The sequence below is a fragment of the Pseudopodoces humilis genome, chromosome 3 (assembly GCF_049639895.1).
Source record: "Pseudopodoces humilis isolate 2021_Gansu_Grassland_sample_001 chromosome 3, ASM4963989v1, whole genome shotgun sequence".
Lineage (NCBI taxonomy): Eukaryota > Metazoa > Chordata > Aves > Passeriformes > Paridae > Pseudopodoces > Pseudopodoces humilis.
Window position 1 is genome coordinate 2,611,015 of NC_142202.1, and position 288,358 is coordinate 2,899,372.

At 44.4% G+C, this 288,358-nt stretch overlaps 3 long non-coding RNA genes across 4 annotated transcripts in view; 2 read left to right on the forward strand and 1 right to left on the reverse strand.

The window, feature by feature from the left end:
* Positions 1-41,744, forward strand: part of LOC148184551 (uncharacterized) — a 194,531-nt gene extending 152,787 nt beyond the window's left edge. Inside the window, exons 3-4 of one of the 2 annotated variants that reach the window (XR_015772220.1) lie at positions 33,693-33,752; positions 41,664-41,744. This is a non-coding gene — a long non-coding RNA (uncharacterized LOC148184551). Of the gene's footprint in view, positions 1-17,344; positions 17,646-33,692; positions 33,753-41,663 lie in introns of those variants that run through there. The other variant, XR_015772221.1, reaches the window with a different exon arrangement.
* Positions 41,745-64,488: 22,744 nt separating this feature from the next.
* On the forward strand, positions 64,489-83,764 carry LOC148184552 (uncharacterized). Its single transcript, XR_015772222.1, has 3 exons — positions 64,489-64,655; positions 66,985-67,034; positions 83,032-83,764. It is a non-coding gene; the product is annotated as an uncharacterized LOC148184552 (long non-coding RNA).
* Positions 83,765-95,971: 12,207 nt separating this feature from the next.
* On the reverse strand, positions 95,972-187,208 carry LOC148184553 (uncharacterized). The gene is made up of 4 exons (XR_015772235.1): positions 186,790-187,208; positions 119,951-120,076; positions 118,345-118,437; positions 95,972-96,280 (listed from the first exon to the last, which is right to left on the reverse strand). It is a non-coding gene; the product is annotated as an uncharacterized LOC148184553 (long non-coding RNA).
* Positions 187,209-288,358: the final 101,150 nt, after the last annotated feature.

Here is a 288,358-nt window from a genome sequence, read left to right on the forward strand (position 1 = left end):
GCTCTGCGTTTATACGTCTCAGGAAAGGGTATGGCATTTATTTGTCTCTATAAGGGTTTGGGTACAGGATGTAGTTTTATTTATAAAATATTCTGTGCACTGCCAGCTCTAAGAATGAAGTGAAAGCCCCAAATATTTCTGTATTCATAATTTTGGCATTAGCAAGGCATCTAATTTTTACAGCTGAGAAGGCTTCTCCTTTTTAATATTAGTCCTTCCCATTTCACAAGGTGAGCTGCATTCCTGCTCTCTGAGGAAAATAGCCTGGAATTCACAAACCAGAGTTGAATGGCAAAAAAATAATTTAAAAAGGGACATAGAAATTAGGAAGTATGGCCGCATAAGCCAGGCATATGCACTGCGTGGTTTCTTCAGCTGTGAATCACAGTGTGGTCCTCCTTTCCAGAGGAGCTGACTGAGGCAGAAAGAAGTAACTGGGATCCCATAATAAGCTGGAAGTTGAACAGGAATCCCATTAGCTCCTTTGTTTTAACGTTAAACTGCATTGCCTTGACCCCAGCCCACAGGTAGCGTTCTTGTCCATGGCTATTGTCAGGCAGCTGTATGAATGTGTTCCCAAATTAAATAATGTGGCATTGTGCTGGATGACTAGCACTTACACACTAAATTATCACAGCTCTCCCTGACCTTGGCAGCATCATAGGGTTCATATTTTCAGAAAGATGAATTGTTCTCAGAACAATTTCTTCAATGTTTAAAACACACACACTTTTCTTTAACCTTACGGATGCACGGTTTTTACCTCCTTGTGCTGCTCTGATTTTAAAAACACCAGTCCCAAATACAGCGCCAACTGAAGTCAATAAAAGGGCTCTTGCTGACTTCTGCTTTGGTACTTTATACTCAAATTAAACTCTAGGATTGGAGCCTAAAATGGGAGAAAAAGATGAAGTGTACAACTTTATGGAGTTCAAAAGAAAATCTTCTAGTTGTGTTTTCAAATCTTGGCCACTCTTTTCTTGGGTCTAAGAGCAGCAGGGCAGGACACAGAGATTCTCTCTCAGGCTCATGATCCCCTGGCCAACTTGCACTGTTTGTGTAATGTTCTCCAGATTTGCTCGTAGTTGTAGTTCAGATCAGGAATAAAGGACATCTTTGCGTATTTTTTAATGTGAATATTAAGGCCACATTGCACTTGGGGGCAGTTATGGCTCAGCTCTGCTGTAGAATGTACAAAATGTTTTAATTTTAGTCTGTTCTGATGAATTACACTGTCCACACTCAAAGTTGCTTTGGACTACACCTCTATCATGTTGTGAGAGAAAATCAAGTCCTTTAAACAAGTTATTAATTTAACATTAAAAACAAAGGAAAGGAGTGGAAAATATATACTTGCAACCTTTTCTTGGAGATAGTTTCCCAGTGCAGTGTAACATAAACAGATTAACTGCAGTGTTTATTCAGTGTGAAAAAGCAGTTCCAAGAGCCCCAGGTGCTTGCCAAGTCCATAATTGTACCTCCTTAAATACTTTCATTACTTGGAACTACAATAAGAGAAGCACAGACACATGCTTTCTATTTTCTTGTCAACAAAACACCTCCAACAAATTAAATTCTATTTTGTCTAGAAATTTTCAGCATTATATTTCCCCCTCCTGTCTTGAAGAGGAAGAGGGATCCAGGGACCCTTGTGGGTGCTGCTCCCCTCATGGCTCCCCAGTGCCACCCAGGGACCCCCAGGTTGCAGGGTCTTCACACGGACCCTCCTACCACAGGGACCAGGGCATGTCAAAATTTCAGCCAATGGCTGCAGCATTGAACCCAGAAGCTTGTGCTTATCATGAGTGTGATTTCTCCTGGAGGATGGGTAGGTTTGATCCTGACAGTTTCCTGTAATAGTTTTCTCCCATGGCTGATGACTTCACAGGTTTTTAAAATGCAGATTCTCTGGGCAATCTGGCTGTAAACATTGCTGTAAGTGATATTGGGCATCGTTAAATGCCCACATGCATCTGCAGATGAGCCTTGGTGTAATCTCATTCTCTTGCCCTATCCCAGGAAGGTTTTAAAGAATGCCTCAGTCAAACAAAACCGTGCTGTTTCTGAGCTTCTCCCTCCTGAATGCCAACCATATGTAGGCAAACCCAGCTCTTTGGGGAAAGGCGTGTGGAGGGTGAGATTTCTGCTTCATACCAGGCAGAAAAAAAAAAAAAGAAGAAAAAGAAACTAACAAAAACCCTCAAGTTCTGCTTCCGAAATTGCATCTGAACACAAGTGTAACAAGAGTTGCTCATCTCACAGTGAGAACATGCCAGTGCACTTACCCCAAATTTGGTCTTGAGAAAAGCAGCCTGAATATTTTTACTTAATCTTCTCATATCCCCTTATGTCTCAAGCTTTGATTACGTATCTAAAAAGAAATTCCCATCTTTTTTAAGGGGGTAGTGATGTGCCTTGTTGTCTCTCTCCAACAAGTTTCACACTGCAGTGACCTGAGGTAATGAGAGCACTGCTTTTCTGGAGCTCAGTGGTCAGTGAAGGGATGTACCCATCCCATGGATCTGGGGAGATTCAATTGCATCATTATAAGATGCTGAACATGAGCACCTGAAGTCTTAAAATCTCATTTCTCACTGAAGGGGGGAAGCTTTTCTCATGGTGCAAAAGAAGGATGACCAAGGATGACAGTGAGATTCCCAGAGTCTGTTTGGAAAGAGGCATTTCCCCTCCCTGGCACCCATAGGGCCTGGCAGTGACCTGGGAATACAAAGTGTGACAAGACACTTGCTGATTTTATTTCCCTGAATCCAACAGCCCTTTTTAAAGGCAGAAGAATGTCTGCATTTCCACCTCACTTTAATAGTTTGCCTGTAGATCCCATCCCTTCCTATCACAAAGAAATCATTGTGTCCTGCTGTGTAATTAATACACATGTACAGTGTGGCAAACATTTTCCTGTAGACTGCTTATTTTGCCTGTAAATTACAGGAAATCCTATACAATACACCTGGGAGCCCTGCAGCTTGAAATTAGAATACAAACCATCCCCACCTCCTCTTGCTTGGCCAGCTTACCAGTCAAATTTTGAAACCTTTTTTTTGTTTGGATGTGTAACAAATTCTGACAGTGACAGACTTGCTCACTTCTATTCATCTTACAATTAATACAGGTTTTAATTCTGAAATTAATCCAGTTTATGGATCACAATTACTACAGAAGGGATGAAACTGCACGGAGGTTTCCAGTTGTGGATTTTGTTCTGTCACACATGCAACATACAATTTGTAACAAAATCCCCACAGTTTAAGGTATATTGGCAGTAAAATCGATGGCCAAGCCTCAGTTCTGTGTGATGTCACATCTATATGAGCCCTGAGATCGTATTAAAACAGCAACAGCTGTTACCTGTTGGAGACACAGACTTTCTGAAGAGAGGCTCTGTATTTTCCCTTTCTCTGTGAATCCCAGTGACTCTCCAGAAAATGGATAATGCCAACTGCCAGAGCAGTAAGGCCACCAGTCCTCATTAGCTTGGTGCAGGCTAATTACAGCACATTACCTTCCTTCCACATACTTTTGGGGTGTGTGAATGCAGAAAACAGTGCAGCCTCTGGATGGTTTGTGCTCTCTGTGCTGGAAAATGCACAGCTTTGTCTTGCTGTCCAGCGACTGCTCCAGCTCAGGAAGGGCACAGGAGTTTAGGGAAAAGACAGCTCGTAGCTCTGTGGTGAAAGCTGCTCCCCCAGAGAGCTCTGCTGGATATAATAATCACATCCCCACAGGTGAGAGAGGCATTTCAGCCTCTTTGGAGCTCTTGCCTGGCTCTGACTCCTTCCCTCTTAAACTGAGAATGGCAACTGCATTTGTTTATTAGTAAGCATCAGAGACAAGCAAATTCCCACCTCTAGGAAATTTTGTTCAAAACAAGCCCTGGTCTCCATTTCAGCAGGGTAAAGCTACTCAAAATCAGGGCTCACACCAAATAGCTGCCATGAAGTTTGACAACACAGTTCAAAAATCATGTTCTTCTGAAAGTGCAATAAGAGGAGGTTTGGATGCAGCTTCCCTGGGGGAGCAGACCTGGCAGGAATTCCTGCTGGGTGTCACTGGTTGAGGAAGCAGGGAATAGAGGGAAAATTTAAGTCTTGTTGAGTGAACCCAACTGTGCATTTCTAGCTGTTTTATTTGTAACTTCCCTCCATCAAAGGTACTCTCCTGGTCCTGGGGACTTCAGCGAGGTGTTATTGAATAGGAGTGTGTAAACACACAGAAAATGGACTGAGCAGGAAAACCTGCTCAGGCCTAGACCTCATCAATGTCTTGGAAAATCAGGAACACCAAATACATTTTTTTTGTGAGGCTTCTGGTATCATTGGAAGCTGTTCCTTCAAAGCCATGATGTCACTGTGGAGAAATATGATGTCAGGGCTGTAAAAGAAGGAAATAAAAACTTGCTAAAATTCCTTTTCACATTTGGAAGTTTCCATTTTCCATTGAACAGAAAATACGCTGTTCTCTTTCCTGCGACCTTCACCTTCTTCATAGGTACCCCTGCCAAGAGTGCTAAGGGTACACAGGAACCACCATTCCCTTTCTCCCAGTGGGAATATAGCTACCTTTTATTACTAGAACTAGTTCTTTCTTTAATGGTTTTGCAGTAAAAGTTAAAAAAAGAGTGTGAGAGAGAAGAAGAAAGTGGCCTTTTTAACTACTACAAGAGGTATTAAAGAGTCAGCCAACCTCTGGAATCACTTCTCATTTTCCATGAAGCTGGGTAAGGAGTGTTATGGAGTTTTTTTTGGGTAAAGTTTATTGGAACTTCACAGTAGGACTACAAAAATGTGGATACTCTGATTGTTTTTGTTTAATAAGACCCAAGACTCCTGGCTCTACCTGACTTTAAAGTCTTATTGCCCTGTAAATTTTCTCCAGGGTTTTGAGTCTATGGTTTGAAACAATCATTCACATGAAGATCATTTTGCCTCATGTTGCAGGGTGCTTGTACCTTTTGGATGTGAAACTCTGCAGGGTTTTGTGGTGATGCCTCAGGTGACTGATATGCCCTCTTCGTAGATCACTTGTCCAAAAACCAGGGAAATGAAAAGAAAGTTTGCATCAATACCAACAGTCATAGATCTGGACTGTGCGTCTCTGCAGGTTTGATTTGGGTGGGGAGGTGCAAAAAGGTAAATTGTGGTTTGGCTTTCAACTACTTCCTCCTCTCCTGGTAACTGTGTAGTCACTAGCTCTGAATTTTTGGCCTCTTTCCATCCTTTAACATGACAATGGCTCTCAGCTCTCACCAGGAGTGAGCAAAGCAATTAGGAACAGATGAAATGACTCAAGCTCCCATTAGGCTTAAACCCAGCCTGTTCTTAGGAGTTTGAGTTTGTGGAAACTCAGTCTTTTCCTTTCTTTCCTGTCCATGGTTTTTTCCTTTCTGTCTAGCTCTCTCTTATGAGGTTCTGCCACTGGACGAGGTATATTTAAACCAGTAAGAAACAGGTTCTGCAGACAAACCACGTTTTGTGTGTCTGAGAGTCCCAAATAAATACTGGTATTTCCTGAGCTCATCTGAACCAAACTCAAACCCTTTTGGTCTAGTTCTTTGCTAATTATGTTTCCTTGCTAATGCAGAAAAGGGACAAATGTTAATTCCTCGGTTATCCCCTCCTTGCTCTCTGTGGAGCAGTTTCTTTGGGCAGTCCTTCCAACCCTCTCTGAAGCTCTTGGATTTTGTCAGTGATGAAGGCTGGACTTCTGCTCCTACGTTGTTCTTCTTCCCAGCTGGATATTCCACCATGGTTCCACACTCCATACCTGACTCACATTGCTGGTGAGGACACATCCTTGTTACCCTGCCCAAAATTTCTCTGAGTGTCAAATCCAGTCCTGATTTAGAGCTGCCACTAAAAAGGGAATGGTTTGGGTTGTGTTTATCCAAGGAAGAGAAATGATCAATTAATGACAGGAAAACCTGAGACCAAGCATTTGTTTAAGAGTGGTTCAGTGTTTGGCAAACCTTGTTCTCACACAACTTTTTGGGGCACTATTTTAGACAGAAACTCTTTCATGATGCTGGCTGTCAGATTATAAGGACAAGTAAAGCAAATATTTTTTTCTATGTGTTACTGGTTCGATTATCATGTTTAAAGTAATCCTTTTATCATCTGGCTGTTTTTCTAACCAGCCTAGAATTGCCAGAGGCTCAGCAAACTTGGTAGCTCTTGTGGTAGGTGAAAGAATCATGATAGGAGTGGATATTCCCAACCTCACACAACTCTAATTAAGAGTAATTCTCAGTAATGGACTTTGGCTGCGGGCTAAATAAATACTGCTCCTGAATATTTTTCTTAAATCATGCAGGATTGTGTTAATTGAAACTATCACATCTTCTAGTTTGAGCCCAGCTCCGTGTTCTCCAGTTTCTGCGTGTGTTGCTGAAGTGCGTCTGCTACCAGCAGAGTAATTAAAGGCATGGCTGTGTCACCTTTCAAATCTTTGTTACAGGGGTCAAAACCCTGTCTTGGAGCTGGAACTTGATGTGCAGAGTGGCTGCAAAAATAAGATTTTGGTTTTACCAATTGAAAAATACCTATCTCGAGTCCCTTTGGAGGTGTCCCTGTAAGTGCTTCAGGACTACATGCAGAGGATGGGAAGGGGATGGGTTAATATTAATATTACTCTGCAGCTTTCAGAGGGCTGAATTTTTAGGCCCTTGGATTTTCCTCAGGCAAGCTTCTTTTTGGTTTTTTTGTTCTCAAAAAAGAGGGAGAGGTAGAATGACTGAAACCTGGTTTTGATTGAAAGGCTTTAAGCTGAGAGAAGGACATGGCAGAGCTTTATTAGCACCTCTAAAGCAGCTGTTTGTCTTTCCTTCCTCTCTGGGATTAATTCTAATGTCACCGTGCTGCTGCAGAGCATCCATGAAGGACCCCTCCTGAATCCACAAGTGTTCCCAGAGTGCAGGGGAACAGGGAAAGCACAGGGATGGTGCTGGAGGAGGCCACGAAGGAAAGGCAGCAAAATCAGCCTCTGCTCTGCAGAGTCCACCGTGTGCACATGTACAGAAGTGGTGCTTTGGGGGAACAAAGTGGCACAATGGAAGGGAAGAATTACTCATCTTGCCAAGCAGGAGAGCACAAATCCACCAGGAAATAAGCAACAATCTCAGGTTTCTGGTGGTCATTGCCAACTGTGGAGGGAGAGAAAAAGCAAAAAGAAAGAAAGGCTCTTAAGTGTGCTTAGCACAGGATTTATATTAAAAAAGAGATTAGGGTCAGGTTTTCGAAGGTGTAGGAAATGCTTTCCCTTCCTCACTTTTGTGCTCACAGCATGGGGAAAGCTGGCCACACCAGGACAGCACTGTCTACCATCTTAGTGTCCAAAAACATTCTGGACAAATTCTCCTTGTACCGTAACTGCAAAAACTTCCCTGTTTTAGTGAGTTCAAGTCAAACATTGACTGATATTTGATCAGAAGGTGGGCTGATTTTTTTAATTATTATTATTTTTAATACAGTTTAATTATACTGAAGTTATACTGGGGGTTCAGTAACCACTGGCTTGAAAATTAACTGAATTATGAAAGCTGAAGTGTTGCTACCAGCATCAGTTAATGACAAGGTCACCACCACTGTCATATTGAAAAGAAATGTTACACTTGAATGAGGCTGAGATGGCTGCACTGTCCCATGGTTCCAGGTAGAGAAAATGAAACAAGGGCTCCTTGGGTACTGTTTTATCTCATGTTTGAATCTAATGCATTCTTTTTTCAGCTCATTTTGGTTCTGCTGAGTTCCCTCAACATATGGAGTCCCTAGATATTAAGCTGTAACATGGAAACTTTGGGGGCTGGGAATTACAGATCATGAATAGATTGAAAAGTCCCACTGAATGCTCCCTTGGGTTGTTTGTGTAAAGATTAATTTTTGTTGTTTCTGCCTTTAACAAAAATCAAGGAAGGCTACAATTATTTTTGTCTTCCAGGCTATATAGAGATCAGACTTTCAGCATGCCCTGTACACCAGCACACGAGCACAGAGATGCATCTCAGGAACTGACTCAGAAAGGTGGTGTTAATTGAAAAGGGGAAGTGTAAGAGATCTTGTTGGAGATACGGGGAAAATTAACTGTTAAGTTCTTGATGTTTGCACACTATTTAATTCAAAGCCCTGATTTTATAATTTAGTGTAAATCAAACCAGGAGATAATGATATTGCACTTGACCTTGTGCTGCTGAAGTCAGGGAGAGCAGGATTAGTCCTGGCATTGTTCAGCTGGGGACAGAGTAACTGAGGGGGAATTGCTCAGAGCCTACTCTCTGTTGAGCCTGCTGTTTGATCCCTGCTGCAAGGCTGAAATACTGAATTTGTCTGGTGTGGTTTTGATGAAATGGGTTAGTGGCAAGTTGAGGAAAGGAAGAGCCCTTTTGGAACCGAAGCCACAGTCTGACCCAAAAAAACCTCAGCCGTAATTGGGGCTGGTGCCTTGTTGGGAGCAAAACTGGAGCAGTCACCCAGCTGGGTGGGTGTCTGGGGGCTCCCTGAGCTGCCTCAGCACAAAAGGAATGAGCTGCTTTTCCTGGCCATTTAAGGTACCAGCAGAGCAGGGGTAACAATCAGCTGGAGGGCCCTAAAATCTGAACCCACGTCAGCTCTTTGCAGAGCAACTGCATCTCTGTGTCATTACACTGAAAGAGGTCACTGCACTCTGCTTTGCTTCCCCACCTCCCATCACAAAGTCTGATTTCTTTGGAGCCCAATCCATCTGACAAGCTGTGTTAAACCTCCCAGCTCATCTCCCTGTCCAGCTCTTTTTTTGGGCACCAGCATGCAGACAGATGTCCCCAGAGCCATCCAAAGGGAATGCTGTGGCAGAGTCTCACCTCAGGTTTGGAAGGGGTCTAAGAAGCTTAGTGTAGACCCTGAAGAAGGAGCTGAGAAAATGGTCAGTGAGGATGAAAAGCATAGCCAGGGCTAGGGAGAGAGAAGGAAAGGAAGGGAAGTGTGGGAAGGAGATAGCAGAATAATTAAAGAAAACATTGCTTAGGTACAAAGATTTAGGAAGAGTGTATTTAGATGGAAAAAAAGTCCAAGGCTTGGAGGTTAAATGGTTGAATTTATAAACATTGCTCTTTTTTCCTCTGGTGGTGGATGTTTAATGCAACTTTAGCTGAAGGCTCCACTGGATGTCCACAATGTCCTGCTAAAACCATGGAGATTCTGCCCCTAAGACTCTGTTTATTTGCTTATTTACCTGTCTCTTTCCCATCACAGGGCCAGGGTTAGGGCAGAGGCTGGGATGTGCTTAGGCTTCTCCGTGGTGTGAAGTACTGGGAGCACCTCAGACACTCCTTTATTCATTCACTGTGGTTATGCATTTACTGCCACTTTTTTTCCCTGTCTCCAGTATTTGCAGTGGGAAAGAAGGAGGTCAGGATAATCTTGTGCTGTAGAAAGAGCCATAAAATATAATGAAAGAGAATTTTACCCTGATAATATTAATACTAGTATTAATGATTATTAATAACAACTAATTATTTACAAAAAAAATCCTGTTAATGCTGAATAGAAGAATTGCATTTGCTCTTCATGTAAAGACACTGTTGCTAACTGTTCTTCAGTGCATCTTGGAGGCAGGAACATTTCAATCTGCAATGTTAAAAACACCCATTTGCTTTTTCTAATCGTAACTAAACTGTGGATCAGGGTGGGAGTGTTCCCTGTGAATTTGAGAGCCCCATCATTCCAAGAGTGCTGCCATTTCTTTCAACAGCCAAGTGCGTTTAAAACTGTGGCTGTCCTTTCTGTTGCTACCCACTTCCCCACCAATCTTTGTGAGGAGCTGCAGTTCCAGCTTTATCTAGATTTTCCCTGAGCTTTTGCAAGTAGGAGCTATGGCTGGAAGCTGAGATGTGCTGGAAGCTGCCCCTTGTAGGATAACAAAGTGCATCTTCAAGTAAAGAATTTGGAAGATTTGGGCTCATAAATTGTTTTTATCTGAACTCTCCGGTCCACACAAACCAATATTTTTTCATGTTCAGTTACTCTCCAGACAGGTATATAGTTGCAGTTCTCAGGCTTATAAAGGAGGCACAGTACACTGGAAGGGATAAAGCAGAGGGAAACAAATCCAAACCATGTGTAGGGAGAAGTGTGTGTGCCTGGTGAGATATTTATTTGCTTCTGAACCTGTGTTTTTTCACACAGGGATTGAAATTTGGTCTAATCACCACGTGAGATGTGGAGGTTGAGCTTGCCTTCAGCCCTAGAGCAGGATCTACACACCTGGCAATTGGCACATCCATCTGAGAGCTTTCTCTGCTCCAAATCAGCTCTCCTCTTCCTAATAGACAGGGAGCTGGAAATCACGATAAGAACCGTGGCAGCGCGCGGTTTTTCTGGGTAGTCTCTCCATGGTTAATAAATGAGTTGGGTTTGATGGGAGCCGGAGCAGTGTTTTGGTTTCCAGGCCACCGGGGGCCCAGCGCTGCATTCCTGCCGCTCCCTGGGCTCCCCTGGAACTGGTGGGGAGGTGTGGGTGAACAAGATCAGACCTCTCGTCTGCAGGCACTGAAGCCACATGCAGCCTCCAGTGACCTCCCTCGCTTCCCACAAACACAAAATTCATTGCTGGTTTAAGGGGAAAAAAAGTGAGCACTTCAGCTTCTTTTCAAAATAGAGAAACAATAGGGCACAGTGTAGTGAGTTCCAAGTCTTTTATCTTTCTACAGATTCAACCACAGTATTGATTCTTTATTGACCTAAACTGTCCTAAGCGTGGCTGTGGTTTTTTCTCATATAGTCTATGGGAGAGTTAAGGCACCTACTACTTTAATATTGATTTTTGTGAAAAAGGTGCAGGAAAGGGGGCAATTTGTGTCTGCAGTTGCTCTTCACTATAAAAGATACCATTGTTAGGAGCTTATAGCATTATATCAAGGGTCTTAATCTGTAGCAATCTTTTTTTACAACTTAGAAATAGGCTTGGGCAAATGTGTTATTGGTGTTAATGATATTTTGAAGTGAAGAAAATTTGTCAGCCTTTCCAAGTAAAATGCTCAACTTAACCGTTTGAGAACTTGACAGGTTTGTTACATCTGTTTGCAGGAATTATCTCTTTTGTTCCCCTGGAAGGAAAAAAAAAAAAAAGAAGGAAAAAGAAAAAAGAATGTCCATTTGAATAAACAGTGATAATAATGTTATCTGAATAAATCTTTAATAAATCGAAATTATTACTGCAGGCTTAAATAAGCAGTAAGTTTTGACAAGAAGGGCATTATCATCTAATTATACTTACTTCATGAAAGAGAGGGGCAAGGGCCAACCTGTGAGCCGTCGAAAGCACAGTAATAGAGTGATCCCCTCCGCAGACTAAAGAAGGAGCCATCAGACAACAATAAAACACAGGCAGTGCTCTGTAAATTGCAACTGAACCCCTGATTCACACAGATTCACCATCTTAATTGTTATGAAAACTAGCAGAGCGGGATGATAAGTGCATGGCAGAGCAGCCTCTGCTAAGTGGATGAGAGAATCCTGTGCCAGATATTTTATGGTATTCCTAAAGGTTTCTTTAATTATCAATTAGTCACTGCTGTACATTAGCTTCCTATTGGCTAAGTGCTCGGTGTGAGGGTCTGGATCAGCATTTGCAAACAGGTGTAAAGATATAACTGATACCTAAATTGCTTCCTTACTGTGGGCACCTGGTTTGCTAAGAACACTTAAGGAATTCCAAGGCGACACCTGCTAGCTGCTTTACTGGTGCATGTTTCGTGTGTTCGGCTGTTAGCTGATCCACCGCGTGGAACTGTAGAGAGCTGTGCCCACTGGAACACACTGCTTTTGTCATGGACACTCTGGGGAAAGCTGCATCTGTTCAGGGGGGTAAACCAAAAGTTTTCTCGTGCCCTCCTCGTGTGAGTTGCTACATCTGGTATTCCTCTAATACCCACTATTTATTTACCTTTTTTCCTCACCTAGAATCAGTAACCAGCAAAGCAAACCTGCTAATATCTGTAATCTTTCTGAACAAGTGATTTGTTTGGCAAACCAGGTTGGCTTGTTCAAAACCTGCCCTGGGCTCCCATTCATTTTACAGAAGGCAAAAAATTTAGGTCATACTAATCTGCCAGAATTAAGGAATTAGCATCACTCTTCCTGGTCTTGGGTAACGTGGATTTGGAAGCACCATCTCCACAAACCAAGTTTCTGGTATGTATATACATAGAGGGTTTTGGATATATCTATATATATATATCTATATATATAAAATATGATATTTTAGACCTGTTAATTGAGATCGTCTCCTGCATGTAGCCCTTTTATATGTTTATTCATATGCACCTGACCACAATGACATTTCCCCCATTAGATTCTCGTTTCATTTAGCATTCAGGGTATTTGAAGGATGAACAATTATCCCAAAGCTGTTCACCTGTGGCACATGTTGGGCAGGTACATCCTGAGCCCCAGCTCTGAGCCTGGCTGCTGTTGTGAGGGATGAGGCAGCACAAAGCTGTGGCAGCAGGAGGAGGACAGCCTCACCTACTCCCCGTCCTTGCTGTGAGATGTGTCACATCTCACTTTGTCCCACAGGGCTCTCACAAGGCTAAAAATAAACAACACTCAGGGATATGGCTGGGTTTAGTTCCCATTCCTTCCTCTTCCTCTTTTGCCTTCGCACATGGGCTGGGCCAGCCTTTGGAGCACAAATGAGGAGGGTTTGGTGAAAACTGTGAGCAGCAAGGTCCTTAGAAAAGAGATGTTGAGACATTTTCAGCTGAAGTAATTGGCAATGCCCTACAGTTACTGCACGCACAAGGTGTAAATTTGCCTAGGTGTTGCTGCTCTAATGCAGCCTCTCCTGCTTATTTTATCATTTTCTGTATCATTCCCTACCAAGTGCCAGCTCTGTAACTGATATATAACTTCAGGTCCTTTTTTCACTCCTGCCAGCGAGCTGAACAAGTGGGATAAGGTTACAGCAAACAAGAGGGAAATTACTAGAGCTACAGTTTTAAGAGTCCACAAAGCCCAAGAGCAACAGAAAATCTGAGACACGAGAAGCTCTCCATGAGGAGAATGCCTGGAGTTACATCCCTCCTCGGCATAAAAACGTACAGACAAAAATGACTCACGATGTGACTCAGAGAGAGGAGGTTTTATTTACACCACAGTACTTGGAAATAACATTTCCACTGATTCTATTCTGTTCAGCAATTGTGGGTATAAGCAAAAGGCTGTTAACACTTCTGTATGAATCAAATTTTTAAAAATCACTCCGCCCTTCAATCAGAACTGTTTTCTCACTTATGTGAATTAACCTACAGAACTGGCTCATGAAATAATCTGTTTCAGTATCTATTACTGAATATGTCTTGGCCTGGATCCATAAAAGCATTTAGGAGCCTGAGTTGCAATGAAATCACTGAACAGAGGGGAAAAAAAAGTGTGTTATTCCTGGTTACTACAAGGAACTGTAGCACATTGCTCTTTTCTCTGGGCACACTGCAGGCTCTGACTCCCCAGCCAGGCTTTGTGTCTGTGCTGGGGCTCTTCCAGGCTGGTGAGAGGAGGCAGCTGCCCAGCACTCCTGAAATGAGGTTCTTGGAAGTCCTTGGATGCTGGACCCTCCACGATGACTTTCTGTGGTTCCATGTGTGCTGTGCCAGGGCAGAAAAGTGATAGAAGGGAACTGCCACGTGAGATAGCACGGGACAGAACTACCCCAGTATAAAATACACCTGTTTGCTTTGGGAGGGCAGTGGAACTGAAATGTGTTCATTTTTTCATAACATAGATAAATTTCTGGTAGAAATAAACCATTTGGGGGGAATTTTTTTCATCTAAACGTCTGCGCCGCTGAAAAATATTTTGATAGGCATTTGGTTGCCATCCCCACCAACCTTTGTTTTTGTCAATGAAATAGACCATTTGGGGCAAACATTTAGGGTGTGATAAGAGGCCAGGTGTGAGGAATGGGTGGAAAGGTGTGATGTCTCCAAACAGAACCGGCCTACAACACAGTCCAGGCAAAGGCCAAGGTAAATAAGTCACACTGAAACTGTCATAGCCCCCACAGTCCTCACGTGTGGGTTTACACAAACCAGCAGAGCTAAGTTAACCTTAATTGTGTCTTGTTTAACTTGGCTACAAATGGCTCACCCTTTCTGTAACTTGGCTCCAGTTGTAGATATCTCACCTTTCCATTACTGACCCCTCTTGTCTAAATTGTTTTCTTAATACAAATTAAATGGTTTTGATCTGCTTTCATTTCTTAGGACTTTTTACAGCAGAAAATATTACAGAAAATACTTGTACTGATAGAAAGACTTATTTTAATTGAAATTGTCTTACATTTTCAATGAACAGACAGGCCAGTGGTTTTTAAAACCTGCTTCTTTTTGAAGGCAGTAGTACCAGAAAAACTGAAATTTGATGTGCTGGTTTTTCTGTGCATTCATTGGCAGAGGGAGCAGGAGTGCAACTTCAGGGCATTTCTTAAATAATAAATATATTTGAACTGCAATAACCAGTCAATAATTCTTCTTATTTCCCTTTTAGCATCATATTTCTTAATAGTGGCTTTAACATGTCAACAGTTTGTTACTGTGGTCCTGTGAAATTCTGAGAAGATGAAGTGTTTCCCTGTTTGAAGGCTGCACATTAAACCTGTGCCCTGTTTAATTGCCTTTTCTGGTGGTTTTATCTGTAGTGGAAGCCTTAGAGCTGCTGGTTAGCAGAAGGTTTTTGTCAGCTCTGCAGGCTGGGGAGCTCAAGGTGTGCTGCTGCAGAAGAGTGGCACTCACAGCCCAGGGACTTGGCCCAGTTCTTGCAAAATTCAATTGAAGGGCTTCTGTTGACATGGGTGCATCGGCTCTTCCGTGAGGAGAGGGAGGAGTAATTATTTTCTGCACGTGGGGTGTCTCCCCAGGAACTGAGTCACTTTGTTTGCGTGGTTAAGTTTGCACCTGAGTTTTCTTTATAACTCTGATTCTGTGTCTGTGCTTTAAAACCCCCAGAAATGCCAGGCTGGACTAAAGGGAGCCAATCTGTCTTTAATCCGGTGAGATACAGGTTAGGTGGTCTTGGAACCGTTCCCACTAAAGCAGGGGACAGCATTACAAGATCTACTACCATTTGTACTAATTAGCAACTTTGCTGACAGCCTCTGGTGAGTAACTCATTACTGTCTATTTGTGAGCTTGGCTTATAAATCCCCGAGCAGCCAGACTGTGGGCACTGTTGTAGCACAATATTGTTGTGGTATAAGACCTTTTTCTCGTGCGTTAGCGAGTCTCTCCAAGCAGAGTGCTTCAAGTAGAAGTAGGTCAGTGGCATGGAGACACAGCCCCCAAGTAAGGAGGCCTTCCAATATTTCTTTTTCCCCCCCTCCCTTTTGGTCCTGAAGTAGAGATGAATAAAATCTGTTCGTTCTGGCACCGCTCTTGCTGATGCTGCTTGTTTCTCAGCGCATTTTAAATTTTCTCTGATTCGACCTTCACCCTTGCTTGTAGGCATGATATCACATATTTTAACATGCTTTTCTTCCCTCCCTTCCATATCTGTGTTAGTCAGGCCCGTTGGAATTTTGAAGTACTTCTGCCACAATTCAACAAGAACGTTCTTTTTCAATTTCTGTAGGTAGATTCTGCTATTCAGTGGTTTTCCCCCATCCTTTATCATAGGCTAGGTCTTTTCCATATGGTAATGAATCATTCCCCCAGGAGGAGTATCATTTGCTCAATTCAATGGACTCCTCACAATGCAGATACATGCATTTCTTTCACCTATCATTCTGATTTTAGTTTTCCTGCAGTTTATTGGCTTCAATCCGTATTTTCTTTGTGATCTGTTCTCTTCCCAACTCTGGTAGGTATCTCCCACTCCATTGTAGTGTGTGCTGCCCCGATGGCACCATCTGCACTTTCTGCCTTGGAAAGCTGGAGCTCTTATCTACATATTTAATTCAGTCATTTCCACCATTCCCTCTCATGATTCCATTTTGTGTCTGTCCTGACCCTCTAATCTGGTTTGGTTTGGGTTTTCTTCAACATGCCCGTTGAGAAATAAAAGTGTTGACAATATTCTGTGCTGTGAAACTATTGCTGTGTGTTAAATAGAATAAAGAGGACAAGAATGAACAAACATCTCTTAAGTGTGGGCTTGGGTGACACTGCAAGAGCAGAAAGGAGTCTCAGTTCTACAGGGCAGATTTTGCCTTTTATTTATACAGTGGTTGGATGAAAGGGATGTGCCAGAAGCAAAGTGAGGTGGGGATTTTTATTGTTTTCATTATTTGTCTTCTTTAAATCAGCTTTTGCACAAGAGCTGAGATGGGCTGAGGGTAAAGGCAGCTGATTGCAAGCCAAGAGTCCTACGGTCCGTCCTTTATTTCTGCCTCATTGCAAGACTGTGAACTGGAATGTTCCTTAGCTGTGGTTCCTCTGGTTTCCAAAACAAGCTGTTTTTACCTGGTTTATTCTCTTTGGGAAGATGGATCCAGCATCATTGCAGTGAGGAGTCCTCACCAGTGGCATTTGTAGGGGCCGGTTTTGGAGCATTGTTGACCTCATTTGTCAAAGACCTGTAAATTACTTAAGAGCTCTATGGATGAGAGAGAAATTACATTTTAAAAAAACCAAACAGTTTTGGTACCTTAAAAATATCTCAAGACTGGCACCAGATTCTTGAAAATAACAAATGATGGAGATTTTGCATCAGGACGTCCCTATGGGTTTGGCTGGATGGGTTTCTAATGAGCAGGTCTTTTATTTCTGTGATATTCTGTATCTCTCTGCCACAATTACTCATGTGAGAGTCCTAGAGCCAAATCCTGCCCTGAGATGTGTGTTTGCTTCTCCCATTGGCCTTCTTGAAAGCTGCAGGCATTTTTCCTAAACCATCATTTGGCCTCCAGTTGTACTGTGGTCATATTTGTCTGTCCAAAATGACTGTGGCTCTCCATTTATAATCTTGTAATTTGTAATCTTTATTGAGATACTGCTGCGGTTTTTCTTTCATTACTGGCATCTTATTGTAATATTGATTTTTTGTTAAATGGAACTGCATTGGTAATTTTGGCTGGCAGCTTCTTGGTTTTGCTTTCTTTTGTACACTTTTTGAGGGTGGGAGAGTATTCCCTGCACTACATTGAAGCTGATTTCTTTGATCTGACTCTTGCATCTTATCTGTCATAACAAATTTAATTTTTGCCTAATCTGTCTATGCAGTTCCCAGTCACTCCGGTATCCAGGCACTAAATTACAGCCCTCTTCTGAGTGTTTTCTCCTCAGAACGATGCAAACTTCCTTCTTGAGTGACCCAGTCATTGTCATGCTTTTGTAAACAATCTCTTTTCTACCTATTGATTTCAGTCTAACATCAGTGACCACCCACTGTTCGGGATCAGGAGAGAAAAGAATTGTTCCACAGACATCCCCAAGCGTGCAGACACAAAGCAACACATCTGCTCTCAGGGTGGACACCTCCTTCTGCAGAGCAATCCTCCTGGAGAGTGTCACATGGGCTCACCCGCTGCTTCTGCAAGCCAGGGCGCTCGTTTGGCCACCTGGAGAGGATTTAAGGATCTGGACATTAAAAAGTGCCCCACATGTAAACCCTAAAATATTTTGTGTCCGTTTAGCGAGTAGCTGGTGCCAGCAGCTGCAGCCAGCTCGGTGATTGTCACTTGCTGTGCCAAACAGGAGGTAAATTATTGGTGCTCTGAAGGGGCAAGTCCAGCCCGTATTTCTGAAGAAGCAACCCCACGTTTTTTGGTCAGAAAAAGAGGATGAAGCTCGCTCAGAGCTGGTGGTGGCCCTGTACTGGCAGTGCCCAGGGTTGTGAGCACCCATCCCGTCTTGCTCTGGAACATGAAGGCTGTGCCTCCGTGTGTGCCAGGTGTTTTTGTGCAATGCATCGAGCCACCATTGCTGGCGTTTGGTTAAAGGAAGTGATTCACACACCACAGATTTATTGTCAATTTTGTTATGCTTAAGGCAGGCGGTAATTTCAGTTTTCACTGCCATTAGCTAATAATAGTAATTAATTAGTAAATCGTGCCGTTGGGATCTCAGGGTGAACTAACAGGGAAAATGTAAATTAATAAAAAAAAGACCACTAATGTTTCTGAGTTCCCCACCACAGCTGAGGGTTTGTGTCTACCCCATCCCTCCAAACTGAATTTCCAGAGAGCAACTTATATTGCCCACAGCACTGTCTGGGAAGTATTGGAAACAAAATGAGGAGGTGCATCAGACAGGAGGTGTTTTGTTGTTTTGGTTTTTTCCCTGATTTTGCTGACTTCCCAGTAAGGAAGTTTTGGATACAGCACTAAGAAAGAAGAAAGCACTGAGATAAATCCAGGGTTTTCAATTCAAGGTCATTTTGAACCCTTTATCTGTCTGCAGAAGAAAGTGGGGGAGAAAATAATTAAAAAATGTGAATTAGGCTGAGTCATTTTCACTATGAATTGTTTGCAGCTGTCAGAATCAGATCTACATAGTTCACTATAGCTCAATTTCCTTTCCAAGTTAATAACACATTGAACAAACATACTACACCAGACTTCTTCTTTTCTTTCAAATAACCTCACAGTGGATCTGCATTCTGAGTATAAAGAAGTCTCTATTAGCTGAGGCTATTTATAGAACATCAAAGGGCTGAAAGATAGTTAAAAATTAATCGATTACCATCAAATAACAGACGTTAAAACTCAGTGTATGAAATGCCTTCCCCTAGTGAATAAATTAAGGGGGAGAGGAGAAATGGGCACTGCTGATTTATGGGCTGGACAGAGGCAGGTGGGCACTCACCAGTGCAGCCCCTCAGCACTCAGATGGGGCTTTGGGGTGGTCCTGGACCTGATGGGGTGGGTGGGGGAACACAAAATAAAGGGTGGAGGTGTCCAGCCGAAGCTGGAAGGCCTTTAGAAGGGCCAGATCCTGGAGTCCAGTGCCTGCTGCTGAATGGTTCCTGTCCAAGGTGGCACTGCAGGATGCATGGGTGGAAATAACTCTTTCTATTCTCCATTTCATGGTCTTTTCTTTCCACTGAAACAGTTAAAAGTGATGGTGGGGCAGTGGCACCACCTGTGTGTGGAAGGTAAAAAAACCTTGGGTTTGCAAAATATTAAGCTGCTTCTCTTATTTGGATTAGTAAAATGCTGCTCTGGCCTTTATACTCCTTGACTGTAATCATGCTGTGAAGGGAAACAAAATGTTTTATCAAACCAATAACAATTATGGAAGGGAAAAGGAGAGCTTTCAGAAACATAAGTCATCCTTTGGGTCTGAAAGGAAGCAGAAGTGGAATTGTTTCCACTTAGTTCCCAAGTCAGAGAAAGCCCAGGATGCATTTGATGATGTGCTGATGTGTCTGCACAGCTCAGGTGAAGTCTAGAATAGACATGGACTCAATTTTGTGATTTTTGGGTCCATCTAAGTCTGGGATAGTTTGTTATCACACCTCTGCAGAAAGTGGCTGGACCTCCTGGTTTAGAGATACCTTAGTGGGGAAAAAGGCATTTGATTAATTAAAGAGCAGTTTCTAAGAGAGGATGGTGAGTTTAACATCTGCCCCTGTTGATTGCTGACAGACTGTAACACACAGCTTACAATGCAGGGGAAGCCTTTATTTCCTCTTTTCTTGCCAAATATGCACATTTCCTAACAGAGGTGACATTTTTGGATGTCAAAACAAAGGTAGAACAGCAGAGCTTTTGAAACATCAAACTCAGATGGAAAATGGGGATTTGGCATGGCTTAATTTGGGCTTTATTAATGCCTTTGGGGGAGAGGGATGCAAGAAAGATTAGGCAGATCAGAGCTTTAAAAGTCATAGATCATGCATTTAATAGCTCTAATTCTTAAATACTTGAAGGGTTTCATAAAGCCATTCTCCTCAAGTGAAAACTCCTTTTCACTGTTGCATCTGGATCTCCCAACTTCTCAGAAGGAGCTTGGAGCTGAAAATCTCAGGCCCTTCCATCCAGCAGTGATCCTGCAACAGGGGGATATTTGGAGCCTTTGGAGGATCCCACAAGGAGTTCATGTGCACCACAGATTCTTTCAGTGGAGGTGCAGATTGCATTATTTAGGTACTCACCAAATGTGACTTAAAGCCGAAAAAAAACCCTACTTTTCCATTCAGTTACATTTTCTGAAGTGCAACAGACTTAGAAAGACTGGATTTAAATGAAGTTACTACTAGATTTAAAAAAAAAAAAAAAAATCAATTCTGGTGTTATAAGAAATTGATGGCTAGATTTCAAGGTGAATTTTACCTAAAACTGAAATATTGACTGAGGTGCTATTAATATTTTGTACTGTTCTCTATCTTGAAAAGTGGTGTTTTTCACTGCACTGGACTTTGTCTTTTCCATAATCTCAAAATAATTTGCCCCACATTTATTTTAAATATTACAGTGCTGTTTTTAAGCCAGCAGCGCCAAGGAGTTTTAATTGTATCTATTACGTACCAAAGGAGTTTTCTGTAATAAAATCAATATCATAGGATAAATACTCTGAGCTAAGAATAATAAGCAACTGATAATTTTGCCCATAGTAATCGTTTTTTACAGTCACAGGAGCTCTGGGAGAGGTTTTTCTACCCCAGCTCTTGATCTGCACCCCCAGCACAGAGCAGTGCCCTCAGGTGTGGCTCTGGGGCCACCTCATTCCCAAAGTGGCCTGGCTGATAAAACAAGGAGGGTGTTTCAGTCTTTCATTTATTTTTTTATATAGTTCTGGAGGGAGAGAGTGTTGGGTTTGGGCACTCAGACTCTTCACTGGGAGCCAAGGGCTTTGTCCTGCTGGTGTTGGGGCAGTGTCCCCTCCCTGTCTGAGGGTCTGGGATGGTGAAAGCCAGCTCTGACTGTCTGTAATGTATGGGAAAGGCAATTCCAATAACTCATTTTACAACCAAGTGATCATTTATCCTACTAGCAAAATCTGTTCAACTCTGGTTGTATAGGTTAGACAGTAATAAAAGTTCAAGTATCCATAAAATTGCCATTGAACTGTAAATTAATGTGAGGTAAAGTTGTTGCCCAAGGGAATAACTGAGCTCCAGAAAGTTGTGTCCTAAATTAATTAATGCTGAGTTCGGCTCTGCTTAGGAAGAGAAAGAATGGGTTTTTGCTGGCCTTTGGTTGTTGAACTCAGGTTTTTGTTTTCAAGCAGAAGTTGCCGTTGTCATCTCTGTTCATTTAAACAGGATTTTGAAAATCAGAGAAAACGCCAGGAAAAATTATGATTTACACGGCCTATTTATTTTTCTTCTTAATTTTTTTGTTGTTTTCTTTTAAATGTATTGTTATATCTGTTTGAATGGGTAGAGACAATTGATGTCCACACATTGTACTGGTTAAGTTTCCTTCTTGATTAATCATAGGTGGACATTTGCACTTTCATGGGTGCTGCTTCTCATGACTTGCCCGTCCTCTTAAAACTTTTGGATTGCCTTTTTTCTTTGTTTCTTCTTCACTGAAAAAACCACAAAAACCCCTCAACCCCAGTGATACTTATTAAATAGGTCAGTTTTAGTTATTATGGATGAGGATTAATAAAAATTAATGTACTCAGTCCCACTGCCTTGGGAATCAGCTGCTTTTTAAGAAGTGGGGTAAAGAAGTTTGGGGTGTCCAGAGCTACACAAAGCATCACTGATGGATTTGTGCAATTCCCACAAGTGAGGAATCCCAAATTTTCCTGACTTCTGTTTTCCTCTCTTCCTCTTTTCTTTGCACCTTAACTTCTTAGTTTTCCCCCTCATCCTTCTATTTTTCTTTCTCTTCAGTCTCTATTTATTTCTTCTGCTTCACAGATTGTCTCTCTGCTTGGTTTTCTTTTCCCCGGCACTTACTATATTCCCTGTGTTTTTGCAGCTCTAATGCTGGCTTGTCTGCCAAAGAATAAACTCCTATTTATGGCAAATATATGCAGCTCTATGCACTGCTAAAACATCCTCAGACTGTTTGCTCACAGCCATCCTGCAGAGACAGCACGACACTGTGAGCACACGAACTGAGCAGCTCCTGCCACCTTCGCCAAAATCAGAGCCAAAACCACCTTAGAACACCTGCTCTCAATGCACAGACCTCTCTCCTCTGACACGGCACAGGTTGGGTTTAGCTGGAAGAGTTCCATGGGTTAGACCTTCAGGTGAAACTATCCTGCTCCTCCTGCCCAGCAAGGGATAACAATTAGTTCTGCCCTCCAGTGGAAATTCCTCAACTGGCCCCCTGTCAGGTCAAGTGGTGCTTTTTGAGAGCCCTAGATTGGAAGTTCTGAGCACTTGGTGTTAAAAGCTGGTTTTTGGGACATTATGAAATGTACCTTGGGGTGGTTTCACCTTGTACCTCTCAATTAGAATCCCAAGGCAGCTGCACTCCAGCTCCAATCCCTTTTAAACCAGGCTTTCAGCCCTGGTTTTACCAAGGTACAGTAAATAATGGGGGGGGGAATTTCAGAGGCACGAGGGGTAGAACATTCACTGGAAGTCGACGGAAGTTGGTGTCTAATTCCCATTTGTGCCTTTGGAAACACACATGGCCCTGCTCTGCCCATGGCTTTAAATCTCATGTGCACACAAACACAAGCCCCACGTTTCTATTCAACCTTCCACACACATTTTCATTTCCTTTCAGTGTCACAAACTTTTCACGGTAGCTGAAATACGTCAGGGATGTTTTTGTCAAATTGCTGAGACCAAGTTCTTCAGCTCCCACTCTGCACTTCTGGCGTGATCAGATCATGATGTTAGAGTCGCAAAAGAGCTTATTAGCAGCTGGTGCAGACACTTTCTGTGTGCTCTAAAAACAACAACGAGAACAGCAACTCAGCCGGGAAGAGCATATGCAATAGCCTTTTAATAATTGCTTCAGCTCACCATGTCATCGCACGTAAGCTTTCTCATCAATGAGCCCAGGAATACAAAACCACAGAACTTCTTAAATTTTTCAAACACCTGCATCTTGTGAAACGAATTTTTGCTACCAGATTAAAAACAAAAAAAAAAACAAAAAAAAAAAAAAAATCAAACAAAACAAAAAAATAGGAAGAAAGAAAAAAAAATCTCTTGGATCAAAAGTGTCTCCTTATCAGGAAATGAAGGACAGGAACAAAAATACCCTCCTCCTCCATCTCCTCCTCTTCTTTTCCCACCTCAGACTTGATGATAAGATTCTGTAATCTGACAACCCCCTGCAAAATGATAGCTGGGTGTTTACAAACGGGGCTTTTCGATGCAAGCCTGTGATTAAAAATCCTCCAGCAGCAACCATGTGAAGGCTGGCCAGGTTCTGCCTTGTCTCCATTTCTCCCCGTGCCGCCCAGCTTTGTGTCCTGCTTTATCCGCCTGGAGCCTCCCGAGGGGCACAGAGGCAGCTGGGGGATGCCAGTGCCAGCTTTGGAGTGTGTTTATCCAGCAGTGGCAGGGAAGTGGCCCTGGTCACTGGGCTGGAGTGCTGCCCACGGGCTTGGAGTGGGCTGCTGCTCAGCTGTCCTGTGCCTGCAGTCGCAGGGATGGATTTGCTTCCTTTCGCAATCAGTCAGACAATAAGGATGTTGCTAAATCCTTTCTGGAGCCCAAAGGCAGGGCTGTTGGTTGATCCTTGTTTCCTGTGCAGTTATGATTTGTGTGACCACCAAGTTGCCCCTTGACTCACCAAGTGCCGAGCCCCAATGTCAGTGCCTGCAGTGGGGGATCGGAGCTCGGCGTGGCCAGCAGATGTCTCCCAGGATATTGCTTTGCAGACACTGCTCTCCCAACTCCCTCTCTTTCCTGAGGCTCCCGAAACTGGGCTTGCTGGATTATGAGAAGCCCTGTCTCTTTGCCTGTTCTCTGCAAGTATTACAGCCCCAAAGACATAGCTTTGTGATGCTGAGGTTTTTTTTAAGCTGCAGCCTAAATTAAGGAAATGGTTTATAAAGATAAAAAAAAGGCAAGAGAAGGCAGCTCCTTTGTGCCTTCAGAACGTTTCATGATTACTTACAGCCTTCGCGGGAAGGAAGCAATGTCACTCATGGGGGCACGCGGCATTTTAGATCACGTCTGATTGGGAAAATCATTAACATTGCTGGGATTCTGCTTCATTTTCTGTGGGAGAATTGGAAGATGGCAGGAGGAAGGTTCTGTTTGCAGGTGCAGGCTGTGTTGACATGAGGCAAATCTGCAAATCAAGCTGTACCTGCCGGGCTGTGCTGGCACATTTTTCCTTGGATAGGCTTGGCCGAAGCGTGAGCTCTTCTGGCTCGCTGGCTGTGCATTATTATCCTCTGTATTCAGCAGCAGCAAGTGCAGCAGTGAGGATAAGAGGTTGCTCATGGCACTGAAGGAATTAGTTGTGGAGGTGGAAGGGAAGGCTGGAGTCCCCCGGTCCCAGTCATGCTCGCTCTGGAGCGCGGCATTTTGGCTGGGATGGGGTTTGAAGCCCACCACAGGTCACACGGAAAATGCTGGTGCTGTTATCGTTCTGCAGGAGCTCTCCGTTGGCATGAGCCATGTCTTTGAGAATACAATAGTCCATCACCAATCCAATCATCTTTCTGTGACTGAGGGGTTTATGCAATTATAAAAAAGTGGATGATTTCAATGTTCTATCCCTCTTGTGGAATTGTGTTTGGAATTTATCCGGCGAGACAGGGGAAGGGATTTTGTTTGTTTTGTTTGATCATTTCTTATCACAGAACTTTGTTTGACTCAAACCACAATGATACAAGCATTCAAACACCTCCTTCAGATGTAATATTGATTTATAAAACAGCAGTGCACAGCTGCTAAGCTTCACTGTTTCATACAGAAGGTCTTCAATTCCCAACAAATTACTGGTGTTTCTACCTATTTACAAATTAATGTTTCCTCTGAACCTTGTGCATTTCTTATTATTCTAGTCTGCTTTCTTCAGTTTCTGCTTGGAAACCTCATGTGAGTGTGCATTATGCAGTGATAGGGCAGCTTTAGAGCATCAGTCAAATTGGAGTTAAATAAAAAAAATCTAGATCAACGTTTCTCCTTAGGCAAGTTATGCACTGAGTGAAATTAAACCACTATATGTACTTGTAGATTGAAGAATCAGAGGTGGAGGATGGGTCAGAAACACTAAGATCAAAGTTTTTCTTCTTTGAAAAAAATCTCTTTGAAAAGCCCCCATGCCACCTATTCTGCTTGTTAATGTTTTGACTGGAAGTGTCTGGCAGTGTCATCATCAGCAGAATATTTTTAAAGACCTATTTTTTTTATTTTTTTGGAGCCGAGTCTAATAGCAAAGCAATGGATCCTTAGCAGCCTCTGTTATATGTCTCTTAAGGGAATATTTTTGTTAATTGCAAATATTTGATTGACAAACATGGGATGCAATTAGTAGGCAGGCACAGTAGGAATGTGCAGTGAACTGGATCTCTGAACCAACAGATCTCAACTCTCTCAGCTTGATCTGAAATAGGCTAGAGCATTTAAACCATATGTTTCCCTCAAACTTTTTCTTTCCTCTGAAAATTCCTTATTTCCCTCAACTAACCTTCTTTCACTCTCGGCACCAAGGGAGCTAATTCATCCGCTATGATCACGTCAAATAAAGACAGAAAATTCTACACAAGCTGCAGACTTACGCTGCTTTTTGACCGTGGCAGTAAAAATTAATGTGGACAAGACTATACATGCCAGTTGTGCCTTACAAAAGCCCTAGGTGAAAGAGAATACAATCTAATTTAACTTTAGACATTTTGAGCTTAATGGTCTATTTAAACAACCTGGTACCATCTGACTACATTTATCAATTATATTTCTTTTTATTTATACAGAGTACTATCTTTCTGGAAAGGCTATAATTAAAACTTACCTAGATAAATTGTGCTCAGATTCTGTGGCACAAGAAGGAATTCAAAGGATTTCAGTGTTTTTATGTGTTCTTTTTCATTTAAAAAAAAAAAAGGTTGCTCTGAAATCTTTAAAAGGAAATAGATTTTCATAATTAGAATAACCTAATTGCAATAGTTTCCATAATTACAGCTAAGAATTGCCAACAGGAAATGCAGTGTGGTCTTCACAGTGAAATGTTGGCACCCTGGATTTTTTTTCCTGGGTAAGCAATCCCTCTTCTCTCAGGGGTGGGGTGCTTGGTCTTCCACTTCTCACTGTCAGGAAAACCACCTTGGGGGGGTTTCAGCCAGAATTTGGGTTTTCAGGAAATTTCAGCTCGTGCTTTGTGACATCACCGTAATTTCTACAGAGTGATATCACATGTTGAGTACGATTGAGGTTGGTGGAGAAAGAGCAGCAGGAGCTCTGAGGACTTTCAGGTGCTTCTGTGGACGGGTCTTGGCCCTCAGCATAACCTCCTTGTATTCCTGGAAGTCCCAGTTCCCTCCCAGATCCATGGCACGAGAAACCTGAGTTTGGGTGTGCCTGCATCATCGCTCTCCGTTAGCACATGCCTGGTTATCCAGGCACATGGAGAGGCTCACGAAGCTCTGCTCCTTTCCGAAGGGCCCGATCCCTGCTCCTGCTGGGGACTGCTCCTGTGATTAAGGCTGACTCATGGACGTGTGGCAGGATCCAGCCTTTAATTTGCAAATCCCAGTAACGAGATGTGTTAATCAGTCACTTCATCAGTGGAAGGAGTGCGAGATCCGTAGTGGCTGCGCGGGGAGGATATAAATACAAGCTGGATTTCTTGAAAACTTTCCTTCTAGAATTTTGTCCTTAGAAGGGAAAACATTATTTCGCTGCTGAGACCTGAATGTAAAATTTCAGATCTGTTGTAAGAAGCCCCACAGAACTAACAAAAAAAATTAATTTCCATCCGTGACGTTTCATGATGTATATTTGTAGCCCTGTTACTGAAGCGATATTTGACAAGGGCAGTTAAAAAATACTCTTTTCAGCAGACTAACAGTGTTTTTCCATAAGGGCAGTTAATGGAGGTTCTGTGCAAACCCATGGTAATTTAGACAGAGTTTCGTGATGAACCTCTTTGGTATGGCAGGGTTATTTTAAATGCTGCTCCAGGTGCCTGCTTGGACTTGTCAAGCTTGCCCTTAGTGAAGACCAGTCCCCCACAGATAATTCCTTTTTCACACTGGAGCCATTGTTGTGTCTTTCTGTTTAGGTGCTTGACAGAAAATGTCCACAGTTAGGCTGTGCATAATGTACACTGTCAATTTGTAAGATCCTTCTCAGCAACTGTGCTGAAAGAGGGACTTTGTCACAGGTTTTCTCCTCCTCGCAGCTCCACAATCTAAATGTTACTGTTTTGTCATGTTAATGTAATTCACTTAAAATATTTAAATTGTCCCTAATTAATTGAGGAAGGAGATTATCATGGTGGTGGACTTGTAGGCAGCGTGTGGAGCAGAGCTGCCAGGGTTTTGGTGAATACAGGTGATGGATGGTGTTGACGTGAGCGGCTGCAGTCGCACAGTGTGCGTATACACAAATTACACCGCCATGTGTGTTCCTCCCTGTTAGCAAAGCCTTTTGTTTATATATACCCAGCTATACATTTACACATTATGTAAATAAACACACATATGCCCATGCAATTTAATTGAATATATGGCTATGGGTTAAGAGGCATGTTACTCTGATGAAAAACATCTTATGGTACGGAGTAAAAATATTTCCGACGTGCTTTTGAGCCTCCTGTAGAATTTAAGAAGGAACTGCAGAGATTTCTTTAAGGTAGTGGTTCAAGCCATTGAAGAGGAAGGCCTGGTATTCTTCCAAAACCTCCAGGCTTTTGAGTGGCATTCTCAGAAACCCATTGAGTTCCATTTTCATTCAACTCCTTTTATTCTTATTCAATCATGGGATTTTCCATCTATCTTTGGTATATGCAAAATGGACATTACTCCGTGAGTTTTGTTTCAAATTAGGTTCATACTTCTAACAAATGTGTAAGAAATTATGCTTGTAGATCAGTCTTCCCAACCACAAATCCCCCAAAAATCGACATGAGCATCTCAGGGTGTGATGAAGAGCTGCCGTTCAGTCATCCTTGGGGGTGCAACACGGGCTTTGATGGCTGAGAGATGCACAGAGCGATGGGCTTGTGGTGCCTCCCACCCACTCATCCACACTGGTGGTGCCACTGGAGGGGCCCATGGAGGTGTTCTCCACTGGAAAAATGCCATGAGGGGCTGCAGGAGATGGTGAACCCCCGGGTGGGAGCTGTTGCTGGACTTCCCCATGGGGTTGTGTAGCATATTCTCCATGGTACTCCTTTGGGCACCGGAGCTGGGACAGCAGTGCCTGCTCCTCTCAGTGCAGGGTACCACAGGCCACGCCGCAGGTGACACGTCTGGCTCTGGCAGAGCCCAGAACTGCGTGTCTGCCTCACAAAGAAACCTCTGCTTTTGCTTTTTGTTTGTTGTTTTTCCCCTCCATCTCCGGCGCAGCCGGGGCGCCTCTCCTCCAGCTGTTCTGTGACACCGTGCAGCCATCAAATGCTGGAAGCCCAGATCAGAGAGCAGCAGTGACAGACTCCCTGGTGCAGGCAGGCCAGGTCCCAAATCTATTGTTCATACCAGAAAGCTCAGCAGAGTGACTTGACAGGTTTTTAAAGCACTGGAGAACTTCACCAGGAAGTTTTCTTCCTTTCCTGCCCCTTTCTTTCCATCGCTCTGCCTGAAGCCAGGTGCTGAGCGTGTGCCATTTTGACAATTAGCATAAAAGGGGGGGATTGCTGGTTCTGAGCACAGGTACACAGGGATAATCAGGTGTGTGGGAATCGGCAATCCCTCTGCATGCAGGGGCCATCACTGGGCTGCTTTGTACTATTGCATTCAGACACCGTGTTCTGAGCGTCTTTGTTATCGTCGCCTGATAAATAAACAGCCCTAAAATTACAGAACTTATTATGGTAATTGAGTGAAGAAAAGGAAATGCAAACCGTGCCTCACTATCTATTACATTGCCACTGCTAAAGTTGCCTAAACCTGTGCTACTCAAATGATATTGTAATATTAGCCTTCTTTCTTTTTTCACAATGATTGTTTTCTGTCCATCTCAAGCTGGATGTCAGTTCATTTAGATTTACATCAAGTAGTAAATTAAAATAATCACTCAGCAAACACTCTCAGCTCAGTTTTCTCTTTCAGTCAGGAGTTGCGAGAGATGCTTGAAGCATTCAAGCAGAAAATATTGCTGTCTAGATATTTGTCCTCTGGGTGATAAAGGAGGCATTGTCTTGGGACCCACTCAGGCCTCGGAGCTGATAGTAGCTGTGCATCACAGCTGTGAAGTGCGCTTTGTTATGTGTCTGAGGATTAGGGTTCAGGACCTTGTTTTTCTTGAAATACCAGACTGATCAGAGCTGCATATGTTCAGGGGAAAGCAGAGGTCGATGGTTCTCTGTCCACATTTTTACTAGATTATTTTTGGACAGAACTCTGGGAGAATACCCTGCAGCTTAAACCATCCCAAGAGTTTTTCATATTCTGCATTATAACCGTCATGGAAAAAAAGGCTGTAGTTTATCTATCTGCATTTGAAACAAAAGGCTACAGCATCACAGACATGCCGTGCTTTGGACCCACGCTGGAGCAGACTGGATTTTGCTCTTTTGTGCTCCATTTACAGTACAGCTGCCCATTTAGAAGCACAAATGCACCTTGATATAATAACCAAATCCAAAGAATGTCTGGCCTCAAGGGTAGCACAGACCGACAGTTAATCTTAAAGCAGGGCTGGTGTACAGAGCAAGAGTGTGGGGGGACAGAAAAAGGCTGTTCTGTGTTTCTTAGCTATCTGTTCTAGGGAAAAAAAAAAAAAAAGTGGATTTCTATCCACATTCTTTGCTATTAAAAAAAATAACCTGCATTTTTTTCCCCCAGCCACAAAACAGACAAACCAAACTCCCCCACACCAAAGCAGCATTTATCTTGGCAAAAATGGTATGGCCAGAAGTACTTGTAGTGAAGATGCTGTGGTGAGTTAAGGCAATACTTCCATGACAGTTGAGGTGTGAGTAAAGGCTGCAGGATCTGGGCACGATCTGCTGAGCCTCCTCTTTGTGGCAGCACAATGTGGGAGTGTGTGGAATTGAGGCTTTGGGGCCACACTGTTGTCTTTTGGTGATACCACAGGATCTAACTGGATTTTACTGATAAACAGAGGGCTACCTGTGGTTCTTTTGTTGCAAGTCAATGTGCACATACACACTGCAGATTCAACTTTCAGTGTCAGTCTGAATCTCTCCCTCCCAGAATGGGGCTCTGATCAATAGGCAGAATATTGCCTTTGAAATTATCGGTGTTAATCATAGAACCCCACAGATGGAATGGGAGGGAAAACAGCATTTGCCCACGTGCAGGATAATGCCTGGGGGTTGCTTGGAAACACGTCAGCAGGCACAACTTTTAACTCCAGCAAGCTTCTGCATAAATTCTGAGGCTCACCCATACATCTTTACTTCAAAAATGAAGCCTTTCCATCCCCCGTTCTTCCATGGAGCCCCAGCCCAGCACTGGGCCTACACATCCCTACCAAGGCTCTTCAGGTCAGTGGGATGGCTCAGATTCTCCTCTCTGTCCATGGAAAGCTGAGCTTGGAGCTGTGCTCCAGGGCATTCAGAAGGCAGTTTGGGACATTAGTTTGAGCTTAGGGGCTTTAATGAATGACAAGGTTACTGTTGTGACAGAGCACCAGCCTGGGCTCAGCAGTCACCAAACAGCTCCTGAACGTGTTCTTGTCATCCCAGTCTTTTTGTGGATGCCATTGCCATTCAGAGGATGCTCTTGGCAATTTTCAGTCTTGGTAGGTGTGGCAAGAACAACCTAGAAGTATTTCTTGTGCCTAGACAAACCGGTTCCCAGGACACAAAAAGGAGCAATTGGAGCAGATATGGAATGAGGAGCCTCAATCAGAGATGGACCGGTGTAATCATTGTTTGAATGAAGCTCTAGGCTGCCAATGTAGTTCCCCATTTGTGTTCTCCTCCTGTGTGCTGCTGGACACTCCTGCCCTGCTGCCCTGTGCTCCTTTCCTGAGGATTTATGTTCAGGATGTGCATGAACCAGGGCCGTGCCACGTGGAATGGGGGAAGTCATCCCTTGTCACTTCATCTGCGGCCTGGCAGAACTGATTTGCTGCAGTTGTGCCTGCAGAGAGCTGGCATCATGTGAAGGCATTTATCACTGGAGATATGCTGATAGCAAATCTTCAAAAAAATCATAGGCTAGCACTCAATGTGCCCTTTGTTTATAAGGAGTCTTTTATATTTAGGTATTTTCCTTCACTTCTGCTTCCTCCTTTTTTAGGAAATGACCATGGGGCACTGACCTCTGCTTCTGTGCTCTTAGAAATCCTCCCTCTCTGTTTTATTTGTCTTCTGACATTTTTTTTCTCTCACTATTTTTTTAAAATGCAATTTGGTTTTCTTTTTTCATGCTATGAAAAGGTTTGTTTTACCCTTCCTCACTCATGCTAGCCCAGATATCCATTAGTCCTCTTTTTGCCTCGAGTTGTTGCTACTGATGGGGTTCCTTTATTACTAAACCTTCCATGTGTTTTCTCCCTTCTTTCCTTAACTTTCTTGTTTGTCTGTCTTTTATTTATCTTCTTCATATATCTTGGTAAAACGTATTAGAGGTGTCTCTTACCTTCCTCTCTAATCTCTTTCCTACTGCCATCCTCTCATGACTGGGGGAATTTTAGCTGAAAATATAAATCAGGCTTCTCTTCCAAAGCTGGACAACAGAAAGGGGAGTCTTCTTGTTGATTACATTAAAAAAAAAAAAAAAAGACAAAAAAAAAACCCCAACTATTTCTTGAATGGAAGAAAAAGAAAAAATCCTGCTGGGGTAAAAAGCAGCTCCTGGTGCAAACTGACACCAGGGAGGCAGAGATGTGAAACCTTTCCCTGCTGGTACCTGTTTCCTCTGCTCACATGGAGGAGACAGAGGGGCCAGGACATTTCAGAGTGAAAGCTCTCCTACCAGTAATTACATTATCTTTGTGGGTTTATATCAGCTGAAAATCAAGTCTCAGAGTTTTACCTGATTGGAGTTTTTTATGGGAAGACGTGTTCACACAGGGCTATCATGATGCTTACTGAATTACTTGAAGCAGGCATTGTTTTCTAGAGGTCTCAATACCAGTAAGAATAGCTGAAATTATCAAAATATCAACATAAAACCCTACACAAAGTGTGACACTGTTGTTTGTGAGTGGCGTGGCTTGAGTTTTTCTGCTGCTGTCACCAACCACTGACATCAGAGCCCTGCATGAAACCAGGCACAGGAAGGGGGGATTCCCCTACTTCTCTGCAATGGAAAATAAAAAGGGAAACAAAAATAGAGAGCTAATTTCCTGACTGCAGGAAAAGAACTGCTGGGGTAGAAGGTTACCAAGGCCTCTGGCTCCTTGTGTGGAGCTGAAGAGAATATTCAGAGAGTTCAAACACAAGTAGGAGATCTCTGAGCGCGGGAAACAACAACACAGTGTGGGGTGAGAGAATTCAGCAGAGAGCAGGAGGGCATTACCTTACCCCGTGTGCATCCAGCCCTGGCAGGAGAGGGATCCCACAAATCCTTATCGTTATAAGCTCTTGCTAATTTGAGAAGTGTCAGGAATGGCAGTGTAATTTTCCCCTCAGCTGTCGGGATCTCAGGGTGTGTATCCGATTAGATGGCACCTTCTAGGAATGTGAGCGGTCAGTGGCAAAGCCTCTGTGCAGAGCCTGCCAGAGTGGCGTCACTTTGGTATAAATAAAGGATCTTTATTTGATTTATTTGATGCCTAAGATCTTTGTTAGGTAACAAAGTCTGTTGTAGATGCCGCTGTGGGACATGAAGAACTGCACTTGTTTTCTGGTATAGCAGTTGTAAATTAACATCAGGATAATAAAGGCCCTTCCCAGTGCCTTCCTGCTGGAGATCCACAAGGGTCTCTGTCTGATGTCCTTCTAGTTCAGTATTAGGAAATCCTGAAAGCATGGAAGCTGTAGGGAAATCCAGGTGCCTTGCATTTGAAGGTTTTTTTCTCTCTAACAATACAAATATTACCTTGGTGTTCTCCTCACCAGTGGGCTCTCACAGTTCCCTTTTCCATGGGAAGTCAGGTGGTTTCTGAGCAGTGCCTGCATATTCCATGCTAAAAGGGCAGCTGAAAAGGCAGCCTTGGCTGCAGCTGCTACCTGGAAATCCAGAGGCCATTGTTTTCCTTATTTCATCTGTTGCTAGTCAGCTGGAAAGCACAGTGACCTGTGAGTAATGTGGTCATCCCCAACTCATGCTGATAAAACCTTTACAGTGCTGCTTCTTGCCATCTCTCCTTCTCCATCTCTCTGAGATGTTCTGATCCAATCTTGACTTCCTTTGAGGTAGGGCATTCTGTCTTAATGCCCTAACCCCCTTGGAGAACCAGAGAGAAATGATGCTGAGATGGTTTTTTGTTGTGTTTTTGCCTGATTGACTTGTCCGCAGGGCTTTTATACCAGAAAGGAAATGACTCTATGGCCATAACCCTGGAGCCCTTCAGGACACTGCTCCTCTCAATTAGTGGCTGCTGCTGAAGGCAGAGCAGAGGAATTCCCAAATCCCAGGATATCAGTTTGGCCCTATGGGCAGCAAACCACCAGGTGTAGCCTCCTAGAGTTGAGAGGTAGCAGATCTCAATCAGTTTTTACTCTCTCCACCTTCTGGGCAGCACTGGGCAGTCACCTGGCATGTTTGCAATTCTTGTTTCCATCACTAATGAGTTTTGCTTGCTTACTCCTTACAGATCAGCTGCATTTTGTGGAGCATTTCTGGAGCTGAGGGACAACTGTCTGGGAATTTCCAGGTAAATGCAATTTCTTCTGCTTCATTCATGAACTGCTCTGGATGTTGTGACCTCCTCCTTGATCTCAGGCTTCAGACCTCTCTCCTAATCCTCTAAATTGGCCACCTCATGATTAGATTGTTGTCTTGAGTTGCATCTTTGAATTCAAAGTGAAGGATGTTCTGGGTCCCACCAGCAGAGTTTGACCAGGAACCTTCAGACTCCCAATTCTTATCTGAGGGGGTTTGCCTGCACCTCCTAAAGATACAAATATTTGAACACTTGCTGTATAAAGAACTGTCTCTGTGATCCTGCATTACCTGTGCTTAGTGTTGGAACTCAACTTTCTTGTCCTGACAGAAACACTGTCACTTTCTGACTGCACAGTTTCACCTATTTTTTACCTTTTTAAAGGGCTGAGATTTACCATGGATTTTTGCAGTTGGTTCTAGACTGTTTCATATTTACATCGTCTTAATTTCTTAGAGACTCCAGATTCAAGTGAGGCAGTGTTACAGTGGGGACCTACAAAAGAGCACTGGGTGTGATGGTTTGAGGGCCACCACACCATGGGCACACCAAGCCCCAGCCCTGGCAGCAGCTTTGTGCCCTGCCTGGCAGGTTGTTCGAGACCCAGATAAAAGCAGAGTGTTTTTCAGGCTGGCACTGATCCATCCTCAGTATGATAATGTGGGTATTGTGAGTTCCTTGGGGCAGGGACTGTGGTTTTCCATATGTCTTGAGTTGCTCCAAGATTGTGGCTGGCATTCTGTGAACCAAAGCTAATAAATCAAAGCCAGTTTTTTCTCATGCACTTCAAAACCTACTCCATTTTGGAACGAGAAAACCACGTACAGCTCACTGCAGGCTTTGTCAAATTATTCCTCCCCTTCACACTTGGACTCTTCTTCATTTTCCACACACTTAATACTCACCCAGCTCCTTTCTGTAACTGGCAGCTGATCCAATTACACACTAGAGGTAGAAATACTGGAGTCTTACAGTTCAAATGTGGAATGATATGCATAGTCACTTTGTCACTCAAATCCTTAAAAAAAAATAAAAAAAGGAAAGGAAAGAAAACTCAGACTGGCTGGCCATAATTAAGGGCAGAAAATAGAGCACACAGTTAATATGTCCCTGGTTTGCCAATACTGGGATGTCACAAGTACCGATCAGGGAGCCAGAGCCATGTGGCTTCCTAGATAAAAATGCTGGCTTTTTTTACTTCTGGGGCTACAGTTCAAATCCAGCTTAAGGTTCTAAATGAGATGAGACCCTTAACCTATGCCAAAACTGGGGATCCCTCCAGGTCACAGTTGAGGTTATTGGCAGGTCACTGTGATTAAACTTGTCTTCTGTTGCCTTTAGCACACTTAATGGCATGAATAAAGGGATTGAGGTCCAAGCCCTGCCACAATGCCAAGAAGCCTGACGTATTAGAGATGATAATGAAGGCCTGGCAGTAATGACCCACTCTTGAGTTAGAGGTAAAGTTAGGATGAGCCTGACAGGTACCCCTTGCTCACCCTGTTGCTGTTAGACTGCTGTGTGTGTAGTATGCCAGCTTCCAGAACTGAATTTTTGGAAAATTCTGCTTCAGATTCTCAGCTGGATTTGTGTTCAGACAGCATTTTGCATTCAGCTTGTAAAACTGCAAAGCAGTACCAAAAATGTACGAACCTTCAAAGCCTCCAAGCTCCTCCAGCTCCCACCAGAGAGCCAGAGATGAGAATCCCACATGACAAAAAACAAGCAATAATTAAAAATCCCTATTTTGCCCAAAGAATTCCTTTGTTCAAGGTATGTAAATGTCTTCGCCTGCGTGTAAGTTATTTCATTTTTGATAGTTCCTTAGCTCAGTAATGTGAGCTTGGGAATAGAGGAGTCTGAAAGGAGTGTTACTCTGAAACAAAACACCTGTCTTTCAGTCAAGACTAAATTGACAAGCAACAATTTAGTTGTCTAAACTCAGAGCTTTCAGGATTTCAGACTACATAAATGTCAAGATGCCTAGGTAGGGCTCAAAGGTGAGCGACAGTGTAGGCAAATATACATTGGAACTTCAATTATCCAACCCCTGATCACTCTCAGTTACCTGAAGTTTAAACATGTCTGCTTTCACTCTGGTTCCTACGTTTTTCTGTAAAAACCCTTTGTACTGAGTCACCTGTCTTTGCCCGGCGGAGTCTGTAAAGTTTTAAGAGCTCGTCTCCTGGGGAGCTTGGTGTGTCTGCCAGATCACAGCCCCTCTCTGATGGAGCCTGTAATTATTCCTTCATGTTACCTGGTGCATTTGGATTGAAGTATTAAAATCAATAAATTACGGTTTTCAGCTTTGCTGTTCCAGCCACATTCCCCTTTTCCATAGGCTTGGTGTCACAGAGGCACCTTCCTCCTGACATAGAGTGTACCTGCTTGGAAATACATTGAAACTTGATTTGAAATTCTTTAATGATTCCCTGTAGGGAGATTGTGTTCTCTGATGAGCAGGCAGAGGATGGGATGAACTTTGCTACTTAGCAATAGTAACCATTATTGCCAAATTCTTCCCTTCATTGACTGACATCCAAGAGCCAAATATGCCTTGATTTCCACAGTTTAGAATGTTGTAAAGCTGCTGAGATCCCAATCAAGACCCTCAGAGAAATTTTGCTTTACATTTTCTTGACTTCAACACTTTTTCTCAATACATCCCAGTTACTTTTGAGGGGTTTGCTGTGATTTGAGAGGCAGCAGTTCACGTTGGCAGGTCCTTATACCAGCTACAGAATTAAAAAGTTTTGAGCTGGCAGGAAAGTATGTGAGACCTCCTCACCTCCTTGTGCATCTTTATGTTTTCCAGCCTCATTTTCACCCTGTTCTTGCCTTACATTTTCCACTTTTAGTTTCTTCCAGTGCTTCCTAACATCATCTGTTCTCTCTGAGGGGTGAAGGGAGTCCCTCTCCTTTTCTCCTTGCTCTCCAGCAGGAATTTTTCTCTTTATCTTTCAGGGAAGGCATCTAAACCAGAGTAAGGAGAGATTTTTGTTTCATCCCCCAAAGAGAATCTGAATAGGCCAGTGTGCTGGGCAGAGCCTTCTGGGAAATGAGGGATGGAATGCACTGGGCTGGGGTCCCTTTCCAGAGATACATTCCATGGTGGCACTGGGGGATAAAAGCTGCTGTGTAAGTGCTGCCTCCTCTGCAGTGTGGGATTTTGGGGTAGGATGAGCTCCCTGAACAATAAACCAGCCCCCCTGAGGAAGAAAAAGGGGATTTCAGGCCAGGTCAGGCAACGTCTGCCTTCCCTTTAGCTGAAGGCAAAGAGCTTGATCCCAGCAGAACAAATGGCATAAGACATGGAGGATCCAGCGTTGCACAGGAAAGTAAAATCCTGTTCTCCACTGAAAGCAGAGTTGCACAACTGAACCAAAAGGCAAAATGCAATCCAGTCATCTGTTGCTTTGGGAATGGGAAGAAAACAAAATTAAATGGGGATATTAAATTGTAAGTTTTGTGGTTAAAGAGAAATCTCATTCGCCTGGCAGTAAACTAATATTGCCAAGAAAATACAGCAGCACAAGAAGAGCAGAGAGTGCCCATTTCAGTATTTAGGAAGTTCTGGTGTCTTAGGTGTTTTATGGCCATCAAAAATTGAAATAAATTAAAGTTGCACTTCAATTGAATTACACAATGACATCAATTTAAACATTAGTAAACAGATGCAATTCTGTGCAATGCTTTAAATTGCGTTTTCTCACATATGCATTTAATTTAACTGAGATGGTTATTTATGTTAATAAAATAATTAAAAGCAGTTATTTAAGACTAACTATGAAATAGCTGTGTAACTACCTATATTAATAAGACAGTTAGTTAAGGGATAATGTCTATTGCTTTATGGTGTAATTGCAATAAACAGCTGCTGAGTTTGATTAAGAGCTGAAGTGGAGCTAAAGTGTTTGAGCAATCTCAAAAGCTATTTGTTGTAAGTGTACTACAAAGCAATAGCGATTATTCCTATTATACAAAAAGCCATACCATAAACATTAAAATATAGCACATGAGTAAGGTGCTTTTTCCTTGGGTTGTTCCAGCATCTCCAATGGGAATGGTGAGTCTGGGGAAGGAGAGCTGGGCTTTAGTGGAGAAGAGGCTTGGGAGGGGCAATAATTTTGTCAGTTTTGCTCATACCCAGGTTTGGCCCTATGTGAGAAAACCAGGGAGGGCACAATCTGCACTTGTGAGCTGAGTTTTTTCAGGGGTGCCATCATGTGAAAGTCTCTGGCTGAGTCCCTCTCTGATTTTACAGAAAAATTTCAACCAAGACCACAAGTCTGACTTTAAAAATTTCTTCAGCTTTTTGCTGGAGTATAAACAGGAGAACTGAGCATACAGGAAACCCCCTTCTGCAACTTGGACCGTGAGATGGCCACTGCCACTCCATAACTCCATCACTGACACATGGAGCACCCACTTCCCAGGAATATCCTGCTTTATGGCAGTGACACCTACCTAAACCACAGACCATTCATTTCAGTGGAATCAAGGAAGCAAATATTGCCGTTGTTATTTAGAAATTCCATATTCTTCTGCTTCTGGACTTGTACATAAGACATTTGCCCTCAAAATTTCTGCTGTGTTAGTGTCCCACAAATTTCATAGCAAGTCAGGAAAAGAGGGGCTCAATTACTTAGAAGTAATCTTTTATTTCACCTTTTATTTATTATTTGAGAACACCTTTGAATGGTGACCTCTGAGGATGGGTAAGGGCTGTGAAACACTGCCGAGCAAAGTATAACCTTGAATATTTAGGGCTTTGTAATGAGCTGGACAAGTCCTAGAACAAGAGTTGGTGTGGTTGGGGGTAAGAACGTGTCCTGGGTGTCCTGCTTCAGGCCCTGAGCTCCTTTTGACATTATTGGGAATCCCTCAGGGAAGTTCTCACTTTCAGCCAAACCCAGACATCCCTGGGAAAGGCAGATGGGTCCATCCCTGCTGTGAACCAAGCTCGGGGAATATCCAGGTCCATGTGATCAAAACTCACCGGCTCATTTGCATCAGGGCTGAAGGGTTTTCACATACAGATGTTAAAAGGTAAGAAAAGAAAGGTGTTGGCAGCACAGTTACACTGGTTTCCTCCTGTTACACAGCCTATCCTGGAAGAGATAAGGTCTCTCTGACCAACCAGTTGTGCATCAGGGTTTAAAAAAGCCGACAGGAAGAAGTGGCTTGGCAAAGCCCGATGCACAACAATTAGTCCAAGTGCCAGTTCAGTGCTGATCTGGTGTGGAATGGTTTTGCTCCTGGTCTTTTGAGAAAGCAGAGGTGTCTGGGCACTGAGGAGGTGTGTATGCATTGCAGGCAGGCCGGGCAGAGTCACTGATCTGCCGCCAGGATCTTCCCAAATAACGCCTGTCAGGGCCTGGGATGAGCGCGGACCCGCTCGGCTCCAGCGGCTCCTTCCTTGGGAGAAGCTTAGGCAATGGCAGAAAAGCCCACCCAGTGTACTCGCCTTGTTAAGCTGCTGGGGCTTGCAGGCCTTCCTAACTCTGCCCTGGGGAAAAACTGTGTAACAATGGATAAAAGACTTGGGCCTCCCAGCTTAGTTACAAAGGATTCTCTTCACTCATCCTCTTAGTGAGAAATCCAGTTGAATGCTTTTTGAAATCTTTCAAATATTAAAAATAAAATAAATCTTCTTATTCTGTTTCCCGGCAAGATTCTTGACTGCAGTGCCATGTTGTCACACACTTCAGGTCCTTTAAAATGTCGAAAGGACCCCCCTCAGTGATGTGGCTGTAGCCAGGTACGCAGAGAAAAGGTTATTCAATTCTTTGTGTGCCTTCAGAAAGTTAAAGGAAAAAATCCAATGAGCCCTGAGAGGAGGAAGATGTAGTGGATATTAAAATAATTGGGTGTCAGGCTGCAGAAGGCTCACTGCTACTACCTGGCTTGGTTGGGAGCTGCCAGCTGGAAAATAGCTGGCTTGTGTTTATTTGTTTCAGCCGGCGAGAGGGAACTATTTCTGCTTCACCTGGGCACAGGAATCACTGCAGTTTGTTACTCTGAGCAGTTACTGCAGAAAACACTTGTCAAATCAGTTCTGAAAAGAGTCAAACACTCTTTTCAGCTGCCTGAGAAACTGGTTTGCCTTCCACTTCCTTCTCTGCTGAAGTGTTACCTGCTCCCTTCCCTTAGTGCCAATGTCAGCCTGGAGATGCGCCACTCCCTTTTGGCATGGGCTTTTCAGCCCAGAGGGGATGTGATATTCACCAAGCTGAGGCCACTTAAAACCTGGAAGAGCTGGGAAAATGAAAGCTGTCCACGTGGGCCGTCATCAAGGGAATCATCAAGTGACTGCTACTTGTGATCTTGGAAGTCAGTTTTGCTTGCACAGAAATCTTTGCCCACGCACATTGTTGTCATCACTCTGTAAAGACAATTTATTCACAGGAAGCTCTTGCAGGCAGTAGAGGTTTGTTCTCTCTGCCTTGCTGTCTCCTTCCGCTCACAAGGAGTTGTTGAATATTCAGCATCCCCTGATTTTAAACTCACTCTTTATAGTCTTTGGTGCCTCTCAGCCATTTCTGGTGTGTTCCTCTACCACCTCAAGTTAGAGCACATGGGAACCCGATTCTCTTAAAGGCACGGATTTTTTGCTAAAGTCTATGTTTAGATTCACGTGAAATCCACTTGCTTATTAGGTATTGGTTTGGGTTCTTTTTAGATTGGGGTCTGGGTTTTTTTGACATCTTGCTTATCTATGGATTTAGTGTTGGTTCCATTAGTTAAGAGAATCAACAGCCACATTTCCTATTATTCACATTATTAGAGTGTATTCCAAGCTCTGTATATCCTGAAGCTTATTAAATAATTCTTTATCCTTTAAGAAATTCTCATTAATCTCTGACCAAGAAGAGCAATAATAAGTTAGTTAGTCATCATATATAAAAATCTGAATAATTTTTACAAGTATCTTTAATGGCTTCCTTTAATTACGTGTCTTCATAAAAATGCTACCCCTCTCGAACACAGCATCCTTTCATTCTTCAAGAGGATCTAATTTCTGAAACAACGGAAATTAAGGTACCGATGCTTTATTTGGGCAAATGAACAGAAAAAAACATGAGCTCTAGCAGAAGGTACAGGAATCATGTGTTCTATTACCTTGTCACTACCTTGATATTATTAGGAAGATTTTCCAAGGCAGCCCAGGGGAGTGCTGGGATCAGTGTTACACTGACAGCAAAGCACTCCATGTGGACTGGGATGGGATTTTGGCAGCAGCCCAGGGGAAGGTGAGATGCCTTCCCTGCTGCTCCTGGCCTTGCCCCACATGTCCTTGCCTCAGGTTCTGTGGTGGTTCCGTGGTCACCAAGGGCAGGAACACCCTCCCGTTGCTCCTCTCCGAGGAGTGCGGTGATTCCGTGTGCTCAGCAGCACCGAGGGGCATTTTTAGGGTCAGAGAAAGTTGTAGCCTCCTTGTTCTCTGATAAAATGCAGATCTTCAAAACCTTCCCAGCAGGGCCGGGCGGGTGGGCAGGCCCAGCCCTTTCAGGGGCAGCTCAGGCAGCTGGGGGATTAACGTGGCTGGAAAGCCACAGCCGCGATCGTTGCGTCACCCGCTCCTTTTTCTTGCTCTTTGTTAATCTAAGTATGAGTTTGCTACCTTAAACCCACAATAAAAGGCAACATTCACTGCCCTGCCACCAGAGCTGTGCTGGACAATGTTTTCAAACGTCCTTCAAAAGGCGTCTCCTCTGTGTTCATCCGTCTTTCTCTGAAGGCACCAGAGGCTCTGAGTAAGGGATAAAAAGGTCAAATGTAAAACAGAGGCCGCCTCTAACCCTTCATGGCCTCTTTAAACCCCTCCATAGTCCATAGGCTGAGAAGTACTGAAAAAGGAAGGATGGTACTGAAGCCTCTTCCTCCCCTGTTTTATTTCAGGTCAGGTAACCTTGCTCACTCTTGTGGAAAGCCTGAGGAGCTCCAGGAGGGATTTAAAGAAGAGATCTTCCTCTCCTGTTCAGGTGAATAGTCATGAATTAGACTCTTGGGAGACTAAAGCAGTATAAATACATGAGGAAATCTTTTGATTACACGTAGTGTTAAAAAATGCTAAAAATACTTCTGCTACAGTTAGTGTTGAATTTTTATGTATTTACTTATTTATCTTAATTTATGCGGTTTTTTCCTCCTTCCCTGGGAAGTGAAGACTATCAACAGATAAGGGAGAGAATTTTGTGATTTTGTATGCAGTATGAGTCCAGTACTTGGCCAAGACCCAGATCTATTGTGGCAAGAAAGTAATATCTGAACTAACTAGGGACTCAGACTCTCTGGCCAGCGTCCAAGAAACATTAAAAAATGTAGTACTGCACATAACAAGTAGGAAGATGCATGCAAATGTTGATGTCTTATTGGAAACTGTTAAGTTATTAATATGTTGGGTTTATAGACGTGCATTTGGATTTTAAAACCTGCTGCTGAAGTTCATGCCCTGAAATTACCTGCTGAACTCTATGTCTGAAATAATATTTAAAGTAGTGTCACAATGGTGAGGTAGTCATGGAGAAAATGGCACATCTGGATCCCTGGAGTGTTTCTTCAGGGAGCACAGAGACAGTGGCAGGGGTTCAGTTCAGCTCTCAGGACAGTTTCTAAGCATTGGTCCCATTTTTTTCCTTCACGGTGTCTTCCCCCCAGGCAAGTCTTGACCTCATCACAGGGTAGGACCGTTCACTCTCTGTTGGTTCATGTGAAAGGTGTGGCTCAAGAGCTTTGTGTGGTGCCCAGGGATCTCCTAGAGCCTTTTAAGAAGGAGATCCTAAGAGCATTAGGGGTTGGCTAATAGAGGATTTAGTATGACTTTGATTAATCTCATTCCTGTAGGGTGATGGGTATCCTGATGGGTGCAGGATACAGCTCATATCATCACACCTGTGGTTTTGGGGAAAGTGTTGAGTTTTTCCTGTAGGTCTGGTTTGTCATCCAGCCCTGGTGGGATATAAAAGGTGATTCAGCTCTGATCTTGCAGACAGTCCCCGAAGTCAAGTGCCTGTGACTCCACAAAGCTGCTGCCTGGGAAAAATGGTGAGGAGAGATGCTGGAGCCTCTGTTCCCGGTGAATTCCGTGTGTATGCAGCTGCCATCCTGCTCTGTGTTAATGTCATACAGCTCATAATGCCAGCCCAGAATTGTTTATTGCCATTTATTGTCCTTGCCAACTTCCAGGTAGATCCCAACATTCCTGAGTGTCTTTTGTGGCCTGCTCAGCAAGTTACTCACTCTGTGATCACGAGAGTTCAAGGAAGCCACAGAAACAGAGAGGCTGGAGAAGCAGAGAGCTCAATTGGGGTGGCTCATGTGGAGCAGGCAGTGCTGTCCTGTGAGGCATGACAGGAAGCTGAAATGATCATTTCTTTCTACCACAGCAATAAGCAAACAGTTTCAGTGATTGCACTTTATTCACAACCATAACTGTCATCACTGGCATTCCACTGGAGGTGTCAAATCCCAAGGTTTTATGCTTTTACAGTAGTATTTTATTTCTTTCCCTCTAGAATTACTACTTTTTTAGTAGGGAATAGCTTAATGTTAGGGCTAAGAGGTGAATGGTAGGACTTGGTTTTAGATTTTTTTTTACTTGACCTTCCTCACTCCCTATTCCCCTCTCATCCCAGAGCTTTGTTTGAGCTGGAGAACCAGTTTGATGGTTGTTGTTGTACCAAGTGAGCTCACTCCTACAGTATTTTGGTTTTTCCTAATCTCTCAACTCTTAATTGTTGCATGCAAATTGTTTAATAAATAATGTTGGACAGAAAAAAAAAAAAAGAATAGATATTAATTAAGAAAAGGATTTAGGCTGACTCAGTCTCATACATGAGACAAAAGGTTAAGTAAATGCCAAGGCTGCTATGCCTCTTCAAACAATGAATATTAGTTTTAGAATCATTAATGTCTGCTTAGAAAACAGAGTCATACTGGCGTCTTGTATGCCAAAATAACCAAGGCCAGGGCTGTTTCTTTTCAATCTGAAGCTAAATTATTCTCCAATAGAGGGCTAAATGTATGCAATTAACAGTGCTAGGTAGGACAACAGGGAATGGCACTTCTAATATGTAGCCAAATTGAGATCAAGTTTTTCTTTAAATCTGGTAACTTAGACATTTAATATGCACAACTGAGTTCTGCAAGAGAATTAGTGAAAAGAAGCAGATGATTAACTCCTTCCCTGCTTGTCAATGGAGACAGAATGATTAGCCTGCTCTTCACTCACTCTGGTCTTCTCAAGTTGCTGGATCTAAAAAAACAAAGTGAGTTTTTTTTCCAAATGCCTTCCATACATGAAGACAGTTGTGTACCCTTTATTAGAAATGAAATTACCACTTCATATTTTTAAAGAAAATTTCATCCCAAGAGAGGCCAGTTTTGTGAGTTGAGCTTAGAATGAACCAAATGAGAGCTTAACTAAAACTGCATACTCTGGGTTGAAAGATTAAGAAGCATATGTATTGAAAAATAAAAGCAAAATCCATTTTAAGCATGTAGGTGACTCACTGGTACATAGACCAAAGAAAAGGTGCTCATTAAAACTTCCCAGCACCCTCATGTGCAAAAAAATGCTCTGTACCAGACATGTTACTGAGCATGTTAGCATCACCCTTTAGTATGAGTGTCGATAATAATAATAAAAATAATAATAGTAATAATAGTAATAATAGTAATAATAATGTTTAGTTCTGAGTCAGAGATCTCCAAGAGGATGAATATGTTTCTTCCCAATTTACTCGGGGAAAGGGAAGTAAAAGATGGTGAAGTGACTTCTGTTTGTATCTAACCTAAGTCTGCGCTTCCTTGCTCTGGGTTCTGCTGAGCTGAAGCAAAAGGGCTTTTTCCATTCCATTTCTCCTGCTGAGGAGGCTCTCAGAGCACAGCCTTTGGTGGCAGTGCTGGCTCCTGCTGAAGTCAACAGCCACATACAAATAGTCTCAGGTCTGAAAACAGGACACTTCAATAGATCAAGTTTTGTTTCTAAGGCTGAAGTGCATTGCAGCTCTCATTTAACTGAGTAAATACCATTATGCTGAAGTCCTTTGCATTGTCACCAACAGGAAGAGAGAGCTTTGCTCTAGGGCTTGTTTCAGGGACGGGTCTGTGTTGGAATGTGTTGTATTTACATTTAATATTTGTGCTGTGTCTAGGTCTCCCTCTCCACTTTCTGGTGCTTGCTGCTTTCAAGACTGAAGGAAACCTATCTGGAGATTGGGCCTGTTCAGGGGCCATGTGCCCAAGTCCAGTTCTGAGCCTTATACTTTCCTTTTAGGCTTTTCACATGCTATTAATAGGAAAAAACAAAGAAGCAGCCAAACACCAGATTGTTGCTTTTTGGTACTGAGCTCCTCTCTCGATAAGGGCTTTATTAGTTTGTGCTCAGGCTTGAGTCTGGATAAGAGATCCATAAGGGAGCTAACATATGGGATATTTTAACTCTCCATATTTAAATAATCTTCATTAAGACCATTTGGAAAGAATCTGTGCGTTTTCTACTTGTGAGTCTTTGTCTTTTCCTTTCGAGAATTTTATTTCTGGAGACTCTGGATGACTAAAATTGGCTCTCTTCTCCCCAGCTGGCCTGAGCACAAGTAGACTCCAGCAATCTGAAGGTCTTTTAACTGAGACCACCAGAGCAGTCCTGCAGGATCTGCTCAGGCTGAGGCCACCTAGGAACAGCTTCACTCTGGCTGCAGTGGCCTGTTTCACCACTGGGCAAATATTTGACTTTGAAAATGTTTAGCTTTCACTTATTTCGTCATGAGTTCGTGCCAAAAGGCCAGGCATGATGGCCCTTATGTTTGCTAAAGGTCTGGCTCTGGCTGTGTGGTGTGGGAGGATCTCCTGTCATGCAAAACCTGAGGTCAGACTGTCCTTTTGCATTCCTCACTTGGGCAGTGCTGCCCTTGTAGCTGGCTCTGGGCTGGTATGGCTGATGTTGTCGGAGAGAAAATTTCTGGGCTGCTTCGTGTTCTGGCATTGTCCCTTACGGACAGACCTCTGTCCTGCCAGGTTCTACTCCTAGGCTTCTTCTTCACCCATTGAATTCCCCTCTGGCAACACTGTGTGACCAACTTGGGGCAGGGAGACGGTCCCCAGATCCTCTCTGCTGAAGGTCACCGAGCACAAAGCCAGGTGGGATTGGTGACTCTGCCATAGGGGCAGGAGCTTCTGGCATATTTATGTGCATAAAGATGTGTGCCTCAAACCAACAGAGGAATCCTTAAAGGAGCAAAGGAGAAGGGAGCTGAGGCTGTGTTTGTGTAATTCTGCTTGTAGAGGTGTCAGAGCCAGCAGGGCAAGTTCAGGGAGGGCAGGCAGCCCTCAGCTCGTGCTACCCCAGCTACAGCCAGGCCTGCATTGATCTTGGCAGCTGCTCCAATCCTCTCTTCCCTCCCTGCAGGCTGCTCCAGGCCTTTTCTCAGTGCCTTTGCAGCCGGCTCTGATCTGTGCTCCCTCAGCTCCTGCCAGTGCCTCCGAGCCTCTACCCCGTCTGTCCCCAGTGCCGTTCGTGTCCCTGCACCCCCAGGATCCTCTGTGGCTCTGCTCCCCTGCCTCCCTGACCTCACCGAGCACCCTCAGGGCCTTCCTCTCATCTTTTACCTTTTCTTTCCTCATGCTCCCCCAGCTGAGCCCTGTCCCACTCCTGGTGTGACAGGCATGAGGGCATCCTGACCCCACTGCAGCCTGGGCAGGATCCCACCCTCACACCTCACAGGGCGCAGGGGTGCCTGTGTTGTGCTTGGGCATTGCCCCCCAGAGCTCACCCTGCTGCGCAGCAGGATCCATCCCATCGATCAGCCCATCCCTGAGTGCTGACAGGCAGGACAAGGGCCAGCTCTGCTCCTGCAGCATTTAATCCCCAGCTCGAGTCACCAGGACACCGCAGACTGTTGGGTTCCGCTCGGGCATAATTCCATCATTACCATTGATTTGTTCGCCCGCGCTCCCCACGGTGCTTTTAATCAACTCTCCATCTTTGTGCCTTCACACCTTTACGCTTCCCATGATTGGCTCTGCTCCCTTCTGCCTCTGCAGTGAAATAGCACCATAGAAATCCTCCTGCCTCCTACATACATTAACAATCCCATTTCTCCTCTCTCTGGTCCAGTGAAGGGATCTCCCTCACCACAAAGGCACCACTGTCTCTGCTAAGCGCACAGGGAATAGCTTCTATTCATTATTCCCAAAGTCCAGTACAATGGGTTATAATTAGTTACTGGCCTCTTTGATTTAGTCTACCTTCAAAGGCTCTTTTATAGTTTAAAAGTGAAGGCAGATGCTGACATTAATTTTGGCTGTCTCTCCATGGCATTGTGCAGACAAGATAAAACCAACATGCAGGTACAGGAATAAGTAACTCACTAGCCAAAAAAAAGGGAAAAAAGTAGCAAATAGGGCCATCATCACATTCATTTCATGAAAGTAGCGTGGTGTTGGGGAGAACTCATTAGCCTTTTTGTTCTGCATTATCACCATCATTTATCAGCAGTTGTATCACATGTCACAGCCACTATCCTTTCTGGCATCCAGTGTGGGACCAAAGGGCTCCCGCAGAATGCCGAGTTCCGACGCCGGGGCTGTGCCGTGTGATGCACTAGGCACTCTATTAATTGTGGCAGATGGAATTTTTTCCAATATACTCCTAAAGGGATACTCAATAAAGCAATGCAGTGTGATTTACCAACTCAAAGAAGCATGGACAAATAAAACCACATCATGGGCCTGTCCTTCCCTCTAAACCTTCCTTCGCTGTTAGCTCTGAAAGTGTTGGGAGTTGTTTAGAAATGAAGCAAACATCCCAAACCCACAAGTGAAGAAAACCCAAACATTAGGCTAATCAGTCTTCACAAAGACAGGCTGCTTTCAGTGAAACTCTTCCATTGGTTATTGCTTGGTAAATCTTTAAAGAAATCTGCTGCTTCTTTAAGCTGTGACTCTGATCACTTTTGTGTACACACACACAATTCTCCACTACAAAGCAGAGCTTGGGGAGTAGTTTTAGAACTCCTCCATGATCCTAGACCTTAAATCAGCTGGCAGTAATTGCCCACCTCTCCCATCAATGCAGAAATGTGTGAGAAGGGAGAAAGTGCAGCCTTGTCCAAGCTGCTGGAGTTGCAGTTGTCAGTTCAAACCAGCACTTTAAGAAAGTATCTCAGGTACAACAAAAGTGGTGCGCGTTCACCACCCCATCTAAGAGGAGGGAAAACACCATCTTTAAATGGTTTTAAATGCCAAAATAATTTGGGCATCAGAGCAGGATGTGCAGAGGCTGGTCCTGACCCCTTGGGAACATCAGCTAACCCTGTGCCTCAGCTCTGGGAACAGCAGCAATTGCTTACCCCACAGGCAGACTGTGAGGATTAATTGATATTTGCAAAGTGCTTTGAAGATGAAAAGTAGCGTGTTAAGTACTATAAAGTATTATTAATAGTGATAACAAACTGATAATTTTGGAGTATATGAGTCTTTTCTTAACCTTTTCTAGCGAGACTTTACACTGCAAATAGCTGAGCAAGTGAGAGCACTACAGCCAGAGTTGGCAGCTCCTCTGTTTTCCAAAGCACTGGGGTTGCGCTGCTTGCCAGCAGCACCTTCCTGCTGGGGCAGTCACTCCTCACCAAAACCCTCGCTCTGAAAGGTTCACCAAACCCTGAGCTCCTGCTGCAGAGTTGGTCTGCCCTGGGCAGGGAGAAGGGCTTGGATTCTCACCAGTTCCCTCTGTGAGCAGCCACACGGGGAAGGCTGGGAGTCAGAGGTAGCAATGTGGGGCTGGATGTGACTCCTGCCCTCACCTATGTGGATTTCATGCCAAGAAAATCAGGCCCTGGTGTCAGCTGTGGTCAGGAAGAAGACTCAGTGTGTTTCATTTGAAACAAGAACCAGTTTCAAGCCCAGGTCTTTAAGGCCAGTTTTCTGGCATTATGAAATACGTTTTTTCTCTGAAAACTTTGAGATCTAAGAATTTTGTCTGGAGTGTAAACAGTAGGACTCTCATGAAGAGTAAAATTTATTTCTTAGCTTGATAGGGTCAAGTAACTCTAACTAGGATTAGCTAATGTTTCACAGAACCTGATGTTTATGTGGCTAGGGAATCCCTGGAGGAAGGAAGATACCCACGTTTGATGAAAAGCTCCTAATAAAATTAGATACTGCTCCTGAGCTTATCAAAGGAAGATAGAAAGTAATGAAAATTAAAAGTGCAGCTCTGGAATCTTGTAAAATCCTGCCAAGACAGCAATCTGGAAACCAGTGTCCATATTGCTTTCCCCTTTTCTGCCCCACCTCCCTGTGTATGCACAATCCTGCACACACAGCCCCTTAGATGACCTTAGTTATTTCTCTCTCATTTTTTCTTTCAGCATCCCCACCTCTGAATCCCCACCAAAACAAAAAAAACCCACAAGAATCAAAAAAGCATAAATCACACCAGTATAACTCACCAAATCCCAAACTTTCTCTGATGAGGTGTTGCTGAGAACAGGAATTACCACCAAAAAAGAAGGATAAGCTCCAAGAGATCAAATAAAACTGTTGTATTCCCTTAATTTCTTTCAGAATTATTAAGTGAAGACCTGAGAGACTTCCAAAAAAAGAAGGAATCTTTTTATGAAAGGGAAAATGGTTGTGGCTTCGACGGTTTGTTTGTGGTCAGAAAGCAAACACAGGGCTCTGTGTTCTTCCTGACTTCTACATGAGAAAAATAGGAGACAGAAAAAAGAAAGGAGAAATAAGAAAGGATGTGTTGAAGAAGGGGAAAGAACCCTCAATACTACTGAAAATTAATATTTTTAACTGTTTGCCTCCCTCTTTTGAGAGCAATTAACCTTTTAACTCTGTGCAAGAGTCCAAATAGGAAAGATTTTCTGATTGTTTGTGCTGTGCCTGTTTTTCGTGTACCTGGACCTTTCTTTCTTTGTGCAACCTTTATCTCCTGTTTGTCAGAGACACCAAAAGGAATACTCTGCACTATTCCCTCCTTTTTGAAGGGGCTGTCCCAATGTACCCTGTACCATTCTTGATATTGGTTTCTAAAAGCAAAGTGTCTGCTTGAACAAATGGGGAGGAATATGTACTATCAACATCCAGGTGGGAATGGTGATTTTATTATTGGCTGCTGTACAGCAGGGATATAAAACTAGAATGACCAAAATCTGGAATGTGATCATTGCTGATGCACCCTGTAGCTCTACCACAGACACTGATCAGGTTTTCTTTCCCCTTTTCCCCCTCTTTATTCCCCCCAGGTTGCTTTAATGTGTAATATCAGCAATAATCACTGTGGTATTGTTGCTGAGGCATTCCTGAAGAGTTAGGAGTGGACTGTAATTGAAGAGTTCATTACCAAGATCAGTTGGCTCCTTGATTACAGTGGCAAGGTGAAATATATATCTTCACCAAAAAGTAACTGCTAAACCTTTAGAGAAGTCACCCACTTTTCACTCTTTTTCATTAGGACCCCGACAAGCTTGTCAGCAAAATTAAAGGTATGTCATTCACATCGTGCCTGCATTGCAAAGGACTATAAACCTGCCAACCTCTTTGATGAAATAAAAGGGTTTTATTTATGATTCATGTAGGAATATGAGGTTATTTTTATTCTGTCAGTACACTAATAATCAGACAAGAGCTCAGGAAATGAGAAGGCAAACTGACAGGGAAGGTTCTGATAAAGGGGAACCCTCGAGGGCATTTTGCCCCCTTTGTAATCTCCTTTTTAGTGCGAGGTTATATTATAAGCATGGCATAGCATGATCTTGGCTCACAGGAACAAAGAGAGGAACTACCTAGCAGGACTTGAGCTATAATTCCACCAGAAAAAGAAAACACTTCCACCAGAGAAGTCTGCATTGCTGCAGTGATGTGAACAGGAACTTCCAGCTTGGTTTTCCAAGAGTTGGAAAGAAACTCTTCCTTTCTCCTTAACATAACCAACCTTAACCACAACAACAAACAAAAAAAGAGAGGCATAAATACAGAACCATTGCAAATTTGTTACCTACTAGTTTTATACTAATTTTTCCTCGCAGTCTAACTCAATGTCAGATGTGACAGCACAGAAAAAAGGGCATGAGGAAGTTGCTCCCTTCCCAGTCCTTGGTCAGCGTTTGTGCTAGCAGAGGAGCTAAGGAGCAGGCTCTATTTCCAAAAGCATCTTCCTGTGGATGTCTCAAATATCTTGGCAGTTTGAAGCCGCTTTAGCTCTGTCCCAGCTCAGCAAAGCTTCTGGAAGTGCGTTTTGTGCTTCTTGCTGTAAGCTGTCATTCATCCCCCAGCACAGCCGTGATTACGGAAACACTCCTCGGGAGTAAAAAGGAATCACTGTGTTAGCTGGCTGGCCTTAAGCACGGTAGTTTGCTGAACAGTGGTGTGCTGGCAGGAAAACACAGCCCAGCCAAATGTATGCAGGATGAAGTGAAACAAAGTTCACTGGAGGAAGGAAAATAATACTAATCCTTCATTCAATAAGCAGCAAGTTAAGTACATTCTGCGTGTGGAAGAAATGTAAAAGCCAAGGGAGGAAAGCACACACAGAAAGGTGGTGTGGCTGCCTCCCTCTCTAAAGACAACACTTGGGGCATTTAGGAATGAATAATACAGGGAGCTTGTGCCCAAGGTGCTCGTGCAAAATGCAGCTCCAGCTTTAAGGCTCTGCCGAGTTTTAGGGTGTTTGAGTTCTTTCTAACCAGAGAATCCCCCAAAATGAGGGACGGTGCTCTCTTTTCCATGGCTTGGTGATATACAGAGGATGACAGCCAGGGTTTGAGATGGGATTATGTTCACTCTTCAGTGCTGAGGTTCTGTGATAGATTTCTGTGTTCAGATTTGGGAAGTTTGGATTTGGCTGCATAGGGCTGGCTTTGCAAAGGTGAGCCAGGTATCAGAGACGCACTGAGCAGGTACAGTCTGGTTCTTGGACTCGATGCTGGTCTCTCTGGTTGTTTTGGGATACTCCCGTGACACCTTCCAGACTCTTGTTGCTTGTCCTGTACCATCCTACTGCTGCTAAGATTAGGGGTAATTTGTGAGGCATGTGTTCCCTTTAATGGAAATCATAAATCACAGAGGGCCTCTGAGAAATATAGAGCCTGATTGCCCTGCTGCCTACAGTGTTTTACCTGTTCCTTTTCTTTGCCTCACAGTGCTTTCTGGGTAGTCACACACATTCTTTTTCCCATGGATAGATACGGAATCCACCTTTCTTCTTGTTAGTCTGGGGGGTTGCTTTGTTTGTTTGATTCCAAGCACCTACAGAAAAATGATTTATAACAATTTGAAATTCTCGATGGCAGAATCCGCTGCTGTTAGCAGAGGAGCTTCAGGACAGATGCACTACTTGAAAGTATTTTCAGTGACTTCTTGAAAATTAGTGAGATGTCAGGGGCTGGAAACAGGATCCTGCTGTTTGCAGAACACTTGGTGCTCATCCTTGCTGGGAAGCTGTTGAAGTGTTGAGAGCCGGCAGGGTTTTTGACTCCTGTGTGATGTTGGAAGGACACAGAGTAGCCTCAAGGTGCTGCTGTCCCTTTAAAACCCTTCTTTTGTCTGTTGACTCAGTGATTTACAGTAAAACATAATTTCATTTCTCTCAGCTAATTACGAGCTCCTCCCTTCCAAACTCCTGATCTCGTCACACAGCCGAAGGCATTGACAGCAGAGCAGAGCCCAGATTTGGGAGCTGGCGGTGCTGCGCCGCTGTTCCCGCAGCAGCCGGGTGCTTCTCCCTGTGCCTCTGGAGCCTGCCATTGTGCTGGAAGTGGAGCAGGTAACCACTTCATCAGGCCGAGATTCCATTCTCGTGGAGCACGGAGGTTCATTATACTCACTTTATCAGCAGTGCGCTTTACTGCCGAATCCATGAGAGATATTCATGTGAAACATGAGCAGAGAGAGAGGCATTGCATCTTTTCATTAATAAGCCCTCTTCTGGGATCCGGCATTAGTGAGATTCAGCGGATCATAGAGCACAGGGGTATCATTTTTACATGATTACTCTAAATTCTTAAACCAGAGGCTTAAGAGAGAGGCTTCTCACAAAGGCAGCTGTGGGAATTGTTAAATGATTGGCACAGCACTCACGATGGGCTGAACCACTCCGGGTACCTCCAGTCATGGGGGGTACCAGCAGGCATTTTATTACCTGCCACCGAGGGAAAAGTGGAAAAGAGAGAGTGGATCAGACAGAGGAAGACGTGCTAACCCTGCAAAATATCTCTGTAGTTCTGTCTCTCCTTCTGGAAAAAACTCTTGCCATAATCCTGATGCAGGGCGTCATCCCACCGCACAGGCTGAGCTGTTCCCGTCCCGTCCCACACCTTCCTTGTGTCTACGCTTATTTTTAACCTGTCTGATCTCACCTTCATTAGGATGGCTGCTGAAATAATCCCCTTGCAGCCTCCACCCCAAAATAATTAATTTTTGGCTGGGCAGAGGCTCAGTTAATTCCACCAGATACTTCTGAGATCCACTGCCCATGCACAAGAACCCTTGTGTGGCTCAGAGCAGGGTGCCCAGGCAGCAAACATCTGCTGGGTTTGGACATTGGTGGCATTTACATCAGACAGAGGCATCTGTGGATTCTGGAGACCCACATTGTCTTTTGGAGGTTCCTTCTGTGATTTTGTGTAATTCCATCCAAAATTCCTGCACTGCATTCCCTCTGTCCTGGCTGCTCAGTCCCATCCAGCCAGGCTGCCTGCAAACCAAAATCAGGAACCTGATGTGGCTGAAATAAAAACTGTTGTTTGTTATTTTGTTTTTTTTTTTTCCTCCCTGGATTAGTTTTCAGATGGATAAGTTCCTCAGTCAGTTCCAAAATACAGATGCACAAATGTTTATCCCAGCGTGAGGAAAGGGACCCCACAGGGACCAAAGGGACTGGGCAGCTTCTGTCACTGACAGCCAGAAGTGTTGCCTGAGCTCTGGCTTCCAGTCCCCGTTTGCCAAAGGGAGATAACAGTAATTCCTGATTTCCTTACTTCTGTTAAGGAGAAGTGGCAGTATTTGCCCCACGTTTGCATTTGTCCGTGGAGCTGGATCTTAGAGCAGGCATCAAACAGCAACAACTGCCAGAGTCTTCCCAAGGTGTCCTTAACTCGGGAAGGCAAAGTGACCACTGCTTCCTTTATGTTTCCTTGGTGAGTGTTAGCAGGAAAATCTTTTCTCAGCTATTTTTTCCAACATCTTCAAGTCCAGCTGCAAAAACCTCCAACTTCCCAATGATGCTGATCCTGACTGCTAACAGGGATTGTTTTGAGTTTTGAAGTTTAAAAGAAGCGAGAGGAGAAGGAAGAGGTGAAGGAAAAGAAGGCCAGACTAGACCTATGAAACCATACTAGAGATTTCTGAGGTATCGTGCCATAAACTGCTTTCAGCCCTGGTGTAAATCCATCAATTTTCGGGTTTTTAGTTACAATTGATTTTAGGCAGAGAGTTCCTCTTTCAGAAGCTTCCTTTCTTTCAATCTCGTGCTTTCTACAAGTCTGAAAAGAGAAAGAAAAACAAGAACCAAGAAGGCGAGGTCATGTGGGGGGCTGAAAAATCCAGATCAAACAGCAAAGAACACCCGATTAGAAGCCAACACATTTCTCTTTTCAGTATCTCTGAAATTGTTTGGCAGACTTAATTAGAAACAGGTGCAAGCTATAATATTTATTGCAACAATGCATCATTTTTGTCTGTTTCCAAGGTCATTGTTGCAGCCAATGGGAAGCCAGCAACCCACAGGGAGTATAACTTAGTCTATATGGGTAAAACGTGAATTCCTTAACCCTTTATCTAATGGAATGAAATACAACATTGCACAAAGAGCAGCGCTGGCAAAACAGAAAATCCTGTGAGGAATCTGCCATGATAACAGGTTCCAGTGGAGTAAGTGACATCACCAGCTGAGCTAATAGGGAGCCTTAGGTAAAATGGAGTGGGTACAGATAAGGAAGGAGAAAAACACCTTTTCTTTTTGCTACTCCTCTTTCCAAGGCTGGGTTTATGTGGAATTGCTGCAGTGGGAGCCCATGATTGCATGTTACCGAGCTCTGGGTCTCACAGGCAGGGCTCAGCTCAGCTTAGCAGTGGATTCCTTTGGCTACATCTGAATCCAGAGGGCTGGGCTGGGGATGCTCCTGCACTGAGGCACCCACAACACCTTTGTGCTTCCAGGTGAGTGTCCTGGGGCTTTGCAGTGAGAGAAGCCTGGGAAAGCTTCCAGCCTTTCCTGCAGCAGGTTTAGAGAGACACACACTTCTCTCCATCTGAGGGAGTGTCCCAAGCAGGATTTCTCCTGGTCCCACAGCGATGCCGGTGGTTTAACAGTGACAGTGCCCTTGGTTGTGAAAAAATGCCCCATTTTCAAAGCCTCCACTTGGTTCCCTCTTGTGAGTTTTTCCTCAATAATCTTTGCATGACTTCTTTGTGCTTTTGCACTCATTAGGGAGTCAGGATCTTCTCTTAAACCCTATTTTATTCCTTTTAAATGTGACAAATATAAACATGGAAGCAAAGCAGCACACGTTAATAGCAGAGATGTGTGAAATTGTGGCATTTTAGTCTTTTTGCAAGAGCTGCAGGAAGTTGCCAATATTTTTTGCAGACAGAAACTATTTTTTCCACCTTCAAATCATCACACAGCATAAAATCTTTGTGTATTTGTGTGTCTTTGGATAGATGCTAAAGGTAGTGAGGAAATACAGACTCTCTCTTGAGAATATGCACACCCTGGGTCCTCATTTGTTACAGTTTCCTCAGAGACATCTCAAGTCAACACCAGTGCCCAGTTCACCTGTCCTGTGTCTGTAATCAATTACCAATGTTCTGTGTGATCCCAGGAACCATTCTTAAGAGAGTATCATCTGTCCATTAAATGCAGCAGTAATATAACCCAAACATATCCCATTGATGGATTTGGGATTGAATTCTGAGCGAATGTTTAGGGAGAGACAGACACTGCAGTTATTTTTAGAGAGCTCAGGAGAAGAAATTATGGTTTGGAGAAGAGGACTCCTCCCCAGCAATTTCTCAGCGCTAAATTCTTAGGAAGTTCTGACCAAGCTGGAAACTTTGCAGCTCAGCATCCTTTGCTGATTTGTTCCTTTCAGTGATTTTATTCTCTCACACTTTTTAACTGAGCCTGGTTCCTGGCTTGCAAATCCTTTTACTGGTGGGCTGGTGCTCTTGTACATCATCCTGTGCACCACAGCTTTACTTAGGTGATCTGATTCCTGAAGAATTTGTGAAATCCCCTCCTCTGTGTCTCATCCCCAGGAGCAGAGGGCTGCTCTGAACCTAGGAATCTGCCACGTTCTCCAGGCCCAGGCTCTTGCCAGCGTGTCCCAGGTGTGTGCAATGAAGAGCTGAAGGCAAACAAGGAGATTGCCCTTGTCCAAGGCCTGCTAGGATGGCAGCTGCCATCCTGTGGAGCATCCCTGTGCCAGGGAAATGAGGGGAGGGCATAGGACAAGCCTTTCAAGCCTGTGTTTGCACAGCCCTGCAGGAGAGTCCAACATGAGAAAATGTGTGGGATGTGGAGGGGCGGGAAGGGCTTCTGCAACACGTGAAAGAACCAGCACACTTGGGACTTCTGGGAGCCAGCTGGGACACTGGGAAGATGGGATGGTGATCCCTGAGAGGCTCTGCTCAGTTGGGCTGTTCTGCTTTGTGTCCTGTGTGCTAAGCCATGCCAGGGTTGTGTTTTAGTGGGAATCAGGCACTCAAGTTACAGGTGAACAGCTTCAGTCTTGGGACATTCCTGCATTCATTGTACTTAACTGAATAATACCTTCCCTTTTTTTTATTTTTTTTATTTTTTTATTTTTTTTATTTTTTTGGCTCATTGATCAAGCTGCTTTTGAGAAAAGTGATACTTTGCATATCTGGCTAAGTGCTGTTAACAGCCTCTGCCTGCGGTTTGTTAAAATTAAAAAAAAAAAAAGGAAGAAAAAAAAAAAAAAAGAAGTGTGATCTTGCTGGAGAAGTAATTTGCTTCTCTCCAACCAATGATGGCTTGCACTTTATGCAAATTGGTATCTAGGGACAACAAATCCCATTTAATACATATGCATAGTTCATAAAAAAAACGACGTGAGAGAAAGAGAAAAAAGATAAAGCAACGAGTCAGCAAAAGAACAGGTTCCGAGGAAATTTATTGTCCCAAATTGGACATTTGTAACAGATGATGTGAACAAGTGTTAACTTTGTTTTCAGCAGCTCTTCACGTACATTCACTAGACATCACACAGATTATGTTTTAAGGATCTGAACTGTAATAAAAAAAAGTGTCTGTGGGCTTTGGAGTGTTGTGTTCCATATGGTCGGGGAAGTGCGGAGTTATTGCGACAAGCATCTTGTGCAGCTCATTACGCGCGGCGGTGTGAGCTGCGATGGCTGCGCATCGCTATAGGGTACGTACATGACATCCCACAGTCAGCAGATAGCAACTGGAAATGAAAGATATGAAGGCACAGAGTACAGCTTCAGGGAACATGTTAGACAAAACATCTGCTGGTATCAGAAAGCTGCATTATCAGATCATTGTGGCCATGAATTTTTTATAAAGACTTTTTCTTTTTTTTTCCTTTTTTTTTTTTTTTTTTTTTTTAAGCTGCAACTTTGAAAGTGACATTTTGCGAGAAAGTTTTTGATTGAAGTGTGATGTCAGGAGAAAGGCCAGTCTAGTTTATTATCTGTGTAAGAGCCAGCGTTGGCAGCATGAATCAGCTTCTTTCTCCGAGCAGCTGAGCTGGCCATTCATGTACTGCAAGTGCTGCTCCCCTTCCGATCTCACGGCTGATAAAACCTCGGCCCGGGTTACGGGTTGTAGCTTCAGTGCCAAGGAGTTTGCAAAGTTTTTGTTGCTGTGGCTGCTGAACAGAAATCACCCAAAAGTCAGAACGTTTCTGTTGAGAGGAAGGAGCACAGAATGTTTCACATGAGCAGAGCACAGAGAGGACAACTCAGCATCCTCAGCTCATTCCCCTCGAGTGGGACCCGCGCAGCCTCCGGGTGCTCTGACACCTCTGCAGTGCTGAGGAGCAGCCACTCTGCCAGGGATGGCCACAGTTAAAAAGTCAAAATCTTCCCCCCAGGCTGCTCCTTGGGAGTGTTGCCATGAGCTGTGGACACTGCCATGCTCAGAGGAGCCTCCCACCTCCTTAGCATTCCTGGTGGTGCCGAGGGCAGCGGGATGGCACAAAATGTACGTGCACAGTGTATTTACATTAACTGGACAGGCACGTTCCATCCTCTCACCTCTCCTGGCCCAGCTGGGAATTTTCCTGCAGCAACAGGTACCAGTGGAAAACCTGTCTGGGGCTGATCTGCAGATGTTCTCTCTGTCCAGTCAGCTGCCTCAAAAGTGCATCCAAAAGTGAGCAGACTGCTCTGTGCTGATTCACAAATAGTTGCCTCAAAGAAAAGGTCGAATTTACTCTGAATTTTGGGTCTTCCTTAGTTTTTCCTGTTTGTGTGTAACAGAGGGTGGGAGACTGGAGGGACATATCTAAAAGCATCCTGACTTATGAAAGGATTTAATTGTCAGCAGTAATTTTTTGTGCAGTACCATTCATTAATGTAATGGGGCTGCAGAGAAGGCCAGGGGTGGTTTGTCCCCCATCACTGGTACTCAGGGAGCCTGGAAGTGAAGGATTTTGCTGGCCTGACCTGTTGCTGAGCAAGGTAATCCTCTGGTGCTGCTCAGAGGGACGGTGTTCCTGGGATGAAACCCACCCCAGCAGTGGCTGGAACAGCATTTTCCCAACTGCTGCCTTCAAGAAGCAGCAAAACTCAGCAGGTGTTTGGGACATGCAGACCTAGGCTTGGCTGTGTCACTTACCCACACAGGAGCTACATCAGGAAGGTAATTCAGTGTTCTCACCATGGTATAAAAATAACCTTAATGGGTTTCTGTGATTGCTTCCTTGGGAGGAGACTTTTAGAAAATGCTAAAAGATGTATTTAATGAAAAAGAAGCAGATCAAAGCTGAATAGTTTTTCTTCTTTTGTTGTTCAGTTTTTGTTGTTGTTTTGTTTTTGTTTTTTTTTTAAAGAAGCAGTTTAATTAGAGTTCGGAGGTTTATTATGAGTGGAGATTTTGACTTTAAACTTGCTCATAGATGTGGAAATAAAAAGCTGAATGTGGATCTGCATGCCCCAGGGACCTCTCTGCTGGACTGGCTCATATGCATGAGTCCAGGTGAGAAGCTCCCAAACCATGGGATGCTCTGTTTGAAGGGGGATGAAGAGATCTGGCTTTACCTGAATCCCCATCATCGAGGACATCGTTACAGCTATGAAAATGTAAATCAGAGGCTATGACATTTTTAATGTTCTTTAGGAGTGCAAAGCTCTTTTGTCTGGAACTGTTCTTGTCCTGGCTGCAGGGAGGCTGAGGAAGAGCCTCCGCTGGAAGGCTTAACTGGGAACTTTGCTGGGCAGGCTCATGTGTCCAGACTGGAAAGATTTCCCCGTCCCAGCATCCTGGTAGGAAACTCCGTGTGTCTGGAGTTAGGAGTGTGCCACTACAGCCCCTCAAAATGAGACATCAACCACATTTCTTCTTAACTCTTGTCATGTGCAGTGACCCCACCCTGAGCCAGGCTGGGCCCTGCAGTGAGTGCAAAGCCTCAGGAAGGAGGAACAGCCTGAATGGGCAGGTACAGATTCACCTGCCAGCCAACAATTCCACATGGAATGTGGGGGAATGGGGCTGTGCTGGGCAGAACTGTGGGTCTCACTGCAGAGCCTGACAATGCACATAGAGTCCATCCCTTCCCCTTTCTACACCTTCACTTTTAGTTCAGGTTCACACCACATATGAAGGATTTCCTTGGATATTCTTCAGCTTTGCCTTGTCTCTGTGAGCTCACCCTGGTAGCAAAAATATTTCTGAGCAGGTAAGTGACAGAATAGACAGGATTCCTTACAGATCACATCTGTATGTGTGTGTATATATATTTACATGTGTAAATTTGGCAATGTATAGAATAATTCTGCCCCACTTAGTGATGGTTTTAATCTGGGAGGAGGCAGAGAGGGCCCAGAGCAGGCAGCAGGAGTGTGGAAGGATGTATGGACACGCAGCTAATGAGAAGGGAAGTGGCTGGAGGCTGAAGGGATACGGTGGGTCCCCAATGTGGCAAGCACATATGCTGCCACATAGCAAATGCAAAGTGCCACCACCAGTGACAAGTGGATTGTACCTAAGGAAAACAGCTGTGCCCAGTGCCCAGATCCAGTCAGCCTCCCGACCCTGCCTGCCCCTGCTCTGATGTGGATTCAACTGGTCAGCTCTGGGAGCCTCTCGGAGCGCGCTCTGCACGGCAATAATGGCTCGGGAATCTCTGGAATACCTTTTGCACGGCTGCCTCTTTTGCATTTGAAATCTTGCATTTGTGGGATTGTTTTATTTTGTTTTATCTTAATTTATTCTGCTGCACTGGGCATGGCAGGAACACTCTGATTTTCTGTGTAGATCATTGCATGGTTTAGTGCAGTTCTGTGTTACAAACCTTCCCACATATCCCTGTTATTTGTTAATAATTTTTCTATTTTGAAGGAACATCCTTTGACACCTGAGCTGGATCTGCTTTTCTTAGGCATAAATATAATTGTCCCTGGTGAAGAGCATCTCCCTGACTGGTCCCATCCCCTCTGTATATATTTGAATATATAAAATATTAATAAATGATGGCAAATGTTTAATCATATTCGTTTGACTCTACGAGGCTCGGTACATGTAGGCTTTCCTGTTAACTGCCTCTGTGATATCTACATACTGCTGATTTGTTGTTGAGCCGGAGTTTTTAAAGCAAAATAAAACTGAGGTTTGCAGTTTGATTTGAATTAATCAGGTCTGATTAGACAGGAACCCATCAGGCTGTTCTGGAAATCCCTGAAACTCTCTAATTCAATTTCATGTGTTCAAAAAGAAACAGTTCATAGCTTAAGCAAAAGTGCTATTTATTTAACACTGCTTTTTTCAGAGTGCTAAATCTTATGGAGGGGGGCATCATGATGATGTTCAGGGTGTAGGAAAGAAAGCATTTTTTTTTATGAAAATACAGATATTTTAGAATGGAGTCACCTGCTGGTAGATCTCATAAATGTACATAAAAGAAGCCTCCCTAATATTATTAGTTTGGTTTTTTTCTTCCCTGACTCTCCACCTAGGAAGCTTTGAGAGCTGGAAAACCCACAAAACCATAAGACTGTATTTAGCTTAATAAACCAATTTAAAGAGAAAGGTTGGAAATATGTATGGTAGAGGACAATTACACAAACTAAATGATTGTTCAATTAATAATGAGATCCATGAAAGGCGAAGGAGACACGGTGTGAGGAGAAGGCTCCTGGTTCCCCAGAGCTCCTGGACAGAACCTACAGGGGCTCTGCCGGACGCAAAAGCCTCCAGTGGAAGTTGGGCATTCCCGGCCAGGTTTTCCTGGGATGCTCTCCCGGACCTCTCTCAGGAAATGCCAGTGGGCCTGGGGCAGCACCTCTCCCCACACAATCCCGAGCCACTGCTCCCTCGGGAAGGGACAGACGCAGCCTCACCTCCAGAGCCACCGGCCCGACCTTCCCGTGCAGCTCCGGGGCTGCTTTCGGTGCTGCTTTCGGAGCGAGCCCCGAGCTCCAGATGGGAAAGAGCGAAGAGTTCGCAGCCCGGAGCAGAGCAGGAACGCCGGGAGAAGGGGAAGGAGCGATTATCGGGAGGGCAATAGTGGGAGGCGCTGTCAGTGACAGCGATTCACGAGGGGACGCAAATCACTTAAGGCAAAGCCGTTAGGATCAATTTAAAATACCAAAGAGGGAGGCTAAAGTGACAATAGCGTATTTTAATTGAAATCACAAAGATCATCCTGCAAGATCTGGTTTAAAAGACCAGGCAGAGTTACTTTATCTGAATACAGGAAAACTTTTCATGTTTTAATATTAAAAAAAAAAAAGGTAAAGACCAAAATGGAACTATATTTTTTCAAAAAAATCTTAAATCCTGTCTGTCTATCTATCTATCTATCTATCTATCTATCTATCTATCTATCTATCTATCTATATGTATTTCTATTTTAATGTTCTGTTTTCTCTTGACTTGATGGTCATATTATAAATGGAATTAACGAAATTACTAATGCTTTTAATTTGATTTTAATAGAGCCTAGGGCTGAAGCATGGAATCCGCACATGTCCCATTAAAAGAAAAATACAGTTACGGGGACAATTAATAGCATGCCCAGATAAACACTTGTATCTGTGTGTTAGTTTTCCTTATTGAGATGACTAGCCCACATGCAGAGACTGGGGTTTTTAAAGACATTTTTCCAAAGCTGAAGTCCACATGATGAGATTGTTACTGGTTTTGGCAGCAGCAATGTGAACCTGGTAAAAGAGCCTGGCATGGGAATCCACTGAGTCCTGACATATCCCATTTGCCCCGAACTCTTTGATTTCTGCTCACAGAATCTGACATGTGTTGGGCATTGACCTTGCTCTTTTAAATAAGCTTATTTTAGAAGACCTCTGCAGAACACTGTGTGTTTGGCCTCGATGTAAGCTGTTAGGGAAATGTAGTACAAACACAGAAGTTGTATGTTTTGAATGCCAGAGATGTTAAGCAGCAGAGCAGTTGGTAAAAGCTGTACTTCTGACTGCTTTCTGAGCTCTCAACACTTGTCCTGAAAGAAAAGAAAATTTATTTGCCCTGCTTTCGTGTGAAGATTGTTATTTATTTCTTTTTAGCAGGAAGTTCAGGACCAGACTGCTTTTTCAGTCCTAGATATTCCAAATGGGCTCTCAGACACTCAGTGGAGCAAAAGCAGGTTTTTTGAAAAGAGTTTGTTGGGGATGTCCCAGGTCAGAAAGCTCAGAGGGTCAGAGTCTCATTGTGCTGTACAATCACCCCCAGAAATGTCTCTGGATAGGGGTGCTCAGGTACAGGAGTGACTTTTCCTTACGGAGCAGCACCCTCACCTTGTGTTTCAGGAAGGGCTGGAACCTCCAGTGTGGAGATCTAGTTTGCATTCGTTGTAGGGCAGCAGCTGGGGTGGACGTTCAGTCCAAGGGCTGCAATCCTGCAAACGCCAGCAAGGAAACAAATCACTGGGCCCCAAGGTGACAACACAGACAGGGAGAGGGATGGAAGGGCCTTTAAGAAATGGGCACAAAAAAACATCCCTCATTCAGCCTTTCTTTGCTCAAGTCACTGGAAAGCTCCTACCAACCCCAGGAACAGCAAAAGCAGCAGGAAACTTGGAAACACACTTGGGATGCTGCTGTGGTGTGTGCAGTCCTGCACCCTTGGTTTGAGCTTTGGAGCCTGGAAATTCCATTAGCTGGACAATATGTTCCCAGAAAGGGTTGCTGAGTCTCGCCATACCTGAGCAAGCAGCAGTAATATTCCACAAAAAGGAAAGCAGGTATCAAGTCACCAAAACAAGTGTAAATTTCAATTTGTGGCTACGTGCAGCTCTTCAGGACAAAACCCGGCTCTGAGGTGAGCTGTGCCAGGACATTGATAACCCTGTTCCATGGCTCTCAGCACTTGGCTCAGTTGGCTTCCCAAGCCCCCAGGATGGGCATGGAGACCCATCTCTGACACTGGGGTGAGAGGCTCTTCTGAGTGTTTCATGGAGCATTTCCTTGGCTAAAGGACTCTGGAGTGGATTTCCCCCCTTCTCTTCAAAGCCTCCTTCCTGATTCAGCAGCAGCACAGGGAAGCCCTCCTGTGCCATGAATAATTCATCTGCAGTGTGTGCACGGGGTTCAGAGCCTGACCCAGACAGTTTTTTAGGGAAATAAGTGAGCATCCTGCCACTGGTGCCAGTGCTGGTGGCTGCTCCGTGGAGGATGGGCTGGAGCAGTGCCATCAGTCAGCGGGAGGGATGGCAGAGCTGCTGCCCCTCCTGCAAAGGGGGCCTGCCTGAAATTCCCTTAACTGTTACTCACAGGCTCATTTGTCCAGGGAAGTGGCTTTTATTTGTTGTAAATTCTTCATACAGAACAAAACCTAAATAATGTAACATATTCTGGGCTCTGGGCAGATAAAAATTGAAAGGGCCGGGGTGTTTGTGGCAGTGGAATGATAGTGACAAGCACCACATGGGGTCCCCAAGGATGGTGTCAGGGGACTCGATCCCCCATAAAACGATCAAAGACTCTGATGCAGTGGTGTTCTGAGAAACAATTTGAACATAAATGCCACTTTCTGTCTCATTAGCAAATGACTGCCATTGTACCAGGATTTTTAATTTTTTTGATAAGAGTTTTAAGCACACAGAGACTAAAAACTAGCATTGTGATAGTGCTGCGGGAAGATTTAAAGGTTGTGGTGGACTAAAAATTGAAATGCAAATCACACTTTCCCACAACCTCCTGCTGAGGCCCAAATTTTTACAGATCAAGTCCTACAGTCCTGATGAAGATTCAGTGATCTGCCTTTCCTGGGATTCACAGATTAGCTGCAGTCCAAGGTATCATTTCCTACGACAGAACTGTAACTTACCAGGTGAAAGTTTGTCACTGAAGACAGTCCCCTGATCTTCCATTAATTTTTCCAGCTGCAGTGCCACCAAGGATCCTTTCCCAGACAATGCAAACACACACATATCACACTTCCCCACTCTGCGACATGCTCTCACTGAATATAAACACACTGTATATATTGATCCTTTCCCTCTTGCTTTTTTTCTTCCTCAGCGTGCAGGTGGTAAAACACTGACTGCCATGAACTTCATTAGGAAAAAAAAAAAAAAAAAGAAGAAAAAGCTGTGGTTTGGAAGCAGCTGGATGGCAGACTGCAGGCTGGGAATGTGGCTGCCAAAACCACCACAAGGAGACTGGGGCACAGAGGCATTTGTGGAGCATTCTGTTTGCTAACTGCTCATGGAATTTCAGGTAAGGAACATCCAATGTAATTTGTTGCAATAGGGAATGGCCTGGGTTTTGCTTTCCAGGGTGGCTTTTTTCCATCATTATTATTTTTATTGCTGTCATTACAAATGCCCAGCTCTCTCTGATGGAGAGCACAGCTCACAGAGGGGCTGTGGGGTAGCACAGAGCATTTTTAGCCACACAAATGCCAGGCAGTACCAGCACACATCTCTAGGCCCTGCTGTATCCCAGGGCAGGATCTGTTCCTGGCTATGAGGACAGATCCCTCTCAATGCTTCACCTCTCCAAACACAGGAATCTGCTGGGGGTTCCCAAAGGCTGTGTGTGGGCTCAGTTTGGAACAGTTTTGAGCTGGTTCTCTGTGCCCTGAACCGCTGTGGATTCCCAGGAACCGTTCTGGTCACTCCTTTCCCTTCCGGCTATGTAGAGGTTCCTACAAGTCAAAAATGTGCTGGAAATTATCACCAGCAGCGATGACAACCTCTGAGTCCCTCTGGTTTGCATCTGGTTGCCATCCTGCAACTTTAACTAGTCCTACAACTTACTGCTAATTAGCACCCAGCTAATGGTGATCCCTACCAGTGCTGCAGAGTCTGCGGGCATTAATGAGAATTAGCGTTTGTTGATGGCCATGGTGGGAGCTGCCTGTCTGCAGCACTGGGTGCTGGAATGTTTGATTGCCTCCTCCAGTAATTAACACTGACACTGAGCAAGTTTTTCAGAGGTCTCACTTGGCTGTGCAGAGACCAAAGACACACTGGGCTCTATCTGTGGTGAGGAGAGGCCAATAATAATAATGTATTTCCCAATAATAATGTATTTCCCTCCTTCACTCCCCTGCCACAGGTAACGCAGTTATCCCAGCAAGGGATGGAGTCAGTGGCTGTCCTGCTGCACATTTCCCTGCTTTGTTTCCTGCATGAAATGCTCTTTCACTACTTTTTTAATGTATAGAGAACAATTTAAACATTTTAACTTAAAGTCAATTGCCTCCTTGGTTCGGGAATATGACAGTAGTTAAAATGCTACAGGAATTTGGCACACCAGCAGTGAGTAAGTCTGGTGGACCCTTCCATGCCTGTTTTAAAGAGGGTGCATAATCAGAATTAAAGCACAGGGAATACAGAGAAATACAGGCCCCTTGTAACCCTTGAGGGGTACATGAGCTTGTGGCTGGTGCTTCTTTAGGAACATTAGCTTTGGAAAAAGAGGCGCTGGGGACTGTGGATGTGCCCCTGGTCAGCTTCCCAAACCCGCTCTGCAGAGAGAGGCACGCACTGCACATCCCATCCTGGCTCTGGCTCAGCCTGGAGCTGCAAAAGGAGCTTTTTCCATGTGCTGCTGTGGAGAGGAAGCTGCTCTCGCCCTCACCCTGAGGAAGATGAGCTATAAGAATATACAAGGGGCTTTTTTTATAGCTCAGGGGCCAGGAGGGGAAGCAGTGGTCATGAGCAGAGGCTGGAACTTGGCTTGTTAAGTAAATCTCAGGCTGTAGCTGGTTTTAATTTATTTTTTGTTTTATGTGCAGGAGACTAGGCCTTGCAAGCCTGGCTAATATCAAAGCCTGGGGTTTTGTAGATTTTTAATCAAGGTCCACTTTGGGGGGTTCTGCTTTCAGGGCTTGTGGATGTGCAGGATTTTTTTGTCATGTTTTTCATTTTTTCTTGCTGCAGTGTCTGGATTTCTTTAGTTCAACTTTTCCATTCTTCAGACTTGAGCCAAGTGAGCGATTTCAAATTACCCAGCACTTTCCAGAGATGGAGTTTTTTGTTGTTGTTTGGGGGTTTTTTTGGTTTGGGTTATTTCTTTTTATTTTTCTGAAGCAGACTTGCAGTCCAGTTTCTCTGAAAATCACAGATGGGATTGCAATCCTACCCCATTGCCTCTCAATAATTTGGCATTCTTTGCACTGTCTGAATAGTTTATTGTTCATCAAATCTGTATGAAAGGAATTTTATATAAATTTTTTTGTTTGTTTCGTCCCTCTGCTGGCAGGAAAAGTAAATCCCAAAGTATTTCAGCAGGTGCTATTAATATGCAAATAATGGAGAGTACACTGGGTCTAATAGACCTCCCAACTACATGGGAGGTGTCGCTGTTGGAGCAAATTAGCTTTCTGTAATTTGCATGCTTTTCACACCCTCCTGGGATTATATTTTAGATCAGAGACAATAAAAGCATATGCTGTTAGTTTTAAATGTAACTGATTTTAGACTTTGAAACCATTTTAACCTAACTTCTTAAACAGTTATTTGCACAGAAACTTTCCACAGAGCTTGTAATTTGCACGGCCTTTCTGTTCCCCCATTAACTGCTCCATCTCTCTTTGCAGGTTGAAAGAGAAGAAGGGAATCTGCCAGGTGGCTGCATCCTGAAAAACAGGTATTTCTCACAAAATCCAGATTGTCCTAGCCTGGTTCTGAGTCTACATTCAGGTCCTGATGGGGTCTAGATTGAGCTTTTTATGTCAAACTTCTTCCCTCCCATTTGGCATCTCCATATGGTGTAAATCCATCCCAAAATGATGCTGTGGCCCCAGCTGGCTGCTCACAGAGGGAAGAGGCTGCTCGAGCATCAGAAAATCTTCTTTGCTTACCCAGCAAAGCAAAGAGTCCCGGAGCTGATGTGGCTCCAAATCCCAGTGTGGCTGCCCAGCCTGTGCCTGGTGAGAGTGCTGGGAAACTGTTTGGAACAAACGGGAAGAAAAGCGGGGATTTCAGAGCAGGCTCAGTCCGTGGAGTCACACATTACTGACTTGTACTGGCACATTATCAATGGCACTTTCCAACTCCACGGCTGATGCCTGTGCTTTGGGACAGTGGGAATGATGGGGCCTGTGGAGCTGTGTCCATGTCCCAGGTGCTGCCGTGGCTGCTCGCTGCTGGACTGGCCAGGTGGGTGCCCCTTGTCCCCATCCTGCCCTTGTGGAGCTGGTCAGACCCCAATTCCTGCTGCATGGAAGGACTGCAGCAAGGGCTGGGAGAGGAGCTGCAGGTGTCAGTCTGGGGAAGGGGCAGAGGCAGCCCCTGTGTTTTGTCCCCCTGGCAGCTGTGCCAGTGCCCAAGGGTGAGATCTGGGAGCTCCCTGTGGCACAGCTGCTCCATTGCTCATAGATCTCTGGGCAGATCAGTTGGGCTCAGGAGGTGGTGGCCATCCTTTATTTCAGGGGGAACAGAGTTCAGGGGTAGCATCAGACGTGTGGAGGAGATGGCAGGCAGGTGGAGATCGATGTAACATTATCAAATTTATTTCTGCCATGGGAAAGGTGACTGTGGCATGAGATAGGAAGTCTGAGAAGGGTCCTTTGAGACAGGAAACTTTTGGGGTGCAGCTTTGGCCCTACAGCAACATGTGGTGAGACACTTCTGAATTTTTGGGGCCACAACTTTGCCATCAGTGTTTTATAGGTGTTTTTCAGAGATGATGTACAGAAGCTGTTTGTTTCCCAATGTTCTTCAAACTGGAAAATACTGGGTGCTAATTTTTTTCTCTCATCTGACCCTAAATGTTTTCTAGCATTAACACCAGTGACCTTCCACTTCTGCTGCTTTTTATTAATGGGATGTGGCTTGCCTGTTATAAGCCTGGGCACTGGAGTTGGAAGCACTTGCTTTATTTAAAAATGAAAACAAAAAGAGAGAAAAAAGGGCTCTGATTACCCAGGTGTTGACAGAAAAAAAACTGTGATGTTGTGCCAGATGGCTGCATTTGTGAAGCAGAGTGTAGTCAGAAGGAAAGTGGAAGGAGACAAGGCAAGTGTACATCAGGAGTGTGAAAACATGACCAAAATACCTTCAGCCTTGTTTCACCAACACTGGATTAGGAGGCAACTGTGGTGAGATGCAAGCAAAGAAAAGCAGAAGGGGACACTGTTTGGAAAACAAAAATGTCTTTCACAAAAGCTTTGAATTAACAAAAATCAGGAGATTTTGTGGGCCAGTGCCTCAGAGCACTGTGCCACATGTGACAGTAGAGCAGCGATGGCAGCAGGCTGTGGCCGGGCTCAGTGAGTTCTGGAGCAGAGCTGCTGCCAAGCATCGCCCAGCGCCCGCTGCCTCCAGCACCGGCCAGCCCTGCCAGGGCTGCACGGGGCCGGGAAGGGGCTCCCGGGGATGGGGGAGCTGTGCTGCCTCCTCCCCTGCCCCTGCCCACACAGGCGGCACTCAGGAGCCCTCGTGGCAGGCTCTGGGTTATGTCCACCCCAAAAGTGGGCCCTTGTGACACCAGAGCTGGCTGGTTTGTGCCTCAGGCTGTTTGGACTCGTTCCTCACCTCCTGCAGAAGCTTCACTCAACTTCAGCTGCCAGGGCAGGGTCCGTGCCAAGCCTGTAAAAGCCGAGCCCTTGGCAGCCCCGTGGGGCAGGGGCTTCATTACCCTTTTATATCCTGAAACGGAGCCTGGGCACTTTCAACTTTGTGTCCACACTGAAGCTTTTGGCTGTCACAGAGGGAAAAGTTTAGAATAGTTTGATCTCAGATCACAAATCCAAGCTTTTTTTTTTTTTTTCCTGTGCTTAATCTAGCTCTGCCCAGACTTCTTTGGAGCTCCACATTCTCTCCTCCTTTGTGGTGGCTGAGGGGAAAAGGAGGCTCTGACATGGGCACAGAGGGGCCACTGAAGGTTTGGCCTCTTGTCTCTTGGCCTGGGTTGTATCTTGGTTACAAGCTTGGTGCTTGGGTTTTGTCAACAGAGTCTGAAATCCTGGTGCTCTTAGGCTACACTTTGATTAGAACACAGCCAGGAAAATGTGTGGTAATTTTCACTCAAACAATTTCCACACAGATTTCTCACCCCCCCAACCCACAAACTACCTCCCCTTTTCACAGGCACTTTCTAGCAATGAACTTCATCCAAAGCCACTGAAGGTAGGTTGTGTTTCCAACAACAGGTACAGAGAAAGTGGCAGGAACATGGATCTCCTTCTGATCCCTGCTCTCGTACAACTAAAGCTTGAATGTGAGTTTCATTCTTTTATTTTTATAAAATCTGAATTTCTACACTAACTTTGGATCAAAAGTTTATTCTCCACACCAGCAAGATGTTTTTTTTTTTATTTGCTACAAACTGCATTGTCTTATTTGGGGAGTGTGTTCACAATTGAGAAAGAATTGCCTTTATTAACAAATCAAAAGCTTGTGCTGTCAAAACTGAAATCGTTCTACCTTTTTATGTGCAAATTACAGCTTCTGTCAAACCTTCAGCCATGGTGCGTTTAATTTGTGGAAATATAAAAATATCTGGCTTAATATTAAAATATTCTGCATGAGGAAGGAAATATTTGAAGTGATGCATTGCAGTCAAGATTCTCGAAAAATCAGATTTGAAAGAAATAAAGTGGTGCTTTAACAGAATTTATTTTCCCTACTTCTGCTGGAGTTTGAAGCAGTCCTTAAAAGTGTGTTGAAGTTACAGATGTTTCTGAATATCTGGCTGGATCATGGCCTTTGGGAGTGAACCAAGCTAAATCTAAGAGTGTCCAGGACAGGGGAGCTACATCCACTGGGTTTTCAAAAAGGGTCACAAGATGTTTATTTTTTTAATTAATGGCAAAGATACTGAGAAACTTTTCAGTCAATTCATTAGAGTTGGGGCAAAACAAAAAAAAAGAAATTATTGGTTTCAGCACGGTAACTCATGTTTTGGAAGGTCTTTGTAGAGAGGATAAAATTCTGATCATGTGAGTCTGGGCACTGGTTCTGTATTTAGGTTTCCAAGTAAAGAGCTGTGTGCCCAGCAAGGTGAGGCACTGATGGACTCAACCTGAGCTCCTTCCAGCACAAACAGTTTGGGTTTGAGCCCGGGGCAGCCCACACTCACCCTGAGCTTGGAGCTGCCAGTTTCTTTCTGCTCTTTGAAGCAGCTTGTCCTGCTGTTGGCCTGGTTTTATTGGGAGGACAAGGAAAACCCTGCAGAACCACCTGCAGAACCCCCTTTTCAGTGTGCTCACTGTCTTTAGCTGCATTTTGGCTTATTAGGGTTTTTTCCTAGCGTCCCAGCAGGCTACTTAGTGTTGAATTCCCAGCTCTCCTGTGACCCAGGAGCCTTTCCCATGGCTCTTTGGGAGGCTGGTCCTGTCCAGGCAGGCTGTGTTTGCCCATCTTTTTTTTCCCATCACATATGAGAATATCTCATCCTGTCTTTGGGGAGGTTTTAATGGGGCTGAGTCCATTTCACCTCACTTTTTCTGAGGCCCGAACCAGGAAATTTTGCCCTTCTGTGGAGCTAAGAGGAGAGGAAGTGGCTGTTCCTGAGGAGCAGCTTCACTCCATGGAGTGCTAGTGCCACTATCCCATGGAAAAGGCCTCTGGAGCAGTGCATTAGTGATGCCTGTGGCCAGGCTGGGATGTGCCCATAGAAGCCCAGGGCAGGTGTTGTTTCCAGTCACCTGGCTCCAGTGGAAGAGCACCAGCACAGTCACAACCACCCACTTCTGTGCAGAGGGTGCAGAAAATATCCCATGAATTGCTGTCAACTGTCAAAAGTTCCTTTTGGGGGTGAATTATTGTCTGCAGGCATCCAGAGCACTTGGTCCCCTATGCCTTTAATGCCAATGTCAGCAGTGCAGAATTCCAGCAGCCAGGGTTTAACATTTAGTTCTTCTGGCTCATCTCTCCAAGGGGGTTCCTACAGGCTGAATATGCAGGGCACTGCATGTGAAGGTGTTTATTAGGCCATTAGCCATAATTAATGGCAAGGCAGCTACTGAGGCTGTGGGCTGGCCCAGGCTTTGCCCACGTTCTCTTTTTCATACCCACGCCCCAGCGTGAATTATATGATGTTCATATTCAGCCTCTCACCACTAGAGACCAACGAAGTGGTTTGGGTTGGGATCTTCTCTTTCAGGTCATAAACATATGATCCAGCCACTCCATAAAGTACATTCCTCCAGCTTTCCATGAATTCTTAGGCACAGCTGTGGCACGCAGCAGGGTTTGGGTCTGGTGTCTCCAGCTGGAGAAATCCTGCCCAGCACAGCTGTAAGGCACAGTGTGAAACAGGAGCTGGAGCTTCACCCAAACTGGTGAGTTTTGCCTCTGCTGCAGTCACAACTTCCATTGTTTTTTCTAAAACAGTGGATTCCGTGCTGTCCTCTGCTTCCATGTAGGGATTTAGGGATAAAGCTCTCTGAATGGCACAATTTGCTGTGGTGGGAGGCCCAGGATGGAGGTGAGGGCACTGGTGAGCCAAGCACCTCCCTGGCAGCTCCTCCCCTGCCAGGAGTGCTGCAGCCTCATGCACTTGATCCTTTAATTGGCCCATGTGCAGGCTGGACAGCTCTCTCTTTATTATTGTTATTATTATGCAATCAGACACTACTTACCTACAGAATGTGCTGGAGGTGCACTATTTATACAGAAACCACGTACACCGAGACCCATTTTCTCCATGGTGATTGCAGATAATGTGGAAATCTCTGCTTTGATTCATTAGTAGAGCAAAAGACATAGTCAGGATTATTTGGTATAATTCACAGCACTTCAAAATGCATATATTTTCAAAATACTTAAAATCTATCACTTGGGCTGGTAACTCAAGCTTTGCTGTAGTGCTGTCATCTTAAAATTGGGGTGATGCCATTTTTTCACTGGAACAGGCCAACTGTTCATTAAGAAGTTCATTAAGCATGGGATTTGTAGTGAGTGACCATTGTGCAGTGTTTGTAAAACTGCTCAGAGCTCAGAAGGATCCCTGGCACCTCCAGAGCCCTCAGAGTGAAAGCCTTGGGGAACCACCAAGCTGTAAACTTGTTTTCATACAATCATAGAATGGTTTGGGCTGGATGAGAACATTTATGATCATCTAGTTCCAACCCCCAGAAAAGGTACAACTCAGGGGAAAAAAAAAAATCTCAGGAATTCTGTTTCTTGTGTTGAAAAACATAAACACTGAGTTAATTTTAATAAGTTCATTTTGTTTAGGAGAAAAGTATCCTTTAGTATTTCTTTTGGATACAATTTTGTGCTGCATATACTCGGTGTTTTGTGACAAGCAGAATAAGCAAAACTCCTCAGATTAGCATTTCTTATTTCATATCCATTCCTTTCTTGCCTTATCAGGACCATCACTGACTTCATCCAGGCCAGTGCTGGATGAGCCTCCAGATTCTTGCCACTTATACTCACACAAACATCCTGTAAAAATCTCCGAGTTTAAGCCCAGCTTTAAAGACAGACTTTTAAAAACTCTTTCTAACCAATGGTAACCTTTGGCAAATCCTTATTTCCAAATGTGGGTACAGATTTTTTTCTAAAAATGCAGGTGGCAATTTCTGACAGCCATTTACAATTTTTTCAGCCAACCATCATGTGCACATAGATCTCACCACCTTCACAGCAAGGCTTGTCCACTGGAGACAGGATTTAAAATATCACTGCTTAAGTAATTCAACTTACCTTATGCTCCTGAGACCACCATGTGGGGGTTTATCCTTTTCTCCTTTCACCACTCATCTCTCTGGGACTTTGCTGGGCACTGTGGGGTATTTGCCCACCTCTAGAAATCAGCTGTATAATTTACATTTCTAACTTCAGTTGCTTGGTGACCAGGGCTTTTCTTTCAGTACCACAGATTCAAATGTTCCAATTGTGTCTTGAAAATCTTTCTCAGCCCATCCTGGGAAAAGAAAATGTGGTCAAGCTTTTTCCCTCAGTTCCCAGTTTCTCCCACCTCTAAACCTGAGCTTGCCCATGTACATGACTTTCCAACTCAATCTAATCAGTTACACATTTTTAAGTAATTGTCTGAAAAAATGGACAGAAATTATGAGGATCATTACCAGTGGGAAGCTGCTTTCAGTGCTGCCACTCCCCCCTGTATGTATTTGCTTCTCTGTCTTAACACCTGAAATGTTTGGGAAAAAATTTAAACACGGCCAATGACCACATTTAATGCAGGAGCTTTCACACCTCTGGGCTCCGTATTTATAGCTCTGTCATGTTTCTTTCTTGTACTGACCTGGAGAAGACGATTCTTTTTTTTCTTATCTGATGAAAAGGTTGTCTGTCATGATCTGGTTATTGCAGTACAAAATACTGCCTAAAACCTGACCCTGAACCAATTTTGTACAAGGACAGCTTACCCCAGAATTCCAAAGGAGATGAAATCATCCTCGTGCTCTCCAAAGGGGGAAGCTGCTTGGGGCAAATAAAACTGGGCTGAGTCTCAAAATCCATCATGGAGCCTCAATTTTAAATGCAATGTCTCTGATCCCAGCTGAAGCCACTCTGCTCCTAGTGTTACTCCACTGTACTTGGAGTTTAACATGGATTAACACAGATTTTCTCCGATGTGCAAACCAGAAATTTAAAAATTAAATTAAAAAAAATACATCTGGCTTGAAAAACATTCAAGGTACTTTTAGCCTTATTAAATGATGCTGTTCAATGACTATTACCAACCAAAAAGAGGAATAATTTCTAATGACTTAGGACCTTCACAAATTTCCCATCCCTTTCCATTCACGTTGCCCATGAACAGACTGATTTGTAATTATTTTTTTTTCCATTAGACATAGTTACTCCCAAAGTCTTTTGTGGAGGGAGGATAACCTTTCCTGCCTCTGAGACACGGTATTTGTGAAGCAGACAAGAGGTGCTGTGCTCACAGACTGCTGACGTGGGGCTGGTTCTTTTCCCTGGTTGAATGGATGTGACTTAGGGAAGTTTCTCCATTTAAGTGGGTGATATTTGTGATATTCAGAACTTCTCTCTGCAAATATTTTAAGTGTTCTGTTAGAATGGTCAGTAGCAAATGCAACCCCTGGCCCACTGAGATGCACAGGAAATATTTCATATGGCAGTGCAGGACTTTATTCTTCCAAAATGCAGAATCCTTAGTTAAGGGCTTAACTATAAAATATTTACTCACTCTGCCGAGTCCCTCATTCGCCACTGCTCTATGAGCAGTTACTCTGGTAACTTTTAAAGAGCTGTAGTATAAAAATGAACGAAAAGGACTGCTGTCCAAGTCCTTTTAAAGTCGAGTGCTTGAGGCAGCCCCACTCCCCTGGCCAAAGGGAGGGCTGGGTGGTTTGTTTTTCAGTGAGACTCAAAGCCAAGAGGGCTCTGTTTTCACATGCTAATGAAAGCCAAGGTGACAGGAATTTGGCAGAGCCTGATCCCAGCAGCTGCAGGCCAGGATGGAACTGGCCAGGGCATTACGCTGAAGCATCACTGAACACAAACCTAAGGCCTGCTCCTAAAACTTCATCAGAAATTACTCCTGTGCCAAATACCCTCGCCATAGCCCAGTTTTTGGCAAAGTGTTTTTCAGTTTAAGTGATAAATATTTTGGAATTTAAGAGCCCAGTATCCAGACCCTGGATCATTTGCTTTCTTTCCAGAAACACTTTGGCGGTGCTAAAAGTCTCCAAAATGTGCCCAGTGAGTTTCCAGGGTGAACCATCAGTGAAGGGTCCACTCACCTAGCGGAGATGCACTTCAGAGCACGTGTGCTGTGCACCATTCGGGATCTTCAAACTTTACCAGTGCTTCCGAAAAGAAAAATAAGAAAAAAGATTAGAGCAATTTATAGATTTTTATAGCAAATCTTTGAAGTTCAGCTCTTGTGTGCCAACCTCACCCCCCTGAGGCACAAAGACAACAACTGTCCCACATCCAAGTCAGTGAGGCAGCTCTGAATCTCAGTTTGGGGTGCTCTGACCATTCAGGTGCCACAGGAGCGCTGGTTCTGTCCCAGGAGTGCCACTCGCTGCATTCGGCACGGGAGGATTTGCCCACAAAAAGCTCCTGCTAAGTGAAACCAAAGAGAAAGGCCAACCTTTGCCACACCAGGTGATTTACTTACCTTCAGGTAAAGCACAGCTGTTCTTCACCACTTCTTTCAGGACAGGAATTCAGCTCTGCATTTTAACAGAAAATGCTGGAAATTAAACATTTTCAGGTGAGGGGAGAAATTCCAAGTTCCTTAAAATTACTGTGAAATCGATAAGTAAACAAACACAGGGTGTGATATTCAGTCACCTCCTTCCTTTTTTTTCCCCCTCAGAAGGCCATTTCCAGCTGGATTTTCCCCAAGATGTTAATATTGTGTTGGGTTTAGTGCTGACTGAAGCAAGGTAGCAAGTGGTTATTGCAGGCCTGACATGCCTGTTCTGCCAGGGAACAGCGTGAGCTTTCAACTCAGAAAACAAGGTGAACTTTGTTGGGTCATCAATCTGCTTTTGCCTGCCTTGGCCAGGTATGTGCTCACAACGAGGATGATTTAATTCAGGATCAGTTTATTTGTACTTTCCTTAGTCAAGGCCTGAGTGGTAAGGGTGGAAAGTGTTCAACCCCAAGGTTTGGTTTTTTATTTGTTTCTGGAAAACAAGTTCTTTTGAAGAACCAGTCTGAAGTTTGTAGTAGTAGCTTTTCAGGCAGTTTGTCTGCTCACAGAGCTGATGTTCCTGATTGTGAAACAAGAAAACAAGAAGCAGAAACATTTTAAATAGAGCCAGGCAAAGGTAATCTTTCTATTTTCTGCTTCCTAGAGTGCGCTTGCAAAGGAGAACCATTCTTCAGCTGTTCCTCTTCAGCATGAATTCCTGTTCCTTCATTCTCCACATCTAATCCATCAGACCAGAGGCAGGAATACAGCTCTGTGTCTGTGAAATGTGACACAGAACCAGCACTGAAAATGGGCTTTAAATGGTGCCACTGTGTTGATTTAGTAGTTGGATTTTGCCTGAGAAAGAATATGCAAATTAAAGCATTACTCACAAAGGTGTGCACCATACTTAAAAATACACCTTTAATGCTTAGGGTCCAAACATTCCTGTTTTCTCTTTTAAATACTTCATCAGCTCCATTTCCCCTTGGTTTTCGCTCTTTAAGCCTGATGCTGCTCCTAGGATGTGTGTGCTTGCATTTATGTGCATGTGTAGGCCCATGATTGTTTCTACTGCTTAAAGCTGGCAACGTAGCTACTGTTTTCCAAGCTCAGTTACTATTTTGGCAAAGGATGGGTATTTGGGGATATGAAAACTGCTCAGCCGCCTTAAGGAAAAAAATTCCATAGGTTTTTGTTTCCATACTTTCCAGTTTTCCACTCATCAGTTGCAGGCTTGTGTTGAAAAATGTCTTTCAGTGTCAGAACTTCTGAAGAGCAAACCCCAGCAGTGGGGAGCAAGTTCACTCTGAGCAGGACTGGCTGCTAATAAGGGAATAAATAACAAGGAACACAAGCAGATGAATATTAACTAATACCAAAGCACACCTACCCCTCTGAATTGCGTTCTCTGTTCACATTCTTGCCATTTGAGCAGCAGGGCAGCACCAGCTCTCCTCACATATTGCAGCCTGAGAAAACAGCTCCAAAGGGCCAAAAGAAGCAAATAAAATGTATTTGTTATTACGGCTGACCTTAGGCAGGCAGTATGTGGAGCTGCGGGAATCATTCATGGAATCTCTGATTATAAGTATGGCGATAACTGGTAAGACTGTGCTGAACTACTGTGAAACAATTCAGGTAGTCAGCAAACAGGGCTAATTGCCAGTTTGGGGGAGATTATGGGTAATTTACTGCCCACTGAGGGCTTCTACCTAAAAATAAGCTTTTTTTTTTTTTCTCTCCCTTTGGACAGCACTTGCATGTTAATGTAGAATTCCTGATGCAATTACATGTGAAGAGGACATTCAGATGCACTTCCATAAATGCCCTTCTGCTTCTCAATTACATTAACTGTCTTTGTAGATCCTTTGATAGAAACCATACTCTTCATTTTCTTTTAAATAGTGAACAGGCGCTGAGCTAGACTTTGCTGTTATCCAAGATGTCCCGATCAAAGGGCTGAGGGTAACACAATAAACACAAGGAAAGAAACTCCTGGTGGTTTCCAACACAAACTAACGGGAAAGTGTCAAGTGAGCAGCTACTGACAATTCCAGCACCGAAACCAAATGTTCATGTGTGAAACTCCACCTTTGAGAAGGAAGAACAAATACCCACAGAGTGTTTTGGCTATAATTACTTCATTTAAGGGGAAAAAGAAAAAAAGTGCTGAATTCAGTTTGCTAAAGTCAAGACATTAATATTTTTGGCATGTAAAGATGTAAACCAAATGTTTAAATGAAATGTCATCCCCTGGATTCACATTTGCCCACTGAACTACGGTGCAAACCCTCCACAGACCTTCATACAATACACATTTTTCAGTTCATTGAAGAAGGCCCCTGCTGCTTCTCAAGGAAAACTAACTTGCAGAAGCAAAATAAATACCGGCGTGGCACTGCAGCAGCGGAGCCTCAGAGCACAGATGTGCAGCACTGCCGGCTTTTCCATCAGATAAGGAGCATCCAGACATAATCACTCCAGTGTCTGGGACACGGCGCACGCTGCGGCGCTGCCCAAGTATGGCCTGACAGACACAAGCAGGGTGTGCTCGGGCTGGGAGGCAGCGAGCTGACAGCGCTGCAGAACAGCCCTGTTATGTCTATAGCCAAATGTTTGTGTAATTTAGCCTGGGCTTTGAAATCGCCTCAGAAATCAGAGCACAAATGGAGCTTTGTGAGGAGCTGTCAGGGATGTACCTGCTGCACGGGGATGTTGGCTGGACCGGGGGCAGCCTTGGGCTGTCACTCTGGGAAGCTTCTGTCAGTCCCAGTGCTGCCCATGCAACCAGCAGGGCTGCTCCAGGGCTGCTCCTGCAGAAAAATTATACATATATATATATATATATATATATATATATATATATATATATTTACATAGATATATATAGATATAGATATATAGATATATAGATATGTATATGTATATATGGGAAGGCCAGCAAAATGATTGGAGGGGTGGAGCACCTCTCCTTTGAGGAAAAGCTGAGAGAATTGGGATTGTCCATCCTGGAAAAGAGAAGGCTTTGGAATCACCTAATTGCAGCTTTCCAGTACCTGAGGGAGCCTGCAACAGAATATGGAGACACTATTTCCAAGGGCCTGGCGAGACAGGACAAGGAGGAATGGTTTCAAATGGAGAGGAGGTTTAAATTGGCTGTTAGGAAAGATATCTTCCCTGTGAGGGTGGGGAGGCCCTGGCACAGATTGCCCCGAGCAGCTGTGGCTGCCCCGTCCCTGGCAGTGCCCAAGGCCAGGTTGGATGGGGCTTGGAGCACCCTGGGGCAGTGGAAGGTGTCCCTGCCCATGGCAGGGGGTGGAAGCTTGAGATGAGCTTTAAGGTTCCTTCCACCCCAAACCATTCTGTGATTCAAATGTGTACCTCTATCTATATAAGCACACACAGAGATATGCATACAGATATATACACATACCCTGTGTGTATGGAAGGGGTTACTGCTGGCTGCTTTTAGGCAAGACACCTCTAAAAAAGAAAAAGAAAAAAAAAAAAAGTTAAAAAAATATAGAAATACAGCTCCCTGGGCCTGTGGTAGTTCCTATTAAGATATACAAAGTATCTCAGCAAAGGAAAATTTAACTTACATACAACACATGATTTTAAATAAAGAAATATTGATGGAGCAGGGGGGGGACAAGTATTTTTTTAGCTCTAATTTATGGCTGAGCAGCTTCATTTTAGGTACTTCATGGGAATATTTTAAACCAAGCCTGCATAATATTAAAATAAGTTAAAATGTATGTAAAATTTATGAGAGCATGTCAGGTGCAATGCTTGATAAAGTAAGTTTAATGCTTCAGAATTTTTTTCTTCAGGCAGAGAAATCTGAATCCCGCAATTCTAGGTTACAGTATAATTTTAGAAACTCTTTTCCATTATACCATTCTTTTATTAATGAGATCCAACCCAATTTAACAAAAAGAGGTAAATTCCTAAAGAGTTTGTGGAAAGTCCTCAGCAGGTTGGAAGCTGGAAGTGTGTGATAAAAGGGGGTATTCTCCTGTTCATAGGATCTGTTCCATTTTACAAAAACACAGAGGAAATCAATTCACAACAAACTTTCCAAGGGCGCCTCTCCAGTGCGGTTTTCCTCCTGGAAATGCTGCCTGGCTCCGTGAGCAAACAAAAGCTTTGGCAGTTGACAGGGGCTGTACATCACTTTGAAAACTCTTCATTTACCGGGGGTGTGTCATGTTGCTTCATTGTGTGACACTCCCAATTATCGTGACAGGGCTAACTGACAAAGTACTGTCACCCCACTGCAAATCCAGAGCAGCTCCTTTCCATTTTTCTGCCTGGTCATGGGAACGTCGCTGAGCCGGTACAAAGGAGTGGCAGGAGCTGCAAACAGGGGCTGCAATGGCTGCAAACTGCTCTGCTCTATTAAAAATTCAGCTCCTTGGCAATATTAAATCTGAATTTACTTCCATCAAACAGAAACTTAGCATATCTCATTCTTCCATTATAAAATATTGACATCAGGAATAGTGAATCCTGAAATGAAGATTATAGATGAAAACTATGTGCTTGGTAATTATCATTTTTTTCTTTGTTATTATTCCTTTCCTCTGAGGATTGCACAGGCTGTTGCAAACAGTAATGAAGTTAGCATGCAATGCCAATGCAAAGTGTGCTGCAAAGTTATTCCTTCCCTCATTATGGATGAGGGAGGAAAGACAGCGGGAGGAGGGAGATTTCCCCAGCCAAACCCGCGCACGGGCGGGACAGCCCCCACCTCATGTCTTAATCAGCATCCCTGGTGAGGAGACCCTCAGTGCCATCTTGTTTCTGTCTCCTTTTGTTCTGCCATTTCCCTGGGTTTTTTTAGGTCTGTACTGGAGCTCAGAGCTATTAATATCAATGACACATTTTTTTGTCACAAACCAAGCAGCCGGTTCACAAATCCTTTCACTGCCCTGTCTTGTAATGCTCTCGAATAACCAGAGCACTGGCAAACACAGTTCCAGGCGTGGAAATGTCCAACCCCTCATCCCAACAGCCCTTCTTGAGGCCTGACACCACAGTGTGAAGAGATCAACATGTTGGCCAACCTGCACTGAGCTAACCCTTTGGTTCCTGCCTGTGGACACAGCCCGTGGCTCGGGATGGCCTCCACCACAAGAGCCATGGCACCACCCCCTGAAATTCCCACCTGGCCCATGAACGTGGTCCCAGCTCTCCAAGGGTGAGAGCCTCTCTCCAAGGAGGCCATGCAGACAGGTCCCACTTGGTGAGATGGGGTTGTTTGATGGCCTCCTCCACATCCTCCTGAACCCCTCTTGTGGCCTGCAGATGTTCTTGAGGAGTGTGATGTATCCCAGGTGCAACGTCGGATACCGAGTCTGTCTCATGTGCTTCCTGCAAAAATCAATCCAAGTCAATAAAGTGCCCACCCTCCTCCCACAGTGCTTGCAGAGGTTCAAAGCAGGACCAATTACTCTTAAGGTGGAATTGTCAGCTATCAGATGAGAACAGGGAAGTTGAAGCATTATGTAGGAACAGATTTATTTAGAGGACTTCAAGAATTTGTTTTTCTATCAGCAGGTCTATAAGAAGTGTTTTTATAGTACAGTCTAGTAGAAACTGATACCTTGCAAAATGATAGGGAGATGTTGTTCAGGGTTTTTTTTTTCTCCCTTTCCTCCTCTTTTTGCACCAGTCAAACACAGAGCTGCCCCCTAAAGTAGGTAAACTCAAGCTCAAGGCAGCCATGGCAGTAAAGCTCCTGACCTTGACGGGCATTTGGTCCCAACCCTTCTTGCCAAACACATCCCCCTTCTGGTTCCCCTTTCCCCAAGTTTTATATATATATAAAATATAAACATCTTCGTCATGCACTCAGTTTTTTGTGTTTGATTCCAAAACTGAGAACCCTGCCGGTCTCCAAGTCTAAAGCTTCATGTGAACCTCTCTGTCCCTGCCAAGCCCACAGCACACAAACACCACAGCATGTTATCATCACACAAGATGTTCCCAAGTTTAACAGTTCTCATCCCAGAATACCAAACCCCTCTCCCAGCACTCCCAACAAATCAATATGCATTATTATTACATGCTCAGATACTACATCAGATTTCTGCTCATGCCAAAATTTCAGCTAGCTGTTCCCTGGAGTATTTATGCTTGTGTACTGTATTTAACAACAGCCCATTCAAAATGCTCACAGCTCCTAGGAATGAAATGCACATAATTTAGGAATAGCTGTCTGGCTATTCAGGCATCATGCTGTGTCAAGGGAAAATTAAATCTCTGACTCTCCCCCTCTTCTAAAACAAACCTGTACTTTGCATCATATTTTGGGGAGCTGCACGGAAGTTTCATAAAGACCAAGAGGCCTTGGCTCTTTTTTCCTGTTTAATGGCAGTGCCTCCCCATTAATGCTCCACAGTAGTTTAAAAAAAAAGCTCTCAGCATGCAGGCATTGTATCACATTAAGAAATCAGGATTTTCTAGGCACTGCACAGCATTAATTACACTGAGCATGCTGCAAATTTAAATTAAATGATATGCCATGTTCTGTTGTAAATATCAAAATGGATTGCAAGATAGAACCCCATATTGGCATTTGTGCACTGAACAGGATCAGAAAATCTCTATGATATATAATTTCTTTTTATTTTAAGCATACATGATGCAAATATACTTTTTATTTTCAGGAGTACCTAAGAGCACACATACAGGTTAGAACTTGTCTCTACTGAAAAAAAAAACCCAAACAAACCCTCTCTCAATAATAACAATGATAAAAAACCAAAAAAAGCCCTCTTTGCCTTCATTTCCTTTCCAACACAGTGCAAGTATTTACAGTGGAGGGCACTGAGAGGAAAATGGGGAATACAAGGGGCTGGAGCAGCAGCTGGAGGTCAGCAGGAGGATCTGATTTTGTCACCTGGGTTGGAGTACCAGGATCCCATGGAAGTAAATGCTGTGGGGGTTCAACTCACCCAAGCAGGGAAGGGCTGCTCTTCCAGCAGGAATTTCACACAGGAGCACAGTGAGAGGTGAACTGGGGCTGTCTCAGCTCTGTGGTGATGAGGAAAGCCTGATTTGGTGATGCTATGGGAAGAAGTGTCTGAAGAGAATATAAACAACAAACAAAAGGTCTGGCAGTATTTGTATTTTCTTGGCATTGGTATTTTGCAGTTTTATACTATCAGGTTGAATGGTCACAGTCTCAGCAGCCTCTGCCCTTAACACATGAGGAGTATTTCTAATATAATTTCACATATTTCTGTGTGACAAAATACTAGACAAATATTTTCCAACTTTGCACATCAGGGAAAGGATGGCATTTAGTTAACTCTATAGAAAAGGCCTTAAAAAAACAACCCTGTATTTTTCAGGGCTTATTTAAGGCCTTGATGAAATGATGATCACTGAGCTGAGGCCCACAGGTGAGTGCCAGTCTCAAGGTATGAAGGAGACACAACAAAGAAGTGTGGGCAGGAACATGCAGAGCCACTGACATTTCTTCAAACCCAGCATCACCATATTCTTTCTAAATTATCTTTTCTGTGTCTTTTGCTCCTAGGCCTTGTTTTCCTGTCCCGTTTTGCAGCAGCCCTGTGTGTGGGAGAAGTACAACTGGGGGACACCTGATGAAAACAGGTGCTGGAACAACTGGCCTTCAGCTCTGCCACCTTCCTTCAAGGCTTGCAAAAAAAAAAACAACGAAAAAGACAAAAAAATCCAAGCCAAAGGTAGTTTATGTGCAGCTCAGGAAGCTCTCAGCAATGAGTGTGTCTGTGATTTAATAACACATCTACCCAAAATGACACTTCTAATACTCACTGAGAAAAAGAAGGCATAGCAGCACACAAGGCACTGCTATTGCAGCAACAAACAGCCAAACTACCAGGCATTTATTTTTCAATGTACACAATTACTGAAGGAGAATAAAAATTGTTCTTTGACACTCTGACAGGCCATAGAAAGCCCTGTGCTTCCCTGACTCCCATGGTCCTGACAAGAAACACCTCACAAATTCTAATAAATAGTGAATAGAAATAAATACTTTAACTACACAGCATCAGGTTTCAAATGGCTTCCTGAATCAGAAAGTGCTGCTCGTCCATCTTCCTTATTTCTCCACTTTGTAATGGTGGCTCTCCAAAAGTTAAAGTGAGATAGATACTGCAAGGATCACAGACACTACACTGGGAAACCAAGTATCAGTGGGTACATCCAGATTTATGGTAGGTGATGGCAGTAAAGTGAAAGTAAAACTGTTTGCACAGTCTGTATTGTTGGCCATTACTGTGTATTTGCCCTTTTTTCTTGCTTAGCTGCAGCTGGAAGAATGGAAAATTGTACCTTCTGTACGGTATTAGGAGACACTTTCTGATCGTAAGGTCAATCAGACTGGTTTAGCTGCTTGAGGTATTTATGGCACAATCACTCAGTGTCTTTAAGGAAAGGTTAGATACATTTATGGGAAAGGTATTTTGCAGAAGCTTTCCTGCTTCATAGAGGTCTTGGACAAAATGACCCAGGAGGCCCCTTCCAAGTCTATCAAATGTGGTTCCCTGATTGATGCTGTTTCCCCCCAAAGTCTTTTCAAAACACAAAGCACTGTTATAAAATTTAATATGATACACTATATAACTTTAACACAATGCCATTTTCTTATAGGAAATGGTTAGCTGGTAGCACAGGAGCCTCATGCAAGAGGAAGAAAAGTAGAAAAAAAGGAATTGCAGTGCAGTTTCTCTGCTGAGGGATATCGACTGTAACATTTACTCTGTGTCTGAGCATGGACCCTCAGCTGTGCAGGGGGGCACCAAGCCAGGGAAGGATATAAGGAACCCAGGTTGTGGAATTTATTTCTCTAGAAAAGCCTGACAAGGCCTGAGGTAATTTTCTATGCTGTGCAGTAATCATTCCCTCAATGCTGGGAAGCAAATGGACACCCAGATCTCCTTGTAAATCACTGCCCGGTGCTGCATCAGCTGTGCCCGAGGCAGAGCTGCCAGGGACAGGGAGCAGGGCAGTGCCAGCGCTCCTGCGCAGCCACAGGCCCAGAGCTCAGGTGTGTCCTGCCTGCCCCAAGTGCACCACAGTGAGAGGAACCCGTTCTGTGACCAGCCCTCTCTGCCATGGCTCTGTCCTGGCCTGCTGCCAGCCCAGCAGCACCGTGGAGCAGGCGGAGCAAATCCCTGAAAACTGCCAGCGCCAAATCCCGCACTTCTGAAAAAGGGCAGCAGCACCCCTGCCATGGGGTTTGTCAGCAGGAGAGCGTGGGCCACATTTCCCTTGGCTCAATACAAGACTGTCAGGCAGAATGCTCTCCAGGTCTTCTATGTTTCCACCAAACCATTCAGTAAAATGATAATTTCTCACTACTATACTTCTCTTTTGTTTCAATTTGCTGAATGTTTCCTAAATTGACTTTTTTTTTATTTGAAACAATTAACATATTTAAAAATTAAAGTCAAGTAATAATTTTAAAAAAAAAGCAAAAACAAACCCAACCAGATTCTCTGGGCCACCTGGTTGAAATGCTCTGGTCAGCCTCCACTGCTCTGTAGTAAATTTTAATTTTAGATTCTTACGGGAAAAAAAAAAAAAAGAAACAAATACACAGAATTTTATTGAATTGGAGTTCACTCTCAAAATCATTTTGTACTAACCTTTTTGTTTTCACTCCAGCTGATTTAGTTAAAGGCCAAACTCGTCTTCCAAAAATCAGCTCCCAGCCCCCATCTTCTTGGGATAGCCCTGACAGGAAATAACAACATCCATACACAGACACTCCAAAGCCTTTTGAAGTCTCACAAATGTGAGCTGTTCCCTTGTGCAGAGCAGGCTGGGATTAACTCTTTTATTAACCTTATAACCTCATCCATGAGAAAGAAAAATAGCCAATCCCTTTTTTATATATATGTTTTGTTTTTAATTTGGAAGCCTGCAGCCTCCTCTACTCAAACATTTGTGAGCTCACCCTACAGACAGGAGCAAAAAAGCCCCTGGGAAGGCCCCTCTCCCTGAGGAGCTCCACAAAAGCCCCTCTTGGGCCCTCCCATTATGTTGCACTCAGTGTCAAAGCTTGTGTTTTCACTGGAAAATATTTTCCCTTTACAGGAGGGTTGTGTCTCTCTGTATTGGTGAGAGCAAATAACAACCTTTTGGTCCTTTTCAACATGTTGCATCAATGTATTTTCCTGATTCCCATGTCAAAAAAGCAACTTTTAGCAGAATGAAAAATCTGACCTGGGTGTAATCCTGACAGTGCTCCAATTTCTCATCCTTAGCTTCATCCCTGCACTGCAGTGCAAGAGGCTCACGTTGGAATAGCTCTTCTCACCAGAGTCAAAATGGTAAAAATTAGCTCAGAGAGTGACATGAACAGGAATTTCAAAGGCAGGAAAATTTATCTCCTGCTCTTTGTCTTACACTGTGGTACACTAGAGTGGTTGGAAGATTTAACTTCCAAGCATCCTATCTATATAAATCCTACTGGACGACTCCCCAGCTTCTTTTTTTAGGGTGTTGAGCTCAGCAGCTGGAATCTTCCAGGGAATGACGGTCAAGATAAGGATGGAGAAAAACTTTCTTGTTGCCGTCAGGTGTTGGTCAGGGGTCAGGATTAGGGAACAGCCAAAGCCAAAGAGAGCTCTGTGTGTTACATGAGGTCACGGCTCTTTGGTGTAAGGACCATGGGTTTGGGCCAGCCCCGCCCCTGCTCTGCTCATTGACTGCTCTGATGATACAGCCCCCCTTGGGCTTTCTGCTTTTGCAAGATTTACACTCGGTTTAAATCTCAATAGAAAGCTCCACTTTAGCTTTTAGGAGGCCAAGACACTTGAAAATCTCCGATGGGAAGGACAAGTGAGGAAGGCAGAATATCTTTCCCTTGCAAAGGCAAATACCACTTGGCTGAGGAGTTTCCAACTGCTTTGCTGGATAAACAGACACAGCACAGTTCTAAAGTGCAGGGGTGCCCTTCACACCAACAGGCAGAGAAAAGAGGCAGTGGGAAGAGTAAGAGGCACCAGAATAAAAAAGGCAGGATCCAACTGAAATGTTACCTTCTTTCGTCTTTGAAAATGGGAAAACCCATTCAGGATCAGGAATTTCCAGACTGGGCTGTATGCACCATTAATTGCTCCATGAAGCAGAGCTGGTCTGCTATTGTTGCATCCTCCAAAAACAGCTGTTACTGTGAGCTCTTTGGGGCTCAGGAACTCCATTTCCCAGTTTTCACTTAGTACTTCAGTGATCATATATAAATAATAATAATGATAATCATAACAATACCTGGCTTGCCATTATGTTGTACTCAGTCTTTGTGATGCCTCTCTCACGATAAAATCTGTGTATTAAACACTTTAATTGAAACTCTTAATAAAACAGAGATATTTTTACTTGTGCTGTTATATTCACATTATGATCACAAAGCACTTTATAGAATCAAATCAAAGTAGCCAGTCTGATCCTTTTATAGATGATTTTGTGCATCTCAGCAGTGCATAACAAAGCTACTGTATAGACAATTAATTGTCAAACACACCATGTTTTGGGGTTTGTCCTGGCTGAGCAGTATCCAAAAGCTTGGGGGTTTATCCTTCAGATCGGTGTGGAAGTCTCTAAAGCCACCACAAATAACAGGACAAGAGGGACTGGACGGTCTCACCAACTAGACAAGAACAGGCTGTGATATCTCATTATCAAGGTCCCCAGGTCAGAAAGAAAAGAAGGTTATAATTTTCCTGGTTTAGGAAAAAAGCCATGGAAGTCTTGGAGCTGAGTATTGAGCAGCCTCCATGGGGTCACTGCAAGGGGACAAGGCAAATGCTGGCCCTGCAAATGTTCATGGTAAATGGTGCCTCCCAAGGTCTGGAAGGATCTCCAGCTTTGGGCCTTGTACCAGGTACTTTTGGAGCTGTGAGACAGTGAAGGGCTTTGTTCCCTCCTGTATAATTGATAAATTACCATTGTTAGTACTAAACAATACAAGTGAGCACAGAATGGAAACATGCTAATGCTTTATCCAGCTCCAGCAATTCTGCTCGTGTGCTCACACTGTTCTTAAATGTGCTAGGTATTTGTTTGATGAAACAATAAGTTTTAGAAAAGAGAAAAATAAGAACTTCAAAGATAATAAAAACCTTGACTACATACTTTACCACAGGCAGCTGTGAATAAGCTTCAGTACTCTTTATTTTTAACATTCCAGATATGTAATTTAATGCAGGTCTAATGACAGTCTCGAACATACTGCTTTAATCGAAATTGTTCAAGCTCTGTTCTGTGACAAGGGCTCACAAGATACCAGCAGGGTTGTCCATTTTCCCCACTTCTGTAGGGAAAAGAAAAGGGAGGGGAGGGGGACACTCTTGAACTTATGTTGCTATTGATGTGTAATACACAATAAAAAAACAGTTACATTTCAATTACCCACAGGTAATTATAATTTTATTGTTTGACTGTACTATGGGGATTTTTGTAATTCCCAAGACTAATAATTTTCTATAATTTTACAGGTTGTCAAATAAACTATTAAAGATTATCTTTGAAAAGGATTCTGCAATTGTAAGGAACATATCATACTGTTCCTGTACATTATTAGTAATTAGAGATCCCTGGATAGTGAAATATCCACACTATATGCTAGCTGCTGGATACCATATTTTCTCACAGCCTCCTGTAATCTTGAACCAAAGCTTTCAAACTTCTCAGTCATTGTAGCCTGAGTCACGTCCAAACTTTTATTAATATTCACTGAGCACTCATTAAGCAATTCTGGCGCGTTGGATACATTAAACCCGTGCTTCCTGATGGGGACAGGCAAAGGCTCCCAGGTCCATCCCAGAGCAGTGGAAACAAACACAAAAGGGCTCATTCTGAACTCTGTCCCCTGAAGAGGATATAGGGAAGAAGCAAAATTTATACCAGCACGGAAGATGTGACAGTGCCTTTTGACAATGACGTGGCTTGCACAACAAGACAGAGTTGTGCTTCCTGACTCTATCCTAAAAACACGCACAGATGCGGATATGCTGGGGATCAGCACGGCATGTCCACAAGGAGGGGAAAGGCATGGGCAGGGTCTCCAGCCCACAAGAAGCAAATGAATTTGGGGTATTCCCTCATCCTCATCAGCAAGCCCCCCAGATTTACTGGGGTGTTGGTGGGGAACTCCCCAGGCCAGTAGAGACCAACATCTGCACAGCTGAGCAGGCAGCAGCCACTTCTCCCACGTAACCTGGGAGAAGCCAGAGGCCACTAAAGCAGCATGTGTCCCTCACCTGCACAGGGCTCGGTGAGATCCTCACAGCCTCGCAGGGTGCAGCCCCGAGGAGAGGCAGAGGAGGGATGAGCTGAGAGGAAGAGCAGCCCCCAATGCAGGAGCAGCTGGCACAGCCTGCGAGGGCAGCGAGCCGGGGTTCAGCAGCTGAGAGATGGCTGAGCTCTCCGCCTGCAGAGCCATCAAAGGCACCATTCTTAGCTGGCAGCATTGTTTATTGCAGCTGCCCCAGGAGATCATCATTGTTTGTTTTATCGGCCTCTTGGATGGCTGTGTGGCGAGGGCTCTGTGCAGGGGGAAACTTCACTGCCTTAAGAGCACTCTCAGGCCATGGGGACTTTGAGGCCTCCACCCCTGGAGCGTGCACAGCCCCAGCCTGTGCCGACACCAAGCAGGAGCAGCATCTCAGGGCTCTGGACACATCTGCAGGGAGGGGTTTGCCCTGCTCCTGGTGCCAGGAAGCCTCTGTGGCAGCTGCAGCGCTCAGCAAGGGGCCTGGTGAGGGATTTCCCTCACACCAGGGAGTGGAGGGTGGGTTGTGTTGGTTTTACGGCAGTGTGGAGCTGGTGGAGCAGTATAAAGATACGGGAGCTCAGGGAAGGATTAAGGCCAATGGACTGCAGCTCCCTGCCTTCCTCCAGAGACAACTTGGAGCCCGTCAAAGGTATTAAATCTGAGGAGTCGCTGTAGATGCACACGCTGAGCTCTCTTTTCCGAGGCTTGCTTGCCTCGCTGTCCCGAGCTCATCCTGCACCTATGGGAAGGTGTGGGAAGAAGGACGGTTGATAATTTGGAGAGCTCTTCAATCAGTGGCATTCCCTGCTCCTGACCTGCTCTCTGCCTACTAACCCAGCTCAATGAGACTTAACCCATTACTCCAGATGACTGGCACTTACAGTAAATAGAGGGAAAATCCAAATCCCACAGAGAAGGCTCAATATGCTTCTGGATAAGAGACAGCACCATATACAAACAGCGCTCTCTTTCCCCTTAATTCTGGTCTGTGCTTTTCCTGCTTAACACATCCCTTGTTGCAAGGAGAACACCTTCTGACAATTGAATAGTGAAAGCAATTAGAAACAGAATTAATTGATAAAATTAAAGCCCTGCTTTCCTTATGTTTGTCATATGACTACAAATATTGTCACTCCCATTAATATTAATTAATATAATTATCAATGTTTCTAATCCCTACACATTTTGTTGAAAAGTTACTCTTAGCTCAAGAATATAATTGTTAAGTCGTGGAAATGTTAAGTAGCAGCTAAGCAAGTCCAAAGAATTAATAGCAAACTGTAGTTTATCCAGGGATTAGACTTTTAGCAATACATAATCACCTCTTCATGTGTTCATCCACATAAAATACCTTCCATCCCTCACTACACTTCTGCCTACTTGTCCTTGCAGTGCACAGTTTTCAAGAATGAAAGAAAAAAAGAAGATAGTAAGTAAATATCCCGTGCAGGTGCTGTTCTTCAAGGTAAGTCACCGCACCAAGAGTTCTGTGCCCACAGCTGCGAGCGATGTCAAGGTCAATTATCTCAGGCTGAAAACCCTAATGCAGGATACTTTTGTGATCAGAATAATCTGTGTAACACTGCAAAGCCTGCGTTTTGGAGTCAAGCAAAGCAACTCCTCTCTCTCCCGGCTTCCCCACGCATTGTCTCTCCGTTGGAATGTCACAGATTACTGGAATAATCCAAAGGACTGCCCTGCCATGCAGTTTCTCCTGGACGGTACCAGCAGCGCTCCAGGGGCACGGGGATTGGAGCAGAGCCTTCCCTGCCGCCTGCCCAGCTCCTCAGCCAACACCCAGCAATTCCTGCCTGGCAGAGCAGGCAGCACTGCTAGGTGCAGGATTAATCAGCTCTTTTGGAAAACAGCCAAAGTGCTTTAAAGGCCTTTGTTGTAGGGTAGAGGGGTTTTTCTGCTAGAAGTGAATAATGTAATCATTTTGCTATTAATTTTTAATTGTATGTTGCTCTGCATTATTACCAATCTATACTGATTTTCCTGAGAGAAATAGGGATGCTGTGCAAGTGGTTTCTGTTAGGAATGCTGTTGGGCCACGCTGGAAAAGAAGTGACAGAAAAGAGCTGTTCTTCTAAGTTACTGCAGTCACCTGCTGCTGTCTGTTCCTACAAGGTATCACATTAAATACTTATAAAATGTATGAGCTTAAGAAGATTCATGGAGAACTGCCAGAGTTTCCCTGTTGTCAGGTGTTTTTCTTTGCTTTTATTTGTGGGGGTTTGTTTCTTTTCTATTTTTTTAATGGCCACCCTTTTTAATGAAAAGTTACTTCTGAGAAATCTTTTACAAGCAAATTAAAACTCACTCATGTGGATGAAATCAGCAGCAAGAGTAAGAAATACATTCATTCTTCTCAGAAGACAATCTTTATCAAAAATGCTAAGATGCAGCCCACTGATACAGTTAAACTTTCTGGTAGAAACACGATAGTATCACTCACTTGTGCCCACTCACAAATCCTTCGTTTCATCTAAGAGAAAACCAGCCATGAGGGGACAGGAAATCTTTAATCTGCTTTTCTCCATTTCTTCAAATATCTGGTTCTTATCAACCCGCATCGAACATGAGCAACACAAAAACCTAATGTCCTCCACTTCATAAAACAAATGCAAACAAAGCACAGACACATCTCTGGTGTGAGATGGACTGAGCACAACAAAGTATTGCACGGCAGCAAAGCTGAAAAGCACTTCTGAAAAGGCATTAAATTCAGGGAGAAGAAATCAACTAGACCAAGAAACAAGTTATGTACAACAATCTACACTTTGCCACTGGCCTAAGTATCAGGGTAAAAGGGGCCCTTCATCTGTTCCCCCCCAGTATTTGAATACTATCTTTTGCAAAGAAAAATCATGGCTTTTTTTTCTCTTGAATCTCTAATACTAATTATGTATTTCAATATAACACTATTTGTGTTATACAATATCCTGTAATGTATAATCCCGATAATAAATCACACTATAAGAAATATTTTATAGAACTATACATTAATGCATTAATAAAATAAACATGTATAAATATATAGTTAGTTGGCTTAAATAGCCATATTAAAAATTATTATATTTTTGGGCAGATATTCAAGATATTAACCGTAAGCTGGGAAATTCTGGTGAGAATTCACAAAGTTTGCACCTAATTCAGTTGAATTAGCTTTGAAATAGAAAAATAGATTATTTGAAAAGGAAGAATTACACACATTAAAATTTCAGTTAAAAAGAAAAAATACCCAGAAATTTTCTACCTGGCCAGTTCCAAACTGCAGTTTTAGTCCTGCCGTAAGTCCATGATCATTAATGAAACATGTGCCTTTGTCTTCCCCATATCCAATGCTGCAGGATCTCCAGGGGTGCTTCAGGAAAGCTCTGAAATATTCACAGTAAGTCCAGTAAGCACTTTCCCAAATAGTGATTCTTTCCTGAGCTGGGGCCAAAATAGGTCAAGTAAAGGGAAAACCAAAAATGCAGACTATGAAGCAAGCTGCCCATAATTTCCCAGCAAATCAGAAATTAAACCTCTTGTACAGTAGCCTCTTCTAGGGGGACTGCATTTATCATTCCAGGAATTAGTTTAATTAAGGCTTATTACTGAAGGACTTCATATACAGTATATTATTAATTTGGATTATGCTGTTGCTTCACAGCTTTGAAAAAGTAAAACAGAAACTACTGAATTTGCAGTCACCTTTGGTAGCGAGGTTCTGTTCCTCTACCTATTTGAGATATTTCTTTCCATCTCCTGCGCCATCATGTTTCAGTTCCTGAGAGCTGTAGATATTTATTCAGTGCCCTTCTATCTTGGCCATCACAAATAGCTCCCTGATAACAAATCACACTCTCTGAGCATCATTTGCTGCCAGAAAGGATCCTTGAGAAGCACATGCTCCGTGATACAGACTATCCCCTGCTTTGCTGTGAATGCCATAAAAAGTTCCACAAAATCAGCTTCCTTGCATTGAGAGGGTAAGAATGCATCATCTTAGTAGTTCTACCACTTCTTATTGCCTGTTTAGGCTTCATACTTAGTCCCTGCTCCCTGGCTCTTCAAATGAATGCTGCTACTTAAACACAGAGAACGATATGTGCTTAGTGAGAGATTCAAGGATTTCAGCTATCAATAGAAGTTTAATTATGTGCTGGTGGATGCTCAGGTACTATAAAGATAGCTGTTGTATAAATTGCACAAAGCCAGCACAGAAGAGACCACTCACAGCTCGTCGTACACTCCGCTCCCGCAATTTAGAGAAAATAAAATGTAATGCATGGTATTAACTTGCATCTTCTTGCCTAAGTCATAACCCATCATGTAACGTGATGTTATTCCGTGTTGTGTCACGGGTAACATGATGCACCACAATGTCACACTTCAGGAAATATTACTAAGCAAGGACTGATTCTTGTTAGCGGTTCAGAATGCGAGCCTCTGATCCAAACATATTGTGGCTGATGGGAAGGCATCACACCGAGAGCCACGTTGGGCAAATGTTTTTCTTCTCTGGCTTGGCCAGCAGATGTCCATTTGTCAGGTTTGGGTTCAATTGAGATTTCTTTGTCACGAGCACTTTCTCTTGTAAAAGAAATAGCAATTTTATGGCAAGCCAAATACTGAAAAGAAAAGCCCTTAGAAATACATAATAAATGTATATTAGCGAGACAGAAAATTGGAAAATGGCCACCTGCCAGCAGCCACATAAATTTTGGAGGCAATGCATTTTTCTGCCATTATGCATTATCACAGGAATTGCAAATATTTATTAAAAGTATTAAAATGGTGAGAATGTTAAATGTTTCCTTCAGTAGCGGAAATTCGCAGTGCCACATAGAAGATAGGATATTCTGATACAATGTTTATTAAAATGACTTCATTTTATTAGGCTGTCGTACACAATAAATGTGCAGGTACAGTTAACAAAAGATCTATTGTGGATACGGGAGATTTGTGAGTAACACTTCAAAAAAATAATCTCTTCTGAACTCTATTCATATAAAAAGCATGCTACAAACTTTCATTAACTTCCTTAGAACCAATTATTTCCTGAGCTTATTTTCTTTTTCTGCCATCCCCCTGTATTTTGTTAGTCAATTTGTTTGCTCACGTTTTAATGCTTAACAGGATTAAATGCAGTTTATCTTTAATTTATATACAAGTAAGCTGAGCGTATATGTGCAGCAGGCAACAAAATATGACGATTATTTTGGGGTTCATTTACAGGTCTAAACATGAATGACTGTAATGTATTGGGACCTCAGTATCTTTTCATCCATAAACAAAACATTATTAAAAGATCGGTGGGAGCTCCATAATATTGATTGAGAAGAAAATCACATTCCGGTTTTGCCCACATTTTCTGCTGGGATTAATCACTGTGATTTTGTTTCTAAGGTTTTGCTGCAGCAAGATACAGACTCAGGCACACCCTGACAGGGTAACTTTGCTGGTTGGCTCTGCTGGGCTTTGAGCCCCTTCCAGCAGCCCCTGAGCACTGATGGGGACAGTGACACAAACCCTGAACAAACAGGAATCAGCAGTGGAAAGGAGGAGGATGGTTCTTGCCTTCACAACTGAAAGTGTCCTCAAAGAGGCTTCTAAAAGTCTTTTTTTTTAATTTAAGAAATGAGCAGAGAAATAAGGATCCAGTACTGGGGTTTATTTCTTACACAAGTGCTCTTCAATTCCTTACAGTCCATTAAGGAAGAGGTGGGATTGGAGTCTATGTTGTAGGCAGGGGGTGAATAGATCAAAGTTACAAGACCTTAGATTTATGGTGAGTCTTATGCAAGGAAAAACCTGCCTCTGGAAGATAAAATTTCAGAAATAAAGGATTTTGCCCTCTGCTTTTATAGGGTACAGTTTTATTCCTTTCTGACAAACATGGAGTTGTGGGAGGGGGGAGTAACTTCCATGAAAAAATGCTTTGCCTTGATCCAGACAGTTTGTATGGATTTGTGGAATATCAGAAGTGGTGCAAGTGCTTTAGCACAAAGGGTGTACGTTGGAGAGAGACCTTGGCCACCTCCCAGGCAGAGGTAGAGCCTGTGCTGCCTTTAGAGGGGCAGGTGTGACATCCTCTCACTGCTGCAGAGCCAGAAACCAGCGCTGGGACCGGCTCTGTCCAAAGCGTTTGTGGCTTCAGTCAGTGTAAAAAGAGGAGTCAGCACTTCAAGCAAACCCATTTGCTTGGCCAACCTTATTTAATATGAAGCATGTTTTATCTTGATTTAGGTGGTTGTTGTTCTTTAATTAAAGAAATTATGGGAGGTCATTCTCATTAGTTTAGAAGAGTCCTCACAGAAGGGGTTTGCACTGATTTAACCTCGGGGTAAACTGGCACAACTTTTGCATGTAAATAGGATTTAACACTGGACACTTTGTGTGTAATCCAGCTCTTCACTCATGACATCCAAGGAATACTTGGAATACTGACTGAAATAAAAAGATAATGATGATAAGCTGGGGTCTTACCGTGAAATTTGTCAAATGATGTGCAGTGGCAGCCCGGAGCCTCTGCAGCAGCGGGGAGGGGACACCACGGGGCTTTCTGCTGGGGGCAGCGCAGGCAGCTCTGCCTGGCCCTGCTCGGTGACACCAAGATAGGCTGGGCTCAAATCCCACTGCTCACGCCTGGCCAGATGGAGGATGAGCTGAGTGGCACAGAAAGTGGGCAGCGAGAGGGGAGAGCAAGGTGGAAGCCGTGCCCTGGGGCTGGAGCATGGCCCAGGTGTGTGGCGGCGGCGGGGCCACCACTGCTATGGAAAAGATTGGCCGTGAAAGGAAAAAAGAAAAAAAGGGAAAAAAGCAGCGGCATGAGAAGTGCCAACTGAATGGCGCTGTCTTTAATTGGTACCACCAAGGGCTTTGTGCGGTCAGCACGCTTTTCATGTTTATAATAGAATCCCCAAATTCGACTGATCTGAAGGGCATCTGACTGTTTTACATTAATCACAAGCTATACAGCAGAGGCTGAGAGCAAGTGGGCAGATACCCTGGTGGAGTAGCACTAAGGAGCTCTCATTATAATCATCCTGCCAAATCAAAAGAAAAACCCTAAGGCTCCTAATAAAGGAGACCACTGGACTAAACAAATTGAACAAGTAGCTAGACATGCATGAGCTTAAAACTACTGGTGTCAATCAGATTTTCTGGAGCCGCTCATTCTGCTCGGTTCTGCAGAGCACACGCGGAGGGGACGCAGGGACAAGGTGACACGTGGGTGCCAGCACAGTCCCAGTGCTGGGCAGGAGGGCACAGGGGCACTTTGTGAAGCCACCTGCCAGGAGTCATCACTGAGCACTTCTCAAACTGACCCAGTGCCAAGGAAAGGGGCGCTGTGAATGGGGACCTCATCCACACAGGATATCTGAGCAGGCTTCCAGTCCCACCACTTCCATCGGTTCCAGGTCAGGAAAGATCAAAGAAAGGTCTTGGAAGTCATAATTGTGTGTTTCTAGGACAGGAAAAAGGTTCAGTATCCTGGAAGCTCTGCCCACTTCTCACCTTCCTGTACCTGCTGAAGGGAAGTCATTGTATTAGTTATATTCCCTACTGGAAAGCAAAAAAAACAATGGTGAAAATGTGACTCACTGCTTTCTGAAAAAATACATTTGGCACCAGTGAAAAATTCACAAAAATGGGGGAATAAGAAAATTCCAAATTTAGAAGCATTGGGTTTTGTTTGGTGTTTTTTAAGACAAATGATGGGTAGGTTCCATTAGCTACCATACCTTCTCAAAAGCCAGCAGGCAGAAAACCAAGATTCTGAGCTATTCCCTCAAAACTCAAAGAAAAAATAAATCAGTGCACAAGAGTAAATACCCAAGGAAGAATAAGAAACAAAAACTATGAGGGTCAGTATTTAGTCTGGCAACCAGGGGGAAATGAAAAAACAGAAAATTTCAACAGGAACAGATGGATGAGGGATGATGTACCTGAGGAATCAGGTGAAGGCATCAAAGGAGAGGTTTTATGGAAACAAATTCACTTTGAAAAGCTGATGGCTAGAACACTACCAGCTTTTGAAGCATTGGGAAATTTTACCTACCTGCACCATGACTATTGTCACTGGCTCTGTCCCCTGTCACCATCTGAGTCATGGCAGCAGTGCATGGACCCTGCAGTCCTTGGGAGGGAGGAGGCAGAACTGGGACTCCTCTTACTGGTAATGTTTTGAGAAATTATTATTATTTATAAATGTAATTATTTTTTAGTTAATTTCTCCTTTTCCTGTTTTTTTTTTTTTTTTTATTTTCCTCCAACTCCACACTGTAATAAATCAACATATAAATGTACTGGTATATTTCCACCTGGAATGTTGGAAGACAAATAGTACAAAAGATCAGTTTGGTCATTTACCATATTGGTTTAGCATGGTAATACTGTTGGGCTTTTTTCATTTCTCATTTGAAGCCTGTAAACAAATGCTGCAAGAACAGATCAAATACTCCCTACCTAAGACAGTGCCTTGTGCAATGAAAACATCAAACCTGGTTTTTGAAGGCCAAATGCGCCTCTTTTACTTTTTCATAGGGAAAACTCAGAATTTTGAATTAGCCTGAAATTTGAAACTACATTTTTGCCAAGCAGCAAAAGCAGATGCACCCTTAGCCACGCTAAATCACAAACACATACACACATGGAGATGAGGAAAATGCACATTAAATATGAAAAAGTATTCCTTTCAGGCAGAAGATAAACAACCCTACTACAAATTAGCTCTCGGCCCCGTCAGGTGTGAATCTCTCTTGTCAATACGTACCAAATTCCCTGAGATAGAACCACATGGTCATGAATTTTATTTCTCTCCTGCTTAATTCCTAGTACCACTCTCCCTTGTGGATTTACTCAGGGATGATTTACAGTGGGAAAGGTGACATTAAACACGTCATTGAGCATGCAAAGATGCTGCACTCAAAGCAGCATATGCTTGACTTTGTTAAAAGATGAATGCTGTCAACTCCACAGTGCCCACCAAGATCTGGCCTCCTTTTTCTTCCCAACAAACTTTGAGGAAGATGCAGACATGAGTCTTGACACTGAGAGAAATAAAAGTTAATGTATTCATGACATGATTTCACTTGCAGCCTGATTTAGCAATGTCTTGTCTAGTTTGGATCTGCTGTTGCTTTTCCTAATTTACTCATTGCACAAAGAAAATAAATAAATAAGTGCACTGTAGTCTTATTTATCCTTCTTTGGACATTTCTTTACCAGGCAGATGGTCAATTAAGAGCACTAAACAATGACACTGTTTTCTCTGTAAACATTTTTTTTCTAATAGCCTAACAAATGAGAATCTGTGCTGCCATACTGCTGAATACCATCTTGACTTTCTAATTACAAAGAACTGTGTCTTGATAGTAACAATTACAGCTGTAACAATGATGCTGGTACTTGAACAATATAGTTGGAGGCAAAGTGCTTATCGGAATATTCACAAATAAAGGCTTACATTTATGCCAGCGCTGGAGAAGGGAGGTTAAACAGTTGGGGGTGGGGAGGTGTAGAAGAAAGGTTGAAAACATTGGTTTAGTAGCTACAGATGTGAATTTGAATCCAATTACATGAAAAGCAAGGGGGGGTGAAGCATGAAAAGATGCTGTTTCCTTCTGTTTGGCTAATCAATAGGTTAAAGGGTTAGTAAAATTAACATGTTAATAACATTCATTTTGCTATTTATGTACCGGTCATAGTATTTGCAGAGAATTATGTCTTGTGAGTAATCCACACGTTATTATGCCTGCCTTTTCCCTTTTTTTGTCTGAAATGCTGAAATGGTCAGTATATTTTTTTCCCCCACTATGATGGAAATTAGCTTCTCAAGTCTCTAATTTACCCCACCTTTCTTATTTAACTTCTTAAATCCAACCCATCCAAGGTTTGGGTGGGTTTTTTCCTTTTTTGAATGCAAAGCTCCCCCTATCCCAAAGAAAAGGGGTAAGGCACTCCCTGAGCTCAGCACAGATCCGTAACACCGATGTCCCAGGGGAGCACGTTGGCAACCAGGGCGTCACAGTAGCATCCCAGCGGGAATGGGTTCCTTGGAGGAGTCTCATCCTCCTGCTCCTTCCTCCATCATCCCTGGTGCCACAGAACCCCCAGCCCTTGGCACTGCTTTGTGCCCACAGGCAGGGTGGCTTTTGCCTCCTGTGCTCCCTCCCTCGCTCCCGTTCCCATTGCGCTCCATCCGCTCTCCGAGCATAATTTAGCCCACACTTATTAATCAGTGCACATAATTTGTCTCTAATGCTGTCAATTTAAGATGGCAACCTGACTTTTTTTTGGAGGGGGCAGGGTCAACAATTTAATGAATCTCGTCTGCATTTTAATTCAGACCTAATAATCTGCCTCTGGCACTTTTCTTAGAAAAGCACAAGGTTTTCCAGGATTTTCTTCCATCAAATCCAGCACAATGGGATGTTTACCTTCCTGCCTTGGCTATGCCCAGCCCAGGGTAAGTCACACACAGACCTACCTTAATCAAACTGGAACATGGCCTAAATCTCCCGATTTGGCCTTTGAAGGGTTTTTCTGGGGAGGAAGGAGAAACCTGGGGCTGTGCAGTCCCTTTTCTGCACAAATTGGTGCACAGTGGTAGGCACAAAACCACAGACTTCCATGACTCACTGCCCCTCATGGAATAACTTCACAAATGGTCAGAACATCCAAGACACAGCTCCAGAAGAGCTTTCTTTAGCTGTCCATATGCTTTTCTTTTCATCCTTCCTACAGTAAAGTCCAGCAGGAGTGAAAAAAAGATACAGAAAGGAAAGAGGGTGCAGAAAATTCCATCCTCCGATGAACCAGCGTGGATGAGTTTGTCTAATTGCCACAGCAGGAGGGTTGCACCCAATGGAGCAGCTCAGTGGCCTTCCCTGGGTGAAAATAAATAAGATTCCCCACAGCAGAAGCTCTGGATGCCCATGTCAGATGTAACTGGAATAGACTTGGTTATTAGGAGCGCTGTGACTCTGCCCGGCGCTGACAGGAGCTCCTGCCTGGCTTTCAGTCACCGCTGTCACTCGCCCTGACAACGCGGGCACTTAATGTATGCACGGCACTGCTGCACACGCAGCTGCAACTCCCAGCACATTGTGTTGTTTACCCCTGCTCTTTTGTACCAGGGCGTGCAGTAATTTGCCTCCCAGTACCACAAAATTCCTCAGCTTAAAAAATTTTGCCCTCGTTTTGTTTGCCCTTAATAGAAAAACAACCCTTTTGCAGCCCTGCCACCAGCACAGCCACTGCACTCTGCAGCATCCAGACACAAAAATGTCACATTTCACATTTCCATCAGAAGTGTCTCCTATATATTTTTATTGCTATCCTTCATCTCTCTCTGCCACATGTTATTTCTTCCCCTTTAACAGTTGCTTAGCATATTTTATGCCTTTGGAGCAGTACTAGAAGGGGCATTCCTGCAGTGTACCTAAGTACAGACAGTAGCAGCAGAGGGGTTTTATGTCCCAAATTACCTCCTGGTGCTGGTACCTCTGATTGCCACCACAGTGTGATCCTGAGCTCCTCCTCAGAGCAGCTACTGCTTCACAAATCTCCAACAGCTCCAGTCCAGTGGCTCTTGGAGTTTTCCATGAGGAATTATCTGTCATTTGACTGATTTACCACTCATATTCATTATTGTCCCCTACTGCAAAACTCTGCCAGACTCAGGTGTCTGCCCTCACCTCCCATTACAAAGCAGCCCCGTCTTCCTTACCATTAATGCTGCTAAGTCTACTCCATTTTCAAACCTAAGCTCCAAGCTGGTAATCAAATGAGACACAAAACCAAATTCCCATATCCTGAGCTACCCCAGGTAAAGCGTATCATTTCCTGATACATAAGCATCTTTCTCTAGCAACTTAAAAAAACCCCAAAGATAAAATATTTCTCTTAGCTCAGGCATCTCCCAAACACAGGGGTAAGGTCAGTAGAAAGATGCAATGGGAAATTCAGGGAGATTCTCTCATCTCAGTTGCAGGTCTACATTCAATAGGCTCGTGTTAATGCCCTTTGCTTTAGCTGCTGCAGTGTCAGAGTGATATAATCCAAGCAGAGTCACCTGAAGTAGTCCATAACACGCTACTTAGTTTAAATTCCTTTGTCTGGCCACAAATGTCCAGTTCTAGCTAAAAGCTTGAAAGTGAGACAAATGGTAAAATAGACACTTCAAGAGAATAAAATTGTGAAGTGCTCAGGTAGCACTGTGGAGAAGGGAGTTTCAATTCAGAGAGCTTTCCAGATGAAACAGACAATTAAACCCTTATTGAAAAGAGATTCTGCCACCCCCCCTTCTTTCCTTTTTTTTTTTTTCCTTCCCTTTAAAGCAAGGGGAAAATAATACTGGGAATTTAGAAACATGAATTTTTAAAACCTAATAAGCTACACTAACAATCTACACAATTCCCTTTTGTTAAAATATTTATTTGGAAATGCAGGATTTGTGACGAGGGCAGGCTGGGTAAGCAGGTCTGAATGCTGCTCGGGCAGGGGGCTCAGCGGGACCCCCAAGGCCAGGGCTGTCCTCAGCCATCCTTGGCTCAGCCCTGGAAAGGTTCTTCTCCTTGTCCCTCCACATGTCGGAAAAGAAGGGACCATGAAGGGCACAGTGCATTTATGAGGGGCTGCAACCCAGCCTTTTCTATCCATGGGGACAGAGACAGAGAGGGAACTGCCTGAGCAGCCTGCAGGAATGGAGACCTGGGAAGCTCCAAGCCTAAAGCATTTTTCCTGGCCTTGCCAAACCCCCCCAGTGCTCCACCAGAAGTGCTCCTGAGACCAACTTGCATCTGACAAAACATTTAGGTGGTGCTGATAAAGAGACATATTCCATGGATATGTTTTCCTGGGCACCTCCAGCCACACCTTCTATGTTGTTCACTGTAGGACCACGATGTCTGCTTTACTGTTTGTACAAAAAGATACTTAAGAAACTCCTGGGGGAAAAAGAACAGCATTTACACATTCTCAAAGGGAAGAAAAACCACATTTCAGTAGTGGTAACACTTTTCAGCAGTAGATACAGAAGTAGTTTTAGGCTCAATTTAATTTCCTTTCCCTTCTCACCTTGCTCTTGTCCCAGTACCAAATATGTTCAAACTAAACAAACACTTTTCTACCAGCCTCCTTCATTCCTTGTGCTTTTGCTTGTCTTTTATTGGATGTTTTTGCGATCTTTTTGACCTAGCCCAGTTTTCTTCTCCCTCTGCTGCCCTTCCCTTATATTTTGGTTCCATGTGACTAAACTCCAGCCTTCTCCCTCTTGCTCTCACACGCAGGGCTATTAAAATTAAATCCTTTTGTGCAACTCTACTTTATTATAGGTCTTCAAGCCATTCCTGAAATCCCAAGCCAGTCTTTGTAAAGTCTTAGTTCACCTGAAGGCAAACTTCAGCACATGGTTTGCTTCAGATAAGGCTCCTTTCTCCCTACCAGAATGGGGTTCACCTCCAAAGATTGCCGCATTTTGTGCAGACCAACACAAAATGACCACACAAACATGCATGTTCCTTTCCTGCAACACAAAAACGTGCACAATATAAAATATAAAATAACATAAAAGGACTTGTCTGATTGAGGAGAATCAGCCCTGAAGGAACCCAGTGAAGAAATCAGTGCTACACTGCCTCCCTGCACCAGAAATCCTGCCTTGCATTTTCCAGGGATGAAAAATGCCTGCAAACATCAGTAGGCTCCCAGGTAACAACTCAAATGATGCCACTTCCACTTTTGAAGGAGAAGGAGTTTAACAACCAGATCCTCCATCACGTGCTGCTCCTCCCTGGGAAAGGTGTCCCAGCTCCCTGTGTGCAGCAGAGAGGACGGACTTAACCTCATACTGAGCAAACCTTCTGACCATGAGCAGGAGTACAAACAGGCATTTCTCACCACTCTCCCAAACCATCTCCAAGCCCCATTTATTGTCAGCACCCAGACATTACTGTGATCTGCAGGTCCTCAGCAGGTGGAAAACGGTGACAGAAGTCTCACTTGATATGTACATGTCCAACACACTCAAGGAAATTCCTTTGAGACAACAAAGATAATAGCACCCAAAGCAAAACTGTCAAGAGAAAGAGGGAAAGAGCTCCAGGGGGAATAAAAAGAAATTAATATTGACTCACCAGTCATTAAGTGCTCATGCAAGAATTTCTTTTCCTCCTTTTTTTCTGAAAAATAATTTTTTCTTGGAAGAACACCTTGGAAGGTGACATCATCACCACTGGTCTCACCACTGTTAATTACCAGCACATACAGAATGGGAGGAATTTGTCAGGGGAGAAGACAAAGATGAGGCCATTAAGTCAGGAGTGGAAAAGTAGACCAGAACCTTGGGACTTGGACACTTCCCCCTTCCTCTTTCCAGTGCCCAGGTATCAGATGGGGGATAGCAGCTGTGATTAAACAACTTAACAGCCCTGAGCTGCAACAGTGCTGCCCTTTGCCTGTCTCTCCATAGAGACACTGCCAGGAAAAGGACCAGAAGAAGGGATTTGAAGGTAATGACTCCAATTTAGGAATAACCAGCACAGAGCTATAGCCCTTGGTGCAGAAAGGACCACTGACACATAGCTCCTGGTGGGGAGCTGAATTTAGGGAGCTGCCTTCAAACAGCCTGCACTACACAGGACTGGCACCAATGTTCCGGTGAAACAGGAGCACAGCTGCAGGCACAGTAGGAGGGAAACCCACCAGGAGCATGCAGAGAGAAGGAGGTTCCTCAGAAAAGGATGGTCAAATGCTGACCCCAGAGATGGGTGCTAACAGCCCGTTTTCAATCAAGCTCTGTTTGATGAAGTGGGGAAGACTTAAAAGACTCATTTTGCAACAGAAAGTCATGACTGGAAATACCAGTTTTGATACTGAAGCTCAGAAGGAGTGACCAAAGACAGAGGTGTCTTTTCTACACTGTGGATTTGCCAGGCTGCCTTGACTTCCCTCTCCTCGGACACTGCACTGCACCAAAAGGTGCTTTGTAAAATGAAAATGCTCCAGAAGTTCTAGGTGCAAATGCGACATGTGCAAAAGCCTTTTTACTCAAACTGTGCTACTTAACAAAGCGGTTTGTGAAACCACTTTTGAGCCTTCAGCAATTTTCCCTGCTTGAAGAAATCATTTTAGCATCTTCTTCATGGGTTGTTCACAGATTTCAAGCCTCCAAGTTCACCCCATGGTGTCACCTGTAAGGGCACTGCAGGCTGGGGACCACAGGTACAGCAGAACAGGAAAGTTCATTTCACATATTGTTTCAGTACTTAATTCTGAGAGGAGGTGATTTTGCATCAGAATGAGACATACTGGGTACAAACCACAGATTCCTTTTCAGAGGAAGTTAATCTTCCTATCCATTATCTAGAGTAATTCAAAAAGCACAAAAAAATGGAACTGTTCTTGAAGAAAGAATTCATGTTCAGGTAATTACAAATAACAGACACATCTGGTTATCTTAATTGTTTGGGAATGTCTCAATTATCTAAGAATGTTTTCATAAGGACTCAGAGACAGTAAAACTTTCTCACGGCAGATTGCATCCACTGATGAGAGGAAATTCAGTGGAGCTAAAACACTGGAGCATGCTTAGACCCAGAAAGCACTTTCAGTCCCATTGCCAATGGGCTTTATTCGCCTCCAAAGTACGACAGATTATGAGTGAGAAGTGGGAAGGTCCCACATAGGCAGCAGCAGCCTCTTTCCCTGTTAGCTGCAGCTTTTCCAGCACTCCTGTGAAAATGAAGGTGTTCTTGTGTACTGATGGTTCAGCCAGAAAAAATGACAGCAGTGATTTTTTAGACACCTGCCCCGAAGAGAGGTGAGTCACGTAAAGGCCCTTGTCCTGCCTGGGGGCAGTGGAGGCGTTTGGTGGCTGGTGAGTGGCACCCCTTCCCTCACAGGTATTTGAAGTGTCTCCTGCCCAAGGGGAGTTCATTGCAGAGGAGCTCAGAAGCTCCTGCAAAGCTGAATTCACCTGAATAGAGCAGCAGCTGCTCATCGGAGCCCAGAGCCAAGCCCCAGAGAGGAGGACTTTTCAAACACCTCAGGCAGACCCTGGTCCCAGTGGAGCACAACATTTCATCATGCAGACTGCAAAAAATCAGCAGTCAGCCATTGGGAATTACCTCCCACAGCTCCAAACTGCCTGTGTGCAGAGGGGTGGCAGGCAAGGCAGAGAGGGGAGTTCTGTGCTTTTGCCGGGGAGGCTGCGCCCCACTGATGGAGCTGGCAGGGTTTCTCACACATCTGTCCCAGAGTTGATCCTGCTCTTCCACCTGGGCCGCAGCCACCTGGCTCTGACCTTTCCTGGTAAGGGCTGGAGAAGCTCCCAGCTCGCTCCTGCCTAACCAGCACCTTTGTGTGGCAGACATGGCTGGGGTGAAATCCTGTAACTGGAGCGAATGTCCCCCCGTGGCTCAGCACACCAGCCAGGAGGGGTGTGCCCAGGCTCCACACAAATCCCAATCAATATTATTTATCTGGCTGAACGTGCGAGCCGGCCACATCCCCTCCACCTAATGCCCACTCCCATCCCCTCCACCCTGTGGGTATCAGCAGGAGGGAACCTGATGTATGCTGGTAATTATCTGCTGCTGAAAAGAAGTGCTATTTCTCTTATTTTTGTAATGCAGATCAATGCACATGTCACTACTGAAAAGCTGTGTCATTTAGGATGGAGCATTAACTGCTAGCAATGGATTTTGAAGCTCCCCACTTGTGGGTGGAATATTTTCTGGAGGAGTTGAGCCTTTCGAATGCTGAATTTCATTTATCCCACTGCCTCTTTAAGAGTAGTCGGTGGAGGAGAGGGTGTTTGAGAAAGTGACAGTTTGTCATCTCCTTCCCCAGCGAACAGGAGCTGGGGACAGACAAAGTGGTGGCAGGGAAAGAAGCAAACTGGCACGGCAAGGTGAGTGGGGGACATGGCCAGCTTTGCAGCAGCCCTGCAGTGGGATGCAAGGATGAAGACTCCAGAGGACAGAGGGCAGCTCGTGGGGGAGAGAAGGAAGGTCTCCCTGTGAGCAAAACCATGTAAGGCACCCAGGGAAAGAACAGAAGGAAGGCTTGAAAAAGGGCAAAAGCTGGATGCTACACTCGAGAGGTGCAAATCTGGAAATCAACACACATACACACACGGACACCCACACACCCTCCTCCTGCCAAAATTGCTACCCAAGAGCTGTGCTAGCATGGACTATCCAAAAAGGGGCCATTTGATTTGCAGTAAGGAAAGAGTTTTCCAAGTTTCCTTCTATTTTTCACAGGAATGAAACTGAAACTTCTCTGGATACTTGCTCAGAAAGAGAAAACAAACTCTCCTTGTCTCCAACAAGCCCAAATATAAGAGAAGCACATAAAGGTCACGAACTGGGGCTCACTGTGGTTCCTCACCAAGAAAACCTCAAAATCTGGCAAATGAGAACTATCAGTTGACAGTCATGTAAATTATGAACTCCGGGAATTTTTACTAACCCTCCTTTACACCTTAAGGATAACCTGATCACCATCAAATGGCAAAGCCACGCAGATACCCTAAAATGAAGATTTTGGCAAAGCAATTACTCAGGTGCTGTATTCTGCACCCAAAATCACAAACTGAAATGTGCACCTCCCTGCTCACGCCTCACACCCTTCCTCAGCCACACAGGTGAGGGTGTTGACAAACCTGAGACATGCTGAACATTAATAAAACGTGACCCCATTCCTTTCCCAACTTGCTATTTGCCATTGTTAAAACAGGCATTTGCCTTACTTTACAGCTATGATTTTTAGAGCATATGTTCACTATGCACGGCTCCTCTTTGAAAGTTCTGTTACTCTTTGGAATTGCTCAAAAATGTCAATATTCTTTTGAGTACTTGATATTTACAGTTTGATATTTAAAGTGTGCAATTTGTTATCTAAATTGCATAGCACACATTCAGCTTCCCGACTGAATGACCTAACTTTTATAAACCTTCCCAGCTTTCACAGGAAAAGGTTTTGTTTAGACACGAAACACCTTTCCATGATTAGACAAATATCAGCTACCTCAGAAAAGCATTGCAAAAAGGGTTATGAATAAAGAGAAATAGAAATTATATTTAGAACTCCACAGAGATGCAAATAGTTATTCCCTCCTTCACCTACAGCCCATACGTAGGGCCCAGATTGTTTTTCTTTATTACTGATGTTGATTTTCTTTTCATACTCGAAAAGAAGACACATGGCTAGTTTGAAAGCTGATCAGATCCCTCGTTCATTTGAAAAGCTTATTTCTAAATAGTACTTGCAAATATGTGATGAGCATAAATTTGGAAACTGCTGAAAAACTAGTTCTGTGTGTCATAACACAGGGTGTTGGGTTTTTTGCTGCGGGACTGGAGGATGAGGAAAAGCCGAAGTCCTGCCCAAAATCCACCCTGTGGTGACCAACCAAAGGAGGATTGGAGAAGCGGCATTTTCCTGGACACATTCCATGTCCCTTTTCACTTGAGCAGACAAGCACATATGACCTCTTTGCAGTGATTCAGGGTTTCAAAGCTGTCTCCTTAAGCCTCTTGATCACCACTTGTCCCTCTCCATTGACAAGCTAAGCACTTACAAGTTTTGAAGCCTCCTTGGCTCACTTTTAAATTTTCCTTTCCACATCTTATGCCAGCAGTTACCCAGAGGGAGAAAAAAACCCCTCACCATATCCATCCTTCAAAAAGTCTAACTTTCACTCTGCTAGTCCTAATCCATTATCTAGGCCCACTAATGTGTACTACATCATCAGAGGAGCAATGCTCTGATGATGTAGTACAGCCCATGTACATGTACATCATCAGAGTTATATCCTTCTGATCTGCCTGTGGGTTTAATAAGCATTCCAGATGGCTTGCTATGCCTGAAGCAAGAATGGATAATCACACAGCTCTACCCTCAAAACAATAATAAAATAAGGACACAGTAGCACAGGGGCTCGTGCCTGCCAAAAACATTCAATAGACTGTATAATACAATAGTCCAATGTGATTGGTGAGGCACATTTATACCCTCGCTGTTCACAGGTGAAAGGGAGCAGGTTTTAAATAAAACAGAGGTTACTGATCCGTGCTGGTGGTGTGGGTATTAAACCAGCACGCTGGGGAACAGGCGTGGGGCCCACAGCTGTACCCCCACATCACATCACACCCAGACAGGAGCGCGGCCAGAGCCTCACCAGAGCCGCGCAGGACATGCACAGCTCATCTGTTATCTCCTGGATTTGCAGGGTATCCATCAGCCCGGCTTCCAGCCATCAAGCACAGCAGCAATAAGTGTCACCAAGCCTTTCCTACCCAAGTAAAATTGTTCCTTGGTGGGGCTGCTTGCAGCAAGTAACGTGAGCGGCTCACGTCTGCCTGCCGGCGCTGCCACAGCCCTGCTGCCGCGGCAGAGCTGCTCCAGAAATGGCATTTTCCAGCCAGACACTGTTGCCCCTCTCCTGCTGTGCCACCAGCAGCCAGGCAAAAGCATGGAGTGCTGTCCATTAGTCCCAGTGTTACTTAAATATCTGTAACTAAAGTATTTGCGGGGGAAGGAGGGTATTTGTGTTTGGGGCTTTTTGAAAAGAAACCCACACACACAACACAAAAAGAAAGAAGAGATGGAGGCTCTGTACTCGCTTGTATGAGTGAGGACAGGAAGAAGGAGAAGCAAAGCAGCCCTTTGATTCAGTCCCCAGGAGTTTCCTCTCCAGGAATCAGATCTGCAGGATGAGACACAGGCACAGTGGCACTCACCCTGTCCCCAAGAGTAGAGCAAACCCTCAGAGCTGCTGAAAGATGAACTCAGGGATGCTTTGCAGTCAAGAGAATTTTTGACATGAACTCTGGCAGGGATGGGATTTCCATCTAGGGTTGCAGTGAAAGACCAGATACCCAGATAGGCACAAGCATTTCCGTCTTTGTAGGAGGAAAAGGTACCTCATCCCAGCTCCCAGCAGATTTAACTCAGAGAAGAGCAGCTCGTTGACGTCAACCATTTAGCGCGCTGATGGGTATTTTTTTCCCTGGCCAAACAAGTGGGTTCTACTTTAGCTCTAACATTAAACGCTATTAAATGAAATGAATACAGCATGTTTCCATCGTACGTGTTGCTGGAGCTGCTGTGACAGCTGAGAAGCTGCTAGGCATGATGTGTCAAGAAAATGTACCAGGAGAAAAGTACATGGAGCTACTGTCAAAAATACAAGCGGGTTTGAGAATGGCATCTCGGCTTCAGATGCTGCTGAAATTATTTTTTAATTGCATCTGTAAACCCAGGCAGAACTTTAAGGGTTAACTGCACACAATGTAATGAATTCAATAACGATGAGTTAAAAAAGGTCTAATTAGCAACTAACCACTTTATTATGAAAGGAAATGGTAATGAATTTAATAGCTCAAAATCATTAACAATATTTAGTTTGCTGGTACTTGTTCTCTATTATCCTCATTAATATGAACATTTAATATGTTTTAAAATGGATTTGTAATACTTTCTGTACCATGAGGTTACACTGACAAAAAGAGTGTAATTATTCTGTTAATTGTAATCTCTGTCTGTTTGTGCCCCAAATAGTAGCATATTTAGGTGTTAATAGAAAAAAAAAAAAAAAGAGTAATTAAGGGAGGGAAGTTTAAAAATGTAATTAAACAAACTCTAAAATTGCAGGCTGAATCACTCTGAGGAAAAAGTTTTGGAAGTGAGATCTCTGAACAACAAGTTTCTTTTACTGAGATCTTTTCTCATTAAAAAAGAAGAACAGAGAAAGGAAACAGAAGCATTACCGTTCGTTATCCACAATGAATATTGAAGTGGTCCTTTCCCAAGCTGGAAAGGGCTCAAGACCGGATATTCTGGGACATGTGCTTGTCACCAGAGTGTCTGGCAAGTGAAGGTGCTCTCTGACACTGCCCCAAGAGTGTGATCTCGTGTGAGATCCTGCAGGGATCCAGTCACCTGGTTGCTCCCAAGACACTCAAACCCTGTAATTCATCCCACAGAACATCACATCAATCATCCAACCCTCCCCAGGTCTCCTGAACCTCTGTTTCCAAATGGAAATATCTTCATTTATTGTCCCAAGTTTGCTCTTGCTGCTGGTATTTTGCTCCTACTCCCCTTTTTTTGCACCTCTTCCTACTGCATCAGATTTTAGTGGCTGATTGTTACCAGTCAGGCCCTGCCCATTAAAACAAATTCAGCGCTCAACCCTCCTTAATGCCAGGAGGTTTCAGAGTGGTTTGCTCCGATTCCAGCCCCAGCTCCTCACTGGAGACAGCTGCTCCCACGGCTCACCCTGTGCCGGCGGGCAGAGCACCGGGAAGGATGGGAGGGCAGCCTCCCTCCCTCCTCCCCAGGGATACTCCGTAGGCATGGGTGCTCCACAGTATGGATGCTCCACAGCCAGGTGATCCAGCCCCTCCCAGGGGTCTCCCCACACTTCCCATCCCTGGAAAGTGACCCACAAGGCTAATTCGAGGATAATGCCCACAATCACAGGAGCTATCGGCATTATCCCTCAGAAATATTCCATATCAAATCCTTTTCTAATCTTTGTGGTGCATGGTGGAGGTGGATGCAAGGTCCACAGACCCACAGGAACATTGACAATGGATCAGCCAACTAAGGACACAGCTGTCCCTGTGTCCATGTCCATGCTCCAGGACAGGTGTCCTGGCCAAGAACCCCTATCCCATCCACATGAGCAGTCAGCTCTAAACAGACCATTCCGTGCCTAATTTTTATCCTCTAAGAAAAGGAACTAAAATAAAAATGGTGAAATTAAAGTGAAGCATCTCATTTGCCCACAAATGACATATTTCTACTTTCCATTTTATAGAAAAAAGTTGTGAAAGATTCTTTTTTTTTTAAACTTATTACAATTTCCAATTTTTTTTTTTGAATTGCCAGTGAAGAGAAAAATATGTGATTTGCAGAGCTCTAAAAATAACAAGTTAAAATAGTTTCTGCCTCTCAAAGGAGGCCTCTTAGTCCTATAATTTCTCCAGATTTTGCCTTTCAGGATGGATATTTTAAAGAATGATATAATGTCATTTCTATAAGTATCATCTCATAATCTGCTGCCACTGTTGGAAATACAAGTTTAGAGACAGCTTGAGCAGAAGAAATACCAGCTCACTCAGCTATACTAAAAAAATAAAATAAAATATTTTAAGAAGAGGAACAGGATGTATATTCCAAAGGTGAGCAAACAGTGCCAAACATTTTTGAGAATCTTTCTTTTGATTTTGATCTCTAGCTGCATTTACAGCCCTTTTGTGTTTGTCTACTGCAAACAGTTCAGCAATGACTGTTATGGGGGTGTTCATTCCTAGAAAGAAAATTTTAGAAAGAAGACTTATATTTGGGCTGGAAGAGAGTGTACAGTATTTCATTCCATAAATAAAAAGTACCAAGTGTCCAGTCAGAACAAAGCAGCATTCCTGAAATTGCAGGTATTTACCTTTAGCCAGTTAAGATGCAACAAACAAACAAACAAAAAAAAATTAAAATCCTTACAATTATTAAAAATTCAAGTTATCATTAAAAATTCAAGCTACTCAAGTAAAAAAGAACAATCAATCCATCTTCTGCCTAATCCATCTGATCCATCACGTTTTTCATCTGTAACTGAATCTGATGATCTTTGCTCAGCAGGGACCTCTCTGTCTCGCGTGCCCAGGACTCACTCTGCGTGCAGGGATGCAGGAGAAGGGGTGAAGGGGAAGGTGGCGAGTGGAGCCTCACTGCCAGAGGGAACCTCACCACAGAGCTCCGAGGAAAACCACTGCTTCCCTGATCTCCAAGATTAGCCCCTGCAGATCCAACAGCATCCAGGGCCCAGGGCAGCAGCTCTCAGAGCCGCAAACATTTGTGGGCTGCAGGGAAAGAGGAAGGAGGCAAGAGCCAGGTGGAGAGGGAAAGGAGGCTACAAAGTCCTGTTAAGCTGGGAAATGGAAGAAAATAGGGTGAAAAGAAACACTGTATTTCAGGAACCATTTGCAGCATTTCAAACAGACCTGGGATATACATCCTGTCTATCTCCATGAGCCAAGGTTGAATCCATGCAAGACAGCAGTGGGATTACTCTGGTTTGCAAGCTCTTAACAGAGAGACTTTCAAGGTTCAGATGCAGGCAGCACAGAACAGAGCAGGCATCTAGAGCCATGCATGTTTGTAACTCAACCTGGCAATAAACTTTGACCCAAGTTTGTGAGAATTTCAAGAAAGAGCCTTAAGATTCTGCTCTGGAAAGCTGGATTACCCTTCCTGGTTTCCTTCTCATGCTCGTCACAATGAGAGATGATCATGTGAGAAAGATTCAGAAATTATTGAAGGAAACTGAGCTGGTCCTTGGACCTTAAGTTCAGTTGGAAAATGGAAGTTTTCTTCTTGGTAATAGTGAAAACAGATGCAACTAAAGCCAGAATGTCTCCCTCTTTCCACAGAGGAAAAATGGCAGTGAAAGCCAAAAAAAGAAGGGAAAAAAAAGAAAGAAAGAAAAAAAAAGGCGTCTCTTGGTGCCAGCAAGCCTCTGTTTTCTTCTGTAAAACAAACAAGAAAGGACATAATGTTTCTTCTCTGTGTTGAGGTTTTATTGACTGAAATGTAGATTTGTATCATGCCCATCTTTGCCTTGCAAATGCACAGTGAAATGTGTGGTTTGCAGGAGGAGAACAGAGCTTCTCCCTGGTGAGCAGCGCTGGCTCCCAGAGAGGGCTGCCTGCTTCCTCCAGGAGAGCTGCTGCTCTTTCATCCTGCCAATTGCTTTCCTAATCCTACCCAAAAGGAGGACTGCATGGAGAGATGAACCTTTCCCCACAGAGATGTAAGACAACCTTCTCATGGAACTGTGAGAAAAGTTCTGTTGCAGAATGGGTGACCCTAAATAATCAATCTCTCTGCTTTGGGAACAATAGTGGAGAATTTGTCATTTACAGTCATTTTCCTAATGGAGGGCTCCTTCTTGCAGTTCTATTCCTTAGACAAGAGCTAATTGGAAAACAAACCTCTCGTCCCTAGCCTGGGATGCCTCTCAAGCATGCAGATCCTGACAGCTCTCCAGAAGATGTGGTGTCCCAAATGGCTGCTCTTCAGGGATACCTGAACACTTCATGTTTTAAAAAGGGACTCCTGCAATTCCCAGCCTGGTCTCAGCATTCCAATGGCACAAGACAGGGGGTTTTAGCACAGCAGAGTTTCTCTGTACATATTTCCAAGCAAACAGCTGTTGTTGTAGATAGGGACAGGAGTACCTTCATCTCCACATCATCAGGAGATTTATTGTCACCACCTACCTGAGGTCTAAACAGCCTGCTCATTTTATGGCTCACAAACCTGGGTTAGCCATTGATCTCTCGTTGTGTGTAGAAAATCCTAAAATTTTCTGGCTCCCGCTTCAGTCTTCACTAACACAGATTTCCCACTACAAATTCAAGTGATCCATCATCTGAATTCTTACATAAGCCTTTTTACTTCCTTCTCACCCTTTAAGTCATAACTACCTAAGCTACAAGTAAATGACAAAGGTTTTGGTAGATTCCTGAAAGAACACTGAAAGATTCCTCTCCCCCTCTATAATTTCTTGTAAACAAAAAACACTCAATCAAGACTTGCTTAAGGCTCAGAGGTACATTTAACACCCAACAGCACGAAGCAAAGGAACAATACAACTGTGCATTTGGCAGTGCACCACTGCAATAATTTCCAGGGTAAATGATCTGGCAATTTTAGCCACATGGATAATATCCAGGCCAAGGTGGCTAAATTCAGCCTGGCCTGCATCTGACTGGAGAAATCTGTCACACGTCCACAGACACAAAGATGCACAATATCCCTGACTCCACCCATGGCATATGCCAGCCTCCATCCTTTGGGTTATCAAGGTTAATTGTGAGCCACCAAAAATACTCTGACATATTTGCTGTATGTGCTATCTCGTGAGCTGTGATTTATTTTACTAAAAAAGAACCCACAAAAAAACTTTAGGAAAGAAAGCAAAGCCATAAAGTCGTCTAAGGCAATCAATCCAATTCTATTCACATCTAATCTTTCTTTCCACACTGGTCATTATTAACTTTGTCCCTTTCTGGGCACCCAGCAGGGTTTTTTCAGCCTTGCTGTCACCTCATGTATAAGCCATGAGAAGATGGCAACACCCAAAGAACATTATCCTCTTGGAAAGGCTGGAACATCACGGTAATAGCTCTACCCATGGCCAGGCAGGCCTTCCCTTCCAGTTGTATCCCTGGGCAACCCCACTGCTAAAGGAATAGCTCATATCCCTGCCCTTCATTTGGGCTGACCCAAGAACTCTTATCTCAAGCAGTCTAAGATTTTGGTCCTTGCACATGGCATTGCTGTGAGCAAGGGGTGTGCTCCCTGACAACACAAGGATGGTGGGACTCCAGCCTCACTGGAAACGAGGTTTAAGTTTGTCTCATGTATTAAAAACATGGAAAATGCACCCCAAAGGAAACACAACCTGCAAATCCTTCTGCTGCTCACTAGTGAAAACATGGAAATGTCGTGGTCCCACCACCCACCACCAAAGCACATCCTATCAAATTTAATAGGCCATTACCTGCTTCCTGCTGCCTCCTTCAGCTCCCAGGGGAACCCACCAGTGACTCACAGGGCATTTCCAGAAAGGCTGTGGAAAGCCTTTCTCACCGTCTTTGTAATTCCAGAGGCTTTTAAAAGAATTTCTTCAAAGCCCTGATGCATTCCTTTACCTTCCAGAGCTTTGATAGTGTAGGTCTTCTCCACAAAGCCCAGCAGGCAGGGGTTGTGCTCCTGGCTCCTGAACCAGCAACCCTGGCTGCATTCCTCAATCCAAGTTTTAAACCTTTTCATACACTTGTTATTTGCAGGGTATGACATGGGAATGGACCTGGCTGGTGGCAAAAGCTCGCATTTTTTCTTTTAAAAGGTCTATATTAACAGATCGAAATACAATTGGGGGGTTTTATAATAGCTTTAAATACGTACTTTTATAGTAAATACAGGGCAGTGGTCCAAGCCTTCCATAGTCAGTGAAATAAGAAACTTTTGAAAGATGAATTTGGTGCCATGACCTTGACTCACTCTCTGTACCCAGAGGAAAAATTGTGCATGTGTCACATAATGTCTTTTAACAACTTTTATGTCTCATATTAGTCCTGCATGGTATTGCTATATACATCTCCACAAACGTAATATTATACTATACACTTACATGAAATTCACAAAGACATCCCAAACACTCCTGGGTCATTTCCACATTCCTATACGCAGGGCAGCAATTTCAACACTCTCTTAGTGCAATCCACAGCAGCCCATCCCATAACCTGGTTTTTGTTGGTAGCCTACTAAAAATACCAGTCTGAATTTACAAAATCAGCTGCAGCCTGCTGTTTATGCCTTGGAGTGGAAGGAAAAGCTCGACCTGTCCCAAGCACTACTTCACCTGGAGTTTGGGTGGTCTCAAGCCAAGACCATACAGAAAAGGCCACAGAAAAACACTCTGTTTAATGACATAAGCAGTGTTTTTCTTGAATCACAGGCGGTGGAAATTTTTTTTCTGCCTACCAGCAGTCTAGGCTGAACACACATCAAAAAAAACTGAAGAAAAAACGTTTTAGGGGGGAGACTGCAACTTGTCCACTCACATTTTGACTTTCTAGGACACTCCTGGCAACGTCTGGCTGTTTGTTTTTCCCCTAGGAAGCATGGCAAAGCAGAGAGCTCACATGATTTGAACGCTTTCAGTGCTTCAGTTTTTCTCCTTTTTCTCTGCTCCCCTCATCTCTCGTGGTTTTGATCCACAGAAATCTTTAGGAAGGTTTATTTTTTCTACCTACAGAAGCTTTACCCATTAATGCAAGACTCATCTAGTGAGCTGACATCGTCATGTTTTCATAACCTATTATTCCCTGAATTGCCCTGATCCTCAGCAGGGACTTTTTTTTTTTTTTGGTTTGATAAAACTAGTACTAAGATGAACATGCTACCTGTGACAGTAAATTAGTTCCTATTTAAGGTTTCTGATTAAGTTTGGATAAGCACCAGAAGAGGGTTTTTAACTGTTTCATATGCAGGGTGAGAATCACTTCCAAAGAGGTGGAAGCGCAAAGCAGCACTGTGCATCCACACCATCCCTCTAGGGGAAATGTCTACAGACACCTCCACTTGGATGGATGGACACAGCCCCCTACCACGGCATATTTTAGGGATCTTGCAGGGCAGTATATGTTCACATGAAGAGCAACCAGACTTTTTTTACTTCCTTGAAAGATTCACTGTTTTGTACAGTTTCAACACATTGGGTCTTCTCTGTGCAGACACTCACAGTCCTGGGAAACCCGGCCAAGAAACATTCTCGTTTCCAAGAAATGGGGGTTTACAGCTACCAGCACAGAGCTGCACAAGAAAAAATAAAAAAAAAACTAAAGAAAACCCCAAAAAGCAACAAGAGCACAGTTCCTCAGTGCCCTGCTACTTTCAGGCTCAAACAATTCTGTTAAAAAGCAAAGGGACAGTGCAAATGTACCCATCTCAATCCTCTCATTTTAAATGCGGTCAGAATCAGCACACTGCCAGTATCCAAAGGTGCAGACCTGGCTGCTCCAAACCTCCTAGAGCTGTATGGCTCTGGGAAAGGACAGGAACCATAAAAAGCCTTAGCTGGGAGGCAGCTTTAATGCTCATGTTCAGGCCTCTAGTAAGTTGTCCCACAAAATGTAATGAGACCTCCTGCATAGCCAGGGCTCCGATTTCCACAGTTTGTGCCTGCAGCACTCTTGTATTTTATAAGCCATATTAAGTCACCTCTTGCACTGGGAGGTTGGGGCAGTGGCACACTGTCTAATAATGGAACATATTTGTTAATACTAATAGACATTTGTAAAACTACCACATGCCCTCAGCCTTCAAGTCAAAGCACAGGATGCTTGCTAGGCTTGTGAAATGTATGATGTAAAACTTGGGATGTTTTGGTTACAACATATCTCATTTATTTTTACTGTCATCACCCTCCCTGGTATATAATACCTGCTGCATGCAGAGTGAAATATTGCAGATGTTTTCAAAATAATTCTGGGCTGGTGGAGAAACCAAAAGGTCTCTTGTGCGTAAGGTCTGGTTATTTTCAATTCCAAACAAGTAGGTAACAAAGTTTCTGTGTGCTGGTATTTTAAAAGGCCTGGATTCCTCTGTGCTGACTCATACTTGCACTGCCCACCCAAAAACTCACCTCTGAGAACTTTGAGAGAGACTTCAGCCATTTTGATACCCTCAGGATTCAGGAATGAGGAGTAAAAAGATAAAACTAGTTTTAACTATTCATTAGTTTTCGGTACTTCAGATAATTTGTGCAATGGCTTCAGGGGTTTAATTGAATCACTTTTCCCACCTTGTCTTAATTTTAATTATGCAGCAATCATTTTTACCAACCTGTGCAAAGGAGCCATATGAAAATGTGACATATGACAATACACATTTACCTAAGCTCTAGGACTACTCTGACCTACAGGCAATTAGCTACTGCCTCCAGCACTCAAACGACCAATTAAAGAGTTAACAAAATGCCCTCCAAATCACCTACATGTTCAGGTTTTTGGACTGCCATGAACATTATACTTCAACTGATATAATTTTTGACTGACTGATTTACTAAGTCTGCATTGGCTAAAATTCTTACAGCCATGCCTGTAAAACCGAAGAATCAGGTTTTATGAGGTGCTTTCATTGTCATTAAAGACGATCCCACCTTAGCCCTTTCCCTAACAAGACAATCTTGCAGCAGTCATTACAAAATGTGATCCCAGCTTGTCATCAGGGAAAAAATGGCTTGCTAGGTCAATGAGGACTGCACTAAGTTCATCTCAAGGATGTAAGACATCCGTCTGCATGGCTAGCAGCCAAGAACAAAAAAATTAAAGAGCCACAAAGGATTGGGGTTTTTTCGAAACTCGGCTCCCAAAGTTTTACAGGTAGCCCATTCCAGAAATCCACAGAGATTGAATCAGTAGTAACAAATGGATGCCTTTGCATCTCCTCATGATTTACAGTGTACCAGTGAGCATTTCACTGCAGACAACAGATCATCAACAGCCTGAAGTGCACAGCACAACTGACCCCAAGACAGACAATTTCAAAGAAAAATGCATTCAGATGTGTGCTTGCATGGGAATAAGAGAGATCCAGGACACTGCTAATTATACCAGCTGAGGGAGAAGCGAAGGGTGGTAATCTGCCCAGGTAATGCCGAGTCCCAGTCCTGTCTCCAACAATAACTCAAGCTGTAGTTTTGTATCTCCTTTCCTCTCTCCCTCAGCTGGCAGTGGGGTTTAACAACAGCCCCTGACGAAGGTTACACATGGTGCCACAATGACTGACATTCTGAGAGTGCTCTGAAAACAACAAATGGTCTGCGTGACCACCAGAATCTCACATGTTGGGCAGCCTCATAACACAGAACGGATCTGCCTTCTATGAGCAATGTGGTTTCATGATGGTATCTCACAGGCAGAAGGTGAGCTGCAAATCATGATTCCATGCAAGGAAAAAGTGACTCTACAGAGAAAAATGCTGATCTAAGAGATTGGTACAGACCTGAGAGCTGCTTGCAGATCCTCAGCTCAGCTGGTGCTGTTTCTCTGAAGCTGACTGACATCAGACTTCACACCTGGAGGAATCTTTTCTGGACTGGAACAGAAAGAAAAGACTGTTGCTGATTTTCCTTCTCTGACCACAAAGACTCTAATTCTGCCCAGATTTACAGGTGAGGCCTCACTGGCTTTGCAGGGCCCAGCAGATGCTGCTCTCCTGAGCCTGAAGGCACGCTGGAAAGCCAGCCCAAAAGGCACCCCAATCTTGGGGATGCCAACTGAAGGTAGAGCTAAATGATCCAGAATGGAATTTCTTTCCCACCCCCTGCACTTTGATTACCAAGACAAGGCACACAGGGCATGTTGGCCACACAGCTTCACTACACAGACACGCAGGGAGGCGAAGGGAACGGCACCGTGGAAAGAGATGAATCAGCCCAGTGACTTGGGGATACTTGTCTCCTTTCCACCACATGGGAAACCAGTGTCTGGCAACAGCAACCTGAGTGCTCCTGTTTTCCAAGCCAGTGGCTTCAGGGAGCATCATGGAGGTGACATTCTGGGCCTTCCAGGGGCTGGGGAAATCAATATTGGCAGTACGAAGGACACTTGATGACAAAGTCATGAAGATGGTGCTTTATCAGTGGAGGAGACAAGAGGTAAGAGAGGCAGTTACAAATGGCCAGGTATAAAAACCAAAATAAATATATAAAAAACATACCAAAAAACCCAACCCGCTACCAAAATCAAAAATAGAGACAAAAACACCAAAACCCCCCCCAATAATGGCAAAACAAACAAACAAACAAAAAAACCCCAGCCAACCCTCAAAACTCCCAATGCATTATTTGTTTGGCTGCGTTTTCCACAAAGCCCAGTGAACGAGAGTGAAAAAAGCAACTGTTTGACACCCAGAGCTGCTTTGCTTTGAAAAATATGGAGACAAACTTAACAATGAAGAGTCGGGATTCCATAGGGTTGTTTATGTATGGAATACAGGCAAATGCATGTGATTATGTAGAAGTGTGTCTGTGTGTAATGCGGCATTAACACAAATTCTTACAGCCTTATCAAAAGATATATTAAAAAGAAAGAGAAGAAGAAAGGAAAAGCAAGCTAGATTTTTTTTCCCCCTCTTTTTACAAATATGATGCAGTTTACAGAAGCATGGTCCTTTTTTAGGAAGGAGTCTAAATGCATCATTCAAATATTGTTTGAGCTGAATACATGATATACATATCATGAATACATATAATCACAGCACGGTCTTTTGTGGAAGTTCTGAAAATAGCAGTGGAAAAAGCTGACCATGAGTTTCCATCGAAGGATTTGCATTTGGTTAACATGTGTGAACTGACTCCATTCATCCCATCCTCAATGGGAACTCTCCTGCTGCTCCAAATGGCCAAGCTGAAAAGTTTGGCCTGGATGGCAGGAATAATTTTGCAGGGCTGATGTCAAGGACGGCACCTACCAGGTTAAATTATGGGAAGGAATTGGGGAACTCCATTCTGCTGAAAAATGCTTATGGGTTATGTACCATAGCATTGCAAACTGCTGGCAAAATATGTGGCAAGTTAAGTTGTAAGTTATCTGCTTATCTCCCCAACCTTTTTCCACCAGTTCCCCCGTGGCAGGAAAGCTTAAGTTCACCAAGAAGGCTCAAACTTCTTCCTTTCCATCTCCAGTCTTGCAGGATGTCACTCAGTTTCTCTCACTTCTCCCACTGCAGAGTGCTGGGGAAAAACAAAAAAAAAAAGAGGTCAATCAGGGGAAAAAGGGCAATTAGGTGGGTGAGCTTCAAAATCTCCACAGCCCCTCTCTGCTCAGCTGGGAAGAGGGGAGGTCTGAGCCAAGGGTGTCCAGAGGTCAGAGGGGACATCCCTGCCCCCTGCAAAACCTGTGGGAGCAAAGGAAGCCGGAGGATGTGGGAAGGGTGGCAGGGAGGGCTGAGTGCTGTAAGTAGCATGTTTCCTAGGAAACCTTCGACAGCAAATATCACATTAGTCCTGCCTTGTGGCCCAGCTCATGTGATGTCAAGAACAATTTCTCACAACTCAGCTCAGAAGGTTAGCAAGACTTGGTGAAATGTTCAGTGACTCTGGTCTGGCTTCCCAGCTGGGAACAAAACAAGAGACTGAGGGTGTTTGCATTGTTTTGGAGCTTTGTGACAAATTCCTAACAAACATTTTATTATTTTTATTCAAACCTTATGGTGTATTTCCCTCACAGCCTCACAGGTTTGCAGTCTCACCCAGTTGCTGTGCTTATTCTCAAGGAACTGCATTTAACGAAAGAAAGAGAAATGGAAAAACCAGCCATCTCATGGAAAGCCTTGGAATACTCAGATCACCGTTCAGCTTTGCACTGATTCTAAAAGCTCCGTCATAGACTTCTGGCATTACAAAACTTCATTTACAACTATCCTTTCTAATTTCTGTCAGCTGCAGCCCAAAAATATCCATAGTCTAGCAGATTTAACAAAAAAAGACGTAAGATCTGGCAGCTAAACTCAGATACGAGACGCATTCCAGCCTGAGGGGGCTCCCAGCAGTGCCTTGGGCTGGGACCCAGCACCTTGGGATGGGTCTGAGGGCAGAGATGCAGAGTTTTGGCTCTCAAGGCTGCACAACACTCTGAGGTTGAGTATTTGGGGGGCTGTGCAGTACCACAGATCTCCCCACAACACACCTGCTATGCACAGTCTACGTCTTTCTTCCCTGATTTCCTGCAAACCAGCCCAACTGGAAGACAACTGCGGTGTATTGTAGAGGAAAAGTCCCATGTTGCTTCCATTCCTGCTGTCTCCGCATTTGTGATTCGGTGGCATCGGACTTCTAACTTTTGAAGAGAAAAGATACTAAAACTGAAAAAAAATCCTCCTCTGGTGACACACTTCATTTCATACTTAGTGAAATATAAAGACCTCTTTAATAGAAAGTAATATATTTAAACAAATTAAAAATAGCCCCACTAATTTCTTTTTAATCATAAGCTAACTTAGGTGTTTGACCTCTTTATTTCCTTTTGCTGCTTCTCATCTTCAGTGATTTGAGCCCTCACATCTAGAGAGGTTTTTTTTCCTTTTTTTTTCCTTTCCAGGGAAAAAGAACAAGGCTGCTTGAGGTGCCTGAGAAACACCAGCATTGAAATAGACCCAGACCCATCACTCCCTTTCATCCCATTTTAGGTACAGGAGGCCTGATGGATCAGCTTTTCCTCCAGGAAAGCCAGGATTAAGGGGGTCAGGTCAGCAGTGTGAGCAGGCCTTTAAGAGCAGTGTGGGAACAGAGGGCTCCCTTATCAACACGTTAATGTACTGAACCTAAAGCTCATTTTAACGAGATGGAAACCGTAGAGTCCTCCCCTGTCAGCCCAAACCTGTGCCCTCAGAGCTGCTTGATCCACCAAGTGACAAATCTCCTGGAAATCTCATAAACCAGGGCAAGTGCAACATTAGGATTTACTGACCACTCCAAAGATTTCTCTGAAGATCCAAAAGCAGAAGTTTCAGCAAGACAGCAAAGGCTGAGGTTACAGCAGGTGAAAACACACCGGAGGCCCCTTGTCCCGCTGACTGCTCTGCCCACAAACAGCCCTCACGCTGGGACATGGCACCTGTCCGTCCCTAAACCCCTCATCCCACGGCCCCAAACCCTGTCTGGCCCGAGTTTATTTGTGCTTTCCTCTTGTTTCGGCTCTTCTCCCCTCACCCCGAGCGTTTCCACCCTGTGCTCAAGATGGCAGCACCTCCGTGAGGGCGGGCGCGCGCCGCTCCCGCCAGGCCCCAGCCGCCGCCCCGGGGGAAGGGGGCCGGGAAACAGCCGTCTACTAAATTATACACTGTGTCTACTCAGTAGTAATACTATTAACAAAATAATTAAAGTTTTAAAAGCCGTTTCCCCTCACTATCAAACCTGGTGCTCTGATCTTTCCCAGCTGAGAAAACCACGCTGCGTTTTTCTCCCCACACGGTTTCCCGCCCTTGCACACACCTGTCGTATCACGCGAACGTGTAAATGTTTGTGGTTTTTTTAAAGTTAGTTCTATCCCAGAGCAGTAACAGATCTTATAACAATCTCAGCAATGCTTCTTGTACATTAAGGACCTGAACAATGCAAGATTTAAACCCTGGTCATGCATAAATAGCTGTATCGCCATCACCTGAGACACCTGGATAAACATTTCCTCTTTCTTCCCAGCTCCCAATGATGAAAAGCAGCGCCAATGATGAAAATGATGGGAGGTGCAGACAGAACCTTTGGTGTCCCTACCATGTTGTCACCTGCTAAAGACCAGGATGGGAATGCAAAGAGCCTGATTAATACCAATGAAGAATCAAAACAGTATCTCAGTATCTTATAGATAAATGATTTGGGAAGAAATATCAGTTCTTATCGGGAGGAAAGATCTATAACTCACTCTTAGCCTTTCATCACCAGGAGGAAATATACTGCGACTTGCACCAATCCATTATCTGTTCTTATTTTCCTCGGTACGGGTATTTATCTCTCTGGCTCCCTCTCTATCAGCACAGCCACCCGAGATCACCCAAGCCACCCTCTCCCACTCAGGTGGGAGTCTCTGCTCTTCTCTGACCAGCAAGAATAAGGACACACCTTGTTTTCACATTCTCCATGACATTTTTCCCCTGTCTGCAGCTGAAACCCTGTCCTCACACGATGTCATTTTGGTGCGAGGGGACACTGCGTGGTTAAAATCCACATGGCATCCGTCTCAGCACTGTAAATCTCAACATGAGGGGCTGGAGCTGAGCTTTGCCCGGAGCCTGTACATGTTCCAGCCCAAGGTTTTAGGTCAGGCATACTTTGAATTCCAGCTTGTTACAGTTACTGGCTCATGCATCTGTCTCTCCTTTAGCTCCTGGAGAGGGTCTAGAGCTGCTTCCAGCCCTTGCCTCTATGGTATCCTATTTAATACTGGGATTAAGATTTGCAGGTACGTTTCTCCACAAGGGTAGTAACTCATTCACTCTGCATTTCTTTCCCAGAAGTGCTGAGATCCCTCCATGTATGCATACATGATGAAACACAAATCTCTAGGACTTGGAGGTAAGATCGAATGTCAGCATTGATAGTCACTCATTCATTCATTGAAAAAGAGAAATGGACTTCATCCTGCACAAGTGTGAAAGCTAATTTTTTTCCAAGGCACATTCCATGCTGCAGCCAGCACATTGGGATATGTGTCCTTTGCAGAAGATTCCCCTATTACATCAGCTCAGGAGAAAGCTTCCAAGTGGGAAGGTGTCTGATTTGTAGTTTGGCACTGGGATACTACTACTAATAATAAGAAGAGTAATCCTTTTCTGCTATAGCCTGAAAAGAGTTTGCCAAAATTTGAGGGTTTGAATAAAAATAGCTGTGTGTCCACATCGGTTAGTTTCTCTTGGAAACTTTAAAAAAAGAAAAAAAAATTTGTTGATAGCTTTACCCTGCACTGCCCAGCCACATTAAGCCACAGTAAACTACATTCTTATGGTTGTCATAACATTTTGCCCTGTGTTGCTTGTGACGCGAAAAATCTATTAAGATACATAAGGTGCAAAGCGCTGCCTTCCTGTCTCTGAGTTCCTGCAATCTCCTGTAACAGCCCCGTGCAATTCCTGCTGGAGTGGTGCAGAAGAACTCACTGCCAGAGCTGACCAGAGAGTCCAGGACAGCGGCTCTGGATGGGCTCACCCCAACTATCAGGGCTGTGGGGATCGGCCTTCCTCCTGCTGTGCTCCCCCTCCTCCTCCCCATCCCAGCCTGTCATCAATCTCACTAAAATGACAGCAGACAAATGTTAGCCTTTGCAAAGATCAGATGAAATCTATGGCTTGAGGGCTGCTCACCAAGGAGCGGGGCAGGCTACACCAGACACGGGCACCAGCAGTCACCTCCTCTGCATCAACCCGCTCAAATCACTTTGGCAGCCATCACAGTCATCTTCCACAGGCAATCCGAGTGCTCAGATAGATTTTGACAAACTTTAATGCTTTAGCCTCTCCGTACAGTTGGGTTTTTGGTATTTTTTTATAGCAAGACTGCTCACTCAAAACTTTTTTTTGGGGGGAGAGGCTTTTGAGGTGTGTTTGGGGTAATGCTGGAAGCCACCCTACCTGCAGCTCAGGAGTGCACAAAATTGGGGTTTATTTGGGGTTGTACACTTGTCCCTCACATGCTCTGTAACCTGAATTCTGCTAGCCAAGGAGAAGGGAGGGAGGAAAAAAAAGAAAGAAAAAAAAAAAAAAAAAGATTACTCCATGGCATAAATATGCTGTATGTGCCCTTGTCTCATGCAATTTCTTTACATCGATGTGCAGGAATATTTATCCCCAGTAGAAATGTTTAACTAATCTGGTAAATGTCAAGCCATATGGTGTACATTGTAAGGATTTCATCAGGCCTTTTTAACTCTTTGTGAAAGTCTCTCTCTCTCTTTTCCTCTGCTTACTTCCTCCCTCCTCTTTTTCCTTTTTTCTCCCCTCTTTTTTTTCCCCCCCTTTGTTGCTGCCCTGCCAGAGCCTACAAGGACAGAGATAGAGCAGGGAGTGTTATTTCCCACAGTTAGATCAGGGACGTCATGCTCATGGTGTACAATAACAAGCAGTATTAACCAGAAAGTGCAGCTCATGAGGTGCCTTTTCGCTGGGCGAAGAATGCAATTTTTATCAGCAGTGACCTGCAGAAGAAGATCACTGATACTTTTTTAAAAACAAACTGTCCACCACAACAATGCGCAAAATTCCCAGGAGCAACCTCATCTCTTATCACTTCCTTTGAATAACCAAGTCTTTACAACAAATAAACTGCACTTTTGCAGCACTTTCAAGTAAAGGAAGCGTTCCTGCACTGTAACTATCTGGTGTATCTCCCAGAAAGACAGAGTGCAATTCACAATAAGCAATATCAAAAAAAGAATAAACCGTTATGTTCGTGCCAATCCTTATTCATGGTTTTATAACAAGACATATCTGTTTTCTTCCTATAAATCTTGACTCTATTTTTAGAGTTTGCAAATAATGACTCCAGTCTTTGGCTGCCTGCCACTTCTGTGAAAAACTAGAATAGCCACAGTGCAAGACTATAATATTTAAAAAAAATAAAAAGGGGAAAAACAAAAAGAGTGATTCTTGCTGAACTCTGTGTATTTCCTACCAGGACAGACCTGTTCAGGATTGTGATAAGTGATGCAAATGTGCAGAATGTGTCAGGGAAAAGCAGGAGCAGCATGGAAATTTGGCTGAACTTCAACACCTATTTCTGATTTTTTTTTTGCCTAAATCAAATTGCTTGTACCTGCAGGGGCCCTTTTCTGCATCACAGGCAGATGCTCACAGCCAGCAAGGCACGAGCCAGCCCAGGCACCACTGCTGCCTTCTCCTCGTAGTGGCCACCAAACCTGCTTTTAGCATCTCTGATGGACACAGCCTCTGAGGGCAGGGGATTTCAGCTCAGGAATGAAAAAACCCCCACCAGGAGAAGCTGCCACCTTCAGCAGAGGCCTCCGGACATTTTAGAGCTGTGGCAGGCTAGGGAGGGGGAGCTGCAGGTCAAGGAAAGGATAAGATCTGGGTGGCTGGGAATGGGGAGGGAGAAAGAGGAATGTAATGAAGGAGGTAGAGAGGGAAAAGCAGGGAAATGACAGCATTCAGATAAATTTAGCTCTGAATCCAAACTTCAGGGGGAGGGGAGGAGTTTCCTGCCCCAAACCTCTGAACTTTCTGAGATTCTCCCATATCGTGAGTGATTTACCTGTAAAAAAGAATGGCAAAGGGGGGGGAAAAAGAGGAGAAAATTGAAATAAACAGTTCTCTGCTCTTTAAACAATCTTTCTATCCAACTCCTCCAGGGTCAAATGTTCAGGCACAAGGACACAAACAAAAAAAAAAAAAAAAAAAAAAAGGAAAGAAATGAAGGAAAATCACTTTTATAAAGAGGATCTTTACACAAGTGCATTAGCCTCAGTTTTCATCAGTGTAACAACAGTCTATCAGCTGTTAACACAAAGTGCCCTCCCCACATCCCTGCCAGTTCCCTAGCTCCAAAATACTTATTGGTACATTATTGGAAACATAACATTTCATCATTATTAAGGACATTATTAAGGTGAGTAATAGTACAATAGATACCAGCATAGTTATCTGAGCTTTGTTATGTGTGTTTTGGAAAAAAAAAAGAAAAAAAAGAGAGGCAAGGCTAAGTTGTAAACACACCAAAAAAAAAGGGAGCAAAACAATAAATTATTAATTAATAATTAATCAGAAGCACCAGCCCAAGACTTTTGCTGTGAAAGCTGTCAGATGAATGTATCTGTTAGCCGTGTATATATTTTTTTAAACTTTCTCTCACTAACATGTTTCTAATAGCAGCAGTATCTGGCTGTATAGACACCTTATGCCTAAGCAGCCTCTCAGCATTCAGGAAGTTGTTGACAAAGACTCCTGCAATAGCCTGTCTGATTTTGTGTTATTTCCTTTAATTGAACCAATAAGACCTGCACTCCTGCACTCCTGACCTTTGCTCAGAAGGCTAATTTGAGATTAGGATAGTCTGCAATTAAGAAATGGGGACTGAATTTTTAAAGCACAGAAATATTCCTATAAGTAATAGAAGATAAGGATCAATTTTAGCCCCAGACTACTCTGCTCTTGAAGAGATCTGTGAAAGGACTTTGCTGAGACAATGCAGTCTCTTAATTTCAGAAAAGTTAAAATCACTCGGCTTTGTCTTTGTACTGAGTGTTTTAGGGCTTGTAATAAAGATGATGCCCGTGACTTTGAGTCCTTAGTGTCTTTACAGTCACCCAGTAGGACATTCAGGAGTCCCTTAGGAAAACTTGCACAAGAACATAAAATATGTCATGCCAGATAAATGATTCTCTGTGGTTCTTATTTTATTCTGGTCTGGTACTGAAGGCTGCAATACTTAAGCCCTGTGCAGTGCCAGGGAATGAATGAGACAGGCTCCTCAGCTGTAAACTCACCAAAAAAAAAAAGAAAAAAGGAACAAGATGACAAACATTAATAATTAATCAGAAGCACCAGCCCAAGACTTTTACTGTGAAAGCCATCAGCTGTCCTGAATCCATACTCCCTAACAGAGGAAAAGAAGAAGCTGAAGGCCAGTTAAGTTAACTGCACTGGCCTTCTGCAGGTCTGTATGCAGAAAGTTCCTGTTCAGAGCCACAATAACCTATTTCCCTCACATGCAACATTGGAATGGGGCTGGTCTTGCTGTCCTATACAGGGACACCCACCAAGTCAGGGGGAGCATTTCAAGCAGCAGGTAAAAGACCCAACAGTTGCTGCTGCAACGTAGATTTAAAGGCTGGTCCCTCTATTTACACATGTAGATATTGTAGTGCTGCTATGCAAACAGTCCTCTGTGGACTTTTGCTTGTGGATTTTATTATAACACATTCCTGACTATGAATGACACCTTTCCTCTGCAATATCTGCTGCCGTGTCCTTTGTGTTTTACCTTCTGACTTCTGCTTTTGCTACATGTTCTTGCTGGCAGTGTTTAAAAAGTAGGAAATGAACTTTCCCTTCCCTTCTCTAAGCGATCCTCGCGGCACGAGAGCCGCAGTCGCCTTGTATTCCCTGAACTTTGCAGCCACTGGAAACACGAGCACTATGTCAACTTGTTCCTGTCTTTGCGAGAGAATTCAAGGTCAAGCTGACCACTGAACTCTCGTATTTAACCAGAGCGAGTCGGTGCTGGTGTGCAGCACGGCCAGCGGCCCTGGGAGAGATGTTAACCCTGTGCTGGGCCTCCAGACAGCATTGCCCGTGCCGGGCTCTGGGAGCATTTCGCCGCTGCTGTCAATACGAGCTGGACACGCCGCACATGGCTTGGGGCCCAAACAAGTGTCCCTCGGCGGGGTGTGCGCCGCGCACGGGAGGCCCTCAAGGGGTTAATACATGCCATTCCCGAGTTCAGTGAAGGGACAGGCAGAGCCGAACAGCGGGAATTTCAGGATGTTAATAGCCTCTTCTCTTCCGATTGGCCCAGAACGAATGCAGGGTACAGTAAATTGTCCTTGTCAGCTTAGCTCACATGATGATATGCTTTATTTCTAGACATGCCTTGAATCTGTCCCTTGAATTTATGTTCAGAAAATAAACACTTCCAGACGGCAATAAAGCATTCAGTTGTAGCTGGCTGTTGCTCAGTCTCAAGCCAACCAAAGCCATTTACTTCAGAGTTTCTAGAGCTTGCAAAGCTTTGGGTCCCTCAGTTCCTGCTCAGGTTAGCAAGAGTCCCCCATCTCTCCCACCCCCATGAACCCTGGAATTAAAAGGAGGTCCAAGTGAAGCTCCAGAGAGTTTCACTCGGTTTCCATGCACTATCCTGAAAGAAGACATCAAGTCACCTCATTCACACACAGAGACCCTCCTATCTTTTGTGGCAGGCAACACTGAGAGGAAAGAAAATAAAATAATTAATGGCAGCAAGTTGCAAAATAAAGATATCAGTGATTCAGGATATGAATTTCCTACCATTAAAAAAAAAAAAAAAAGTAAATTAAACAGCTGTTCCATTTGTGCATTTAAGCTGATGTGGCTAAGGAAACAATTGGTGGCTGGCTGATTTACTGATTAGGAAGGTTGCACGCAGTAATCTCCAGGTGTTTCTGAGAAATGCCCAAATAGAGCTGCAGTGTTTGTTTGCAACCAGTCATTTCATGGCTATCCCTTCCCTCCTCTGTTCCCCTCAATAACACCAGTATATAACTGCATAGTTACAGTATAGGGGAGTTTGGCAAAAATCAATGGTAAATGCACATAGGAGACAACAAAAGAGCAATACAAATTGAGAAAGCCTCGTTACAGCTTCAGTTTATTAGAGGTGTGTGGATATTAAAATGCTTTCTTCAACCCAAAGGCAATAGAAGAAAAAATACAGGGTTATATCCACCACATTTAAGGTTGGGCAGCCAGCACTCAAATATTATACCTGGAACAAGCTGGAAGAGCCCCATGCACACGTGGGTTTTATTTTTCTCCCATTTTACATGACACAGAATTTCTGCTCAAGTCTATTCCTCCTGAAAAAAGCCCCCACAGAGCAGCCCATGTGGGGCCAGAAACAGCTCGTCAGTCATCTGAATGTGCCTGATAGTGAAATCATTTGATAAGAAGGCTGGAGAACTGCAGGGGTACTGCTCTGTTCTAGATTATAAACTCATTAGGAGATAAGGATGCAAAAATAGGAATACTCCAGGTATCAGGTGGAGCTGGAGTAAATTCCCACGGATGGCTGGTTGGTGGAAACAGCTGCCTGCTACAGGGCCAGGCTGGCCAAGCAGGAGGGTGAGCACACCCTCCCTCCCACCCTCAAGTGGGGACCTGGGGCAGGGGGGAATGGCCAAGGGACCTAACATGGAGATCAGCACAGAGACTGGTGGGGGGGGACATTCACTGGGCCACTGTCCAGCAAGACGCACAACTGGAAATTATCTGAGCAGAGGAGGAAAACTCCACCATTTCTTCCCTTTTTACATCCTCCCACAGGACCAGGTCCGGTGCAGCAGGGGTACAGAAAACATCCCTGGGGCTGGTTCAACAAGGCTGTTCAAAAGGTTTTGCAGTTTCACAGGAAGCCAAAGGGCAATTACACTTAACACCCACTCTCTTTCCTTTTCTCTGGCTATCGTGCTTTTTCTTCCTCATTGGTTCTCATTCCCATCCTTTTTTTCCTCCTCTCTTCCCTTGATCCCATTCAGGGACTCCAAAGGACTAATTCAGCACAGCAAGGGCAGAGATAAGTCGAAACAATGAGGAGATCTGTAGTTAGGGAGAGTTTTAAAGATTGGGAATTGTGCGTGTTTTACAGTCATCTCTTGGAGATGGGGGCTTTATCTTCAGGAGATAGAGCTCCTTCCTTAGCTGCCACAGCCCCACCCTCCTGCACCACGTGAAATTCCACATTTTAACCAAGGTGCTGCTGTATTTCAAACATATCCCATTGGGGGGAAAAAAAGAAAAAGTTTAAAATGTGCGTTGTACTTTGACTGATTATCAGTGGCGTACATGCCTTTAAAATCCTTTGTTAATGAGGTATCCTTATTACCATAATCAAACACGCTTAGAAACTTGTCACAGATAAGCGAAATTCCTTACATTCTTTGCTCTGCACTTTCCTTTGGCATCCCTTACCCATCCCCCTCTGAAGCTTCTGAAGGTTAGGGACCAGTAGTGCTGCTGGAAATTGAAGTCCTCTGTTTACCCCCACAAGCAAAGGAACAGTCAAAGCTTCCTTGCTCTGCTGCAGCAATGACCCCGACGGTGACCTGAGGAGACCACCCCTCCTGAGAGAGGAGAGGTCACCCAGCCTCCACACAGGACCTGCTCGGGGCATCCTCTGCAGGGACAGCCAGGGAGAGATTGCAAATCATCCAAACTGTGCCAAATTATGTGTGAAGGGTTTGTAATGCAGACTACTGTCCACCAGGGATTAAATTAAGAACATCAAACCCAACACAGAAAGAATTTCATTTTATCCTTAAATTCGACTTGCAGTGTTTTATTTAATGCTTCTTATCAGCCCTCACGTCCCAAAACATCTCGCCACCAGAAAATACTTAAATAAATTGGGCAATTTGTGCAGAGTGCCATACAAATTTAGCATGAAAGACTCCTGCTTTTAATTTGTTCATACAGAACATGGACTCCGACAGCCACTCAGGCAGCCTTTCCCATTCATTCCAGAAACCATCTCTTCTGCCTGTGTTTACAGAGTACCTGTCTAAATAGCACAAAAACTTGATTTAAATGTGAGTGGTCTGACATGAATCAAGTGATTGATAATTAGAGCAAAGTTAGAAATATACTCAGCTCAGACAGGAGAGTGTGCACATCACTACGTGTCAGCATCCAACAATTCCTATTCCGAGACTGGACCATTTCATGTGGAATTGCAATCCACAGCAACATTTTTCATAAATCTGACTTCTTGTTACATAAATATACATCTTATTACTTGGGTTTGCTGGGTTTGTTTTTTTTTTTAATCTATGAGAAAAAGTTTCTGCTTTACTGTAGCCTTCAACATACAGATTTGCTTATTTTTAGATTTGAGAAAGTTGTTGAGTACTAAAAACCTGAAATAAGACAAGTTATGAGTCCTGAGGACCACTCCAGCTCCTTTACTGCAAAACCACACTGACTTCCCCGCAGTTGCTTCCTCTGAATTTAAAAAAAAAAAATCTCCAAAAGCCCACAAGAGAAGAAAAAAAAAAAAAAAACAACAAAGCAAAATTTGGGGTTGGTAGGTAGGACAGCACAATGTAAAAAGCTGAGGAAACTTCAAGCTTCTGAATATATGAAAATTTGATTAGTAGACTTAACAGAAAATTTGTCACCAGAGCCTAAATGTGTCAAGTAAGTAGAACAGATGAAGAAAAATAGAATATTGACCCTATATAAATAAATGAATAAACTTTATATTAAGCAGCAACATTCCAATTCTCCAACTAGTAGGACTCTGTTAAACTCATTCACTAGATGAGCACTTTCACTCTGGAAGCTGAATATCAGTAAATGTATGAAGAAAAGCCTCTGAAAGCACACGAGTTACTTTGGAAAGTGAAACAACAACTACAACACGCTGTTATGCCATTAAAACTCTTGATACTTACATCATCCTCTGTACTGATCGATTATGGCCACTCATGACCTAGTCATGCAGTAAAAATCCTATAATTTTGGATGTCAATCCTGTTGTGGAGCTCTCATCCCGAGTGTGGTTTGGGACAGAGCAGCCAAAATGCTCGTGAAAGGCTACGTGGATTGGGGTTTATAATCCAACAAACTACTTGGCTGCAACACTGCCTATTAAAAAGTCAGCGTTTGCCAAGAGTTACCACACAATTATGGGATGGCTGCAGTATCTCCAGAATTATAGGGATGACTGTAGTATCTCTGACAAGGCAGTGTGGGAACCGCAGGTTAATGGTATCTCTTAATGGCAATGGCTGTAATGTAGGTTAATGGGATCATAATTTCTTTTCCCTGGGAGAATTTGCGAATTCTTCTATTCACTACCATTATTTTTAGCAGCAAATGAAGGATGTGATTCCAACCTGGAGATGTTTGCACCAGGAGGTTTGTTTTTAGTGAAGAGCCTGTTCAACTGACTGAAACCAAGCCCAGGATAGTTTCAGGTGTGGTGAGGAAGGCTCAGACTGGAACTGTTTTACCCCCAATGTGTTCAGTGCTGCCCACGTTTCAGAGAGCCCCTCTTTTGGGCTCATCCCACAGCATGACTGTGGTCATGGTGGAACGCTCTAACACTGCCCACTGAGCTAAGCCCGAATCCTTTATGCCCCAAAACCCACCGTGTGGATCAACTACAACAGTGTGGGACATCGTGGGAGCTGCAAAACCCTTTTAGGCTTATGGATGAGGCTTATCAGTGATCTGGAGCCAGATCCTCCCAGCCACATCCCTGTCCCTGCTTATCCCTGTGCTGCCCGCTCCATCCTGCCCTTCAAGCCTTGCTGCTGAGGATGCTGGAGGGCACGGGCTGTTCGTCCCTAGGAAAACCAAACTTAGCTGACTTATCAGAACAAGGAACTCCTGGCTGTCAGATTATCAGAGGAGGGGGGAAAAGAGAAGAAAAGCCTTTCTTAGGCAGCACCAAGGCCCCAGCTGGGCAGCTGGAAAGGGCAGGGGGCTGATGATTTTGCTGTAGAGAGGCATTGCCCCCTCCCAGTGCAGCTTCCCAGGTGGGTTTGAGGGGCCCTGGCGAGCAGGGTAGCACCGCACACACTCCTCAGAGGGAATCCTGCCCACCCTTTCCTCCTTTTCCTTGCTCTTTCCTGGTGTCCCCGTGGTCTGTGCCCCTGGCAGGCAGTGGGGCTTTGCTGGGGTGTTGATGTCCCGTCTCTGATGCCGCTGTGACCCCGTGAGCGAGCGAGCGAACGCCGGGTCAGGGCTCGCCGGGGCCAAGTTCAAGGGCACAGGCTGGTACAGACATATAAACAAGGGAATGGTATGTAAGCAATAAAGACATAAAGGTTAGGATCAGGGCTAGCAGTACAATAAACAGCTGTGATAACCCGGTTTGTTTATAGATAAAGAATTTACTGTAAAATCTGCAACGTGCAGGATACGTTTGTTAACGCTTTAAGGGACATACGCTTTTAGATCCTCTTTCATTTCTTGTTCTGTGCACTGAGTAAATGTCACCAAACATCCTTTTTTACTTCTGCTTTCTTTTAAATCGAACCCAGGAAACACACGTGTATCACATTAGCTGGAAATCTTTCCCTTCAAAAAGCCCTCCGAAGAAGCCAACACGTTCCACAGGAGTTTAAAACTGCTGCTACAAGAAATGCAGATAGTCCAGCCCTTAATAGTTAAGAGTTTCCTAATAAAACACCCATGTTTCAGGCAAGGAATATCCCTTTACACACCATTTTTCTTAATTTACTATTACACAAAAATACAGTAAGCACAATTTCACCAAGGCTCTTGTAATTTTGCACAGTGTCTGTTTTGCCAACTTCTACTTTTAAGATCTATTTCATAGTGTAGCCAAGCATTTTGCAAAATTACCACGGTGCTTCTTAGGTGTCCTGTGAGGCTCCCATCAGAAGTACCATATATTGTACTGCAGCTATTGATCCAAATGGCTACATTTCTAAAGCAGAAAATGATTGTGTGGTGAAAGCAGTGCAGAGGTGCAGTAAAATGCCCTCAAGTATATGAAGACATAAAGATTAAAGTCACCCTGCAGGTTCCCTTTAACTCCTCCAAATCCACTGTGTAATGTGTTCTTTTAGGATAAATCAAAAACTTTGTACAAATTAACATGACAGGTGCCAGTGTTCATAAATAAGATGGCTCCTTACCACCAGGAGGCTCCAGGAAAGTTTACTTTGCTTTAAATACATGCAAAAGCTGTTAATTAAATTCCCAGATGTCCAAAGAACATCTGAATAACTAGAAGGCAAAATAACACCCCAAAATTTGTCAGCCAGAACACGTATTCAGGATATAAAATTGGGTCTTCAGTACGCAGGATGCCCTAGAGTGTTAATACCAACAATTTTCAGTTCTGTGGTTAGTCTTCGATAAAGTTTAGATGATCTTAAAAAGAAAACACATTGGTGGAGTCTGTCATGGACACTTTCTCCTCCACAACACCAAAGTGCCTTTTCCAAACTGTGGAATACACTTTTCACCAGCATTGTAGCAACACATTAGTTACGTAGGACTTGTAAAAGCATTTGACTGCAGGACAAACATGTTTGCCCTTGCATTGCTTTCACATCCATTCTTGGAATATTTCTTGGTACCAGCCAGCTTCAACACCTTTAACCTTCCCCCAGTGACACCTAAAAGTGGGATGAGTGTTGCAGGTGTCAGAGAGGGCTCCCAACGCCCCTGAACACCCACAGTCAAGCTCAGACCATGAGCTGGGCTCTTCAGCTCCTCTTTAGCCTAATTAACAAATAACAGCAGCTTACCAATAAGCTGTATAATTTAATGCCTGCCCTGAGCTGGGTTCTTCTTTGTCCTGCTCCTGCTTCCACCATGCTCAGCACATAAACACTCAAGGTGAAATATTTCCCCCAGTCAAGCTGATGGTTGAATTCTCCAGGATCATAAGGGAGCTGGTAGATCCTAAACAGATTAATCTTTGAAGAAAGAAACCTTTCAGTCCCTGGCTCCTAGCTGCTCCTGTACACAAATAAGGTATTTTCAGGAGCTTGTACTTCAGGAGCTCTGTCACTGAAATAATCAGTTGATCAAAACATCCTTATAAGTAAAATTCTGGCCCTCTCCAGCTCTGGTCAAAAGACAGATGGATGAAAAGGCATTGCTAATGCAAACCCCTATCACGTCTGGGGCCTTTCCCCTGCACAATTATCCCGCCTGGATTATTCCTCCAGGACTGTGACTGATTTACACACTACAGGAGTGTATCTCATCTGGGAAACGAGTGCAGCTTTTTAATTATTCTCTGCACCACAGTATCACCCGCTGGGTTTTGGTCAGAGCTGCTGTGCTTGGGGCTGCACGTTGCAGGGCGACAGGATGGGGCCCACCCAAATTGCTTCCCCCCACCTTGGAAGTTGGGCAGAGAGGTAACACAAGGTGAGATGGCTGCAGATCAAACAATGAGCAGTTCTAGCACCCTACCTTGCCTGCTCTCTTCAGGGCTCAGAGGAGCCCCAAGGGAGTTTGAAGGAGGAGGATTGGTATGAGTGTTGTGCACAGTCAAAGCCTGACAGTGCTGGCCAAAATTATTACTTGAAAGCATAAATAAAAGGATGGCGTTTCAGAAAGGCTCTGACAAGGACGGCAAGGGTTTAATGTGGAGTGTGATAGCACAGAGGCAGCGGGTGGAGGTGACAGGAGATGGCACAGAGGCTGTGACAGATTCAGTTGCTCCGGATCCAGAGCCGGGTTGGGGAGGGAGGGATCCCACTGCCTGCCGGGGTGGAAGGGAATGGGGCAGTGTGGAAGCACAGTGTGGGCCATCCACCTCCAAACACCCTTCCAGAATAAAGCCATCCATTACAGGAACAGCAAGCAGTGGTAGTGAGGAATTAGTCTGCAACAAGGTCAGTCTCTACAACTGCACAGAATCACAGATGGTTTGCACTGGAAGGGACCTTAAAGCTCATCCAATTCCACCCCCTCCTGTGAGCAGGGACACCTTCCGCTATCCCAGGTTGCTCAGAGCCCCATCCAACCTGACCTTGAACACTTCCAGGGATGGGTGATCCATCCCTGGAAGCTTCTGTGGCAGGGCCTCACCACCCTCACAATAAAGAAGTTTTTCCTAATACCCAATCCAAATCTACTCTCTTGCAGTTTAAAGCCATTCCCCCTTGTCCTGTCACTACATGCTCTCGTAAAAATTCTTTCTCCTCTCTTCCCTTCAGGTACTGGAAAGGCTGCAATTAGGTCACCTCTAAGCCTAAGCATCTTCACTTCCATCAAGGAAAAAACAACAACAACAAGAAAGCCCTGCAGGGTTAACCCTAATTCATTTCCCAAGGGCCCGGTCACTACTGATGCATCTGCCTTGTGGAGGAAGCTGTTTGAAGTGGGGCAGCATATCCGTGTCCTTCCCACCTGGCCACCCACGCCCCAGCATCCCTGGACTGTGTGAGAACAAGCACAGAGGACTCAGACAGGCTGGACAAGATGCCTCCAGGTCCGAGCTCCGTCAGCTGCTTTCATCCTGTGCATCTATCTGAGAAAGACACTGCTGTGGGGGACCCTCGCTGGCCACAGGAGGCATCATTAGAGCTGTGAGCTGGCCTTCAAACCACCGGGTTTGCACTCAGATGAAGTGAAGAAGTGTAAGAAGGAAGAACAAAAAAGAATGAACACCCAGCTCTGCCCTGCTCAGACAGGTAATGTATGGAGGGGTCACACACGTGTTGGGGGAGTGCCCTGCATTTCCCTTTTGAAAGTGGCGGCCCCAGCTCTCACATGACAATTATCCACGTATTCAGATTTATGAGATTCCTCGCCCGGCCGATAAAACCAGGAGGGAAACACAGAGATGTCCATAAGTGACATATTTTCATGCTTTGTGCAACCCGTCGCTGCGAAGCGCTTTTGAGCAGCTAAGCAATTTACATCTAATAGCAAAGTGTTTTTTAATCAGTCAGATCAATTTGTGAAGAATTGGTACATTAGCTATAGCCATATAGCAGAGATCCTTATAGCAAAGGTTTAGAAGTAATTGCTCCCTGACCCACTGAACACTGTATTACTATAGAAGTTTGTATTCTATTAAGAGTTAATAAGTGACCAAAATCTAGACTAATACACTGTCAGGGTTCATTATCATTACAGGTTCTTGCTATTTTTCCAGTGCCTTTTGCTCTGCCGTTCTTGCTACGTATGGAAAACCTATATCAAGATGGTTGTCATGGCAATGGAAAGATTTGCATGTGTCTTATCTATCTATTTAAATACCTTCTTATGGTTTATAACTGCCATAATACATCCTTCCAGCCCTGCTCATTGCTAATTTAGAGCCAGCCCAGTGTGTCTGAGGTCAGCAATACCATCGGAAGCATGTTGTCTAGACAACTCCAGAGCCACTGTCCGTGGGATAATTGTTTTATGCAAATAAAAAGGTACAATGGTGACACTCTGGTCCATGACTTGCACAATCTGCCTGTGCTGGGGCTGGACCGAGTCTGTCACCACCTGCCCAGAAAGGGCATTTTCTGCCACATCATCACTGGTCTGTTGGTCTTTTTGGGTACCAGTTTCATTTGGTCAGGCCTGCAGCTGCTTTGCGATGAGGCCGGTGCTGTAAGATGAGGCACTGCAAACATCTGCTCTGAGTGCATGTGTGCTGTTTAAGAGAATGGAAGAAAAGCTGCCAAATCCAACCCCCTCATCAAAATTAGTCACTTGTAGAAGGGTAGATGAAAGCTCCCTTTGCACCCAGGGCACGAGCCAGTAAGGATTTTGAGTTGGTACCAAGGGTCTTTTGGCAGGGTATTACATTTTAAAAACTTGACAAAGATTCCAGTGGGTTGGACTAAAATGATCCAAACTTTCTACCTACCACAAATCTAAGTTCTTCCTTTCTCCGTGTCTTTGTACCTCAGACATTTCCATCAAAACACTCTGGGGTGAGAGTGCTCTTTAGGAAGATCATGTGGAAGACGTGGAAATATTTTGCAGACAGGGCAGAAACCGCTGGCCATCGACAGAGAGAGAGCAATACCTGCATCACTCTGCTCCCCTCTTTTATCTTCTTCTCCTTCAGGAGTTCGTACTTTGCTGCTGCATCCAAATGGCTGCAAGGTAAGTGTGGCTATTAGTGCATAAATCCGTAATGCACACAAGGCAGTATGAAAACACTGAGAGTGGCAGCAACAACCACCACCATGAAAGGCTAGCTCTGAAATCCAAAACCCCAGACTCTTCATTCCTCTTTGATCTCCCTCACTCAGGGTTGTGGTTTTTCAGGATGTCCACAGATTAGAACCACTTTTTCAAGTACTCCAAGATTTACTAAAGATTTATTTTCTGGCAAATGGTACACTGCTGCTACCAGAGATTAATAATAATAATATTGGAAACATTTAATAATTTGATAATTGACTGATTTGTTGCCACTATTTGCATCGCTTGACCACACTTACAGATTAGAAATGTATTTCTCCTCGAGATAATTGATATTTGCATTCACAGTGTGAGGAAATGCCACCTATTCCTGCAGCAGTAAATCAGGAACCATTTACCCTGCCAATACAGTTAGACAATGTTTACGTGCGGGGCTACATTCATTGTTTGACTAATCCATGAGGGGTAGATTTTCTATTGCATTTCAATAGCTCATCTACTTCAGACTGTTGTGAACTTTCTAAAGATGTGTTTTCACTGATAATAGCAGATCTTGGAGTGCAGTAATCTGGAATTGAAGTTTCAGTGACAGATTTACTCAACGAGCGCTTTGCATGAGGCTTTACTGCAAACACTATTTTATATCTGCGCGTGTATAAATACATTACACGTACATACGGAGCTGACAAAAGCTTCGGAAGATAATTTCTGCAATTTAGCCAACTAAGGATTTCAAGTCAAGCATCAGTTTCCGGGTGTTTTTCATAATGGATTTCGCAGCAGATGACCTGACAGCTAATCTCATGGTCTGAGCCGCACGTATCCAAACAAACGGCCGCCAGGCCCTCAAAGGGTCCCCTGCTTTCACATGCCACGGCTGCCAGCCCACGCCACGAATGTCCAGAGGTCCAGACTGACCTCCTCACCCCCTGTCTGGGAAACATTCCTCCTCCCGGAGGCTCATTCTTGCCGACAAACAGAGCAGGACCAGTGGGCACTTGCTGAAAAGGGACAAGAGAGGGGCCGTGAATGGAGCGTGTCTGGTACAACAATGCCAGACAATGTCTGTGAATGGCGTTGCAAACTGTGCTCCTGTTAGAGGGGCTGCCAGCAGCTTCCCTGCCCCCTCTCCTCCTCCTCCTCTCCCCTTTCAGAAATGCCTCGGACCCAAAGACACACCAAAGGGGTGGACAAAGTCAGTAGGTGCTGTGTTTCAGAAGGGGAGTCCGGTGGCTACGTAATTTCTCCGTGTGCCACCTGCCCCTTGTGCCACTAAAACCGCTGGCAAGGACAAAACCAAAAATTTGAGTGCAAGCCCAGCTCCTGCCTCTGGGTGAGTGCAAAAGCACCAGTGTTACACTCTGGGATAGGCCACTGGCCTCCAGTTCTGGCTTTTTTAGAAGTGCCAGAAGACACCGCTAATGAGGGGTGGGGTTCAGACCTGGTTTGATTTTAATTTGATTTAAGTTGTGGGTTTTGGAGAAAAACAAAGCAAAAAAGAAACCATTTACCCACACTGTGGCATTCTTCTCCCATCTAGTTTATAGCAAAGGCAATGGCTTCACAGAGAACATAAGATAAAGGCAGAACACATTACAAGTTTTATAGGATACAGTTAAACTCATCTCACTTATGCTTAACCAAATCCTGAGTAACTTTTCCAAAACCAGGAGAGTGTCCAAATTTTACTGGTAAAGGACAGCCCAAAGCACAGGAGTTTGGAAAGTAGTTTGGCCTAAATATTGTCACTTTTAACCATGAGAACATATAAAGTTTCATTGGAAATACTTTAAATTACTTCCAATTACATTGGAAAATTGGAATTAGAATTAAATATATTTTCTATTTCTAGTACTTATTACCAGTGCTGATCACAAGTGACCATTATGTCTACAGGACGAGCCTTCAGTACTGCCTTACCCTCTAGTCCACAGTCTTGCAAAAAGGAAATAAAAGGAAATAATGGGGCTAATGCCATATGAAACAGCAAGTGCCATTTGCAAACCTCTTCCCAAAAGGCTCCATGAGCCTCAGAAAGGCGATTCTGGGTGTTGAATCAAAAGCTGGGGAGCTACAGTTGGGAAACCCGCAGTGTACTCCTCGGTAATTTGGGATTTCTCCTCTTGGGAGCCCACCAGTAACTCTAGCTCTACATCTGCAAATGCCCTTTGGGAAGGGAGCAATTGGGTTAAGGCTGAGCCTGGGAATCTTAGTAATACACAAAAAAATCCTTCAAAGACTGGGAGCTTTCAGGATCAAAGACGCCCCATCTGACTGATGTGTCCATCTATGTTTGTCTGCAGAGCTCTGCATGGGGCTATCTGCAAAATAAAACTTCCTGCCCATATTTTAGATCATTTCCCAAAAGCATATTTGGGATGTGAAAGTCCAGGCTGACCTGTCCAGACCTATATCAGCAGCTAATTTAAGCCAGCTAAAAAAACCGTGGGTGGTCACAGCGGGGTGAGGGGCACCAGCACCATCTGCAAGAGCAGCCTCAAGAGCAAGTTTGTTCTACTTGGGCCAAGCTGTAAGAAGGGACCTGCTAAATTCTGTCCTGGTGTACACAGGGTTCCCGGAGCCAACACAAAAGCCACAGTTTACTGGGAAGGCAGCCTGACAGCTTAGGGAAAAATACCAATTCAACAGCAGCGCCAGCTGCTTCACACAAAGCAAACAGACAGGAAAACCCCACACAACTGGCCGTGGGGTGAGGCCTGGCCACAGGGTCCCCGTGGGGCTGGTGCCACCACAGCCCCTCCCTGGGCACCTCGGCTCGGTCGGAGCGGCCGTGTCCGGCTGAGCCCCTCCGCCGGAGCGTCCCCCGGGAGGGTGGGCAGCTGGGGGTGAGATAAAGCAGACTCCAGGCTGTTTTATCTTATGCAGGGGGCTGGCCCCAGGAGCAGGAAAGCATAAAGGTGGTTTGAAAACCACAGCTTTTTTTTGTTGTCGTTGGGTTGTGGAGGTTCCCCCCCCACTGCCCCCCATCCCCTTCCCGAACATCTGGGCCTCTCCTGGAGCGTGTGCTGTGGGCAGAGCAGAGCCTCTGGCCCTGAACCTGCAATGCCCAGAGGAGAGCCAGAGCTTACATGGCAGATAAAAGCAATGGGGGGAAGCAGGAGGTTAAAACAATAAGGAGAATTTTTTTTATTTCAAATGCATGCCCTTATCTGTTTAGTATAAATGTTTTAGCTGTATGGAGGGATTTTAAACACCCACGAGAGCAGTTAAATTCAGTGAGATTTGGTGCACCCATCTGGGAATGAGCCAGTCTGGACAGAACTAACGCTCTTCCTATGGGTTTGGAGGCAACGGCCACAAAAGTAATGGTGACCTCAAAAACTTAACATCCCAGGGATAAAGTGACCTCCCTTCTCCCCAGAAAACCCAGAATCCCGCCCTGGCTGGCTGCTCCCCCTGCCCTGGAGGCTGGGCAGGGAAGGAGGGAGGGCAAGAGCCTTCCCCTTCTCCCCAGGCTCATAACCAGCTAAGTTTTTGTCTCGTTATGCCTTTTAACACAAGTAAATCCAAATAACTGGGCAGTAATGAATTATAAATGGAACAAAAATGAATATACTATTAATACCACTCCCAGAAGGGGATAAAAGGGATCAGCAGCTTTATCCCATGGTGCAGCTGAGAACTGACAGGCAGGCTGGGCTGACATTCAGCGGCCACTCTCTTTTCATGAGGGAAAATAAAATCCCTGGTGAAGGGGAGGCGATATTTCCCCACTCCTGCGGCCCCACGCTCCAGAGCCCCGTCTGCATTCCTGCTCAGGCCCGTACACTGTGGCTCCTTCCCCTAAAGCAGCTGCTCCTGAGAGGCACAACTCTAAAATGGATGCAGAGGGGATGCTCACGTGGCGACCGACCGAGCCCCGCTTCTTCTCCTCCAGTGAAATACGCTCGTATAAAAGAGGGAATAAATAAAATTCAGCGCTTAACAATCTCTAGGGCTCTCGGTGCTCCGACAGCCGGACCCTGAGGAGGAGGGAAAGCAAAGGCCTGTCCTGGCACTGACCTTCCCCCAGCCAGGTGCCATGGGGCACCCCTGCCACCCATAAAGCCCTGCCGTGGCTGGTGCTGCTGCTCTGCAGGAATGGCAGGAGATACGGGCAGTGATTTCTGAATTATTTTCTACGAGCAGGTTTGAGAGAAGGGGAAGGGGTGCAGCTGCATGGCAAAGCCGCCCCTGCCTCCTCGCTCTCCCTGGAGTGGTTTGGGGTATTGGCGAGGATCACCTCTGATTTTGATTAACTCCACTCAAATCCAGAAAGTTGCTAAGCACCTCTCTAATCCTCAAGCACTGGGCAAAGCCAATGGAACACACACTTAAACTCTTTTTTAGGTTTTAAAGTGTGGATAAACTTCAGCAAGTGCTGAAATCTGGGTGGCTTTGACCAGAGTGGGCACTTCCACAGTTTTTCACGTGTTCAGCTCCAGGCCCTCTTTGGCTACAGTGGCCATGAAGGACAGTGGCTCCAGGGCTCATTCCTGCACATTGTGCAGCCCACAGGTCACAAGGCCTCTGGCACCAACCCAAGGGTTCATCTCAACTGCAGCAACAGAAAAAAGGAACTTAGGAGATGGTCTGCAGCGGAGTTTTCTTTGGTCATCAATCTCATTGCTAATTTTGGCAAATTTCCACTTTTTTTTTCACTATGCAATTCTCTTGCTTTTGCTCTGAAAAAAGCCTGCAGAAACTGCCAAGTGAAAACTGCACAGAGCAAGGGAGTTGGGCAAACCAGGAGAAATATTTTCCTTTTCTCTCCCCTTCTGCAGTGCCAGTAACATCTGGTGCCACCTACAAGGCAGCAGGTACACGGGGACTTGGGAAAGTGCTTGTACCCAGAGGCTGTGGCAGGGCTTAGTCCTGCTGCATTCAGCCAGGGTGAAGCTTTACCTTGACATGGGTGGGACCAGGACACACCAGCAGTGCAGAAAAAGTTTGGAAAGCAGGGGGAAGTTGTTTTCAAGAGTAACTTGGCTTTATTTGGGCAGAAATGGAGATGCTTTGTTTTTCCATGTGTTTAACTGGAAATGCAGATCTTCTCAACAGGAACATTTGGGTTCAGCCCCTCCAATCCACATCTCTCATCTTCTTTGTTTTTCACTTGGCACAATCATTTCTAGCACAAATCCCTGGTTAATTGTCCCCGTTGCCTTCCCCCTGCCCCATGGAGGAGCAGGCATGCCCTGCTCTGTCTCCCCCAGGAGACAGAGATAAATAGTTGGGTCATTGATAGTGCTTCAAGAAGAGTTAAAAAAAAGAAGCCTCCAGCCACATCACATGAAGAGGATGCAACACTTCCCAGAGCCCTTGGTGATGCTCACAGTTTACTATTGTGCTTATGTCACTCTTTGCCCCTACCGGGATTAGATAATTTGAAATAATGAATTCCCGTTTCTTCACCAATACTTTGGAAACACCACCAGTCTGTGCCGTTGTTCACAGCCCATGGTTTCTCTGAGAACTGGAAGGTTATTCAACAGCTACCATCAGGTCTGGGGATGCAGGCAGCACTCAACCAAACTAGTGGAGGGATAAAAGCAGCCAGCATAGGTCCTTTCACTGCCCAGTGATCAAGAAATACAAAGTTCACCTTCAGAGACTAACGTACAAATTTTAAAAAAACCTCTTCAGCAGGTGCATAGATTATTTTCATGTCTGACCTTACCTACTTGAGCCTTCCTTGACACAGAAAGCCATCCCTGACCACCAGGAATTGCTCACTTAAGCATGTTCTGCTCAGCCTCTGAGCACCTGCGTGTGGGTGGCGGCGAGCAGCCGCTCTTCTCGCAGGGGGTGCGGCAGGGCTCGTGGGTCTGGTGCAGGTGCACAGGAACATCGTGTGAGCCAAATCAAAGTAAAGCACCTGTCTGTGACTCTTGTGGGGGGCCTTGCTCCTGAGCTTCCCTGCCCTCCCGGGGACAGGGACACCTGCACGGAGGTGGGACGCTGCTCCCGCCACCACACGCTGTGGCACAGCGGGAGATCTTTGGAGCCAGGTGATTAATGGGGCTGAGGTTTAGTCCCTGTTCCCATAGGGAAAGTGCAGGCCTTGGAGTGCCTGGAGGAGTGCCCTAAGGCTGGCAGCAGAGACAAACTGTCCTCAAGCTGCTGTCTGTAGCCTGATGTTCCCAACGCGCTGCTGTCCCCAACCTGCCAGTCCTGGGATGGACAGGTACCCTAGGCACCAGCAGCAGCTCCTCATCCCACAGCCAGGGTACCACTGTATCCATGGAGACTGGCTGTGGTCACCATGGAAATGCCCAGCGGTGCTCAGGTGATGCTCAAGCACTGGGGAAGTGACAAGGGGACTGTCCCATGCTGACCCCACAGAGGTGAGAGCCCAACCCTGGGAAAACCAACACAACCCAAGAAAACATTGCAGCAGAGATGCAGAAACACCACACATCTCTTCATCCTTTCTCCTGGGCAATGTGGTCTTCCAGCAAGACTGGTAACATTTTCCAAGGAAATCCCAAGAGAAAAGAAAAAGAATATGGCTTTTCATGATACATGGAGTGGTGCCATGAAACTTTGTCCCAGCCATGCTGGCTGGCTCCAGCTTACAACCAGTGCAGGCCTTGCAAGATGAACACAACCCTCAGGTCTGAGTAAGTAAAAAGCTTAAAAACTGACTTTCTCCAAAGGAGATGAAATTTTAATTGTTGTCGCTGCTGCTCTCACCCACAATGTTTTGCACAGAAAAAGTGCTCGTTTCTACCACGCCAGAATGACACAGAATTCATGTAAGGACATGGACATGCCTACGCACTGATGGATTTATTTACTGTTCTATGGGATGTGCACCCAGCCTCAGGCACCAGCCCGTGTCCACTCTGGGTCATGGAAGAGCGAGTCAAAAACCCCCAGAAAGAAAATAATTTCTGAATGCTACTTCTATTGCAGCCCCGAGAAGCCGTCTGTAGGCAGGGCTGTGTCAGCAGCAAAATATGGCATTGCATCTCCACTGCCCTGACCGTGGGGAGCAGGGGAATATTCCAGTAATTATAGCAAATCCCCAGCTGAACCATCTAGAATAACCAATTTTAATAGCGTGTCACTGTTCTGTCTCATAAAGTAGCAGTGAATGGGCTGTAAGAGGTGCAGTGGGGGGACCTGCTCGTACCAGGGCCTGCCTCATGAGGGATTTAATCATCAGCATCTACACACCCACCCCTTGGTGTCCACCACCCCTGTCCCAATCCTTGCCTTGCTGCCAGAGTTTGCTGCTTCACAACTCAGCTGCCTCCTCTTCACTAATCTGCTGCTCTTTCAAAGAACGCAGTGCTTCTCCACAGCAGAGGATAAAACGTTGAACTTAAGGCACTAAAACTTTGCTCTCTATTTTAATGATTCAAAGGTCACCTTTGCCTAAAAAATAAAATCTCACGCTCCCTGCCCTGAGCCCCCCAAAGCCTACAAAACTTGGAAGAGAAAAGGAAGTTCAGTTTTCTTCCCTTTCTCCAACCAAATGTAAAACCTGTAGGGACATCCTTGTGAAGTCCAAATTCCCGGAACAAACTTCAAAGCATTGGAAACTAATATTAGCATTTTTCATAATGCTACAATGATTGTATTGTGTTATAAAACCTTACAAATTATTTAAAAGGGCTTTTTTTGGCCTTAATATTACAGACTAGGCAGATAATTTGTGTGATTTCAAGGCTGCAGCTACAGATGCTGAGCTGAGTGGCTGAACTGTGATGCTGCACTGGCACCAGTGTTGGGATCAGTGCTGTGACAAGCAGTCTACAGCCATGAAAATACATTCCTGAAAAACTTCATCATGCAGGGATCAAGAAACAGATTAAAGAAAAAAAAAAAACAAAATAAACAAACCCAAGAAAACCCCCACCAAACAAACAAACAAAAATACCAAAATAATTAAACTACATTGTGTTTACAGTGATGTTAAAAAATCACCTTCCATGGATTTACTAAATAACTGCTCTAAAAGTCAGCCTAGAAGCAAATTAGTCCCAAAATCCAGGAATCCATGGTATAGACACCAACAATTCCTAAAGCTGGTTAGAGTTCAATCTTGATAAGAGCACACCGGATTTCTGCAAACAAAAATAATACATACCCAAAACCAACCCCTTAAACCCCAATATTAATATTTTTAAAGAGTGGAAATACTGGGAGTTTTTAAATGTTTTTGTGGTGCAGTGTGATATTTCCTCAATTATGCGACTAATGAAAAATAGTTTAGCTTAAAAAAAGGAGCTGGTACAGCCTCTGCACTCAGAACTTTACTACCTACAGAGAGGGTTTAATTACAAAGGTCTTGTCCACAAGGTCAGGAAGAAGAAAACTAAAGGAAGTCTGATCCTGATTTACTGTGACTCCCTATCCCCACTCCCATACTGTTAAAGGTGGTTTTCCATTGTAGCATAATTTATATTCACTTTGAAGATACTTCACGGGGCATGGGGAGATGTGGGCTCTGCTGAGGATGACACGGGCAAATTCTAACTAGGAGGATTTAGCCTGGGATAAAGGAGCTGTGTTATCAGCTGAAATCAGATCCGGAATGCTGCCCTGGACCTCGCTGGCTCCTTGGAGGGCAGGTTCAAACACCAAAGCACAGCTTTGGTCAAGGGAGAGGGGTCCAACACCTCCTGGGTGGCCCTTGGCCACAGCAGTACTCCTACAGACACACTTTCCAAACAGGTCTTGTTTTGGAAAAGAGACTACAAGGCAGGTGTTGCATTTTTCTATGGGACTGGGAGTCAGGAAGGAGAAATTCTCCAAAGCAATATCATCAGAGAGAAAAAAAAAGCCTTAAGGAGGAAGCAGGCTGTGGCTACAGGAAAGCATATTTCTTTAAAAACACCTCAGGAAGTTATGTTACTTTAAATTTTTCAGCTGCCACCCTCTGAAGAAGCACACGTTCCACTTTATCATGCAAAGGAAAGAGAAAATGGAGCACCATAAATCGGAGTTGTGCTTACAGAGAAGGTGCTGTTTATCTGTCTGATATTTAGACTGACCTTTGCTGGGTTGTGGAGTTTGTCTGTCTGCAAATCCTCAAATCTCAAACAGAGAACACTGCCAAGAACCAACTGACCCGCGGGGGGATGAAATATTATCTCCTCCTCTGTATACAACTTTTTCCCTGGGAGCCTCACCAGCGCCAGGGCTTTATCTCCAGCTTCTCCTGGGGTTGGGGGGCTGCAGGGCACCCCTTGTGCCAGCACCACGGTCCGGTTTGTGCTTGGGCTCTTCACCCTCATCTCTTTGATCAGCAGACACAAAACTTGGCAGAACCTCACCCCAGTCCCAGTTTGTCCCCAGTCCCATCGCCCGTTTCTGCTCCTGCTCCCTGCACACGGTGGCAAAACCTGGACAAAGCCCCGCGGGGGGAATCTCAGAAGCAAACACACCCAGCTCACATCCCAGCTGCACTTCATTTTCCCAGGGTTGCTTCATTCCCTCCTCAGAACACTGGAGTGGTTTCTTTTAAATCATCCCTTGGAAGATGATCATGCAACAGAGATGGCATTGGCGCTACTTTTGTTATCCCGAGGAAAATGTATTGCTGTGTTTTTGCCAACCATCTCCGTTGCCAGTGCTTAAGATTCAGTGCTGGAGCTCGTGCCTTCCCCTTGCTTAGCCTTCCAAAGCCTTTTGCAAACATTTAAATAAACAGCCCTAGGAAGTAAGTATTAATAAATACATTTTACAGAGGCTGATTTAGTCCAGCCAGTAGGAGTTATGCACACACGAATTAGTAGCAGACTCAGAAAAGCAGTCCCTGTGCCTCGAGTCCAAGTGCTGCCAGACAAAAGCTGGCTGCAGTCACTTCCCGAGCATCCCAGACAAACAGACTCTCGCTCCACCAGCTAGTCCCCTTGCAAACTTCTTTCAAGAGCCTGAGATCCCATGGAATAGTGAGGTTCACCAAAGTGGGCTGGAATCAGTCCTACCCTGTTTTCCATCCACCCCTCCAGGCAGCCCTTTCCAGCACAACACCTCCCGTCCTTCCCTGCTGCCACAGGAGGAATCCCTTAATGAGTTAATGCTAAACGAAGCAACAGGCGAGATTTGTGAATGAACAGGCCAGAGGACTGTCAGGCCAATCTTCTCACAATGATGGCTTATTCACAAAAACTGGGCTTTGAACAACCTAATTAGGACTAGGAATACATCATCTGGACAGTACTGAGAAAAGTGAAATATGTTGCAATTGCCAACGCTCTTTCTATTGTTTCCAATATCAGCTGAGCAGCCAAGGAAACCTCCTTCCTTGAGCAGGAAAAGGGCACAGCAGGCTCCGGATGCCTCTGCTTGTGCAATCTGAGGACACTCCAGTGAAAACCCCAGGCTGAGAAGCAGCAGCTGGGCCCTTTTCCCTTTTCCTTGGTGTTCCAAACCAGCCCATGTGAGATATCCCCCGTCCACCAAGACCTGAGCCAGCTCTGGTGATGGCCACAGCGGTCACTCCACTGCCCAGAGTTAAAGTCCTGGACTGAAACTCGGCATTAAACCCCCTCTAAAGGTACGTTTGGGGGTGACCCAACCACCCTTCAAGTCCTTGCTGGCATCCCTCTGGCTGATGCTCCTTACCGAGGGCACTGCAGGCCTCTGGTGGGATTATCACCTACCATGGAGGGAGTGATTTCATCCATCTCCATACAAACGAGGAAGCTGAGCACCTGTCCTTTCCCACAGAGGCCTTCCCTGCCCACATCTCCAACAGTGAGCTCCCTGCCACCAGCCAGAAGGTGACGTGGCAAAGCCCAGGCGTGAGCTGGAAGAGTTAATGATCCAGCATTTAAGCACAGATGGAGCCAGGGAAGACTTTCCTTCTCTAAAAGTACAACTGTTGTTCAGTTTCCCTCAGGTACAGATTCATTAGCTCTTGACTGGCCCTCCCGGCTTGCTGACTACTTGTGGAAAAAGCCATTTACCCTGGTGAATGTCAAGGTTAGTTCAAACCGTCCTTGTCATCAGTCTCTCTGGCAGAAGGTCAGGGAGAAGCTTTCCTCAAATGGGCAGCATCAAACAAAGCAGAGGCTGACTTAACTCACCTAAGGAAAGGAGACCTTCTCTGCTAGGCAATAAGGACAGAAGATTAACCCCTCTCTCTCCTCCAGCTCCTGTGGGGCTGCCTTCAGGCAGCCACCTCCACACCCATGGGGCTGATCACATCCTCGTCTCCCCTTGCTGGCAAAAACCAGGCACACCAAACCTTCCAGGGAAGACTCATCCTCCAAAGATGTTATCCCAGCAACAGCTCATGTTGCTTTTCTTTAATTATTACTATTTCTTTAGCCTTTCAGTTTAATTCTTACACCTCCAGCACCACAAGGCTCCTCACTAGGTCACATGGGAAGCAATACAGCACATCACTAAACAATAACCACCCATTCAATACCTGTTAGCTTGGGCTCCTACAGAACATGATGTGATGCCTTCAAGGTGGTGGGAAGCCCCTCCATATATGCAAAGAGAGGCACATATGGTACTTAATGAAAAAGAAAAAAAAAGAAAAAAGGGAAAAAAAGCCAATCCTGCCAAGCCTCTGCGCCCTTTTGTGTGCTGTGAGTGAGCCGGCTCAAAGGATGATTAACGTTAAAAGGAAATATTTTTGGAGGTAACACTTTTGATAAGAATACCATGGGTAAATTACAGGAAAAGCTCTCTGGTACCTGGAATGGGTTTCATCCACAGGGCTTTAGCATGAGAAAATGAATGGGAGAACAAGAGAGGAAACTTTCAGTGCTCCTTTCATGCTCTCCATTCACATGAGAGGAATTAGAGGAATTTTTCAGCAGGAGGGAATGGTGGTAAATTATAAATGCCTCATCACAGAAAAATACTGGGGTTTTGAACACCCAATCTTGCAGCATTACCAGCTTGCTCCTTGGGTTTCCCCCTCTGCTCTCTCCTAGGTCTGAACATGTGGGGCCAGCTCGGAGGGTCCCATCCAGAGAGCCACCTCTGCCACCCTGATGTCCATCCGAGGGTGCTGGGACCAAAGGGAAGAGAAAGGGTGGACATGTCCTTGTTGCAAAAGTGCAAGGCAGAGCACACCCATAGCAAATAGGCACTCTGAGGAAGAACAAAGATTAAGGAAATAAAGTGTTTTCTGTCTTACATCATTTCTCAGCTGGAAGACCAAGAGCCTTCTGTAAAAAGCTCATTAGGAATCTTAACACAGGAGGAAAAAGTGCTGCAATTATGAAGCTTCAACTCAAAATCGTTTTGGAGATCGTAGTAGCTTTTGAATTCTCTCATTCACCTATAAGGCACAAGAGAAGCTTGGTTTGAGAGTTCTGGTGCAGAAGAGCTCTCCTGTAAAGCAATACTCACCTACAGTCAATTAGACATTAGCCGGTGCTTTGAAGTTTAGAGGCTCTGAGATTCTTCAAAGAAGGTCTATTTTGAACCAGTATTTCAGCCGAGGTCAAACACGGCACCCAGACCTCGCTTCAGACTTCTCTGCCCTCGCGACAACAAACATGGTTTGTGGTATTTCTAATTTGTGGAGGTTTCTGAGAGATGAGCAGATCAAAAATGTAAATGGCTTCAGCCCTCGGGTCAAGCAGGCAATCTGTGCCAGCGTGTGAAGGAAATGAGTATGACAGTTCACAAAACGTTGCTTCCAGGAATAAGAGCTCTCAGTTTCCTAATAAGCTAATGGTGGACTTAAAGAGGACTCTCCGAATCCCAGTCTGGCTCTGAATTTCCTCTGGGTTGCAGCTGGAGAGCAGATCCTGGGCCTGCCAGAAGACAGATCTGTCTGCTGGAGGGCCCAGGCTTGGACCTAACTTTTGGTTACCGCATGTTTCAGCATCTGCCTGACTCGCGGGGTTGGGATTCAAAGGGGCTTGTGTGTTTTACCCCTGTGCAAATGACTCCTGCAAAAAAACCCTTCCCTGCTTTTATTGTCTGCAAGACTCCTTTCCACACTAATTCTGCACTTGTAACACACTCCTGCAAAATGAAGCCAGAGATGTACAAGGCCTGTCCTGTCTGCTTCCATTAGGGATGGGGAGCACTCCTATCAGTTTGAAAGTAGGTCGAGGCCTTTTCATGTTCATTCAGTTTTCAGGTTTCATTTTTACACACATGCACATATTATAGGTGGGGCTGATGGCACTGTCTATTACTAAGGTTGTGTGACACTTCCCATTATAAGAGACTGTTTCATTTGCTTATAAGTTTGCCAAACTCAAACCAGACTTTTTCTGTAATTGCAGCTTCCAGCTGCTGGAAGAGGGGCCTTGGAGAGAAAAACAGGAATCATTTTTCCCTGGGTATCTCCAGTCTCAGAGACACAGAAAAGGAAACAACTTCATTTAATGGGGGGGAGAAGAGGACACATGAGGAAGACTGTGAGGATGGAAAGAAATCCACTGGACAACAGGTCAAGCAAAATTGAAATATGGGATGGGAAAGATGGGTTACAGCTGGCCTTGCTTGGGTGGACACAGACTCTGCAGAGGGGAGCCAGTGCTAAATGATGAGGGGAAGAGCAAGGCTGTTTGGGCTAAGACATGAGACAAAAACACTTGTAGGAATAAAAATAATGATTTTTTTTTTTTTTTTGAAAAGCAGCCCTGCGCCTGGGCAAGCAATGAGACTGGGAGTCAGCTGAGCTGATGGCAACAAAACAGTGGAGCTGGACAAGGACATGATGGTGGGGCAGGCTGGGTGAGGAAGCAGGAACAGAATCCAACTGAAGGGTCGGTGCAGAAGGTCACTGAATCACACCAGTTGGTCTGTGTCAATGGGAAAATGTCAGGGATGTCCCACAGTAAAGGAAGAACTTTGAATGAACTTCCCAACCTATCCTGGAAAAATGAAAGCCGCACAAAGCTGAGTTCAACAGACACGGAGTCTCCTTTGCTTAGAAACAGGCACTACTTATACTCATCAGCAAGGGGAAAGAGAGGTCTTTCAGCCCCTTATCCCAAAACAGCATCAACTTCTGCCACTGCTTCCAGCATAAACACTGGGTATGAAAGGAAAAAAATCATTAAATGATCGCTAAGATTAAAAAATAAAACATTGACAAAGACTACCTGAGTGGTGAGAGGGAAGAGCTACCGAGGGAAGCCAGCCAAGCATTCATGGGCAAGTGCTCCCCTTGAATTCTCTGTGGCCCTGGAAAGATGAGAACTGAGGTGCCCCAACCCCCTAGTGAGTTCTGTAAATACAAGTTGTATCTTCCCTCTCACTATATTTCCTGACATAAGAACTATTTGCATATCCAGGGATTCACAAAAAAAAACATTCAAAAAATAAAATAAAATAAAAAATTAGGTGAGATCATGAGGAAAAATTAGACTGGGTGCAGATGGGAGAAGGTTAAAAGTACTCCTTTGCCTCCGTGCTTGGAGCCGGGAGGCGCGAGAGCATCTCACGGTAGGAACGCACCACTGCGGAGATAATTTGTGCCAAATTGAAGCTCTGCATTGACAGATAGCTAAGTACAATAACAATTATAATAATAAAAGCCAGGCCCCAGCACGTGCTGCGTGCACGGACATTTCTTGCCCTTGAAAATAGCAAGGGAATGGTGGAGCTCTGTGTAACTCTCGCTTAAGTAAGCTAAAAAATGCGTGAGCTAAAAACGCGCGTGATTCCAGATGAATTGAAGAGAGGAGTTTGCTGATGCAAAGTCTTAAATACAGGTTTGAAATGGCAAATACACTGAAAGGTGCCACAGTGGTTTTGCAAAAAGAACAAAATGGAAGGTGTTACTTGGAAGGATCCATGCATTGTAGAGAACTGGACATCACCTAAAAGTTTTCCTTAACCAAGTGTACTAATAAAGCTGCAGGTCTGAGGTTCTGCTTCTCCTGCTGCTGGCTGATTGCTGACAATTGCTCTGGACCACACTTGTGCCCCAGAGCTTGAGGCAGACCTCAGGAGCACTGAGTCACCACATTCCTCTGACACACTGGGTCATGGAAACGGTGAAAAGGTGGAATCTAAATTCAAAACCACCGCCAGAAAAAGAAAAAAAAAAAAAAAGGGGGGGATTGGAAGTGTTGGAAGGGAAATAAAAATTATTGCTGTGGGTTTAAAATAACCTCTAACTACAAGTGGCTTGGGTGAAGTCTTCCTGTGGACAGACTGTTCTACATCTCCATACTTGTTCTTGCATCCTTCTTTGGGGCATCTGGTATAGACTAAATTCAGTGCCCATCTGACACAGCGTGGCAAACTGTACACAATAACAAACACAAAAGTCACATTGTTCCTTCAGCTGTCGCTCCCCAAAGGGCAGCAGATGAAAGTTGCACCCTCTGTCCCAGTGGTGGGCGTTTGGGAATCTGGGATTCTACAGATCCTATGCTGAAACTTGGATTGTGGCTAGAGGTGAGCATAGCTTCAACATACCAATATGTCATGATTTTTCTAGGAGATAAAAACCTAAGATTGCATGCAAAAGGAGAAATAATTAAAGAAAGTCAATTTAAATCAAGTTCTTAAAACTTAGGAAATGCCAAACTGAAAGTTGCCTGGTCAACTTTAATTTAGGCTCCTTCCTGGTACAATGGAATTTTGATTCAGTCTTTAATTACACGATCACTTAATGTTTGTTTCACAAGATCATTTCCTCATTCAGTGCAAAGCAGTTGCCCAGGCAACCTTCATCTTTGCATTTTCAAATTTTGAGTGCTCAATTCAACAGTCTTTAGGAAAAAAAAAAAAAGGGAACATTGGTATGAAGTAACTGTGGACCTGGTCGAGGTGGTTTCCTTGGGGACGTGTGGTGCTCCTCCGAGAGGAATGAAGTTCTCTGAGAGAGTGAACGTTTTTCCACAGTAATTGTTCTGGAAGCAATCGCTGCTCCCCATCCCCAGCCAAACACAAGGCTGTGGGTGACAAGCACTGCTCTCTCCCCAGGTCCATCACGGCAGGGAGCAATGCTGAGCTCTCAGAAGATGCTCAAGGCCTCTCCAAAGGCATGGAGCCGGCCTCCAACCACCAGGCTGAGGTCGTGGTTTAGGCTCTGGGGTGATTCCCAGCTGCCAGCACTCACACCCGGCACGGGCAGGATGGCGGAAAGTGAGATATGCTTTTGGCTATCACAGCACTCTGTTAGTTACTGTTCCACCCTGGCCCCCAATTAACTCCCTGCTCCAGCCTCAAATCAATTAGGTTTATGCCCCTGCCCAGTTCTCAGTGTGCTCCAGTCTCACATCAATTCTGCCTGCAGTGATTTAACAGTGATTTAGCCCCTGTCTCAAACGTACCACTTACCCCCCATGACATTGCAATCGTTCTACATTTATTTTCTCCTCTTTTTCATGCTTCTCCCCGCCCCTCCTCAATATGGGAAATTTGTCAAAGCACACCCTTTGCCTGGAGTTGTTTTGCTTTCGCAAATTAGCACTTTCCAGTAACAAAATGGTTTGCCTAAAAAAAAAAAAAGGAAAAAAAAGAAATCTCCACACAGCCTCTGGTGAGAGCTCTGTGGCCTCAGCTGATGGCTTCTTTCTCTAGGAACCTTCTGCTTCTACACTTCACTTTAGCTCTCCTGGCTTTCTTCTGGGGATTTCAGCATCAGTGGAGGCAGCAGCCACTGTGTTTTCTTACGATGATCATTCCGTATTTTTAATCTGAGGGATGCCTTTGCAAGGCTTCGTTCTTCCAGGTTTGCTCTTCTTGTGCACCCCGACTGGACTTTCCCTGGACAGGAATTCAAATCTGAATGACCAGGGCTATAAAAGGTCCATTTTCAGTCCACCAGGACAAGGTGAAACGAGGCTCCAGCCCTGCTGGAAGAAACAGCACTGGGAATCTCCCCTGTGGGGCACTTTGGTGTGTTGGGAAAGTGGAGGTATTGGTAATGGGGTTTGGGATGGGTCTTACAGTTTAAAATGGGAGCTTATTCCCATTCCTCATACAGACAAACAAATAAAATCCAACAAACAACACAAACCCCCCAAAAAAGGAAAAAACCAAACTTTTCTATTCTAAGCCTTGTTTCAGCACTAATTAGTATTTCCATCTCCCCATGCCAGGCAGAGAAGGCAAACAGGGATTATTCCTTTTCCCCACTACAGCCAAACCACCCAAGCCAGCAACCAGCCAGAGTCAGCAGCCCTTTCCCAGTGCTCCCCATTGTGCAGGAGGGTTAGATCCCGCTCCGCTCAGCCCGCATGGAGCTCTCCCATTGATTTTGGTGGGCACCAGCTTTGCCCTGCAGTGAGCTGCAATGTGGGACACCCAGAACTGAGGGCTGGGGGTGACCTGGCAGCTCCAGGTCTGCCTGGCTGGGGCGACACCACGATGGACAGGTGCCAGCCCGGCGCGGCCGGCTCCGAGCGCGGCTCCACTCCTTCGCAGTTGCACAGATTTAGCCTAAACTCAGCTCCTCTGGTCCTCCCAGCCCGCCTGCTTCCGGAAAACAGAGATATTATATTTCAGGGTGCTAAAACGTTTGTATATCCCTGCCTTATAAAACATGCAAAAATGCCATCTGCAGTTAGCATGACTAACTCCAAGCACGCAGTCCTACTACAGATCCCCTTGCAGCTTTCTTCCTTTCATTGCTAAACACTTTTCAAGAAAGAAAGAAAAATCCATTTTTAGTGCTAATGCCACCTGCAGGTTGAAGAAAAACAGTTGCAAGATCCCTGAAAACTGAACAAACATGCCTTTCCCCCCCCTTCCCTATCTAACCACAAGGAATGTTTCTGTGCAAGTGCACCTTTTTCTGGACGGAAATGACTTTGTCCCTTGGAAAAGTGACCTTTTCGCACTCTCAGATAACACAGCTTGTCTTATCTGCTGGTGGAAACTTCCACCTGGCTAGCTACAAGTGGCTCGTGGGGAGCCTAAAATTAAACCAGCAATTTTCTCTGATGTTACTTCTGTAACTGCTCCTGGCTCCCTGGCCCTAATGGGGTATAGGGATCTCAGTTGTCAATGACCCATCCCCGAGAAGTTTAATTCAGATGGACACCCAAATGTGTATTTATCCACCTGCCAAAAACTGGCTGGAGATGCTTCTTGCTGTATTTGAACACTAAATGCAAACACTCCTGTTGGATGCACAGCCCCCATCCCTGACTGACATGGCCAGATGCTCTAAATGTGAACCTGGGAGCAGCAAACTCCTTATTTTGACACACAGCTCCTTCACCATGGTGCTTTCAAGCCTCATCTCAGTTCTCTAAAGTGGGATTAGTGATCCCAGCTGGATTTCTGTGAGGAAGAACCACCTTGCTCTGAAGAAGAAACTAACTCTAAGCACACCTGGCCAGGCTCTGTTATTTAGCTCCCTGTTAGTGCCACCAGCAGGACTGCCTGTGGCTGCTACCTGCAGGGACCAGTCGTGCCAAGCATGTTTCCCTCCATGGAGACCCATCCACGTGTTTTCCTCCCAGGCCCAGGCAGCACAGCTCTAACACCAGCTCTCCCCCTCCAAATATTGCTGCTGGGAACATCGCTGCTACCACTGGTTCATCGTTTTCATTGGTCACGCCATGGAGCCTGCTCTCAGTCTTACAGTGAATTTTTCCTCCTGTGTGAATTCCGTCTGGGAAGCAGTGAGGAGAGCTGGAACAGTCAACTGTGTTTGACTTTGCCCTCACCCCAAAAAGGGCATCTTGGACCTACATTTTGTAACCATTGGACTTAAGTACACGAAACTGCGCAACCTCTGACACGAAGTAACGCGGAATACGATGACATAATGTTATAAGAACAGACAGAAATAATGTGGAAAAGCCCTTTCTGGCTCTAATAGGCAGCTGGTGACACAGGTGAAACACCTACTGTACCACTTAATAAAATTATTTTAATTTAGAATGGGAATGAAGAAATGGAGCCAATTACCTTAGTGGATCTGACAGGCAACCCTAAATGGATCCTTGGTTTGGGCCATTTTTATCCCTATGAATAATGATAAAATGACTCAGAAGAGATGCCTGAGGAAACACTGCACGCTCCCAGCCCAGATAATATTAATAAGGCAGGCTCCCAGCTGCAGAGAAAGAAACCCGAACAAATCATCGTGTTTTCACTTGTGCCCCCTTTTCTTTGACCAAATTAGAGGAGAGGAGGGTGGGGAGAGAAGGCGAAGGGGAGAGGATGGGGGAGAGCGCCTGCCCTCCCACACCTGAGTGGATGAAAATGTCCCTGTCACCTCCAGGCACGCTCCAGAAGGAGTTTGCAGCATTTCTGTGGGCAGAAATAATATTCGTGGCTGCACTTAGCTGGGTTAAAAAAAAGTTTCAAGGCAAAGAAATGCTGCTGCCATAGGGCACGGAGGGACTGAAAGTCAGGAGCAAGGAGGAACACATAAATTAATATTTGTGGAGGGTGCAAGTACAGGAGGGATTTGCTACCCCCATGGATGGGTCCAGGCACTGGACTGGGTGGACAAATGGTCTGTTCCAGTATGGCAACTCCTATTTTCCTGTGAAAACATAGATTTCATGGTGCAAGATCAGTTCTGTCAGATTAAATCAAAATGCAATAATCACTGAGCAATTGCCATCTGATATCTAAATACCCCCACCAGCCTTATCCTACTATTAATTTTAAAACAGACACCTCAGAGAAGGAGGATTTTTTTTTTTTTTTTTTCCCAGGGAGAGGAATAAAAATCCTCTGAAGTGATAAAAATTAATCTCAATTCATGTTAGTTTCAGTAACAGCGATTGTACCAGGCACACAGGCTGTCCGGTGGTATTTCTGGGATGGATTCTGCATCTTAAAATAAGACAGAGGAGCCTGAGAGATGTTGTTTTGTAGGAAGAATTCCCACCCCCTTCTCCAAAAAATCATCTTCCACTGCAACTTCTGGGCAGAGAGGCCACGGGAACCGCTGTGCCTTTAAGACCAGATGTAACCTGCAAATCAAAAGGGCACAGCATTCACCCATGTCATTGTCCCCTGAAAAATCAAAACCTCATTATATACTTGGTGGAATATCTGTTCTTTCAAAGGAGTTTACATATTTCTCCTCTTTTTTTTTTTTTTCTTTTTTATTTTATTTTTCTGACAGCCCCCACCACTTCTCCTTTTCTCCACCTATTCTTATCACTTTCGAATTACAGAGATCTATTTTCAGATGAACGCACTGAACAAAACCTTCATCTGGGTATTATTTTTTTCCCCTCTCCTCTTTTCTTTTTTTTCTCTCCCCTCTTCTTTTCTTTTTTTTTTTTTAATTTTTTTTATTTCCCAACATGGCGGTACGTGCTTATGCCCGCTATCTGCATAAGTCTTTTGTGTATTGCTAATGGAGTGCTGGAATTGTGGCAGCTCTGAGCAGGGAATACATGTGAGCAACAATATGCTGACAGACCCCTCGGTGGAATCTAATCTGTTCCAGCTCATGCACTCCTCAGAAACTATTTAACTTTCATTAAACTGTGTTTGATATCAGCTAAATAGAATGCATACGGCACCAATATAGCTCATATGGTCTCATTCATTCGATCACAGCAGTGCTTTTTTCTTATATTTTCCCCCCACTTGTGTCAGTACCCGGTATAGCTGGGTAAATAGGAGACCTTTGAAGATATAGTTAGTACTCAGATTTCTTTATTCTTTTGTGCTGGTTTCTTAGTGTTGAAACAGTGATTCATGTATGTCTCAGACAGCCTCCATTAATTTCATGTAATGTAGCTTTTATCTCGTAGCTGGGACAACTATCTCCAGCGCTGTCTCCCTATAGCATCTCTCGCGCAGCAGCCCCTCCGCCTTCCCACCCCCCCCAGCGCCCCTTTTTCTCTCACCAGCAGCTCATTTCTGGAGAATTTACTTTTGTTTTCTTACGTTGGGTGGCTTGGGGGGGGTTGGAATAAATAAAAGAGGGCTAAGATTGCAGAGGAGAAGTAAGGTAAAGATCTCTCCGTCCGCGTGGATGTCTTTATGTCTCGCGGAGGGAGGAAAAAAGGCAGGGGGAGCGGGGAAGGGAGGGCTTTGTGGGGAGTGGGCTAAAATATCTTTCGTGGCAGTGGCTGGATAACAGTTTTTTTAACCTATTCACAGCGCACTAATTTGATTATGAATGCAGCACAGTAGGAGCATGCAGTTTCTGGGGAGTGGGAGGAGGGGGCGACGGGCAGGGGATGTACAAGCCGGGGCTGTTCAAAAGTTTGAACGGTCAAATGTGCCCTTAAAAAAAAAAAATAATTAAAAAAAATTATCAAGACTCAAATCTCCCTCCAACAGTTGTGAACCCCCCAAAAAAATTTTAAAAATCCCCAATGTCAAAGCAGCCAGCCCTTCAAACCAAAGAGAGCTGCAGTGAGTGCTTTACCATCACAAATAAACATTGTGAGTCCATTTGTAAATAAAAAGAGAAAAAAGCTGTTTTGCTTCTTTTTCCCCCCCTTTTATTTTGCCTCTTGAATGATCCAAAGGCATTAAAGACTTCTTCACCTTACAAGGAGGATGGAAGAGGGAAAGCAACTTGATTGGGAAAAGTGAAAGTGATTACCTTACGTTTTCTTTCAAGATTTTTTCCAATTATGTTTTATTAAGTCCAAAGGAATAATCACAATTTTCTTTATATATTGCTTAAGAGAAGCAACATGGGGTCCTTTGGTAGAGGGAACCCAATTATTTGGGATATTATTTTGCAAAACCTTTTCATTTTATTAGTATACCAGAGGGTTTTCATGTTCGCCAGGCTAAGTCCTAACTATTATTACTTTTTGGGAAGAAGTGTCTCACCGGGGCAATTAATTCTGTACATTAACACCGGTCGCTGCTGTGTCGCACTTTTTAAACCGGAGGAGGAAGGCGAGCTCCTCACACGATTTATCATCCAGTTCATAACGGGGTCACCCACGCCAGCCCAGGTAATACCAAATGAGCTTCTTTTTTTTAGAGGAGATTTTGCTGTGCAGCAACTTTGCAAAGTCCCCGGCTGCCCTGAGTTTGCCGGCGCTCTGAGCGCAAGCCCTGGGTCTCCAGGCAGCGTTACAGCAGCGGCTGCCAAAGGGAGAGCACAAACGTGCCCTATCTGCTCCTCCCTGGAAATCAAATCCTACTGCAGCGACTTCGCTCCCGAGCCCGCAGAGGCTGCGCGGGGAAGGGCGCGCTGCTAGCCAGGCAAGAGGCTGATCCAAAAATTATGGAGAGAAGCTTATTGACATTTTTACTGTACATTATTAATCTTATTAATAGCGTTAACAAAGGCTAATTGAAAATGCATCATCTGTAATCACGTCAGTCTTCGGTTTAGGGCGTTTTTATCAAAGTAAACCAGAGAGGAGCAGTTCACACCCTGCTGCTGTTTGCCCCCAGTTTTGGGGAGGCAGGAAGGAGGATGGGCTGATTTCACTCTGCTCCACACAGCCCCAAGTCAGAGGCAGTAAAATGAACAGCTGTGGTTTCCGGCACCATGAGCCCAGAGATAAAACCAGCCTTAGGTTTAGCACTGCAGGATGAGCACACACGGGGCCAGGGGTGGCAGAGGCAATGCTTGTCTCCTTTCTGTTGCAGCCAACACAGGACCCAGTCCTGGCACCTCTGCTGCAGGAACCAGCCACACACATTGCCTGTCCTGATGCTTTTCCATTCAAAAAACAGGCCACAACAAAAATGTTCTGCTAGGACAAGGGACAAGCAGGCACATGGGAAAGGCACCTGGGGAACAAAGATATTTCACTGTCCAGCAAGTGGCAGGAAAACCCAAAGAGCAGCTTTTGCGCCTCCTGACGTGGTGCAACAAGCACTGTGAAGCCTCTCCCAAAGGGATGGTGCCCACACAATCCCACAGCCACACACAGCCCAGATGGCCACTGAAAGACTTCACTGCAGAGGAAAAGTGCCACCAGTGTCATTGCAGCATCTCCCCACTTGCCCTGTTGCAAGGCCACCTCAAAATAATGTTGCTGCATTTAGTTCCAAATTAAAGGCAGCAGAGCCCTGACCCGGGCACTCCCCTGGCCCAGGGAAGGGTGCTGGGAATGGATCGTCCTTGACTCCAGTCACCCAGGAGCTGCACCACAGCTGGGACACTCAGAGCTGCAGTGTTGCAGCTCCTCTGCATGCTCCACATTATTTTTTTCTCTGCTTTGGGACAGTTGGGGAAGCACCACTGCTGCCCCTGGCACAAAGATAGCTTTCACATCACAGAAATTCAAGATCTTTGCAAAACACACCAGCTGCTCACACATCCCCAGACCCCTCCCCGGGACAGGGGCAATGACAGCACTGGCCACAGCCATGCTTTGCAACCCAGAAGAGTTCACCTCTCAAAGCCAAAACAGAACAGGCAGCAATGCATTAGCCCCCTCATATCCATTATGAAAAAAATAAAATATTTTAAGTTCTCTGCAACATCCACGCTCCCGTGCACTGGTGCCAACAACAGACAGAAGGATGGGAGAAGAGCTAAGGCCGGAGCGGTGGGGAATCACTGGAACGCCAGAGAGCAGCCGCCCGAGCGCTGTGCAGCCAGGTAGAGCTGAGAGAGGCGTCTCTGATTCATAATCTCCGCTCAGCACTTCTCCTGTGCTCTAATGAAAACCGTGGCATATTGGTCGCTCTGGCTGCCAAGTGATATGGCCATGCCCTCTCCACAGCATCCAGCTACAAACACGCTTGATGGGCACTCTCCGGGGGGACTGCCTGCGCTGGTTTTACATTGCTAACATATGTAGCTACACCTGAAAGCTGCAGCCTGCCACTTCTCCTGGACCTCGCTGGGGTACCTTTGCTCTTTTGCCACCAAGGGTTAATTTTCTAATGGCTGCTTTGCTGCTGAAGCTGGCCAAGTTTTTCATCGCCTGCAGAGCACCACAAGCTGTGATTTGGAGCCAGAAAACACCATTAATTTTCTAAATAGGAAGGATCACATATGTAAACTGTCTGGGTCTATAACCAGTTGGGCAGGTAGAAAGCAAAGAGAAGGAAAGAGGATTTTTTTTTTCTTTTTTTTTTTTTTTTTTTTTGAGCACCAAAGCAAAATAAACCCAAGGCTGCTGGCTGCACTGAAGTTTCTTGGCAAAGCTGGGCTCCCCCATGCCCCCACCACACACACACTCTCAGCATCACCCATGGCAGTGCTCGTTTTTACTGGAAAAGGTCAGCTGGATGATTTATTGAACAGTTATTGAAGCTTTCTTACATGAGGCTGTATGGAAAAGTTACTGGAAAATTCAAGGAACGAACTTGTGATTTGTATCAGAACCAGGCTGACAGCCTTCCCACACCGGCACGGCCGAATCCTGCCCCACGAGCATCACTGCGAGCTCCGTTTGTGCCAACGGAGGTGGAGGTGGCCTTGGAATTCAGCTGGAGCAGAGGCCTGCAAACACCTGCTCCGGTGTTTGCTCCCCACACCGCCCTCCTCCCAAACACCCACGGGGATGCCTGCGTTCTTCCAGCCAGAGAACAACTATTTGCGGGTGCAGAAGGAAAAGATGAAGCTCCAGGGGCTCTCCTGCCCTGGGCACCACTCCACTGCCCACATCTCCTCTGGCCCCTGGCCGTGCCTCAATTTCTCTATGTACAAGCTGGTGTGCAGATACTGACCACAGAGGGGTGCTCTGGGTCTTAATTAATTAATTAACACCTTGCACAAGGCACTTGGAAGGTCTTTGGTGGAGGGGACTACCACAGTTTATATTATCAAGTGACTTAAGAGGCCCAAAAAAAAAAAAAAAAATTAGTCTGTTTTTTCCCCAAGTCTTTCATACAACATTTGGCACTGTGCAATTCAGCTTCCCAGCTTTTTTTGTGCCCCCTCCACAAACACTTTGGAGCTGCCTTTTCCTCCCTTTGTGAGCTGAGAAGGGCAGGACACCAAGGGCTCCCTCGACTGGCAGCCACCACGCTCAGACCCAGCGCCACCCAAATCACAGGGGACACCCCAGCTGCCCAGAGCAGAGCAAACCCTCCAGCTGCTGACCAGGGCAGAAGGATTAAATCTTTTTCCAAGTGACTCAATACGGCAAAAACACAAGGAAACACTGGGCTTTTTAACTTTCAGGTGCTGTGTAAATACCGAGGCAATCAGAGGCTGCTTGCAGCTGGGATTGCACCGTGCCCTCCCAAGGCCTGATCCAGCACTCGTTCCCCACTGCAGCAGTCACCCCAAGCAGATGCAAGAACCGCAGCAGGATCAGGTCCTTAATTAGTTCAATATTCTCCCCCCACCCTCTGCCTTTTACCACTTTCCCTCCCAAGGAAGAGCATTGTTCATTAAGGGCTGAGCAGAGCCCACCAGAGCTCATTTTAGCTGAGCTCTTCCTATGATCTTCCCAAGCCTTTAGCAGGGAGCGAGCCTTGGACTCTCTTTCATGGGCTGCGTTGTGACCTGGCTTCAAAGTGTGCAAAGAGGTTCCAGGGCTCCCTTTGTGCAGCACAGTCTCTTAATTGCACTTTTAAACACAGTGTAATTTTTGTAATTAACATTATGGTTTCAGAGGGCAGAGAAGCCTGCACTATGCTAATTACAAACTGGAGTAGTCGGAGTAGAAATCCAAGGCTCCGGTTGCTGGGGCCGAATGCAGTTTTTATGAAGGATTTCAAAGCTCCTCCGTGGGCTCTGTGTTCTGAGTTATCATTAGCATTTGATAACATAAAGAATTTTTATAACATGTGACAGATTTCGATGTGAAGATTTCACCTGATAGCTGGAAAATTTGCATAAAGATCTTCATTAGCTCTCTGCTCACATTACTGCGAGCGGAAGAACTACAGCGCGCCGTCTCCCTGCAAGATGGGGCTTGGGAGCCAAAGAATTCGTGCTTTATAATAAAATTTATAGTATGTTATGAGGGGAGGTTATAATAATCCTCAATGATGTTGGGAATCAGAGCAATTCAAAGAGTGGAAGAGCGCGAGAGGTGACGGGAAGGGATATTTCAGGATTCCCATGCAGCAGAGACTGCCGGCTGTGGTAAGAGCCATAAAACATCCCGGAGCAGCTGCTCAAACCCCCTCCAGATGCCCAAGCACATGCCAGGGCCCATCTAGACCCGATCCCATGGCCATCACAACAGCCTGGGGTGGCCTTTTGGATGGGGAAAATGAGGGTTTATTGTCACTGTTGGCACCTCTCCACTTGATGCTGGGCAGAGGGCGGCCACATCTCTGTGGGATGCCTTGCCCTCCACAAGGAATATTTCCTTTGCTGGTGTGGATACAGTGCCCCACATCATCACAAAATTCACACCACCCAGAAACCATCAGTAAATGTTGATCAGTGTCCTCTCTCTCCTACAATTGTCATGTCCCCATGGCATCTCCTGGGACAACACAGTATTTCTCAGGCATCTGCACTGCCCCAAGACCTTTCTCTTGCCTGGTGAAGGCTACCTGGCTGCATCCTGGGGACATTTTTTAAGTATTTCATATTTAATATAGCCTTCAGTAATTAACTGAAATTGCTCACCAGCACAGTGTCACAAATTAAGAGCTGATGCCCCCAGAGCTGTTCCATGGCACCCTCCTTCCACACTGAACCAGGCAGGGATCTGAGCAATGGCCAGACCTTAAACTCATCACACTAACCTCAGCCTACCAGGCTTCCTCAGTCTTTTGATGTCATCAGTACCCGTTTTCTGAATTCCTTCTCAGTCTAAAAAACCTCCACAGCACATTCAACCTTAGGTAGAATAAACTCTCCCTCTTCCCACAGGAAAGCCAGCACTCCCAGCAGCTGCTGCACAAGCTCCAAGTCTCCAATGGGACTGTTAAAACCACTGGGTGTCTCAGACAAGCCTCCTTAGCCCTGTTGCACGTGCAAGAGCCACTCCGGGATTTCCAGAGTTGCCTCTGCAATGGAATTTCCTTTTCCTCTACCTTTGCAAGCCCAGTGGCTGGAGAAACCAACAAGCAACCTTAGATCAATGACCAAACTTTCGTAGTAGATGGCTTTTATTTTTACAAAATATTTGCTTCCAGCAGAGTATATCTTAATTTACGAATGCAGAAATCTGTCATTAAGCTTTGACCCAGCTTCATGGCATTGTCAAATGCAATAATGTATCTTTTAATAGTTTTATATCAAGTAAGGACATAACATATCATTAGTTTAAATGTATTTGCAAGCAATTACCCCCACCAGGATATTTGTGAACACTCATGCAAAATTGATGAAATTCTGACATGCTTAAACATTGTTCATTTAGCTCTATTCCTTATGTATAGAAAAAATAGAATAAATAATTCTGCTGCCACTTGCAAACTACTGCTCGGCATTTTCATTCTGCTCATGGCTTCTGTCCTGCCTTTAAACTATAGCCCTTGGTGATCATTTGGAAAAACAGTTTCATATATGTTTAATTTTAAATAGATGTACTAGATTATTCATTCCTCTTATTATTGTTCAATGCAGTAATTTAAACACGGACTAGATTTAGTGCGTGTCAGCTGCCTTTCTTTTACAAAATGGGATAAATTATTAAATGAGTAGAGGTTGTTTGACAACGGGTTTTCCAGTACTTCACAAAAGAAAGACCTTTGACATTCAGCTGTCTTTTGCAAAGAATAAAGAGCAAATCAATTAAGCCTCTATCCTGTGGTTCAAAAACACACTGTTATGGCACATTCTTGCTTACCTCTAAGTTGACTTGGGAAGACTCAACCCATCTCAGCCGTACCATGAGGTAAATTATTGATTTCATCATCAGGTTGCCTTGCAAGCTGCGTTCTCTGGCCCAAGCACCTTCAGTAGAGCCATTCCTACAACTCCTCTGCTTATTCCCAGACCTACAGAAAATTCCTATCAACCTCTGACAACACTTGCCACCCACTTGGAAGATGTGTTTATTTTTGACTGCTTCTTGCAGGGGCTCTGACTTTCTAAGAGATGTCTTCATTGATGATGGAACTTTTGTGTTTACAACTCGTATGAGATATGAGAGAAGATGTCCAAGGTGGTGGAGGGGACATCAGGTGTGAGATGATCAAAGCTAATTTTATAAAATATTTTTGCTCTGTAGAAAACAAAAGTGAAGGGTTTTTTTTTCTCTCTGCCAGAATTAAGATTTTTGTAATTTCACTAAGTGCTGTTGATCATCCCTCACATTTTTTCATCATGTTTTTCCAACTCCAAATGACACAAACATTTTACTAGCTCAGGGCTGATCCAGAATAGAAATGTAAATCACTGGAAGTACACTTGGAAAAAGACTAGCCAGCTTGGGAGTCTCCCAAGCCCCTTCCTCACCTGTGAAGGATGCCCCCCTGCTATCTTTGGGGTGGAACTTCATTCACTCATGCTTCTACCATCCCAAGTGACAGGATTTGCATTAGCTCCCCTGGGGCACTGCTCCTGCCAGGAAGCTCTCTGTACTGCTCAGCTCCAGCTTTCTATTTCTCCCTTTTCCCTCCAGGACTGGAGCTTTTTGAGCAGTGTGACAGCTCACAGGAGGTCTTTGGGCCTGAGGACTGCCCCAAGGCCACCTGCACAGGGAGGAATCAGGGCTGCAAGAACCAGCATTCAAGAGGAAGATACGCGTATTTTTGAGCCAATGGTTAATTTAGAAATTTAAAAAAAAAAAAAAATCTAAAGTTATGTCTTCCCATAAATCTCTCCTAGGTTGCAATATTTTTCCTCACAGCAGAACGATGAAGTCAACAGATGTGGGGTTTGTACCTGCATTTTCTCTTGGGGGGAGCTTGTGCACACCCTGCCCAGGAAGCACTTGTGGAATTTTGCAAACTCCTGCAATCCCACTTTAGAGCATTGCTTCCTGCGAAAAGGTTAAACGAGGTTTAAGTGCAATGTAATAAACCTTCACTGTTCATAAAGTTGTGTGATAAATGCACATGTGGTTACTCCGGATAAAAGCACCGAGGTCAGCAGGCGAAGCTGGGAAGCAGCAGCCCCAGAGAGCCAGATCCCAGCACAGGGCAGCCCATCCATCAGCAGACTGGGATGTTCCAGCCCATTCCCAGGCAGCTCACCCCGAGTTGGGATAACTCCTCACCCACCACAGACACACCACTCGCAAAAAATAAACTTCTGGCATTTGCAAAAGGAGTACAGCACTGATTGCAGTGCAGGTGGGCAGAATGGCGCTTCAATTATTATTGCTATTTTAAAGTGAAACTCTGATTGCTAGGGGCATCCCAATTTTATCAAGCTCATTCTATTTTCCCTACATGTATTTGAATAATATGTCCTTTGCCAGCAATAAAAAATTGTCATATACCCCCTCACCACAAGTAGCAGTTTATATAAACATAGCATTGTCCTGATGAGTTCAGATATGAACCTCTTTGTTTATAGAATTTCTCCACAATTTGCAATATTTATGATTTAGAAAAGGAATCAAGGGGGAAACAGGCTGTGAGGAGCTATTGTGCCTGCAGACTGGATTCACCAGGTAGGGATGTGGTCGCAGAATAGTGATCTTGTTCAAAATAATAATAATAATAGTAATAGTAAAACAGTATCAACTTTCCGTGTATTCCCCTCACTTTGGAGACTCAGTAGCATGGCAATGTTAGCCCTGAGGGACTAAAACTCATCAAGGTGCTCACAAGCCCTCTTTGCCAGCGTTACAAGAGTGTTGAGCTGCCCCTGTGTGTGAGTGCAACCACCAAAGGCCCTGGAAAGAGCAGGACAAGGCCAGGTGCCCTCGGTGACACACGGGACAAGAGACTGAGGAGCAGCACAGCAGTCAAGGTTCATCCTCTGCAGCACAGGGATGCTGGAGAGACTGTGCTGGTCTGAAGAAGCAGTGAAGTCTCACAAAGGATGGAGTAAATGGGAGAAAGATTTCCATCCTCAATTATGCCAAGCCCAGACAATCCAGCTGGCAAGAGGGAAGAGGGATCTCCCCCGTGGGACATCTAACAATAAGGACTTTACATCAGTGGAGCATCAAGAGACAATATTACTCCAAGGAAAAAGAAAAACAGAATGAGAGCTGCTTTTAAGAGGTTTCCTTAGGGGTTGTATCCTCCAACCACCACATGGCCATGGTGCACAAAAGCCATGAAAGTCATGGAGTGGAAGATCAGCCGTGTCCAAGAGGGCACTTCCTTCCCCCCCACCATGCTGCCAGAGGCGGGGGGCAGACAAACCCCAAACCCAGCCCTTCATACAACAACAACACTGGGTTGGAAGCAGAGGTGTTCCACCAGCCAGGCACTTCTTACTGTGAGGGCCCAGCCATAAATTGTGGTTTTTACAACAATTTCCTCCAAACTGGATTTTCATCATGATCAGAGAGCCATTTACTGGAAGCAATTGCTAATTACACACTTGTCCCCTGTAGGGAGGATGTACAGGGAAATGAGCATTTTTTGGAATTTCGTGCACTTCGTACCTCCCACAATTTCACCCGTGGACGTTTTCCAGCAGGGCAGGCTCAAATGTTCTTCATAGGACTTCAGCACGAGTTTTGGCTCAGCACAGTCCTGTGAGAGTCTGCTGTATATGTTTTGGCCAATTAGAAAACAAAACATGAAAACAAACACTCCTTGAATCACTCTGAAAATCCCACAGGGCACCTTGTCCATCCTGCTGACAACTACAATATTTTTCTTTAGTCTATTCCCACTGTGGTTTTCACTGGCCAGTGTGGCATGGCTTTCCTAGATCTCTCAGGAGACCAGTCCACACACCACTAGCTTGTATTATTTTTTCCATGGCTTGAAGTTTTCCTTAGCTCAGTTTCATCCCATTTCTCCTTCCACTTAAAACATCCCAGATAATTCTCCTTATGCGTACACCAGCAGCTTTCCTGTCTATCCAAACTCCTTACAGGAGACATCTTGAATATTTTTGCTCCTAAAGAAGCCAAGCAGCCACGTCTGCTGAGGATGGATTTCACCACTTTGGCAAGGAGCTGTCTGAAGATATTTACTTCCAATGTCAGATCCCACATTTATGGCTGTGAGAGAATCTCACATTGCAAAGGGGCCTTTAGTCTAAGCCCAGCTTTGAGTGGAAACTCACCCTGAACCCAGGAGGTTCTCGTTCCTCTGCCCAACACCTTTGTGAGTGCATCCAGCACTTCTGCACACCTAAATAAAATGATGACTATTTATTTCCTCCTTGACATATGACAAAATAAAACAAATCACCCTGATAATTCCAGCATCTCACCTCAGGACCTGCAGGAGCTGCCTGCAAGAACCATAAATCCTTTTATGGATTTATGGCCACACAGTTACCTTGTGATATCCAAATAAACCCACCTGGATGAAAACTGGGGAGTCAAATTTATTCCTGGAGCAACTCTGCTGAAGGCCCTGGAGTTACTCCAGAGATTAATTTGAAGGAGTGTCCGTGGCACAGACCATTTGTGTTGTGTTCCTGGCTGCAGTTAGGAGCTACAGAGCGTCCTGGACTTCAGAGCATGGGATTTTCCCTTTTCAGCTGCATGGGATTCTTCCAATAAAGGTATAATTGAGACAGCAATTAATAACTTTGTTTTATCCCAGCTGCTTTGACCAGCTCTTGCCTAGGTCCCCAAATCTCTAAACAAAACATTCTCCATCAGGGAGCACCATTTTGTTGGATAGGAACTTGATGCAGGAACCAGCATCAAACAAAAAATCAAACAAAAAATCAAACAAAAAATCAAACAAAAAATCAAACAAAAAATCAAACAAAAAATCAAACAAAAAATCAAACAAAAAATCAAACAAAAAATCAAACAAAAAATCAAACAAAAAATCAAACAAAAATCAAACAAAAATCAAACAAAAATCAAACAAAAATCATAGAACAAAAATCAAACAAAAATCAAACAAAAATCATAGAACAAAAATTGAACCATGGTGTTTTGGTGAGAATAAACCCTAAAATTAAATTTCATTGGAACAGAGCAAGTCAGTTATTCATCACCAAAGAAAAAGTTGTTCTGAACCGTTACTTTGCATTATATCCCTAATTATGAAAGTACTGAATTGGAATGAAACCTTTTGATTTACTGAACCAGAACATTTTGATTAATTCAAAAGAGCCCATCCCAGAAATGTTTTTTTTTACAGGCAATCTCAAACTTTGTGCTGAGTCAGAACAGATCTCTGTGTTTTGAAATCACAGATTTCCCAGTTAAATGGAAATAGGATGCATGAGAAAACCCAGTAGTTGGAACAAAATTGGTGGTGATATTACAGGTAAGCTCCTCACGCTCTCAGAGCCCACTGTCCACCCTGCACAGGCACAAGACACCACATCCCCACCCCTGGAGCTGTCTGTAGTGGGGAGGAAAAGCAGTCACCAGCCTATTGAGTGGTTAACTACACAACTGTTACCTAATGGTCCTCATTTGCATGATTTTAATAATAATGAGCAAAACCAAACAGTTAAGTTGCACTTTCTACCTCAGCAAAACCGAGCTATAATTGTGTAGAGAATAATTTTATGGGTGAAGTGTGCCCTATATTATAAGAGATTAGAATAAAGTGCTCAAATATTCAATGTCTTAGCAGGTGCAGGCACTTACCTGGGCAATTAAAATCTTTTTAATATACAAATCACAGCCAATGAGACTATCAGCATGACAAACTGGATCTTTGAGGACATACTGTGTTTGTCTAAAATAGATCTTTGTTTGCTAGCAATAATTTCTCTAACTTTTGTTTAAAGGAGCAAATGATAAACGCAGACAAATTGGCAGGAGATTAGTAAAAAAATCTTATTTCTGTGAAAGCATTCATTACATCTCTATCTTTGTGTAAGACAGGCATTGATGCCTTTTACCTAACACCTCTTTTTAAAAATATCCACATGCAACAATTGATATTATATTTTAAAATTCTATCTGCTAGGGGATACTGGGCTGGGTTGAATAGAGTTTGGCCTTGAAATAGGAATCTGATCATGGAAAGCACATGAATTTTCTTTAATTGATGGATTCATTAAGTTCATTAAATGCCCTCCTTTGTGCTCAGAGCATTCTGTGAACATGAACAGGTAAGATAAGGTGTAATGTATCCTGTTGGAAAAAGCATTTTCCAGTTACTCCTGAGCAATTTCACAACAACACAACCAAAAACACAAACAAACAAACAAAAAAAAAAACCCAAACTTGACTCTGCCACCACCCAGCTCTGCACATAAAACCACACTGGGTTAGTGTTAGCTTGTGAATCTTTGCTACCTTTTAAAAAGCAGGATTTCACATGCAAGTATCAGCCAAAACAGCAAAGGACTGTCAGTAATTTCCAGGAGTGAAGGCAGAGAAGTGATGTTTGTCACCCAGGCCCAGCACTTCTCCCACACCTTCAGTCCAGCCCAGCAATGCAGCCCCATCCTACAGGAGCAGGGCAGGAGGTGCTGGATCACCCACAGACCCACTTCCCAGATTCTCAGGGCCCACAAAAACAACCTGGGCAAGGGCAGCAAATCCGTGTTTGCAAAATGAGTGGCCCTTTCTCCTTGTTGTCCGGTGGAAAACAATCCTGGTGGTTTCCCAAGGAGGAAGCAAAGCCTGGCAGCTTCCTCACTCAATTCACACCTCTGCCTGTGCAGAGAGGTGCAAATTGCACCTCCCAGAGCTGCTTCTCCAGAAGGGTTTATCGTAAGGGAGGGCGAGCTTTGCTGCACAACCACCCTGTGAGCAAATCCTCTCCTAGAAGGCAGCTTTCATCCCGGGACACTCCTCAACCTCAGCTCCCCAGCAGGGAGCTTTGGACGCTCAGGTCTGAAGGAATTGCCACAGCTCCAGTGTTTGCAGTTATGGGCACACGCCGAGCCTGTTCTGGCTGCACCAGGAGGGATCACAGCCTTTCCCATCTGGGAAACAGGCTGGGGAAGAGAGGTGCTGAGTGCCTGGGAGAAGCTGGAATAATTTAAGGCTGAAAGCAGAATGAGAAATGAGTTGTGTGAAGACCAACAGGGAGGTACTAAACCAACCACAGACCGAGCCAAGCCAAGGACATCGTGTGAGATCACCCCACTGGGAACTGTCCTAAAGTCCCAGAGAGCACAGAACGACATCGGCTTACACCCACAGAGTGCGCTCAGCCACTGAATGAGTATTTGGCTGGAAGTTGGGGCCACTTCAAACATTTTGCAGGTAACCCCAAGAGTCTCAAGAGACAGTTGCCCCTCCTTGGAAGAAGCTGTTGGTTTCCAGAGCTTTGTTTTTGCGACTAAGTGGAAAATGCTCCTAGCACAGCTAGTTAAGATAGAAAATCATTTTGCAATATATGAATAAATACCGGCTTTTCCACCTCAAGAGAGGTTTCATGACTTGTTAAACCACACACTGTGCAAAAAGCTGTGTTTCCAAACTAGGCTTCCTGTTCCAGCCTACAGAGGGAAACAGGCAAATGTACTTTGCACAACCACCCCTGCTACAAACACCAGTGCCCTTCTCCATGCCCCAGGTCTCCGACAGATCCTCTTGTGCAACTGGAAACGAGCAGCTTGGGCCCTTCCTCTGTATCTGGGTGATTTTAAGTTGATATCACAGCAATGTCCAGACTGGGCACTGGCCTCTTGGTGAGCAGCAACACTTGCCAGAAGCTGACAGAGAACAAGCTAGAGAAAGGAGCAGCCCACCCTCTTTGCTGAGGGGGTCATTTGGCTGGCTCAAAACCCCCAAAGAGGTTTGCGAGTCCGGATCTCCCCCATCCTTCTATTTTAATGCTTATGTCATTAACCACAGCACACTTGGCTCCCTTCTTGTTAAACCATAAACATGGGAAAATCCCTGAAGTTACCAGTGCCTTAAAAAAAATAAATAATGCAAGCCCTGAGCCTCTCTGCTTCTGCTGCGGAAACAATTTAAACCCGAGCTTTGGTTCGTACCCAAGCTGCTTCTTAAAGAAGCTTAAAGCGCTTTAACGTTCAGACATTCTTGCACGCCCCGTATCAACATTTTGCCTCGCGGTCTCTTCCAAGTTTGCTGGGAAATACACATCTGCAACTGCTTTACATACTTTTTGCATTCTCATTTCCTAGGCCAAAAGTCTTCCACTATCAAGCCACAAATTAATCTAATTATTTGGATATTTAGGCCTTTTAGGCTCGAGTCAGCAGAGAGTTAGGCATGTGTCTAATATTGCCTCTGCAACGTGACTGCTGGGGGACTATTTAAAGATAAGCACATGCCTAAACACTGCGCTGAATTAAGCCTCAGCATCTTCAGAAGCTGGCTTGAAACAAACTGGGGTTTAGGCACGTCAAGAATTGCCTTGGAATAGAAAACCAGAGGATGGGAAGGTATTTAGCAGGTGTGCACAAACACCCTGTGAGAGGAATAGATTGTTTTGGACAAAAATACTCAACGCATGGCTGAGATATCTGCAATAATTAGGAGAAGGGAACAATTTTTAAAAAGAATTATTTTTGTAAATCATCATATGGAAACTCTGACAAGTTTGAGGAGACTTATTTCACCTTCAGCACTGTCTTTTAAGACTGGTCAATGATAAATGAGCAGCTTTTTTCCACAGCACAAACACAAAGGTGTCAGGTTCTACAAGGGGCCAGCATTGGGCCAGCCTTGCCTCGACCCTCTGGTCTGTGTGGCCTAGAGAAAAACAATTCCCAAAAACGACTTGTGACCAAAAACCAAATGTTCAATACCGTAAATACTTAAATGAAAGGAAATAAGAGTGAAAGCAAACTATGAATCTCTATCACGTTTCCAACTCCAATTTGGGCATTTATATGCAATACTTACAAACCTTTAAAGAAGCTAAATTATCCAGAGCCATTATCCTGATGTTCAAATTCCACGCATGACTCTGCTCTGGGGGAATGGCAGAAATGTGACACCCTGGGACAGCCAGCAGAGGGGACACCCACACTTGGAATGCCGGGGATGGAGTTTTTTGTTTATCCCGGGGAAGAACCATCCCAAGAGGGAAACTGCGAGGCCCTTGTGCAACGAGCTTCCCCTAAACACCAGCGGGGTGCCCTAAAGCCCCCCAGTAACACCTGGGGAGGTGGGTTGCTGCCTTCCCATGGCTCAAGTCCTGCTCCCTGCAGGGCTGGGACTCCTGCAGCACCTCGCTGCGGCTCCAGCCGCTGCCACCCACTCGCTGCGTGACCCCGGCAGCGCTCATGATCCATCGTCCCGTCACCCTCACCGTTTACAGCAAAAAAAGCCATTTAGCCAGAGCCTGCAAGCCTTCAGCCCGCTATGCCTTGACAGCAGAGGTTATAGGAGGGGGGGAAAAAAAAGGGGGGGGGAAAAAAAAAAAAAAGAGAGGGAGAGAAAGAAAGAACAATGTGCAATCGGCACTGCATTAGAGATGGAAAAAGTACTTAAAGCCTGCAACATTCATCAAGGCTGAATACATAAATGCCACATTTTGAATAAGCCAAGCAAAAGACAATGACAAAGGAAAGGCGCGTTGCTTCAGGAATCTCTATCATTTTCATTTGCTGCTGTCAGGAACCTGTTTTTTGCCTCTCACTCTATCAGCCATTATAGCATTAATGAAGTAACCTCACATAGTTATTGACTGGCTTGTCAGAGTCCCTGCCTGATCCCTTAATAGAAACCATTGGTCTTCAGTTAAAAATGGGGTGAGCTGGGAGGTGCTGTGGGCATGTGCTGAATTTCAAGTGCACTCCTGAGGTTATCAAAAGCCATGAAATGCAAATTATTGTATTTTTTAAACACACAGATTTCATGCAACTGAGCATATAAAATTGACTAATACTGTACTTTATGCATTCCTAATAATGTTTCCAAATATGCTCTGCATATGATCTTTCCCCAGAAAGTTGTGGGTGGTATTTGAATAAGCAGAAATGGGCCTAGTTTTATTTTGTGAATAAAGTAGTTTCCTGGATGTTGCGAGTCTCTGTTCCTTCTAATATAAGGTAATGTTTATGCACTGTCTGTTCAAACAACACGGGTAATCCTTTGTCTGAATTTCTGTCTCAGATCAAAATCATTTTCCCTTCTTCATTTTTCCCCCCTCCTCTCTTTTCATAAAGCATCCTAAGTCCCAGAACTAGTATATTCTCATTTACTAGAAATTGAGGGTTGGCAGAGGGTCTAGAAATAACTTCTTTTCCCAGAAGGTAATAAATCCAGGGAGGAATCTAAAACACTGAGTTGTTAATTCCAGTACCACCACGCCACTGCCTGTGCTGCGGGTACCCCACTGAATCAGCCCTGGTGACAAGCAGTCAGGGCCTGCACATCCTCCTGCAGCGGCTTCTGGAGGACGAGGCATCCAAAAAAGCCTTTTCCAGCTAGGAAAGCTGAAAAATCTGGGACTGCAGTGGGAAAAACTACAGGGTGACCTTTCACAGGCACCTCCAGGGAGGAGCTGCAGCCTGTGGTCTGATGATTTTCGTCAAGGCTCCTAACATAAGGCCCAGATGTGCGCTTTGCACATCTGTAATCAGCCAAATCACGGCCCAGGCAGCAGCGAGTCCTCTTGGCACACAACACTCCCAAACCACACAGCCCTGCCCCTGGTCAGACCCAGCCCAGCAAATCCAGCCAACTTTCTGGAGTCAGGCCCTATTTGCAGGGAAGATTTGAACAGGTAGCCCTGATAAATAAACTTCTCCACTTTGAGCTCAGGAGAGTCTCAGAGGTTAAACATGACACTGGTTTTGAAAACAGTAACGAGCAGCCTCACGTCTCGCTCGGCACAGACAGCAGCGAGAGGAAGAGCTGTACAGCCAGACCTGATTTGAGATTGTTCAGACCTCTTGGGTCTGCAAAACTGGGTTGGCATTCTCAGAAGAACAGACTCCCATAATAATTGCGGTCTTCTCTCATTTCTGATTGGGCTAAAAATTCCCTCAGAACAACTCTCACGGCACTTTCACATCCCTGGTCTGAAATTAAGCAAATTTCTCCTAATGAATACTCTGTTTGTTGATTTGGTGACACGTTTTCCAAGTCTGAAATATTATGAAATTCTTTAATTCTGCCCCTTCCCCCCCCCCCCCCCCAATTTTCTTCAATTAATTATTTGCAGGCTGTTTCCCTCCATAAAAGACATTCATTGGGACATTTGGTGGGCAGCATGTTAGGAATGCCTTTCATTTAACCTATTTCCAAAATACTCCCTTAGCCCTGTGTGCAGTGCTCAGCAGCACCTTTACCCATCCCCTCACACGATCACGGGAGGGACACGGGGCACCATAAAGACTCAGCTGCGCCAAAATCAGGGCAAGGGGATTTCCAAGGGTCTGGGAGGGGGCCACAGATGATCCAGTGTACAAACACCCTCCAGCCCAGGACATCCCAATGTTGCTTCCCTACCTTTGCCTTAACCCTTGAGGCTGGTACCCATCAGCATTTTTCCATCATCATATTTCCAGGGCTGTCCCTGCAAGGGAGCAGGACTTGGATGCAGCATTTCAGATTAGTGTGAGCCACGCAGCCCAGGGTCTAGGACACCACCTTCTATTAAAATTATTTATCGTAGCCTGAAACCCACAGTTCCTCCCCAGATTTTAAAGTCCCCAGTGCTCTTGGGTGACAGATAAATCCCAGCTGCCATCATTGGGCAGGACAAGCTTATCCTTGGCTGAAAATAAACAAGTTTTCTCTTTGCATGTGAGGGACAAAACCCCACGATGTAACACTACTTTCTAATCCAGGAGAGAATAAGTGGGACAACAAACCCTGTGCTCTCCACCACATCTCAGGAAAGTTTTAGGGCATTGGGTTTTGGTACAGTGTAAAGCCCAAGTAGCCACCAAGCAGTTTTTTCTGTGAGCTTGCACACTAACAGCTCTGGAATGGGTAGAGCAGAGGGTCTAACCTTTGTTTAGATTCTCACTTTCCAGCGTGATTTGTCCTTCCCTACTCATAAGCTCTGTTATCTTCCAATTTTTCTCTTTGTGGGACATTTTTTCTTTCCCTTCAGGATACCCTGATGCCACATCTGTAGTCTGAACCCCACAAACAGCCACTCTTGCCCACAGCCCCTTGCTCTGCAGCAGTGATGTGAGGAGTGGCCCTTAGAAACAAGGTCACTGCCAGGAGCTCATCAGGTCTGATCCTCTAATTGTGCTCAACAATTGCTGAAAGGAACCAAAAAAATCATCAGTGAGCTTCGGCTTCCCTGGTAATTAATGTTGTTATTACAGAATTGTTAACAATTATCAGACTCTGGCAATGCAGCATCAAAGATTTTGAGCACCTCCAGGAAGATGGAGCCTGCTTGACTCTGCTTCCATGGATTGCAGCTTTGGCCATATTTCAACTGTACCTCTAATGCCTGCCCTGGGACGAGCCAAGAAAAGGCTCCTAATTGCTTGCAAGAAACCCTGCTTGATTCAGACACAAATAAATTCAGCCTCAAAACCATCTTTGTTTTGGGGACAGGCTCCAAGGTCCTTGGAGAAGCCTGCATGGATTTTGTGCATCCCAGCTGCCACCAGGGCATCGGCCTTGATGATTTTCACATGAGCAGCGAAAAACTGAAATTATTTTTAAAGGCTACCCAAACCCAGCAAATTCACACTGGCATTGGCTGTATGCAAACAGGCCACTGTTCCCTGTGTTTTGTTGAGTGCAAAATATTTGGCATGCAAAAGCTGTGTCTTCAGGGATTCTTTTTTTTTTTTTTTTTTTTTTAAAATAAGTAGTCTGGACGTATTGTAAGAGACAAAGTAATTAGCATTCACTCAGCTCAGCAGGGCAGCAATTTAAACTTTTACAAGAAGTCAAAGTTCAGGATGCTGCCCTGCCATCAACTTTCTACATACAGATGGGATACAGACTGGAATATCCAAATGTTTCAAGCTACTCCGGGTTATTTGAAACTCCAATAGACACATTACTGTGGGGAAATTGCTTAATCTGCTCCAGGATTTATTGCTATTGTATCTTCAGTATGGAGGTCCTGGAGGGTTGGAAAGAGCTGCTCTCAGTGCAAGTATTTCATACCATATTAACAAAGTTTGACCATATCTTTAATCCTCAACATCATTACATCCTATTTTTATGCAGACAGGCACATAAAAACACTCCACAAAATGAATGGGTGTTCACACCCTACTCCAAATAATCCCACAGTGTGGGAAAAGGAGGGAAGCAAAGCACTTTGCTGCTTGCTTCCTTCCAGGAAAAGGCAACTTCGTTGTCATATAAAGCAAATAAATAGAAAAGTCCAGAGGAAAAGAAAGTGCCCTACTGCGTTGGATTGATTTTAGAATAAGTGCGTGCTGCTGGAGAAATAGATTTTTTCACCTCTTAGGCAGTCATTTTTACAAATGTATGAGGTGAGCACCGATTAAAGCTCGCCAAGAAAGAGGTATTTTTTTTTTCCCCCTCCTCTTTTTTCTGTTCATCCCACCCTTCTCTCTCCATCTCCATCCTGCCAGGCAGATCCTGATCTGTTTGGGGGGCACTGGTGGGGAGGACAGGAATCCCTGCCCAACTTGGGGAAGAAAATCCTCTGCCCCAGGGCTCACAGGGGTTCAGGAGGGGAGGGGGGAGTGCAGAAAGTCCCAGGAGAGAAAAATACTCTGCCCCACTTCACATAATTATTTGGGGCTTTCAGAGGGAAAAGAGTAAGAATTGGGTTTTTTTCCTTGTTTCCCACCCCCAGGCTTTCACTTGGAAGAGTAGGTAAAACTGACTAGAAAGAGGAGATAAATGTATAAAAGCATTCCTTTTGTACACAATTCACACTCAGCAAAAGAAAAACAACTTGAGCAGGAAGGAAATCGGGGTATCATACACAAATATAACAACCCGGGTGAAAAACAGTCTTGTCTAATTGCCTTGAAAAGTATTGTCATTATTCTGATGGCTTCACCAGTTTTAAAAAAAAATAAGAAAAAAAAAGTTGGAAAACTTCACTCTGAGTTTTGGTGGCATCTTTGCACCTCAGAAAAATAAATTTAAAGGCAAAAAAACAAAAGGAATCAGCACATCAGGATTTTAGGCCTCATGCAGGGATGAGCATTGATTCTGTACATCCCCCACTTCATGCATGTTTCAGATTCAGAATGAAGCACTTGCCTTCTTTCCAAATGAAAGTAACATCTCCCAGGTTCTCACCACTTCCCATTTGCCAAGCAAAACAAACTCTGAACACAAACAGTTCAGCTCTTTTCCATTTTCCAGAAAACCTAATTAAGGGCATCGCCTTGTATATGGTGTGTATAAAACCAGGGAGAAACAACCCTACACCTCCCCACCTTCCCTTTGAGGACACAAGGAATATTTGCCTCCTTAACTGAGGCACCACAGGACGTGCAGGAACTTTTCCGAGTCAGTAATTCAGTGCTGGAGGAGATAGGGATGGCTGATCTGTGCTTTGATTCAGAAATTAACCCCACATCACTTCCTCCTCAAATGAGACTGACTGCTCCCCCCAACCCCAATGCAAATTTGCACTGGCTTAAGTCATTAAAAGGACTAAAAATTTATTTCCTTTTCTTTGTTGTAAGCCTGCCAGATTTTTTCTCACAGGTGGATCACCATAGGAAAAGCAAGATAAGGTTTCCTAAATATTTACAGATTTGCCCAAACTCAGAAGAGAGGAAAAAAAAAAAATAAAATTATTACTCACATAAGGTTTCCAGACCTCTTGCCTCCAAGAGGCCTGAAGAGTTTGGATACCTGTCTGACTGCAGGTCTCCATTACTTCTGGAAACCATACAAGACCGACAGGATCTTGTCTACTGAGGTCAACACCAGCACTGGTAGGACCCTCAATCCCAGAGCCAAGCTTATCTAAAACTCAAGTAAAGCTTTTTTGATTTGCCTTCATTAAGGCCCATTCCTATCATGCATTTAGACAAACTTCTGCTGCTAAATTTTCTTTTTTTATGCCACAAGTGCATTTTCTAATTGAAAAGAGAGGTAACTTGTTTTAGTGTCACAGGCTTTAATTAAGCATAGTTTGTCTAGAACAGCTCCAGGGTTTATTTATTATTTATTAAAGAAAGGTTAGTTATTTATTGGGGAGGGGGAAGACACATCTGTTAGTTGCAACTTCACGGAATGAAGCAGACAGCCCATCACTCAAACTGCTTTAGGACATGAGTGGATCACTATCAGGGTCAGGAAAAAGATATCTCTTTTACTGATGTGTTACATAATGAGGGTATTTTTGATACATTCAAGTCTTCCTTGAAGCTGTGGTTGTTTCTGGTCACTATTCAAGGACAAGACACTGGGTTTAAGGGGAGGGGGGAAATAAAACAGGGGTCTCAGCTTGCACTTTGCTTCAGGAGTGCTCCCACATCACTGGGACAGGCACTGCAGAAGGGGCTGGGCACACAGCAGGGACAGGCTGCTCAAGGGCCCCTCACTGACATTTCTCTCTCTCTGGCAGATGCAGCAGCATTGAGGATCAGTCCTGGTGCAAACAGACCGGTGTGCAGGGAGGAATCCTCTGGGAAGCAGCAGCAGGACACGCTGCAGACCAGCTCCTGCAGCAGGGACAAGCTCCTCTGTTGAGCACCTCTTTGAGGGCAGGAGCCTATAAACCCAATGAGGGGCCTAAAAAGCCAGGCTAAGTTATAGTTTTCCCTTTATTTATTTAATTTTTTTTTTAATTAAAAAAGCTTTAACTTTCCCCTCATCACTTCTGGGCTGAATTGGTTTGATCCGGAGAGGTAGTTATGCATAAGAGCAACCACTTTATATTGAATTAGGGGATTTCTCATGCAACACATCTCACCAATTACAAGGCAGGGATGCAATTCTATGATTTATAATACATTATACTGTTAAATAATATAACATTATAGATACAATTTGTACCTATCTCTCCATGGATTAGAGAGGTGGCACATGAAGAGTGGATCATTAAACAGCAGCGCAAGGCCAGGGGCCAAGCACTTCTGTTTAACAAGCTGCTCCAAGTACCACCCCTCTAATCCATGGAGAGAGAGAAAAAATTGTTCCTGTATCTTGTTCTAAATCAGGTTCTTTGGGTGTGTTTTGGGGGAGGGTTTATATTATAATAATAATAATTTCTGCTTAGGGGTATACAGTTTAAGTTGAAGGAGCTTCTGTTCCAGAAAGGATCTGGAATTTATGATCTGGATAGATTTGAGGGTGATTTGGGGGGAGAAGGAAATGGCTCTCAGGCCATTCCAGGGCAGAAGCACCCACACCCTCCCAGTCCAAAGGCACACGTGGAGAGGACAGCCAGCCCTGAGCTGCCCCAAGTGAGCAAGCTGCAAATGGCAGGAGGGCCTAAGGCAGGAGCTTGGCCACATCCTTGCTCCATCAGGCAGGAACGCCCCGGGAACACTCAGCACCCAGCTTGCAAAGCTCAAACCCCACCAGCAAGGTTCTGGGCCACGCCAGAGCCTCCATGGGGGACACCTCCATGGGTGGGGACACCACATTTGCAACGCTGGCATTCCCCACCCTGAACAACCCTGTGGCCATTCCCGTGCGAACATCAAGCAGCAGCCGCGGCTCAGCACGCCGAGGTCTTTGGGAGGACAGAATTGACACGGTGGTATTTCAAGGCACCGATGGCCACGTGTAGCAGCTGAAGGTGAGCTCTTTGACCTCCATCTCTTGTGTTTATATTACCTCTCCAGGGTCAATAAATGCAGATAGGAACACCAGGCTCGACAGACAACGTGCTGCTTTATAACGTTGGCACCGGCATTAGGGTCCCATGCCGTGGCTGCCAGGTTTATTAAACTCCATTACTATCCCCTTAACGATGACAACACCTTTCCACAACAGTACAGTTGCTTGGCTCCCGGGGAGGGCAGCACAATGAGGGAGCTTGAAGATATAGGGACACTGTTAGGCTGTCTTATAGCCCCTAACTCATCATCTGACAAGGCATTGATTCCTATTGACAATTTCATTGTAATGTCAGAATGTAACCTGAATTCATCTTTCATCTACTTCAAAAGTAAACAATGGCTTTGGAACGGGGAAAGGGAAAAAAAAAAGGACAGTGCTTAAAAATAACAAAAATAATAAAGAATTTTTATTCTAGCTTTTCCTCAAAAAAACCCAAGAGAACCAAGACTGCTCAGCAGCTACATGGAGCAGGGCAAACTATTAATAGAAAACACATTATTTGACAAATTTTATCACTGCTTCAATTTGCAAATTATTCACAAATCTACTGTCACTCATTCAATTCTGTTCAATTTATGAAACTATATTAAATTAGCATTATTCCACAGAAACTATTCTCAGCCTCCAAAAAAAATTTCCAGGTGATATTTACAGCACTGGCTGACAATTCACGGTCACCTCAGCCATGGTAAGGTGCCATTACTGTCCCTCAGCTTAACAAGCTGTGAAATAAACAGGGATTGAGGGATCCTTCGATCAGGCTTTCCACGCTGTCTATGTTTGAAAGAGGAGATAAAAAGGAAAGGCTGGCAGGGCTTGGCGTTGGCACAGCATTACATTTCTATTAATAAAGAACAGCAATCAGCTCTGAAATTAATGTGGATCTGTTATCTCCTCACACACGCAAAGAATTCGTGTCTGACGTGGTCACACGGACTGCGGTGCAAACGACGGGGCCAAGCCGCTCGTTTTTCTGTTTCGCTACCTCTGTGCCTTGGCTCTGCTCTGGTTTTGTGTGTTTTTTCCTCAGAAAAGCATGTGCAGACATGTAGGATAAAGATCTGTCAGCACGGTCCCTCTCTGTGTTTCTAGAGACTACACTGATGTATTTCATATGCCTCTAAAATGCAAATTGAAATTTGCTAATTTCTAGGTTTTGGCCACCTGTTGCACTTTACCACTCCTGTTTAATAGGGACATGGAGCAGATTAAAAGTTTTACTGGACTGAAGGCTAAGACACTTCCAAAGTGCTCCACAAATATCAGACACACTTGGCAGACAGGAACACTGAGGTACAAATTTCCACACTGTGGTGAAAGAGACCCTGGAGCCTTAAGAAAAGTGAAATAAAATAATGAAAATACACCTCTTCATTTCAGTTCCATGGGATTCAAACAATGTACAAAAATTCCCTAAGCAATTTTCCTGCAGCACAGCTCCCTAATGAGGCTGGGGAAGCAGCTTCTCTCCACATTCCCACAAATCGCTAGTCATGACGAGCAGAAAAGGCAAATTCAGTCTTTCAGGGTGGAAACCATGCAAGAGGTGCCAAGCTGATGGTCATGGCTCAGCCATCAGCCAACCACCTTTTCCACTGATAGGCCATCCCATGACAAAATCCTAATTTTGAGACATTTGTTTGGGGTATTTGCTTTTTCACCAAAATGGTTACTTGGGGTATTGTTTCAAGTTATGTTCGAGTAGTCCCACACTGAATAAAGAGTAAGGAAAACATCTAAAATTTCCACTTGTCCTATGAAGCTTTGGCATAAATAGGATCTTAAGGTATTTCATGATATTGTCTTGGGCACAAGATAGAAACACTCTGTATCTAGAGAAAAAAATAAAGTAAAATGAATAGCCATTAAAAAAAGAGGCTACAAACCTAACACCTGAGAAGGTGTGCGCTGATAGGGAATTTGCATTTCTTTTAAAACATTATTCCATGCATTGTGTCTCTTGTGTGTTCCAGGGACACTGCCTCTCCAGCTGTGACCCATCAAGCTGCTCCTGAGGAAAAGATAGAGTCATCCTGGGATATCATCACATCCATCTCCCACAGGAGAAGAGACCTGACAGTGCCTGGGACATCTTGGCAGAAAGAAGCAACAAAGAGCAGCCAGGAAGGGAAGCGGGGAAGAGCTGCATTCCCAGCAGGGAAGAGATGAATCTGATAGACTCCCCCTCACACTCTTCTCCAACCTCCGGGCCCAGCTGGACTCAGCATCCCAACTGCTCTCCCCACGAGGACAGGGGACGTGGGAAGCGCGCGGCTGGCAACGCACCCGCCAGGCTCCGAGGGATCCGAGAACACCCTCAGGTTCGCAGGCACCCGGAGCTTGCCAAATCATTTCAGCTCATCTCTAATTGTCAGCGATCTCTATTAGCTCGGTAGTGTGGCTTTGACATAAGGATGAACAGAAGGGTTGTTACTGGCTAGTGAGAGGAGAGGAGCTTCTGGTCCAAGGAAGAAAAGCATCTTCCATGGCAGAAGGAAAAAAAAAAAATCTTTTTTTCCTTCCCACATAGGCTAAACTATATGGAAGGCTAACAGAGAAAAGACAAAGGGACTAAGCAATGGACATCCATCAGCCTAAACTTCTCCAAATATCATACAAAAAAACTAAAAAAAAAAAAAAAAAAAAGAGAGAAAAGCTTTGTGGCTTGCCTCTCGGTATTAAGCAGTAAGAGATCTGTTTTATAATTGTCTCCAAGAGGAAAATACCAGAAGGGAAAATAGCACTGCATGCACCAATCCCAGCATAGCATGACTCCATTTGAGTCCTCAGCTCCAGGAGGCGCCTGGTTTAGCAGTGGCAGCTTCTTCTCCAGAGCACTTCTCTCTCAAATGACTGGTCCTCGAGACCCATAGCCACAGCACAACTCTCCCCATGCCAGCTGAAGCTAAAAGTTTATGTAGATGGAAAGTAAAGGGAGAAGGAAAAGAAGAATTGTGACTACACCGAGACCACGTTTTCTCAGATTATGCCACAATTCTGATCTTTCCGTATTATTTCCCTGAACAAGAGCCCCAGTTAATAGGACCTAAAAATACCCCAAACACATTTTTGGTTTTGCAAACAGTGTTTCATTCATGCCTGTCTGCCTGGTGATGCATCGTTACAATTGTAATGAGATAGCTGCCAGCCCTGGAAGGGTGTATTGCTCCCTGCACTTGGAATACTAAAGAGGAACTGAAGGCATGGAGGAGGTTAAAATGAGTTTCACTATATAGAAATGAGAGGGAAATTAAGTCAGGCCTGGAGCTAGAAGTTTCCTGAGCTTCCCAAACAGTCCAGGGCCACAACCACCTCTGCTTTAGACTTTTTTGCCCAATACAAACAGCAAAAGCACCACTTGGATGCCAGGAGCAGGCTCAGATCCGTGTTGGATGCTGGAATAGAGTCAGGTGGCATCTGCACCCCCTCACGGTGGCTGGGATGAGATGTGCCACAAACAGGGAACGCAGAGCAGCCCTAAATTAAAGCACTCCCAACACAACGCAATTACACTACATAATGTTTACTTATCTTATATACACTCAGAGGGAAGATAAATGTCTAGTAAAAACCACAATCCACTATTAAACAGCTATAAAATACTTCGCTGTCTTCCCATTTCAAAAGCTCCCATAGTATAAATAGTGGTCAAAAGTTCAGTGAACTGTCTTGTAGTCTGGTGCTCCATTCAAACCATGCTATTTCCAGAGAGTCTCCTGACACCGTATCTAATTTCTAAAATGAATATGCTTTAATTTTCCTTCTTCATGCATTGTGCTTTTTCCTCATTTAAAACAGCAACAGCCTCTGGCAGTAAAGGACATCACATTTCTGTGCGAGATGAAGCTTTTTTCCCCCGATATGCAGGAGAATGGCATGGGTCAAGGGAGAAAAAATGTATGCAAAAAACATCACACCCCACTGACCCCAGTATATTTTACATTACAATTTTGCCATTTCCAATATAGGTTCATTTTGCAGTGGACCATATCAGCCATATTTCAGGATTTACACAAAAAAAAAAAAAAAAAAGGAAAAGCAGTACCTGGAGCATTGTCTGCATAGGGTCTGTCCTAATGCAATATATGGATTGTCTTATTAATGTGTAGTGTAGCTTGCAGAGAACACACAGGCATGCAGGGAATATTTAAGAGTGCCAGGGAGGCAGCACAGGTGTTCTGTTGGGGATGTGCATATACATTCAATTATCTCTGCAGGTAGCACACAAGTGCATTTTGATGGCTTAAAACCCAGCCTGCCCCACGCTGCAGGTGAACCCCCTGGAATCAGGGGGGTTTGCCACGTAAAACCTCCTCCCCTGAGCCATTAAAGTCCCCAAAAACGTGGCACGTGACACAGGTTCATCCATTTCAGCTGAGGCTGCCATGCTTTCAGTGGGCAGCAAAAGGAGTGTTATCCCCTGGCAGACATTAAAAGGCTTCCTCCCACCTCTAACACAGGCAGAGATAATTAATTAATCCACAGCCTGATTGGAAAAGCCCAGAAGGTTCTGGAAGCTCCTCACGGCTTCACCCTTTAGCCTTAAGTGTTTAAACGAGGCCCAGCTGTGCCTCATTAACACTGCCCAGGCTCTCTGAAACTGTGGCAGCTGAGAAAAAAGATGCACCTTTTGTTCTCCCAGCCCTCCTCCAAGACCAGGAACGGGATGAAGTGGAAGCTTGTGGCAATCCCTGTTTTAACCAGGGGTAAAATCCCCACTCTCAACAGGAGCCTTGCCTGACTAAAGGCCATAACAATTCTGACTTCACACATTGCAAAGACCATAATGCTCACGGAACTGGCACATCTGACCATTACCAACAAAATAATCATCTGCTATTTTGACAGAAAATCAAAGAAGTCTGACTTAAGAAGTACCAAGACCCATAAAATCCTGCTGCTCTCCACAGATGACCAGCTAGGGGAAGGCTCACAAGGGAAGCAATACGTGGATACAGCTGTCTAAAGGCTAAATATACCAACAAAGCAGAACCACGGAACCAAGGGTAAATAGAGTTGGAGAAAAGGCTTAAAAGAGAAACAAATTTAGGACTTCACCATAAAAAGACAAAATCATCACCTTTCACATCAAGCAGCTACTCCACCTTACAACTGCTATATAGAAAGGAGCAACTTCAGGTCCTACAACTTTGTCTGCTCATCACCTCAAAAAAACCTGGAGCACCGCTGTGCTACAGAGCTGTAAAACTTCAGGAATAACAGAAAGACTTACCTGAAGCTCAGGGTAGCCCAAGGAGCTGGAGGGAGCTGCTCTGAGGGAACCTGGAGCAGCACACAATAAAAGTGCTTGCAGCCAGAGCAAGCTGAAGCTGAAACCATGCTCTGCAGGTGTTTGGGATAACACACTAATCAACTCCCTGGAGCTCACTGGCTGTAATTGCTCCACATCCACACCCTGCCAGGAGCCCTGACTCAGCGCACCCTAAATTCTGGTGTGGATCTGCTTTCGGGGTAGCTAAAGCTGCTTTGGGTTATTTCAAAGTCGTGGCCAGGGCACTGATGGAGGTTTCCTTTAATGGGGGGCAGCTTGCTGAAAATGCCCCTAAATGCAATTGCAAGAGCAGCACTTTTTTTGTGTTATTTTAAGCAGAAAGGGTAAAACATATAATATTTTCTTCAGGTGTTAGCACTCTTAAATGTCACAGAGAAGCATCCTGTTGCCTGGCAAGTTGTGGACTCGAGGCTCAACAGGTTTGCTTGCTTATTGTCAGCATTTACCTGAACTGGTTTTTAATAAAAGCCTTTGAAGCAAGAAAATCTCCTGCCTGAGACGAGGCGTTGGGAGCCTGAGTGGAGGCCCCTGAGAGTTGCTGAGCTACTTAGTGGCAGTCAGTTGCATCCCTGATACATCCCATTCCTTCATAATTGCAAATCCCCTCGGTGCTTCTCTGCACAGGACCAGCTTTCCTGTCAGCAGTTATTGGATGGGAACTGACACTGGTGTTTCCACATCCACGGTCACAAGGATTTCAGTAACCTGGCAAACGCTGCTGTGTTTCAAGAGGCCCATTTGAGCCAGCTAGATGTGGTGGAGGGCAGAACTTGGGCCTTCCTGTATTCATCCAGGGCTCTGAACTTAGCAAAATGAACCTTGGTTCCATATTATAATAATAATAATAATAACAACAATAATAATAATGATAATAATAATGTTCTCTTTGGCTTCAGAACACCAGTTCCATCAAAGTACTGACTGTTGAAAGTTCAGCTGCTAATGGCAAGCTATTTTGAAAAGGGAAAAGTCTGGAGGCAAATTATGAGGGAAAGAATAGATATTAATCATTTTAAAGTCATTCTGTCTCAGGCATTATTTTCCTTTCTTTCATTATTCATGATGAGTTTTTTTGCTTCAAGGCCAAGTGAATTCATAGGGCCTGACCCATCCAAACACAACCACGACTCTGAACAATGCAGCCCAGCTGAGTCTATAGGTAAAAAAAGAGCCCAAATGGAAAGAAAGAATGAAAAAGAAGACAATTCTAAACTGTGTATTTAAACACACACACAAAAGTATAACCTTCCTGCTGATGAGTTCTTTTCCCAGCACCCTGTCCACTCTGTTGCCATCCCGTCCACCCTGGTGAGGGATCTGTGGGATGGGAGTGCCAACAAGGAGCTCATCCCATGTGCTGTTTCTCTGCCCCTTACCTCCCTGGCCTCTAAAGCCATCTCAGTGGTGTCCAGCTGCTTGCAGCCAAGGGAAGACCTCTCACCTCTTCTTTCTTAGCTTAATTCCAGAGCTAATGGAAAATCAGTAGTTTCACTTGTAGCCTGGATAACCTGCACAGCATTTTGTTGCTGTGGGGCATGAGCAGATCCTGGGAAGAATTGAGCCTAGAGCCTTTTACAGCCCTCTGTTCAGAGGAGGGTTTTTTTCCCCCAGAAGCACCCTGGGGGAAGGTTTTCCCACATTGGGTGTGCAGAGCACTGGGGCTGCTGCAGGGAGACTCATACATCTGGACACAGAGGGACACCACATTTGTGGCAACTTCCTCTTCCCAGAGAATGAGGGGGCCAGAAAGAAGCTTTCAGGGCAGAAGCAATGACAGCTCCTAGACCTATGTTCTCCCCCTCCAGTAATTCTCAGCATCCCCAAGTAACCCCATGTATTGAAGAAAAACAGCAATCCAGAGTTCCCTTTGCTTCAGGGCAAAATAACCCAACAACATTACTTTGGTTTCTCTATATTTGTAACCGTGTTCCTTGGAAGACAGGAATTTTGCTGTGGAATATCTCTGGCAACCTTGAATGCAACTGATTTACTTCTCCCACTCTGGAATAAACTCAGGAAGATGAATCCTGCCTCAGACTCCACAGATGTGTGCATCTGCAGAAGATGCTGTTAATAATTAATATAATTGTACAAGCCCCTAGATATAAAAATACACAGACAGAGCTTCACATTTTGCCTGCTTCTCTGTAACAAATACCCAAACTGAAACAAATTTAACAAGATACATTACACAAGTCTGCAGACAGAAGTTGTATGAAAATTTTAACTCTCTTCAGCAAGAAAGCACTTCTATTTCCAGTAACGCTGGCAGCATATATTGTAGCTAGGCAGCCGCATTTATTTTCAATTATCATTTTTGCCTTTTTATACAGCATAATGAAATGCCTGGTAAATTATACATTTTTGTAAAACACAAACTTGTCTCTTTATTTCCAGCTCAAGTCTTGCAATATCGTTTTGTCTGCATTAGTTCTAGCTCTTTATGAGAGGCCAATTACTTTTCTTAGCTGTAACATGTAGAGTGTGATATGTTACTCTCCAGTCCTGGCTGAGACACAGTCTGCTGCAAAATGACCATGGCTAAGGCTCAGCCTTTTAGGGAAAAGGAGGAAAATTCCCAGCATTCTGCTTACTAGAACATCGTCCATACTCGTTTGCTCCAGCTTCAGTACCCAAGATCTTCAACCCACACCCCCTGCATATTTTTTAGGGGGAAAAAAAAAAGCAAGCATGTAGCTGCTTCCCCCAGTCTCCCTGTAGAAAGATGCTCTCCTGGCAGATGGATCTCAATATGCCGTCTCCCAAATCTTAAACAACTCTGAAAATACAAAGTTCGCTTATACCAATGGGCCATATATATCTGCACCTCTCAATTCCCTCTCTCTTTAACTGGCACTTTGAACCAGTGAGCACCTCTTTAATCTTGCCCCATTATCATCCTAATAGCACCTCCCGATATTCATAAATGTCTAGCAAGACTTTCAGCTATTTGGTATGAAGAAGAAATATCCAGCTAAATTGAGAAGATTACCACATCACCACATAAATCAGTGACAGGCCGCGTGTTATTACAGTTGATTTTTGTTGACAGTTGGCTGTAGGCAGTTGTGTTTCAAATGCCTTTTTTCTCTGGGAAATTAAACAAAATTCCATGCAAAATGCAGCCCTCCAGTTCAAAAACTGTAAATCCAAAATTAGCATTTCATACTTTAAAAGGTAGCACAGCACAATTTTCCATTGAAAGGTCTGTACAGTTGTCACAAATGGGTGCTTCACACATGACACTAATGCTACCGATGCCTTTTAAGAAAGCCACCTTTCTCTGATATTATTTTCTTCTCCTAATAATCTGCATACACTATAGTTCATCCCTACGGAAAAGAAAGAGAGCTCACTTACTTATCTCTCATATGGGAGCATTATGCTTTCAGCAATTCAGACAGAGAGGCTGGGTGGGAGGGGGACGCGTTGCCGAAGCCTCCGCGATAAGAGGGAAGGAATTGTGGCCAGCGAAAGGTTAATCTTCCCTCTCCGAGTCCCTCCTTGTGTCTCGGCATAACCTGGAGAGCAAAGAAAATGCGAGACTCCCAAAGTGAAAAGACACACCGGCACTAAAGTGCTCCTGCTGCATCGTGTGGCACTTCACACACAGGGCCACGCCTGACCTAATTAACAAAAAGCCGTCGCTAAAAGTCAGGGAAGCAGCTTGGGTGACACCAGAGAGGACCAGAACTTGCGAAGGAGTGTCTGCTTCCAGCAGCTGCTGATCTGCCAGTTTTGGCTCAGATAGCACCCGCTGCTAAGCCAATTTTTAGGGACTCTGGTGTCAGCGAGTTGATTGAGCAGCAGTAGTTGTGACGGAGCGCCTTCCCCTTCTCCAGACAGATCCTGGGGGCATTGGCTTTGTCTTGGGCAAGAGCTTGGAGAAATCACCAGCACTAGAAGTTCACATTTTTGGCCATGTATATACATATAAATATAAATATATATATATATATAGATATATATATATAACACAGAGAATTGAAGCAGAGAACTGCTCTGCCTACTCCTGGGCACAGGGACAGACATGTAATGCAGTTTGTCAGCCAAAAGATGTTACATGTGTCTTCACACAAACACTTTGCTGGCAGCTCACTGGCTTCTGGCCACACAGTCCAACATCCCGTGGTCAGAAGTGCTGGGCTGAAAACCAGGTCACCAGACAATTGTATCTGGTTCATTTTCCCCCAGTGTTCAAAGGCAGAGGTGTGAGGCCACAGGGATGTGTGTGAAGCATCCTCCCTTCTCCCAGCCTGGTCCTCAGAGGGGAGCCAAGGATGGAGAGCCCACCTGGTGAGCTCTGAGCTGGGTAATCCTGCTGCTTGTCACTGAGAGGGAAGTGGGTTCACACTAGCTAGTGCCAATAAAATTAAGCATCCCAGTCAATATTGAATTGGTTTAATCTGAATTCACCATCAGGCGTTTTAAACAGCTGCCTCACTCTCATTTGCTCATGGCTGGGTCAAGGTTTAGTTTTCAAAGCCTGTGCCAAACCTTTCCCTGGTGTAAATCTGCTGACAGAACAGGACAAGATGTCCATGGGAGCCTGGCCTCAGTCACCTATGGTGTGTCATCCATACGAAAAAAGCTCTTGACCTTCTGCTAGAGGTTAGATTTGCACCTGATTACAGGCAAAGCCTAAATCAATGGAGTCAAATAATCACAGTGAGACACTGGTTGCTTACAGTTGCCCTGTTGGGGAAAAAGTATTCAGCCAAGAAGCCAAGAAGGATGGAAAATGAAGAAGAGAACACAGTGAATATGATGGAGCAATCCTGTGTTCCCTATTGAGGAGACTTTGCTGTTGAGTGAGCCACAGCCTACAGAGAGTGATTGAATGATTTAAGGTAGCACTTGTTCAACATTGGAAATATTTATACCTAAAATCTGTAGGGAATATCTTAAAAAGGGCTATGCCAGCAATACCTTCTCTTCTAACTCTATGTGCACATTTAATATCTTAGTATCTGACTCCCAAAGAATATTTCTTACAAATTTTTGAAACACACAAGAGGTGACCTCCCATTTCTGCTTGGGACCAGCTCTTCAGGAAAACCAGGCATGAGGAGACAGACCAAACTGGCAGTGTGAGTGTGGTCCACAGGGAAAACAAGAGCCCCCCCCAGAAAATGCCCAACACGAACACAAAGCAGCAAAAAACCAAAGCAAGTTTTAAGTACAAAGCTGCCCATTCTGATAAAGACGAGGATCCAAAAGATGATCACTGGGGAGAGGAGGCTGAGCTGAACAAGACAGCGTTGCCAAGAATAGCGCTTGAAGGGATGTGTGATGAGGGCTCTGACTGCAGGCAGAAGGTGACTCTGTATGCACAGACGGGTATTCTGTGCCACATGGAAAGCCTGAGAACCTGTGCCTCCAGACATGAGACAGGCTGTTCACTCCATGGCACAGGAGAGCCCTCCTCCTGGGCTCATGCAAGGACAGGGAAAGGCTGATAAGAGGAGGGAGATTTGGGAGCCCAGGTGTCACCTCACCCCGCCCAGAGGAAGGCTTCAGGGTGCCAGGGGCTAATGAAGGATACACAAGGGCTTTGCTTGAGGAGGAGCCCAGCGACAAAGCCCAGCTGTGACAAAGCTGATGTTGTACCAAGGCATCAAACAGCCTTGCAGGACAGTCAGCAAACTTGCCCAAAGAACATGTCAACAGCAGAAATTATCCTTCAAGAGGCAGATGAGGCAGTCTGGGGTGGTGACAGTGGGAACAGGGGAAGCAAAGGAAGTGTGGGGAGCCTGACCCACAGCCATGGCAGAACAGCTTACTCCAGAGAGCCTACACAGTGCTGGAAATGGAAAGCCTTCTTGTGCTGTCTCCTGACATGCACTTCTTTAAAATGTTTGTACCTCCAAAGCTTCTGGGTTTGGCAGCACTGCAGACATTGTGCAAAGGGGAGAGCCTCTGAGTTTGCTGTTTCAGTGAATGTGAAGGGTGAAAGACACCCCTCCGCTCCCCTGGCATCCTTTTCTGCACAGCCCAGGTGTTTGCATCTCAACAGCAATTTTGTACTGAACCCAACAAGATGTGATGAAATCCCAGTGCTTGTTTCACAGAGACATCCGGCTTCGAGGGAAAGATCACACTCAGCTTTGGATTGTAAGCCCAGGGATGTCATAAGAACAAGTCAATTACTCCACAAATGAGGGGAAATACTCTACAAATTTCAGCTGAACTAAGTAGGGGAGAGAAATGAATCTGTAAATCATCAACTGGTGTGTCTGTTTATAATTATTATCATCAAGTAATACAATGTTAGTTGAGCAAGATAATTTTTGTGTGTTTTGGGATTTCCTAGTTTGCATCTTTCTGACTACAGATCTAGATATCCGGGGCAGGTTTTTGTTGGTTTTTTTTTCCTCGTGTCTCATAAAGAGAAAGAAATGCCTGACAGGAAGTTTTTCCTTTCAAAGTATAGTTAATGTGGTTGTTTAGAAAATGCTGTTCCAATACTGTTCTTTACTTTGTTCTTACAAGTTGTGAGTAATACACACGTTTGTTCACATGGCAAAGGCTGTGCTCATGACAGTAGCCTTGGAACAATGTCAGGTGGCTGCTGCTTACAGGACAGGAGTTCTGTGGTCTCTCCCAGCTCCAAGCTCATCTGCAGTAGGAGCTGAAGCTGGATTTAACTGCTAGCCAAATCATGGGGTGTGCAGTCTTCATGCATTGCCTTGAGTTGGGGTGCCCAGAAAACTCTTCAGGAACAAAACAATTTATAAAATATCCTAGGGGATGTATGAGAATTGCAGCTGAAATTTAGTATTTTCTAACTGCTCTCACCCTTCCTCCTGGGACTGCTGCTGATCTTTGATCACCTCCCTCATTTACAAACGCTGTCATCTTGCCATTCTCCTTCTACTCCATATCATTAATACAAATCTGGAAACAATGGCTTTCTCCCTGCTAAAACATTGCAACATCCCACTATTTGTTTCCCCTTCTAAAACGGATCCTTCATTATAACCCATATCCCCCAAAGAATTTTATCACTTGAAACCTGTTTGCAGTGAATCTAAAGTAGCTGGAAAATCATCTCCTAAGAAATTCCTGCGTACGCTGGAGCCGACTTCTCCTGGAAGCCCAATAAAGTGTTGAGTCCCTCTGCAGGCAATATCCATTTTTCTTCTTTCTGATACAGTCTCCGGCAGTAACCCCTGCAGCTGTGCACGATCCTTTTTTATTTTATTTTTTTTTGCTGCTGAAATTCACTCAGCTCAGCTCTGTTAGCTCTTGTACCCACTTCATCCCAGAGAGTTGGGATAATTGCCTCCTTGCTTCGTCGTTCCACCACCTCCATGCTTATCGCAGAGGTCAGCTTTTCTTTTATCTCTCCTATAACCAACTCGTTATTTGCTGCTTTCTCTTGCAAGGGACAGGCTGCTGCTCCCTGACTCCTGCCCCATTCCACTTTTCCTGGTGTTTGTGCACCTCGTTTGAATATTTCTCCCTAAAAGGACATCTCTACCTCTCAGCATTTGAATTTAGTATTTTCCTTTGTAGCCTGTGGTCCCCAGCAGCAGCAGAGGCTTGGGTGAACACTGACCTGTGTGATGAGGTGTCACCAAAACACTTACACCTGCAGTTCAAGAGTTGTGTGAGCAGGGAATTTCCCCAAAAATCTGGGCAGCCAACAGGGTCATGGAAGGTATTTTTTAATAAATTAAATAGGAGGAACATGCTCACTGTTTTTTACCTGAGAAAGGTTATGCAACCTATTAATGTTAAAATACATTCAAGGTGAGGATTGGGACTCAAATTGCTCAAATGTTGATAGAAAAGAAAGGACTGCTGAATATAAAACAAAATAATGCAGAAAATGTTCTACGCTGTTAAGGCTGAAGGCAGCTATGGCTGTGCAATGTTTGCCATCAGAGAGGCTTGCACCAAAGCTCCCTTTGAACTGCTCACAGTCAAAAATAAACCCTAATGTCAGTATGTGAAAATTTGAGGTGCAGAAAGGGCAACCATCCCTTACAAGTGCCCAGACTATCTAAATACTACTGGAGACACTTTAAAACAGATGCAGGTGATCAAACTCTGAGCTAATAAACAGAACTTTTACTTGGGACATATAGTTTTTTGAAATAACAGCAAATTCTGGACAACTGAGGAGTGGGTAATAAGTTCTGGAAAGCACTGGCAGAGCCAGGCTTACTGAAATCAGCCTTGAAGTGTCGCTCACAAATTGTCACCAAAGCACTGTGAGAGGAGTGCAGACAGGGCAACTTTTTGCAGAGATACTAATGACACTCATACTTCCAGAGGCTTTCAGAGGATATTATGTACCCATTTCCCTGTTTGAAAATGTGCCTCTTCATGTAAAACAAGAGATCTCTGCATTTTTAAATAACGCATCCACTCGTGTAAAATCTCTCCTCCAGCGCTCTGTCGAGCAGCAGTGGTGCTGTCTGAAAATACAGATGTTTCCTGGAAATATGGGTGTCTCCAGCTTTTCAGTCCATGTCAGTGCAATGCAGTCCAACTTCCTAATCAGTGATAACTCATGGTAACATTGACCACACTCACCAGGCACAGAGACATAAAACCCCAATTTTTTGTTGTTCATGACAGGCTGTATTGTCACATTCTCAGCACACCAGGATGAAGCCTGGCTTCATCCTGAAGCCACCGGAACAGCAGAAAAGTGAAGTCCAGTCCCTGCCACCAGCCAGCGCAGCAAACCTGAGTCACTTTTATTTGCTTTTTTCCCCTCACAACCTTTTCTGTCTAAATCTGAAGCTCTGTGAGACAGCAAATGTTTTCCTTCAATGGGGTGTGCACAGTTCCTGCCACAGTGGGACTTGTGTCTCGGCCAGGACCTTGAGGTAGTGTGCTAAGAAATCAAACAGAAGGAGCTGGCACGAGAGAAGCAGCACCCCTCGGCCTCAGCAGAAATCTGATTTCAGAGGGGGCTTGTTTTAATCCAAAAGAGCAAAATACACTTTTTCAACTTGGTTCAACTTTGAGCATTCCTTGCTACCTCCATTTCTTAAGGTGAGTTAAAAGACCACAGTGGGGAATTTGGGTCTTGCAAATGATTCTGTTTCTTTGTCCAAGAGGCCAAGCTGGGGGCTGTGTCTTCAGGAAGGGTCTGTGAGTGTGGCAGCTGCCTCTTGCTTCTCGATTTGCTTTTAAAAGCAAGCTGTAGGGCACACAATGCCACACAACACTAGGGCACAGAGCCCCTGGACCCAGCAGGACCTCGGCCACAGCCATTTGAGTAGCAGACAGACAGACAGACAGTCAGACAGATACCAGAAACCTCTGAGGAGCCACTGGGGCGTGTTGGCCACTCCACATCCGACAGCTGCAAGGCAGGCCTGGTGGAAAGCCCCGTGGCCACCTCAAAGGCATGGCCAGCAGACTCAGCAGCAGGTCTGCTGCCACATCACGTCCCTGCTCACCCCCAGCATGGAGGGGATGTTCAGGGCCATCTCTCAGAGACAAAGCACTCCAAGCACCAACACCTCCTTGCATAGGTCCTGCAGGGCAACCCGTGAATGCCTGGCAGCCTGGGGCAGCAGGGATGTGACATCCTTGGTTCTCACAGGCAGAGGCACCAGTCACATGCCCAGGGCAAGAGCATGACCTGCTGAGCTGCTGCCTGTGCTGGGGACAGCTGAGCCCCAGTCTGGCCAGGATGTCCCACCAGGATGAGCAGGAGCTCATCCTCCCGCACCTCATGCCACCCACCCTTAGGGACACCTTCACTGCACTTGGTGCATTTGCAAGGTCCCACCATGGCTAAAGTGATTTTTTACTCTTCACACGAGTGGACATGAGGAAGGCACACTTCTCCTTCATGTTCTTGTTGCTTCAGACCTGTTTCCACCTCCGAAACACGTTGGTGTGGCTCAGCGTGGCCGGCCCTGCGGATGTGAGCAGGGCGTGTGTTCAGCTTCTCATCTGAACTATTTGCATGAGCCGCTGGTTTCCTCTCTCCCCACTGGGGACAGGAGGCTTTCTCTCACTTCTCTATTTCATCGTGATCTATAGAAGCAAGTTCAAAAGGGCAGGAGCGAGGGTCTCACATCCTGATGCTTTGCCTCACCCTCATGAAAAGTTATTGGTGTCACTAAAGCTGCTTGCTTCCCCCCCAGCCTCTTTAATTTCTGTCCCTTTGCCACACTTGATGTCGAACTATAATAAGCTTTTACCTTCCCTCGCTAACTACCTTATTTCTCACACTCTCAGGAAAACATGTACACAAACACACACCCTTACATGCCATTTATTGGTTAACTCCTGAAAAAAAATTTATTTACCTACTCTGAAGATAGGGGTGGGTTGTGGCCTTCAGCCTTACTGGCTTTTAAAAAGCTACCAGTGATCAATTCTGTAATAGTTTTTACCAAATTAACATAAAAACTTTGGTCTGAAGAGCGTTTTTTCTTTGTGACAAAGACCATGGTTTGCACTTTGCATTTCTTAACCCAATAAAAGTTGTGCTGTGCGTGGTACCTCAAATTCCCCATTCTCCATCCCAGAGCAATCTGTCTGTGCATATCACACTCCCAGTCCCCACATCTGAGTACCTATAAAGGGACTGCCAAATAGAATGTTGTGAACGCTGCTCTCCGTTCTCACTCACTAAAACTTTGTTGAATTTGCTTGGTTTGACACCTATTACAGCTCAAAGACTGTTTGCTTCTCCCCTGCAGGGTTGTGGAGGCAGCAAAAGTAGTGGGGAAGGAAAAAATCTTCAAACCAGCTCACTGCTTTCTCCCTTTAAACTGCTGAACAGAAGTGTTGAAGTCTCAAAGTTTTGCTTTTCTCTGAGTTTTGTTTTTCAGGGGTTTTTTTAATGACTGGCTGCCACAACTCAAAATGCCTCATTCTGTATCAGCAGAATTTAGTCACACTGATAATTCAGATTTCCAAGCAAGATACTTGGACTGAGCCTTCCCTATGGTTTTCCTCTAACACCAAGAATTCAGATAATTTTAATCTAACAATTGACTTCATTCTCTCTCTTGAGTTTTCCTTTTCTCCAAATGGCAGGAGAGAAAGGAGGGAAAAAAAAGGAAAATAAAATAAAAAAGAAACACAACTTTTATTGCATGGAAAATGCCCGAGGGGAGCAAACTAAATTCAGCACTAACTTGCAAAGGCAGATTTTAAAGTTGCAAAATCAGAGCATAATTTGGCCCAATATTCTGTTTCAGTGCTTGGCTCGGTGGAGAAACCAGGACGTGTTTTTTCCTGCCCGGGAATTATTGTTAAAATGAAAAATGAGTTTTCATAGACAGGGAAGTATCATTGCTGCAAGCAAGCATGAACAATGCTGAATCTCGCTCATGCGTAAAACCCAAGAAGTGGCCAAAAAAAAGCTTTTCTGAGAAAGCTGGCAATCCCGGCTTTGGAAAGTTGTGCCATACCCCACGCCAACTCGCTCCACCAGCGCTGGCTGTGGAAATTGCTCTCCTTGAAACAACATCTACCTAATTTGTAGCAGTTAATAACTAACAGCATATAATTTTAAAACCCAGCCACACTTTTGCTGGATCCTGCTTTTAATTAAACCTTCCTCGTAGCAATGAATGGAGTGGGGATTGGGTAGGTGGGATGCTGGAGCTGCAGCCTGCAATGAGCAGGGCCAGCAGTGGTACCCCTGGCAGGACCCCCTCCCCTTCTCCTGAGTGTGCATATTAATTCAGAGTCCTGTCAATCAGGACTGGTTACTATGGCAGTGGTGGGCCTCAACTAACGAAGAGCCACTCTGCCAGTAGGGATGAAGAAGCCCACGGTCAGACCCCAGCCACAGAGCTCCTCTGGATCAAGACATGTGACGGGAAGTTAATGATGTATTAAAAATGCATGTTAATTAATGAGATTTTTAAAATTACAGCTTTTGCTCACGCCATAACTGGTATGCAAGTGGCAGGAGGGCTGGAGCCAGCGGCCGCCACCTCCTCACTGCCTGGCATGGCCACTACAACCCCTACACCGAGGCCAGGAAACAAAAAAGCGCCGTATGTTCCAGGGCACCCTGAATCAATCGTGTAACGGCAGCTTGGACATCACTCAAGCATTAAAGCAGAGCTTTTCCTGGGCCCGAAGCAGCTCGGTGCCCCTTGCTACCACTTGAGCCTTTGTGCAGGGAAATCCGGGGCGGTTGGGACCGAAGGTCTCCGGCCATCAAAGCTCCATCGCGCGGGAGGCGGCGGAGTTTTGGTGTGCCGAGTCTGGAGGCGATTCTCTATCTGCTGCTGAATTTGTTTTGCAGTTGCAGTATGTCTCTGTCCATGTGCCATTAAGAGCTCAATTCTTTTATTCACCCCCCCCCGCTTTTTTAAAACATCATGTTTATGCAAGTGGACAGGAGGCTCTCATATCTGGGTCACACGTTTGCTGGAGGTCATTGAAAGGCTACAAAATGGAGCATGCCTAATTCTGCTATTTCAGAAGTTTTCTCACATGTACTCAAGACAATTATGCCTGTTAAATGAGTTCATTAAATTTCAGAAATCCTTTGAAATTCTGACATACCAAAAACAAAAATATGCTGAACTCCTTCCACTTCTTCTGACACCTTCTACAAAAGTTCTAATCCGAGGAGGTGCTGGGCACTGGAGCTTGGCTGCCCGTGACATGGCCAACATATTAAGCACGTCCTGTCTCCACTGCAAGCCAAATAAACTAAGTAAATAAAACAGGGCATCAAGGTCCATCAAGTGACCTTTTGCAGCATCACTGTCACTGGCCCAAGCACCACTGTACCAAGAATAATGCAGAGACACAGGGTAAATGTCACCAATGCTCCTTAGAGCTGTGGGGTTTGTCACCAGAATGGGACACTCGAGGCTTTTCTAGGACTGACAACTGGCTCAGTGCTGAGGTAAAAACTTCAGGGATGCAGGAGGAAAGCAAAGGTAGGCTCTGTGTCATCTCCTGTGTGCTGCCCTGGGGGCAGCTGTATGGGACATCCTGGTCCCTGCCCTCCCAAAGGAGCATGGGGATTACAGAAGGACATTTTTTAGGCTTGGGCACACTTGGAGAAAGAGGACATAACCAAGTCACAGAGAGCAAGCAGAACCATCCCGCTGGGAAGCAGCTTTTCCCACAATGAAATGTCCTGATACTCAAAGGTGCTGAGCATCAGGAACTGAGTGAAGAGGAGCTGTGGGTGCCCAGTCACTGCGATCACATCCCACAAATGCTGAGGTGCCATGCACTAACCACACATGAATACTTCTTGTGTTACAATACCTGGAAACAGAAGTTAATAGCTCATTGTTGCAATATTAGTCATACACAGACATCAGGTCATGGGACTGGCTTGGCATCAAAAAGTTCTATGAGCCCACAAAGAAAGCAAAGTGCTGCTTAGGGGAGCATACCTTTGAGCAGCACTGTCACTTCTGGGGAACTGTGTGTGGACTCAGTAGCAATTTGGAAATTAAAATGTACACAAGCTCATTAAGACGTGCTTCTTTTTGGTGCGTAAGAGAGCATTTATCATAGTTGGCCCACACCAACAATCAGCTTTGGACAGAAGCCACCTTTGCTAATGAATGGGAGGGAACAGTTTTTAATCTCTCTGAGATCTCTTATCAATTGATTTTGGATGATGTATGGGAGGTTTTGTTCTCCAAGAATTACAATACTCCTCGAGTGGCAGCAGAGACCCAATATTTTTGTTGTATGGCTTTGTCTCCTGACACGATGCCATTTGGTCTTGACACTGTAGCAGCCTCCCTGCAGTGTCTTTTCCATTGTCTCACATTATCCTTGTCTCCCTTGCATTGTCCGGCCTTCCCTGTGATTGTGCTAACACAGATCCAAACAAACAAGGGAGGGTGGAATAAACCAGCTGATATTTCTGATGAATTCTAGCCACAAAATATTAAAAAGATGTTTTTCAGCTCTGTGCTTGCTGACACGGTGAGAATGGACCCGCCTGGGCGTCACATCAAGCCCCTGAATGGTACCTGCGAACGAAGGTGGCCAGAAGGCACAAAACTGGCATTGAAGAGAGGGCCTTTGATCAGGTCCTCAGGAAACACTTCCTCTTGTCTTCCTGAAGTGTAACTTTAGACCAGGCTCTACCAAGGCCACTTCACTCTTTTGTGCATCCCCTTGAGCTCAGTGGTGAATGAGCTGAAACCTGCTCTGTTTCCTTTACTAGGTGGCACGTGTCAAGGATCCCTGCGATCATTTTTGTTCCTTGCTTTATCTAAAGAGCTCCTTGCAGGAGCCCGGGGTGTCAGTGGTCATGAAAAGAGCACAGCTGGAATATAGCAGTATTTTATATCCTCTGGGCAGACAATTAACTGAGCCCCATTAGTAGCTGGAGTCTCAGGCCTGCATCCAAACAACAGCAAAGAGGTGCCAGATCTCCCTAAGGAAAGTGGCAACACCAGTCTCCTCATGGGAGATTGCAAAGGTGGCTCTGCCCCGTGTGTTCAGAAGGACAGAAGTGGGTGCTTGAAGGGTGTGGGTGGACAGAAGATCTCTGCAGCAGCTCTAAATACCCCCAAATTGCTGACATAGCTCCAGTGAGGAGTCAGTCTGGCTCCTTCCTAAGTCAAGAGAAATTTTGTGCTCAGTGCCACTGGGCAGATCCTTAGTTCCACTACCAGCTCTTGCAGGATCATCCCTAAGGACGTGGTCCCAGGTGAAAGCAAAGAAAAAGGGGACAGCTGAAAAATGGGGTAATAAAGAAAAACAATACAGTTTCTTTTGGTCATGTGCTATGGATTTCAGCATCTCAGCCTGCTACAGGAGGAAGGACCAGAGTGACCAACCCTTCTAAGAGAAATTCTCTCAGCTCCCCTCGATGAAAACACACACATGGAGTGAAGTTTCTGCTCCCGTATGTGGATTTCCACGTCTCCTCATTACGATCAGCTCTAGGAGAATAATGTCATACAAGATGTCAAAAACAAGAAGCAACATGCTAGAAGAGTGCCACTTGGAAATAAAGCCCTGCTTTTACTGGATAGCTGATCTGCTAAAAGCAGTTATTTGAAATATCTGCAGATCGTTGGGATCCGTGAATAATTGCTATCTGCATATCTCAAATTCTTTACAGTTTTTGCTGTTACATAGCTCTGCATGTCTATAAATAGTAGAGCAATGTCGCTCACTGCATAATACAGTCTCTGTGTTTTTACAACTCATCATGAACTTCTATGTAATTTATTTTTTATTGAAGAATTCCAATTAATGGCTTCCTGGTGATTTTAAAGCCTCAAATTATCAGTCTCTGAAAACAAAGCAGAGAACATAATTATCATAAACCGAGAATTTTTCATTTTGAAGCTTATCTGTTTGTGCTAAGTATCTTGTCTGTAAGTAATTAGTGCCTTTATTTTTGTTCAGTAAAAATAATGACCATTCTATGCTGCACATCCAAATTCCACTAACTGCTAGATGTACTGTATACATTATATTTGAAAATGCACCACCTTGGACCAGCTTTAAAGTATTTTACCAAATGATAATGGCAACAACAAAATACATCTGTATGTTGGAATAAATTATGTGACATATTAAAAAAAAAAAAAAAAAAGCTATTATATCTTTTTCTCTTCTAAGAGTAAAAAGCCTTTTAAAAATATGCACTTATTTATTACTGTGGCAGCGTAGGATGATGGCAAGCTGCTTTTAGGCTATTTATAATTCCCAACTGCTGATCAGGACTGATCAGGTGATGGTATAGATGGACAGAGCACCCTTTATGTGGATGTCTGTCTTTACTGATGCATTTTTGCACTGTGCTTAGCACACCCAAGCCAAGGCTGGAAGCCAAGGCAGGTAACAGGAGAAATCTGCAGCACCTCTCACAGGCACTCTTTGTGAGGAGGGAATTTAAACACAACAGTGAGATCCTGCTCCTGAAAACCTGGGAAAGCAGAGTGGATTGGGATATTTAGAGTCACTCCAGTGCCAAGTGCAGATCTGTGGCACTGATATTTTTGTGAGGGACAGAACTTAGCACGAGTTTCCTGCATGGGTTCCCTTGGATGCTCAGTGCCTGTCTGTGTTTGCAGGTGGGATGGCTTTTCACATCTCCAGGTAAATCAGTTTATAACCTGGACTGAGGGCTGGTGCTGCCTGCCATCATTGGAACTGAGCAATTTGTGTGCTGCATGGGCCCCCAGATACATCAGGAGTCCCTCACAGCAAGGGTGCAGGGAGACCTTGGCCAGATCTCTTGTCCCACATTTGCTCTACACATCCAGAGCATCCTCTAAGCATCCACAGAGGAAGGTGGGGACCGAGCCCTAAATGAGGAGGAGTGTGCCCTGTACCAGCCCTGCTCAGCATTACCACAGGTCTAACACACAGAGCCCTGCTTTATTTCCCTGTCTTGTACAGTAATGCCTTTTCTATTGTGGCATCAAGCAAAGAAATCACATAGTCAATAATCCAGCAGCAATGCATGTTGGATAAAGTGGGGAGGAATGAATTAGGAAGACAGTGAGGATACTTCTCCATAAGAATATGTTCCTGGTGATCTGTGGACTCTCCTCAAGAGCAAGCTCATTTCCAGACTGCCCCGGACTGTTAATCAAGAAACACTTCCAGCCTGAGATAGGCTGGTCTCTCCTAGACACTGCACCCTCTGCAATGCCTGCAAACAGGTATGAAGCAACTCCCTGCTTTTACTTTTATAAGGGATTCTGCTGATTGCAGTAGAAACTTCCTAAAGAGAGTGAATTTTGAAATGAACCCAAGGTAAAATGCTAACGCCATAATTTTAAACCATAAATAAACATGCCTTAAAGATCTAAAGTCAGGTTAGAGTACCATCAGCTCCCCTCGCTGGCTGGCTCCTCGCTCTGTAGGAAGCAGGGATGGTGCACATTGGCTGGACAGTGAATGTCCATCGACATCTGAAGGGGGTTCAAGGTCCCTTCCCAGCCTGACCATAGCACAGATCAGAGCTGGTGACTGTCCAGCCCCAGCTCACACCTCCTGCATCCTTGAACTGAGATCCCAGGCTCCACTTCTGAGTTCCCTCTCCTTTTGGCAGACATCCAGGCCAGCTGCTAAAATAAACCTTTTTTTTTTTTTTTCTTCCCCCACAAGCCCTGACGTTCTCCTACTGCAGAAAGGTAGCAATAGTGGTGGTGTTTCTTGGCTTTCATCCTGGCTGTGTGATCCACCCCGAGCCACCTCTCCCCACGTCTCCAGCTCGCATTCCCAGGCTGCAGGATGAAGGAGAGCTCGCCGTCTGCCTTGCAGTCTCTTTGCTCCCAGGCACTAAGTAAATGTCAGCTTTTTTCACTGTGTTACATACATTGTTAATTTTAAAAAGAAATCCAATATCATTGTTTTTCATGCTAGCTGAGATGATTCTGAAATTTAATAAAAATAGTGGAATTTTTCATTAATGGCAGCCAGGGTTTAAGCCAGCACTAACTTTCCACAGCGGCAAGAGCAGATAAAAGGAGGTCATCCTCATCTTGTTATATTGAAACTGTCCTCAGTCATAACTTCAATGGCAATGAATTCAAATGCAGCCCTTTTGCTTTACTGAATTAGCATAAATAAACTGGCACAAGGGAAAGGGACACCCCAAGCACCTGAAAACATTAGACCAAATAATGTTTTCTCTAAGACAAAAATGCAACAGCAAGAAAATTATGTGAAATATTTTTTCCTGGTCAGGCATTTCTCTCGCTCCAGATCTGACAGGGAGGGAAATACTAGGGGTAATTAGGGTAGGAACATGGCTAAAACATCCTGCAGACTCACCCTGCCTCTGTGGCAGCCCATCCTAATGGAAATCCTTCTCCAGTGGGTACCCACCTGAATTACAGAGCTGAGCAGGAAGGTGCATCACTCTTAGTGAAATTACTACATCATCTGTAGTATCTGAATATCTTCAGAGCAGATACCAGCATGGACTTTGCCTTCCTGACTGCAGCTCTGTGGTCTGCCACCACCACATGAAGGATGAAAACTAAGGGGAAAAATGTGAAAAAAATATTTTGCTTGCAAAGTATATTTTCTTTATGGTTGTTACTGGAAAAAAAAAAAAGAGCTAAACCTACATTAAAACTGTGCTGTGAGGCATTTGTTCTTTCAACTTTGTTGTTGTAAAAGGCTCCCCAGGTCTCACCCGTATCTGAGGCCAAAGTAAGTAAGGCTCTTCCTCTCCCCCAACTCTTCCATTACTAAATCAGCAGTTTATCATTACCTCTCCCAAGGCCACCATTGAGTGGCCACCTTACAGCACACTAACAGTCAGCAGAAAAATAGGGAATGTCAGCCAGTGGCCATCCACACTGCACATGGGACTTGGAGCAGGACCAGCAAGATGCTCATCCCACTCCCAGCCAGGTCATCTACCTGGAAATGCTTTTCCTGGGCCTCTTCTTTGGACACAACCAGACAAATGCAAAAAGCAAGAACATCATCTGCTCTCTCCACGACGGTGTTACCCCGTGGACATTTGGAGCCCCTTTTACATGTAAAGATCAGTATAACTGCTCCTGAGGCTGGTGGGAGGGAGGGTGGTAGGGAAAACAGAGAGCAAACAACCCTCCCCAGTGAACTCCTAAAGGGCCTGACCAACTCCAGTGTCACACACACTTTTATTTTGGCATCTGTGTCTTCCCATCAGCAAGACCCTCGTTTAACAAGAAAAATACAACTTTTTTTGTTCCCTTCTCCTTTGCTTCTGAGCCTGGCCTCTAGACATTCAAAAGCCAAAGAGATCCCAGAATCCACTTCCTCTGAGCAAGAACACAGACTGAAGTTTAGCCCCAGGTTCTGCCTCTGCCAGCACTGAGCTCTGATATTAGGAAATATCAGAGATTACAGAGAAACTGAGAGCAGCACTTCTGTGGGAAGACTGAAAAATATGAATGGCTCTTTGCAGAACAGCCCCTTCTTCCTGCAGACTTGCATTTCTAAGTTAAATTTGTCACATACTTTCCCAACTCGTCACTGCAAGCAATGAACTTACTGCAGCAAGAAATTCACTGGGTTTCCACAGATTTTCCCCAAATGGTCATTGATTCTCTCGCTGAGCATTGTTGGCATGATTCAGGGCAGAGCTTCCAGGCTCACGGCACTTTGTGCTGGACTGCCCCAGCCAGAGCAGCAGCAGAAATCACTGGAAACTTTGGAACTGGAAATTGGCAGTAATATGTGATAATGAGGAAGACGGCTCCTGTCTCTGCTGCAGAAGCCTGACCTTTTAACAGAGCAAATGTCAGGCAGAGATGCACAAATGTGTTTAGACCAAGATCAGTTGCTTCGCTGTGGGGGTGCTCACGCAGGCACATGGACAGAGAGGGATTTGCAGCCCCTGTATTTGCAGGGGAAACAGTGCTGCAGGTCATTGCTGCAGGAAATATCCCTGGAAGCTGTGCCGTTGGGTGCAAAGGGGCAGATCCTCACAACAGAACGTGGGCCACGCACATCCCGGATTCAGTGTATCCACACTTCCCAACCCCACCTCACACAGAGCTCATAATGCTCTGTCTTTCCATTGGTCTGGTTTTCCCTCTCATTCTGCTCCACCTGGAACACTTCTGGTTTCCAGGGCTGCCAGAAAGGACTGAGCTTGCAAATGAGTCCAGTTGTGAGCGAGTCAAAAGCCAGAAGGGCAGCTGGCTTGGGTAGGGATGTAAGTCCATTGTTTGGGATTCAAGGCCCAGATTGTGGCCATCACCTGGAACGTCTGGGAGGCTCCATGTACTCTTCTCAAATGCTACTTTAGTTCCCCTGTCAGTTAAGGAAGAGCTACTACTATTCTAGGGAAAAAAAATTCATAAAATAAAGACCTGCTTCTTACTCTTCCCACACTCAGATGGGGACATCTGGCACAGTAAGAACACAGAGCAGACCTCTGTGATCCCAAATACCCATCCACCTCTCCTCCACAGTCCCAGGAGGTCTAACAGGACACATTTGTAAAAACCCACCGATGGTACCCAAGAGAGCCCTTAAATCAAATCCAGTTAAATTCATCCGATTGTTTTTCCTGCACCCACGTAAAGACCAGCAGAGCTGGCCCCGTAGCACAGAGCCCATCAGGCCAGCACGTTCAGCCAGTACAACCAACCAGCTGCCAGCTCAGACCAGGGGACACCAGGTACCTCTTGGCACTGCACCTGTCTAATTTCTCAGGTGCAATTAGAAGAGAGGTGAGTGTAGGTGCTAAAGCGTGTAGGAGGGTCTGCACCCTTCAGCTCCTTTGGAACAGTGCCCCAGCAAGGCAAGAATGTTGGTACCAGAATGCAAACATTGGGAAATGTGTGGCTCCAGTGCCCAAAAACCAGCACACCTACCCCGGAGCTCCCATGGCTGCGTTCCTTGCTGCATGGAGGAAAACCAGGGTAGCAGAGATGCACATAATTGATCATTAGCTCTGCTTTAGCCTTGCAGCAGAGCTGCACAGAGATCCACAGGGAGCATCCTGGTATCCCTGGGTGATAGGACACACCGAGGGGCCTGGCTGGTCCATTGGGGCCAGGGGAAGCAGCAGCCAGGGAAAAGTCCAAGAGGACAGCAAGGTATGGCTACAAATTGTTGTGCTGCCCGAGTTAGCGATGCTGTTGGGGGATAGGGGAAGGTAATAAGCAGAATTTTCTAGGAAGCACGCTGAAAATAAGGTACTAAGAAAAGTCACTGAAAATGTCAGGCAAGCCAACAGGGAAAGGTCCAAGGAGCAAGCAAAAGCACAGCATATACTTTTTCATCTATTCAATCTGACCCTGGGCCCGGTGCCACAATCTTTTTAAGGTTAGTGGTGGGAAAGCTGCCTTTTGAATGTTTGCAGAGGCCTATTAACATCCTGTGCTGAGGAACCTTAAACCCCAGGTAGTATTTCAGAGGAAATGGACAGCACAAAACACAGACTGAAAATTAACCACAGCAGACCCCAGGCCTAAATAAGTTCCACTAGCCCTTTCTGAAATCACTTAAAGGCTTTCCTTCCAGTTGGACTCCTGCCCAACCACTTTAATAGGTGCAGCAGGCAGGGGGGAAGAAAAAAAGGGGGAAGGGGGGGCAAGAAAAAAGAGAAAAATAAAAGGGAAAAAGAAACCTATTTGGCCCAGTAATTTAAACATTCTTTGCAAAATAATAATAAAGTAAAAAGGGGAAAAAAAAGGCACTTTAACAAAAATTGCAAGTGTAGCAGGATCGGGAGGGTAACTTGGTGAAATTCTCTGCGGATGGCTGCAAACCTCTAATGGAAAGTTGTATAAGTGGCTGAGGCCAAAGTAGGCATTAATTACAATGAAAAATCAGTTTAGTGCAGGCCACAACTAAATTGGAAGCTGGTCCTCTAGGTAAAACAAAGAAAGTGAACAGAAGCTTTAGATTTGATTACATGGCAATACAAGAAAAATGTGCTGTATGTTGTCTATTATTAAAGCTGCTTTTGGGCCTTCTGTGTGCGCCTAAGGGATTTTAATAAAAAATTAGTAATAACCCTGCTGCCCTGGCTCGCCGCGGCTTCTGGCGTGTTTGTGGGTACAAGGCTACTCCTGCAGTACAAATTAAGTCACTTTAGACAAGCAACCTTGAAAGCATTATGTGGCAAGTTCAAGCAGCACACTTTGACTCCAAGAGGACACAGTCCCTTACCGGAGGCCAGCTCTGGGTTTAGAAGCTGCAGTAGGATTTCATCAGGAAAGAAACCCTGCAACTGCTATATTTGTCTTTGATTATTCTTGGCAACACTAGAAATACATACCCAGGTTCATAAACACTGCATAAAATACTGCAAAAGAGTGAGTTAATGGCAAAAAGTCACCATTAACAGATTTATTTTTAAACAAATGCTAACTCTATAACCTTCTTTACATTGATGTAATGCTACTAATAACACTGTCTTTATTGCTAATATCAGCACTAGGTCCTTGGCATGGCTGGATACAACTAAGCCAGGAAAGTTTACCTGGATTTATTTAAAAATACAAAAATCCCCACTCTCCCAATTTTATAAAGGTAACTTTTCTAATCCCTATCCTAGAGATATTTATTTTAAAATGGTATGAATTATGTTCTTTATACTCCAGAATATCCATACCTCAGTGGATCCAAATCTGCTGCTGAGTCCCTGTTTACAATTTCCTATGAACTAAAGGCAAAATTTGCTGTATGCAGAGTTTTCTAACATCCAGGAAAATAGGGAGAGAGGGAAAAAAAATATTGTAGGGCTACAGAGACAAGGAAATGTAGGAGAACTTTTGTGTCTCCTGGGTGGAGGGCTGCTGCTACCAACTGCTCCAGCGGGTCTCCATCCCTCCAGCACTCCATGCTGGGGATGAGGGGTTGTACAGATCCTGGATGGGTGAAAATCTGGAATTTTTTATGCCACAGGCATTGGTAATGTCCCAGAGGCGCTGCCCAGCCCTCAAACCCTGCCTGGGTAGGAGTGTGTCTGTATTCCTGCATTATCAATGTTTGCTATTTCACCATGAGTTACATCAGATTTCTGTGATCTCTGCTAAAGAGCCTCCTCTTGGATTTCTTTCTCCCCCTTCAAACCCATGTTGACCACTCTTTTTCCTTGCCAAGGGAAGTATGGAGAAAGCATCCAATTCCTTTCCAAAGTTACCAAGCAAGAAGGATGAGGGAGAACGAATTTTAAAGCCACTTCATTTGCTCATTTTTCTAATCTGATTCACATCTGGGTGTGTAAGGCTGACAATCTGGCAACTCTCCTCCCAAGCCCAGTGGCTCCATGAGCTGCTCCTGGGGTGAGCAGGGCCAACAGGTGTGTGCAGACCTGGGCTCCTCCTGCCCATCAAGGTGACGTGGACACTGATGTCCCCAAGCGCTGTGACAAGGAAAAGGGGCTCGCTCCTCTCTGTAATGTGACCTAGATGTGACCTAGAAGAGCACTGGGAAAGAAACAACTTTGGCTTTCAGGGCTTTGTTGCATGGACGAGTTGGGCTTCAAAATCCTTTTATCCCAGTCACATGTGGCTGCATGCCTGGATTCATGTCACTCCTGACTCAGACCAACACCTTCCCTCCTGCCAACTGCTCTCACCGTGTTTTGTGGTGTCAGGCAAGGCTGTCACAAGAAAGGACTACCCCAGTTTACTGTTCTGATGGCCAGCAGAGCTGTTTTACAGCACAGAACCCAGTCACTTAAAAGAAGTTGGGACGTGGGCACTGCAAGAAGGGTTCTTTCTGAAAATTAAACAAAATCAACATCGTAAACCTCTAAGTTCCTCCAGAGCAGTGGAGCACTGTGGGTGGGTGGCTCATCCCCATCACTCACAGACTGCCCCTATATGCAGCCTCCTCTCCATGAAAGGATGAGGAGAAACAGAAGGGATTTTCTGGGGAAAATCAGCACAGCCAAGGCAGCTCATGCCCCTGAATGCTGAGGTTGTACAGCTCTAAGGAAGGAGATTGGGAAAACCAAATTGTGGTGCTGGACATTTCCCAGCTGCTCTCCCTTGAACCCATCACGAGCAATGGGCTCACTCAGACACCATCCCAATAGATAAATTCCATGGCTGGCAAACAAGGAACAGGAGCTGCCAGTGGACATCGGTGGGGAATAGCCTGGTGTAGCTGGAATACTAAAAAAGCCCAGAAACAAACAGTCCTCTTTGCATACACATATAAACCTATAGATACACACAAATATTTAGCAATATATCTCAGTTTGAAATGTGTTAGCACATCAGTGCTCCCAGACATGCCTGGAAGGTGCATCCAAGTCCCTTCTCTTTCTTTCCAAACGTGTTTATTTTCCTCATGGAAAGCTGCAGCCTTGGAGGCCACCTTGCACCACATCTGCTCAGCGAGTGCAAGAGTGGTCTCCAGAATCAAGTCTCTCTCTCTCCAGCATCCCTTATTCTAAGATCTGTGAAAAAAACAATGTGGAAAAGAAAAAAAAACACCCAAGAAAAAGAAAAAAAAAAAAAAAGCCAAACCAACAACTAAAAACTTTTGTCCGTGGATTCAAAAGAGCCCTCTTCATGCCAGATTCATCTACATCAAATTGGTCATGACCTTCCAGGTGTCTTTAAGGTTGAAGTGTTTGCTGGACCATTTAAAGCTCCTCTCCCGGGCTCCTGCGACCCTCCTGACATGGAGAGCTGGGCTTTTAAGAGTGTAGCCACCTTGTCAATGCTCAGAGGTCACTAATAGCCTGCCTTGGGCCTTCCAGCGGGTCGCGTTCGGCTTGCTAGCCCAACACAAAGGAAAAGGAGAGGAAAGCTGGGGAGGGGGGATAATTATCATTCTTCCTCTCCACCCCCCCTCTCCAGGCTGAGAGTTATGCTCCATGTCACTGTGTTAATGTGCTTGCATCCAGGAAGACACATAATGCTCCTCTCAGCCCTGTTTATTAGTGAGATCCATTTGCGAAAGGCCCTTCTTTTGTACCACAATATGAATGTGCTTTGATGGCAAATAATTACGCTAGTCCTTTTGACATGAGGATCCACAGGCTGCCCTAGTTAAGCCAGTAATTAGCCTGTCCTCTTTTTTTTTTTTTTTTTATTATTATTATTGAGAAACTACAAATTATCCTCATATGAGCACTGGCCATTGCTTTTTCTCTTTTCTATTCTGCCTCTCGCTCTCTCCCTCTCCCTTGTATCTCTCGGCACTTTGGATAAGGGGAATGCAGCTGCACTAGAGCAAGATAAAGCTCCGCCATCAAGATGATGAACAATTTGGATGAAGAGGCTTCGAGATGAACACAAAAGCTGAAGAAGTGCGGCTGATGCAGCCCCGGACAGCTGAAGAATGCTGCAGTCTGCAGATGAATAGCCCTCATTTGTGAATATACAGATTTTCCATGATGAATAAAAACTGAGTGTAGGTCACAATAAATAAACTTTTTTTTTTTCCCCCTTCTTCTCAAATAATAATTCAGGTTCCCGGCACCAAACAGCTGTAAATTGAAGGTTGTGCTTAGTTTTCTCAACTCTCAAAGGGGATAATTAAGCTAAGCTCATATTGTTTGATATATTAGTGTAATGATGAGCTACTATATTCTGGCTTGTTTCGAGTTATTTTAGGGTTTTTTTTTTCCATTATCTTTTTTCTTAAATTACATTTCAAATACATTTTAAATCTAGAAACAGCATTTCTGAAACACAGTTGCCCTGTGTTTGGGTCTATCTGGAATGTATTCATATAACATTTAATTAAAGATGCTACATCTCCCTTTTTGGGGAAAAAGCATGGAGGTAAAAAATACTGACATTATTTGGCTAGTCCTGACATAATCTCACTCAACTGCCAAACCTTTGTCCTTATTGGTGCAAGAACAGCTAAACATGGCTGTATTCTTCATTAATGCAGTCGCTACCCTTCTGGAACTTCAGGACTGGTAGTCCTTGGCAACCATAAAACCACTTCAGCCCTCCTAATTTTTTCATAATTTCATTTGAAGGCCATCAGAGGGCAAATATGATTTCTGATTTTACCTGCAAACTCAGGGTTCTGTGCACAGACTGGTGGATGCCATCTTTTTAGGACAGCTGACCAGATTTGGGGCCTCTAAGCAGTTTAAAATACCTGTGGGTTGAAGAGGTGTCTTGGCAAGCAGAGAAGTGAAGGAAGTCCACAAACCTGAGTGCAGGTGGAGAGCAATGGTCCAAAACATGCTCATAAAATTAGGATACACAGTAGTAGCAGTAGTAGTAGTAGTAGCAGCAGCAGCAGTAGTAATGAGTAGGACTACTCAATAAAATAATTTGTCATCTTGTAATTTTCCAAGCTAGAAGAAACACATGAAGCTTTTTCTCCATAATCTCAGTCCATAACAACTGAACAATGACTGTATTAGAGAAGAAGGAAATTAGGGAGCGGTACAGTTGTCTGGCTTTAGTTTCAGTATTGAGCAGAAAGTTCTGCTAACCTAAGTCAAACAGACTTTTCCTCTTACCTGTGTTTTGAGAATTAAATCCCACAGCACACTGGTTTGTTTATATTCTAAGGCTATGGCACAGCTTCATAACATGGTGAGAAGAGACAGTTCAAATATTTCAGGAAAAAAATAAGATTATCCTACATCTTGACCTGTTTCTGGAACCAATGTCAAGCCACATGTTTTTTATGGTTCAAAAATGTGTGTGAATTGTTCCTTTCATGTCTAGTTTGGGATCAAAGGGAGAACAGCCCCTGTGATATTTACAGCAGGCCTAGAAAGAAACCCCAGGAATCTTACACCAAAGCCTGTTCCTATGAGGTTTCTGAGTTGTTCTGCATGGCCAAGACTCTGACGTGGGGTGGGTGAGCCTTGGGGTGCCAGTGCCAAACTTTTCCAGCTTTACCAGCCTCGGTGGTGATGCCTCATCCTGATTTCCCAATGAGGATTATAAATCCCACTGTCACTTGCTTGACCTGTTGTCATACTGCAAGGAGGCAACCCAAACTTTGAGGATTTTAGTGGCTTCAGGATCTCATTCCCTGTCTTTTTCACAAGCTCATCGTGGTCTGCTCTAAAGCCCATTAATCCACCATCCTTGTGTTCATCCCATCAAACAGCGGTGGAATGTCACCACGGATGAGATGGGGCCAAACTTTCTCCTCCCAGGCACATGCATAATACACTAATCACAAATGTGTTAGGAAGACCAATTAATCAGAAATTGCAAAGCAAGGGAGGGCAGGGGGGAGGATGGAAAAGAAAAACAGGAAAATTGGTTTTTTCCCACACCTGGGAGAAAATTCCCACTGGTCGTTCACTCCAAGGAAAAACCGCCGCAATCCTGATCCAAAGGCCATTAGAGACTGCCAGTCCTCCCGATGGCTTAAAGGGAGTTTCAAGCAGGTCATTACTAAACCCAGAGAAAAATAAAACTGGGGGCTTTGCAGTGCTGCACATGGGAGAAAAGCAGGGAGCCAGGCGCGTCCCTAAGGATCACAGCTCCCAGGGCCCTGCGGGTTTCTTCCCACTGGCACTGACGGTGGTCAAGCAGGCTTGGATCATCATCCAGAGCCCATCCAGTACTTAAACTGATGATGGATTTCCATTCATGCTTTCAGTAATGGCTGAACATTTATTAACTCTTTTCTCACCCATTATCTCCCTCCTTAAAAGGGTGCTCACAGCAAAGCCAGGATCAATAGCTAGGAAAAAGGATTTTTCATTTGACAGCTGGGCAAAAGCACACCTTTAATTTGTATATAGCCCTCTATAGACTCTGCTTACCAATCAAAGATTTTATTTATTTTTAACAGCCATGAAATTATTATTCATATTTTTGTTAGGAGCCTGAATTCCCCATCGGAGCTGTGCTAGGGCCTGTTCATATTTGTAATGACAGAGAGGGAGGAGGCAGCTCCCGCTCTAAAGAGGTTGCAATTTTAGCATGTAAGAGACAAAGAAGTGCAGACAAACCATCCAGGAGGCAGGAGGGGTTGAGGACATGGAAAAGGTGGAAAAAAAACAAACAAACAACCCTGCTGTGTTTAATAAGTTCAACCTCAGTTTATGCTATTATAGGATTTCAATGTTTTTCAGATTATGCAATCTGATTTAATAATCAGTCGCTCAATACAAGTCTTGTTCTTCCTCATCTCTGCTGTAAGAGCTGATGGAGGCAAAGGGCCCTCGTGCCCTGGTGGGAAGCACCACTCTCACATTCAAAACTCAAGACTGACCCAAGGGATCATCAATCAGTAGCTCACTTTAAAATTCTCTTTAAAATGTTTTACTAGCTCACTTTACTTGGCATTTTTATCACTATCTACATCTCTAAAGCAGTGATATAATTAGTAAAGCTATTAATGTTTCTTATGTTTAGTCTTACAAAAGCTACAAATATCTATAAATCTGGCTTACAGCAAAATAAATAATGACAATAATTCTGTCAAGCATCAATATAGTTTGCTGGACAGCATTGTGTAAACCAAGCAAATATCTGAACCATTAATGAGCTTAATCTGTGCCATTTAACCACCCCCTCAGTAAATTGTTCTGCAGGCCAGAGAGGGGTGTCCAGCTTAGTTACTCTGCACATTTCCCACTTTTTGCTTTCCCACCAAAGTGACCAGCCTGACTTAACCCAATTCTGCCTCACACTCTCACAACTTGAGACAATCTCTTATCAAATGTGCAGGAAAGGGGTTTCCAACCCCCCATCCTTGTAAAACTTTGGGTTTTCAGAGAAGCTCATGTTCTGCATGGATCCATGTCCCTTTAGAGAAAAACCTAAATTAAACAAACCAAAAAAAAACTGCCACCAGAAAATAATTCTCCTTTCTTTTTTTTTTCCTGACAACATTCACTTTTTAGTGGTGAGGGTGCTCACTTAGGACGAGATGAAGTCAGTTATGAGGCTCTCCTCTGTGTGGTTCAAAACGGTAACAGGAATCTGGGTGCCAGCATCTTCGCCTTAGGGTTAGGATCTTTCATTCAAGCCAAAATTTATGCCTCAGGCAGGAGAAACTTTTCATCTCTAAAACATCAAACCAGGATGCTGCAGACTCCTGCTTTTTGTCATATTGCCTGCTCCCAATACAGGGATTTTTGTGAAAACTCCTGGACAGCTCATGCCCTCAAGACTTTGAACCATGGCATGGGCCACCCTTTATTCTGCTAACACTTGATTTTCTTTAAAATTGAGTGGGTTTCAACATATGCACAAAAAAAACCACAAAAAAAACCAACAAAACAACAACAACAAAACCAAAACCAACCAAACAAACAAAACCAGCAGAAAGGGCAGACCAAGCCTTGGCAAGATAATACCAACCCACCACCCATGGCATCACCATTTCAATAACAAAATAAATGTCTGCTCTCATGGGCCCCAAGTAAAAGCCCCTTTAAGTAAAAGTACTAGAAGAATACATCAGCTATAAGATATAATAGCAGTGACTAATACCACAGGATGAGCATTTTTAACTTTCACTCTGAAATGACTGGATGATAAGAGAGTACAATATATATTTTGAATTCAGGGTGAGAAGATCTTTTTAATATAAGTGTTTTATGATGTAGTCATACATCATTTCTAACTAAAATGCTAAACAAAACACCATCCTTTTCTGAAACATAGATAATGATAGATTTTTGTTATTCTATTTTATTCTGTAAGATAATTTTTCAACCCAAACTTTTATTTTATTGATGGCATAAGAAGGCCCCAGTACATCTTCTTTCATATATGAGACAATTTCATGACATTTGTGAGCTAAAATTCAAATGTCATTACAGAGAAAGAATTTTTGGATACGTGATCATTTATTGGGAGAGTCCCACAAGATGGGATTAAAGGAGATTAAAAGGACCAGGTATGTTTTGTTGATTGCTTTGGCACTTGAAAACCCCTCTGATCTCAGAGCAGGAGTTTTGTGGGTATTATTATAATAATAATAATGGGGATCTTGGAGGATGGGAGGTGGATAAGCAGAAGGGAACTAAATCCAATAATGTTTGTACTGTCACAAAGCCAGGATGGTTTGGGATATGATTTAATCCTAGGGAGCAGACCTACCCAACACTCCTAAGCAAGAGATAGACAAATAAATATACCCAGTAAAATAGTGGCATATCTGCAAAGTGAAATCCCTCACCCTTTCCTAGGCAAAATATTTTATTCCCTCAGCTCCAAAACTCGCCAATAATTTGGCTCTATGTGTGCTGAGCAAGAATCCAAACAAATCCCTGCCTCCTCCACTTTATAGCCTAAGCAAAACCTGACATCCGAGGATTTGCCTGTGCTTTCTGTCTCTTTCCTTGTTTGTTTTCATGTGTACCACCAAAACAGACTGTGTCACTACCTATAAGAAACCAAAATATTTTCAGTACTGACTACTGCAAAAATATGAAACACCTTTTTTAGTACTTGGTTCAAACACAGGGATCAAGGGGGAAGGAAAATGGAATTTCCACCACTCTGGTGTTGAGGATGGATGGCTGCTCACTGCACCATTGCCTTTCCAAATACCTTTACCGTGTCTAACATGAGATAATTTCTCCCCCAGTCCCTTGTCCCAGGGATTCCCAAGCTTGGCTGTGTTTTTTTTTAAAAAAAACTTTCCTGGAAAAGCTGATGTTTGAATGGTGGTGTGAAGTTGTACAAGTTTTATCACTTCAGTGCTTCGAGAAAATCTGAGTTAAACCCTCATCTTGTAGCAGTTTAATCCGTTCTCCTCACGAAGTCAACGGAGCAATGCTGAGTTGGACCCAGCGATGAGACAGCCCATGGCAGACACGTCTGCAGCAGAGACACGGGGCCTGCTTTTACAGCAGTTAAATAATAAATTTAAAAAAACTCCAAGCCCACAGATCTTGCTTAGAGTTCTTACACTGACTACTTTGCCTATCCACCTCCTGAAGCTTTTGGCCATGGTGCCTAATCAGAACAATAGCTCAGAAGAAGCCAGAAGTTCTGGTTACAATTAGTTGAGACTACTTTAACTACCTGTTGGATTGTTACAGATTTAAGAAGGACTGGCTGGTGAGAAGAAGGTTCTGGCAAAAACATCTCTGCTGAGTTAGGAAGATTTAGGGATTTTTTATTTTTAAAGTTCAGCAACATGTCTTGGAAGGACTCTGTAAAAAACCTGAAATATATCCTTCCCTATTTTTCATATCCATCCCTGACTCTTAGCTCTCCAAGGAATTCTGTATTTCTTATTTTCACACAGTGGCCAGCACAGCACCCTCCTGTCCCCAGCTGGCCTAGGAGCTCAGTCAGAAATAAAAACAATCTGAAGAGCAGGCAAATCACACAATCAGTGTGATCTTCCTCTAAATCTTGGATGAAAAACCCTCACGGAATCCACAAGTGAAAGCCTGAATGCATTAACCAGGAAAAAAAAATTTAAAAATAAAAAATTAAGAGATCTGTGAAAGAAGTTCCACTTAAAATAAAAGGCAGCAGAGACCAAACTCTAAGAGTCCAGATTTTGAATGAGCTTTCATTATTCATTGACCCAGGTTTCTTCTTTATCCTACGCAGAAAGCAAAAGATTAAACCAGTGCCGATGGCAGCGGGGACGGGAGGGTGGGTGCTGTGGACAGCTTGGCCCCATGGAGCTGGGGAGGGGGTGCTTTGACTGTGCACTCAGAACTTCCCAGCACAAGGGTGCAGCAGCTCAGCTAATTGGGGAAGATAAAAGGCAGGTTTTTATGAGACAGACACCATCATTATCAGAAATGAAGGATAAAAACTTGAGCATCAACGTCTTATTTTATCGCTGGGAAGTCTCAGAAGGAAAAAAGAATTATCAAAGTTTTTGATAGATCCATTTAACCACAAGAAAACTATGTTAATGTAACCTTAAAGGTTTGACTAAAACCTATGAAATCAAGGCAACTCACAGTCCAGGCCTCAGCTTCTTTCCCAAGCCACCCGTAGTGCTGGGACCGTGTGAGACGCAAACGCCGCCTGTTTGGGGACAGCGTCATTGATAAGGGCAGACCATCCTGCAGCCTCCTGTAACCCCAAAAACCAACAGCCAGCACAGCTCCTAGAGCTGCACATAAGGTGGACTTTTGTTTTCTATGCTTTTCCTTTGTTTCTCGTGAGGAAAACATAAAGACAATAAGCGGTTTCGTCACAAACCAGTCCAACACAAAACCTCCCTCTCCAAAGTGCAGCCAGGCAGCGAGAAGCAAATGCTTTAATGGCCAAGTTTAAAAAGCCCTGAAAGCCTGGGTTTCTAATGAAAATACTGACAGATCCTGAACCGGCCGGCAGCGTGAGCAGGCGCCACCATAATAACCATTTAAGCCCTCTTTTCTGAGAAAGGCTTGCCCCAGCAGCGCAGGAGGAGTAAACAGGGCTGGTAACTTAATGACCTTTGAGCATTAGCAGATGGCCTTTTTACGAGCACAGATTAGCAGAACATGGGAGTTTTTAATGGCTGCTAACAGGTGCCAAGGCTGCTTTTCCCTTCTCTACCTCCCCACAGCCAGTAAAGCACAAAATCTGCTCCCGCCCCATCCTTTGTTCATCTTTACACCCCAACATCTTGGATGACACAGCAAGATATGTCCAGCAAAGCTGTAGGTCACTCAAAAACAAAAGCACATCACCTTTGTGTGATGGCATTGTCAGCTGAGTCCTCATCACAATATCACTTCTGAGGTACAGCCAGTTCAATGGGGATGGTCAAAATGGTTGCCCCTTCCTTTCTGGTTCAAGAGAGATGTAGGAAACCCCAAGATCAGGCTCCAGAGCTGTTTGAAAGCAAGAGGGAGTCTAAGCAAAGCCAAGGCAGGGGATTCCTCTCTCTCTTATTTATAACATCACGGTCTTCACCCATGACATCCCTGGCTCTGCCCCATTAAAGACACCCTGGTATCTTTATGAGCTGGGGCCACAGTAAATGCTCCATTCATGTCTCTGCAAATATTCCCTCACCCAACCTTATCCTGGCCCGGGAACAACTCAGAAGCACACCAGGACTCAAGGCAATTACCAAACTGGCTCCTCTGCATTTATCTCTGTGGGTGGGTAGAGGAAAGCCCTCACAATTAATCTCAGATGCTGCCTGATTAGACACAACTCAGGGGTTATGATACTCTCGGAGCCAAGGGGCCTGCTCAGAGTCTGGAGCTGCAGTGAGAGGGCTGAGGCAGCTCCTGCCCTCACCTCAGGTGTGGGGGATCATGCACAAGGACAGGTCAGCAGACACTGAGGGGGGAAACTGAGGAAACGTAGGGAAAAAAACAGCAAGAGCATGGACAGGGAGCAGATTATGGTGTTCTTCAGCCTCCACTCTTAGGGCTTCCCACTTTTGGCTTCTCTTCTCTCAGTTCTCATTACTGGCCTCCAAATCTCTTACCCTCCACTTTCTTGGCCTCCCACTCCCAGCCTCCACTCTCTTGAGAGATGCCATATGCCAGTGTCTTATTTTTCCATGGAAAAAGATAACACGGTGCAAACTCCAGATTTTGTAACGTGTGGTGGCAGTGCCAATCTTACAACTGTCAGGTTGGAATCCCTTATTAGAAGGAATGTATTATGGCTGAGATTTGAGGCAAAACACCAGGGAAAGAGATTGGAAAACTCAGGGAAAAAAAAAAAAATCCTTGATAAAACAATTAAAATTTGCCACACAGAGGAATTCATCGTGTCCAGAACATAATTCCTGGAAAGCAGCACTGTGAGAAACTTCATGCCTTAAAGTACTGCAGGAAAACAGCCCCCAGCCAGGAAGATGAGGAGTGAAACTGGGAGTCTGCAGAAAATGGTGCATTGAAGTGTCCACTGTGGGAAATGACACAGGAGAGGGGATGTGGAGTGTGGGGGAAGCAAAATGGTGGCAGCAGCAGTGCTGGCTCTGGGCCCACCTGGCACTAGGGCTGGTGCCTCTGGCTATGGGTGGGCTCATCCCCAAGAAAAAAGGAAGAGTTTGTGGCTGTGAGTCCAGCAATGGTGCACAAGGCAGCGTGGGGCCAACCCCAGTGGTATTGTGGAAAAAAATACCCCAGGTACAATAAGAAAGTGGAAAGCTCCCAGCAGAGCAGGGATGAAAGAGCTGATGCAGGCCTCATCCTGTCGTACAGGTGTTTACATAGATGGGAAATAAGAGAACATTTTCCATTACCTAACAGAGAGGTTAGAAGCTCAGAAGCTGGGCTAATGCCCAGTGTGTTAGATATGTCCAGAGGCTCCCTTTCCTTCATGCTCATGATTCACTTTAGGGACTCTCTTGCAGTGCCATTGGGACCGTGGCAGCATTTCACTGGAAAATGCAATTTCTTGTAGAGACACAAGTGCTGCCTGAACCTGAAGACAAGAGCGATAAAAAATAGAATCAGAGCTTCAAAAAACCTTGGGAAGAGTGTATTGCAGTTCAAAAGCTAAACAAAACATGAATTAAAGGTAAAAGAAATATGCGCTAGAAGGTCTGATGGTCCGGTGACACCAGAGCTGGCAGGAAGCACTGATGTCCACAGACCCCTCAAAAGAGAGAATTAAGATGTATTCTTGAAACTACATTGTCTAAAGAGAGACATGGGCTTTATGTCACAGATGTGGGGACCCCTCACCCTGCAACCCAAGCAGGCAAGCTCAGCCGTAATGGCCAGGAAGGGGCATGGAGTTGAGCCCCGGACTCACACAGCCCTGAAGAGCCCTGGTAAATGCATTACAGGGCAGGACCCAGCCTTTCATCAGCTTCCAGCAGGAAAAGGGAGAAAGTCCTCTGAAGTGGGTGTTCTTCCTAGGAGCATCAGGCCAGAGGCAGAGCACGGTGAGGCAGCTGAGCGTGCGGACAAGACACAGCCAGAACTCATTAACTCACCGCTGTGGTGCTGGTGGTGCCTCCAGGGAGACCACACAGCAGCACAGAAAACCCCTGAGACTAATTGAACATGGTTAATTATTAGGTGGTTTAAGATATATTTGAATTTCTTTATTGTGCTCATGTTGTTTGTTGTAGTTATTTTTGGCTGGGGAAATGGTACCTTGCAGGACCTTTGGAAAGAGCCATTTGGAAGGGATGGGGGTGACACGTGGTAAGCTACCTCAGCCTCCTCCCAAGCCCCTCCAGTGCCTGCCAGCATTAGATGCCAGCCTGTCCCTGGACATGCTCTTGTAAAAGGACATGGCAAAGCAAACACCTTGGCTGATGGGAGGCAGATTTCTGCTGGAATCCAGAACATTTCAAAAATAATTTGTGAGAGCCACCAGTGGGATCACAACCCTCCCAAATACCACGATATAGCCGTGGATTTGGAGGTCTAGGCTTTATCTGGCCTAAGACTTTATGAGCTGGAGACCTGCACAGAAACTCCACCTCGGTAAACGTGGATCAATTTACGTCCCCGCATCAAGGGCTGGTTAGTGCTGTGTGTTTCTGTGCTGAGGAGCAAGGCTGACTTAGTGCAATGGCATAACCAGTGTAACCACATCAAAGGCAGCGGAGAGAGACTCTTTTCCAGTGGAGGGTGCACTCATGTGACTGCTCTTTGCCGGAGATCATGAGATTATATGAACACTGAAATTTAAAGCGAAATCAGGTGTGAATTAAGCTGAGGTGAAGGGAAATGCATGAAGGAGCCTCTGCGAAGCCAACACACAGAAGAGTTTTGTTCCAAACTATGTCGAGTCTTTAAGCCATTTCTGCTGAGCGTTCAACCCACGTTTCAGCTCGCCTTGCTCAACCTCTGAACATTGAGACCCAAGGACCTGCTCTGTGGAGAGTTAATTCCTGGTAGCCAAATTCAAGTCTCCAGACACAAGGGGTGTTACCCCCCAGGGACAAATTTGGCCACAGGCGTCTGTATTCAGCCATGGACGAGCAGGAATGGCTTCCTGGACTTGCAGAGCTGATTTGTGCCAGTTCTGAATTTGGCCCTGTGTCTTTCTCTTTGTTCCATGTATAGTTAAATAGACGAGATGAAAAAACCATGACTAATTAGACTGTTAAATTAAACTGCTTTAAATGTATTTTATGTGATGCATAAAGTTCATAAAAAGAGGTACCTAGAGTAGTATCAGTGACCTTTCTCTAGGAGCTGCAGTCCACCCGGATGCTTTTTTGAACCAATTGGCTGAAAACTCCTGGATTTCTTAACACCTTTTATTCCCTCTCTGCCACTTTCAAACCTGAAGGATTTATTTTTATCAGTCCCTCACCCACATAATGACTTTAAAATTCCTTAGGTTCATACCTTAAAATATAGCTGGGAATTAGAAGTAATGCCAATTAACAAGTCAAGGCTCAAAGGCACTGATGGAGTTAGCTTGCACTTCTCCCTGGAAAACTGTCATAAGTATATATAAGGATCTGCACACCTCAGGATTTCTGTTCAGAGCACTCTGTTGGAAAGCACCTTTTCCATGGAATTTGCAGCCCCACCACCACAGTGGTGTCTGTGGACTAGACAGCCCAGAGCCAAAAGGAGTAGTGGTAAACAAGCACTGCCCCACAAGTGGCTCCCCAGGCAGTTGCCTCCCTCCAGGCTCTGGACCCACAGCAGATCCCAGCGCCTCTGTTTGGACAGGCTCGGCTGGCACGTCTGTGCTTGGACCCGCAGGTCTGTCCTCACCACACCAAAAAGGCAGTTTGTATGCTCCAGGTGTCAGTTGGTTCCTGGATCTGAAAACCTGGAATTTCGAGACGGACAAAACCCCCTGATTTGATATGCAGACATTCCTCCCACTCCCATTTACCAGGCACACAGATAAAAGGCAATTTGGTTAGACCTTGTGAGCCTCTGCTTCAGGATTTGGCACATGAAGGAGGCCAGAGTTTAGTTCCCAGGTCTGTCGGTGGCTTCAGGCAAGTTATTTCACTTTCCCCAATTCAGTTTCCTCCTCAGTGGCAAAGTGGTGCCTGCAATATCAAATAATATGTTTTCCCTCTGGCCACTGTACATGCTTCGTTTTTCTGGAAAAGCTGCTTTTGCCCTTCAGGGTCCCTCCCAGGGTGGGGGTGGCTGCAGAGACACATCCAGGCACCGAGGGAGAGGGGCTTGCTCGGGAAATTTGGGAAGTGAACAAGTTTTTTCTTTTGTTACCAAGAGCTCCTTACATCCTCATACTGCTGCCACCAATTTTGCTGTTAAAATAACCATTCCTACTTCATGTTTCACTGGGAGTCATATTGGCCATTCACCTCCTAATTCCAGCTTCAATCTTTCTTCCTGTATGTTGTCACCACCCCGTGAGTCCAGAGGCCAACCCATCCCAGACCGAATTCTGCCTGCAGGAGCTGCTGGCAGCAAAGTTTAGTCCCCTCCTAAAGAAAAAGGCCAAGAGACCTCCTTGTACCCTCCAAGCCCACGAGCTGGGCAGGACAGCACCGCATCCCTGTGGCACTGGGACGAGGCACTTCGTCTTTCCACGCCCAAGGAAGATGACTGGGGAGAGCAGATGGCTTTTCAGAAGCCTAGAATTGTATATTGTGGCTGTGGCATCCCCTGCTCCTGCTGATGCTGCATTTCCCTGCCTTGTGCTGCTTTATTTGGGAAGGATGCGTTCTCAGCAAAGGTGTGAATATCGCTCCCCTCGCAGCTAATCCTGACACGCCGGTGGCCCACAAGCACAATGTATTGCTAAGCAACACTTGGCAAAATCCATGCCAGGTTGTGTCGGCCCCTTTTGATGTTTCACAGAAGCATTGTCATTTCCATCTCTGGCATTGTTTCCAGCATTTTGGGTGTCAGTGTTCCTGAAAACCATCACAGAAAGGATGTTTATTGAACTGTCAGAGGGTGAATGATTGACACTAGGCACAAGTACTTTTCATGTTCAGGTTTTGGCATGCCACAATTGGATTATTTCCTGATAAATGCCATCCAATTCTACCAGATGGACCACTGAGAGATATGCCAACCTGTGTGAGAAATGGAGTAGATGCTCAGTGCCACTTATTGGTAGATGTGTGCTTCTCCAGTCTATCCTTTTGTGTAGCTGCAGGGTATTTCACTGAAGCAGTGGCTTTTGTGATGCTCATAATTAGAAGAGCAAGGCAATTTTCATTGCGGAGAAGGGTAGGTTTCAATGCCCAAATCTGATTTCATTCACCTCAGTGTGAAAGTGCAATACCTGTTCCTCTCCTCTTAGATTTAATGTGTTCTCTGTGACTTGAGCATTAAAGAGCCATGAATTTTGAAAGTCAGGTATTTCTCATATATAAATAATTTCAATAAACCAATCCTCTGGTTTCCCCTTCATCTTTTCCTAATGGCTCATTTACAGATCTGAACACAATAGAAGGATTGTGAGGCAGGTAAAATATCTAAGGCAGAATGTATTACATGCACCACCCAAAGTTTATTAAACAGCTGAATTAATTTTATTGACACTCAGCTGGCGAGGTGTCTGTGGCTTCAGGATGGTGGAGGGACGAGTGGCAGCACAAGGGGACAGTGTGACCCAGGCATGGATGTCAGCAGTGGAGAAGGCGAGGGGATGTCAAACTGCCCCTGGAGCTATGTGGGGAGGTGGGATTAAGCAGGAAGAGCTTTTTCATGGACACTGGTGCCTACACTGAGCAGAGCCGAGAAGGTGAGAACCATCCCACACACCCTCACACAGGCACTTGGCTGAGGAATTGTCACAGGGAACAGGAGCTTCGCTTGCTGGGTTTCAAGAGGGAAAGGAGTTGTCTTTTTCTATTTCTTAGAGGTTATGCAGGAGGAAATCCCTAATTCTGCAGGATGGAAAGTTGCGTGTCTGTGAAAACACAATTTTTCTGTCTGGACTGACCCACTAGAGAGACAAAAGAAACATGAAGTTATCTATTCCTGTAGTCCTCAGCACTTTAATATATACATAAAAAGCAGGGCCTTTGTACTACACCTAATGAGCAGAAGTGAATAATGTGGTATAATTAGCTTCCCTTTCTCAGCCTGCTCTCTCCGATATCTCAACACACTTCTGACAACAGCGTGGTACAAGTGGTGACTGGTGCCTACATCTCAGATTTACCATCACTTCATTGTTCTGTGCTAACACATTTTTCATCTCTGCCATTATGAGGGCCTCTCTCTGCCGCTCTTATTTCTGCATTTCAGCCGTGGGCTTAGTCCCTGCCAGCTAAAATGAAACACAGCTCAGGCAGAAGCTTCGGGGAGCAGCGGCTGTTATTGCACTGTCCCCTCTCCAGAGACCTGCGGTCAAACCCTTGGGTGCACACGTGCACACAGCACCCCTCAGAAACGTGTCTGACTGGCAGCCCAGCCCTGCCAGCACCTAAAAATAACAAGTAGAAAAAATGTACAGTGCCCTTTTTTTAATTTGTTTTTTTATTTTTTTTTTTTTAGGATGGCCTTGATTAACTAAGGCCTCGGATTCGCAATGGTTTGTGCATCAGCCGATTTCTGTGTCTCACCAGGACTCGGGAACTCAGGGTGTGAATTTCCAAAGTTCACAAAGCACTGAGAAAAAGAAATTTATACAAAATAACATAGCTCTATGCAACCTCCTACTATTCCAGAGGAAAATGCAGAATAATAGCCTTTTTTGTTTTGCTGTCCTTACAAAAGGGAGCCAAGAGGCAAACTGATGATGCAGGACTTGCAAAAACCAGAGAGATCAAAAAATCCTGCTCCCAAAACAACCCCCTGTAAAATGATGTTACTGGGGTTACTTCCAGGAAAGTAGCTACAATTTTGATTGCAGATTTGTGAGTAAGCTTATAAATCAATTCAAAACCAACCCTGTTTAAAAACCTGTTATGCAGAGATGCAGTAAAATGAAACGCATGCAGGTAATACTGCTGGTCTTGAGAACTTCAAAATTTCCTCAAAGTAATAACTTTAATTCAGTTCTTTCTGGCATAAACTTTTTCATCCCATTATGTCAAAAACTGTATTATCCATCCATTTGTCTGTCAGAACGATTCCCCCTGGGCCCATATACCACTGGTTCTTCTATTCTAAACCTCCCCATTACATCCTGCTATCAAGAGTCACAATTTTCAGTGAAAGTCTCTTGTGACTTTTGACAATGTTTTACAGTGAACTAGACCAGGAAGCTCAGAGTTAAAGGAAATCTTCCATTCTGGCAATGAATATGTAATAGGCATTACACTGTGCAGTATACCAAAAATGTAAGGTTCATTAAGTCTTTCAAAGGCAAGAACTTCCATGTAGCTTTGAATGAACCTGTCTCCGCGATGGCATTAGCAAATGATATTTTGGGGCAGGAGATATTAATACTACACATTAAGGAACAAATTTGTTTAAATGCTATATAGCTCTGCGTGGTTGCAGATGATCCAGGAATAAATAAAAAGTGAATAGTCGTCCAACTTTATATGTAAATTGTCTTTGGCTTATATACATAAGAATGCTCTTTGCTACTAAATTCCTTCATATTAACAAGCAGGAGTGTAACTAATATATGAAATAAAGTCCTTCTCTTTAATGAGAATGCTAAATATTTTAAAGAAATGCACAGCTATGAAATATTGTCAAGGGCATTTTTATACTTAAGTTTAAGAACACTTATGACTTAACTGTTGAATAATTTAACACATTCAGCCTTGAAGTACTATTTATGTATGTTTTTTAATGTTCATACTTATGTAGGCTTTTCTTTGCTCAGGATTTAGGACCTTTGATTTCTGTTTATAAAATTTACATCTTTAATCTCCCAGCTCTGTGCATTTCCCCATTTGACTCCTGCAACAATATAGGCAAAAAATGCTGAGAGGAAAAAAGGGAGCTAAAAGCCTTGCGCAGCTTGGAACAGGGACTGTGTGGATTTTAGCAAACATAAGGACAGATTTTAAGGAAATGAGCTCCAAGTAGAAAACCTCGATAAACATGAGCCACCTGTACAGCTCAAACGGAGGATCTGCAAATGGGTTTATGAGCTCTCTCTGGAAGGCAAAGAAAGCCCCACAAAGGGCCCCGGCACATCGTGGGAACCCCGAGTTATCCCGCACAGCTCCTTTCGGGGAGCCCCGTGCCTGGCCACGCATTTGTTGGGAGACAGGGAGGAAATTCAGGTGGTGGGACACAGCTGAGGCTGGGGGAAATGCCACCCCAGCACTCCTGACCCCTAGGGGTCCCTGGGGTGGGGGAGCACAGACCCACCACCACGTGTGCTGGGGCAGGGGCGGTGATCCCAGGAGCGCTTGGCTTGAAGGCTGAGCTACCTCCACACCCAAAATGTTCGACAGAGGACCACAGGCAAAAGTTTTGCTGAGTGACAGAACAGAAGCTGAATTCTCCTTGCGATCATGATATTGCATGAAATTTGCTCTGGGATAAATAAAAACATCGACCGAAACTGTTTACAGCGTGTCTTGTCACCTTTCATTACGATCTTTCGCAACAGGCTGATGTTTCGTGACACAGCAGATGTAACTTGACATGTCACACACTGAGCAGTGACTTTCAGGAATTTCTAAGACACGTTTCTTTCAACAAGCAGCATCTCGACCAGACAGTTGGTCCATGAGTGCATTTAAAACCGAGGCTAGAAGAGCCGGGCTGAGATGAGACGAGCGCAGAATATTTGGTCTGACTTTTTCTCTGTATTTTATGTGCTACAAGCCATAGGCAGGGAGATGGACAGATCATCCAGCACGATGGATGAGCTGCTGCCAAGCTGATGTTACTGTATAACTATGGGCCCCTCAGTACCCATTCTGCCTCTGATAGTCATCACTTGCCAGTGTCCAAATGGATTATATATATCTGGCATGTTTATGGTACAAAGGAAGATGAATCTGAATATCTGTGAACCTTGGGCTTGCAGGATGATGCATTTGGAAGGGAAAGCAAGTTTTTCAAGGGCAAAAAAAAGTTAGTAGGGTTTTATCAAAGGGAATTAACCTAACACCTCCTCACATCAGGCTGCACTACCACACATTGAGAGATCACTTACCCGGGGAGGCAGAAGGAGAGCCTTAGGATTAAGAGCAAGAAACGCCACATATTTTAGCTCAGGGATGTCTTTGTAGCTGGAAATTCTATGTGGTGGTCACTGGCACACCGAGCTGAGTAATTTCTTTACTGCTGATGTTTATTCAGACAAACAAATCAGCAGAAGGAGTCACAAGGACCCGGTTCTGTGAGGTTCATCAAATCGGATCACGGCTGAGCAGGAGACCCTGGAGGGAGGAGAACTGGGGACCCTGCAAGAGACACCCTGCTGGATCGAGACACCCTGCTGGATCGAGACACCCTGCTGGACTGAGACACCCTGCTGGATCGAGACACCCTGCTGGATCAAGACACCCTGCTGGATCAAGACACCCTGATGGATCGAGACACCCTGCTGGATTGAGACACCCTGATGGATCGAGACACCCTGATGGATCGAGACACCCTGCTGGATTGAGACACCCTGCTGGATCGAGACACCCTGCTGGATCAAGCCACCGAGCAAAAGATGGGCAGCTTCAGCCTTCCCCGGTGAGTGCTCTGGGAAGTGGCTGCTTTCTAGGTCATGGGCACTATTTTCTCAGGAGAGGCAAGACAGAGGAGCATGCAAGACTAGAAGAACTGTGAGATAAAGAACGATGTAGGATTAGGACAAGAAAACTACTCTCTTGCTGTGCTAGACCAGATCCTCTGGCAGCGGCGAGGGGCTCTGAGCACTGAGCCCATTTTCAGTGACTCAGCACCACTGAAATGTAAGTATCACCCCCCCTGGGGTCTTTAGCTCCACAGTGCTGTCAGCACAGGCTTTGCATCCCAGGGAGGAGACACCTAATTTGCTCAGAATAACCGCTTGCACCCACTCTGCCTCTGCTTTCCAACAGACCTGAACAAGGAGGCAATTTGGTTCCACAAAAGCAGCCTTAAATGAAAATATGTAAATAAGGAGAGAACTGGAGAGTGAAAACACTCATCATCTTCCCAAAACTAAGTGACTCGATATATGTCTTTGGGATATCAGCAAAGGGACACATAAGTCTCAACAGGAAGTCAAAGTTTGCTACAGGAATTCAAGACAAAATGAATGCTGCAGCTGTAAGACACAAACTCACAACCTTCCCAGGCCTTACTCCCTTAAAAAACACTGAAACTTCAGTATCTCATAGCTTCAAGGACCTCTTTTCCAAGAGTGCCTCCTGTAAACCTTTATTTCTTTTTGAAGTCTGCTTTCTACTTTAGTCTATTTTTTTTTTTTTTGCTAGGAATATATTTAGGTAGGAACTGGCCTTTACATCCACAGGCAGCCGTGGCTATCAGTCAATCTATCAGCAAACCGCTCATGAAGTTCACTAGACAAAGGGTTAGTGCAGCTAGTACCACAATAATGTAGAAACAGAAATATTACAAAGTAAAGGCTTATAAAATAATAAAAATTCTACTTAGTTCAGATACCTCCCAGTGCCTTTGGCAAAATACCTTAAGCATTCCACATAAGGCGGGCATTGTCTTTATAAGATGGCACCTCATAAAATGGTATTAAATATCACCAACGGGGCTTCATATTTCATCCAGCAGGGTTTAGGCCAGACATGTTCTATATCACACATTATTAGAATGACATCTGCTTTGCAAGTTGTGTACCCAGGAGCATACCTTGATAACTCATTTCAGCACTCATTCTCGAGGCTTCTGTGGCTTCGTAATACCTAATATGTTTAACTCATTTTGAACAGAAGTCTAAAGCCTGTCGTGGCCCTCTGGCCAAAACTGTAGCTGTCAGGCAACGGAGCCAGCTATCAAACATTACTCATTTATCATTAGTGGTGATGCAGCTGTACAGAGAAATGTGCCCACTGAAGTGAAGGGCTGTCAATTGTTCCCTGTATAATACTCCTCTCCTCAACAGGGCATTTCTCCACGGAGGTACAGCTAGAGCACTCTGCTACTTCCCCATAGCACGGAATTTATAGTAGCAAGGGAATGGGGAATGTATTTTCATTTAAATGGGTCTGCCACGAGATGAATAAAGCAATCATCAATGGGATCTATAAGCAGAGAGGGGCGGGGCAGTGTTTATAAACATCACACGGAGGTGTGTATCCGCACCAGCGCCTGTGCCTGGATGCCCATACGCACGTGGGGTGTTTAGAAATAAACTCTCTGGACCTGTGTTGGTATTTAAAAACTGGCACATGATCAGTACCAAAGACTCTGCTTCCTCTTTGCTCACCATTTCCATAAGAAGACTGGAATGTGCAATTTAGGCTTCAAATTTCCATGTCTATTCTGCTTGCAAAACTCAAACACACGCTACCTTGAACTTCGCTATCCTCAGCTCTGCTCCCTAGGGAGGAAAACAGCCAGATTAAATCTATATGAGAGATCTCCTGACTGCAGACACTACTGCCTTTATTCACAAAGGCAAAGCACAGCAATGGTCTGGGAAAGCACCACAGTTAAGATACTATCACCAGGCTCCTTTGAACTGCTGCTGCATGCAAATATTTGTACACATGCATTATGAAGAGAGTGTGGCACAAGTCCCTGAATTTTGATTTGTCTCTGTACAAGTGAGATACAGAGGAGTGAGACAGGCTCTGGTGGTGAAGAGCAGAGATCTGGCTCCCACATCTGCCTTTCTGCTACCTCAGTGTGGTTTCTCCTCTGGAGTCCACTGAGGCCAAAGGGAATTTGTTTGCTGCTTTCAAGGCAATCACACGACTACAAAAATGTCGAAAATGGACACTTGAAATCAGGAATCCAAATCCATCCCTAGCCAACAACTGGACTGTAACTGTTGCTCCCATATTAAATTCTGACCTTGGTCCATCTGGGCCCAAGTTTCTGGAAAATGGAGATGGTCTGTGCCTAGAAAATTATTTCAGTTCTTTAAGTGAGCAGCAAGCACAGCCACGATGTAACTTTGAGCAGATGTTACACAAAACCTCAATTTTATACCCTCATTTCCAGCCATACCAGATTCACCCCAAACAAGTTTGCTGAAAAATCAGCTTTCTCCAAATAACTTCAAGGAAGCCTTCTGTAAAACATGGTCCAGCTGAGAGATTGTAGAAAAAACATGGCCAAAAGGACTTTTGTTCCCACTTTTGGCCTTGTACAAAGTACCCATGAATTCTGTCATGGATACTTCTGCCACCTCGTCAACAGAACAGCAGTTAAACAACTCTATATGTATTATTACATATTTCTGGTACACTTCCACTGTGGCTATAGAAATCCAGTGACCAAAATGCAGCTGTGCTTTAGTTCTGTCCCAAGTTTAAACACGGTGGCTTGCACCAACACAGTTCTCATCTGTAACAAGACAAGTAATAGGGAAAGGGAGGAAAAACGCAGCCCTGAAAGTCGCAAATATGGAATTTCTTCTGGGGAAAAGCTCCTCTCCACCAGAATGAGCCAGGACAGGACATGAGTAAACTTGCAGGTGGCTGGGGCAGCTGTCTCTTGAAGGGATGTCACTGAGAAGGGGAGTGGAAGCCCCACAGCCCACTTTGTGTGCGCTGAGGCTCTTCTTTTTCCTCCTCTTCCCCACTTCTGAACACTGCTTGTATCCAGTGCTGTAAGGACTACGCTCTCTCTCTCTCTCCCTTCTGCTCTGACCCCCGAGCCAGGAGGCTTTGCACTACTTCAGAAACACATGGTCTCTTTGGGCCCAGCTGAAACTGAACGTGGCAGAGAGGGGGATGATGAATGACAAAGCTTTCCTGGAAGATGTAGGCTTTAAGAAGAGATCATGATGTGGTGAAACAAGTCAAACCAAAGAGGTTTGCCAGAAACACAGTGAAACAGGCTTCCAGTGTGGAAATGACACTGCCAGATTCAGAAAAGAGAAAACCAAACAGCCTGAAGCTTAGTAAGCACGCAGCCACTTGGGGATACTGAGGAAAGTGGAAATCTCTTCTGTTTGTGATTTCCCTTCTCTACAGCCCATGGTCTCCCAGGGAAGGGACCCAGCCCCTCACTGGCAGGGTGCAGAGCTGAAGAGAGGCCAGTGGCACCTGCTCCAGCCAAGCTGGGCTGTGGCTCACTGCGTTCCACAGAGCAGGACTGTGGCTGCCAGTCTCCTTCTTTGACCTGAGCTGATATTATCTCCACTTCCAGGTGCCTCTGGAGCCCAGTGCTCTCCTATTACTGACGGTCTGCGCACAACAAACTTGGATACATTTGCATTCATTCCTTATTTTCCTTACTTTATGTAGGAATGGGTAGAGAAGCACTGCAAGGAGGGTGGTGAATGGTGGTTTCATTAGCCACATTTTATTTTAAAGCCAGCAAAACTCAGCCTTTGAAGGAGGCCCCCTTTTTTTTTTTTTTTTTTTTTTTTGCCAGACCCTGGACAGAAGCCATCTTTCCGAGTCAGAAGGGATGTACATGACTGTGTAAAATCCCAGGAGTCTCTCCTCAAAACTGCCACAGGGGTTTGCAAACAAGTCACAGAAACACCCTCTTCACCCATTCCCCCAGGGCTAAGCAAGCTTCCCCTGAAACACTCCCAGCTGCTTTGTGCTCAGAGAGAAAAGCAAGGCCTGAGCACAGGCTTTAAAACTGTGTTGTAACTAGACCATGCAGGGAAATTCTTGGCTTTTTAAACACCCTTTTTTGTAATATTACATGTTAGGAGAAACAATGGGCTTGGTTATGACCATGAAGCTAAGCAAGGGCTGGAGAAGCAAGTTGTCAGCTTTCCTCACAGGAAACAGCCACAGCTGAGCTCTGTGCCTGGAGAGGGAAGAGCTTAATTCAAACTGCTTTGAGTGACTAAAATGAACCTGATCTTATCATTGCACCATGACTTTTGGGGCTTACTTTATCTTCTGCAGGAGACTCACCCTTCCTGTTGCTGCTCTATCTCCTTGTAACACACACCCCAGTTTCCCAAGCAAGGTGTCTTCCCCTCTTTAGACTGAGCTCACTGTCACCTGCTCCCATTCCCTGCTGTACCACCACCTCTTTGCTCCATGAAGTTTCCTCAAAATCCCTGCAGCACTCAATCTCACACATAAATCTCTGCTTTGTGCAGAGGGGCTGGGAAACCAGCAACAGTGATGGGTTGGTAGCTGGCAGCCTCCTGGGCGGGCTGGGAAGCGGCCGAGCAGGGGGGCAGCAGGAGGGCTGGGGAGCACGCTGTGCCCCCGCTGCCCCAGCTCTGCAGAAACCACCTCGTGCCCTGAGTTTCTGTGTGAACCCTGCTGGCTGCTGAGAGGGGTCAGCGTTTGTCTCAAACATGCCTCGGTGCACCGTGGTTTCCCACAGCTCCTCGAGGTCTGCGCTGTGATACAGTTGGTGAGTCATGCACAGATTAGTCATAGAGGGGATTTATTCTCGTCTGCAGAAAGTCCAGCATGAGTAAAGACAATGTAAGTTTGGCAGCAGCTTGTTTCGGTTCTGGCCAGTGCCAAAGCTGAGCTGTGTCTCATCCCCAGGTGTGTGGCTCAGGCTGGTGATGCAGACAGGGCCACACATCCTTTTTCATGCCTTTCTGCCCACACCAAAACTTTAAGTCAGTGCAGGCACTCTAGAATGGGACCAACTCATCTCACAAGCTCCTCTTCAGGCTAAAGACACTTCCAGTAGTTACTGACCTTCACCAGACAGAGCTGCCAGGAAAGGCTCCAAGTCCTCGTGAATCCTCCAAGTCTCCCACCAAAGCTTACCTGTCACTCAGATGAGATCTTGGCTTCATCCAGTCTGGCAGCAAAACACTCATGCAAGCCTAGCATTTTACTCCTTAATGATCAAATTATGGAGGAATCTAATTTCCCTGTATATCTTCCAGTCCCAGAGAACCAACTCCCTAAGCTACTCCTAGAGATTCTTTACCTGTGAAAACTGCTTTTTTTCATTTCTCAGGAACAATAAGATACCCAGCAATAACGACACATTTCTGACCAGGAAGCTGTCTGGCACACTGATGCCACAAGGTGAAGTTCCAGGTAATTTTTCCTGGATGAGTTTAGGCAGTGAGTGTAAAATCGTACCTGCTGACTGCGGCAGGAGTCACGGGTCTGCGGGACACTCCTTCAGAACTTGGGCTTCTGAAACGAGAAAATGTTTTCATTCATATTTTAAAATTCCATTCATTAACAGGTGTATAAGGTTTGACTTCTTCAAAGTATGCTGCAGACACAGCCTAATAAATCTCCATGACACCTCACTGCATCTCCATTTTATAGATGTGGTGATTCGAATATATCCAAGTGAAATGACTTGCCCAAGGCTAATGAAGGAATCAATGTCAGAGACAGGATTAAAAGTAGAAAAATTCCTGGCCCCCAGTCTCATAACCTAACTGTGGTCTGCATTTCCCTCATATGAAAACAGAAAAGGGAAACACATCTATTTTGAATATTGTGAAAAGTAGTTCAGAGCAGATGGGCAGCCTGATGTTTTAAAATTGCTTTACTTTGTCATAAAATATCAATAATACACAGGATGTGGTTCTTGTCCAAAAGCATACCAAGGTGTGAACAGCACAATATGTGTCACTGGTAGCTCTCAGAGCAGCTGAGATGGCACTATAGAATAAAATAAGGACAGTCTTTGAGATGTCTCTCCTGCCCTGTTCCTTAAAACAGATTTCTTCCCATGTGCTGCAGCCGGTAGAAGCAGCTTTGAAGCTGATGAATACCTGTTGGGTAATGAATCTGTAGCAAGACACCTATTGTCACATTTCAGAGGCAGCACAAGAGGTCTGTAACGCCCATTGCTCAAAATTTTGGGTGGCTCTACCCACCTCTTTCTCATGTGCTAACACAGAGCAAGGCAGCACCTTCCTTGTCGCCAGAACATAACGGGAAGACAATGCACCTGTCTAGATGTGTAGAAGAATAATTTAAAGGGGAAAAAAAAAGAAAGGTACACTTGGGTCATTAAATATTGATGAGTAAGATTCATTGACTGAGTGGGAGACAGTAGGATATGGCTTGAAATAAAACCCCATGAGGGCCACACCCCCTAGTATGCCCAGGGCCATCCCTTTAAAGGTAGGACAATTATAATTAATTGAGCAATCTGACAGAAAGCATACATCCATACACTGGAGCAGAAAGTGACACTGTGCACGGAGCCATCATGGACACTTGAAGGGTTAATACTGGTTCACTAGACCAAGGACAGTAAATTCTGCCTGTGGCTACCACCAGTCTATTGTATTATTATTGCAGGCTTTAGAAACAGCTTTTAATTTTAACCCTTTCCAGCCCTTTCTTCTATTTTCTCTTTATAAATAATTGTCATTGAATAAAATGGCATGAAATCTTCCTAGTCCTACCTTTCAATAAGTTCTTTTCACTTTCAGCATTCAGAACACTGTGCAAAACTAAAAAAGGAATCCAAAGAACACGGCCTTCCTTTACCTATAACTTTTAAGGTTGCCACAAAACTGAGGCCCTTTCATTTTTGTTGCAATCAGTCCCCACTCTTTGCTGCCAGGATGAAGAATCCCATCCACCACTTACTGGAAACCATGATGTGAGTATTCAGAGTTGTGACAAACACACAGACTGAATACAGATAGCCCTGTACCCCCTTCAGTCTTGCCGACACCTGCATTCATCCACCTGACTACGTTTCTCAGATGACGCGCTGGGAATTGTTCACGCCTGTAAGAGCTGACAAATCAAACACGCAGGAGCCATTGGTTACCTGTAATGCAGAAATCTCATTCTGGATAACAATTCCAGCAATATGCTGAGCACATCCTCAGCCTTAGACAGGCTAAAGAGAAACAACCAATGGAGAAGGGATTATATAAAGGAGTGCAGGGGACAGCAGAGGACTGACTCAGTGACCCAGGAGGTCCTTTCCAATCCTATATTTCTGTGTTCATCTGTTCATATTGAAGTTGATGGGAGACATTTCCACCGACTTCAAAGGGCTTTTATCCGGCCCCAGTTTCATTTCTTTTCAATATATAGATGCAAGAGTAATGTCACGCATGATTTTCATGAGACATGCTAATATACAATCAGTTCTGGGAGCAGCAGAATGAACCCAGGTAGATAAATTGTTCATCCTAAAATGCTAAACATGCCAAGACCTGAAAAATATATCTCCTTGTATCTGACTTGCAGACAAGTCCAGCAGTGTCACAGCTGGGTTTTCAGTCATCATTTACCATAATCAATTATGCCAAATAAACAGTCCCACTACCTAGATGCACTTTTTGTGAAATACAAGGAATAAGGTGAACAAACATTTTTGATCAGGGGATCAGCTCACTACAAGGCTGGCCCATGTTCCTAGCAGCAGGAAGGAGTGTCCCATCATGAAACCTGTAGCTTCCTGTGGAAGGTTATTTAATGTAAATGGGACATCCCTTGTCAGAGAGACAAACCACAAAATGCCCTGGGAAAGAAAAAGGTGTAGAAGCCTAGTGTTGATGGAGACAGAAAGACAGAAGAAGAAGGTAGAATGGGGTGGCTGTATAATTACACAGTGTTTTTGCTGCTTTTCTTTTTTTTCACTGAGCAGGCACTCAGCCTGCTCAGCAGAGTCACTCCAATATGTTATCTAATGGCTTTGTCGTTACTTGTGAGATTCCCCATCTGTGGCCAGACTGTGCCACTGCCTCGTTCAGCTGAGCAAGAGAACATTCACTCACTCACTCTGATCTGGGGGGACAGGTCTTGCTCTGGAGCAACCAAAAATGAGCTGCTCCTTAGTCGGGTCTGAACCCTTGCGCTTAAGTCAGCCTTTGATGAAAGTTTCCTCTGGATTTCAATGCTGCTCTTTATAGCTGGACAATCTGCTGTCTCTCTCTGGCTCTGTCTTTTTTTTGTTCTTTACACTGGCATCGTTCTGATCTATGTGGTGGTCTCATATGTTCCTCCAGAGCTTTCTGCATCGGCCTTGTTTTCAAAGCCATATAACACAAGCAATGATTTCTAACCTGCAGTGGCTTCAGAAGGATGGATGTTCAGACATAATCAGTCCATTTTGCTGTTTTCTCACCTGTTATACAGTAGCTGCTCCTGCTGTTTGGATGCTTCTTTACTCACTTTCCTTTTCAATCTCTTTTGTCCTCACAACTTACTGTAAAACTCTAAGTGATTTATAAAACATGGAAAAGTGTATCACATCCAGTTTAGTTCTCCTCAAAGCAGAGTCATTTCCTCCTGCTGGGTTCATGGTGCCTCTAATGAGGATGTTCCATGGGAGGATTCAGCCATCCAGGGGCACAGGTACAGACACTCACTTTGACTCCTCAGATGTGACCAGGACAGAAAAAGGACACCACACTATGAGAAAAGAGATGCTCAGGATGCTGAGATAACCCTGATGTGCATTCAGAGGTCTGAGTGCTTTGGGGTTGTATCTGGACCTCAAAACTACATCGGGAATCACACATAGGATCCACAAGTGGCACAGGTCTGATGGAAGCGCAGCTCCCAGGCAGCCCATATTTGAGAGCCCATCAGTTCATACAGAACTGCAGAATTGCTCTGGTTGACTTCAGAATTATCTCATCAGTGGCTACGTATCACAAAGGAAAAGTTGTGGTTTGCTGTCATTTACAAGCGTAACCCCCCCCAAATGGGAAGAGGAGCACGAGGATGGCAAAGCTCGACTGATTTGTTCAGGCACCAGTATTCCAATGTGGCAAGATATTTTACCTATGACTGTCACACCCAAATTTAGTAGATAGCATGCTTGCTTTTTATTTGATTTTTAGCAGGTCTCTCCACAATAAATATAAGAGCAGAATGCATAAACAAAGTGCCTGGCACTTACAGTTTATCTTGGTGACAGAAAATTTGATTGATGATAAGTTCAGAAAGTGGCAAATTTTCAACACAGGGCTAAACAACATTTCATTGCTGATTTTAATTTGTTGGTTATTTGTTGGTTTTTTGGGGGTTTTTTAAAGCTTGGATCCTCTTAGCTGCCTTGTTCCAGTGCTCCATCAGCTGCTGGGTAGGGAAAAAAAGCGCCAGCCCTATTTGTTCCTTATGGATTTTCACTGATCAAGTTGCAAATCACCAGGTTAAGAATTAAATGGAGAACTTTTGCATGTCACATTCCTTCTTCTTGACTCGTTCCAGGACAGAGACCGTGAGACAGACCTTTCTGCTTGTAAAATGCTAATTTTTAACTTATCCTTGTTACTGCAATACCAAAAGAGTGGAGGGCACACAAGCAGAATGAGGTAGCTCAGAGAAGATGCCAGTCAGAGAAGCTCCATTCATAAAGCAAAGAAGGAAAAAATATTTTACAGAGGGGGAAATTAGGGCACAGCCTGGTAGTGATTTGTGTCCAGGAGCTCTAGGAGGAGCGTGGACAAAGGGCAGGCGCACGCCAGACCCCATGGCTGCTAATCTTGTGCCTTAGCAACGAGACCACTCTCCCTCTGCGCGCAGGCTCGGAGGGAAGAGGGGCAACCTTCTGGGAGGGAAATCCTTGTTGGATTAAGCACTTTTCTCGCTTTCCTCTTCTCACCCCTCTCCTCCTCCAGAGCATGGAGGATGGGGAGGGGGGCAGGCAGGGAAAGGGTACCTGCCCCCCCCGCCATTCTCCAGCCCACCCCACATCCAGCAGGGTCCTGGGGCTCCCCAGCGGCCCCGGATGCCCACGCCTCTCGGCCGGGGAGGAGGGCTATGATTTGTAATTGCAATATTTTCATTACCGTCTCTTAGTTCTTTGCACACTAATGTCAAGAGCTTTGTCTTTGTAGTGTTATTGGCATTTTTCATCATATTCATGAAGTGTGGGTCAATTTTCTTCAAAAGGCTCACTTCGCCAACTTGCCACAAAGACAGACAGTAATAAATTCTACTAGTGCACAGCGAAGGCTTCGTAGCTGCAAGCAACAATAAAAAGCAATGAGCTGGGTGTCACTAAGTAACTCCAGTTTACACTGCATTTTCTTCTTTTATTGAAAACTCAGAATATGAATTTATTAATGAACACACAGGCCTACTTTGAAGGGGTTGGTGGAGGGGGTGGGGGGGGGCCCGAGTCAATTTATTTGGTATTCACACAGTGTGTGCCTACATTGTATTGTTTCATCATTTTATGGCCAGGCACAGCTTGTTAGGCTGTGGCCCTCCAGAAAAAAGCAGGCTCATATAGCAACACCTTGACGTAGATGTACAGCTGCTTTCACTGTGGCTGTCTCACCTTTAGCCCCGTCTGTCTACTGCCGGCTTTCATTTTCCGCATTCATACATCAATAAGCTTTGCATGCTGACACCTAATTTTGCAGGCTACTTTGGTTATGGAGGCCATGTTTTGCATATCACTACCCACCCCCTTCTGACATCTACTGCCTTTAAAGAGGGAGAGAATAGAGAGAGCACGAAAGAGGGATTCTTTTCTTCTCAGCCTAATCAGAGATTTCTTTATATTTGTCAAAAGCAGATCTGCCAAATCAACTTTAATTGATTCTTCCACAGTTCTCATGTATGATTTTTGAAGGACTGGGCTTGTGTTCCAAGACACAGTGTTGTGTTTCAAACAAATATGAGGTTTCTACAGTAAATCAAATTTGGATGCCAATTAGTTAGCATTTTCCATTCCAATTAAATTTGAGACCTTTCTGATTTTGAAAGACTTGTGTGTCTATGCCTGTGTGCATGTACTGATGTATGTGTGCCTATCTCTTTCTATTTTGGAGAGGCAGAAAGATGCATACGTATAAAATATTTAATGTGCTCTCGGTGGTCTAATAAGCAGGGAGGGGCTAGAGCCACCCGTTTAAATACACATTTTGGAGGATTTTTATTTTTTTTTTACCTTGTTTATTTCACAAGGGCTTACCAGCCCATTCTAACCTGTTATGTGACACCACAAAGGTTTTTACTTTCTCAGTCAGGTGGCTAATGTCATTATATCGTTGACAACTCATAAAATGTTATAATCTAATAGGGTTTTCCCTCCCCACACACACATAGTGAAAGCTCATTGTAGCAAAGAAAGGATTAGGGGCAAAAAGCAAGATTAATGTTAAAAAGAATGGAAGCAGGCTGAGTCCAGATAGAATACTGTAGCTTAAAAACAAATATAATTTGTATATTAAAATGTGTCTTGATCTTCCTAGATTTACTCTAAATAAACCCAGCATACAATACAGGGGATTTCCTACTGGATATTGAATATTTCAAGAAAAGTCTATATATTCGGGCTGAATCAATTTTTAAATGAATTCCTCCTTTTATGACTAAAAATCAGTTTTTAGGCAGACTCAGAATAGAGAAACTAAAATTGAATCCCACACTAGCAGGATGGGAAGGAAACAAAAGCTTGCTTAGGTTAGCTGGAACTCTCATGTGCAACCACAGGCAATCAGCAAACTATCCTGGACAATATCTGTGCAATGGACAAGAAATCTTTCCAGCACCCATGGGTCTGATTGGCACACAAGGGACAAACCTCTCACCAACACGTTTTACTCTCTTGAGCCCCCAAAAGGACCTCAGGCTAGCCAGCCCAGCTCCAGCAGACATCAGGAGCAGGCAGATCCATTTCCATTCGTTTCCGAGGACTCAAAACCACAGCAGTGAGGAATTCACCCTCAGCAAAATTCAGGTGGGAACAAGCACACGCCTGCATTTCTTCGGGAAAGAGATTAATTAGTTTCTTCCTCTTATAAAACATAAATAAAGGAACAAAGACCTGAGCTTGAAAAGGTGAGAAAATCCAGGCGCGCTTGGCCAGCAGGGAAAAGCAATAATCTTCAGGTAGTTTGGCGCTAGAACGGCGTGTTTTGTATTCTCTCCTACTACACACAACTACTGGCCTGCGCCACCAAAAGCAGTAAAATGAGGAATTATGATGGCTATTGAACACCATTCACAGATTCACAGTGTCGCATCCGATGTCAATTAGCGAGCCTGTTTCCATAATTGTTATACAAGGGGAAAATCTACGGTGTTAAACAGCTCTTGAGTTCGCGTTTCTGGATGGGCTTTGTTTGGTGGAGTGTTTAGCGTACATAAAGTAAAATCCATGGGAAATCTGCCTGGCACGAGATGTTTGACGAATTTGTGTTGGGAGGATTTTTATATTCAGTCTAATATGTGTGTTTTAGGCTACATTTTTCAAGCCAGCTTCTCTTTCTCCCTGGGTAAAATGAGGCCTTTTGGGTGGGGAAGCTGCAGATTTGCTAAGATTTTTATCGGACCGAATGGGCAGGTTGAGGAGGAAAATTGCAGAGGACTATGCAAACATTTTGTGACTCTCAAACCAAAAATGTCTCAAGCTTTTTGAATAAAATCTTTCGGACTCTGACATTTAGCTGTCAGGTTGCACAGAAACAAAAGGATTCAATGTTGAAATGGAACTAATGTTCAACATCAAACTGATCTTTTAAAGGTTTGGGGGTTTTAAACTCTTTTTTTAATAAAAAGTCTGAAGTTTAATGTTTTGTTCAGCTGATGATCAATTTTTCTTCTATATTTCAAGATCTGCAATAACCCACCAAATCCTCTACTTATCTCCCATTGTGCTGACTTCTGTAAAAAAAAGTGGCCCTTCAAGCTACAAAATGATGGAGGAAAATCAGACAACACACAATAAAGTCTATAAAATCATGAACAGTATAGGGAAAGCACACAGAAAAGAATTAGTCAGTATTCTTCACAGCAAAAGAACCAGGGCACACCCAGTTATGAGGTAGCAGGGTTAAAACAGCCCACGAGGAACACTTTTACAAAGAATAACTAAATTATGCAACTTAGTGCACAGCAGGTAGCAGAGACCAGGAATATAAATGGATCGTAAACATGATTAGACAAATTTACAGGAGAGTTCCACGGAGGACTGCTGAGCATGATGATCCTGCTCAGGCTGTGGATTGGGAAGTCCCTCACACCCTGCCTGGATAGGGCTTGGGAAGGGAAAAGTCCCTGTCCAGGTACCTCCATCCTGACAAGACTGTGACACTGGCGGCCGTAGCATCACCCTCACAATGTGAATCGCTCATGGAATGTCCTTCCCTGCCTGGAGATGCTAAAGGAAGTGGCCAAAAGAAGGCTCCTGGTCTGAGTTTGGAACCTCCAAACCCTAAGGGAATCACTGCATTGCCAAGTGCAGGCTGAGCCCTTGATCCAGACCACACAGTGCAGCAAAAACAATGGCCCTGATGAGTGATTATGTGCCTTTGTCTGGAGAGACACCTCCTACCAAGGTGCACTCCTGTGTCTGGTGTGCAACAGGGCTGGAGATTAAGCTCTTTGTGTGTTTGTCACTTTAGGGGTATTTAATTGCAGGGTAAGTAGAAAAAAGGAAAATTAAAAGAGGGCCACAGGCTGGTTTGAAAATGGTGACAAGAAGTGCCCTGTTCAGCAATAGGAACAGGCACAGGGATTCAAGATGGGCACATAAACGTGGCTGACGTGAGCTGTCTTTAACTGCTGGCAAAGACCAGAGCAGAAGTTTTCAACCATTTCTTGATTTATGGAGCCTTACACTTCCAATGGAGAGGTGATCACCTGTAACAGTAAATTAAAGCCTTCTGACATCAGTTTTTTTCCAACTGCCTTTCAGGTACCCTTTAGGGAGGTGGCTCAGAGACCCTCTGGGCCATCCAAGCCCACTGGAAACCTACTGGCATAGGAATGAGCAAAGGGACAGGGACAGGCAGTGTCCAAGCTTGGGGGTTAGATTTGTCATCCCACCTCCATTTCCTGTCCAACTGTGAAAAAGAGTAATTTTTTAAAGCCTTCATTTTCCTTCATAGTTTTAAGGCTAAAAAGGACTATTAGATCATTTGTTCTGACCTTTTACATCTACAGGCCATCACACTTCCTCCAGTTTACGAGTACCTCCATAAAATAAGAGCCCATATTAATTTCAATCACCACTGAGGGAAATAAACCTGCTCCAGTCAGAAAAGGATCTCTCTGAGATTTGCCACTGTTCACACTCTCACCATTCACATCCTTTCTAATTACTGTTCTATTTTCCCTCTGTATATCCATGAATGCATTGTTAAAATACTGGGAACAGGAGTTTAAAATTACAGTGGCACCCCATTTTGGTCACATTTTACATAGCAAAAAGGATTCCCAATGGAAAGACTTGGACAGCCTGGCCAGACAAGGGAAATAAAAACACCCACCCAAAAAAATTTAAAAGGGAGAAATCCCTGTTCTCCCCAGATCTCATAAGACCAAGAAGATTAAAAGACTGGTCAAAAGTCACCCCAAAGTTGATGGCAGAGATAGAACTGAAACCTACTTTCTGAAGTCAAATCCAGAGTTTTAATCACCAGAACACCCTTCCTCTCCCTTCATTGCTTTCATTTATCATTTCAGGCTAGGCAGACTACATCGAAATGATGGCTTTGTGAAGCATAGAAACACAGTTTTACGGGCAATAAACAATAAATATGAACCTGAGAGACATCTCTGGGAAACCTCCATACCAAAAAAGAGTCCTTTTTCTCTCTTTTTTTCCCCCCACAGCAGACAGCAAAACCCTTTCCCTTGCCGTCCTGCCCGCACCTCTTGGCCGGGCTGAGCGCGGTGCCAGCGCGGTGCCAGGTCCCCCGCACGGCACGCTGGCTGTGGGATGGCAGCGAGCTCCCCTGCTCCCTGCCAAGATGACAAAGTCCTGGCTGGCTCAGCCTCCGCCTCTGCCAGTGTACCAGGGAATCGGCTGTGCCGTTCCATTTAAGCGCTGCTCACTAATTATTAACTGTGGGCTCAGCATTCAGGGCGCAGACAATGGGATCAGCCAGGCACCGCTCCACGGGCGGGGGGGCACCGCAGTCGGCACGGGTTTCTTTTTAATTATTGTGCAGTGGAATCAGTCCTGGAGAAGCAAATTGAAAAGTATACAAAATTCTGATTAATAACCATAACAGCTTTTTCTTTTCTTTTTTTTTCTTTTTTTTTTGGTGGTGCTCTAGGTTCCCTCCCACAGGAACCCAAATGTTCTTCCTGTAACACCAAAACCTGCACACACTTTAAAAAAGAGAATGTATTTTGGTTTTTTGGTTTACAGGATTACTCCTTAATAACAATGAATTATGCAGAGTTGAGCCCAAAACCTATTTCTGGATCCAGACATAGACTTTGAGGGATGATGGATGATTCTATTTTATGGCACCCCTGAGAAAGACATAAACCTCTCCCCAGGCTGGAAGGGCTCTGTTGTAGACTCGTGTCCAGGCTTTAAAGTTTCAGGCCTGTGCTTGGTACTACACTTTACTTTGTGTAAAGGCTGAACTCCTGTGGTATCTGTGTTACCTCCTCTCCCAAGGGACTTGTGCAAGGAAGGGTTGTCTTTATCTCCTCTGGCATTTGCGTCTCACTGGCTCTGCTGCTTTTGAACTGCAGAACTACAGTCTGGATGAGGATTGCTGTGAAAGTGGCTCCATGCTCATTCAGAAATTAGGTGCATCTTAGCAGCACTTAAGGTGATTTTCCAAGATGTTTCCTTTTTTCTAACAGCTTATTGATTCATGTATTTCCATTTCAGAGAGACACTGTGATAATTTTGTTCAAAATAGTAAGAAGAGGGGAAAAAAATTAATCAGGGTCTTCTGAAAATAGTGTTTCATCCTGGAAAAGCTTTGCTCCATGTAACAGAATCCTTCATTAGGCTCTCTGACTGCTCCTATCAGAGGACACACCTCAGACACGAGCTGGAGCCTCTCCTCCCATAGTTTTCCCAGTAGTGCAAACACATGATTTGCATTAGGGACGGGGGACAGTATTCTGTGGCCTCACCCCAGGCGTTCAGTGCTGAGGAAGCAGCATCTCCACCGTGGCCTGACCGGCACCTCGGGGAGGCAGCAGCTCCTCTGTAATACAGAGCATGTGAGCAGGGGCTGTCATGAGCAGGGATAAGGAAAAACACATGCTGGAGCAGGTGCCAGGGCAAGGATTAGAGAAAACGTGCTGCTGTATCTCACAGAGCAAGCGCGCGTCAGGGTCTGAAAGCGAGCGCAGCCCTTTGGTGTGGCAGCCTCGTGCTGCACCTGCAATGAAGCCTTTCCTGCAAATGGAGACATCAGAAGGAGATGACATTCCCCAGGGGATGGCAAAATGTTATATGAATCACACCCGACTCCACTCAGAAACATCTCTCTTAGGTCTGAGTGGAATTCTATACCAAAGGCATTTATTTTTACATTAGGATTTCTTTTTCTTTCACTTTCAATATCTTGGAAGTGCTTTTTCGCTAAGCAGTTATTAAAAAGAAAGAAGATGTAGTCCTGCACCTGAGTAATATTTCTTCCCCAACATTTCTCAATTTAACCAGATGACAATCCCTTCTCTTCTTCCTCAAGCCTTCCAATTTGGAGCCCTGACACATTTTGACCAAGCTCCCAGTGCTTCTGACACCACTTTGCTCCCACACGGACCAGTGTGCAGCAGAGACCCCCATTTCACACAGGCTCCCTGCTCACCTCTCTCCCAAGGCTGTGCTGGGAGGAGGAAAGAGCCCCCTAAAACGACAGTAGGAATTGTTGATTCCTTTTCAGGCTGTACCAGGCTCTTACAGCCACGATTCCTCACATCCATCTGTGGCAAGGCATTGTGGGGTATTGTGTTTGACTCTCAACAAATTGTGTTGCTAGGACGACGTTTATTATGATACATAATGTGAATAAAGGATGAAACTGTACACAGCGTGCTGATTTGCTATAACTGTCATCTGTGATGATAGTCTCTAGTTTATACCTCAAATGAATTTTGCATGGATGGTACCAATGCTACCGAGGGCTGCAGAGGTGTATTTTACAAAGCTGCCTGGGCCTGGCATGAAGATCATGCCACTTTAAACAGCGAATCTGTTATTGTGATGTTTGTGAGAGGAGAACAAGTGGGAAAGTCACTTTCAAGTGCAGCTCAGTGCTCTTTTAATGAGGAATGGGGTCTTCTTCAGAGTCAGCCAACTACTGAGGAGGATCTGACACCCTTAGTAGTCAACATCCTCAAAACAGCTGACAGCTCCAGATAAATCAGTTTGTGTACTTCCTCCCCTTCTCATATCACCTGCGGTGACAGGAAAGCACTAATTTCCTTTGAGAGGGAGAGAGAGATGGATGCACGCGTGCATCCTGGGCATGTTGATCCTTCAGTGTAAAATTAACAAAAACAGAGGCCAGGGAGAGCTGGGAACAGGCACAGCACTTTGTCAAGAGGAAGACTCTGCTGTGGTACGGTCCCATATTCATCATATGGTAATTTATAAATGTGCATACGGCAGAGGCACGTTGCATCAGCCCCTGGAAAGAGCAGCTGTGACAAACAGAGTGTGTTTGGTCACTCAACTGCCCAGTTCACAGCCATCATCCTCCTCCACACAGCACAACACTGCAAGCCCAGGGGCTCGGCACACAGGCTGTGACATCGGCCCCGTGCACAAGCGGCACTTGGGCACAACGCTTGCTCCTGCAGCCGGACACAGCCCAGCCCTGCACATACAGCCACCTCGGAGGAGTTCTCCAACTCTTGCTACCCTTGGAGAGGACCATCCCAGTAAGAGCAAAAGCAATTTCTGTTTAGTTGATTATTTCAGGGTGCTGAAATGCTGCTGTTGCAGACTGTAGCCCCAGAGCCCCGTGCCTGGGGCCTGCAGCACCCTTCGGGGTTGATCAGGAGGCACTCACTTGTTTATCAGTCACTCGCAATCGATGGGGAGTTAAGTACTGCCTGTACCCTCTTGCACAGACAATCCTCACCGCACACTTCCTGAATTCATTACTCTGACACTGCCACAAGGCTGAGTGATGTTATAAAAATTAGACACTCCAGGCCGTCAAAAGCGTTGCACCCTCCTTGGAAAGAAACACACGCAGAAAACCCCTCAGATAAAACCACGGAGGAATTTCTCCCGGTAGACAACACAGCTCACAACTTTCCCCTGGGCCCAGAAGCCTCTCGTGGCAGTTTGAGCAGGGCTGGCTGCCACTGCCAGTTTGGTGCCAATACTTCTGAGAGTCAGCTCATCCCACCCTCTTCACTGAACTGCCACGTTTCCAGAGACAGGCTCTGACACGAGCTGAAACAAGGCAGAAACAAAAGACACCCAACCTGTTTACAGGGAATGAACCACTCACTGTGACCCTGCTCCAGGGAGGATCTGCCCCAAAAACCAGACATGCACTGTCCAGGCCAGAAGAAAGGCTGTCTCCCCTGCCTGTGCTCAATGCTAAATTTCAGCTGAATTTAGGAATCCCACTCCTGCACAAGGATCTTACAATGAAAAGAAAAAAAAGAAGAAGAAAAAAACAAACAAACCAGACTCTAAGAATACAGATGAGGATCTGAGTTTCTAAGGTCTCGATTTCTCCCTTCCTAAGCCGACAGTAACCTCAGTGTTGCCTTGGTGCATCAGGTTACTTTAGTTAAATCACTGACCGTCCCATCATTTATGTAACGGGACACGACTGCCGTGCTCAGATGAGACAAATCGCAGCAAAAATGTCTTAAAAGGGGGGATTTGCCTGACAACCATTTAAAAAAACACTTGTAGGTTTAGATTTTAAAATAAATACGTATCACTGTATATGCAAACCTAGAACTATAAATATATCTATACATGCAGGCATGTGTGCACACACATATGTATAATCGCATACATATGCTCCAGTGGTTTTCCAGCTAAACTGCTGCCATGTGTTGTACATTATCCCAGGGCACTGAGCAGAAAGGCTGAAACCCACCTCTGGGGGCAGGGGATTTTGAAGCCAATTTCTCCTGGACCAAAAACCCACAAAGTCACTCTGTGCACAGACCCCGCTGCCCGCAGCCCAAGCACAGGCAAGTTCAGCAGCACAGAGCCCCACAAAACCAACAAGGACATTTTTGTCACCCCTGATGTTGCTCAGTCAGTGCTAATTCCTGCTTGGGTGATGCAGAAATGCACCTCTTTGAGCATAAGAAGTCGCTTCCATTCTAGTCTCATAGAATCTGGGTTGTTTCTTTCTTGCACCATTGAGTGTTTCAGTGGAAAAGCTCTTTTGTGTGTAAATAACTATTAGGTGATAATTTTTTTTATAAGCAAAGAAAATTCATAAAATAAAGCAGACAGAATTCATTTATATGAAAAATAGAGGGATTAAACATAGCCAATAAATTACAATAAACTGTCCACAGTGAACAATGCTACCAGATGACCATAATGGAGATCCACTGCTCTTGTGCTTTTATTAAAAGAACAAAGCACTGCAATTAAATGTAAAATCCGGTAATATGTCATCGTACCTTAAGCATCCTTTTCTCATTCATTGAACACCGTCCTCTGATTTAATTGAAGCCCCTGGTCCCTTTGAGACAGCAATAGTCCTTACTCTAGGCCAAGTTTAGCATTTCATTATTTAGTAATCTGAGATGGAGTCATGCTATTGACTCTCAAGCAATCCTCTTTGCTTCTTATAACAAAAAGGATGCCCACAGAAATAATTGATACCACATTCTACTCTCTAGTAAATCGTCCCTTAGTGGATTGTGAAAAGAGGTTTTTGATTTAGACTTAAGAATAACAAAAGTTGGGTATATTTTTCACTGATGACCCCCATATGACATGTCCATAACCCCTTTCACAGCAGGAATGTTGGCCTAAAGGCATTTTAGCAGCTAAAATGAGTGACTAGAGGCTTTCCAGGTTTTGTTATATATATTCGGTATATAAGTGATGCCTTCGTAGAGGAAAGTCATTTTTTTCTGTAGAACAACTCACTGTAGACCTGATCCGGGCAAGAGCTGACACTTCCCTCCCTGGCACCAGGCAGCCATCGGTGCTTAGCACCTCATAAAGGCAATCAGCAACTTGCAGATTCATTACAGCTCTGCAGGCTGGAAATGGGCTGGAGCAGCATGGGCTGTTTTCTTCGGGAGGTGAAACAACCCAGGTGAGTCAGGGACCAGATCCGAAATAACCCAGGTGAGTCAGGGACCGGATCTGAGATGAGGTCCCCACGTCCCCCGAGGTAGGGACAGCATTAACGAATTTCCCAGCTCTGAAACACCCTTATCTCCTGGAAATCCCTGCTCTGCTCTGGCCTTTGGGATTTTCATCCCTCCCTGCTGGACGTGGAGCTCGGATTCCTGCAGGTTGCCCATGAAAGTGTGGTCAGGCAGCCGCAGCCCCAGCTCCCCAGCTGACTGCCCAAACCTCACCAGAACTGCCCAGGCAGGAGCTCCCGTGGTGACAGAGGTGGTGGTCACTGTGCTGTCACCTCCCCATCAGCACAAAAACAGCCCCACAGCCAGCAGCCCGGATCGCAGGAGATACCCTGCACACCCTTCCTGCAGAATATTGCTGGGGGATGTCCCAGGCTACAGTCACTCCCAGAGGGCTCCCAGTCAGGGTCTTCTCTCCTTTTCCATTGGTAACATAACACTCTGCTTGCACAACAGCACAGAGTGATACCAGATCTAAGGATCTCCTGACTTCAGCCAATTTGCTGGGACACCAGACCATCTCTCTCTCCCCTCGCTAATTCCTGCCAGCACTTCGTGGTCCTGGAAGGATTTAGTGCACGGACCCCACTGCCAGGCTCCTCTTCACCATCATACAAACGTTGTCCTCATCTTAAAGCTGGTTATCCCAGAGGGGAATTGTGTAGTCTTAGGGGTGCAGCCAGGATTAGGACACCAGCCCTCCCACAAAGCCAATTCACAAGTCAAACAGAAAAGACTACCCCAACACCTCCTTGCTTTTGTGCTCTGGAACCTTCTGCTCCCTGGAGAATAAAAACCACGGATTTTCACTAACTTTGAAAGCCCAGTGATCAGAAGTGGCTTTTTTTTCATCCGGAGATGTGTGCCATCATTACCAAGCAATGCAAACACAAAGCCAAGCTGGGGAGACCGAGTTCCCCCCAATAAACTCTCACGGTTCCCATTAATATTAATGGGAATTACACAGGTGTATTGGGAAATAGCCCCCTCGCAGGGCTGCGAGTCTCAGGGCCCTGACCTACGCCCATAAGCCTGCACTCAAACTCCTCTGTCTATAATTCTGTAATCTACTTGGCATGTTAAGCATTTCAAATTAAAAAGTGTCAGGGTCAGAGCCAAAACAATGCATTATATGGGATAAGATTTTAATTCAGCCGGTCCTGGGAGAGACATGGGGAAGGGAGGAGAAACTCATGCCAATTATTTTGCATTTTGGGAGAGTTATTTGACTGTAGGACCAACCCATAGCAGGGCACCGTTCAGCGAGTTCTGTTTTGTTTGTTTGCTTCTCTTCTCCCACTACTCAAATTACCTCCAGGTCCTTAGATCCATTAGACTAATTAATATTAAGAACATATGCATATGCAAATTAGGCCACGGTGCCCATATATTTCACTTTACGTGACAGCTTGAAGTGTAGTTGTGTGAGTCAATCAAATGCCATAAATTTGCTATGCACAAAAGATCATTAATATTAATTGGGGCATGGGCACTGTGCAGTAGCCCATGCCACCATTAGAAATGGACCCCTCGCTTTAATTGTTCAGCAAATTCCTTTTCTCTTTTATTTATTTTTCTAATTTTAAATCAGTACCTATGGCCTGATTAAAATATGTATTTTTTTCCCCAGGTAGTCTTCAGAACAGCATCAGAATTGTATTAAAAAATACCGAGCAGACCTTTTCTAAGACAGATGGCACACAATGAGGTTAAAAAAAGTATCTTGAGATCCAACCAGCAAGAACAAAAAAAAAAATTGCTTGCATTGTTGTTTTCATTATCTTGCTTCTGTCATTTCATGAGCTTTGTATCTTGCAAGGAAAGAAAGAAGGGAGAAAAACTGTGAAATTAATCTTTTGTGCATGGCCTGATAAAGAAGAGACATGCTCAGACAAAAGATAGACTGAGAGAAGGTACCGTGATTGATGACTAAAGTAAAGGTGTCAGAAGAGTATTATGTAAATTACTGGAGGCACAGACCATTTCAGAGAGAATGAGAGGGAGAGGGGAAGCCAGGGAGAGAGAGAAAAAAAGGACTGCAGAGCCGATGTCACCAAGACACTGGTCCCCAAGCGCCAATTTCTTGCCATCTTTCATCTGCTCAGACAAGCTCACCTCACTTTCTATTTGGTTTGCACAATGTAACAAAGGAGGAAAAAACCTGTCAACATTAGCATGAATACAGCCCAAAAGCGGGGTTCGAGCAGGCAGCGTCTGAAGTCAGGCAGCAAGACAGGAACTTTAAGGCAGCCTCGGTGCTCGTACGTGAGCCTGTGAGGCGGCGGCTCCGAGTCGATTCCCTCTGTTATTTGGTGCCAGGACAGGGATTCAGACAGGCTGGGTGTTCCTCTGTGTTTGATCCCCCGCTGCCTTCGCAAGCCGCTGGTCCGACAGACGCTCATCCCTGCGCGGACCTGCCGGCAGGACAGCCTGGACCTGCCCCTATTGCTCCTCTGCCCAGGCAGATTTTTAATCCAATCCGCGCCCATGCCCACACACTGGACAGAAAGAGAAGGCACGGATAGATCTCACCTCCACCAAACTCTTCCCACTATTACTGACATGGCCACACACGGTGGCTGCTGGCCACGCTCCCACGAGGCCCCAGCACACCCCACCTCCGGACAGAACTTAGCCAATGCCTGCCACAAAATTCCACAAGGCTTTAATGAAAGCACAGTCCAAATCAACTTACACCGAGCAAAAATATGTTTGGTCTCCCATTCCCTGTCCTTCTGGCACTGAACAGTCCCTGGGTTTCACATCCTGAAAGAATGATGCAGTTAATACTATGGACAGTAAGAAACCATTTTTATACTTCTACTTTTTGGAAAAAAACAAAACAAAAACTCCAAGGGAAAAAGCAAAATGCTTTCAGGAATTTTCCCCTTCATTCCTGACTATATGATTAATCTGGCTCCTGTTCGAATTTCACCTCAGGCAGATCTTTGCCCCTATTTAATTTGATCACTGGCTTTTATTCAAAAACTTCATTTTCCAAGGAATAAACAACTACAAATGGTCACCTATCACCTCCATGGTAACAAGTGAAAGGAGCATTCAAGGGGAAGGAAACACTAAATTTGCGTTTGATGAAATGCACAGTTCCACGCCACAGGTACTCCTCATGCACGAGGCTTAAGGTACACAGCGCCCTTATACATCGATTAATTACCCTGATCCCTGCCCTACAGAGTGAATCCCTGGTTTTAAAAAGGGATAGCAGAGAGAAACATGAGTGGAAATGCTCATCTGCCCTGTCTCTGTGCTCTGACTGCTCAGTGAGGGCATCCCTCAGTCTCATCTTTCCCGTGCACGTGGACACAGCGATCTCCAGCTCGGCCGTGCAAATTCCCTCTGCGCTGGTCCCATGGCAGCAGGGAGTGGGATCTGCTGTGGGAATTGCACTCTCCCTGCTCCCCTTGCTGCTCCTGCTGCCCAGCACTGGGATGCTGAAGGACGTGGCCGGATCTGGGGCAAAGATGGCAATCCTGGCACGGCTCCTGGCAGGAATCACTTCAGTACAGAGAGTGAGTGTGCAAATAAAGCTGCTTTCCAACTTCCTTCCTTCAGATTCAATCAGCTATCACATGGCTTTCATTTTGAGTGTTGAGAGACATTAAAATGAGATTTAATAACAAATTGCTTCAATTTTGCATGCCTTCTAAATTCTGTTGGCCAGGCAGGATAGTCCATGGAAAAAGCATTCAGTCCTTCTCATCAAATTTTTCATTTTTCCACTCTTTTTTTTTTATTTTTTTTATTTTTTTTGTACCATGAGTGCAACAGTTGGAAAAAATTTAGAATCCAAAGAGGCAGCTATTTCTATACCATCAATTTGCCCCTTAAAGAGTGAAATGATAAAATGAGAGGAAAAAAAATAGATGTTCCGAGCACCAAGCTCTGTGCAAATCAGTTCTTAAAGTATCAGTGAATTCATATTTTAAAGAATACTTTAGTTTGCAAGATTGAAATTCTTTTAAAGAAGGAACTCTCAAAGGAAGTTGTCATTTTAGGCTGCACAAACCAAAACCCTTCCAAAATCAGGTGCTTAGAAAAAAAATTGAAGCACTTTAATAATTTAAATTGCTCCCCTTTGCACATGCCCAGAACCCAAATCTCTTTTCTAACTGAAGTGCTTATATAAAAATTTGACAGCTCTTATAATTTTAAATTGCTCTACACTGAGTATGCCCAGAACCTCGATCACTTCCAAATTCAAGGGCTTATAAAAATTTGAAGCACTCCAATAATTTTAAATTGCAATGCACAGTGCAGAGTGATTTAAAATTATTGGACTGCTTCAATTTTTTTAAAAGGTCTTCAATTTGGAAGTGAGTCAAGCAGCATTCTAATACAGTAGTTTAAGACATACTGTATTGATGTAAAATTTAACATCTAAAAATAATGAAAATTAAACCGAATACACTGTTTAAAAAGTGAGGATGAGTTTCCTAAACAGACCTAGGAAATCCAGGAAACCACAACTTCGGGCTGGTCAGTCCTGCTTGGTGAAAGAGTCAAGAGTAAAGAGTCCAGGAGGAGAAACTTGGGACAAAACCACATACATAAGGTCAGCTTGCATCCTTGGGCTGGACACCAGGAAAGCCCTCCTGGGAGTGTCCAGAGAAAGGTCTGGAGCAGAGCGGAGCTGCCCACACTGTGGGAATCCTAGCCATGGCAGCCTGGCATGCAAAGGCATGGCCAACAGGCATCTCTGCAGCCTCAGGGCGACATTTTCCCTCCAAGCCATCCCCTTCTGCTTTGGGAGGTGCAGAGGAGTCATCTCAGAGGGGTCTGAGCTCCCACTGACTTCCCTGAGGGAGGAAGAGCCATGGCAAAGACTGGATGGGGCCCGTGGGTCCCCTCCTGCAGGGGAATGGGTTTGGACTATTTACAGATCTGCTGGTTAGAGACCAGCACGTTTCTGGATGGGGTTTCTGTTTCCTCTCAAACCATATGCTCTCTCGTGGGGGCTCACAGCAAGTGTCCCACGCTGAGTTCAAAGCACTGGCTCCCCACTGCTTGGCTTCATGAGGAGTGGAAATACACGATTTCCACTAGGTTTAGTGTTAGGCACTGGCTCTGTGTGTAAGTCTTTTTGGCAGCTATTTGCTTCCCTTTAAAATCTTTCCCTTTTTTGGAGGTGATTTATATTAATAAACTGTTTCGGATCAGAATTGGCATGATATGTAAAACCCATGCCTGTTTGGTATTTCTGTTGTGTATGCTTAATTTGAATGGGGGGAGGGAAAAAGACAACGCTGTTCAGCTGGCTGGGAGTCTTTTTTTTGTTCCAGACAGACAAGTTCTTCTCAGGAGTCAACTGTAACTGTTAGAGGGTTTCTCTTAAAAAAATCAGTTTTGACATCCTGAAGATAGGGAAAGAAAAGAGACTTGAAGTCACCACATTTTCCATGCATTCATGAACATCTGCAATATAAAATTGTTTCTCAACAGGGGCTGGGCTCTATTTCATCTTACAAGTTGGGGATCTTGTCTATTTACAGCTTGTTCAGCCTGTTTGATAGCAGGGACACCGTGTCTTTGGCTGTGAGCTTCGTTTTGAAGTTGGGGTCTTGTGGCCTTCCCTGCTGCCTTTTGTTTCCTGATAAGTTAAAACTCACAGGAAATGACAGGAAGAGTCCTTATGCCTAGCTTCAGGCTAATAAGATTTTGATTATTTTCTATTCCAGAGGAGCATCCTTGCACAACAAGAGAGAGATGGCACCTAGGACAGGGCAGGTTCTAATGTGAATCCCTGGAAGAGAGAAACCGTTCGAGTATGGATCAGCTGGAGTGAGTCACACGAGCACAGGAAGTTTGGGTGGGAAAGACAAGCAGAGATGCTTTCAAAATAGAGGAGTCCCTTAAAAAAATAGGACCAGCCAAGGAAGAAGGAAAATGACTCTGCAGGAGTGATCTCCCTTATAATATAGTGCAGGCCAGTAAACAAATGTTGCAACTTTTCCCTTCAGGTTCATAGAGCTTTTTTCTCACTTTTTTTCAATCCCTCTGGTCAGAATAATTCGTTCCATGGGCCAGGGACTTTCCCACTGCAGCGGGTTACAGATAAATGGTGGTCTCCTATGGCCCTGCACGACAAACTTGTACTTTTACACAATAGACTCACAATTCATCACACAAAAACTATCTGCTTTGAAAAAAAAAAAAATGGTGCAAAGAGGTTTTATTCAATAGGCTGTAATGGTGAGCTGTCATGGTCTATCAGGTGGATAATGTGCATCTTAAAATACTGTGTAAATACATATTTCTATAATAGCCTGTTACATTTCCAAAGGAGCCATTGCAGGCTGCATTTGAAGTGAGAAGGAGCTTATAGGAGATGGGCTCTGGCACTCTTTTGCCTCAGCAGGAGGTGGGCAATGGCAATTTTTCCTGAATTAGAGAGGAAAAATATTATTTTCTGATTCAAATGAATAATAAAAAACAATGGAAAGAAGCAGCTCAGAGAACTTTGACTGGAAGGAAGGAAGGAAGGTAAGTGTTAATGTGATGAGAGTGCTGAGAGAGCTTTGCTCTCTCCTACAGTCAGTGTATTTCCTTGCTCCCCAACTGAGATGGCAGCATTACATGAATGTTCTCCATATTTTCTTCCCAAGAGCTGGCACAATTATTTGTTGTGAATAACATTCATAGGAGCTTTGATCCTGAAAATCCCTATGCATGAGAGCAGCCAGGCACCTGAAAGCAGCAGCTTTTTATATGGCACAAGCATATCCCAGAGTCCTACATATACACTTGTTACTGAAGAACAGTTATTAATATGGTGCCTGATTAGACAGTTTTGCTGGCTTGCAAAGAGCTGGGTTGGATGACTGGCCACTTGTGACGTGTGACTTGTGATAAAAGTCAGGAATAAACTCTTGGTTTCAGCTCCTTGACTGGAAAGCTGGGTGTTTCAAAGCAAAGGATGAAGATCCAAAACTCATACAACACACAGGGAAAGAGCGGTGGAACTCCTGGAACTGGCACTGAAGAGAAGCAAGCCACGGCTACAGTGGCCACATAAACAAAACCAAGAAAGGTCACATGTTTCTGCTTAAAAAATGCAAGTGACTCAATTTGATTCTCCCAAATCTGTTTCTGCCTCAGAAGACTTGAAGACCCTGCCCAGGTTTTCCTAAACAGGGACTGGCATGAACTGAACTGCAAAAGCAGCCCTTGCTTTTCCCTTCCTCCTCCTCCTCCTCCTCCTCCTCCTCCACAAAGCACCACGTGTGACCCTCTGCCAGGAGCTTTGCCCTGAGCACAAAGACCCCTGAGCCAGACAGCAACAGAGTGAGAGCCAACCAACATCCTTCCCTTCTCTGCCTATTTGCCCATATTTTGGTATTTACACTCTGTGCCATCCCTCACACACAGCACATATATAATCCTTTACTGCAGAGCTGGAAAAGGATTCTCTATTATTTGCAATTATTTCCTAATTTGGCCAATATGAGAGGTTATTGCTGCTGAAAAGAATGAATAAAAGCATATCTGAGGCAAAAAAAAGTGCTAGTAGTAAAGTTTAAAAAGAGCACAGATGAAGATTAATAACCTCAGCAGTCAGGGCCTGGAGTACTTAAAACAAGTAAAAAGACATTACAGAGCAGGAAAATGGAGCCAGCAGGAACTTTTGTTATGACACCCAACGCCACATGCAACTTCTCAGGTCACTCAGAGCTCACTCTGCGAGCACTCCCAGCAAACCTGCCCTGATGTCAAGGAAACAGGGTTGATTTATAACTATTTTTCCCCTTGCAAAGCTTTAGGTGAACGTGTTCACTGACTTATCTAAAAGTCACGGGGAAATTTAGGCACTATGAACTCACAAATAATGGAAGCCTGCAGGGGGAAAAAACACCAGGGTTCACCATTTAAGGTGGAAAAAAAAGCAGTTTGGGTGCAGACTGCATTTGTGGAGGACCACCAAGTTGATGGAGCCTTTCAGCTGAGTTCAGCACTCTTTGGCTTGTGGCCCAAGCAGGTGCACAGCAGCTACCCCATCAAAACCAACCCAGGACCACCCATCCAGACAAGGGTGGAGAGGGGAGGCCACACTCATGGGGTCTGCATGTCAGTGCTGATCACTGTAACCAACAGTTCTTCACCTGTTGGGGCAAAAATGCAGGACACAGAGCTCCTGTACCTGCTCACATGAGTACCAGGAAGGGCACAGACCCCTTAATTCCAGGTTCACTCCTCAGAAAAGGAGTGGGTACACATTTGCACCCCCAGAACAGCTGCCAATACTACACAATAAAGCAATCAGGACTCAGAAGAACCGAGATTATAAAGGCAATGGAGGGATGATTAAAAATACTTTGCTAAGGAGAAAACAGTTTTAGTCACATGCATACTGAGATGTCACCATTTAATAAAATGACAAAAACTATCTATCACATATGCATGAACACAGAACAATATAAAGAGGTTAACAGAAATTGATGGCATCCCGGCTTTAATTTTACACTGAATCGGAGTCTTTGGTGATTGAAATAGACAAAGATGTATAGGGTTATCTTGGTGAAGAGGCTTTGCTAATTACTGGCACTTGTCATTTCTCCATAGCTTTATCTAAGTCAGGAAGGCTAACTAGCTCCTTTTCCCCAGTGTGCATTGTTTGTTCAGTAGGCTTTGTGCTGAGGAAGCCTTTTCCATAACTGCACCTCATTATTAACGGGTTCATAAATAAATGAGTCCTAATATTTTCCTCGGTTAGCATTTATGATAGGGACATTTGGACTACAAAAGATTACACTTGTCTTTAATAAAAATAGGCACTTATACATGAAGCCTATTAGGGTCCTTGTTACGTTGAAGAGGAGGAGGAGGTGGCAGAAAAAGGGGAGGAGCAGGATTATAAAAAACACGCTTTATAGCCCTATCATATTTTTCATGTGATTTTAGTAGCTATTTATTACTTCACATTAGCTAATTATGGCTCTAACCTGATATGGATTTCTGGGTTCCTCTCTTCTGTCCTGAGGTTTGCCATACCACAAGCTCTCAGGCATGCACCGGTCAGGCATGCACTATCAACTAGGCAAACACTTGGAAAACTGAAGACTTCTGGAAAAATGGGTAAGGCATGAGACAAAATGGAGCACTAATGTACAGCTGATACTTGGGTAAGGAGTTGTCCATTCCCAGATTTGACAGACTTTCTCTCAGGATGCAGCTCAACTCACTGCAGAGATCAGTCACCAAAGCTGGAAATCAACTGCAGGGCTGGGAGGGGCACATTTGAGGAAGGTCAGGACAGTTGCATGAGATATCAGAGATCTCAAAGCTCAGGAGAGATCTCCTTTAGATCCTCCCCTCCTCCCTTTCCAGGAGGTTTCCACCACAATGCCATCTTGCTTTGTTGCTGCCACCTCTGGGAATGGTGCCTCCTGCCCAGCCCACCTGCACATGCTGCAAGTCCACAACTCTTGTGGATGAAGCCAGAAGAGCAAGCAAATATTTGCTAGGAGACTGTATCATGGGATTGGTTTTGCAACTCCTCATGGCCAAATCTGCCTCTTCCCTTCCAGCATAAACACTAAAATGCTGCCATCTCCCCATTTTTTTCCCAGAGGTTTCTGCTAGGATCAGGCCTGCTGTTAAGCTTCAGAGTTGTTTTTCTTTTATTAGTGTTACCAAAAAAGCCTTAAAATAATTACATCAATTCTTTTCAGAAGACAGCCACAGCATTGTCAGACAGCTTTAGATTGTTCCAGGTCTCAAACAATGCTCTCTTTTATAGTTACTGTAACGCACCTTTTGTCAGCTATTTATAAAATGCTCTGTAGTCTTCTTTAAACTTCATCTTTTCAAAAATAACTTCAGACCAAACAAGCTGTAATGGACAATTCAAGACATCAGAAATGCATCTGCCTAAGACTACAGAACTTTTCAGCTTTCTCTTAGGAAGGAATAATCTAAAAGCAAATGCATCAGAAAGCCTGTGTGCCACAGTGTACTGAAGAATCACCTAATTTGGCTTTGTGAGACAAGTTTGAAGACCCAAAAGCACTTATAATATTTGTGTTTAGTTTTTCTAATTAGATGTGTCTTTTTTTTTTTTTTTCACTTGATGCTAAAGTCACTGAAATAAAAATAATCATGTAAGTATATCTGTCAATGGGGGGTTTTTTGTTTATTTGGTTTGTTGGGTTTTTTTCTAAATCAAAGTGAAATACACAAAACCAATTTAATCACAAAAGTACCACTTCCTTCAGGATGTCAGTAATTCTCAAAATTGCTTTAGATATTTGCTAGATATCAGAAATGGGTAATGCAGCATTTTAAGTGGCAGAAATGCATTAGTACTATGTAAGTACATGATCCTTAATGTACTAATCTCAGCAATATGTGTAATGAGAACTTTCAGTAACACTTTATTTTAAGTGTCCTCTGAGAAATGCTAATTTACAATGAAACACCTATGGAAGTACATGTGACATTTACATGAATACCAAATGAATTCATTTTGATCAATGCTATTACAATGAATATGATATGAATTCACAATGATAGGGGGCTTAAAGAATTACTGCATTTTCCTTGAACAGCCCATGGTTTGAAGACCAGCACGTGCTAAAAACCACGTTGCATGTTCATCAGGAGGCCTGTGTGTTAGGATGTGCAAGAGACACCCTAGGGGACTGTCTGAAACATGTTTGCATCATTTAAAAAACTAACAAAGAACACCTGTTAGGAGTGAGAGGGTCTCACTTCAGTGCCAGCAATGAGAGCTGCTGAGCTCCGTGGGTTCCTCCACCTGCTTTTGAGGACAGTGCATGGAATAACGGGCTGGACTTCGTATCCACTGCTCATCCAGGCACGTAACTGCTCACCCACCCAAAAACCAGCAGCACGATCTAGCACAGAGCATTTTCATACCCAAGGATAATGTGCCTTGTGCACTGAAGAAAACTGAGGAGCCCCTCTGCAATCTGAGTATCAGCATCAGGAAAAGACTGCCCAGGATTTGCAGCCTTTGTAAAGACAACATTTACTTTGAGTGCCAGAGCAGAGGCTAAGGTTTCAAAAATCTGAACCCCACTTTAGTCCTCTCTAACTGAGAAGCCTTGGAACAACCCCAAGATGCAGAGGAAATTTTTTGAAAGTCCTTAACAAGCTAACTGGTGGAGAAAAAAACATGGTCAAAAGCTACCAACTGAAACAGCTGATTGAGCCTCTGGAGGTTTGCTGTTAGCTCTCCCAAACCCGTGAATGCTGGTTGCCCTGGCAGTCATTCCTTTCAAATGTGTGAAACTTCAGAGTATATTCTGGTGACAGTGCAGGCATTCCTGGTGGGTTACAGCTCTGGGCAGGCCGGGAGAGCAGTCCACCACCAAGTTCAGAAACTGCTGCAAGTCCATCTGCAACCTCTGTCCCTTCCATGGCAGAGGCCACAGCCAGTAAAAGCTGCATTAAAATGGTCAGCATTTGAGTAATGAATAAATGGAAGAAAGACAGACAGGAAGGTCATCATAGAGCTGGTCTGAGTTATGGCAGAGCTTTACATTCCTTGGAAACAGCAACAAGGAATGATCCTGGAATCACAGAATAAATTGAGTTGCAAGGGACCAACAAGAATTATCAAGCCCTGCACCATGCCCAAAAGTCATACAATGTGCCTGAGAATATTGTCCAAACACTTCTTGAGCACTGTCAGGCCTCAGCAACAAATCCTAATAAAAAGCAGTGACCCCTGACTAATTTTATTTCACTTGAAAAACCTTCATACAAACTTTTTCTCTACATATTATGTATCTATATGGCAACAGTGGTGCTCTTTAAACATGACTGTGATTTCTTACTGCGAACCAACCTTGGGTTTATTTAGGATTGTTTCCCCTCATATCCAGGTTTAGTGGTTGATGCCAGTGAGCAATTGGGCTAATGAAGGTGTGACAGCCAGCAGAGCTGAGGCTGAAGGGGCTCTGTGTGTGTTGGCTGAGCGCTGAAAGGTCCCACTGATTGCCAGGCCTCTGCCTGGGCTATCAGGCGTCGGGAGCTCTCGGAAGCGGCTCAAGGCTTGGAAAGGATACAGGAATCCTCTAATGGTGCTGAAGGTCCCTCCTCACACAGTGCCAAATATCTCCTGTGAGACACTCCCACACTTCCCAGACACATCCCTGACACCAGTGCTCAGCACCAGCTCAGGGCTCTTCATCTCTATGGGGTTCATGTGCCTTGACACCACAGAAATTCCCATCTGCCATCAAGAAACCCAACCCACTCACGACCCTACTGCCAAAACTACCCCAAAAGCTGCAGTTCAAGGTGCATGTGCCTGTACAGATGGATGTCTACACACTCCTACAAGCACACACATGCACATGTAATTACTGAGGGATAAAGCAGGCTTGTCAACTTCCCCTGTTCAGGCATCAAAGAAGCGACTGTTGATTTGACTGGAAATTAGAAGAGAGTTTAATAAAAGCATGAGAGAGATCCTGAACTATTGTGCCTGTGTTGGCATGAGCTGCAGAAGTGCAGCAAAGCACTTCATTCTTTCATCAAAAATATAAAAATTTTAAAAAATTAATTGTTTTATGTTTACATTTAATTCAGCCTTTTCATTTAGCCAAAAAAGCCAGAAGAGTGGAAGAAGAAAACACGGTGTTTCATTTGTCTGTTGCTGGGAGAAGTAGTCTAAACAAGGAACAGACTACAAATAACAAGTTTAAATCACGATGTAATATAACAAGAATTATGTAGAATAATAATAACCAATTAATATAGTTTCTCACTCTACTTTTGCTCATCTGGACCACATGGTTTTTGGGATGAAGTTGGTGCTGTGAGATATACGTTAAAATTCACATTTTGTTTTCTCATTAGAAGCCCAGAATTCAGATACCAAAACAGAATGGGGAAAGAGAGAGGTGAAAAATTGGAAAAATTTTCTCAGAAAATTGCCTCAGAATGAAATTCTGCCCTTTTCTTCTACTCCAAAAAGTCATTACCATCTGACAGCTGTTTAGTGGCATATGTGTGTTGGTGGTACCAGTCCAATTCCTAGTGGGCAGGTGTCTGCATCACAAAAGCCACCATCACAATTGGCACTAATTGGCACCCTTGCCGGCAGTCTCCATAAAGAAAATAAGGATTAGATGGCACTGAGATCAAATTATCCTGTCACTATAAAGGTGATCCCCCCTCTAGGTCAGAAAGGCCTGTTGGCAGGACAGTTTGGGGAAGTTTGCACTTCCTGGGCTCTCGATCCAACAGAGAGACACGAAATGTCGGGTGTCTGATGCTGGAAATGAGGCTCCTTTCACACGCGCTTCCACTTTGCCTTTTTAGCTGAATTTCAAAACAAAAAAAAAACCCCAAACCAACACCCAAATTCAAAACTCAAATAACAAACCAGAAAATTCCCTCGTAATTTGGACATTTCCCATACAAACTTGCTATTTTATGCAGATAGTCACCACATTGCTGTGCTGGGGTACCAGTATATCTGCTGCCTTTCTTTGTATGTTTTCTTTTTTTCCTTTTTTTTTTTTTTTTTGGAACAGCATGCAAATTCTGTGATTTTTCTAAGTATAGGGTGCAAAATACCCTGGAAAGTGGGGGGGGAGGGGGGATGTCTTACAGCTCAGCAAGCTTTATGAGGATATTCTCTTAGTTATTGAGATGAGTTGAATAATTCTCCACTAATTTATACACCAGTGAAACTGGCCTGTTGGCAAGTCCACAATTAATGCGAATGCCAAGTGGGATTGCAGCTTTGTTTCATCTAGGAAAACACTTAGCTGAACAGCAGCTTTCCCAGCTGAAAATGTGTGTCTGTCTTTAAACTTGCAACAGAAGCTGGCATTTCTTCGTTTCCATTCACTCTATCATTATGATGCATTATACAAAGTAATGATGTAATACTCTGGAAAGCTGAAACGCTAGCTCTTTGCCAAAAATAATAATACAAAAAGTGTACAATTATTTTCATCTATGAAAGCCACTCTTACTACTATCTCCAGCTCCCCAGTCAAAGAGAAATCTTTCCTAATAGTAGATCATTTCTTTCTGTTTGTGAATCAAACACGAATGTGGAAGGGGGGGGACGCCAGCTCATCCGTGCTGAATTACAACTTTTAAAAGATGTAAACCTATTCATCACTCCAGCACAGCAGCTCATCACCACACATCCCTCACACCTGCATTTCAATAGTGGTTTTCCCCATACCTGTGGGACATGCTGCTTCCCTCTCTAAGTGGCTGCACTGGGGCTAAGTGTGAAGGGATTACTGGAGGCAAAAAGAGCCATCAGGATTTGGATCCTGGTCAAAGGATCAAAATGTCAGGAATTTTCCAGGCCCAGTCTTACCAATCCTCAGTCACAAAAACGATGTGTGCACAATGATGCCACTTGGGCAGGGATGCAACCTACCCCAGAGCACAAAAAAAGGCCGTGAGGGAGCAGAAACGAGACGTCCTCTGCTTTGGGTCAAGCATCTGCTCTGCTGCTGCTTTATCTCCCAGTTCCTACAGCCCCAGTGCCACGTGTGCCTCGGTAGCAAAGCCATGGAAATCAATACATGGTGGCCTCGGCATGAGGACCAAAATGCATCCACACATTTCCCAGCCACAGATGGCCAGGGATATCACAGCTCACAAACAGTGCCATGAGCAGGTGATGAAGGTGAAGCTTCACAGCAAACTCACCGCCAGCGTGGTTTGTACTTTGATCACCGCACTGGCGATCCCAGGATAGCGGTCACCGCTGTCGGTGCTCCGAGGGCAGAGCTGAGGTCTGGTTGAGCGGAGAGGCAAAGAGAGACCTGGGTGTGTCACAGAGCTCAAGGTGGCTTTTTAGGAGGGAAACTAAAGAGCAGGATAAAAGGGAAGCACCGTGGATGGCAGAGGGCGAGTGGTGGGGTTCGGGTGCGGGAGGCAGGCGCTGCGCACGAACCGGGAGCGGGTTTGCCAGGCACAGGAAACTCTGCTCCCACAGTGATATACAACCCCACAGTAAGTGTATCTTAATAATACAATAAAGTGTTGGCTCTGATTAGAAAAGAAAGATGAATTCTTCTGCTAAACCAGGGTAACCCTAAAAGCGTGTTAACATGAAATACTAAATAAAATGCTACTCATCTATAATAAATCTTATTACACATTTTGGCAATTTTACTACTAACATACCGAAGGTTTCAAGCAATGTTTGAAAATAGAAATCTTAAATTGAATCATTGTTGCATGAATATATGCAAAATATTCATTTCTAGCACTGTGAGGGTTGAGTGCTTTTAAATTGGAGAAATCACTCATGACTTCACCTTTTCATGCAAGATAAAGTTGTATGTGGTAACATCATTACAATGTCATGAAAGAAGTGGAAATCATACAACAGTTCTGCCTAAAGCTAATATACAAAAAAGTGCTTCTATATTTTTCAATATTGTCCAATATTTAAAGGTGCAGTACGAGGCTTTAAATATATTAAAAAAATCATTAGACTTCAGATGTCAGTGCGGCCTTCACTGAGTACTGAGACTAATAAAATCATTGATGAGATCTCTTTAATATTTAACAGAATTCATGTCTTAGGTACTAGCCTATTTTCAACTCCAGTATCTTCGGAGGGAACTAAATATAGAAATAAAAACAGCAAGCGATTTATGTGATGGTCATTATGGATTTTTTTTTAACTAGGGCACTAAAATTAAACTATTTACTCAATAATACTGTCATAACAACAGAGAAAACGCTGCGACATTTAAATAGTCTTTCCTATAAATCCTTTAGCAGGAGATTACTTCAAAAGTACATAACACTTTTATACACATTAACAATCAGTAAACTCAATCAGCGAAAACGAACGAGCGGATTTTGCAGTGAGTTGCCGCACCATGAATCGCCAATATAGAGCTCAGAAGAATTCTGCAATCTTAAAGGTGTTTTAAAAGAGTGAGAAAGGGATAATTTGAGTTTATATACTTCCTTTTCTTCCCTCTGATTAAAAAAAAGAAATTAGACCGGAAAGTTCAGCTTCAGAAGTAGAAGTTACATTAAAAAAGCCCACTCCATAGTTTAATTATATTATTTTTAATAGCATGTGAGGGGGAAAAAATAAGAAAAATCAGGGTAAGGCAATCACCCAGTGTTCAGGTTCAACTTTAAACCGTGGTACAAATGAAATGGACAGCTCCATCTCATCAGGGCAGCCCCTGCTCCAGAGCCTGGAGTCACAGTGATACAAAGCAAAAACATCTCCAGCTTCCAGTTCCAACCCCGCCGCCCCAAACATTCACGTTTGCTAAAACAGAAATGTGCGTTTCTAAACTATTGCCTTATTTTTATGTTAAAAAATATTGTTTTTGAAGTCCCACCTGCCGTGGCCGGGTGGTTGCTAGGTGACGGTGCCGCACGGACCGTCGCCGGTGATGAATGGCCCGGCTGGCGGCGGTCCCTGCTCCGCCACTCGTGCCCTCCGACGGCGCTGCCACCAACCAGCACAGAGGCTGCAAAGGCCACAGCCGGGTTTTGCCAGCGTGAGGGTTGGCCTGCCCTGCACCAGCCCAGCCAGGGGGATGTCAGTGCGTCACCAGCGGCTTCACCACTCTGTTGGCTCTGGCAGCGGTGCCAAAGGACGTAAAACTGCCCCAAAGGGTCATGAGAGCCTGTCTTAAAAGCAATGGTGGCAGTGTTGGGGTTCAGGAGAACCCACAACAAGCATGGATGCTCAAAGCTGATGCTCCACAGTCTGCTGTGGCCACCATCAGACCCTGGCCAGCACTGTCACCAAGCCTGTCCATATCTGAGATGCTCACAAAACAGGTTCTGTGTCTTGTATTGGTGCTGTAAGTGCTGCACCTGTCTGGTCAACCCTCTGCTCTTCCACTGCATCGCCACCTTCACACATCCCACTGGGATGCAGAAAGTGAGGGAAAGAGCCTTTTTAACAGAGCCCATTGTATTTCAGCAGAAGACAAGGGCGAGTCCTCCTGCAGGCTGGCTGGGAATGAAAACCCCAGGCACAGGGAGGGCTGCTCCCTCACAGGGACAAGCTGCCCCTGGCAGGATTCCTGTCTCCTGTCCTGACCGCACTACCAAAACCATCTCGAGATGCCCAGGGGCTGGGCACAACTGGGAAGTTCTCTGTTTCCCAGCTGACACCAGTATGAACCCAACCTGCATCAGATCTCACCTCAGTGGGGCTTCCACGTGCTCATTTTGTTTAAAAATATGCAGTGAGGACATGCCAATGAAACAAACAATTGGGTGGTGTTAATCCACAGATTATTGACAAGATGAATGAGATTCCTTGGGTCTAATGCTCTCTGCTACTCAAGGGCTAGCTAAGCTCTCTTTTTTCAAATATGTGGATTTTGAAATGATGGATCATAATAACAGAGCTGGTGCCTATGAATGGGGATTGCAAACACTTAATATTTCAATAGAAGTGTGTGCAACATGATCCAATCACTCTGAAAAATGTACAAAATGGAAATATATAAAGAAAGCAGCTGGCATGAAAGAGAATAAACAAAGAAATATTGATAAAACTCTGTATGGATTAGGCAAAATATATTCAAGCTGCATTTGAATAATCTCATCTATATTTATATGTGTGTACATATATATATATTCAAAATACAGAAAGATTTCTTACCTCATCATTTCCCTGCTTTGAAGGACAGATCTCTGAATTAACACCCCCCCCCTGCAATTCAGAGGGCTGTGCTGGTGCACGAGAACCACAACTCCCCAGATGCTGCTCATGCCTTGAGTGTGTGCTCATGGCAGGGGGGGCAACTCTGCGAGGAGCTCAGCACCCTGCCCCGATTCAGGGGAAGCACGTTTCATGTTAAACTCATGAGGGACCCCTTGGAAGATCCATCTTGTCGTTCATTAGGCTAATTTTTCTCGTGTTTTTATATGGCACACCCCGGTGCTTTCGGGATCAGGAGAAATCATTTGCATTGCACTTCCACTGGAGTATTTACTTCCCTGTGTCTCTGTGGTAAAACCAACCTGACCACTGAGAGCTGGTGTTATATAAGAGCCGAGCTAGTTTCAAGGCAGAAAATGCACCGTTCTATCATGCAGCTTCCTGACCCACAGCACGTCCCCACAGCTGACTGGGATAGCTGCTGGGGACTGTGCACACCCACTGAACCCACACCAAAGCTCCACAAGCTGGTTTAGGCCTCTAATCAAAAAAAAATTAAGCAAAATGATGCTACTTTGCAACTGTTGTGGGCTAAGTGGGTGCACACAAGTGGTGAGTGCAGCTCAGCTGATGGGTGGGAGCTTGTTATGCTGAAGGAACTTCCTATTTAATCTGAGCCCCAAGCCATGCTGCAGCTTGAGGAAGGAAGTAGTGGTAACAAGCTTCTCTCATGATTTTCTGTTTGCTTGCCCTCCCTGCACTTCTCCCACCAGATCATTGCCAGCCTTTTCCAGGCCACTTTGATTAGGGGAAGCAGCTCACCACCCCCCAGCTCTCTACTGTCACTCAGTACCAATTTACCATGTTGGCCTTGTGTTGTGGGGTTTTCCCCTATTTTAATCACAGCTGCCCTAAAAGCCACTTTCCTTCCCCCCACCCCAGCAGCCACGCTCTGCAGAGATGGCCATCACAGCCAGCTCTGCATGGGTATTTTTCCATGGCAATATTCCATATCCCATCACAGCCTTAGTGAGGCTCTCTCCACCAGCCATGTCACCCCACGAACCAGGGCTCCTCTGGAGCACCATGCAACAGCTCCAGAGGCAGGCTGCTGGCTCTTCTCCTGGCATGCTGCATTGTTGGTTGATGGGTCTCCAGCACTGCTCACACCTCTCCCTGGTTTCACCAAGTACCAGCTGTTTTTGGAGTGGAAAACAAAGCAAGAAGCGAGCCCCTATATTTCCCTGGGTCTGTGTGACTGCATGTGGTGCCTGGGAATAATTCTGACAGCAAAACCTTTGGTCACAGCACTATCAAACACACACCACATAAAAAAGAATAGAAAAGAGAATAGTCTCAATCATTTAAAGCAGCAGCCCCATGGCCAGGAAGGGAGTGTGGGGCAGCAGCCCAGACTCTGCTGGTCTCCTCCCTCAGCTCAATATTGTCATTAATTACTGAAAACCCTAAACCCAAGTTCAATCCCAGCAGGTTAAGAGGCAGCACTTCCCAACACACACAGCTCCTGACCACCCAGCACAATTTAGCTGACTCCAGAGACCAAACCCTGTATCTCTGCACGCCACAGCAAAGATCTACCTGCACTCCCCAAGCACAGGCTCTCTAGCACTGACTGCAACGAGCAGAAGTTTGAACACTTCATCTTAATCTACCTGCAGTGGGTTTACTGGTAGGTCAGCAGCTCTGTTTGCACATTCCCTTAGCAGAATTGCAGCTGCTTGGCTGTGTGACCCAGCAGACCTGTAAGTGGAACATATTGGGATCACCTTGCCCGGAAGCAACGTCCCCATGGCAGCATTAAAATCTAGAAGGATGGAGGAGATTCAGACATCTTCTGACAATGTGCTGCCATTTCCAGCTGAGCCCTGAGAGACAAGAAAGAGGGTTTTGGACCAGATGTGAATTTCCAAGGACATCACAAACCAGGAGAGGATATCTGAAACCTAACCCAGCTACAACCAGAAGTTTAATTTTGCCTTTTTACATGCCCGGCTTGCTCCTGTCTTACTTTGCCAGCCTATGTCTGAGCACTTACAAATTCCAAGCATGCTGTATTTCCCCTAGATTTACACGCAACTCTGGTCAAAATCTGTCGCTGAATACCAGACTTTTATAATGAGCCTGAGATATTCTCTCGCATTTCTGACTCACATGATCGGAAGCAGCACGATGAGACACTCACACACACAGAGCCCAGAGCAGAGGTTTGAAACAGCAGCAGCTTTTCTCCTGGCACAGGGCAGGGGCACTTCGGTTTCCTGAACAGGTGGACTACCTGACAAGCAGCAAGTCCCCTTACTTTTGACTACTAGGCTTTAAATCAGGGCTGTTTGGCAAGTCATTAGTGTCTGCTAACTGTTAAACACAGGAAAGTTCAAAAACATGCATATGTTTCCCTCTCTGCCTCCCAGGTGGTATCTGCTTCAAGCAGCAACCTTTTCACTTCGTGCATGAAGACTTGTAAACTTCCCGTGGCTACACCAGCGGTTCCTAACCAGGTGCCGGCGCCGGAGCCGCAGTCTCTGAAGAGCAGGAAACTCCATATGCTGATCTCCGGCTATGTAGATGCCATTCGTTTCTCCTTGAAAGTTTATTGTCAGAATTACTGAAATGTACACAAATGTCTGTATTTGAAGGTGAAATTTGGTGGAAAAATAAAGATATAATAGGATCCTTTCTTATATAATTTCCTGGTGTGATGTCTGTCTGAAAAATGAAGTGAAATTATATGATGTCAAAAAATCATGTTTCAAAATGATTGACAATATGTGAGTGTTTTGCATTGTGAAATGAGGTGGAAAATTTTAATTGCATGATGGAAGGACATAATATTTATTAGAACCTTGTAATCACACTGGATTTCAGTGGAAAGGACACAATTTTAAATTTTATATTAATACTTCGGGCAAAATCCGAAATGAACACACAGAAGCAAAATTCCGCCTCAGAATCTGCAAGTTTTTAATTTCTAATAATAAAATAGCATCTGTAGGGTTGGCACATCACCATAGTGACAGGAAGATTCCTTCATTCATGCACTGCTATTCTGATGTGAACAATGTTTAGTGCCCGGCTCCCAGGTCACCAGAGAAATGGAGCTCTGGACACACAGGGTTTTGATAAAGGTCTGCTAAAGAACTGGGGAGGAAATTGTAGGAAAATCAAAACTAACTGATAATTCCAAGTCCATTTCCATCTTTACCAGTGGCTATAAACATGGGCTCACATGCAAACCTCAGTGCTAACTAACCCACACCCTTGCAGACAGGAACAGGGAAAAGATCCAAGAATCAAAGTCGTACCAGAGAAAATCCCAAATGAGCAGCAACAAGTTTAGAGAGAGTCCTGGATGACTGCATGGTAGGTTCATTACCAGGCTGGCCAGTGCAGCACCAGATGGCAGGAGCTCTCAAAGAAAGTGGTACAAAGAAGAAAAAAAGTGAGGTAATTTTAAAAACAGAGATATATATTTACATGGAGGTAACTCAGAGAACTCAATCTTAGCTTTAGGATGTGCCCCAAATAAGTCTTATGTCAGTAAGGAATCTGGATCAGAAATCTGGATCAGAAATCTGTTTAAGATTCAGCAATATTAGTTTTATTTCCTCTCCCTTCCTCCTGCCTGGTGCAAAATGGGTTTGGGGAACTGAGAGATGGCAAAGAAACTTACTCCTTCCCCTCCTGAATTCTGTCATTTTTCTGAGCCTGTTGATAACATCAGATGCTGAGGGGGAAGGCAAAGGAAATAGGAAACCCTGATTTGGGCCCAGGATTTGCAAAGCCTCTGAGCAGCCCAGCCCAGAGAGGTGCAGGAGCGCAGCTGCTTCACCACCAGTGCCTTCAGCAACTGGCTGGATTAACCAGAGGCTTTTTTCCAGACATCTCTTTCCACTTTCCTGACCTGAGCTTTCCTGACCAGGAAATGACCAGAGCACAGGTGAACTCCTGATGCTTTAACACATCTCCTCTCACTCATTTGTGCAGTGTCAGGTTTGTATTTGCACATCTGGGTTTAATCTGATGATAAAAGATGGAACAGTCAGTCCATACTCAACTTGATTTGGATTCCAATCTCCCCAACCTGCCCAGGACCCTGAACCACCCACGGTTAAGCCATCCTTAAGTACCAAAGTGGAATACAAAGGCAAGCAAAGCATAATTATGCATGTAGGCAGAGTAAGTCATGATGACTGTGGAAAGACAACTTTTAAATATGCTGTAATGGCTCTCACTTAAAAAAAAAATAAAGAATCTATGTAACCAAAATAAAAAGCATGGACAATCCACAAGTCCAAAGGAAATTTTGGGAGAAATGCAATAAATGAGTCCCTTTCTGTTCGTGTCTGCACTAGGAATGTCTGTGTGGAGTTGAAGAGAATGGTTAAAATTATATCCATCGAGCCTAAATGAAGCGCTAGGAAGGGAAAAGTTATGGAAAGCTGCATAGGGGAAACAAAAGGCTAGCTTCAAATTCCATCAGAGGCTCAGTATAACCGTAATTCACAGAAATTTGGGCTAGGACATAAATCTCAGTGCTGGAATCCTAAAGGGTCATGGAATGGTCTGCAGCTAGTCAAGCAGAAGAGGTCAGAAATTAAAATGGTTAGCAATGAGTAATAAGAAACTTTAGGTCTTTAAAGAATTTTTTGAAATGGGTATTTATGCTCCTTGCACAGGAAGGAAGAGGTTTTTCTCTTCTCCATCAAATTAGCTTGACTGAGTACTGGGAACAAAATATGCTCCTGAATATTTTCACCAGCTTTTGAAAGTTTTTTCTTTTATCTGTGCACCTCCACCAAGCAAACCATCCTGCAGAAAAGTTTTGCCCACAGAGAGGGATTTGCTCATCTCTGCGTGAGAAGTGCTCGTACCTTTTTCCATACTAGGGCAGAAAACAGCAAGGAAGGGTTTATCCCACTGAGCAATGGATTTCCCAGTACTCCGGTCCTGGGAAGGTTTGCAATACCCTGTGGCTAACCCGTGACAGATTAACCTGATCTACCTGACACGTGTGCAGAAGGTCCTGTCCCACCCTCAGTAGCCCTGCTGGTGTCCCAGGCAGGAGGGGACCATCCTGCACGTTGCCAAGCAGTGCAACAACCCCAACCTCTAACACCTGACTTGTGCTCATTCCCTGATGTGCTTCCCAAAGTCCAAACTGTCTGAGCCAAACCCAAACGCCTGTGAAATCTAAGCAATGGAATGAGGCAAAAAAAATAAATTGTAAAAATGTATTAGATATTTCTGAATAACAAGGAGCTGAGGAAATCACAATCTGCTCACCATTATTCCATGAGGAGGAGAAAGAAAGCCAGATCAATTATTAATTTCAAGTCACTCAGGCAGCACTCCATCAGGCTCTTTTGTAGGTCAGAAATGTTACCGGGTAAACATGGCTCAGAAACAAATTCCAGCTCTACCCTCAAACAAGGAGCAATTACGGATATACCTGGGAAGCCCCACACCCTGGAAGTCTCCACAGTGCACACTCACCCCCTTGCACTGCTCAGTCCTGCCCCTGGTATCTGCCAAGGTTTGCACTTCCCCAGATTCTTGGGTCGGCTCCTTCCTCCCTCCCCTCCACGTACTCATACATTTTTTTGCAGTCTGGGATCCCTGTTAGAGCATTAAGTCCACCACTTAATCAGAGAGAGATTTTTGGAAGGAACCTGGAGCGATTCAGCAGTAAAGACTGCACTTTCTGCAGATTACTGCTCCCCAAATTGCTCTTTGCTCCAGTCATTATAAAGTGGATGTAAAGTGTTCTCATCCTATACTTGAATATTAATTAAACATTTTTTATTTTTAATAATACTACATAAAACACCTGTGTACTTGCATACACCAGAGAAAATTATTGCAATAGGATGAAATAAAATATCGGGGTCCTTCAAACCTTAAACCACCAAAGACCCATCTCCTTCCTCCCACCTGTTTGTATTGTTCAGTTTTTCTGCTCAGAAAATAAATAACCATCCCTGTACAAGCAACTACGGAGTACATAAGAGCATCACAAAGTAATTATGAGTTTATGACATCATCTTAATATTACAAGGGAGAGACTGAAAGACCCAGGAGAAACTCCAGATTTCCCTTTTGGGAAAATGTTAATGGATGCTTACAATCTGTTTTCCTTTGTTTGGATGTTACAACCAATAATACACTTTTATGTCTATAAATAAAGACTAAAGTTGAATAAATCCAACAAGCTCCTGAGCCTGCGGCTCTGAAACTTGATTCACATTCACGGTAAAGATTTATGAGTCACTTGCAGAGAATAAGTTGAAGCTGCAATATTTGGAGTGAAATTATTCAAAAGGGTGATTATTTTGGGAATGATTATGCATGCACACCTGATCAGGGTGTCACCTGGGCCCCCTTGTCCTACATGATGAAATGTGGCAATTTTTCTGCATTTCTCTTTGCTTGCACAAAAGAAGAGCATGTAAGAGCAATCAAGCTGTTTATTTTTACACACACTGTATCATCTTGTGGATATATTTTCCTTTTCACTTAGATCACAGGACGTGTTCTTTAAACTATTCACATGAATATACTAAATTTACTGATGACTGCAAAGCAAAGGAATAAAACTGATTGCTGTTCTTCGTCTGTGGGTGTATATATATATTTTTTAGATATATGCATGTATGCATGTATATGTGAACCAAAATACTTTTGTATTCAGGCTACCAAGTTAAGCACTCAAACTTTGGGAGAAGAAGCAGTAGCTGTCCCTGCTGTGTGCACAGAGGGAAGAGAGACCTGCTTTTTTTCCTCTCTCTTATAAAATTTTTTCCTTCACCTTCACCCAGTGGGTGCAGGCACCGGCTGTGGAGGACCACAAGTACCACCAGATGAGGCCAGGAACCATGAGGATATCAGAAAGTATTCCTGTCTAAGGTCTTTGGCTTGAATCCCTGTACTGCAATGTGGGTTTTGACACCTAGATAATTGAAGGGGTTTAAATTATTTTGTCCAAATGAAATAAACTTTGTAAAGTATAAATGTGGGGAAAAAAGAAAAAAAAAAAAGAAGCTGGAAAATACACCCTTGTTTATAATCTTTCTCTGCTTGGAAAATGAGATCACTCTACAGCCATCTGAAAGATTTTCAGGAGCCTCCTTTTATAAAATTTTTGTGGCAAAGTCTCAGAAACCTCATCGTTAGTCATTTCACTCTCTCCATATTCTTCCTGATAAGATGTTTTTCTCATGTGTAACATATGTTTCTCCCTTTTTAGTCCTAAAAGTTTTTGCTTTGTTCAGGCAATTCAAAATTGATATAAACTTTCTCCTTGATCTCATAGTGATTTGGCCTGAAACAAACTCCCCAAAGGCCTCCAAAACGTGAACAGGTTCAGGTCAAGCTCCAGATTTGGTGCCGGGTGCTTTTCCCTGGAACTGGCTGAGCACACATTCCAGCGGTTTCTCCCTTCTCTGCCCAGACTCCCAAACCAAAAGGGACATCTCTCTTTCCAGCTCTTGTGTCCTTTCCAGAGAGCTGCTATACAGGACCAAATTTAGAAACTTTATAACTGCACTCTCAAAACCCTGGTGAGGAGGGAGCCAGGCAGGTAATTGCCCTTTTCCAGATGCCTCCTGTTTTGAAAAGGCAGGCTATGCTCTGCAGGTACGTGGGTAGCCCTGCCAAGCACCTCTGGAAGTTCAGCCCACTCTTTCTTTTGCATAAAAGATCCTCCCACTCTTTCCATTACATCCTCACCCATTCCTTTATTACTACTAATCCAGTATGAATTTATTCTTGCAAGAAAAAGAATTAATCCAAATCCAGCTGCAACTGCCTCTAACCCGGAGTTTGTCTGCGATAAGAACACTTATTACACAAATGTAGGTGTAAATTTTGCAGAAGACACTTGTCTTTATCGCTGTTCTGGGTTGGAATGGATCCCAGACCCGGGCTCAGTCATGGTCACTGGGCTCAGCAGCGACCACGGAGCTCTGAGGCCCATGGACTCCCTGTGATGTGCAGATGACTGCATTGTTCAAGTTGTTGTTCTTTCATTTCAAAAGAAATTTCAAGGAACCAAAAATATTTGCAATTTCAGGTAAAGTTCATCAAGCAACTTAGAAAACAACTCTGAAACGTTCAGAAAACTCTAAGTGCTTCTTGTAAACATTTTCAATAAGCAGTGGTTTAACTTTGTGTCTTGAAATAATCTTTTTTGTTTATAAATTTGACTGCATTAAATAATAAGAGATTTACAAATGAAACTAAAACCCTTTATTCAGGTGAATACAAATCTTTCCTTCTGTTTCACTGAGGAAACAGAGGCTTGGGTGGGTTTTGCCACAAGGGTTATTCTTAAGCTTGATTTTTCCCTCCCCCCCAGTTGCCAGTGAGCAACCCCTTGTGCTCTTTGCCCTTTGCTGGGCATAGTGGCATTTCTTTTTTTACATGTAAATACCTCCAGAGAGAGCAAAGGTCTCCTACTGGTCTCTCCTCCTGCTCCCAGCACCATCACTAATTTAAGTGTCAAGTCCCTACAGTAAATTAAAGGCAAGTAGAGAATCCAACCAAATTCTTCTCTCTGGTCCCTATGCTGCCTCTGCAGCCCTGCACCCTGATCCTGAGTGATTCTGCAGCTCTCTCCGTGGCCCTGAGGTGGCTCCTGTTGCTCCTGCAGGGCGTGTGCAGGGAAGCAGGCTCCTTCTGCCCTGTCTTATGGTGCAGGAATGGATGGACAGTTATAATTTAGCCCCAGGGTGGCATCGTGCAGCAAAGCACACTACAGTAATTATTAGTTTCTGCAGCGTTATTTAGGGGATTACCATCCCAGGGTTATTTTACAACATCGTTGCAGATCCATGGTGATACTGCTGCCTTCAGTGGACAGGCTTTGCTACGGGTTCAGACCCACGGCAGCCCGCACCGCTCAGGAGACTGGCGCAATAAAAATAAAAGAATCATTTCTAGTAAGTTCTGACTCTGATTAAAAAACAATCTTTATGAAATAGATGCTAATAAAATTGCTTTCCTAATTACCCAGAGCTCGTTCATTTCCCAGCAAATATAATAAAACAGAGTTACTTGGCTCTGATTCACAAAACCTGAACCCAAGCTCATTATTAAGGCATTTAGCAGTGAAAAAGCATGTGTGCATAAGATGCTGTCCCGTCAAGCAGAATGCAAGAAATCTTTTGAAGTTAGACCTTTGAAGTCTCAACTTATTGCTGCTTTTTTTTTTTTTTTTTTTTTTCGTAAGGCAGGTATTTCAACAAGAGAAAATCTCTCTGTGTTATTTACACAGATGGAACAGGGCACCCTATTATACCACTGTATTCAGCAGAGATTTCAGTTAGAAGCAGAAAGTCTTAATTTGAAGAAATATTTAGAGCTGGTGCATAGCACTTCTTAATCTGTGGAACCATTACAAGGCTGCAAGACTTTTACATAATAGAATAGACCAGCCAATGTCCCAGGGCTATTATTGCTATGACTTGTAACACGCTGAAATCTCTTTCATCTGCCTAACCTGGGATTTTGATGATTGTAAATGCATGAGTATGTTTCAGTTTAGGGGGTTATGTTTATGTTTTATTTATTTTTGTTTATGTTTCTGCTCTCTTCAAAACTTCCTCCAATTTCTGGATGCACAAAGGTTCTTCCCAGCTCTCCAGCTTTGCCTCTGCCAGAAGTCCCCTTGACACCGAGGGAGTCTGACTCCCATAGCAGCTGCAGGCCCCTATTTTTATGAATCCAAGAACTGGGGCAGGACAGAATGGGACACCAGCTTCCTCACTGCAGGAAGCACATGGAAGGGGGACTGCTGACACACAAGCTGCACTTGTGGTGGTGGTGCAGACTCAGGATCAGAGTTCCCAAATCACTCAGGAGCTGGGATCTCTTGTGTGCAAATCCGTCCCATCATCTTGCACTCCAAGGCAATGGTGCTTTAGTTGAATTCACCTTTTTTAACATTCATAAATCCCTGTTTTCTTTCCCTCACAAAATATGTATGACAGACCCAGATAGGGCAGATATATTCCAGGTCAAACCTGGATAAAATCTAATACTTATGAAAGCATTTTAAAAATAGGATGAGACTTTATGAAGTCCTGGGCTGTTTCTCTGCTTCATGGCAGGAAACCATGACACCCAGACCCTTCCCAGCAGCTTTCCATGGAGGCACCTTTGTACTTCCCAATTTAAGTGATCTGGATAAGGTGGCCCATGCAGCTGAGGGATACCCAGCAACCCACAGTCTCATCCCACCTGATCCCTCTATGTCTTGGTTTCCTCACTACAAAGTGGAAATGCTTCCCTCCTGTGCAAGCCAGCTGGGAAGCTCGAAAAGTGAACATACATAGCTCTGACAGGCAGTGCTCCTCTGGAATGAAAAGTGCTCAGGGAAAGACTTCCACAAGGAACCGACAGGACCACAGGATGTCAGTGGGAGCAGAGCTGACCCAGCCTTGGGGCTGGCTGCTGCTGCTCCCACGCACGGTGCAGTGTTATGCTGGAGCCAGGGACAGGTCACCTTCCTCCCCTCCTGCACAGGAGCATAACTTTGCACCCTCCAGGCTCTGACAGTGGCAATTCAGTGAAATGCATCCCAAAGGTGCCACAAAATATTTGGGATTTTCACACATAGTGGAGCACTTGCTCCCTCTCCAGCAGGTGCACTGAGGAGGAGCCTGTGTCTGCCTGGTGAGGACATAAACCTCTCACAGACCAACTGCCCATCCTGACAGTCAGACTCGATTCCCTGAGGAAGGGGAAGCAGAGCAAAATTATTTTCCATAGACCAGAACAATCCTGAATCCACACAACATTCCCCTATAGCCACAACTGCATAAAATTAGCCATCCACTCATAAAAATATCAAATTAACATTCTTCTGGTTTCTTTCAGATTTTCACACTCCTCAGCTGTAAAACAAAAAATCATTTCGGAAAGAGCTCTCAGCCTACGGAAAGAAAGTCCCACTGCTGAGCTGAACTGCTTCTCCTTGAAAGGAGTGAGTCTCCACACCCTGGGAAGTGACTGCTAGACCAGAGCTTTCATCAGCTAATCTCCTGGTGGTGCATGAGCCACAAAATAATCCAGCTCCCTCTCCTTGGCTCTGCAGGTTCCACTCAGCTAGCCAGGGGGAAAAAGAGCACTAAAAACTTCTTTCAGTCAGTGGATTAAGCAGCTATGACTCAGAATTCACATTGGAGATGATATGTGAAGTGAGAAGGTTCCATTTTTACATCGTCTCTTTCTTAACCTCAACCACCCCAGGGCTCAGCTCAAACACCTCCCGTCCCTCCCTCCTTTCCGGGGGCAGCTGCTATAATTCCACCCAGGAGGATGTGCCATGGAGAAAGTTTCTGTTGCTCCACTTCAGATTGCTTTGTTTTTTCTTTTGTGGTAGTAAGTTAGATCCTTAACATTATCTTAATGCACTCTTTATGGTTTAATTTCCCCTTTTGTGGTGCTGTTTTCCTCAATAAGACTCTTAAATTGAAATCAGATTTCCTCTGAAGGAGCCAGCCTGATTTTCTTCGAAAGCCCAGTACAATACAGTCATTCCGCTGAGACTGACAATTTTATTATGGTTGCATTTCCTTTTTGCCTACAAAATGTTTGTTTTATAAATAGGCCTTTTTAATTTAATGTAATTTTTTTTTTGTACAACAGCAGAAACAGTCAAAAAACACACAATGCAGCTACAAAATTTTGGTTTTGTTATACACGCCTTCCTTAATTTACTCTCTGTTGGTTTGGGAGGGGAAATCAACTTTTTACCCAAGGCAAAATATATGTAAAATTTCAATCTGAAATAAAGTTCAGCTCTCCTGTATTCAAGTTATATAGTTTTGAAGATGTGGTCTTGTAATTAAAAATGGGAGGGGGTTGAGGGAGAGGCAGAAACAACTACAAACAAAAAAACTACAATGCATTTTAATGAATTAGACAACTACAAGCAGAAACACGATGAGGACTGTGGAAAATAATCAACCAACAACCACCTTAACAATTTTTACATCACTCAAGATTTTTAAGGAAGGGTTTGTCATGCTTGATTTTTGGCCAGACACTGGTCCCACATGTCTGGATCTAGTCCCTTCAAAAACCATGGTGGAAAGGGCAAGGAGGAGAGGGAAAGGTTTATACCCAGGGTGCAGCCCAAAACAGGCTCAGGATGCAGCTGAGTGTGTCCTTGGCCTCAGGGGCTAAAAGTGTTGGTTAAATCAGGAGCTTGCAGGATCTGCATCATGGACCACACCTCCATCAGAATTTTTATTTCCCCTACATCTCTAAATAGTTGAATGGCACATCTACCCCAACAGCACTCAAACAAGAAATTAATTTTTTTTTCCCAATACACAGAGCTAGATTACTTTTTATAATTTGTAGCTGTCAATGACTGGTCTGCACTGCTCCACAATGGTTTAAATTCCAGTAACAGGTTTCATATGGTCGCTATAACATCTCAGTGTATTAATTAGTTTTCAAGACCCCCAAGCAATAAAAATGTAGCCATTCAAGGTCACAGTTTGACTTACTTACAATTGATGTATAACTTGGCAAACTCTGCATTCAGCTACTTCGTACAATAGAAAATATATTGTCATTCAGGTTAACAAAAGACTCTTTTCTTTGCCACCTCACTACAATGGCCCTGCAAATGAACATCGCCTGAATAAAATCCTAACCACATTTTCACTCTCATTAACCACAGTAGGGTATCACACAATTTGCCTGGCTCCTACTTAGACCACTGTGCACCATTTTACTAGCAGCAGTTTGATGGGTTTTATGGCAGGTGATATATGGAGTGGGAGTTTCGGGAGTCGTAAACAGAAGCCACAGTGTATCACAATGTGGTTTAGGGATATAATGACTGTGTTGTAAAGCAAAGGATGACAATACTGCACTAGGCTTGAGGTAGTGAACCAATAGACCAAACAGCTCAACATAATTCAAGCTACAAACAGAGCATCCTAGGTGTGTGCTGGCCTTCCTATATCTTTCATTAATTACCCCTGATGAATTTGAATAAGAACCACTAAAACTGAAATAAATCTGCAGCCAAGAGAAAAATTATAGAGTTTCTCCTTGTATTTCTTGGGAGAAGTTGCTCTCCCCCAGTGCATGCACAGACCCCATATTACCAGTTCTTAACCAGGCTTTTGTATCTCCAGCTAGACCGTCCCCTTGGCTGCTGGGGCTGGCGCTGCTCATTAACACACCAGAACAAATACTGGCTTGGGACTCTCTGCTCATGTGCAGGGGGGCAGGTGCTGCTCTCAGCTATGGCTGCAAAAGCTGGGCTGGATACCTCCTCCCACCACCTCCCCCCGCAAATATTTTGTTCATTTTTATTCCTGTTCTCAAGTCAGACAGTGCTCTTCTTTTTCCATGGGGCACTGCAGCCTTCTTCCAGCCCTACAGATTTTCCTCATTCCCACATGGGTTGGGTGATTTTTGAGGATGAACCATTTGCCATTGTCTGATCCCACTGTGAGGTATTTAGTTTGTGATTTTGGCAGAGATCCTGTAGTGATCAATCCCTGCAATTCCTGCAAAGGTGGGGTGCTGGGTTTTTGGTTTTGTGGGGTTTTTTTGGGGTTTTTTTTGGGTTTTTTTTGTTACTGATACTGGCTAATTATGGCACAGAATAAGAAAATTTGCTGCCTGGTTCCCAAGGCTGTGTCATTAGCCACATTGTGATAGATTGGTGTCAGTGACAGAGCTCTCTCCCAGCATTCTAAACCTGTTCAGCCACATTTAAGCTAAATAATAATACTTAGCACATATAGCGCTTTGCATATTCAAAGCGCTGTACAAACATCAATTAATTAATCCTCATAACATCCCTGTGAGGTAGGTAAGTATTATCTCAGTTTTACAGATGGTGAAACAGACACAGAGAGGTTAAGTAAAATGAAAAATTAAGGTGGAGGTGTGCTGGTTAATTTGGAATTGCACTTTGTGCTGTTTGAAAAATTAGAAGGTGCTGTACCAGATCTCCATTATCCTGCCAGAGAAAGCAACATTTTGATGTGCTGACTCCCCTGGTAGGAGCCATCGCCTCTGTCATGCACCTTGAAGCTGAACCTTCCTGTTTTCTGTCTGGGGAGCACACGTACAAAGAAATCCCCTTAAATTTACCCCTCTCTTACAGTAAAATAGAGGTAGATAGATGCTTCCAAGCATCATCCAAACCTTTCAGAGAAGATTTTGAGATAAAGAACTTATTTTGGTAAAACTACCAAGAATGAGCTAAGAAATTACCAGCTTAAAGGCCCACAAATAAAACCCCAGCTAATTGTCCTTTTCCAGCATCATCTGTATTGTCCAGCCACAAACCAGCACCAGGGAGGAGTAGACCTCTGTACATCTCACAGACACTTGTCTCCAGCCCAGATAACCCCAGTGAACATGCCTTACCTCTGAAAAGAAAAAAATACCATGTGTGAGACACACATCAGCTCAAGTGAATCACCCAGGATTGCTAAAGAAATAACTGGGAGTTTACATTTGTTTTCCTGTAGCTTAGGCACTTTCAGTATTCAAAGGAAGAACCATCAATGACAGCCAAATCCAACATTTTACTACCCAAACCCAAACCTATGTACTCCTGCCTGCTGCTGTGTACCTGCCCTCTTATCCTGCGCTTGTAATTTTAACAAAGACCTCTCCCCATCCATTTGATATCCAACACTCCCTCAATGCCCAGTCTCTGTGTGAAGTAGGAAAAGTGTAAAATTGACATTAAGTGGATTTGGGGGCAGGGGGAGATGGAGTAGGTGTTTGTTCCATCTACCCTGTGCATTAACCTGCACAAGCTGCAAAGAGGGAACAACTGCCAGGATGGCAGCTGCGCAGAAAAGAAACCAGAGGACCGGGGGCCGTGGATCACAGGCTGAACGCTCGGCGACAATGGCGTGCAGCTGAGAAAAAGGCAAATGCCACACTGCGATGTTTAAACAGAAGTAGAGTCTGCAAGACTCATAAAGCAAAGCTTGCACTTTGCTGAGTGCCAGGGAGGCCTCACCCAGGGCATTGTGTTCTCCTGCAGGCACCGCGCTTCTCCAAAGGCATGGCCCAATTGGAGAGAGTTCAGAGGAGCGGGGGGAGAACAATCAGAGGTCTAAAAACCATGACTTGTGAGGAAAGATTGAACACAGTGGGGTTGTTTGCTCTAAAGAGGAGACTGAGGGGAGACATGATAACAGTCTTCTAGTGTATAAAAGGCTGCAGCAAAGAGGAAGGGAACAATCTGTTTTCCATGACCAAAAGGACAAGAAAAAGCTGGCAGGTAAGAAGATTTGAGTCAAATATTAGGAAAAGTCTTTCCAAGAGCAAGAACAGTGAAGCTCTAGAAGAGACTGGCAAGAACCATGTGGATTTTCTTGGTAGAGGTGTGGGAGGTGTTGCCTTAGCATGAGGGGATATGCACAATGACCTTCCTCAAGGTATTTTCCCACTCAGTGTCCTGTGTCAGGTGTCAGAAAGCAGAGGTGCTCAAACAGAGCCAATTTCTGCTGCCATGGGGACGAGTGGGGCTGGTCAGCCCAGGGCTTGGCCAGATGCTGTTCAGCCAGGCCATGACCACTTCAGTTATTATTGGAGCCATTTGGGAAGAGCTATGCTGATGTTTCAGCTAAATAATATCACTGGTTGTTCCACACTCCTGTAACCAACTCTATATCCTTCCTCCTAACCTTGTACTCTCATGATCACTCACAGAGTTGGGGGATTTTAGTAGCCAGCATGGCCTCAGGCAGGTTCAACTTGCAGCCGGTAGTGTGGCTGTCAGGGGGCCCTGAAGGATGGTAAGTGAGGTTAGAGATGGCCTTTCCCTCCCAAGCAGCTCCAGAAACCTGCAGCTAGTCAGTAGTGCATATCTCATGGGTAAAAATGTACAAAAATATTTCCTCTTTTCAATATCTTCCTCCTCCCTCAGCTTACCTTGTAGTTCTTTTGGTTACATCTTTTCTTTCCCCTGTTGGCTTCTTTTCACAATCCCTTTTGAACACAAAGTATGTCCAGTGCACTTGGAGTCACAGCTGCCAGCATGGAATCTTTAACTGGGAACAAAACAGGAGAAAGGAATCTGCCAACCAGCAATCTGGCATGTGGGGGATGCTTTATCTGCCTTATATTTAATATGCTGCTCTGAACATCCCCTCTGACACAAGAAGGTGATTTGTCTGAAATTGTTTGGAGGTTGCTGATCTTTTGGCACCTGCAGAGACTGCTGGCTTTTGGAAGTAGAAGCCTGATCCTGAGAGAACCAAAAATGTAAAGGAACTCCACTCTCCGCTGGCTACAAACTCTTGCAGGGCAACCACATGACTGGAAAACTTCTCAGATCATCCCAGTTGAAGAGCTATCATTAAAACTATGATTCACTTAAAAATATGAAGGCAGGTTTCTTCTACAGTTTTCAGTGCTTACAGTGGAAAAAAAAAAATAAAGCAATGCAAACACTAAGCTCTGTTTCTACATAAATGTTTTATGGTTCTCAGTAAAACAACCCATTCCCTGCACTATCTGAAAGAAACATTTGGCAGCTTCTCCTGAAGCTCTTCCTTTTACAGCGTTATTTTGGACATGTTGCACCTCTCATCTTGTTGGCTCTTGCATGTGATATAAGGTTCTCCCTTCTTTTCAGATGCCTGTAATTTTAGAAGACTGTAATTGTTCAAGATAAGATGTCCTTTACCCTGGTTTGAACAAAAGGCCAGTTGTTGGAGTCTTCCAACAAGAACAGAGATCCTGCTCCTAAAAACCTGTCTCACAATATCCTACACAGCACCTTCAAATCCTGCTGTGTGGAACCCACGTCTTGGGAGATGGGAGGCAAGATTTTCTCCAGGTGATTTTACCCATAGGCAAACTGAGATAGTCCAGGAGCAGGGAGTAGTACAAGGGTGCCCTTCCCTCCTGTCTCCTGCAGAAACAGCCTGCCCTCTGATTTAAATGAACAAAAAATGGAACAGGAGTTAATTAATTTGCTGCAATATTGATATGACAAAATGAAAGCAGCATGTGAATGACAAAGGGAAACTCACTGTCATTCACCAGCTAAACAAGGGACTGAGTAGTTAATAAAGGCTTATACAGTAAACCCTTGTATTTCTCTGATGTTAGACAACCTGCATAAAAGACAAAGACAGCATTCGATGGTGATATTTCCAACAAACCAATTTAAGGGTGATAAAAAAGAGCAGTAAAACTCCTGTGTAGCAAAAAGGAATGCAAGAGTCAAAAACCCCCACAAACCTCTGAGAGTAACTACAGATAGATACCAGGCACACACACAATATTCCACAGCCTGCAGGTAAAGACCATTTCTTTGAAGCTTTTAGTTCAAAAGACCTGAGTTCAGGTAAGCAGCAAAAAATTCAAATCAAACCTCAGCTACTCTGCTTTGTCTCTATCTAATATTAATCTGGTCAACCCAGAGATTCTTTCACTTCATATTGTTAATCTTATTTCTTGCATGTGCAGTGTTCCTATCCCGTGACTGGATCTTGACACAGCCATCACAAAAACACTAGAATAATTTCATAATAGCACCAAGGAAACACAGTTATTGCTAAATTAACTCACACCCATGAAATGTGACAAACATCTTTTAAAAGAAGAAATGCTGTAATTCTGACTGAATTCATTAGGGGGAAAAAACCCTAACAAACTCTGAAGTGAGAAAAAGGATTGCCAAAGTTTTTCCATGCCTCATTTCTGTGACAGGACAGCTTCTCCATAGGATTTGTTTTTTGGCTGACATGAGCTAAAACAGAGCCAGTATTTATGGTCACAGGCAATAGTCTAACCAGGACACTGGAGGAAGCAGCTGAAATCTCCTAGTGACCTGACCTTGCCCCTGGGAGGAGTGGCTTCACATGCCTTGGGATGACCGAGGATTTTGGGCCACATTTGGCTTTTTTCTTCTCATAGGGAAAGGAGAGAGCAAAGGAAAAGGGACGGATAGAGGTGACAGAGTTTTTTTGGGGCTCCAAGCCAAATGCAAACCTCTCTACAAACATATAAACCAGCAGAGCCGTTTACATCCACAAAAATGATGTGCTTTACTAAGCACTTAAAAAGAAGTGGGATGCAATATTGCAGCTGTTTTCAAACCTAGCAGGTATGTTTAGCTTGAAACACAAATTCCCACTCATCATACACATCAAGGCAGAAGAGAATTCTCTTTATCCTATAGCTTGTGATGGCCTGTGCTGGACAGGAGCAAACACAAGAGGCCAGTTATGGTTTCTCCAAGCTCTGCAACTGAGGGACACGCAGGAAGACCAAGTTCAGATGTTCATGCAGTGCTGGGGAGACCAAAGGCATCTCATCAGAAACTGGCCTCTCCTTCCCCAGGCACCTTGGAAATATTCCCATTAAGGCACTTATTTTTCATTATTTCTTCAACTCCTATATCATATCCTGCTTGTTTTAATTTCTTTCTGCAGACATTTTTACACCACCTTATGCAACCGCTTCCTGCAAGAAGGGCCTTTCCCTTTCTTCACAAAAGGGAAATTGCCTGGGATTCCACAGTTAGACATCACCAATAAACATGGTTAGGAAGGAGGGAAGCCTACAAGGCACTCTCAAGCCAGTAGCAGAGTCCAGGCAATGCCCACAGCCGAGCAAAGTGCTGAGCCCTGATGCGGCACCTCCTGAAAACAGGGACAAATTTGTCATCAGCTTGGGCAGGGCTGAAATCTCAGCCATCCAAAATGCACTGACTCATTCACAATGTGCTTTGATAATGATCATGAAGGAAAATCTAATATAAAACCACAAATGGACTGTTACATCAGAACTCTGATGAAGCAGCACTAGCTACAAAGGGATACTCAGATCCTCACACACAGTGATAGTGATCTGTGAATGCTGTCACACTGGCTTTGTGGGAGTGACTCCCCTTGCCATGTGAGGACCTTCTCTTTACATTTCTCACCAGCTATTATTAACACTGTTTATGGTTTCATGTACACTCCATGTGAGGAAATCTCTTTCATAGAAAGCATTATTTGCTTCTACCACCCTTCCCCAAAAAATGGAAGAATCCTGGGTAGATACGTACTGTATCCAGTTCTAAAATTCACTCTGAACAGAAAGATGATGCCTTTACCACTTTTTGACACAGACCTGAACTTGGTATTCTGAACAGGACTATGCAGAATTGAATTACATTTCATCTCCTTCAGCAATCCATCTTTTCCATTTCTGTTCATTTGCTGTAGCTGCAGAAGTATTGAGTGCTGCAAGATATACTTAGTTTTCCAAACCATGCAAGTCATTATGAATGGCCTTGTGTCCAGGTAAAGGTTAAGGAGGTCCTTTGTTGTTCTAGTTTAACTTGTCCCTGACACTGCAGCCTAATCATTCCACATAATAACAGTCCTGATACACAGGCCTGAGTCAAAGTCACAAGTCAATAAATCCATTCCTTCCTCCCTTTCAGGCAAAGTGTTGAATAGCACTGAGTGTGCAGTGTCACAAAACCCTGCAGTCTATCACATCAAGGTCGTCTGGTATACAGTGTGAAAAACTTTCTTTCTTTAAGTGCCTCACACATTCAGGAGGAGAAGATGTGTTGTATGGACTAGGACTAACGAGCACACTCTGGAGCATTTGGAGGAGATTAAAACAGGGGCCTGGCATCAGAATAGTTTTAGTTACACTTGCCTAATCTGGCTGTTGTTGCTCTGAAATTGTAGGGCCCGGGGGAGGCTGAGCCACTTGCAAGGAGCCCAGCAGGTCAAGGCTTCCTTCTCTATCCAGACTCCTTGGATGTGCAAAGACAAGTCATAGCTGAAGGCTGGTAGGTTTTATTTGCTGAGGTTCACTGTACATTTGAAGTCTAGTCTAATCGTCTAATTCTGGTAATGTGAATTGTTTGCCCCTGAGAAAAGAGAGACAGCATCACGTACTGAATCATCTCTTCACCTTTAGTTAAAAAAGCCAAACCCCAGAACCAAAACAACCACCCAAACCCTTAGGTGGTGGGTCTCTGGAAGAACATGAGCCTGAGTTACAGTTTGTTTACTTTGTTAAGGGACTTACAGCTCTTCCAGGTTCATAAATTCTTGTGGTGGACTAGGAGAGTGAGTGTAAATTAACTTGAGTAATAGGACTATGTGCACTTTCCAATTGTCTAATGCATTTCCCAAAGAAAAACCAGTCAGGCTTTTCAGCTACCTTTTTTTCTTATTATTCCTTAATTAGTGGGTGCACTTGGTGTATAACAAGCGTGGGCTCTTTTAGAAACACCTAGATGAAGGTGCTGTGCATGTTTCTCCACGCCTCTCTGCTTTCTACCTTGCTTCCATTCCACAACACATTTCCTGTTCCAGAGACTTGTGCTTTTCTTTTCCATATTGTGCAGTTTTTTATGATATTGCCAAATGTCCACTAAGGATGTTAGAAATTATCAAACCCATTTTTGCATTTGCTCAAAGGAAGACTCTGAACCCTGGACTCCAGCAGTGAAAGGCTAATGCACTCACTCACAGCTCCATCCCGCTCCCCTTTCATCTATCATTTCAACCTGTTTGCAGTGTCAGGGAAAACTGAGGATACCGCATCCCAGCGGATTCAGGGAAGCAACGGGCTACTAGAAGTCACAGATACGTGGCTTTCTGAACAAAAAACTACAGCTTCCACAGCATTTCCAGAAGCTGAGGCGGCACTGCCAGGGAAAAACCCACTGTCCTCTGAAGCTGTAGCTCAGCCACTGTTGTGCCGTTCAGGAAAAGTTATCCCGGTCTCCATCCATGAAATAATCAAGGTGCTTGAAGCCCAACTAATTCCCACCCAGGAACCTGGCAGATGTTCACCTGTTTTGGCTACTTATCCAAAGACCAGGGAAGCAGGAAGGGGCTGTGAGCTCCCATTAGGACCCTTGCCATTGTAGTTTGAGATGGGATTTACCAGGAGTGCTGCAAAATGTACTTGCCCTGCCCTGGAATCCAGAAACCATCTGTGCAAGTAAAACTTTCAGAATAATTGCAAACAATGGAGAATAAAAAGTGTGGAATTATAATCTACTAAATGCAATCACTTTTTTTTTTTTTAATCTCCAGCCTTTGAACTAAGTTGTAATCGTCCTCAACTTGCATGTAACTTGTAGTCTGTGGTTCTGAAGGCAAAGATCAAGAGTTTATATCCTTACTTATTACAATCAGTCATGATTATCCTGAAGAAAGCAAATTAAATCCTTTCCAACAAACACAAGAGCTGAGCTCTCACGTTATTGAATTATTATGGATCTTGTATATTATACCTGAGAGAATATGAGTGGAAGGAGACTGTCTCTCCTCTCAGCAGAGGAGGTTCAATAGAGCAACAAAATACTGGAGACATTATGGAGTTACCATCCTGCCTCAGAAAGGAAACAGAATAAATGGAGCCAGTGTGGTGCCTGCGAGGCCGTTTGTCATGCTCTTGTAACTGGTGTGGTATATACCCATTATATATTGCATCCTGTTGGATGTGACACTTCTTGCAGTTGCAGAACTCTCAGGATTCAAGCCTCACTTTTTGATTTACACCAGCCTATCTTCATTTTTACGGATTCCTCTGCCACGGTTGGCTGACCGCTCTGGCTGCATGCTTTATAACAGGAGGAACATTTGAAATGTATTTCCTTAAGAGCTTTGAAGCTTCCTACTCTGCATGCAGATTGCAAGCGAGGTACTGCAGGTAGACTGCGAGCTCAGTCAGAGGGAAATGGAGCGGCAAACCAAATGAGGTGTCGGTGCGCCCCCCACTCCTGCTGCCCCAGCACGGATACTC